The 288,358-nt window shown below is 47.8% G+C and overlaps 3 protein-coding genes and 1 long non-coding RNA gene across 4 annotated transcripts; 2 read left to right on the top strand and 2 right to left on the bottom strand.

The window, feature by feature from the left end:
• Positions 1–5,076: 5,076 nt before the first annotated feature.
• Positions 5,077–66,713, bottom strand: LOC140410740 (uncharacterized). The gene is made up of 4 exons (XR_011940721.1): positions 65,421–66,713; positions 64,238–64,350; positions 62,465–62,593; positions 5,077–5,351 (listed from the first exon to the last, which is right to left on the bottom strand). It is a non-coding gene; the product is annotated as an uncharacterized lncRNA (long non-coding RNA).
• A 1,062-nt stretch (positions 66,714–67,775) lies between these two features.
• On the top strand, positions 67,776–82,312 carry hint3 (histidine triad nucleotide binding protein 3). Its single transcript, XM_072499252.1, has 5 exons — positions 67,776–67,991; positions 72,523–72,640; positions 74,137–74,206; positions 77,088–77,214; positions 81,472–82,312. Exons 1-5 carry the CDS (start codon positions 67,794–67,796, stop codon positions 81,514–81,516), a joined length of 558 nt encoding a protein of 185 aa, XP_072355353.1. The 5' UTR covers positions 67,776–67,793; the 3' UTR covers positions 81,517–82,312.
• A 7,919-nt stretch (positions 82,313–90,231) lies between these two features.
• On the bottom strand, positions 90,232–93,530 carry LOC140410738 (actin-binding Rho-activating protein). The gene has a single exon (XM_072499250.1). The coding sequence runs from the start codon at positions 93,337–93,339 to the stop codon at positions 92,875–92,877; it is 465 nt and encodes a 154-aa protein (XP_072355351.1). The 5' UTR covers positions 93,340–93,530; the 3' UTR covers positions 90,232–92,874.
• Positions 93,531–95,763: 2,233 nt separating this feature from the next.
• trmt11 (tRNA methyltransferase 11 homolog) lies at positions 95,764–252,664 on the top strand. Its single transcript, XM_072499249.1, has 13 exons — positions 95,764–95,864; positions 101,490–101,555; positions 117,732–117,805; positions 120,703–120,784; positions 120,871–120,963; positions 124,958–125,092; positions 126,328–126,484; positions 139,195–139,275; positions 142,375–142,539; positions 143,469–143,541; positions 159,970–160,101; positions 172,022–172,142; positions 252,337–252,664. Exons 1-13 carry the CDS (start codon positions 95,787–95,789, stop codon positions 252,466–252,468), a joined length of 1,389 nt encoding a protein of 462 aa, XP_072355350.1. The 5' UTR covers positions 95,764–95,786; the 3' UTR covers positions 252,469–252,664.
• The last annotated feature ends 35,694 nt before the right edge of the window (positions 252,665–288,358 follow it).

Below are 288,358 nucleotides of genomic sequence, written 5' to 3'. Positions count from 1 at the left end.
GCCTAGGACACCTGTAACAGCTGCTGCTTTCAACACTTTTAGTCTGAGGCAGCAGGTATCAGGGACTTGTAAGTGAAAAAGCAGTGATTGTATCCTGTTTCTGTCCAGACTGCTGTTTAGCTTACGGACAAGGATGTCTGGGGGGGTGGTCTCTGACAATGGGGGTGTGTGGGAATAGTGGGTATGGTGGAGGGGGTCTGGTTACCCTAATGCGTGCATGCTGTTAGGGCCTGACCCGTAATTCCCATGACATTGGGGGCCGGAGGCCCCTATTTGTTAGCAGGGGGAGGAGGGTGGTGGGGAGGCAGGATTTGCTTTTTGAAGGGGGCGGTGGGAAGGCAGAATTTGTATTGTGGGGCTGGGGTCACCCGCTGCCAGACCTCTATATTGGGCTGCCCACTTTAAATGTCAGCTCGATAACAGGATTCCAATGGAATCCCTAAAGTTCCCCTCCATTCATAAATTTGTATGGCAAGGGAGAGAGAATCACTCCCTCCTGGGCAATGCTAGCACCAGTGCAGACCAGGAACGTTTCTACTCTGGCGAGATAGTCTCCCAAACAGCATTCTGCCCTACATTTCTTTTTGTCCTTCCAATATTGTACCTGGCAGGTAGTTTTCAATGAGTAACATAACTTAAATTTGAAGTGTTTTCTCTAGTTCAGCCTCGAGGTTCTATATACAAATTTCAGGTCTGATAAAATCGGGGATTACATCACCCTAATATCTGGGCAACCAACAGCAAGACCCAGGGATTAAAGAACACGGAACTCGTAACTAAAAATCAGTGACTTTAATGAATCCCATATAGCCATTTGATTATCCTGCACAAAAGTAGAATCCGTAGAATCCCTACTGTGCATAAGGAGGCCATTTGGCCCATTGGTTTTGTGCCAACCCCTGTAGGCAGCCTCGGGCGCAGTGGTTAGCACTTCTCGGCGCCAAGGTCCCAGGTTCAATCTCGGCTCTGGGTCATTGCCCGTAAGGATTTTGCACATTCTCCCTGTGTTCGGTGGGTTTCGCCCCCACAACACACAGATGTGCAGGGTAGGTGGATTGGTCCATAATTGGAAAATATTAATTGGGTATTCTAAATTTATATTTTAAAAAAGGTTTGCACCAACCCTCTGAAAGAGCACTCTACCTGGCCCACTCCCCCCATAACCCCAAGCATTGATCATGGCCAGTTCACCTAACCTGCACATCTTTTCACTGTGGGAGGAAACTGGAGCACCAGGAGGACAGCCAATGTGCATTTTACAAGGCTGAGCCTCAGACTTTAAACCATCGAGTGCTTTAATTTTCACAACAATGGTGAATGAACAGGGCACAATATGAAACTGAGTTGGACGTTATTCTCTGCATCAAATAATAAATACATTACTCATTTTCTTTAACAACTTTAATTTTAAAACAAACACTCTTGTACTGTCGCAATCTTAGAACTGACCCAGCTGTATTTTAAAACATTGGGTGCGATCTATCGTCCTCATCGCGACTGGCTCGGGACGTAGTGAGGCCAGTAAACCTCGCAAAATGATTTATCAGCCTAGTCACGCCTCACGAGACGAGAGCTATCAAGGCATCGCAATCTGGATCCTGCCCGTTGAGGTTTGGATATTTAACTGAGCAGTTAGTCTAACTTCAAAATGTCTATGCTGGATCCCGAGCGGGTCACGTACGAGGAGCAACATTTTTATTTTGAGTCGCCTGAGGAAGCGCTGGACTTCACGAAAAGGAAAGGACTTGTGGCGGACTGAGAACTTTTGAACTTTGCTGCAACGTTTATGTTTTAAAAAGTTTCTCGTTTTTCATTTTGTGGACGCTATTTGTAATGCCTTCTGTATTGATTTGGGGCCAGTTGCAGAGCTGAGCGAGTTGAAGTTTACATTTGCACTGATGGGGGATGGAGGTGTGTTTGTTTAGATGCTGGATCTCTTGCTTGATCTTCGTTGTTTAGCGGGGTTTTTTTCTCTGTCGGGCTTTGTTGGGATTGTTTGTTATCTGAATATATGTGGATCCCGAGCGGGTACTGTTTAGCACTGGTTTCTACAAACGTGGCATACCAGTACTGAGGGGGAGGGGGGGGGTCTCCCAGGTGATCGGGGGGTGCTTAGCTGTCGTGCTCGCCAGGGTGCGCAGGTGGGCACCTTGTCTGCGGCAGGGATCGGGCCTGCGGTCTACCCTTCTGAGGTGGGGTGTGGGCTGACTCGAGGATCCCTTAATTGGGGGGGGGTGGATGGCAGAGGCCGCAGTGTAGGGTATAGGGGTCGATCTCTTCCTGCACTGGCGACGGAGCTTGATAGTGCAGGAAAGTGCGACCTCGGCAGGGTGTTCCTAGCCGAGGCCCAGAAATGAAGCAGAATCCCATTTAATAGTTGGGGGGTAGGTCTCTACGCTGCCAGCACTGGGAAAAACCCAGCTAAACACGCCCGACACAGGACTCTGTTTCATTTCCATTAAATTGCGCCCACAGTTTGCCGATCACCCTTAACAATTTTATCATGCTGAAAGAACTTAAAACTTGAAGAGTAAGTAACAAATTGCAGTTAATGTGGCCTCTAACATAGTAAAATGTTCAAAGTTCTTAACCTGCTGCTATTACATCTGATAAATATTTCCAACATTCTCTGTTTTGAATATATTAAGGAGCATCTTATAAGGGTAAAGAGAGATTTAGGGAGGGAATATTAGAATTCAGGTAATCAACAACTGAAAATCATCCAAAGGTCTTAATTATATTATAGGTGAAAATCTAGGCTGCTGATGAAATCCTCTCATGCCTTTGTTCATAGAATGATCCAATACAGCAGGAGGTCATTTAGCCCTAGGTGGCCATGCCGGCACATTGATAGAGCTATTCCCTTAGTCCTACCCTCCTTATCTTTCCTCATAGTCATGTAATATAATGCACATTGTCAGAGGATTTCAGGCCCAACTGATCTAATTTTTTGGACTGTTATGTCCTTGGACTGTCTCTTTGAAGTATAATTGAGGAATGAAGAGGCTCATGTGACTTGCTCTGAATTCTGCCCAACAGCAAGCCTGGGTGATTTGGTTACTAAAGGTTAAAGTCCAGATTGACTTAGTGGGTTGATTGTTAGTCTCCACGTGTCACAGAGCGGTGTTATGACCGTCAGATTTTATGAACAGTTATACTTCAATGTATCTTGTAATAAAATACTTAGAGTTGGGGGTCTAGAAGATAGCTAAGCAGCATTTCTACCTGGATACAGGGCCCACATCACCCTTGAGTTGCACTTTGAGCAGGAAAAGTCAATACCATTGTGAGTTGTAAACTCACTAAGACATCCTTAAAACTCTCAGATACATGTCAGTCTGTATCCATCTGAGAGGCAGGAAACCTGCATCTGAAGCAAAGAAAATGCTGACTCCATTGTTCACCACACAGGATGTGCATGGAGCTTACACTCAGATTGAAAAGACCAAGCTTGTGAGGAGTTTTCTTGCTTGGGCCAGAGGGCCAGAATCTCCAGTGTGACTCTCTGTGAAAGCTGGTTTTGGGATTTGAAGTTACTTGGCTAGGAAAGGAAAAGAAAGGAAGCATGCTCTTGGGAGCTGAAAATAACTGTATTAGTTCCAGGAGAATAAAATGTCCAATTAAGGGACAATGTAGAGTAACGTATAGCTGGCTGGGAATTTCGGTTACATTACAAATGAAATGGGGAATTTCTCTTCTGAAGTTTAGAGCATAGGTTTCCCACTGAATAATGTTTAGACACTAGCTTTTAGTTTGTTTTAGCAAAAGTCTTAAAATCTGAAATCTTGTATGATACTTTTCAGTCTGATCACTGGAAAGTCATACTTTTTAAACTAGTTTTTTGGTCCCTGCTCCAATCATATCATACATTTGTTATTCCCAATTGCACTTATTTGTGGTTTTGGCGGAGCTTAGAAATTGAGTTCACAGTACTGGTCAAGGTGATAATTGCCGTACAAATAGTTGCTTTGTGATCCCTCCAGTGAATATTAGGGGATATTAGCAACATTAGTCAACCTGTAGACCCATTTCTGCGTAGACAAGGTGACTGATACGTTGTTCAACAATTCAGTAATAGGAATACTTCTCCCAAATTGTTTTAAAATTTCACCGACCCGGATACTTCACCCAGAGTGGCATTTAATGGCCAAAACCACCTGCTTGACGAAATGTGAGCTGGGAAAATTACAGATGGCAAATGATTAAAAGGCCTCGATTGTTATGGCTGCTGTGAAGTCATCTTTGATGCATTTCTGAATTCCTGACACAGCTGATGACCTGTGCAACATTGGAAAACCAGCCTCCCTACCCCTAGTTGAGGTCTTAACTGCCTTCTCATGTCCCATGGGTGGGTGCTCGATTCCCTTCGCTGCCTGCTCTTGCGAAATCAGAGGCAGGAACAACTCGGAGAGCTTTTCAAACTGTTGTGTTGTAAATTTCTCCAACAGCCTCTGTTGCCAAAACCGTGGACCTTGGGAAAATTCCAGCCTAGTCTGCCCTGAGAAATCCTGTCGAGCCGAGTGGTTTTGTCAAGTAATGCCTTAGGGCGGCACGGTAGCACAAGGGTTAACACTTGCTTCAAGGCGCCAGGGTCCCAGGTTCGAGTCCTGGCTTGTGTCACTGTCTGTACGGAGTATGCATGTTTTCCCCGTGTCTGCGTGGGTTTCCTCCGGGTGCTCCGGTTTCCTCCCACAAGTCGTGAAATATGTGCTTGTTGGGTGATTTGGGCATTCTGAATTCGTCCATGTACCCAAACAGGTGGCGACTAGGGGATTTTCACAGTAACTTCACTGCTGTGTTAATGTAAGTCTACTTGTGACAATAAAGATTTATTATTATTTTGAAGGGTAATGTCATTGTTAGTTGATTCTTTAGTCAGCAATCGACGATTGTTACCTCTGCACTTGACCATATGCACTCCTAGTGTTGCCAATTTTCTCCTTGGTTCAATTGCTCTGTTTTATTACCTTTGCTCTTGAGTCGCCAGGTATTCTTATGTTACCGCCACGAGGTTCAAGTCCGAGTAATGATCAATAACCCAATACACCGATTAGTAAGATTTAAATCAAAGCACATTTATTATACGCAGTAATCACTACTCATGCACAAATTCTACGTCTAAGCTACTTCTATAACTTAACAGGCCTATACTTAACTTAGGACTGGCCCACCAGGTCAGGGGAACAAATGGCCTTTCGTTCGGGTTCTGACTCTGCGGGATTCAAGGTCATGGGGTTCGCGTTCACGCGCAACCAAATGTCCATTGTGATGAGGAACCATCCGAAGGAAGTCCTCGTGGTGCTTCTTCTTCCCCTTCTCTTCTCTTCTCTGATCCTGAGGCTTCTGGAGTTCTGCGGAAATCAAGCATAGTGTCTGTAACTATCTTCGTTTAACATCTCATACGATAGTCTGTCTGTCCTTTAGTGCCAATTATTCCCTTTATAGTTGTTCACTATGTGTGATTCGCTCTTTTGCTTTTCAAAAACCGAATTTTAGGACAAGACACACTTTCAAATAATGAACCAGTGCGGGCCGTCTCGCAGACTGTGCGATCTACCATACAAATGTTTCAGGATGTAAATAGCAAATGGTCGGCAACCTAAGGGTTACCTGAAACAAAACAAAACTTTTTGAACTAAAATTTCCAACATGAGGTGCGTATGGGCCGCGACGGGTAAGAGTTGGATGGAGTCCCCGGGTAGGACGGCTACCAATGCCGTGTCTCCGCTACCCGAGCGTAGTTGACCAGAGGGGGGGTTCCCAGGCAGGGCAGGTCCCAAGCAGTTTCTCCACTACCTGAGCAACCGACAAGAGCGGGCAAGAAATGTAGTCATCGTGTGGGGGGCTGCCGTAGTGGTTCTACCTTCGAACCAGAAGGGCAGTTACGAACGGACGTCTCGTACCTTAACAAGTCTCTGCAGACAAACTAGTTCCTCTGAACTAGTGTCTGGCCAATAGCAAGTCTCTGTGGGCAAGTCCTCAGAGGTTTCGGCCGAAAGGGCGTGGGGCCGTGAATTCTTTTTCCGGTCTGACAAACAACATTTAACAAACTTACAAACAACATAAAACATTCTGCAGGTTCCATCAGAAAGGACACTGTTTCTCCCAAGCGGTTCCTTTTAAAACATCATCTGGACACCTCAGTTCTCGGTTGCGAACAGGGTCGCAAAGGGGTTCTCATTCTGGGAGTCAGACCCAAGGTCGTCATCTTCTCCCGGGTGCCAAACTCTTGAGTGTATCAGGGCTGAAAGGGCTGCATGGTGTGAGGTGGGGTCGCTCTCGTCGTTGCGGACGAGTCGGAACGAGTTATCTCGGTGCCAAAAGTTGGTGTCTAGTTGTGTGGGGACAGAATCGGGGTTGTCATGGTAGTTCGGTGGTCGGTGGTGGGGTTTGTTTAGGAAAGTGATCATGAAGGGATCACTCAGATCATAGTTGGATTCGCTGGGTGTGGGTCCTGTTGCATGGGGATAGTAGGGAGGCGTGCTGTGGCTATCGTCCGAGTCACAGTCGCTGTCTCTGCTGCTGCAGTCGGTGGGCGTTCCGGGGCGGAGTGTATATTTCGGGGGTGAAGTCGAGGTCGAGTCCGTGGCTGGGCTGGACGTGTTGGTGGATGGTAGGGTTACGTTGGCTGTGGGCGGGGTGTGGTGTGCTGCGTCGAGCATGACGTGGTGTGCGTGGTTAGACTGTTCCATATGCCTTCAGCTGGTTGATATGGAACCACGCAGTCTTACCGTTGGGATACTTTATTTTATATATGGAAGGGCTTACTTTGTCCGCAATGGAGTACGGACCCGAGTATTTTGGTGACAGGAATGTGCTGGGATTATATACGGAGAGCATGACTTGCTGTCCTATACTGTACTCAGTCGCATGCTCTGTTTCTTCCTTGTGCCCAATTTTACTGCGGCTGCTAGCTGAGCCGTTTTAACATTTTCCACTAATTGCTCTACTGCTTTCTCGTACGTGAGGGCCGTCACCTCGGGGCTGGTCAAGTCTAAACCTAATAAATATTCTGTGCCTTTCATGGGGTGTCCGGTCATGAGTGTGTGTGGGGTGTAACCTGTGGAAGTTGAAATTGTATTACGCAAAAATATCAGCGTGAAAGAGAGGACTGAGTCCCAAGTGGTGTTGTTTTGCTGGACCATTTTTCTGAGGGTGAATTTTAGGGTCCGATTCATGCGCTCCACGATACCACTCGACTGTGGGTGGTATGCTATGTGGAATTTTTGGGTGATGCCAAATATTGTGAGGATGTTCTGCATGACGCGTCCTGTAAAATGGGAACCTTGGTCTGATTCAATGCTGCGGGGGAGTCCCCATCTTGTAAAGATGTAGTAGGTCAAAATCTTGGCTGTGGTTTTTGCAGTGTTTGTTCTGGCTGGGAATGCTTCCACCCATTTCGTAAATGTGTCCATCACCACGAGTACATATTTATAGCCATTCCTGCAAGGGGGCAATGGTCCTATAAAATCAATCTGGAGGTTAGTCCAGGGGCCATTAACGGGTCGGGTGTGGCTGAGTTGAACCTTTTTGGCATATCTGTCTGGATTATTCTGGGCACAGATAAGACAATTCTCGATGTAGTGATTTACATCATCCTTTAAATTCGGCCACCAACAAAGCTGCTTGAGGTGGGCTGTAGTGGGATCGATTCCCTGATGTCCACGACCGTCATGGAACAAACAAATCAGTTGATTCCTGTCCTGTTCAGGAACCTCATAAAGGGTGTCTTTTAACACCACACCGTCGTGTGTGGTCAGAGCATTTTTAAATCTCTCGTAGGGTGCTGGATACTTTCCTTTTACAATCTCCCTGAGATTGCTGTCCTGCTTCTGGGCCTCCACTAGATCCTCGATCTTTGTCTGTGAGACCTGAACTGCATTTACTGGTGCGCTTTCGGGGGGGTGTCCAAAAATATCCGTGCCTGGAACCTGCTTTAGCCAGTGGGTCGCCGTAATTGGGTCACTGTTAAGGGGGTGTAGTATAGAAATTCCACATCGTCCGATTTGGCTGTGCGGTGGGTGGTGACTGGGTTCATTGGAGCCTGAACTATCTGCTCTGTGGGGGGTTTGGGAGCTTTCCTCTTTTGTGGCTTTCCCTGCGCACATGTTCCCTGAACATACCTCTGCGCTATTTCGTTCAATTCTTCCCAATCAGGGTCGTCTTCCTGATCTAATCTTTCTCCAAAGGTTTCCTGGAAGCCTTTCTGAACTGAAAGCAGCGATTGCAGCTCTGCAATCTGCTTCCGGCACTTTGCGTGATCTAGCGTGCTTTGTCTTTGTTCTGTGGTGGCAGCATGGAGTGCTCTTAATGCTGCCTTGAGGTCACTACACTGTCTCTGTAATGCTTCTACCTGCTTTTCTGTTTCTTCACGTACCAGGACTGCCCGTTGCGTGTCCTGATAGGCCTTTTCATATTGAGACTGGAAGCTGCTTAAGTGCGCCAGACAAGACTGGTGTGCCCTTTTGGCATCCTCCACCTCTCCATCTTTTGCTGCCAACTTCCTTCTCAATTCCAAATTTTCCTTTTCTACCTCGCTTACATCGACCTTGCTCATTCGATGTATGACCTCAACTTCTTTCCGGAGCGTCCTAACGGCCTCCTCTGTGCCTCGCAATTGTGCCAAGCAGGACACGATTGCCATCGGCTTGCGAGCTTTCCCGAAGCTCTTTTTGTGGATCTTGCTCAGGTTCTCCCACCAAGTCTGTCCTATACTCCCGGGGCCTGATTCCTCGTTGTCACAGAATTCATTCCAAAGGGGCCATCCTTTCCCTTTGAAATATTTCCTGATCTCTTCCTCCCAAATGGGACATTGTCCCACTCTACTGCTGCTGGTGGCTGCGACCGCAAATTCCTCTGGGTTCATTAAGCGCTGCATTGCCTGCATTGCCATCTTTCCTATCCGAATGCTGCTCTTCAAATTTGGGACAGGGGTATTAATCCGAATGCTGCTCTTCAAATTTGGGACAGGTATTAAGGCGGTGCTGTAAATACAGGTACGGCTTTCGCTACTTTCCGATATACAAACTTCCGACAGTTTTGTCGCAACAAAAAATCTATCAGTTTTACCTTATCGCCCTGTTAGTTACGCATGAATACAAACACTTCCGAATTATGAGTATTGATCAGAACTGCTTGAACACTTATGGTTTTCTGTTTCCAATTGGATCTCTAATTCAAATTCTGGGTTCTCCCAGAGTGGTTTTCCACTTCTAGATCGGGTCCCATCAGGAAGTCGCCAAATAATGTTGCCGATTTTCTCCTTGGTTCAATTGCTTTGTTTTATTACCTTTGCTCTCGAGTCGCCAGGTATCTTTATGATACCGCCACGAGGTTCAAGTCTGAGTAATGATCAATAATCCAATACACGGACTTCCGGGTGCGGCGGGACTTCCAGGTGCGGCGATGACCAGCTAAGTCACACGTTTCGGCAGCTCCCGGTGGAACGGACTTTTGGGCTCTTAATAGGAGCCCCAACGGCAATTTTAACGGCTAACAACACTGTGCGGTAAACCAGAAGGGAATCCCCCCTGGACACGGATGGAAAAAGGAGAGGAAAGTGGCCGGATTGCGGTGGATCCTTTAGAGCAGCGGCAAGGAAGGCAAGCAAAAACCAAGATGGCGTCGGAAGGTGGCAGTTTAATATGGGGCCCTGAACAACACGAGTTTTTGAAACGCTGCGTGGAAGAGCTTAAAAAGGAGATGAAGAAGGAGCTGTTGGCCCCGATATTACAGGCGATTGAAGGGCTAAAAGATGAGCAAAAGACCCAGGAGCGGGAGCTTCGGGTCGTGAAGGCAAAGGCTGCCGAGAACGAGGACGATATACAGGGCCTGGTGGTGAAGACGGAGATGCACGAGGCACACCATAAACGATGTGTGGAAAGGCTGGAGGTGCTGGAGAATAATGCGAGGAGGAAGAATTTAAGGATTCTTGGTCTTCCTGAAGGTGCAGAAGGGGCGGACATCGGGGCATATGTGAGCACGATGCTGCACTCGTTGATGGGATCGGAGGCCCCGACGGGTCCGCTGGAGGTGGAGGGAGCCTATCGAGCTATGGCGCGAAGACCGAGGGCTGGAGAAATTCCTCGAGCCATAGTGGTGAGATTCCTCCGTTTTAAGGACAGAGAGATGGTCCTAAGATGGGCAAAGAAAACTCGGAGCAGCAGATGGGAGAATGCGGTGATCCGCGTATATCAAGACTGGAGTGCGGAGGTGGCGAGACGGAGGGTGAGCTTTAATCGGGCCAAGGCGGTGCTTCATAAAAAGATCAAATTTGGAATGCTGCAGCCGGCAAGACTGTGGGTCACATATCAAGGGAAGCACCACTACTTTGAAACGGCGGATGAGGCGTGGACATTTATTGTTGAAGAGAAATTGGAATGAGTGGGTTATTAAAAAAGAACGTTTGAGACAAAGTGGTGGGGCGAATATGGGGGGCGAAGAGGGGGGAAAAAAGGGGGGAGAGATGATTTTTATGTTGTTAATCCTGCGACCCGGTAACTTTTCTCTCTTCCACAGGTTGTGGGGGAGGGAGGAAGGGAGGTGGAGGAGTTGGGGGCGTTGGCCATTGGGGGCGGGGCCAAAAGGGAAGCGCGGGCTTTGTTCCCGCGCTATGATAATTATGGCGGGAATAGGGAAGCAGGAAGGAGGGGGCGTCGCACGGTGCGAGCCGAGGTCACGGGGGGAAGCCGAGGTCGGTCAGAGTTTGCTGACTTCTGGGAGCAACATGGGGGGTGTAACTACGCTAGTGGGGGATCTAGCGGGGGGGGGGGGATTTACTGGGTTGCTGCTGCTGGGGAGAAGGGGGAGCTGGTATGGGGTGGGGTGGGCGGGGCGGGGGGGGGCACCGCCTGGGGGGGGGGACAGCTGCGTGGGAACCGGGTGAGGAGCTGGGTAAAAGGGGATGGCTAATCGACAAGGGGGGGGGTAAAGAGCCCCCCAACCCGGCTGATCACGTGGAATGTGAGAGGGCTGAACGGGCCGATAAAGAGGGCACGGGTACTCGCACACCTAAAGAAACTTAAGGCAGATGTGGTTATGTTACAGGAGACGCATTTGAAACTGATAGACCAGGTTAGACTACGCAAAGGATGGGTGGGGCAGGTGTTTCATTCGGGGCTAGATGCGAAAAACAGGGGGTGGCTATATTAGTGGGGAAGCGGGTAATGTTTGAGGCAAAGACCATAGTAGCGCATAGTGGGGGCAGATACGTGATGGTGAGTGGCAAATTACAGGGGGAGGCGGTGGTCTTAGTGAACGTATATGCCCCGAACTGGGATGATGCCAACTTTATGAGGCGCATGTTAGGACGTATACCGGACCTAGAGGTGGGGAAGTTGGTAATGGGTGGAGATTTTAACACGGTGCTGGAACCAGGACTGGACAGATCGAGGTCCAGGACTGGAAGGAGGCCGGCAGCAGCCAAGGTGCTTAAAGACTTTATGGAGCAGATGGGAGGAGTAGACCCATGGAGATTTAGTAGACCTAGGAGTAAGGAGTTTTCGTTTTTCTCCTATGTCCACAAAGTTTATTCGCGAATAGACTTTTTTGTTTTGGGAAGGGCGTTGATCCCGAAGGTGAAGGGGACGGAGTATATGGCTATAGCTATCTCGGATCACGCTCCACATTGGGTGGACTTGGAGATAGAACATAGAACATAGAACGATACAGCGCAGTACAGGCCCTTCGGCCCACGATGTTGCACCGACATGGGAAGTCAAAAAACAAAAGCCATCTAACCTACACTATGCCATTATCATCCATATGCTTATCCAATAAACTTTTAAATGCCCTCAATGTTGGCGAGTTCACTACTGCTGCAGGTAGGGCATTCCATGGCCTCACCACTCTTTGCGTAAAGAACCTACCTCTGACCTCTGTCCTATGTCTATTACCTCTCAGTTTAAGGCTATGTCCCCTCGTGCTAGCCATTTCCATCCGCGGGAGAAGGCTCTCACTGTCCACCCTATCTAACCCCCTGATCATTTTGTATGCCTCTATTAAGTCTCCTCTTAACCTTCTCTCTAACGAAAATGCAAACTTGGCCAGTATGCTGCTTTATGCAGATCAGCTAAGCCTGCCAACTCTTTTTTTTTATTAAATATTTTATTGAAAATTTTTGGTCAACCAACACAGTACATTGTGCATCCTTTACACAATATTATAACAACACAAATAACAATGACCTATTTTATAAACAAAAAATGAATAAATAATAAATAACAAAAATGAAAACTAGCCCTAATTGGCAACTGCCTTGTCACAAGTAACACTCTCCAAAAATATAATTTAACAGTCCAATATATAATTATCTGTAGCAACGACCTATACATACTATACAGTATATATTAACAACCCTGAGAGTCCTTCTGGTTCCTCCTCCTCCCCCCGCCCCCCCTCCCCGCGCCCCCCCCCCCCCCCCCCCCCCCCCCCGATCCTGGGCAGCTGCTGCTGCCTTCTTTTTCCCATTCCGTCTATCTTTCTGCGAGGTATTCGACGAACGGTTGCCACCGCCTGGTGAACCCTTGAGCTGACCCCCTTAGGACGAACTTAATCCGCTCTAGCTTTAGAAACCCCGCCATGTCATTTATCCAGGTCTCCACCCCCGGGGGCTTGGCTTCTTTCCACATTAGCAATATCCTGCGCCGGGCTACTAGGGACGCAAAGGCCAAAACATCGGCCTCTCTCGCCTCCTGCACTCCCGGCTCTTGTGCAACCCCAAATATAGCCAACCCCCAGCTTGGTTCGACCCGGACTCCTACTACTTTTGAAAGCACCTTTGTCACCCCCATCCAAAACCCCTGTAGTGCCGGGCATGACCAAAACATATGGGTATGATTCGCTGGGCTTCTCGAGCACCTCGCACACCTATCCTCCACCCCAAAAAATTTACTGAGCCGTGCTCCAGTCATATGCGCCCTGTGTAATACCTTAAACTGAATCAGGCTTAGCCTGGCACACGAGGACGACGAGTTTACCCTGCTTAGGGTATCTGCCCACAGCCCCTCCTTGATCTCCTCCCCCAGCTCTTCTTCCCATTTCCCTTTTAGTTCATCTACCATAGTCTCCCCTTTGTCCCTCATTTCCCTATATATATATCTGACACCTTACCATCCCCCACCCATGTCTTTGAGATCACTCTGTCCTGCACCTCTTGTGTCGGGAGCTGCGGGAATTCCCTCACCTGTTGCCTCGCAAAAGCCCTCAGTTGCATATACCTGAATGCATTCCCTTGGGGCAACCCATATTTCTCGGTCAGCGCTCCCAGACTCGCGAACTTCCCATCCACAAACAGATCTTTCAGTTGCGTTATTCCTGCTCTTTGCCACATTCCATATCCCCCATCCATTCCCCCGGGGCAAACCTATGGTTGTTTCTTATCGGGGACCCCCCCAAGGCTCCAGTCTTTCCCCTATGCCGTCTCCACTGTCCCCAAATCTTCAGTGTAGCCACCACCACCGGGCTTGTGGTGTAGTTCCTCGGTGAGAACGGCAATGGGGTTGTCACCATAGCCTGTAGGCTAGTCCCCCTACAGGACGCCCTCTCTAATCTCTTCCACGCCGCTCCCCCCTCCTCTCCCATCCACTTACTCACCATTGAAATATTAGCGGCCCAATAATACTCACTTAGGCTCGGTAGTGCCAGCCCCCCCCCCTATCCCTGCTACGCTGTAAGAATCCCTTCCTCACTCTCGGGGTCTTCCCGGCCCACACAAAACCCATGATGCTCTTTTCAATCCTTTTAAATAAAGCCTTCGTGATCACCACCGGGAGGCACTGAAACACAAAGAGGAATCTCGGGAGGACCACCATCTTAACCGCCTGCACCCTCCCTGCCATTGACAGGGATACCATATCCCATCTCTTGAAATCCTCCTCCATTTGTTCCACCAACCGCGTTAAATTTAACCTATGCAATGTGCCCCAATTCTTAGCTATCTGGATCCCCAGGTAACGAAAGTCCCTTGTTACCTTCCTCAACGGTAGGTCGTCTATTTCTCTACTCTGCTCCCCTGGATGCACCACAAACAACTCACTTTTCCCCATGTTCAATTTATACCCTGAAAAATCCCCAAACTCCCCAAGTATCCGCATTATTTCTGGCATCCCCTCCGCCGGGTCCGCCACGTATAGTAGCAAATCGTCCGCATACAAAGATGCCCGGTGCTCTTCTCCTCCCCTAAGTACTCCCCTCCACTTCTTGGAACCCCTCAACGCTATCGCCAGGGGCTCAATCGCCAGTGCAAACAATAATGGGGACAGAGGGCATCCCTGCCTTGTCCCTCTATGGAGCCGAAAATATGCAGATCCCCGTCCATTCGTGACCACGCTCGCCACTGGGGCCCTATACAACAGCTGCACCCATCTAACATACCCCTCTCCAAAACCAAATCTCCTCAACACCTCCCACAAATAATCCCACTCCACTCTATCAAATGCTTTCTCGGCATCCATCGCCACTACTATCTCCGTTTCTCCCTCTGGTGGGGCCATCATCATTACCCCTAACAACCTCCGTATATTCGTGTTCAGCTGTCTCCCCTTCACAAACCCAGTTTGGTCCTCGTGGACCACCCCCGGGACACATTCCTCTATTCTCATTGCCATTACCTTGGCCAGGACCTTGGCATCTACATTTAGGAGGGAAATAGGTCTATAGGACCCGCATTGTAGCGGGTCCTTTTCCTTCTTTAAGAGAAGCGATATCGTTGCTTCAGACATAGTCGGGGGCAGTTGTCCCCTTTCCTTTGCCTCATTAAAGGTCCTCGTCAGTACCGGGGCGAGCAAGTCCACATATTTTCTATAGAATTCGACCGGGAATCCATCCGGTCCCGGGGCCTTTCCCGCCTGCATGCTCCTAATTCCTTTCACCACTTCTTCTACCTCGATCTGTGCTCCCAGTCCCACCCTTTCCTGCTCTTCCACCTTGGGAAATTCCAGCCGATCCAAGAAGCCCATCATTCTCTCCCTCCCATCCGGGGGTTGAGCTTCATATAATTTTTTATAAAATGTCTTGAACACTCCATTCACTCTCTCCGCTCCCCGCTCCATCTCTCCTTCCTCATCCCTCACTCCCCCTATTTCCCTCGCTGCTCCCCTTTTCCTCAATTGGTGTGCCAGCAACCTGCTCGCCTTCTCCCCATATTCGTACTGTACACCCTGTGCCTTCCTCCATTGTGCCTCTGCAGTGCCTGTAGTCAGCAAGTCAAATTCTACATGTAGCCTTTGCCTTTCCCTGTACAGTCCCTCCTCCGGTGCTTCCGCATATTGTCTGTCCACCCTCAGAAGTTCTTGCAGCAACCGCTCCCGTTCCTTACTCTCCTGCTTCCCTTTATGTGCCCTTATTGATATCAGCTCCCCTCTAACCACCGCCTTCAACGCCTCCCAGACCACTCCCACCTGGACCTCCCCATTATCATTGAGTTCCAAGTACTTTTCAATGCACCCCCTCACCCTTAGACACACCCCCTCATCTGCCATTAGTCCCATGTCCATTCTCCAGGGTGGGCGCCCTCCTGTTTCCTCCCCTATCTCCAAGTCCACCCAGTGTGGAGCGTGATCCGAAATGGCTATAGCCGTATACTCCGTTCCCCTCACCTTCGGGATCAATGCCCTACCCAGCACAAAAAAGTCTATTCGCGAGTAGATTTTATGGACATAGGAGAAAAACGAGAACTCCTTACTCCTAGGTCTGCTAAATCTCCACGGGTCTACACCTCCCATCTGCTCCATAAAATCTTTAAGTACCTTGGCTGCTGCCGGCCTCCTTCCAGTCCTGGACTTCGACCTATCCAGCCCTGGTTCCAACACCGTATTAAAATCTCCCCCCATTATCAGCTTTCCCATCTCTAGGTCCGGAATGCGTCCTCGCATCCGCCTCATAAAATTGGCATCATCCCAGTTCGGGGCATATACATTTACCAAAACCACCGTCTCCCCCTGTAGTTTGCCACTCACATTCACGTATCTGCCCCCGTTATCCGCCACTATAGTCTTTGCCTCGAACATTACCCGCTTCCCCACTAATATAGCCACCCCCCTGTTTTTCGCATCTAGCCCCGAATGGAACACCTGCCCCACCCATCCTTTGCGTAGCCTAACCTGGTCTATCAGTTTCAGGTGCGTTTCCTGTAACATAACCACATCTGCCTTAAGTTTCTTAAGGTGTGCGAGTACCCGTGCCCTCTTTATCGGCCCGTTCAGCCCTCTCACGTTCCACATGATCAGCCGAGTTGGGGGGCTTCCTACTCCCCCCCCCTTGTCAATTAGCCATCACCTTTTTCCAGCTCCTCACCCGGTTCCCACGCAGCTGTATCTCCCCCAGGCGGTGCCCCCCCGCCCATCCTCTCCCATACCAGCTCCCCCCTCTCCCCAGCAGCAGCAACCCAGTAATTCCCCCCTCCCACCCCCCCCGCTAGATCCCCCGCTAGCGTAATTACTCCCCCCATGTTGCTCCCAGAAGTCAGCAAACTCTGGCTGACCTCGGCTTCCCCCCGTGACCTCGGCTCGCACCGTGCGACGCCCCCTCCTTCCTGCTTCTCTATTCCCGCCATGATTATCATAGCGCGGGAACCAAGCCCGCGCTTCTCCCTTGGCCCCGCCCCCAATGGCCAACGCCCCATCTCCTCCACCTCCCCTCCTCCCCCCATCACCACCTGTGGGAGAGAGAAAAGTTACCACATCGCAGGATTAGTACATAAAACCCCTCTTTGCCCCCCACATTCACCCCACCACTTTGTTCGAACGTTCTTTTTAATAACCCGCTCATTCCAGTTTTTCTTCCACAATAAAAGTCCACGCTTCATCCGCCGTCTCAAAGTAGTGGTGCCTCCCTCGATATGTGACCCACAGTCTTGCCGGTTGCAGCATTCCAAATTTTATCATCTTTTTATGAAGCACCACCTTGGCCCGATTAAAGCTCGCCCTCCTTCTCGCCACCTCCGCACTCCAGTCTTGATAAACGCGGATCACCGCGTTCTCCCATTTACTGCTCCGAGTTTTCTTCGCCCATCTAAGGACCATTTCTCTATCCTTAAAACGGAGGAATCTCACCACTATGGCTCTGGGAATTTCTCCTGCTCTCGGTCCTCGCGCCATCACTCGGTATGCTCCCTCCACCTCCAACGGACCCGCCGGGGCCTCCGCTCCCATTAACGAGTGCAGCATCGTGCTCACATATGCCCCGACGTCCGCTCCCTCCACACCTTCAGGAAGACCAAGAATCCTCAGGTTGTTCCTCCTTGCGTTGTTTTCCAGTGCCTCCAACCTTTCCACACATTGTTTCTGATGTGCCTCCTGCGTCTCCGTCTTCACCACCAGGCCCTGTATATCGTCCTCATTCTCGGCTGCCTTTGCCTTCACGACCCGAAGCTCCCGCTCCTGGGTCTTTTATTCCTCCTTTAGCCCTTCGATCGCCTGTAGTATCGGGGCCAACAGCTCTTTCTTCATTTCCTTTTTGATCTCTTCCACACAGCATTTCAAGAACTCGTGTTGTTCAGGGCCCCATGTTAAACTGCCACCTTCCGACGCCATCTTCGTTTTTGCTTGCCTTCCTTGCCGCTGTTCTAAAGGATCCACTGCAATCCGGCCACTTTCTCCTCCTTTTTCCATCCGTATCCAGGGGGGATTCCCTTCTGGTTTACCGCACAGTGTTTTTAGCCGTCAAAATTGCCGTTGGGGCTCCTATCAAGAGCCCAAAAGTCCGTTTCACAGGGAGCTGCCGAAACGTGCGACTCAGCTGGTCAAGCCTGCCAACTCTTGTCGCTCCAGCCAGCCTCGCAGGAATGTCCGGGCCATTCAACTCACGGTCACTGAGCCCGATTCGGACCTGCTACCCGATATTGACACCGAGGGCCCGAAGGCGCCTTTTCGAGTCGGTATCATTACAAAAGACAGGCAAAGAATCAAGCCTCTATCAGTATACAGCATCGATCCAGGCGATGAGTGGTGTGCCACCCTTGCGGTCAACCGGTCCCAAATACGATTCCGCCTGGACACTGGTGCCTCCGCCAATCTCATTGACCTCCAAAGCCTTTGTGTCAAACCAGCCATCCTGCCATCAGCCTGCCAGCTATTAGATTATAATGGCAATGCCATTGCTGCCAGTGGCTCATGCCAACTTGAAGTGACGCACAGGTCACGCAAAGCCATCCTTCCCTGTGAAATCGTGGGCTCCTCGAAAGCCTCCCTGCTTGGTTCGCAGGCATGCAAGCTGTTGAACCTAGTTCAGAGCGTTCACTCTCTCTCTCCTGCTGACGCGTCTGCCTTTCAGGACACTGACTTCAGGGCGCAGCTCGACGCCATTATCAACCAGTACCACGACGTCTTCGAGGGCATAGGCACGCTCCCGTACACCTACAAGATTTTATTAAAACAGAATGCCACGCCTGTGGTGCACGCACCTCGCAGGGTCCCAGCACCCCTTAAGGACTGCCTCAAGCAGCAGCTGCAGGACCTCCAGAACCAAGGAGTGATTTCCAAAGTCACGGAACCGACCGACTGGGTCAGTTCCATGGTATGTGTAAAAAAGCCTTCCGGCGAATTGCGAATTTGCATTGATCCCAAGAATTTAAATCGCAATATGATGAGAGAGCACTATCCAATTCCCAAGCGCGAAGAGCTCACATGTGAGATGGCTCGTGCCAAGCTCTTCACCAAACTCGACGCCTCAAAAGGATTCTGGCAAATCCAGCTGGATAAATCCAGCAGGAAACGCTGCACATTTAATACCCCCTTTGGCAGATATTGTTACAACATGATGCCGTTTGGGATCATCTCTGCATCAGAAGTGTTCCATAGGATTATGGAACAAATGATGGAAGGTATTGAAAGGTATTCGCGTCTAGGTCGATGACATAATCATTTGGTCCACCACCCCGCAGGAGCATGTTAGTCGCCTCCAGCGCGTATTCAGACGTATACATGAGCATGGCCTCCGCCTCAACAGGGCCAAATGCTCTTTAGGTCAGACGGAACTCAAGTTCCTCGGGGACCACATCTCCCAATTGGGTGTGCAGCCGGATGTGGACAAGGTAGCTGCCATCACAGCTATGAAAACACCAGAGGACAAGAAGGCGGTCCTCCGATTTCTGGGCATGGTCAACGTTTTAGGGCTTTTTGACCAACTTTTTGACCACACGCCAGACTTTGATCGGGTCCTGGTAAAAGATGGGTACGGGCAATGCCTGTAAGGAGTTACACAGACCCCCTCAGGGCTATAACAGGAGCTGCACGTAATGCCGGCTATGCATCCGGTGGAAGAAATAGATTGCCATCTTGGAGTGGGATCAAAATAAAGGGATCGAGTGAGGGTCTGAAGGTGGAAGGTCCCTATCTAGGTGTAGACACACAGCAGCACCTGACCATCAAAGCAAGAGACTCAGAACCTCAGCCGTGGCTTAGTAGAGACTTTTCTGCTGGGAAGAAGTTGATGAACGTCTTCTGAAATTTTGTGACAGACTCTGGGGGAGGGGTCAAAGCTGGTACCACAACATGGAGGCGATCAGCTATCTATCTAACTATTTATAACCAATAGTTGACCCCTGTAGGACAGCACTCAGAGCAGTCCTGTCCAGTGTTTAAGGCGGTGGCTTTATTGCTCATCCCTAATTGCCCTTGATGTGGGCAATAAATGCTGGCATTGCAGTGACATCCACATTTTGTAAATTAATAAAACTAAAGATCAGTAACTAAGTCAATCTCCCAAATGTAGGAAATACCACCACCCCTCTTCCCCACCACCACTACAATTGTGAGAGAGCAAACAACAGAGATGAACAGCTTCATGTTTAAGTGGGACACCTACTGGAAAATAGTATGAACATATCAAGATCAGGAATGCACTATATAGGGTTAGTTACAACTAGCACAGGCACAATGTGAACATCAAGGCAGCCAATCCCAACCTTTTCCTTTTTGCAGACCATTAATCATCATTAAAAGCTATGGAGAACCACAACATATGCAAACCATTTTAAACATTTTTTATATAGCCTACGACTGATGGGAGTCAAACTTATATATCAATGGGTATTAAGAACGCAACTATTTCTAATAATTTATGATGTGCACAAATAAATTGCGGATTATAGTACACAGGCATGTTTTTGAAGCAAATTGCATTGCGAATAATAATGCAACATCGATTATGGTGCATATGAGGTACACTTAATAGTTTTTTTCACAGACCTCTTGCGGACCATTGCAGGTTGGGAACTAAGGCATTAAGGTATTGTAACGTTATGAATTGTGTTTGATGAATTGGGTATTGTTGCTCGAAATAAAGGTGTAAAAAAATTAATGCACTGGTATGGAATAATTAATCTATTCAATAATTTTGCATTGATAATATTAAAATCATAAGATTGTTATAATTTTTCATCTATTAGCTAAGTATATAACTTTTTAAAAAAATATATATTTTATTCAAGATTTTTGGCCAAACATAACAGTACGTAGTGTTTCTTTTACACAACAATAAAGCAATATAAATAACAGTGGCCAGTTTTAAACAAATAAATAAATAATATATAAACAAAAACAAAACTGAATGGCAACTGCCTTGTCCAAAATAAATACTCTCCAAAAATACAATCCAACAATCCAATATACAATTACCTATAACAACTACCTATACATATTATACATATACAATAACATCTCTGAGAGTCCATTCGATTCCTCCTCCCCCCCCCCCCCCACCCCCCCCCCCCTTCCCCCCCCTCCCCCCTGGGTTGCTGCTGTTGTCTACTTCTTTTCCATTCCCTCTATCTTTCTGTGAGGTAATCGACGAACGGTTGCCACCGCCTGGTGAACCCCTGAGCCGAACCCCTTAACACGAACTTAATCTGTTCTAACTTTATAAACCCTGCCATGTCGTTTATCCAGGTCTCCACATCCGGGGGTTTGGCTTCCTTCCACATTAACAATATCCTGCGCCGGGCTACTAGGGAAGTATATAACTTTTAATATTGATTTAATTGTAGGGTATTATTAGTATTAATTGATCTAATATCCCATTTCCCTCCAAAGAGCTTGAACGTGTTATTGCCTCCCAAATTTGTTCCCGGATTTTCTGGAACTGCTCTCACTTGGCTCCATTCTGAGATATCTAATCATAGATAATCACTTGCAATGGCTTCTCTTCCAAGTCTTGCACTATTACCTCTGGTATCCTCCAAGGATCTATCCTTGCCACCCCCCCCCCCCCCCCCACCCCTCCTTTTTATTTCTCATGTCCATGCTGTCCCTTGGTGACAGCATCCAAAAGCACAGTATTAGTTTTTACATGTATGCTGACAAAACCCAGCTTTTCATCACCACTACCTCTCTCGACCCATTCACTGTTGTTAAATTGGCAGAGTACTTACCTGACATCCAGCACTGGATGAACTGAAAGTTCCGCCAATTAAATATTAGGGTTGAAAGCATTGTTTTCGATCCTCACTATCAACTCCATTCCCTGGCTACTGATTCCGTTCCTCTGCGTGCCAGGAGTCTGAGATTAAGCAAGTCTGTTCGCAACCTTGGTGTCCTATTTGACACCGAGATGAGCTTCTGACCTCCTGTTGTAAGACATTTTTATATTTTGTGTATTTATGTTGTGCTGTAAGATCCTACTTTGTTTCTTTTTAAATTGTATTACCTTTATATTAGTGTTAAAATATAACCAACTATGGGATGAACCAACTTTCTTTTTATGGATGTGGGTTTCGTTGGCTCGGTCAACATTTGTTGCCCATCCCTAATTGCCCTTGAGAAGGTGGTGGTGAGCTGCCTTTTTGAACCACTGAATAACATGTGGTGTAGGTACACCCACTGTGCTGTTAGGAAGAGAGTTCAAAGGTTTTGACCCAGCGACAGTGAAGGAATGGCGATATTTCCAAGTCAGGATGCTGTGGCTTAGAGGGAAACTTCCAGATGATGGTATTCCAATGTACCTGCTGCCCTTGTCCTTCTAGGTGGTAGTGGCTGTAGGTTTGGAAGATGCTGCCTCAGGAGCCTTAGTGAGTTCCTGCAGTGCATCTTGTAGCTGGTACACACTGCTGCAACTGTGCATCATGTGGTGGAAGGAGTGAATGTTTTTAGAAGGGGCACCAATCAAGCAGTTTGCTTTGTCGTGGATGGTGTTGAGCTTCTTGAGTGTTGTTGGAGCTGCACTCATCCAGGCAAGTGGGGAGTATTCCATCATACTCCTGACTTGTGCCTGTAGATGGTGGACAGGATTTGGGGAGTCAGGAGGTGAGTTACTCGTTGCAGGATTCCTAGCCTCTGACTTGTTCTTCAGGCCACAGTATTTATATGGCTAGTCGAGTTCAATTTCTGGTCAAAGGTAAACCCCAGGATGTGGGGGTTCAGTTATGGGAATGCCATTGAATGTCAAGAATGGATGGTTTGATTCTCCCTTATTGCAGATGGTTATTGCCTGGCACTTGTGTGGTGCAAATGTTACTTGCTACTTGTCAGTCCAAGCCTGGATATTGTCCAGTTCTTTCTGCATTTGCATGAAGACTGCTTCAGTATTTGAGGAGTTGCAAATAGAGTGCAATCATCAGCAAACATCCCCATATCTGACCTCATGTTGGAAGGAAGGCCATTGATGAAGCAGCTAAAGATGATTGGGCCTAGGACACTGATGCACGATCAATTACACACAGACGAGAGTTGGATGCAATCGAGGCTTTATTACACTAAGATGTGTGGCCTCCTACAGCAGCTGGCGAAATGGCTGCTGTACGAGGAGCACACATATTTATACTCCGCCTACTGGGCAGAGCCAGCAGGCAGGGAACTACCCCCGTACCTGTAGTACAGGGCCTTACCACAAAGCACCTAATATATACATAAGTGGTGACTACCACATTCACCCCCTGTTAAAATTGAGTCCGGCTGGGATGACGGAGAACTATATACAAGTAGATGTTTTAAAGTACAGAAAAAAATTGAGTCCAATGGGGGTGGAGGAGAGTTATACAGACGGATTAAGGTTTTTTTTTCGAGTCCCGATCAAGTTACAGGTTCAGTCGGTCCGGAGCCTTGATCTGCCGTTGGGAGTGCCGCAGTTATGGTGTCGGTCTGGTCTTCGGTGACTCCGGGAGCATGCCAAAATCCTCTTCATCCTCGGGCATGGGCAGGGGGAGGACGGTTTGTCCTCGGGCGGGGGTTGCGGCTGGGTGCACCAGGGGAGGGGAGGGTGGCGCTGGGCCGGAGGAGTGTGTGAAGTGGTACAAACGTGTGACTCCCGGGTGACAAAGGTTGTCGTGCAGAGTCCGGAGTCGGTCCACCTGTGCGCTGGCACATGTACCTCGGAATAGGGCATCGGAGTTGATCTTACCGGGGCGATACAAAATCTCGTAGTTGTCGGTGGAGAGCTCGATCCTCCACCTTAAGATTTTATCGTTCTTGATCTTGCCCCGCTGTGTGTTGTTAAACATGAAGGCTGCCGACCGTTGGTCAGTGAGGAGAGTGAATCTCCGCCAGCCAGGTAATGCCTCCAATGCCGCACAGCTTCAACAATGGCTTGGGCCTCTTTTTTGACGGAGGAATGCCGAATTTCGGAGGCATGAAGGGTTCATGAAAAGAATGCCACGGGTCTGCCTGCCTGGTTGAGGGTGGCGGCTAGAGCAACGTCTGATGCGTTGCTCTCGACTTGAAATGGTAACGTCTCGTCGACTGCGTGCATCGCGGCCTTGGCGATGTCAGCCTTAATACGGTTGAAGGCCTGGTGAGCCTCGGCCGTCAGTGGGAATCCGGTGGAGTGGATGAGTGGGCGGGCTTGTCCGCATAGTTAGGGACCCACTGGGCGTAGTAAGAAAAGAACCCCAGGCAACGTTTGAGGGCCTTGGGGCAGTGGGGGAGGGGGAGTTCCATGAGGGGGCACATATGATCGGGATCGTGCCCCAGAACTCTGTTCTGGACCATATAGCCGAGGATGGCTAAGCGGTTCATGCTGAACACGCACTTCTCGTTATACGTTTGGATGAGCAGAGTGGCGGTTTGGAGAAATTTGGCAAGGTTGGTGTCATGGTCCTGCTGATCGTGGCCGCAGATCGTGACATTGTCTAGGTACAGGAAAGTGGCCCGTAGTCCGTACCGGTCAACCATTCGGTCCATTTTCCGTTGGAAAACCGAGACCCCGTTGGTGACACCAAAGGGAACCCTAAGAAAGTGGTAAAGGCGGCCATCTGCCTCGAAGGCAGTGTATGGGTGGTCCGCCTTACGGATGGGGAGCTGGTGGTAGGCGACCCGGTACTGTGCAATCTGATTGACCATATCAGATATGCGTGGGAGGGGGGTACGCATCGAGCTGCGTGTACCTATTGATGGCCTGACTGTGTTTCTCCCCAGTTTTCACAACTACCACTCGGGCTCTCCAGGGCTGTTGCTGGCTTCGATGATGCCTTCCCAAAGCAGTCGTTGGACTTCGGACCTGATGAAGGTCCTGTCCTGGGCGCTGTACCGTCTGCTTCTGGTGGCGACGGTTTTGCAATCTGGGGTTACGTTTGCAAATAGGGAAGGTGGGTCGACCTTTAGGGTCGCGGGGCCGCACACAGTAAGGGGTGGTAGGGGCCCGCCATATTTCAATGTTAGGCTCTGGAGATTGCACTGGAAGTCCAGGCCGAGTAGCAAGGCAGCGCCGAGTTTGGGGAGAACGTAGAGGCGGAAGCCGCTGAACTCCACGCCCTGGACAGTGAGAGTGGCTATGCAGTACCCCCGGATCGCCACAGAGTGGGACCCGGAGGCCAGGGAGATTCCATGGTTGGCGGGGTGTACTGCGAGGGAGCAGCGCCTTATCGTATCGGGATGGATGAAGCTCTCGGTGCTCCCGGAGTCCAGCAGGCAGGAGATCTCATGCCCATCGATTTTCACGTTGGTAGAGGCCGTTGCTAGGTTGCGTGGGCGGGACTGGTCAATCGTGACCGAGGCGAGACGCAGCTGGTCGTCGATGGTGGCAAACGATGGGGTGCCCGGGGGTATGGGTCCTGGTACAATTGCGGCGCCCACGGGCTGCACGTCGTGGGGGAAACAAGATGGCGGCGCCTGATTATCCTGGGGAGGACAAGATGGCGCCACCCAGGCGCCGCACGTGGTGGGGGTCGAACAAGATGGCGGCGCCCACGGGCCGCACGTGAGGTGGTGGGGGAGGGTCGGAACAATAGCGGCGACTGCGCGGGCCTGGCACACCACAGTGAAGTGTCCCTTCTTGCCGCAGGCCTTGCAAAGGGCACTCCAGGCCTGGCAGTGTTGTCGGGGTTTGGGCTTACCACAGAAGTAACATTTGGGGCCCCCGGGATTGGTTGGCTGCCGCGCGGCACAGGCGTGGGGTTGGCTGAGTGGGGTCCCCGATGGGGCGGCCGTCTGCGGAGTCCACAATGCGTAGGAGGGGTGGGCCGCGCAGCCCTGGGTGTAGGCCTGATGTTGCGCGAAGCGACTGTCAGCGAGAGCGCTGGCTTTTTGGTTGCCGCGAGGTCGAGTGTGGCCCCTTCTAAGAGGCGTTGGTGGATGTAATCCGACCCTATCCCCGTAACAAAAGCGTCTCTCATGAGCAAGTTCGAGTGTTCCGTGGCTGTGACGGCCTGACAGTCAGTCTCTGACTAGGGGAATTAGAGCACGCCAGAAATCTTCCACTGACTCACCAGGAAGTTGATTATGAGTGGAGAGGATGTGTCTGGCATAGAGCGTGTTAGTCCGCTGAGCGTAGTTTACCTTCAGTAGCGCCATGGCGTCTTCGTAGGTCGGCGCGTCCTGGATAAGTGGAAAGACGTTGGAGCTCAGCCGCGTGTAGAGGATGGGAATCTTCTGAGATTCCGGAATTGGGTCTGGTGCAGACCTGATGTAAGCTTCGAAACAGGCTAGCCAATGTTCAAAGTCCTTTTTGGCGTTGCCTGATTGCGGATCCAGCTGCAGGCGATCCGGCTTGATGCGGAGGTCCATCTTCTAAAAACTTTAGCGTAATAAATTGATGCACGATCAATTACACAAAGATGAGAGTTGGATGCAAATCGAGGCTTTATTACACTAAGATGTGTGGCCTCCTCCAGCAGCTGGTGAAATGGCTGCTATACAAGGAGCACACATATTTATACTCCGCCTACTGGGCGGAGCCAGCAGGCAGGGAACTGCCCCCGTACCTGGAGTACAGGGCCTTACCACAAAGCACCTAATATATACATCAGTGGTGACTACCACAGACACCACCCGAAGGAACTCCGGCAATGATGTGCCGGGACTGAGATGACTGACCTCGAACAACTGTAACCCATGAGGGGCGGCACAGAAGCACAGTGGTTAACACTGCTGTCTCACAGTGCCAGGGACCCGGGAGCCAAGTTCCAATCAGACCTCGAGCTACTGTCTGTGTGGAGTTTTCACATTAGATCATAGAATTTACAGTGCAGAAGGAGGCCATTTGGCTCATCAAGTCTTCATCAGCCCTTGGAAAGAGCACCCTACTCAAGCCTACGCCTCCACCCTATCCCCGTAACCCTGTGTCTATTGTTGCTCTTTTGAACCTTAGTCTATTTGCTCTGATTACGTCACCTTTGCTCATGAGTCGCCAGGTATCTTTATGATACCGGCACGTGGCTCAAGTTCAGGCTATGATTAATAAAACAGCACACCGCTTAGTAAGGATTAAAACACGGTCATTTATTATATACAACAAGCAATATTAATACCCAAATACTACTTTCTATATAATAAACCTATCACTACTGGCCAATACTTAACTTAGGAAGAGCCCACCAGGTCAGGGAAATGAATGGCTTGTCCAATCAGATCTGGCCCGCGGGATTCAAAAGGCTGCTACAGGTCGGTGGCTAGGTGTCTCTACCGGATAGCGATCGCTGGATTCAAACTTACAGTTGCTGGTTGCTGTTCTTGCGAAGGTCTCGAGCAGGCGAAGAGGAGAGAGAGCGAGATCTGAACTTGGCCCCTCACTTTTATAGGGCGGCTTCCCGCCTCCCGGGGCGGCCCTTGACCCTGAGTCCCAAGTGATTGGATTTGTCCCCAATCCCTGGGGTCGATGTATCCAATGGTGAGGCGATTCCTCGATCGGGGGGGTGGTCGTTCACCTGTCTTTGTTTCGGCCACTGCAGGCGCCGACAGGTCTGGCCCGGTATTCAATTGCTAATATGTTGCAATTGTTCCCGGGGATAGCCGATTTAACTGCAGATGCCTGGATAGGTGGGCTGCAAACAGTCCTGAATGTAACTGCAAATACCTGGGTTGATGGGCTGTTGATAGCCCTGAGTATCGATCTGGGCTAACTTCCCAGAGCCGAATATGCAATACTGTCTGCAGCTGCCTGCTTGTGTCTTCTTAGCTACTTTTCCCAGCAGTCTTTTGGGTTAGCCATTTCAAACTGGGTTTTGGCCAGATTAATCGGGACGCAGCCATTTTACGTGGCTACACTATATGAATTTCCTCCGGATGCTCCGGTTTCCTCCCACTGTCCAAAGATGTGCGGTTAGATGTTTTGGCCATGCTAAAGTACACCTTAGTATCTAAAGGTTAGGTGGGGGTATAGGACTGGGCAGGGGATTGGTGCAGACCCAATGGGCCAAATGGCCTCCTTATGTGTAGGGATTCTATGATCTTCCTTTGCACTGTGTATGACCCCAACCATCCACTCTTGATTTCCCCGATTCCCATTGGCACCGTTTTTTTCCAGGGCTCCTTGATGCCATACTTGGTCAAATGCCTTGATGTCAAGGGCAGTCACTCTCACCTTACCTCTGGAGTTCATCTCTTTTGCCAATGTTTGAACCAAGGCTGTAATGAGGTCAGCAGCTGAGTGACCCTGGCGGAACTCAAACTGAACGTCCGTGAGCAGGTTATTGCTGAGTATGTGCTGCTTGATAGCACTGTTGATGACTCCTTCCATCAATATGCTGATGATTGAGAGTTGGATTTGTCCTGCCTTTAGTGTACCGGACATACATGGGCAATTTACCACATTGCCGGGTAGATACCCGTGTTGTTGTTGCACTGGAACAGGGTGGCAATTTCTGGAGCTCAAGTCTTCAGTACTGTTGTCGGAATATTGTCAGGACCCATAGCCTTTGCAGTATCGAGTGCCATCAACCGTTTCTTGATATCACGTGGAGTGAATCGAATAATTCTGGGCACCTCCGCCTCCAGTGAATTGTTTAATTGTCCACCACCATTCACGGCTGGATGTGGCAGCACTGGAGAGGTTAGATCTGATTAGTTGGTTGTGGGATCGCTTAACTCTGTATATTACGTCTTATGTTGTTTGGCATGCAAGTAGTCCTGTGTTATAGCTTCACCAGGTTGACACCTCATTTTCAGTATGCCTGGTGTTGCTCCTGACATGCTTTCCCGGGGGATATGCCAGGCTATGAGGTTACTGACTGTGGCTGAGTACAATTCTGCAGCTGCTGATGGCCCACAGTCCCTCATAGCGATGCAGTCTTGAGTTGTTCGGTCTGTTTGAAGTGTATCCCATTGAGTACGATGGAGGGTATCCTCAATGCGAAGACTGGACTTTGTCTCCACAAGGACTTCTGTGGTGATTCCTACTGATAATATCATAGACTGATGCATCTGCAACAGGCAGATTGGTGATTGGTTTGCTTTTCCCTCTTATTTGTTCCCTCACCATCTGTTGCAGACCCAGTTATATCCTTTAGGGCTTTTCACAGTAACTTCATTGCAGTGTTAATGTAAGCCTACTTGTGACATTAAAGATTATTATTATTTTTAAGGACTCAGCCAGCCCGGTCAGTAGTGGTGCTACCGAGCCATTCTTAGTGATGGACATTGAAGTCCCCCACCCAGATTGTATTCTGTGCTCTTGCCACCCCCAGTGCTTCCTCCAAGTGGTGTTCAACATGGAGGAGTACTGATTCATCAGCTGACAGCGGAGAGTACGTGGTAATCAGCAGGAGGTTTCCTTGCCCATGTTTGACCTGAAGCCATGAGACTTCACAAGGTCCAAAGTCGATGTTTAGAACTCCCAGGGCAACTCCCTCCTGACTGTATGCCCCTGTGCTGCCACCTCATGATGATGATAGTGGTATCTGGGATGTTGTCTGTAAGAATCATAGAATTTACAGTGCAGAAAGAGGCTATTCGACGCATCGAGTCTGCACCGGCCCTTACAATGAGCACCCTACTCAAGCCCACTTCTCTACCCTATCCCCGTAACCCAGTAACCCCTACTTAACCTTTTTTAGACACTAAGGGTAATTTAGTATGGCCAATTCACTTAACCCGCACATCTTTGAACTGTGGGAGGAAACCGGAGCACCCGGAGGAAACCCACGCAGACACCGGGGAGAACGTGCAGAGGTATGATTGTTGCTTGGCACTTCATCCAATTTTGGCACAAGCCCCCAGATGTTAGTATGGCGGACTTTGTGGTTGTTGTTTCCACTGTCCTAATCGATGCTGGATCCGCTTGGATCCTTTCCTTTTTATTGACTTTGTAGCAGTCAAAACCCTGCTGCCCGTGTCTTAATGCGCACCAGGTCTTATTGCGCACCAGGTCTTATTCATTTATCACACCTGTGCTTGCTGATCTACCCAGTCAGGCAAAATTGTGATTTTAAAATTCTCATCCATGTTTTCAAATTCATTCATGGCCTCACTATGTCTGCAATCTCCCCAGCCCCACAACTCACTGAGATGTCTGCTTTCATCTAATTCAGACTTCTTGAGCATCCCTGATTTCTTTTAAGTTTGTGACCATGCCACCAGTTGCCCAGGCACCAAGCCTCCCTCTACCACCCCACCTCTCTAGCTCACTTTCCTCCTTTTATAGAATCCCTCTCATAGAACCCCTACAGTGCAGAAGGAGGTCATTTGGCCCATCGAGTCTGCACTGGCCCTTGGAAAGAGCACCCTACTTGACCTAATATTTTCTGATGTGTTTATGTGCCACACATTGTTTAATGATGTTTGTGTGAAGTGGCTCGGGGCATTTTATTACATTAAAGGTAAATATAAATATAAATTGTTGTTGTTAGGTATACAACAGCTCGTGCCAGCTAGGCCAAAATGGTCTTGTGATTGCAGACATGTTGAACTGAAGCAGGCCATCATTCAATGTTGGCTTTCCACAGTTTCTCTTGTGTGGAATCTTTCATCGTTTCTTCTTGCAACTGTTGCAGAAAATGTACCAGAACAATTGACAGATTTTCATTCTCCTGCAAGCATAACTTGCAGCACCCTTGAACCTGCAAAATTGTAGAAACATTCTGGATGTTCTGATGTTAGGTCGTCAATGGAGGTTGATCAGCTTTGCAATGTCCGACTAACTCCACTGATGGTCACTAGTTTGAGGTCAGGACATGCTGGTAGATCTGTGATTACCGGGCTTTTAGTCTCCATGATATAGAACATCTGACACCCAGAAGGATTGATTGTACTTGTAGTCCCACACACGGAATTGGTGAACTGTTGTACGTTGAACATTTTACAGTGGGAGGTTTCACCATGACACTCCATGTCTGTGAATACATGAATTAAAAAATTCACAGGGGTAGTATGTTGGCACTTTCTGCTGTGTCAATCTTGACCAATAACAAATAGTTACCAACATTCTTCAGATAATTTGATTCTTGGAAAATGCTTCCGACGGTGTGATGGCATGTACATTTTCCATGAGATTGATGGTGTGAAAAATGTATTCATTGCCCTGTCGTGCACATCATAATTTGCTGTTTTGTCAACCACCATTCTGAAGGGATAGCGGTTGGTTGTCCCACTTAACCAAACAGACTGTACACCATGGATACCTACCTTCTTTCTTTAATTATTTCATGGGAGTGGGTGCAATCACCAACTGAACAATTCTGTCTCCTGGCTCTGCAACCGAAAAATCACAGCAAGTACCCTGTTCTCTGCTTCTGTTATTGAAGTGGTCTATAGATTCAGTAGGCGGTTGTCGAAGTATCATGTACACTAGCCGATTAATACAGAAGTTTAACTTAACTCTGAACCAGTCTTCCAAGTAGTCCATGGGCTGGATTCTCCTTCAGTGGGATCCTCCGCTTTGCTGGCACCGCAATCCCGCCCACGGATTTCCCGACCACGTGGAGGTGCCCACATTGGGAAACCCCATTGGCCGGCTGCTGGGACGGAGGATCCCACTGCCGGCGGGGGTGCACCACTCCAGAAAACGGTGTGGCGGGACTGAGAATCACGCCCCAGATCTTTTGGGGATCCTTTAGCTTTTCTGCTGTTAATCCTGATGTATTTAGCTTGTGTGGATCTACATTTCCAAATGCTCAATGAATTTTTATAGCTTTCTTTTTGGGTTCAGATACACTTGAATCAAGAAAGCTCTGTATGCTGTGTCAACTTTTTGAATTTGGAAATGAGGTCACCAATAGACTTTTTGACAATACCCATTTGACCCACAGAGATCTATCTGCGGACCAGTATTTTATTGGAGCACTAGACCTGCACTGTGTCTTCAAAGTTTATCTGTGCATCGTGCGGTTCCACACGCTCCCCCACTGCAGCTTCATTGCGGTCTGACCAAACCTTCGAAGGTTGTCTAATTCCATATAGTGTGATCTGAAACTGTTCACCAGGTTGTATCTGCACTTAATCTTGCTGCCAGGCTAAGCAGTATGTCATTTAGAAGGAAACACTGCTGCACAGCATGTCATGTGTTCTATAAATGACATAAAGACACCAATCACTCATAAGGGATTGTGCAAGGGGATCAGTTATTAAGAACCATGTGAACAGAGGTACATGGCTGGAAAGGTTTAGAACATCAGAGGAATGTGTCCCTGTCCTGCTCCAGGCTGAAGTGGAACTGAGGCTGGATCACATGACACACTTCCCTTCAAGTGATTGCATGCTGCTATCGCTTAAAAGCATTTTACAACAGAGAGACCAAACTTCATCTCCCAGACCAACAATCTTCATCTCCCAGACCAACAGCCTACATCTCCCAGACCAACAACCTTCATCTCCCAGACCAACAACCTACACCTCTCAGACCAACAACCTACATCTCCCAGACCAACAGCCTACATCTCCCAGACAAACAACCTTCATCTCCCAGACCAACAACCTACATCTCATAGACCAACAACCGACATCTCCCAGACCAACAACCTTCATCTCCCAGACAAACAATCTACATCTCCCAGACCAACAACCTACATCTCCCAGACCAACAACCTTCATCTCCCAGACCAACAACCAACATCTCCCAGACCAACAACCTTCATCTCCCAGACCAACAATCTACATCTCACAGACCAACGACCTACATCTCCCAGACCAACAACCTTCATCTCCCAGACCAACAACCTACATCTCCCAGACCAACAACCTACATCTCCCAGACCAACAACCTACGTCTCCCAGACCAACAACCTTCATCTCCCAGACCAACAATCGACATCTCCCAGACCAAAAACCTTCATCTCCCAGACCAAAACCTAAATCTCCCAGACCAACAACCTTCATCTCCCAGACCAACAACCTACATCTCCCAGACCAACAACCTACATCTCCCAGACCAACAACCTTCATCTCCCAGACCAACAACCTACATCTCCCAGACAAACAACATTCATCTCCCAGACCAACAATCTTCACCACCCAGACCAACAATCTTCATCTCCCAGACCAACAACTTTCATCTCCCAGACCAACAACCTTCATCTCCCAGACCAACAACCTTCATCTCCCAGACCAACAACCTTCATCTCCCAGACCAACAACCTTCATCTCCCAGACCAACAACCTACATCTCCCAGACCAACAACCATCATCTCCCAGACCAACAACCTTCATCTCCCAGACCAACAACCTTCATCTCCCAGACCAACAACCTTCATCTCCCAGACCAACAACATACATCTCCCAGACCAACAACCTTCATCTCCCAGACCAACAATCTTCATCTCCCAGACCAACAACCTTCATCTCCCAGACCAACAAACTACATCTCCCAGACCAACAATCTCCATCTCCCAGACCAACAACCTACATCTCCCAGACCAACAACCTTCATCTCCCAGACCAACAAACTACATCTCCCAGACCAACAACCATCATCTCCCAGACCAACAACCTTCATCTCCCAGACCAACAACCTTCATCTCCCAGACCAACAATCTTCATCTCCCAGACCAACAACCTTCATCTCCCAGACCAACAATCTTCATCTCCCAGACCAACAACCTTCATCTCCCAGACCAACAATCTTCATCTCCCAGACCAACAACCTTCATCTCCCAGACCAACAATCTTCATCTCCCAGACCAACAACCCTCAACTCCCAGACCAACAACCTTAATCTCCAAGACCAACAACCTTCATCTCCCAGACCAACAACCTTCATCTCCCAGACCAACAACCTTCATCTCCCAGACCAACAACCTTCATCTCCCAGACCAACAACCTACATCTCCCAGACCAACAACCTTCATCTCCCAGACCAACAACCATCATCTCCCAGACCAACAACCTACATCTCCCAGACCAACAACCTACATCTCCCAGACCAACAACCTACATCTCTCAGACCAACAACCTTCATCTCCCAGACCAACAACCTTCATCTCCCAGACCAACAACCTTCATCTCCCAGACCAACAACCTTCATCTCCCAGACCAACAACCTACATCTCCCAGATCAACAACCTACATCTCCCAGACCAACAAGCTACATCTCTCAGACCAACAAGCTACATCTCTCAGACCAACAACCTTCTTTACCAGAGCAACAACCTTCATCTCCCAGACCAACAACCTACATCTCCCAGACGAACAAGCTACATCTCCCAGACCAACAACCTACATCTCCCAGACCAACAACCATCATCTCCCAGACCAACAACCTTCATCTCCCAGACCAACAACCTTCATCTCCCAGACGAACAACCTTCATCTCCCAGACCAACAACCTTCATCTCCCAGACCAACAACACACATCTCCCAGACCAACAACCTTCATCTCCCAGACCAACAATCTTCATCTCCAGACCAACAACCTACATCTCCCAGACCAACAACCTTCATCTCCCAGACCAACAAACTACATCTCCCAGACCAACAACCATCATCTCCCAGACCAACAACCTTCATCTCCCAAACCAACAATCTACATCTCCCAGACCAACAATCTTCATCTCCCAGACCAACAACCTTCATCTCCCAGACCAACAATCTTCATCTCCCAGACTAACAACCTACATCTCCCAGACCAACAACCATCATCTCCCAGACCAACAACCTTAATCTCCCAGACCAACAACATACATCTCCCAGACCAACAACCTTCATCTCCCAGACCAACAACCTTCATCTCCCAGACCAACAATCTTCATCTCCCAGACCAACAACCTTCATCTCCCAGACCAACAATCTTCATCTCCCAGACCAACAACCTTCATCTCCGAGACCAACAATCTTCATCTCCCAGACCAACAACCATCATCTCCCAGACCAACAACCTTCATCTCCCAGACCAACAACCGTCATCTCCCAGACCAACAACCTTCATCTCCCAGACCAACAACCTTCATCTCCCAGACCAACAACATACATCTCCCAGACCAACAACCTTCATCTCCCAGACCAACAATCGACATCTCCCAGACCAAAAACCTTCATCTCCCAGACCAAAACCTAAATCTCCCAGACCAACAACCTTCATCTCCCAGACCAACAACCTACATCTCCCAGACCAACAACCTACATCTCCCAGACCAACAACCTTCATCTCCCAGACCAACAACCTACATCTCCCAGACAAACAACATTCATCTCCCAGACCAACAATCTTCACCACCCAGACCAACAATCTTCATCTCCCAGACCAACAACTTTCATCTCCCAGACCAACAACCTTCATCTCCCAGACCAACAACCTTCATCTCCCAGACCAACAACCTTCATCTCCCAGACCAACAACCTTCATCTCCCAGACCAACAACCTACATCTCCCAGACCAACAACCATCATCTCCCAGACCAACAACCTTCATCTCCCAGACCAACAACCTTCATCTCCCAGACCAACAACCTTCATCTCCCAGACCAACAACATACATCTCCCAGACCAACAACCTTCATCTCCCAGACCAACAATCTTCATCTCCCAGACCAACAACCTTCATCTCCCAGACCAACAAACTACATCTCCCAGACCAACAATCTCCATCTCCCAGACCAACAACCTACATCTCCCAGACCAACAACCTTCATCTCCCAGACCAACAAACTACATCTCCCAGACCAACAACCATCATCTCCCAGACCAACAACCTTCATCTCCCAGACCAACAACCTTCATCTCCCAGACCAACAATCTTCATCTCCCAGACCAACAACCTTCATCTCCCAGACCAACAATCTTCATCTCCCAGACCAACAACCTTCATCTCCCAGACCAACAATCTTCATCTCCCAGACCAACAACCTTCATCTCCCAGACCAACAATCTTCATCTCCCAGACCAACAACCCTCAACTCCCAGACCAACAACCTTCATCTCCAAGACCAACAACCTTCATCTCCCAGACCAACAACCTTCATCTCCCAGACCAACAACCTTCATCTCCCAGACCAACAACCTTCATCTCCCAGACCAACAACCTACATCTCCCAGACCAACAACCTTCATCTCCCAGACCAACAACCATCATCTCCCAGACCAAAAACCTTCATCTCCCAGACCAACAACCTACATCTCCCAGACCAACAACCTACATCTCTCAGACCAACAACCTTCATCTCCCAGACCAACAACCTTCATCTCCCAGACCAACAACCTTCATCTCCCAGACCAACAACCTTCATCTCCCAGACCAACAACCTACATCTCCCAGATCAACAACCTACATCTCCCAGACCAACAAGCTACATCTCTCAGACCAACAAGCTACATCTCTCAGACCAACAACCTTCTTTACCAGAGCAACAACCTTCATCTCCCAGACCAACAACCTACATCTCCCAGACGAACAAGCTACATCTCCCAGACCAACAACCTACATCTCCCAGACCAACAACCATCATCTCCCAGACCAACAACCTTCATCTCCCAGACCAACAACCTTCATCTCCCAGACCAACAACCTTCATCTCCCAGACCAACAACCTTCATCTCCCAGACCAACAACACACATCTCCCAGACCAACAACCTTCATCTCCCAGACCAACAATCTTCATCTCCAGACCAACAACCTACATCTCCCAGACCAACAACCTTCATCTCCCAGACCAACAAACTACATCTCCCAGACCAACAACCATCATCTCCCAGACCAACAACCTTCATCTCCCAAACCAACAATCTACATCTCCCAGACCAACAATCTTCATCTCCCAGACCAACAACCTTCATCTCCCAGACCAACAATCTTCATCTCCCAGACTAACAACCTACATCTCCCAGACCAACAACCATCATCTCCCAGACCAACAACCTTAATCTCCCAGACCAACAACATACATCTCCCAGACCAACAACCTTCATCTCCCAGACCAACAACCTTCATCTCCCAGACCAACAATCTTCATCTCCCAGACCAACAACCTTCATCTCCCAGACCAACAATCTTCATCTCCCAGACCAACAACCTTCATCTCCGAGACCAACAATCTTCATCTCCCAGACCAACAACCATCATCTCCCAGACCAACAACCTTCATCTCCCAGACCAACAACCGTCATCTCCCAGACCAACAACCTTCATCTCCCACACCAACAACCTTCATCTCCCAGACCAACAACATACATCTCCCAGACCAACAACCTTCATCTCCCAGACCAACAATCTTCATCTCCCAGACCAACAACCTACATCTCCCAGACCAACAACCTTCATCTCCCAGACCAACAACCTTCATCTCCCAGACCAACAACCTACATCTCCCAGACCAACAATCTTCATCTCCCAGACCAACAACCTTCATCTCCCAGACCAACAACCTATATCTCCCAGACCAACAACCTTCATCTCCCAGACCAACAACCTACATCTCCCAGACCAACAATCTTCATCTCCCAGACCAACAACCTTCATCTCCCAGACCAACAACCTACATCTCTCAGACCAACAACCTTCATCTCCCAGACCAACAACCTTAATCTCCCAGACCAACAACCTACATCTCCCAGACCAACAACCTTCATCTCCCAGACCAACAACCTACATCTCGCAGACCAACAATCTTCATCTCCCAGACCAACAACCTTCATCTCCCAGACCAACAACCTACATCTCCCAGACCAACAACCTTCATCTCCCAGACCAACAACCTTCATCTCCCAGACCAACAACCTACATCTCCCAGACCAACAACCTACATCTCCCAGACCAACAAGCTACATCTCTCAGACCAACAAGCTACATCTCTCAGACCAACAACCTTCTTTACCAGAGCAACAACCTTCATCTCCCAGACCAACAACCTACATCTCCCAGACGAACAAGCTACATCTCTCAGACCAACAACCTTCATCTCCCAGACCAACAACCTTCATCTCCCAGACCAACAACCTACATCTCCCAGACCAACAACCATCATCTCCCAGACCAACAACCTTCATCTCCCAGACCAACAACCGTCATCTCCCAGACCAACAACCTTCATCTCCCAGACCAACAACCTTCATCTCCCAGACCAACAACATACATCTCCCAGACCAACAACCTTCATCTCCCAGACCAACAATCTTCATCTCCCAGACCAACAACCGACATCTCCCAGACCAACAACCTTCATCTCCCAGACCAACAACCTTCATCTCCCAGACCAACAACCAACATCTCCCAGACCAACAATCTTCATCTCCCAGACCAACAACCTTCATCTCCCAGACCAACAACCTATATCTCCCAGACCAACAACCTTCATCTCCCAGACCAACAACCTACATCTCCCAGACCAACAATCTTCATCTCCCAGACCAACAACCTTCATCTCCCAGACCAACAACCTACATCTCTCAGACCAACAACCTTCATCTCCCAGACCAACAACCTTAATCTCCCAGACCAACAACCTACATCTCCCAGACCAACAACCTTCATCTCCCAGACCAACAACCTACATCTCGCAGACCAACAATCTTCATCTCCCAGACCAACAACCTTCATCTCCCAGACCAACAACCTACATCTCCCAGACCAACAACCTTCATCTCCCAGACCAACAACCTTCATCTCCCAGACCAACAACCTTCATCTCCCAGACCAACAACCTTCACCTCCCAGACCAACAACCTTCATCTCCCAGACCAACAACCTTCATCTCCCAGACTAACAACCTTCATCTCCCAGACCAACAACCTTCATCTCCCAGACCAACAACCTTCATCTCCCAGACCAACAACCTTCATCTCCCAGACCAACAACCTTCATCTCCCAGACCAACAAGCTACATCTCCCAGACCAACAACCTTCATCTCCCAGACCAACAATCTTCATCTCCCAGACCAACAACCTACATCTCCCAGACCAACAATCATCATCTCCCAGACCAACAACCTTCATCTCCCAGACCAACAACCTTCACCTCCCAGACCAACAATCTTCATCTCCCAGACCAACAATCTTCATCTCCCAGACCAACAACCTTCATCTCCCAGACCAACAACCTACATCTCCCAGACCAACAACCTACATCTCCCAGACCAACAACCTTCATCTCCCAGACCAACAACCTTCATCTCCCAGACTAACAACCTTCATCTCCCAGACCAATAACCTACATCTCCCAGACCAACAACCTACATCTCCCAGACCAACAAGCTACATCTCTCAGACCAACAAGCTACATCTCTCAGACCAACAACCTTCATCTCCCAGACCAACAACCTTCATCTCCCAGACCAACAACCTACATCTCCCAGACCAACAAGCTACATCTCTCAGACCAACAACCTTCATCTCCCAGACCAACAACCTTCATCTCCCAGACCAACAACCTACATCTCCCAGACCAACAACCATCATCTCCCAGACCAACAACCTTCATCTCCCAGACCAACAACCTTCATCTCCCAGACCAACAACCTTCATCTCCCAGACCAACAACCTTCATCTCCCAGACCAACAACATACATCTCCCAGACCAACAACCTTCATCTCCCAGACCAACAATCTTCATCTCCCAGACCAACAACCTCCATCTCCCAGACCAACAACCTTCATCTCTCAGACCAACAACCTTCATCTCCCAGACCAACAACATACATCTCCCAGACCAACAACCTTCATCCCTCAGACCAACAACCTTCATCTCCCAGACCAACAACCTACACCTCCCAGACCAACAACCTATATCTCCCAGACCAACAACCTTCATCTCCCAGACCAACAATCTTCATCTCTCAGACCAACAACCATCATCTCCCAGACCAACAACCTTCATCTCCCAGACCAACAACCTACATCTCCCAGACCAACAACCTTCATCTCTCAGACCAACAACCTACATCTCCCAGACCAACAATCTTCACCACCCAGACCAACAACCTTCATCTCCCAGACCAACATCCTTCATCTCCCAGACCAACAACCTACATCTCCCAGACCAACAATCTTCATCTCCCAGACCAACAACCTTCATCTCCCAGACCAACAACCTTGATCTCTCAGACCAACAACCTTCATCTCCCAGACCAACAACCTTCATCTCCCAGACCAACAACCTTCATCTCCCAGACCAACAACCTTCATCTCCCAGACCAACAACCGTCATCTCCCAGACCAACAACCTTCATCTCCCAGACCAACAACCTACATCTCCCAGACCAACAACCTACATCTCCCAGACCAACAACCTTCATCTCCCAGACCAACAACCTACATCTCTCAGACCAACAACCTTCATCTCCCAGACCAACAACCTTCATCTCCCAGACCAACAACCTACATCTCCCAGACCAACAACCTTCACCTCCCAGACCAACAACCTTCACCTCCCAGACCAACAACCTTCATCTCCCAGACCAACAAGCTACATCTCTCAGACCAACAACCTACACCTCCCAGACCAACAACCTTCATCTCCCAGACCAACAACCTACATCTCCCAGACCAACAACCTTCATCTCCCAGACCAACAACCTACATCTCCCAGACCAACAACCTACATCTCCCAGACCAACAACCTTCATCTCCCAGACCAACAACCTACATCTCCCAGACCAACAACCTTCATCTCCCAGACCAACAACCTACATCTCCCAGACCAACAACCTACATCTCCCAGACCAACAACCTTCATCTCCCAGACCAACAACCTTCATCTCCCAGACCAACAACCTACATCTCCCAGACCAACAATCTTCACCACCCAGACCAACAACCTTCATCTCCCAGACCAACAACCTTCATCTCCCAGACCAACAACCTTCATCTCCCAGACCAACAACCTTCATTTCCCAGACCAACAACCTTCATCTCCCAGACCAACAACCTACATCACCCAGACCAACAATCTTCATCTCCCAGACCAACAACCTTCACCTCACAGACCAACAACCTACATCTCCCAGACCAACAATCTTCACCACCCAGACCAACAATCTTCACCACCCAGACCAACAATCTTCATCTCCCAGACCAACAACCTTCATCTCCCAGACCAACAACCTTCATCTCCCAGACCAACAACCTACATCTCCCAGACCAACAATCTTCACCACCCAGACCAACAATCTTCATCTCCCAGACCAACTACCTTCATCTCCCAGACCAACAACCAACATCTCCCAGACCAACAACCTTCATTTCCCAGACCAACAACCTTCATTTCCCAGACCAACAACCTTCATCTCCCAGACCAACAACCTTCATCTCCCAGACCAACAACCTTCATCTCCCAGACCAACAACCTTCATCTCCCAGACCAACAACCTTCATCTCCCAGACCAACAACCATCATCTCCCAGACCAACAACCTACATCTCCCAGACCAACAATCTTCATCTCCCAGACCAACAACCTTCACCACCCAGACCAACAACCTTCATCTCCCAGACCAACAACCTTCATCTCCCAGACCAACAACCTACATCTCCCAGACCAACAACCTACATCTCCCAGACCAACAACCTTCATCTCCCAGACCAACAACCTTCATCTCCCAGACCAACAACCTACATCTCCCAGACCAACAACCATCATCTCCCAGACCAACAACCTTCATCTCCCAGACCAACAACCTTCATCTCCCAGTCCAACAACCTTCATCTCCCAGACCAACAACCAACATCTCCCAGACCAACAATCTTCACCACCCAGACCAACAACCTTCATCTCCCAGACCAACAACCTTCATCTCCCAGACCAACAACCTTCATCTCCCAGACCAACAACCTTCATTTCCCAGACCAACAACCTTCATCTCCCAGACCAACAACCTACATCACCCAGACCAACAATCTCCATCTCCCAGACCAACAACCTTCACCTCACAGACCAACAACCTACATCTCCCAGACCAACAATCTTCACCACCCAGACCAACAATCTTCACCACCCAGACCAACAATCTTCATCTCCCAGACCAACAACCTTCATCTCCCAGACCAACAACCTTCATCTCCCAGACCAACAACCTACATCTCCCAGACCAACAATCTTCACCACCCAGACCAACAATCTTCATCTCCCAGACCAACTACCTTCATCTCCCAGACCAACAACCAACATCTCCCAGACCAACAACCTTCATTTCCCAGACCAACAACCTTCATCTCCCAGACCAACAACCTTCATCTCCCAGACCAACAACCTTCATCTCCCAGACCAACAACCTTCATCTCCCAGACCAACAACCATCATCTCCCAGACCAACAACCTACATCTCCCAGACCAACAATCTTCATCTCCCAGACCAACAACCTACATCTCCCAGACCAACAACCTTCACCACCCAGACCAACAACCTTCATCTCCCAGACCAACAACCGACATCTCCCAGACCAACAACCTACATCTCCCAGACCAACAATCTTCATCTCCCAGACCAACAACCTTCACCACCCAGACCAACAACCTTCATCTCCCAGACCAACAATCTTCATCTCCCAGACCAACAACCTTCATCTCCCAGACCAACAACCTTCATCTTTCAGACCAACAACCTTCACCTCCCAGACCAACAACCTACATCTCCCAGACCAACAACCTACATCTCCCAGACCAACAACCTTCATCTTCCAGACCAACAACTGACATCTCCCAGACCAACAACCTTCATCTTCCAGACCAATAACATTCAACCCCCAGACCAACAACATTCACTACCCAGACCAACAATCTTCATCTGAAATGAAATGAAATGAAAATCGCTTATTGTCACAAGTAGGCTTCAAATGAGGTTACTGTGAAAAGCCCCTAGTCGCCACATTCTGGCGCCTGTTTGGGGAGGCTGGTACGGGAATTGAACCCGCGCTGCTGGCCTTGTTCTGCTTTTCAAGCCAGCTGTTTAGCCCACTGTGCTAAACCAGCCCCTAGACCAACAACATTCCTCTCCCAGACCAACAACATTCCCCTCCCAGACCAATAACATTCATCATCAGACCGACAATATTAAACTTCCAGACCAACAATCTTCACCTCTCAGGCCAATAATATTCAACTCCCAGACCAACCGTTTTCAACTCCCAGACCAACCATCTTCACCTCTCAGACCAACAGCATTAATCCCCTGGACTGACAACCTTCACCTCCCAGACCAACAACCTTCATCTCCCACATCAACAACTTTCACCTCACAGCCTAACAACATTCATTTCCTGTGTTTGCAGTACTCAGTCCATGGAATGAAACTGGAGTCTGTTAGCAGGAGAATGTCACAGGGCAGGAAAAAGACAGCCCCATTGTTTATCAATGGCATCCTACAAGTTCTTCTCCATGCTTCCAGGAATATCGGGAAGTGCTGTTCTCTACTGATGGCAAGAAAAGCCCCCTTCTCACCTGACCAAGGAAGCCTGGAGGCAGATAGCAGCGGAGATTGGCAGCCATGCATCCAACAGTGTGATGGGTCCATTTTCATAGATTAGCATAGAATTTACAGTGCAGAAGGAGGCCATTCGACCCATCGAGTCTGCACCAGCTCTTCGAAAGAGCACCCTACCCAAGGTCAACACCTCCACCCTATCCCCATAACCCAGTAACCCCACCCAACACTAAGGGCAATTTTGAACACTAAGGGCAATTTATCATGGCCAATCCACCTAACCTGCACATCTTTGGACATTTTCAGGTCAATAACCTCCTGCGCACTGCAATGGGGAGTCTGAGTGGATGATGAGTGAGATGTGCTGTCCTGTTGGCAACAGGTGATTGGATCCACATGGGAAGGGATCAGCAGGAAGGTGAAAGATTTGCATATCCCAGCAGCAGCTGCCTCCTGAGTATTGGCAGAATGTGGTTGAAGGCATTTACCTCTTAGTACTAGCATCCTCCAGGCCCCATGAGGGTAGACATGTGCATAAGACACCGGGGGGAAGCGGGGGGGGGCGTCCAGCTGACCATTGTGTGGAGGCTCATTCTCCCCATCTGTCCATAGAAGATAAGTGCCCAGAAACCAGGGTGAAGACAGGTGGTGATGTGCTGGACATCTGGACACCCACTGAGGAGGAGACTCTTGACCTGGACAGGTAGCAGGGAGGCCTGGCTATAAATGATGGCGAAATCGAGTGATGTTTGAAGAAAGTGAGGAGGCCTCGAGCTTAGTGTCCACCACTGGGCAGAAAGGAAGCAGATGTCAGACATTGGTGGGAGATGGAAATGAGAAGGCTTTTGACCTGATTGTTTGTGTTCTCCATGCAGATTCCACATTCTGGAAGGGTGGGCTGATTCCTCGACAGGGAAACTGCTGTTTACCTCTGAAGAAGAGGGCATTGAACCCACAAAGGATGGATTGTCACATCACCCCTGGGCAGCCTCCACCATTGCCCTCAGAATAATTGGGTATGAGTTTGCAACTTGATTCAGGGTTTCAAGCTGGGGAGCACCTCCCAGATGCACAGTAGCTCACAGAGGTTGTGACAGTCAACGGCCCTGACAATGGAGAGGGCTGTTGGAGGCAGGATCCCTGCCAAGCTTCAGGTTGGTGATGGCCCTCTGGTGTTACCACATGGAACTACATATGAAACATAATGTAAGAAATAATACGGCATTCGGCCTCTCAAACAATCTCTACCATTCAAATAATTATAGCTGATCTGACTATAGCTCTAACTCCACTTTTCTGCCTATCCTTCATTTTTTTAATAAATGTTTTTATTGAGATTTTTGTAGTGTACTAAACAAGGATAAGCATCAATATACATTAGGAGACAAAAGATAAAGTAAAATATTTACACATCGGTCTGTTTCTATAATTTACATAATTTGTCTTGCATTATTTACAATAGTGGTTACGGTTTCCTGTTGTTCGCTCTCTAGTACTTTTTCGATTCTGACTGGTTCCCCTGTAGCCCTTCGCACATTCCTTCTTGCCCCCCTCCACACACCCTGCCATCTAGTGTGCCTTCTTCCCTCGTCTGTGCTTCTACCCTTCTCCTGTTATGTAGGTGTGATGCTGTGTCTCGGCTTTTTTATTGTTGGGCGTGGTTAGATTCCATGTCTTCACCCCTCCCACCCACCCCCCGCTCCTTGCTGTGTCATGGCTACCTTCTCCTGTACTTTGGCTTATTGGCTGTTGTCTACTAACAGGTCCTGGAACAGTTGAGTGAATGGCTCCCATGTTTTGTGGAAGCCCTCTTCTGACCCCCGGATGGCGAATTTAATTTTCTCCATTTGGAGAAATTCCAATATGTCGGGCAGCCAGTCTGCAGCTTTGGGTGGTGCTGCTGACGGCCAGCCGAACAGGATTCTCCAGCGGGCAATTAGGGAGGCAAAGGTCAGGGCCTCCACCCTCCTCCACATGAAGAGATCTGGCTGATCTGATACCCCGAAGACAGCCACTTTCGGGCGCGGCTCCACCCTTATCCCCACCACCTTGGACATTGCCTCAAAGAAGGCTGTCCAAAACCCAGTGAGTGTGGGGCAAGACCAGAACATGTGGGCGTGGTTGGCCACGACACCTTGGCACCGTTCACATTTGCCCTCCACCTCCAGGGAGAACCTGCTCATTTGGGTTCTGGTTAAGTGGGCTCTGTGTACCAATTTTAGCTGCATTAGGCTTAGCCTTGTGTATGTGCAGGTGGAGTTGACCCTGTGCAATGCTTTACTCCAGAGTCCCCACCCTATTTCAAACCCAAGATCCTCCTCTCACTTCTCTCGTCTCATCCAGTTGGGTATTAGCCCTCCTTTTTTTTTTTTTTATAAATTTTTTTTATTCTCCTCCATTTTCACATTTTCTCCCACATTTACATCCATCAACGATAAACAATAATCAGCAAGATATGTCAATCCCCATAATAACAACAACGATCCCATCTACCCACCAACCCCCAAACCTCAACCCGCATGTTTACATAAACAAATGACAAAAATAAATCAGGGATTACCCGTAGTCACCCTTAATCTTACACAGCTCCCACCCCCCCCCCCACCCCCCACCCCCCCCCCCCACCCCAGGTCTCCAGCTCCTCCCGTCCACTGCCTCTTGTAAAACTCCTCCCCATACCCTTGGTTCCTTCCCCCCCAACTTTCCACCCCGGCTAGACCACTCGGACCCTGTTCTGCCAGGCTCCGATGGCCGCAGCCCCTCCCCCCACCTCACTCCCGTTCACTGGCCGGCACACACCGGCCAGCGTGGAGGCCCCCGCCCAGGTCCCTTTCCCACTTGCCTGGCCCCAGGAAAGCCCAAAGATCCCCTTTTAGCACACAAACCCCGCCTATCCACCTACACCACAAAGAACTCTCATTTCGAGTGAAAGTCCCGTCCCTTCCCTCGTCCAAATATATACCACCTTGGCTCCTTTAATCTCTACACCCGCGCGCAGTGATACAAAAAAGAAGAAAATACAGTCATGAGGTTACATCGGCACATGGCCATTCCTCAGTTTGTCAGTTCTGCCACAGTCCTTCTGCTTTCGCAAACTCCTCCGCTGCTTCCGCCGTTCCAAAATAAAAGTCCCTGAGCTTGTAAGTCACCCTCAGCTTCGCTGGATATACAATGCCGTACCGGGTGAAGAGGGCTAATGTACAGTGCCCTCTTCACCCGGTTGAAGGCAGCCCGCCTCCTTGCCAGCTCCACCGTAAAGTCCTGGTATACACATATACCAGCTCCAGCCCACTGCACCACCCGCTTCTGCTTGGCCCAGCTCAGGACCTTCTCCTTCACCCTGTACCTATGGAAGCACAGAGTCACTGCCCTTGGCGGCTCACTCGCCTTTGGTACAGGCCTCCACGACCGATGAGCCCGATCCAGTTCATATCGGGAGGGGTCCTCCCCCTCCCCCAGTAGTTTTGCCAGCATCGCGGCAAAATACTCAGTCGGCTTCGGTCCTTCAACTCCTTCGGGCAGCCCCACAATCCTCAAGTTCTGTCGCCTGGATCTATTTTCCAGGTCTTCCATTTTTCCTCGCAGATCCTTGTTAGTATCCATCACCTTCCGCATCTCTTTCCCCATCGAGGCAAGTTGATCACCGTGCTGCAATAACGTCTCCTCCACTTCCTTCAGCGCCTCCCCTTGCTCTCGCACCTCCGCCACTGCGCTCGCCACCTCCGTCCTCACCGGGGAAACCACCTCCTCCACCAGCACACTCAAAGCCTCCCTCATCTCCTTCCTCACCGTCTCCATGCATTTCGCAATCTGCGCCAACTGCTTTTCAAATTCCGCAGCCATCACCTTGGTTATTTCTTGAACCGTAAGCAGTGCGGCCTTCCCTGGTGCTCCAGCCTCCATTTTTCCTGGTGACCCCGCGGTGACCTTTCCACTCCCCGACGGACCTCCAGCTGGGTTTTTTTCGGCCGTTTTTCTGCTCACCCTCGACATTTTTCTTTGGGTTTTTTTTCCCTCCTGTGTCTTCTCAGTGCCTCCTCCATGCCTTCTCCCTTCTTCTGCCGCCTCCGCGGACCCTGGGACCGGGCTTAAAGCCCCGAAATTGCCGTTCCCGAGCGGGGGCTCTCCATTGTGCGGCCGCCTCCCGCCCGCCGTCACCGAAGTCGGTATTAGCCCTCCTTAGTAGTTTCCCACACATGACTCCACAGTCCCCTTTCTCTAGGATGTCCGCGTCCAGTAGGTCCTCCAGCAGTGATCATCGTGGTGGTTGTGGGTGCGTCCTCATTTCCCATTGTAGGAAAGATTTGATCTGCAAGTACCTTAGCTCATCCCCCCCACCCCTGTCAGCTGGAACTTTTCTCAGTTCCTCAAGCGTCGTCAGTCTGTTATCAGTGTAAAAGTCCCTAACTGTTGTAGCAATCTGGGTTGGCCACTTCCCGACTTTAAAAAGGAGATCCGCTAAGAATGCAAGGAAATTCAGTCAATCGCAGGAAAAACAAGCAGGTGCAAAGTTCCCTGTATATCAGAACTTGCAGGAACCCAGACAGCACTGAAACTAACAACCATCTACATATTAATGAGCGATCCCAGGGAACAATTGGAAACAGTTAAGGTAAACAAGGCCAAGCCAGACTCCTCGGCGCCAGCAGGAGCAAAGACAAAGGAAGGCCAACGGACACTTAGGAACCGCCCAGCGATCAGGGAACAGCTCCAGTATTGGAGAAATCGATCCAAGTGATCAGAACTTAGACCAGTCACTTGGAACCAGGTACGGGGTCCGCTCCGAATGGCGCGAAGCCCCTGGGGACTATAAAATAGAGTCCCCAAGTTCAATTCGTCCGTCTTGGCAGGGTCTCTCAGCAGCTTGAAACAACCCTTGAACGTGACCCGCCTAGTAGCTGCACCAACCAAGTAAGTCTCCAGTCAACGCACGCTACGAGATAGGCGCTCCTAGCTACCAGTCTATACCAGCTTTGAAGCCTGCAGATTCAGAATCGAACAAAAGGCCATTTGTTCCCCTGACCTGGTGGGCCAGTTCCAAAGCTAAGTATAGGCATTTTAGTGTTAGAGATAGTCTAGTAAGTAGAGTTTTATCCATGAGTAGTTATTGATTGTGTATAATAAAGATACCTGGCGACTCTAGAGCAAAGGTTATAGAAACAGAGCAAATTAAGTAAAGACACAATGAGCAACATTTAAGAGCCAACCAAAAGTTAGCAACATTTACTGGCGACTCTGGTGGGACAACCAAAAGTTAGCAACACTGTCAGTGTCCCCCCCACCCCCCCCGTCCTGTCTGCACCTTTTGAAGGTGGCATCCATTTTCGCTGGCGTGAACCTGTGGTTGTTGCAGATGGGGGCTTTGTCAGTCATTTTGGTTAGCCCGAAATGCTGTCGCAACTAGTTCCACTACCAGAATTTTGCTACCACAACTGGGCTCGTTAAATATTTCTTCAGTGGGGTTGCAAGTGCGGTCATGGCTAGGGCCCAGAGGGTGGTCCCTCTGCAGGACTCCTCCTCCATAAGCAACCACCCAGCTTCTGGCTCCTTTATCCACTCCTTTACCCTCTCCGCAGTTGCTGCACAGGTTTGGGAGGGTTAGGACCCGCGTGGATCTCGTTCTCTGCAGTAATCTCTTTTGGATCCTTGCGTCCTTTCCACCCCCCCCCCCCCCCTCTCCTGCCACACACACAAACACCATAATTAGTTTGTCCAGTTAATTGAAGAACGCCATGGGAATGTAGATCGGTTTGGATCTAAACAGGAAGAGGAACCTGGGCAGTATGTTCAAATTGATCGTTTGCTCTATCCCCGCCAAGGAGCGTGTTCCATCTCTGCAGGTCCTTTTTTATTTCTTCTATCAGGCTGGTCAGGTTCCACTTGTGGATCCCTATCCAGTCATGAGCGATTTGGATCCCCAGGTAGTGGAATTTATGTCGGGCTTGTTTAAAAGGCAACCCCTCCAACTCTGCCTCTCCCCCTTGCAGGTTCACAGGACGACCTCGGTTTTGCTCAGGTTAAGTTTGTAGCCCGAGAAGACTCCAAACACTTTCAAGAGCGCCATGATTCCTTCCATGCTGCTTCGTGGATCCGAGATGTAGAGGAGCAGGTCATCTGCATAGAGCGAGACTCTCCAGATCCCCTTCTAATTCTTTGCCGCCCTAAGCACGATCGCCAGTGGTTCGATCGCTAGGGCAAACAGCAGCGGAGACAATAGGCATCCCTGACTTGTGCCTCTGTGCAGTTGGAAGTACTTAGAGCTGGTGGTATTTGTCTGATAGCTTGCCATGGGCACGATGTTCAGGAGTTCACCCAAGCGGTAAACCCTGTTCCAAGCCCGAACCGCTCCAGTACCTCTATTAGGTGCGTCGACTCTGTCGAAGGCCTTTTTTGCGTCCAGGGAGACGATCACCTCAGGTGTTCTCTCCCCGGATGGGGTCATGATTACATCCAGCAGGCATCTGAAGTTCAAAGTTAGCTGTCTACCCTTGAGAAAGCCCACCTGGTCTTCTGCGTCTACCTCTGGTACACATTCCACCAGCCTATTGGCTAGGATCTTGGTCAGTATTAATATGTCTGCATCTTTGTCTTTCTGGGGTATCAGCGAGATTGAGGTTTGTGCCAGCGTAGGTGGCAGGGTGCCCCTCGCCAGTGAGTCTGTGAACATCTCCTGTAGGTGTGGGGCTAGTGCCGTCGCAAATCTTTTGTAGGAGTCCGCCGGGAATCCATCTGGTCCTGGAATCTTCCCACCTGCATGGAGCTAATACTCTCTGTGACTTCTCCCAGTTCTAGCAGTGCTTCCAGTCCCCGTCTCCTATCCTCCCCCACAACTGGTATGTCCAGCCCATCGAGGAACTGCTTTATCCTCAAGATCCCTGCTGAGGACTCGGAGGTGTACAGCCACTGGTCAATGGTCTCGAATGCCTTTTCCGGCTCCACTACTATGTTGCCTCTGCTGTCCCTAATCTGGGCTATTTCCCTCGTGGCTGCCTGGCTTTGTCTCCGTGCTCATACGGGGTCCCCTATGCCTTGCGGAGTTGGTGCACTGCTTTCATTGTGGAGAGCAGATCAGAGTCCATCTGTAGCATTTTACTCTCCGCCAGGTGTTCTACGGTCGGGCCCTCGGAGTATCTAGTATGGGGTCGACTAGCTGTTGCCAATCATCCTCTCTTCCCTATCTCTCCGTGCTTTGTATGCAATAATTTCTCCCCTGATCACAGCCTTAGCGCCTCCCAGAACATGGAGGGTGAGACCTTCCCATTCTGGTTGTTAGTAGTATACTCGTCTATGGTCTGTGATATTTTCTCACAGTAGGCCTTGTTGGCTAGGTGGGCCGTGTCTAACCTCCATGGAGGGCGTTGGGCACGGCCCGTATCCAACCTCGCATCCATATAGTGTGGAGCGTGGTCGAAGATGATAATTGCAGAATATTCTGCTCGTTAGCCCTGGAAGCACTGATTTCCCCAATATAAAGAAGTTGATCTGTCAATATACCTTGTGTACTTGGGAGGAGAACTCCTTCTCTCCTGGGTGGGTGAACTGCCATGGGTCCACAGCCTCCATTTGCTCCATGAATGTGGAGTTATTTTGCCATGTTGGAGGTCTTTCCTGTTTTGGGATTTGACCTGTCTGTGTGTGGGATGTGGAACCTGTCTGTAATATTCCAGGTGACTATCCTGATTGGGAGGGGGGGTTCTTACCCCCCCCCCCCCCCACGCTCTTGCGGGATCAACCATACTTTCCTGGTCGACGCGCCCCTGCACTCCAGGGTTTCCCTTTGTTAGGGGGGACTGTTCAAAATGGCCACAGCACTGTTCTCCCCAAAAGGTCTACTACCCCCCCCCCCCCTTCCTTTGCCAGACGCTTCCCCCCTTGCGGGAAATGCGCTGCAGCCTGTCTCTTTGGCATGGTCGTACAGCGGTTAGCATTGTTGCTTCATAGCAGCAGGGTCCCAGGTTTGATTCCCTGCTTGGGTCACTGTCTGTGTGGAGTCTGCATGTTCTCCCCATGTCTGCGTGGGTTTCCTCCGGGTGCTCCAGTTTCCTCCCACAAATTCCGAAAGGTGAATTGGACATTCTGAATTCTCCCTCTGTGTCAAAGTCAATATTTTCCCGCTTCTGTGGTAGAAAAATTCAACACACTCGGCAAGACAGAATAACAAGATTTATTTTCAAAAACAACTGCTTGCAGTAATGGCTGAAACTTGAAGTCAGAGGGCAGTCAACAAAACTGCTCAGTCTTTCACAAGTTACGCGCTTTTACAGAAAATCAGTTCAGTATTTATACATTATCATTATCAAGATTGCGTGACTTCAGCTTAGTCAAATTCGATCGGAAGTAGAAACGGAAGCAATGTCTGCTGACCTTATTGGGCTCTTTGTCGCATCACTCATACCATTATCTTGTCCTTGGAGGGAACATTGAGAGGTCGGAGGAGACTTATTTCTTCCTGACTTTATCTTGTCTTATTCCTACGGCCCTGGGTTATGACGGGTTAGTCTTATCAGGAGTTGCCGAGGTCCGGTATTTTGGAATGGCTTGACCTTCTCTGATCTTATTCATACTTCAAGTTATGCAGAGTCGGCCTTGTTAGTCTTACAGGGGTCTGAAATGGTTAGGGCAGTATTTCTTACATTGTATCAAATATTTTGACCAGTCTTCCCATTGACCAGTTTTCCCATCATGCCATTACTTTATTCGTACCATATCACATTCCCTCCTTTTGTCATATCATGACAACTAGTTAAATAGGTATATCCATGACTCAATTGAAAATGCATTTACAGAAGCAACCAAACAATCCTATCCCTACGAACAGAAGTAGCAACAGCATGAAGGCCTTAAAGATCCAGTCAAATAATCCATGACCCAACCACCCTAGCCAACCCGGCGGGTTATAGTCATGAAATTCACTGCCAATCTCTTGAATTTGAGCAGCCTGTCTCATAATATGGTCGGCCAGTTTAGTGATATTTTCAGAGCCATCTGGAATATAAGTACAGCACTCCTGACCTACGATAGCGCACGCTCCTCCCTGCGAGGCTAACAGATAAACGGCTGTCCTGCCGTTACTGGGAGATGTGCCTGTTTCACCTGTGAGTGGAGAAACTTCAGAGAAAGTGTTAATTGCTTTAAATAGTTCTGCATTTGTTCCCCCATCACATGTAGGTCTACTCCCTCTAGGGGTTTTTCATGGGCATCCCAGGGCATCCTCATTGGCCGACCATAGACTATCTCTGCAGCTGACAGGCCGGTCCGCGAATGGGGAGTCACTCGCATGTGAAACAGTGCCAAGGGTAATACTTTTAGCCAATTTAACCCAGTTTCTTCAGTTAATTTAGATAATTTTTCTTTTAAAGTCCCGTTGGCTCTTTCCACAATTCCTGCAGCCTGCGGGTGATACGTGCAGTGCAGTTGCTGTTTAATTACGAGTGCTTCGCACAATTCAGTATTGATCCGAGCTACAAAACGTGGTCCATTGTCTGAGCTCACCATTTTGGGTACCCCAAAACGAGGAATGACTTGCGTTAACAATAACTTCACCACCGTATGTGCCGTACAATTTGTGGTGGGAAAGGCTTCAATCTATTTACTAAACACATCGATTATTACTAAACAATATTTATAGCACTGTGCTTTTGGCAAATCGATAAAATCAAGCTGTATACAGGCAAAAGGGCCACCTGGCAAGGGAGTGGTTCCTGGAGGGCATTTAATGCCTTTACCCTTATTATGTTTCATACAAATGACGCATCGATCCAGCCACGTTTGCGCTGCTGTATTCAAATCTGGGTGCCACCAAGTTTTCAGGAGGAGCTGTACCATTCCCTCCTTGCCAAGATGGGTACAAGAATGCAAATAATCAATAAGTACCGGCAATAAATAATTTGAAATACAAACTTGACCAACGGGGGTAAGCCAGAGGTCTCGTGTCAAGGAGTGTGAACACCCCATTGACTTCCATAGTGTGCGCTCGGAATCAGAGGGGTCCCTCTGTAAATTTTGAACTTCAGTTATGTCTGGCATGCCCTTCGTTCCTAATGCAGGTACCTGGTTCAGAGCCTGATTAGCACCACTGGGAACAATCAGAGAGGCTGATATGGCCGCAGCCTTAGCAGCCGAATCAGCACGGGCATTTCCTAATTGAACAGGAGTGTCCCCCTCTGTGTGCGCAGCACATTTAATAATTGCCAATTGATGGGGAAGCCGAATAGCATCGAGGAGATTTTTTTTTTTTTTTTTTAAATATTTTATTGAAAATTTTTGGTCAACCAACACAGTACATTGTGCATCCTTTACACAATATTATAACAACACAAATAACAATGACCTATTTTATAAACAGAAAATGAATAAATAATAAATAACAAAAATGAAAACTAACCCTAATTGGCAACTGCCTTATCACAAGTAACACTCTCCAAAAATATAATTTAACAGTCCAATATATAATTATCTGTAGCAACGACCTATACATATTATACAGTATATATTAACAACCCTGAGAGTCCTTCTGGTTCCTCTCCCACCCCCTCCCCCCCACCCCCCACCCCCTCCCCCACCCCCCGATCCTGGGCTGCTGCTGCTGCCTTCTTTTTTCCATTCCATCTATCTTTCTGCGAGGTATTCGACGAACGGTTGCCACCGCCTGGTGAACGCTTGAGCCGACCCCCTTAGGACGAACTTAATCCGCTCTAGCTTTATAAACCCTGCCATGTCATTTATCCAGGTCTCCACCCCCAGGGGCTTGGCTTCTTTCCACATTAGCAATATCCTACGCCGGGCTACTAGGGACGCAAAGGCCAAAACATCGGCCTCTCTCGCCTCCTGCACTCCCGGCTCTTGTGCAACCCCAAATATAGCCAACCCCCAGCTTGGTTCGACCCGGACCCCCACTACTTTTGAAAGCACCTTTGTCACCCCCATCCAAAACCCCTGTAGTGCCGGGCATGACCAAAACATATGGGTATGATTCGCTGGGCTTCTCGAGCACCTCGCACACCTATCCTCCACCCCAAAAAATTTACTGAGCCGTGCTCCAGTCATATGCGCCCTGTGTAATACCTTAAACTGAATCAGGCTTAGCCTGGCACACGAGGACGACGAGTTTACCCTGCTTAGGGCATCTGCCCACAGCCCCTCCTCGATCTCCTCCCCCAGCTCTTCTTCCCATTTCCCTTTTAGTTCATCTACCATAGTCTCCCCTTCGTCCCTCATTTCCCTATATATATCTGACACCTTACCATCCCCCACCCATGTCTTTGAGATCACTCTGTCCTGCACCTCTTGTGTCGGGAGCTGCGGGAATTCCCTCACCTGTTGCCTCGCAAAAGCCCTCAGTTGCATATACCTGAATGCATTCCCATGGGGCAACCCATATTTCTCGGTCAGCGCTCCCAGACTCGCGAACTTCCCATCCACAAACAGATCTTTCAGTTGCGTTATTCCTGCTCTTTGCCACATTCCATATCCACCATCCATTCCCCCCGGGGCAAACCTATGGTTGTTTCTTATCGGGGACCCCCCCAAGGCTCCAGTCTTTCCCCTATGCCGTCTCCACTGTCCCCAAATCTTCAGTGTAGCCACCACCACCGGGCTTGTGGTGTAGTTCCTCGGTGAGAACGGCAATGGGGCTGTCACCATAGCCTGTAGGCTACTCCCCCTATAGGACGCCCTCTCTAATCTCTTCCACGCCGCTCCCTCCTCCTCTCCCATCCACTTACTCACCATTAAAATATTAGCGGCCCAATAATACTCACTTAGGCTCGGTAGTGCCAGCCCCCCCCTATCCCTGCTATGCTGTAAGAATCCCTTCCTCACTCTCGGGGTTTTCCCGGCCCACACAAAACCCATGATGCTCTTTTCGATCCTTTTAAAAAAAGCCTTCGTGATCACCACCGGGAGGCACTGAAACACAAAGAGGAATCTCGGGAGGACCACCATCTTAACCGCCTGCATCCTCCCTGCCAGTGACAGGGATACCATATCCCATCTCTTGAAATCCTCCTCCATTTGTTCCACCAACCGCGTTAGATTTAACCTATGCAATGTGCCCCAATTCTTGGCTATCTGGATCCCCAGGTAACGAAAGTCCCTTGTTACCTTCCTCAACGGTAGGTCCTCTATTTCTCTACTCTGCTCCCCTGGATGCACCACAAACAACTCACTTTTCCCCATGTTCAATTTATACCCTGAAAAATCCCCAAACTCCCCAAGTATCCGCATTATTTCTGGCATCCCTTCCGCCGGGTCTGCCACATATAGTAACAAATCGTCTGCATACAAAGATACCCGGTGTTCTTCTCCTCCTCTAAGTACTCCCCTCCACTTCTTGGAACCCCTCAACGCTATCACCAGGGGCTCAATCGCCAGTGCAAACAATAATGGGGACAGAGGGCATCCCTGCCTTGTCCCTCTATGGAGCCGAAAATATGCAGATCCTCGTCCATTCGTGACCACGCTCGCCATCGGGGCCCTATACAACAGCTGCACCCATCTAACATACCCCTCTCCAAAACCAAATCTCCTCAACACCTCCCACAAATAATTCCACTCCACTCTATCAAATGCTTTCTCGGCATCCATCGCCACTATCTCCGTTTCCCCCTCTGGTGGGGGCATCATCATTACCCCTAACAGCCTCCGTATATTCGTGTTCAGCTGTCTGCCCTTCACAAACCCAGTTTGGTCCTCGTGGACCACCCCCGGGACACATTCCTCTATTCTCATTGCCATTACCTTGGCCAGGATCTTGGCATCTACATTTAGGAGGGGAATAGGTCTATAGGACCCGCATTATAGCGGGTCCTTTTCCTTGTTTAAGAGAAGCGATATCGTTGCTTCAGACATAGTCGGGGGCAGTTGTCCCCTTTCCTTTGCCTCATTAAAGGTCCTCGTCAATACCGGGGCGAGCAAGTCCACATATTTTCTATAGAATTCGACTGGGAATCCATCCGGTCCCGGGGCCTTTCCCGCCTGCATGCTCCTAATTCCTTTCACCACTTCTTCTACCTCGATCTGTGCTCCCAGTCCCACCCTTTCCTGCTCTTCCACCTTGGGAAATTCCAGCCGATCCAAAAGCCCATCATTTTCTCCCTCCCATCCGGGGGTTGAGCTTCATATAATTTTTTATAAAATGTCTTGAACACTCCATTCACTCTCTCCGCTCCCCGCTCCATCTCTCCTTCCTCATCCCTCACTCCCCCTATTTCCCTCGCTGCTCCCCTTTTCCTCAATTGGTGTGCCAGCAACCTGCTCGCCTTCTCCCCATATTCGTACTGTACACCCTGTGCCTTCCTCCATTGTGCCTCTGCAGTGCCCGTAGTCAGCAAGTCAAATTCTACATGTAGCCTTTGCCTTTCCCTGTCCAGTCCCTCCTCCGGTGCTTCCGCATATTGTCTGTCCACCCTCAAAAGTTCTTGCAGCAACCGCTCCCGTTCCTTACTCTCCTGCTTCCCTTTATGTGCCCTTATTGATATCAGCTCCCCTCTAACCACCGCCTTCAACGCCTCCCAGACCACTCCCATCTGGACCTCCCCATTATCATTGAGTTCCAAGTACATTTCAATGCACCCCCTCACCCTTAGACACACCCCCTCATCTGCCATTAGTCCCATGTCCATTCTCCAGGGTGGGTGCCCTCCTGTTTCCTCCCCTATCTCCAAGTCTACCCAGTGTGGAGCGTGATCCGAAATGGCTATAGCCGTATACTCCGTTCCCCTCACCTTCGGGATCAACGCCCTTCCCAGCACAAAAAAGTCTATTCGCGAGTAGACTTTATGGACATATGAGAAAAACGAGAACTCTTTACTCCTAGGTCTGCTAAATCTCCACAGGTCTACACCTCCCATCTGCTCCATAAAATCTTTAAGTTTGGCTGCTGCCGGCCTCTTTCCAGTCCTGGACTTCGACCTATCCAGCCCTGGTTCCAACACTGTATTAAAATCTCCCCCCATTATCAGCTTTCCCATCTCTAGGTCCGGAATGCGTCCTAGCATCCGCCTCATAAAATTGGCATCATCCCAGTTCGGGGCATATACGTTTACCAAAACCACCGTCTCCCCCTGTAGTTTGCCACTCACCATCACGTATCTGCCCCCGTTATCCGCCACTATAGTCTCTGCCTCGAACATTACCCGCTTCCCCACTAATATAGCCACCCCACTGTTTTTCGCATCTAGCCTCGAATGGAACACCTGCCCCACCCATCCTTTGCGTAGCCTAACCTGGTCTAACAGTTTCAGGTGTGTTTCCTGTAACATAACCACATCTGCCTTAAGTTTCTTAAGGTGTGCGAGTACCCGTGCCCTCTTTATCGGCCCGTTCAGCCCTCTCACATTCCACGTGATCAGCCGGGTTGGGGGGCTTCCTACCCCCACCCCCCCGGCCCACCCCCCCCTTGTCGATTAGCCATCCCCTTTTTCCAGCTCCTCACCCGGTTCCCACGCAGCTGTATCTCCCCCAGGCGGTGCCCCCCCGCCCATCCCCTCCCATACCAGCTCCCCCCTCTCCCCAGCAGCAGCAACCCAGTAATTCTCCCCTCCCACCCCCTCCGTTAGATCCCCCGCTAGCGTAATTACTCCCCCCATGTTGCTCCCAGAACTCAGCAAACTCTGGCCGACCTCGGCTTCCCCCCGTGACCTCGGCTCGCACCGTGCGACGCCCCCTCCTTCCTGCTTCTCTATTCCCGCCATTATTATCATAGCGTGGGAACCAAGCCCGCGCTTCTCCCTTGACCCTGCCCCCAATGGCCAACGCCCCATCTCCTCCACCTCCCCTCCTCCCCCCATCACCACCTGTGGAAGAGAGAAAAGTTACCACATCGCAGGATTAGTACATAAAACTCCTCTTTCCCCCCTTTTTAACCCCACTCTTCGCCCCCCACATTCGCCCCACCACTTTGTTCAAACGTTCTGTTTAATAACCCGCTCATTCCAGTTTTTCTTCCACAATAAAAGTCCACGTTTCATCCGCCGTCTCAAAGTAGTGGTGCCTTCCTCGATATGTGACCCACAGTCTTGCCGGTTGCAGCATTCCAAATTTTATCTTCTTTTTGTGAAGCACCGCCTTGGCCCGATTAAAGCTCGCCCTCCTTCTCGCCACCTCCGCACTCCAGTCTTGATAAACGCGGATCACCGCGTTCTCCCATTTACTGCTCCGAGTTTTCTTTGCCCATCTAACGACCATTTCTCTATCCTTAAAACGGAGGAATCTCACCACTATGGCTCTGGGAATTTCTCCTGCTCTCGGTCCTCGCGCCATCACTCGGTATGCTCCCTCCACCTCCAACGGACCCGCCGGGGCCTCCGCTCCCATTAACGAGTGCAGCATCGTGCTCACATATGCCCCGACGTCCGTTCCCTCCACACCTTCAGGAAGACCAAGAATCCTCAGGTTGTTCCTCCTTGCATTGTTCTCCAGTGCCTCCAACCTTTCCACACATCGTTTCTGATGTGCCTCATGCATCTCCGTCTTCACCGCCAGGCCCTGTATGTCGTCCTCATTCTCGGCTGCCTTTGCCTTCACGACCCGAAGCTCCCGCTCCTGGGTCTTTTGTTCCTCCTTTAGCCCTTCGATCGCCTGTAGTATCGGGGCCAACAGCTCTTTCCTCATTTCCTTTTTGAGCTCTTCCACACAGCATTTCAAGAACTCTTGTTGTTCAGGGCCCCATGTTAAACTGCCACCTTCCGACGCCATCTTGGTTTTTGCTTGCCTTCCTTGCCGCTGTTCTAAAGGATCCACTGCAATCCGGCCACTTTCTCCTCCTTTTTTCATCCGTATCCAGGGGGGATTCCCTTCTGGTTTACCGCACAGTGTTTTTAGCCGTCAAAATTGCCGTTGGGGCTCCTATCAAGAGCCCAAAAGTCCGTTTCACCGGGAGCTGCCGAAACGTGCGACTCAGCTGGTCATCGCCGCACCCGGAAGTCCATCGAGGAGATTTTTAACCCAAAGAGCATTTTGAATGGGAGCTCCCACAGAGGTGAGAAAGCCAGGCTGTTGCCAGAGGCACCCAAAATCGTGGGTCACGCCAAAGGCATACCTAGAATCAGTGTAAACATTAGTACTTTTATCTGTGGCCAAAATACATGCTCGAGTAAGGGCAAATAGCTCGGCTTTTTGTGCGGAGACAGGGGTCTCGAAGGCTGCTGCTTCCTGCACGTCAGTGTCAGTTACCACGGCATATCCCGACTGTGGGATGCCAAGGGTCCGCAAGGTTATCGGGGGGCTGTTCGAGGAACACAGCAGGATTTAAGGTAGAACAGTAATGAAAAGAGAGGTTGGGGTTTTGCAATAGTGAAACCTCATAGCGGCTCAAGCAGGCTTGAGTCAGATGCTGGGTTTGCTGAGACGTTAGGAGAGCCACAATAGAGTGCGAGGTATGCACTCGCACTGGCTGGTGAAGGGTCAGATTAGAGGCTGCCTGTGCTAACAAATGGACAGCCGTAAGAATTTGGGTGCAGGGAAGTAGACCGCAAGCTACAGGATCCAATTTAGTAGAATAGTAGGCGACCGGGCGACGCCGGTCACCGTGTTCTTGTGTAAGAACACCAGTGGCACATTCATCAAGAACATTAACGTACAACTGAAAGGGTCTGTCATACATAGGTCTGTCCTAGCACTGGGCGGTAGCCAAGGCGCTTTTGAGAGTAACAAAAGATTGTTTTGCTGAATCAGGAAGTTCAAACTTAAGAGGAGCATTTTGAGAGGAGTACGCAGTTAAATCTTTAGTATGGATAGTAACATTCGGAATCCATTGTCTGCAAAAGTTCACCAATCCTAAAAAGGCTCGCACCTGCTTGGGCGATGTAGGAAATGGGGTCTGCAGTATAGGAGTAATGCATTCCTGAGTAAGGGAGCGATCCGTAGCACTTATTAGGACACCCAGAAATTTGACCTGCCGTTGGCCTTTATGAACTTTAGCGGGCGGGATCACATATCCCCATGAATGGAGACGGATGAGCAGGTAAACGGTGTCACGCTGGTTAGCGATGAAATCAGGGCTGGCAAGGAGTAAGTCATCAACATATTGGATGATGGTGGAGCCACCAGGAGTTGATAATGTCACTAACTGGGAGTGCAATGCTTGTGAGAAAAGGGTTGGTGAATGAATGAAGCCCTGTGGGAGCCTAGTCCAAGTGTATTGGTTGCCCTTAAATGTAAAGGCAAACAAATACTGTGATTCAGGGGCGAGGGGTAGCGCAAAAAAGGCATGTTGTAAATCAACAAGGGTGAAAACAGTCGCTTCCGGTGGGACATTACTAAGGATTGTCGCCGGGTTTGGGACAATAGGATGTAAGGGTTCCACTATCTGATTAATACATCGGAGGTCTTGGACCAAACGCCATTCAGATGGTCTTCCTTTCTTAGGAACTGGAAGAATCGGGGTGTTACAGGGCAATTGGCATGCTACCAAAATTCCCTGTTGAATGAATGATTGAATCATGACCGAGACTCCTTCTTCAGCCTCGGGGTGCAAAGGGTACTGTGAAATCAAGGGCAAGGGCATGTTAGGTTTAACTTTAATAACAACGGGAGGGACATTAGTGAGACCAACTCTGTGTTTGGAGGCCGCCCATAAATCTGCGGGTAGTTCAGAAGTCGTTGATTGGACTGAACGATGGTGGTGCAGGTAGGCTCGTCAGAGTGGTCTGTTGAGAGGACCGGAAAGTTGGATTGGGCGAGTCAGTAGGGGTTAGAGGTAGTGAAGGGTGTCTGCTGACGGGGTTGAAATCTACCTTGTCGTCGGGGTGCTGGACAATCCCTAGCGTAGTGCCCTGTCCATTGACAGTTGAAGCAAGTGACATTATACTTGGCAGGAGGACGAAGCGGAGGAGCGCTGTCGAAATCCTCCCTGTGTGGAGCGAAGGGGCAAGGAGCCCGTGAGCGGTAACCAAATTCAGGAGGGTCCGTGCAATCTGGGCGATAGTAACGTGAATCTGTCTGAGAGTTCTGACCTTTAGGAGCTCTTCTTTGAGAGGGATGTTGGATGAATTTGGATTAAATTTTGGGCCAAGTGTCTTTGTAACAGGTCTCACGGTTGCGGCCATTGCTCCAATAATAAGACACAGCACGTTTCATTTGAGGTTTAGAATTGTCAGACCAGTCCATGTTATTAGTTTTAATACTGGATTCTACGCGGTCAGCCAAAACCTGCATTAATAGTGAATTAAATTGGGGAGACTGAGTGCCTGCATTGAAAGCAATGTTCCTGGAGTAAAGAGTGTAAACGCCACAAAAGCAGTCAAAAAATTCTGGACCATCTTCCTTAGAAGTGGGGGTACATTCAAGGAGTTTGGCGATGTGAACGTGTGGTAGCACTGTACATGATCGCAGTTCTCCTCAAAAACTCAGTGAACCCCTCTGGGTCCTCTTTGCAGGAGGGACATTGGGCCATGATCAAACATAGCTCATGGGTTTAAAAGCCTGCCACACCTCAATGAATGGGTCGTCATTATCACCAGCGTGGGGGTCAATAACACTCCTAATGGGATAATTTGCAGGGGGAAGTGGTGGCGGAAAGGTTTCCTCCTCCTTAGGTTGGAGTGATAAATCAAGAAAAGCCTGATTAACAGAGGTGAAGGGTTGTTCCATATTAACGGCTTGCGTATGTGACTGAGTGCGTTCTGCTACGGGGGATGTGTTAGCAGAGGTTTCATTGGCAGTGGGACCATAAAGGGGAGTCTGGACTTGGGACGGTGGAATTGTAGAGTCAGGGTGTGCAGGATGAGGGTGGGGTCCAGGGGTTAAATCCTCCTCCTCTTCCGTATCGCCTGAATAGGGAAACATCGGCATGCCAGAGCAACTGGGAGGATCCTCTTTTCGTTTAATTTGCTGGGCTAGCCCTCTTTGCCTATTGGTTGGAGATTTTTTATTTTCACCTTGTTGTTTATGCTTTCTATCCCAAAGTTCACATTCCAATTTTAAAATCTCCCAATTTTTTGCTTTACCATCCACACAATCATCAATCCCTTTTCTACGGGCGTTATCTCTCCAACTCATTAATAGTGATTGTTCGTGGCGCTTGTGGACTGCTTTTTCCACTCTTAGAGATTAAAAACTTCCACTTAAAACCGGCGTTTCTCTGCCAAATGATTTTCTCAGCAGAAATGCAATTACCGTAGTTCCAAGTGCCCCCTAGTGGCCAAATATCGTTACCCAATTTATTGTTCAGCGCTGCAGATAATCTTTGTAAATTACGTTCATGTGAAGGGTTTTCAGAGCACATGGAAAATAGAGGGGAATTGCCCCCGGTTTTGTCTAAACTCTGTTCTATAATGTCAATAAAATGTGCCCCTGGCAATCAAAAAAAAACCCTGATACCAATTCAAATTGCAGGGTCCCTGAGCCAAAGTTAAACCTGTAAAACAAGCAAGAGGTCCCTGACCTAAGGCTAACCACAATTGGGGTCCCTGACCCGGAGTACTCGACTAACAAGTTAATAAGTACAATTTAGATTCGAGCACCGTCACCTGTTTAGTTACTTCCGTCAGGGATGAGGAGTCGAACCACTAATCCGAGAGAGAGAGAGAGACCAAGGTTAATCTTACCTTATGCCGGCGTCTGTCTCTTTCCTCCGGGTCTGGCTCGATCACCTCTTCAGTCCCCCACGGAATTCACTCAGGATATTGGTAACTGCTCGCTTGCGCCAAAATGTCAAAGTCAATATTTTCCCGCTTCTGTGGTAGAAAAATTCAACACTCTCGTTAAGACAGAATAACAAGCTTTATTTTCGAAAACAACTGCTTGCAGTAATGGCTGAAACTTGAAGTCAGAGGGCAGTCAACAAAACTGCTCAGTCTCACAAGTTACGCGCTTTTACAGAAAATCAGTTCAGTATTTATACATTATCATTATGAAGATTGCGTGACTACAGCTTAGTCAAATTCGATCGGAAGTAGAAACGGAAGCAATGCCTGCTGACCTTATTGAGCTCTTTGTCGCATCACTCATACCATTATCTTGTCCTTAGAGGGAACATTGAGAGGTCGGAGGAGACTTATTTCTTCCTGACCTTATCTTGTCTTATTAGGGGCTGTTTAGCACAGGGCTAAATCGCTGGCTTTGAAAGCAGACCAAGGCAGGCCAGCAGCACGGTTCAATTCCCGTAACAGCCTCCCCGAACAGGTGCCGGAATGTGGCGACTAGGGGCTTTTCACAGTAACTTCATTGAAGCCTACTTGTGACAATAAGCAATTTTCATTTAATTTCCTACGGCTCTGGGTTATGATGAGTTAGTCTTATCAGGAGTTGCCGAGGTCCGGTATTTTGGAATGGCTTGACCTTCTCTGATCTTATTCATACTTCAAGTTATGCAGAGTCGGCCTTATTAGTCTTACGGGGGTCTGAAATGGTTAGGGCAGCATTTCTTACATTGTATCAAATATTTTGACCAGTCTTCCCATTGACCAGTTTTTCCACCATGCCATTACTTTATTCGTACCATATCACATCTGTGTACCCAAAGAGGCACTGGAATGTGGCGACTAGGGATTTTCACAGTAACTTCTCTGAAGTGTAAATGTAAGCCTACTTGTGACAATAATAAAGATTATTATTATTCTCTTACCGATGCTATCTACCCCACTATTCTGGTGCCCCCCCTCTCGGAGCTAGTTGCGCGTTCTCCTGAAGCCCGTTCCCTAAGTTTCTTATCCGGCATTCGCCTCATCCTCTTCTGCACTTTGCTGCACTCGTTCCTACCTTCCTCCCTTTTCTCCCTCGTACCCAGAACAAGGCAGTACAATCCCGCACAAAGTGATCGACATGGTGGTTCACTGTTGGCAATTCAGAAAGTAGACAATATGAGTCTCTTCATCACTATCCCTGCTGCCGCTTCTCTAGTTCCCAAAGCTTGGCTGGATACAGCATCCCAAATTTTATAAGTTTTTGTACAGCACGGCCTTCGCCTTTTTAAATTCGGCTGGACGCTTGGCCAAGTCAGCCCCAATGTCCTGATATATCCAAATCCAGTGGCTTTCATAGTTACAGTTCTTAGTTTGCCTCACCCAGCGCAGTATTCGTTCCCGGTCCTGGTACCGGTGCATTGTGGAGATTATTGCCCTCAGCTGTATCCTGGCTTTGGGCGGAGCGACTGCTGTGTTCTTTTGATTTCAGGTGGGTTGGGGAAGCTATCCCTTCCCACCAGGTTGCGCAGCATTTGAGCCATAGCCCTTTGTGTTCCTACCTTTCACTCCCCCCCCCCCCCCCCCCCCCCCCCCCAGCCCCCAGAAGGCCCACGAACCTTAGGATTTGACACCTCAACAGGTTCTCCTGGACTTTGGTTTTCCCTTCAAATTCCCCAGCATCGCAACCAGCCTTACCATCTCCTTCTCCAGGGCGACAATCTGGTCGTCCTGGTCTGTTGCAGTTTTTTCCAATTCGTGGTTGTATTCTCCTGGGCTTCCAGTCGCCTCTCCGCCTTATCTAGGGCCACCTGTTGTGGTAGTATGTATTGGGGGTCGTGTGGGACTGGAAGCCCTAATGTCATTGGCTGACAGATCCCGGGTCCTGGTTGGCCGTTGACCTCATACTCCGCCCTGAAGGCGAAGTATAAGAAGCCGGTGCCTTCCCCCGCATGCCAGTTTACTATCGGGCTGCTGGGGAACAGACACGCTTAATAAATTGTGGCGCACAAAGACTCCGTGAGACAAACAGAGTGAAGTCCTCGTCGCTGCCGACCTGGCTGGCGGCCCCAGGACCCATCCTGCTCCGAAAGCACGTGCGGGCACATAAGGCGGACCCGTTGGTCGAAAGGGTTCACCTCCTCCACGCAAACCCGCAGTACGCCTACGTGGAGTACCCCGACGGCCGACAGGACACGGTCTCCCTGCGGGATCTGGCGCCCGCCGGCACCACGCACACACCCCCGGCACCATCAACCCAACCGCCCCCCTTCCTGCCACCGCCGCACCCCGCGACCGCCCCCTTCCCAGGAGGATCAGCCCCCCTCCCCTTTGCACCGACAGCTAAAACCGTGCGGTTCCCGGAGACGACAACGCTGGTACAAGCACTACCACCACCGCCGGGGCCGAGGCGATCGACACGGACGACCAGACCGCCCGACCGACTCGTGGCGTCGATGTAAAACAAAGATGGACTGTCCAATGAACATTTTGTTTTCATATATCCTCTGTAAATAGTTGTAACAGGACGATACTGTCCAATACGGTCCTACCATGTAACTGTTCTCTCCTCCCAGGACCAGTACTGTAAACCCTTACCACCATACGAAGCATCACCCCGCCGGGTTCATTTTTGACAAGGGGTGAATGTGGTAGTATGTATTGGGGGTCATGTGGGACTGGAAGCCCTAATGTCATTGGCTGACAGATCCCGGGTCCTGGTTGGCCGTTGACCTCATACTCCGCCCTGAAGGCGAAGTATAAGAAGCCGGTGCCTTCCCCCGCATGCCAGTTTACTATCGGGCTGCTAGGGAACAGACACGCTTAATAAAGCCTCATCGACTTCACTCTGTTTGTCTCACGGAGTCTTTGTGCGCCACACCTGTATGGTCGCCAGAGCTTCGGCAACCGCATTCGTAACCGCAGCTTGGATGTCTGATTTTGTCTCTTCTCGATGTTCTCTCAATTCTCTTGAGATTGACACCTTCCACCCATTCCCTGGTGTGGGGGGCTTCTCGTGCAGGGGGCCAGTCCCTCTCGCTCTGGCGAGGCCTGGGTTTCACCGCCTTGTGCGTCGGACGGCTCAGTCGTTTGCTTGTCCAGGCTTTTTCTGGTTCCCACAGGTGCTCCTCAGTCCCTCTGCCAGTGACCTGACCATCTCCAGTAGCTGTGGCCACAGAGGAGGCAGCTACACATGTACAGGAGACCCTCAGCATTTTGTGGCCCGCCGGGCTGAAGGCACTCTTTGGAGTTAGCCGCCATGTTCGTCTCAAACTATGGGGCATTGCGATCTGCAGCCTGGCATCACCTCAGCTCCAGGGTGCACCTTGTCAGAGCACCTGCAAATGCATTTTAAAAAAGCACCTAGACACACCAGGATAGTACGAGTGTTTAAATTTTAAATGTTACGAATTGGTCTGTATGTATCATTAATTATTGTTGGGGCACTTATTCCTACATTCTTTATTCAATGTCTGATGTTTTCTCACTGGCAGTGTGAACCATTTGCCTCTTTGTAGGGGGAAGATGCAGTCTTGCCATCCCCATGGATGCGGCAATGCACTTTAGAGGCTCAACATTGTTAAGTACGGAGCGGGATGACATGCAGGGGTGATACGGCGACATGGCCTGGTGGTCTTACTCAGCAGGCAGCTCAGCGACCTCATGCCTGCTGGAAACAGCTGTGAATGAGGTTGACGCAAGCCTCCCGAACACGTCTCTCCAAGGCTCTTGCCTCTGGTGCAGGCAGCTCATCCCACTTTCTTGCTGGCCGTCCCCTTCTCCACATCTTCCTGGTCAGAAGAAGAGTGAATCTCCTCCAAGCCCTCTCGCTGAAAGGCCTCAGCCCGCAGTTGTGTTATGTTGTGCAGCACAAGCAAGACAACAGTGATCCTGGAAACTCTCACTGGGTCAAATTACAAAATGCCACTAGAACAGTCCAGGTAATGGAGCCACAGCTTGAGTGGACCGATTGTCTCTTTGATTTCTGCTTGGGCTGACCAGTGACAGGCACTTTCTCTTTCAAACACACTGGGCGCGATTCTCCACTCCCACGCCAGTTGGGAGAATCGCCTGGGCTGCCAAAATTTCCGGGGACGCCGGTCCGACGCCTTCCTGCGATTCTCCCAAGTGGCGGGAACGGCGCGGTCGAGTTTCGCGGGCCGCAGAATCGCCGGAGACACCCAAAATGGTGATTCTCTGGCACCCCCACTATTCTGAGGGCCGGATGGGCCGAGCGGTCAGGCCAAAACGGCGGGTTCCCCCCGGCGCTGTCCACACCTGGTCGCTGCAGTCGTGGGTGGTGCGTGAACGCTGGGGGGGCGGCCTGTGGGGGGGGGGGGGGGGGGGGGGGGGGGGGGCGAGGGGGGATCCTGCACCGGGCTTCACCTGGAATGTGGGGTGGCCCGCGATCGGTGCCCACCGATCGTCGGGCCGTCCTCTCTGAAGGTGGACCTCCTTCCTTCCGCGGCCCCGCAAGATCCGTCCCCCATCTTCTTGCGGGGCGGATTTAGAGAGGACGACAACCACGCATGCGCGGATGACGCCCGTTATGCGGCGCCGGCCGCGTCATCTATGCGGCGCCGCATTTACGCAGGCGACAAGGCCTGGTGCGTGTAGATGACGCGGCCCCGATCCTAGCCCATTGTCAGGGCCTGAATCGGTCGGCACCGGGGCCGTTCCGCGCCGTCGTGAACCTCGACGGCATTCACGACGGCGCAGCCACTTCAGCGTGGGAGTGGAGAATCCCGCCCACTGAACTTGATATTATCATTGCCAGTCCAGGAATGTCAGGAGCTGGTTTAGCACAGTGAGCTAAACAGCTGGCTTGGAATGCAGAACAAGGCTGCAACACGGGTTCAATCAATTCCTGTACCAGCCTCCCCAAACAGGCGCTGGAATATGGCGACTAGGGGCTTTTCACAGTAACTTCATTGAAGTTTCCAGGATCATTGTTGTGACAATAAGCGATTATTATTATGTCCATGTACCATGAGGCTGCACACTAAATCTGACTGCAATATGGCCCGCCCCCTTGATTTACTCCATTGTCTAACCTTTGCATTTATACAAACTCTCACTTCACTGACACCAGGATCCCACCACAGTCTCCAACACGAGTCGGTGCTCTCTGGGTTCGATTAGTTAGTGCCAGTCGACGCTCTCTGAGTTTGATTGATTGGTGCCAATCGACGCTCTCTGGGTTTGATTGATTGGTGCCAATCGACGCTCTCTGGGTTTGATTGGTACGGTTGCCATGGCGGCGGCAGCGGCAGCGGCGGAGGTGGAAGCTGAGGTCCCTGTCCTGGACCCGGCCCCGGCCCCGGCCCGCAGAGAGGGCGAGACGGAAGCATCACCAGCAGCCACCGCGGCGGCGGCCGGTGTAGAGTTTAATAAGAAATGCATATTTTGCAAAATCGGGAATAAGGAGGAGTCGGTGGATCTTCTGCACTGGGTGAGGGGAGGGGTTTCCGAATGTAACCGGCCTTGAAAGGAGGTGGAGTGGCTGTTGAACCTTTTGCTTTGTGTGTGGTTGTTGGTAAGGTGGTGACATAAGTAGCAGAGGATGCGAATGTTTTTTTAAATATAAATGGCTGTATGCCCTTGGCTGGATTGGTTATTGCGTGTTAATTATCAGCTGAATCTATAACAGGTGAAATGACTGGAGTACAGGACCAGGAACATTGCAGGGAGAGGAAATCAGGTTATCAGAGAACCAAAGAATCCCTCCAGCCCATCCTACAGAGCACCCTATCCAGGTCCACTTCCCCGCCCTATCCCCCTAACCCCCATCACCGAACCTGCACATTTTAGCACACTAAGGGGCAATTTAGCATAGCCAATCCATTTAAACTGCACATCTTTGAACTGTGAAAGGAAACCGGAGCACCCGGAGGAAACCCATGCAAACAAGGGGAGACCGTGCAGACTCCTCACAGTCACCTGAGGCAGGAATTGAACCCGGGTCCCTGGCGCCATGTGGCAAGTGTGCTAGCCACTGTGACCATGATCAATTCCACTAAACCAAACCAGAATAAAGCAAGTCATGCCAAAGGCTAAACTGCGTTCAACTACTGTGAGTGGATTTAACATATTTCACCATGTGAGAAGATAACCTACAATTAAAATTTGAGATAAAAGCAAATTACTGCAAATCCTGGAATCTGAAACAAAAACAGAAAATACTGAGCAATGTCAGCAGGTCTGACAGCATCTGGGGAGAGAAAAGGAAGCTAACGTTTTGAGTCTGGATGACTCTTTGTAAAAGCTTTGGTAAAGTTTTGAGCTTTGACAAAGATTCACCCAGACTCAAAACGTTAGCTTCCATTTCTCTCCACAGATTCTGTCAGACCTGCTGAGATTGTCCAGTATTTTCTGTTTTTGAATTAAAATGAGAGCATTTGCGAATCATACTGCAACATTTTTAAAGTGTTGCTTATGAAGTGAAAAATCTCAGCTCATTACAGACTAGATGCCGAGCATAATGTAGGAGGGGAAGAAGCCAAGTTAGGAGTTAAAGCGCAGTCAGAATGGTTGGAAAAAGGATTCTGAGATTGGAGTGGGATGTAGGGATGGGTACTGTGGTCAAATGAACTGTCGGCGATGGAGTACTGGCCCCTGTTACACTATAAACTGCAATGCACATTTGCTTCTCCAAGTTACTGCACTTTGTGTGGGTGCAATGTTAAATCTGCTCACTAATACACGCCCTTGCATCTCCAGTCTTCTTCAGCCATGCACTTTCACAAACAACCTCCTTAGTCCCTTCTTTCTCTACTCCACATTGGCAGCTGTTCTTTTTCCACAGTGCCCATCCATACATCACTTTACAATTTCAAAATCCTCTTCATAATGTTTCTCCTTGACTGTGCTTTCACTCTTACCTTGATTGCAATCCTAATTGTTACCCAATGAGTCTTGCAGGAGGTATGCATGTTTGTGAATATCTGGAGTTTATGTTTAGCTGTGACTCCATTGTTTGCTGATAGTCAGTGTGCATGTACATGAAGAAAAGTTACTCGAATGAGGCATCTATATTTCTGTCCTGGCATTTTGTGATACATTTTTAACTTGATAATTATTACATTAGATGGATTCTTTCTGTTACAATATAAAGCATGCCCAAGAGTAACTGGAACTGAAGCAACCATACTTCAGTTTGTGCTGCGAGGTAAGGGAAAGAGAGAATTGGAGAGGAAAATATTTTTAAAGCTGTTATTTTTGTAATTAACTAAAATGATGATATCATTTGGGAATGATGCTGATGGTCTAGTTTGGAGTTAAAGAGCACACACCCGGTGGAACACAGCTTCGCAATATGCGAGAAACACCTACTATTGGTCTTTTGTGCAGTACATAATTTTAATTACATAGTCGGCCTAAATTCCCTCACCATCCTCACTGAACATACCCCGATACAATTGCTGCTGAACGGGCGAGTAAAGAACGTGGCAGTCAGCCAGAACAGGATAGCAAGGTGGACACTTATGCTCCAAGGCCAGGACATTGTAGTGAAATATGCCCACAGCAGACTTGCCCCATGAATCCCCTACCACCTGGAGATTCCCCTCCAAGTCACTCGCCACCCTGACATGGAAATATATCACTGTTCCTTCACTGTCGCTGGGGCAATATCCTGGAACTCCCTCCCTAACAGCACAGTGGTTGTATGGTAGCATAGTGCAGCACGGTAGTATAGTGGTTAGCACAGTTGCTTCACAGCTCCAGAGTCCCAGGTTCGATTCCCGGCTTGGGTCACTGTCTGTGCGAAGTCTGCACGTTCTCCCCGTGTGTGCGTGGGTTTCCTCTGGGTGCTCCGGTTTCCTCCCACAGTCCAAAGATGTGCAGGTTAGGTGGATTGGCCTTGCTAAATTACCCTTGGTGTCCAAAAAGGTTGGGTAGGGTTATTGGGTTATGGGGATGGAGTGGATGTGTGGGCTTTGGTGGGGTGCCCTTTCCGGGGGCCAGTGCAAACTAGATGTACTGAATGGCCTCCTTCTGCACTGTAAATTCTATGATTCTATGATACCTACACTTCAAGGACTTAGAGGTTGCAGATGGCAACTCACCACTACCTTCTGAAGGGCAACTCGGGATGGGCAATAAATGCTGGCCAAACCAGTGACGGCCACATCCCATAAATGAATTTTTCAAAATTAAAAAAATCCACCTGTTCCAGGGTTTCAGAATGAAGGATTTTGTTTTTAGGTAACTGCTGTCCAATTTTGTGACACGCCTAGTATTGCAATACCCACTAAGATCAACAAATTTAAAATATTGCTTATTCTATTGTTAATGGGGCTGGTTTAGCAGACTGGGCTAAATCGCTGGCTTTTAAAGCAGACCCAGGCAGGCCAGCAGCACGGTTCAATTCCCATACCAGCCTCTCCGAACAGGCGCCGGAATGTGGCGACTAGGGGCTTTTCACAGTAACTTCATTGAAGCCTACTTGTGACAATAAGCGATTTCATTCATTCATGTAATAAACATTAGTTGAAGAATCCATTTTAATCTCAGCATGTCTTACAGCATCTTTCAGCAGAACCCATCAACCTGAAACATTAACACTGTCTCTCTCTACAGAGGGGCAAAATAGCACAGTGTTCTGGAAGTGAATAAAGTGGTCTAAGGTGGTGAACATATTAGTTCGATTTCAGACAATTGCCAGGAGGAAAAATGAAATGAATAGCGAGACAATACAATATAATCAAATAACACAAAGTGTTTATGCTCATTCAGTGAAGCCAATAGTTGGGAGGGGGAACGCTATTACATTGGCTCTTGTGACTGTACAATTAAAATGTCAGTATTTCATAGCATATAGAAGGTATGGCAGTTCCTAGTAGATACAGTCAAGGAAAACCTAATATTCTTGTTGAAATCATAAAATACAATACCACACATGTTCCTCCACATCTGCATTGACATAAATGCAATTCTTTGGGGAAAAAAGAACAAAATCATATTTTATTTTTATTTTTTCATGGGATGTGGGTGTCACTGTCAAAGCCAGCATTAGTTGCCCACTTCTAATTGCCCCTGAACTGAGTGACTTGTGACATTTCAGAGGGCTGATAAGAGTCAACCACATTTCTGTGGGTCTGGAGTCAATGGCAGATTTCCTTCGCTAAAGGACACTAGCGAACTGGATGGGCTTTTACGACAAAGATAGCTGTCATGGATACTGAAACTAGCTTTATAATTTCAGATTTATTAATTGAATGGAAATGTCATCTGCTGTTGCAGGATTTAAACCCTAGTCCCCAGCGCAGAGTCTTTGGATTGCTAGTCCAGTGACATTACCAATACCTATATTTAATAAACTATGGTTTTATACCTCATAAATATTGGAGATTGTTTCAATTATGAGAGGCCTAGACAGAGTGGATGTGGAGAGAATGTTTCTACTAGTAGGAGAAACTAGAACTCACCTCAGACTGAAGGGAAGAACCTTTAAAACAGAGATGAGGAGGAATTTCTTCAGTCAGAGGGTGGTGAATCTGTGAACTCATTGCCGCAGAAGGCTGTGGAGTCCAAGTTATTGAGTGTCTTCAAGTCAGATAGATAGGTTATTGATTAATGAGGGGATCAGGGGTTATGGGGAGGAGGCAGGAGAATGGGGATAAGAAACGTATCAGCCATGATTGAATGGCGGAGCAGACTCGATGGGCTGAATGGTCTAATCCTGCTCCTGTCTTATGGTCTTATGCTGCTAATTCTGACCATTTCCACCATTTTTTGTTTTTATTTCATATTCCCAAGATCTGCAGTATTTTGCTTTTATATATTTAAACTAGTGTATTAAATGAATATACTGCTGGGAAGTTAAAAGTAATCATGAACATTTCTATCCACAATGAAGTTTCTCTTTTGATCAGGGTGTGCTTTATACATGACCACATTTATGTCTCTAAATTGTCATAGAATTATTCAAATAAGTAGTTGGAGAGATATTCAAATTTAAATTGCTGCGTTTTTTTGTGTAGGATGAGCAGTTTGCTTGTTTTAGGGACATTCGACCCGGTGCACCCCATCATTACCTTGTTGTGCCAAGAAAACACATCGTAAATTGCAAATCTCTGAAGAAGGAGCACGTATCAGTCGGTGAGATTGCATTCACTTCATTTTTAAAATTATGTTACAGCACTCTACTGCATCCTTTCTTAATTGGACAGTGCTTGTTGAAGCTTTACAAATGTGTTTCATGAACAATCTTCCGAAAGAAAACTCTTTAGATCAGTTACTGGTTGACCAAAGACCAAATTTAAATGCTGAAGGACCATTAAATCCTAATTATAAATGATTTCCTTGGTGGCATGGTTGCCTCCTGTTCACATCTGAGAGTTCAGTATGTCTTTCAAAAGTTTAAAATCTGAAAGCTGCATTGCAGTTTCTGCCAGAATTCTTGTCTTCTAACCAGCCTCTGTTGAACTGCATCCTACCTTGAGAGCACCCTAGTATGTGGAGTAGGTCGCCTTGCATACATGGCAACATTGATTTTATTAACCCTAGTATTATATTTGACTATCATACCACAGCAGAGATCATTTTTATTCACGCAGAATTAAAGACAGTTACAATTCTGGTTAGAATTGTGGACAACCTACCGGTGCTATTCCAGTTGTCTTCAGTGCCCACTTTCAATATTTAAATTATAGTTAGCATACATGCACAATGTTACACTGTCTTGGTGGGAGTAATATCAAAGGGGATTTATTGAATCAGTTTCTGTTTGAAATACAAGGCAATCTTGTTTATCCCTTTGGATGGAATATCAGATTTCCACTGGGTGATATTCTACCCTGTTATACTGCCATTATTGGTGTCTGTTCCATACTAGCAATTGAGAGGGAGTAGGCGATTGTTGTTCTGCCATTTTAGCCCATCCTGTAAAGTTGCCAACACAGTTAACTACCTTTATTTGTATGCCCCTCCATTTTACAAGAGCCTTAGGAGTAGGCGTGAGTGAGTCATGGTAAGACGTCTCATTGTACTGCCACATATATATGGCCAGAATGCGATTGAAAGGCAGCTGGCAATTAAAATGGGAGAGGACTTTGTTCGAGAGCAGTACTTCTCAATCATTTTTCCCTGATGTGACCCTATTTGAATGCCCCAGATTTTGCGTGATCCCAGAGTGAAACTTTTGGAGTACGAGAGGAAGTGTGGGGTGGACCTCAGTTGCTGAACAGAGTGTGGAGGCAGGTGGGGAGTGAGGTTGAGCATGGTGGGAAATATTTAAATGGAAAGAGTTTTTAAAAAAAAAAAGAAGGATTTTCACAGCCTTTTTGTAGTAGGAATCAGACTTCAAAGACCTGTCTGTTAGACCCTGCCCACCATGAGAAAATAAACAAGGATTTAAAAGGGTTCGCAGTTAGCATTCAGTCTGAGCTTCTGGGCAGCCATTGCTGTCTCAGACCTTGCCACCCCAAAATTTCATCTTGTGAGGTTGTGACCGCAGTTTGGGAAGCCTTCATTCTAAAGAAAGCAACTGCATTGCAGTTTTAGATGACCTGGTCCAATTCTACATATTGGTCCTGATGTACATGGCTTAGGGCTAACTTATACTTTAATTTGTAAAATTCTATTTTAATGAATAGTTCAAAAGATGGTGAACATTGGAGAAAATGTACTACAACAAAGCGGTATTGATGACCTGGCAGATGTAAGGTATGTAGAGCACTGTAAAAAACTAACTAAGTGCTTGGGAACTGATTAATATTCTGAAGAAGTTATGGCTGCCTGTGAACTTCTAGAAAGTCATGTATACTGCTCAGATCAATTAGAAATAACTGACTTGGACCTCGCATTCTCTCAGAAACGTTTTAAGTGAATTAACAATGCTCTGTAAGATGTATTGGCAGTTCACCTTTTAAAAAGGTATTTTAATTTGCACTGTAGCGGAGCAAAGTATAGTGCTTGAATTTAAATCCAGCATTGCATTGCAGGGGAAGTTGGCACACAATTGCTGTGAGGGTTACTGTCTGAGTACATGCTGATAGCAGGCATTGTGCTGCAATGTTCTAACCTACTGAACAATTAGCCTCACTGTTTAAACATAGTGAAAAGAATGTCAGGTTTTCATAACAAAACAATATTAAGACTACACTCAAAACACATTACATAAATTTTACTGTAAACATTTTGGTATGTTTCATGTAACTTGGGTTCAACAAAAAGAGTAGTGGGAAGTCAGAAGGTTGGGAAGGCTACAAAAACAAACAGAGGATAACAAAGAGAGAAATAAGGAAAGAGAGGATCAAACATGAAGGTAGGCTAGGCAGTAACATTAGGAATGATAGTAAAAGTTTCTTTAAATACATTAAAAACAAACGGGAGGCAAAAGTAGACATTGGGCCGCTCCAAAATGACGCTGGTAATCTAGTGATGGGAGACAAGGAAATAGCTGAGGAATTAAATAAGTACTTTGCGTCAGTCTTCACAGTAGAAGACATGAGTAATATCCCAACAATTCAGGAGACTCAGGGGGCAGAGTTGAATATGGTAGCCATCAAAAAGGAGAAAGTGCTAGAAAAACTAAGAGGTCTAAAAATTGATAAATCTCCGGACCCAGATGGGCTACATCCTAGAGTTCTAAAGGAGATAGCTGAAGAAATAGTGGCGGCGTTAGTTATGATCTTTCAAAAGTCACTGGAGACACGGAAAGTCCCAGAGGATTGGAAAATCGCTGTTGTAACCCCCCTGTTCAAGAAGGGAACAAGGAAAAAGATGGAAAATCATAGGCCAATTAGCCTAACCTCGGTTGTTGGCAAGATTCTAGAATCCATTGTTAAGGATGAGATTTCTAAATTCTTGGATGTGCAGGGTCGGATTAGGACAAGTCAACATGGATTTAGTAAGGGGAGGTCGTGCCTGACAAACCTGTTAGAGTTCTATGAAGGGATAACAAATAGGTTAGACCAAGGAGAGCCAATGGATGTTATCTATCTTGACTTCCAAAAGGCCTTTGATAAGGTGCCTCACGGGAGACTGCTGAGTAAAATAAGGGCCCATGGTATTCGAGGCAAGGTACTAACATGGCGAGTGGCTGTCAGGCAGAAGACAGAGAGTTGAGATAAAAGGTTATTTTTTGGAATGGCAACCGTTGACGAGTGGTGTCCCGCAGGGTTCAGTGTTGGGGCCACAGCTGTTCTCTTTATAATGTGGAGATGCCGGCGTTGGACTGGGGTGAGCACAGTACGAAGTCTTACAACACCAGGTTAAAGTCCAACAGGTTTGTTTCGATGTCACTAGCTTTCGGAGCGCTGCTCCTTCCTCAGGTGAATGAAGGAACCTCTTCATTCACCTGAGGAAGGAGCAGCGCTCCGAAAGCTAGTGACATCGAAACAAACCTGTTGGACTTTAACCTGGTGTTGTAAGACTTCGTACTGTTCTCTTTATATATTAACGATCTAGATGACGGGACTGGGGTTATTCTGGTTAAGTTTGACGATGATGCAAAGATAGGTGGAGGGGCAGGTAGTATGGAGGAGGTGGGGAGGCTGCAGAAAGATTTAGACAGTTTAGGAGAGTGGTCCAAGAAATGGCTGATGAAATTCAACTTGGGCAAGTGCGAGGTCTTGCACTTTGGAAAAAATAGAGGCATGGACTATTTTCTAAACGGTGACAAAATTCATAATGCTGAAGTGCAAAGGGACTTGGGAGTCCTAGACCAGGATTCTCTAAAGGTAAACTTGCAGGTTGAGTCCGTAATTAAGAAAGCAAATGCAATGTTGTCATTTATCTCAAGAGGCTTGGAATATAAAAGCAGGGATGTACTTCTGAAGCTTTATAAAGCATTAGTTAGGCCCCATTTAGAATACCGTGAGCAATTTTGGGCCCCACACCTCAGGAAGGACATACTGGCACTGGAGCGGGTCCAGCGGAGATTCACACGGATGATCCCACGAATGGTCAGCCTAACATATGATGAACGTCTGAAGATCCTGGGATTATATTCATTGGAGTTTAGGAGGTTGAGGGGAGATCTAATAGAAACTTACAAGATAATGAATGGCTTAGATAGGGTGGACGTAGGGAAGTTGTTTCCATTAGCAGGGGAGACTAGGACCCGGGGGCACAGCCTTAGAATAAAAGGGAGTCACTTTAGAACAGAGATGAGGAGAAATTTCTTCAGCCAGAGAGTGGTGGGTCTGTGGAATTCATTGCCACAGAGGGCGGTGGAGGCCGGGACGTTGAGTGTCTTTAAGACAGAAGTTGATAAATTCTTGATTTCTCGAGGAATTAAGGGCTATGGAGAGAGAGCGGGTAAATGGAGTTGAAATCAGCCATGATTGAATGGTGGAGTGGACTCGATGGGCCGAATGGCCTTACTTCCGCTCCTATGTCTTATGGTCTTAACTATTTTTGCAGATTAATTATTGTACTTGCAAATTTCAATGAAGCTACAAAATACACAAAAGTTAAATATGAACAAACAGGTTAAGTTAACTGACCTAATTCAGGATTTTTTTTGCAGCTTTGCTGCTGTGATGTGACTTTTGTGATTGTTCTGATTGTACACTGTGTTGAGTGCAGTATTTGTTTACAGGCTGGGCTTTCACTGGCCCCCATTCTGCACAATAGCTCATTTGCACTTGCATGTACTGGCTCCAGCTAGTCAGATGAGATTCATATCAAGAATGATTTACAGACCCAATTCCTACTGGTTCATTACAGTAAGTACTTTTGTTTCTACTGTTGAATAATGTTTTGATAGGTAATAATATAAACCAATTTGCATTCACCACTATGGCTTAACTGAAATATTCACTGCCCAATGTTTGTGAGCAATACAGTTCCAATCCTTGGTCTGTCCTATATTGGTATTGGTTTCAGCAGCCCATGCTAGGAAGAGGCTAAATAACAGATTATGACCTCAGTTGCTGTGGCATGATCCCTGCTGAAAAATATATCTGTAAGGACTGCTACACTTCAGGCTTTCTTCCAATTCTTTGGGGGAGAGTTTATGGAGCCTGCAAGAGCAGGAAACATGGTGACTTAATTAGGTGGAATGTGAAATCTCTATTTCCTGACGGGTTGGGTTGCAGAAATCAAGTCAACAGCTTGTTTGCAGCATGTGGGGTCTCATGCTGGCCTGTGGTGGGTTCATACTTGTAATAAATTTGCATGCCATGATACACATTAGTGTAAATATAATCTTGTGGCACTGTTTGCGTTTGTTTACAGACAGCGAGAACTAGTCGGCTTTCTGCAGTTGTGTGTAAAGTCTGTGGTTTTTCTTGTTAAACCCTATGGCATAAGGGAGGGGAGCAAGAGAATGGCAGCGACAAAGCTGAGCCAGTGGAGGAGTAGAAGAGGAATCAAGGGGAGGACTAAAGGTGAATCAGAGGCATGGAGGAGTGGTGTCCTGAGTATGATAATCTTTATTAGTGTCACAAGTAGGCTTACATTAACACTACAATGAAGTTACTGTGAAAAGCCCCCAGTCGCCACAATCCGGCGCCTGTTCGGGTACACTGAGGGAGAATTCAGAATGTCCAATTCACCTAACAAGCACATCTTTCGGGACTTATGGGAGGAAACCAGAGCACCCGGAGGAAACCCACGCAGACACAGAGAGAACGTGTAGACTCCGCACAGACAGTGACCTAAGCCGGGAATCGAACCCGGGTCCCAGGTGTTGTGAAGCAATAGTGCTACCCACTATGCTACTGTGCCGCTCCTATGGTATGTTAGTATGGTATAGTATCGTAGGGGGAAGTGTGATGAAACAGTTAGTCATGGTAAGAAAATGAAGGGCCTAACATTCGGTGTCAGTACTGTCCAAATGCGGGACCATCTCAGGGTGTTGGCTGGCAGAGTCCTTGCAGGGCTTTGATCGCCTGCAGCATTTAAATTATCCCTGCTGAGAGTGATATCCGACAATGTCCTTTACAATACATATAACGGAGGGTCAGCTGAGCCTGCAGATTCAGCCATGTCCCACAGATTGGCGAGTTCAACGCTAACATAAGCATTCAATAAAGAGTGTACGAAAAAAGGTCATTGATTCATCCACAAAATAGGAAATGCCCAAACTCCCCTGTAACCATCAATGAATGTCAACTGAGGTGTGCCATTATGTTTGACTCTCTGACTAGGTTAGTCTTAACAAATAATAATGAAGCATGTATTAATACAGTGAAACCAATGTGATGTGAAATATTTACAATTGAAGCTTAACTTTGAAAAATAACCGTGATTTTTGTGCTCTCAAGTCAAGTGGTAATGGAGTTGAGCCGGAAAGTTTTAGCCGTGATGTAGAGCCTCTTCTTTGACCAGAAGGCTCTTTCATAAACCGCCTGTAGCTGCAGCATTGTCAGCTCACAGCAGATTTCATCAGTGAAAAGCAACCTCCCGCTGCCTGAGTGCACGTGTCTCTGTCCAGGCCACCTGTACATGACATTTTTATTGTAATTGCATGGGAAATGAGAAAAAGCAAGGGAACAGAAGTGGCGTGTACTTCTGGTTACGCTGGTGGGAACGGTTGACAAAATACCTCCCCCATCAAAAAGCATAGTTTCCATAAGCTGACCTAAATTCTAAGATTGGAAACATAAATTTCTGTCACACAAAGGAAATAGCATGCTGTAGTATAAATTTCCCTTTTATTGTGGTTTTGCGTTGAAAATTGCTCTCCTGTAAACTTGAAGGTCAAAACACACATCATGTCAGACCACAGCATTTCTAAGAAAATAATTTCACAAATAACAATTACCAAATACCTTAAATTGTCTTGAAAATAATCATATTTGCTTACAGCACCAAAGGAGGTTATTCGAATATCATGTCTCTTCTGACTCGGATTACGGTAAAATGATATAGTGTAGATTTATTTGTTCTCATGGGCAGCACAGTAGCATTGTGGATAGCACAATTGCTTCACAGCTCCAGGGTCCCAGGTTCGATTTCGGCTTGGGTCACTGTCTGTGTGGAGTCTGCACGTCCTCCCCGTGTCTGCGTGGGTTTCCTCCGGGTGCTCCGGTTTCCTCCCACAGTCCAAAGATGTGCGGGTTAGGTGAATTGACCAATGATAAATTGCCCTTAATGTCCAAATTGCCCTTGGTGTTTGGGTGGAGGTGTTGAGTTTGGGTAGGGTGCTCTTTCCAAGAGCCGGTGCAGACTCAAAGGGCCGAATGGCCTCCTTCTGCACTGTAAATTCAATGATAATCTATGATTAATCTAGGACAAAGGTTCGGCACAACATCGTGGGCCGAAGGGCCTGTTCTGTGCTGTATTTTCTATGTTCTATGTTCTATGACTCTTTGGAGGAGCTGTGCAATTTAGCCCAAACCCCAGTTTTTGTCTTGTAACCCTTAGGGAAGGGAGGGTTGATTTAGGTGCATATGGGGAGTTAAATCCCCTTCAAGTGATGCAGATGTGGGTCGGTTTGAAGACGATTGAAGAGGAGGGAAGAAGAACATTTTGCGGAGGATGATTGTGAGGCCTGTGTGCAAGAGGATGAACATAGTGTTGGCTGTTCAGATGGGGATAGGTAAAGATTCCTGGAGAGGGGTGAGTGGAGCTGCAAGATGTGTTCTAGGAAGTGTTTTCCAGAGCTTACAAGGAGTGGATATTAACAGAAGACTTGTGCTGGATCACTCTGCCCATTTTGACTGAAATTGAACATTATCACTCCCCCCCCCCCCCCCCCCCACCTCACTCATTCACCACACCATGCCTAATTATGCGAATGAGTTGACTTAAGCAACAGTTTGTACTCAATAACTTGGATCTTATCATTGATCATCTCAACTGCAATTGTAAATATTGACCTCTTTCACCCTTTACTGTCCAAATTTCTGCAAGAATTTGCTTCAACAAAAGTGTTTCAAAAATGAACAGCAGGCAAATTTCTTGTATTTGTTCCATTTTTTACTTAAAAATTGGATGGCTATATAGTGGAGCTATATAGTGCTCTTTTGTGCTTACATTATCACCACTAATAGGTATAGATTGAACCAAACTAAATAACAAATTGATACATGTAAATGCTATATTGGTGTGTACATATAATAATCTTTATTAGTGTCACAAGTAGGCTTACATTAACACTGCAATGTAGTTACTGTGAAAATCCCCTAGTCACCACACTGTGGCGCCTGAGGGAGAATTCAGAATGTCCAATTCACCAAACAAGCACATCTTTCGGGACTTTGTGGGAGGAAACAGGAGCACCCGGAGGAAACCCACGCAGACACGGGGAGAACGTGAAAACTCCGCACAGACAGTGACCCAAGCCAGGAATTGAACCAGGGTCCCTGGCGTTGTCAAGCAACAGTCCTAACCACCATGCTACCGTGCTGCCCATGCCATAGATATTCTCTAAATATGGTAAAGATAAAGTCACCATAGTCCCAGATGACCATAGGCTTTGTTCCCCTTTTAGGGGGAGAGCTGACTGGTGTGATTGAACCTGAGAATCACCTCACCTCAGGCGAGGGGCAAGGTTGAAAAGGCGGGGCCTTCATAAATAACCTCAGCCGGTACGAGAATTGAACCTGTGCTGCTGGCCTTGCTTTGCATCATGAACCAGCTGTCCAGTCAACTGAACTAAACCAAATATATAGCACAGCTGGATGTAGAACCAACTGCTTTTTACACCATCTTGCTTTGTATCTTCATAATCCTTCATCATTGCGATATTTCCACTTATTACACCAATCAGCCTATTTGTTTAAGCAAGTTGTCAAATTAAACAGTGAAGTGGATTGTTTTATGCTGCATGCTTACAGGGGACTGAACTGAAATTGCCCAAAATCATTTCACATATAACCCTTAGAGGCAGTAGGCAGAGGACATTTTTATGCTATCATGCTAAGATAATCTGAAAGATTTATCAAAAAATCTGCTTCACTTGGTCTCAATTGTAGACTGTGTTTGCACACATTGTACCTAACTTACCACAATATGGACTTTTTCCTCACCTAAAGGTGGACCAGTTGATTAAAAAGCTAATGTCTCTTCCGGATAATTGAGTAATGGAAGTCAAGTACGTGCAGTTGAGTTCCAGTGCAGATAGTTGCAGAAGATGACTTGATTTCAAGACTACAGTTGATCTTTTACCTGATCCAGCTTTTAATTGAATAAACAAGAATTAATTTATGTCCATTATATATCTGAAATATGCCATTTAATTGTTTCCTATTATATAAAATCCAAAGTTTTTGATTTAAAAAGTAAAGATCTATAAATATTCTCCTAAACTGTTAGAAACTGCAAAATTCACATGTATGTAAGTCAAAGACAATGATTTGTTTAACTTATCAGCATGTAATTAGTGGTACATCAATCAGTAAGGTTAGCTGCAATGTAAAATTGGAAAGATTGAAGAACTTTAATTGCATAATGTTCTTATGTCAGGTTTTGTTTGAAATATTAAGTTTAAATGAAACAGTTGATTGCATCAACATTAATGTCAAACATTTTAATAAATGTGAAAATATGTTTCATATGCAGCAATGAAATATTTATCCTGTGTCTGGAAGACTGTTAGTATAACAGCATGTAATATGTACTAGTACATTAGTTTGGATCAAAATTTTAACTATTGTATTCCTGACTGAATTATTCTCAATTTACAGAACTTAGTATGAGAACAGACTAATTTTTTTCTGCATGTAATTCACAAAATGGACAATGCATTCTTACAGGTGGTTAAGATAGAAATGAGTCACTACTATGACATCTTGTGTCAATTACTAAATTGTTTGTTCTAACTTAACAGCGTGATTCTGTTAAATTGAATATTAATAAAATGGAAACATTATACAATTGTAATGTATGCTCATTAGCATCCATGCCATGGTTTATAAGTGCACCACATAATAAGTTGAATTGCTGGTGGTTCTCTGGTAGCCACTATTTGCTTTTACAGAGTGGCATTTTCTGATTTAATGTGCCTGCAATCACCAACTGTATTAACAAGTTGAAATCTGCTTTCAGCTGAGATCTGAGATTTTGATGCTTTGGAAATGTAGGAAATTAACACTTTGTTCCTCCCAATGTCCCAATCTGTGTAACCTACATTTCGTACCATAACCGGAACCTATGAACGGAATCAAAGTCCAGATTCCAAATCTGGCACCCTGAAAGTGTATTGGTGCACCAACATCTAGCGTAATTTTCAATTCACACTTTACTATGATAGTTACTATCTGATTTTTGTTTTATTAAACTGGGAGCTATGTAACCTGTCAACTATCAGAAATTATTAGCTAATGGACTCTTTGTGTTCCCTTATACAATGGTTCAAAAAAGCAATTTATACTGGAATATTGTAACTCTGTTCCCTTATAATTGTGTCAGATCATCAGTACAAGAATGGCGTTTTGGACATTTGATTTTTTATTCTTTGTAAAGAGGATCAAGTAATGGGTTTTGGTTCATGGTTGTATTTTGAAACCGTATTTTCATAGTTTTGTAAAGAAATACACAGCCCGCAGCACTGAGGCACAAGATAAATTTGATTTATTTTTCTAAAACAACCAGCAACATTTGTTATCTGTCCTTGATAACTTAACAGAACAATTGCACCTGTTAACCATAGGTCTATACACGTTAGCCCAGTATGATGGGCCTGGTGAGAATATACTCTTGAAAGAATCAATAATCAGCTTGGTCGACTGGGCTATTGGGGAATCTCTGGGGACTTGGAGACCTTGCCCTTCTATACTGAAGCGGAGTAGAATCATGGGAAGACAGGACACGTCCCCTTTTACAGCAGTAGCTGCCGTACGGTGAGTTTAATTGTCTATTCTGAATGCTAGTGAATGGATGAGTAGATAATTGGGTCAGTGCGTGAATGACCCGTCGATTTCGGCGTGAGAACAGCTGGTGAGTCAGTTTCAGCGGGAGCATTGCGGAAGGAGGTTGCTGGGAGGTAAGTCAACCTTTAAAAGCACTTGTCTTTGCAGGGGCAGGCCAGTCGATTTCGGCGTGAGAACAGCTGGTGTGTCAGTTTCAGCGGGAGCATTGCGGAAGGAGGTTGCTGGGAGGTAAGTCAACCTTTAAAAGCACTTGTCTTTGCAGGGGCAGGCCAGTCGATTTCAGCGTGAGAACAGCTGGTGAGTCAGTTTCAGCGGGAGCATTGCGGAAGGAGGTTGCTGGGAGGTAAGTCAACCTTTAAAAGCACTTGTCTTTGCAGGGGCAGGCCAGTCAATTTCGGCGGGAGTGGAGCTGGCTGGTTAGTCAATTTCAGCAGGAGCTGAGAATTTTTCTTTTTTTTTAAAATTAGTTTTTTAAGCGGGAACAGGAAGTCGACCCGCGGACGTCTGGGAAGACCCTCACCAATAAATTCTGGTGGAGAGGAAACCCGAGACACTACACGTGTAGTGTCTCCCACCCACCCTCCTCCTCTAACCTAATAATAAAACCCATTGGTCTGAGGTAAGTACCATATTTTATTATATTATTATTATTTTTAATAAAAATTTAATTTAGTTGTTAGCCAGATCTTGGTAGAAAGTTAGAGGAATGGCAGGGAAGGGAGTGCAATGTTCCTCCTGCAGGATGTTTGAGGTGAGGGATGCAGTTAGTGTCCCTGCTGATTTTACCTGCAGGAAGTGCTGCCATCTCCAGCTCCTCCAAGACCGAGTTAGGGAACTGGAGCTGGAGTTGGAAGAACTTTGGATCATTCGGGAGGCAGAAGGGGTCATAGATAGCAGCTTCAGGGAATTAGTTACACCAAAGATTGGAGATAGGTGGGTAACTGTAAGAGGGACTGGGAAAAAGCAGTCAGTGCAGGGATCCCCTGCGGTCGTTCCCCTGAGAAACAAGTATACCGCTTTGGATACTTGTGGGGGGGGGGGACTTACCAGGGGTAAGCCATGGGGTACGGGCCTCTGGCACGGAGTCTGTCCCTGTTGCTCAGAAGGGAAGGGGGGAGAGGAGCAGAGCATTAGTAATTGGGGACTCTATAGTCAGGGGCACAGATAGGAGATTTTGTGGGAGCGTGAGAGACTCACGTTTGGTATGTTGCCTCCCAGGTGCAAGGGTACGTGATGTCTCGGATCGTGTTTTCCGGGTCCTTAGGGGGGAGGGGGAGCAGCCCCAAGTCGTGGTCCACATTGGCACTAACGACATAGGTAGGAAAGGGGACAAGGATGTCAGGCAGGCTTTCAGGGAGCTAGGATGGAAGCTCAGAACTAGAACAAACAGAGTTGTTATCTCTGGGTTGTTGCCCGTGCCACGTGATAGTGAGATGAGGAATAGGGAGAGAGAGCATTTAAACACGTGGCTACAGGGATGGTGCAGGCGGGAGGGATTCAGATTTTTGGATAACTGGGGTTCTTTCTGGGGAAGGTGGGACCTCTACAGACAGGATGGTCTACATCTGAACCTGAGGGGCACAAATATCCTGGGGGGGAGATTTGTTAGTGCTCTTTGGGGGGTTTAAACTAATGCAGCAGGGGCATGGGAACCTGGATTGTAGTTTTAGGGTAAGGGAGAATGAGAGTATAGAGGTCAGGAGCACAGATTTGACGTCGCAGGAGGGGGCCAGTGTTCAGGTAGGTGGTTGGAAGTGTGCCTACTTCAATGCCAAGAGTATACGAAACAAGGTAGGGGAACTGGCAGCATGGGTTGGTACCTGGGACTTCGATGTTGTGGCCATTTCGGAGACATGGATAGAGCAGGGACAGGAATGGATGTTGCAGGTTCCGGGGTTTAGGTGTTTTAGTAAGCTCAGAGAAGGAGGCAAAAGAGGGGGAGGTGTGGCGCTGCTAGTCAAGAGCAGTATTACGGTGGCGGAGAGGATGCTAGATGGGGACTCTTCTTCTGAGGTAGTATGGGCTGAAGTTAGAAACAGGAAAGGAGAGGTCACCCTGTTGGGAGTTTTTTATAGGCCTCCTAATAGTTCTAGGGATGTAGAGGAAAGGATGGCGAAGATGATTCTGGATATGAGCGAAAGTAACGGTAGTTATTATGGGAGACTTTAACTTTCCAAATATTGACTGGAAAAGATATAGTTCGAGTACAATAGATGGGTCGTTTTTTGTACAGTGTGTGCAGGAGGGTTTCCTGAAACAATATGTTGACAGGCCAACAAGAGGCGAGGCCACGTTGGATTTGGTTTTGGGTAATGAACCAGGCCAGGTGTTGGATTTGGAGGTAGGAGAGCACTTTGGGGACAGTGACCACAATTCGGTGACGTTTACGTTAATGATGGGAAGGGATAAGTATACACCGCAGGGCAAGAGTTATAGCTGGGGGAAGGGCAATTATGATGCCATTAGACGTGACTTGGGGGGGATAAGGTGGAGAAGTAGGCTGCAAGTGTTGGGCACACTGGATAAGTGGGGCTTGTTCAAGGATCAGCTACTGCGTGTTCTTGATAAGTATGTACCGGTCAGACAGGGAGGAAGGCGTCGTGCGAGGGAACCGTGGTTTACCAAGGAAGTGGAATCTCTTGTTAAGAGGAAGAAGGAGGCCTATGTGAAGATGAAGTGTGAAGTTTCGGTTGGGGCGATGGATAGTTACAAGGTAGCGAGGAAGGATCTAAAGAGAGAGCTAAGACGAGCAAGGAGGGGACATGAGAAGTATTTGGCAGGAAGGATCAAGGAAAACCCAAAAGCTTTCTATAGGTATGTCAGGAATAAGCGAATGACTAGGGAAAGAGTAGGACCAGTCAAGGACAGGGATGGGAAATTGTGTGTGGAGTCTGAAGAGATAGGCGAGATACTAAATGAATATTTTTCGTCAGTATTCACTCAGGAAAAAGATAATGTTGTGGAGGAGAATGCTGAGCCCCAGGCTAATAGAATAGATGGCATTGAGGTACGTAGGGAAGAGGTGTTGGCAATTCTGGACAGGCTGAAAATAGATAAGTCCCCGGGACCTGATGGGATTTATCCTAGGATTCTCTGGGAGGCCAGGGAAGAGATTGCTGGACCTTTGGCTTTGATTTTTATGTCATCATTGGCTACAGGAATAGTGCCAGAGGACTGGAGGACAGCAAATGTGGTCCCTTTGTTCAAAAAGGGGAGCAGAGACAACCCCGGCAACTATAGACCGGTGAGCCTCACGTCTGTAGTAGGTAAAGTCTTGGAGGGGATTATAAGAGACAAGATTTATAATCATCTAGATAGGAATAATATGATCAGGGATAGTCAGCATGGCTTTGTGAAGGGTAGGTCATGCCTCACAAACCTTATTGAGTTCTTTGAGAAGGTGACTGAACAGGTAGACGAGGGTAGAGCAGTTGATGTGTATATGGATTTCAGCAAAGCGTTTGATAAGGTTCCCCACGGTAGGCTATTGCAAAAAATACGGAGGCTGGGGATTGAGGGTGATTTAGAGATGTGGATCAGAAATTGGCTAGCTGAAAGAAGACAGAGGGTGGTGGTTGATGGGAAATGTTCAGAATGGAGCACAGTCACAAGTGGAGTACCACAAGGATCTGTTCTGGGGCCGTTGCTGTTTGTCATTTTTATCAATGACTTAGAGGAAGGCGCAGAAGGGTGGGTGAGTAAATTTGCAGACGATACTAAAGTCGGTGGTGTTGTCGATAGTGTGGAAGGATGTAGCAGGTTACAGAGGGATATAGATAAGCTGCAGAGCTGGGCTGAGAGGTGGCAAATGGAGTTTAATGTAGAGAAGTGTGAGGTGATTCACTTTGGAAGGAATAACAGGAATGCGGAATATTTGGCTAATGGTAAAGTTCTTGAAAGTGTGGATGAGCAGAGGGATCTAGGTGTCCATGTACATAGATCCCTGAAAGTTGCCACCCAGGTTGATAGGGTTGTGAAGAAGGCCTATGGAGTGTTGGCCTTTATTGGTAGAGGGATTGAGTTCCGGAGTCGGGAGGTCATGTTGCAGCTGTACAGAACTCTGGTACGGCCGCATTTGGAGTATTGCGTACAGTTCTGGTCACCGCATTATAGGAAGGACGTGGAGGCTTTGGAGCGGGTGCAGAGGAGATTTACCAGGATGTTGCCTGGTATGGAGGGAAAATCTTATGAGGAAAGGCTGATGGACTTGAGGTTGTTTTCGTTGGAGAGAAGAAGGTTAAGAGACTTAATAGAGGCATACAAAATGATCAGGGGGTTGGATAGGGTGGACAGTGAGAGCCTTCTCCCGCGGATGGATATGGCTTGCACGAGGGGACATAACTTTAAACTGAGGGGTAATAGATATAGGACAGAGGTCAGAGGTAGGTTCTTTACGCAAAGAGTAGTGAGGCCGTGGAATGCCCGACCTGCTACAGTAGTGAACTCGCCAACATTGAGGGCATTTAAAAGTTTATTGGATAAACATATGGATGATAATGGCATAGTGTAGGTTAGATGGCTTTTGTTTCGGTGCAACATCGTGGGCCGAAGGGCCTGTACTGCGCTGTATTGTTCTATGTTCTAATGGGTATGTGGGTGAGGTGAGTTCAGGATTTGGTGGGCGAGTAGTCTGATCATGGTATTAATTGGGTGGAGCATTCAGGTTGGGAGGAGTAGTCAGATCAGGTCGAGGGACAGTCTGGTTGGGTATGCACAGGCCAGTCAATCACGTGAACCCGCCTCCTATCCATTGAGTCTGTCTGCACCTCCTGCTGCCTTGGGAAAGCAAGCAGCATAATCAAAGACCCCTCCCACCCGGCTTATTCAGTCTTCCAACTTCTTCCATCGGGCAGGAGATACAAAAGTCTGAGAACACGCACTTACAGATTCAAAAACAGCTTCTCTGATGTTACCAGACTCCTAAACGACCCTCTTATGTACTGACCTGATAAATACTACACTCCTGTGTGCTTCGCCCAATGCTGATGAATTTACATTGTGTACCTTGTGTTGCACTATTATGTATTTTCTTTTATCTTTTCATGTACTAAAGGATCTGTTTAAGCTGCTCGCAGAAAAATACTTGTCCCTGTACCTCGGTACACGTGACAATAAACAAATCCAATCCAAAGAGAAGCTTTGGATATGCTGAGAAGTCGCACGTCAGGTGGCTCTCCTCCCGTGAACCTGGAAAATAGGCAGTTTTTGCACGAAAAACGGCTGCAAATGAAGCAAATCATCCCCACACCACTAACAAAATGAAGAAAGGAAAGATGCCGAACAGCCAGTCCCAACCGTCTCACCCCGTGGTTAACAGCCCAAACTCCATTTGCAGCATCTGGCGTTCCTTTAACAGCCCTTCCTCCGGGGCCTCTGCATATTAGGGCAGCACGGTAGCCTTGTGGATAGCACAATTGCTTCACAGCTCCAGGGTCCCAGGTTCGATTCCAGCTTGGGTCACTGTCTGTGCGGAGTCTGCACATCCTCCCCGTGTGTGCGTGGGTTTTCTCCGGGTGCTCCGGTTTCCTCCCACAGTCCAAAGATGTGCGGGTTAGGTGGATTGGCCATGATAAATTGCCCTTAGTGTCCAAAATTGCCCTTAGAGTTGGGTGGGGTTACTGGGTTATGGGGATAGGGTGGCGGGGTTGACCTTGGGTAGGGTGCTCTTTCCAAGAGCCGGTGCAGACCCGATGGGCCGAATGGCCTCCTTCTGCACTGTAAATTCTATGATATCTCCTGTTCACCTGCAGGATTTCCTCCACTAGCCTTTCTGACTTCAACCTTCTCCCGGTGTGCCCGAATCAAAATAAACAACCCCTGACCACTGCTTTCAGTGTCTCCCGGACCGTACCTGCCGAAACCTCCCGTGTCATTAACCTCAACATACCCCCAATGGCCTTCCTCACCCACCTCTTCCTCCGCTAAAAGCTCCACATCCAGCCTCCATTACGGGCGCTGCCCCCCCCCCCCCCCCCTGCTCACTCGTAAATCCACTCAGTGCGGGGCATGGTCTGACACCACTATTGCCGAATATTCAACATCCACCACCCCTGCCAACAGCGTCTTATCCACCATTAAAAAAAATCTATTCGGGGGTACAACTTGTGCACATGGGAGTAAAACGAAAATTCTTTCGCCCTCAGCCTCCCAAATCTCCACGGATCCACACCCTCCCCCATGTGCTCCATGAACTCCCAAATCTCCTTAGCTGTAGCCGACATCCTCCCCGACCTCGACCGGTCCAATCCCGGATCCAGGACCTTATCAAGGCCCCTCCCCCCACAATCAGCCGATGAGAGTCCAGATCCGGAATCTTCCCAGCACCAGCCTCAGACATTCCACATTGTCCCAGTTCAGGGCATAGATGTTGACTAACACCACCGGCATCCTCTCCAATTTCCCGCTTACAATAACGTATCTCCCCCCAGAGACCACCATTATATTTCCCACCTCAAACGCCATCCATTTATTGACCAAAATCGGCATCCCTTTTGTTTTAAAATCCAACCCTGAATGAACTGAATGAAACACTTGCCTTACCCATTCCATCCTCAGCCTAATCTGGTCCCCCACCTTCAGGTGAGTCTCTTGTAGCATAGCCACATCCGCCTTCAATCGCTTCAAGTGTGCCAACACAATCTTGACTGGCGCATTCAATCCTCGCATGTTCCATGTGACCAGCCTGGTAGGGGAGTACCCTGCCTCTTCCCCCCCCTCCTCCCCACCGATCAACCATAGTCCCTCTTGGGCCAGCCTCTGGCCCATGTCCAGCACCTCCCAGGCCTGCCCTTGGGCACCCACCATCACCCTCCTCTTACGCTTTAAATACCTGTCCCCTGTCAGCAGTACTTCCCCCACCCCCCCAGATCCCCCAGCAACAGTCCCTTCCCCATCCACCCACTGACCTTCCACTCAGCTCCCCATTACGCTTCCGTGAACCAACCCATCCAGCTAGCCTGGCGGCCCCCGCCATGGCGCCTAGCATCCTACCCACCCCCCCGCTTGAACATTAGTGCAAACAAACCAAAAACAATTCCTCCCCAAATCCAAACAAAGAGGTCAACCCCAATAACATCCCCATACAAAGATCCCCCACACAACTTGCATAGTCCAGTACCAGATGAACAAATGTTTGATAAGTTATAACTCTTTATATTTTTGACAACAGTACCAAAGCTTCCTCATCAGAATGCCACGAACCCTGCTTGTTTTGAATGTTATCTGCTGAATGTGGAATCCCCACTGAAAATTGTTCTTGCGTTGAATACCCATCTGATGAAAGAACTTGAGGATATCTATTAGAGTCATTACAGCAAGAAAACAGGCCCTTTGGCCCAACTTGTCCATGCCACCCAGTTTGAAATGAAATGAAATGAAAATCGCTTATTGTCACGAGTAGGCTTCAATGAATTTATTCTGAAAAGCCCCTAGTCGCCACATTCCGGCGCCTGTTCGGGGAGGCTGGTACGGGAATTGAACCGTGCTGCTGGCCTGCCTTGGTCTGCTTTCAAATCCAGCGATTTAGCCCAGTGAGCTAAACCAGCCCCTTTTTTATACACCACTAAGCTAGTCCCAATTGCCCACATTTGGCCCATAACCCTTGATAAACAGCTTTTCCATATAACTGTCTAAATGCTTTTTAAAAGACAAAATTGTACCTGCCTCCACTACTACCTCTGGTAGCTCGTTCCAGACATTCACCACCCTCTATGAAAAAATTGCTCCTCTGGACCCTTTTAAACCTCTCCCCTCTCACTGCAAACCTCTGCCCACTAGTTTTAGACTCCCCTAACTTTGAGAACGAAAGGAAGGAAAATCGCTTATTGTCACAAGTAGGCTTCAATAAAGTTACTGTAAAAAGCCCCTAGTCGCCACATTCCGGTGCCTGTTCGGGGAGGCTGGTATGGGAAAGATGTTGCCTACCTACCTTATCTAAGCCTCTCATTATTTTATTGACCTCTATAACTTCACCCATAAGCCTCCTACTCTCCAGGGAAAAAAGTCTCAATCTATCCAGCCTCTCCTTATAACTCAAACCATCAAGTCGCAATAGCATCCTCGTAAATATTTTCTGCACTCTTTCTAGTTTAATAATATCCTTTCTATAATAGGCGACCAGAACTGTACACAATTTTCCATGTGTGGCCGTACTAATGTCTTGTACAACTTCAGCAAGACGCTCCAACTCCTGTATTCAATGGTCAAAATGAAGAAGGAGGCATATGACATGTATCGGCAGCTGGGATCAAATGGACCCCTTGAAGGATATAGTGGTTGACGGAGTAAGGTTAAGAGAGAAATCAGGAGGGTAAAAAGGCAACATGAGATTGCTTTGGCAGATAAAGCAAAGGAGAATCCAAAGATCTTCTGCAAATACATAAAGGGCAAAAGAGTTACGAGGGAGAGTAGGGCCTCGTAAGGATCTACAAGGCCATCTATGTGCGGATCCATAAGAGATGGGTGAGATCCTATTGGTGGATCCTTTTTGTTGGTGGTGCACATGCCATAGCATTTTTTTGTCATTAAATGCCAAAGGGGCAGCAGGTAGCACAGTGGTTAGCACAATTGGTTCACAGCTCCAGGGTCCCAGGTTCGATTCCCGGCTTGGGTCACTTTCTGTGTGGAGTCTGCACGTCCGCCCCGTGTCTATGTGGGTTTCCTCCGGGTGCTCCGGTTTCCTACCACAGTCCATACATGTGCAGGTTAGGGGAATTGACCATGCTAAATTGCCCTTAGTGTCCAAAAAGATTAGGTGGAGTTACTGGGTTACAGGGATAGTGTAGCAACGTGGGCTTACGTAGGGTGCTCTTTCCAAGGGCCGGTGCAAACTCAATGGGCTGAATGGCCTCCTTCTGCACTGTAAATTCTATGATGTCCCATTGGTTCTGCTGTCTTTGAAAATTCCAGAAGATCACCTTGCAGTGAACTGATATGATGTTGCGTTTTCTCTGATGCATAAACCAGTCGCAAGCTATTTTTTTTTCATTTTGAACGTCATTCATGTATGTGAAGAAGAAAAAAGATCCCAACACAGTTCCCTGAGGCACAGTGGAGAGGATATTTCTAGCACAGGATGATTCCCACCATACACCACTCTATCAATCTGTGTTGATAAGGAAGTGTTGCTATCTTTGTAATTCTTCAGCTATGTAAATAGATTGTTACACTTTATTTACACACGAATCTCAAAAATATTTACAGTTAAGGAATAACCGGGTAAGTCTTTTCAATTCTGAGAATAGATGATTGTCCTGAAACATTTACTGTTTTTCTTTTCATAGCTGAGCATTTCCAGAATGTTCTGTTTTTGTTTACCGTCCCAGCATCCTAGTGGTTTGCTTCTGTGCCAACTTTTATATTTTGCAGCCTACAAGTGCATTAAAGTTCTTTTACTATAAATCCTCCACCTTTCAGGACAAATAAACGCAGGTTTTTGACCTGCTGCTGTGTTTTTCAATAAGTCAGCCTTATAGTAAGCCTAGCTTCGCTATACTGTAACCACAACGCAAGGTGCGACTTAGACGCACTACCCGGTCTCGTTTCTTATAGACTAACTGAAAGCCATCTTCACTCCAGCAGTGTGATGAGAGCGCGATCATCCCTTCCTTGCCAAAGCATTTCCCCATCAAAGTGGACCAGACCATGTTTCCTGGCTCGCAGCAAGATCCCCACCACTTTATTGGAAATTGTCACGTAGGCGTCAAACAATCTGCCAAAGGTTACGCAAATGTTTCCATCCGGCCCGGCTTCTCCGTACCTTCTAATAATATAAAGCAACTCTTCGACTTCTTTCCCGACCAGGACATGTGCATCTTTGCCCCTCTGCTCGGTCTTAGATCCCCTTTGGGGATGCCCGTATTCTTCTGCCCCTCTCTGCAGCCGCAACGTCGCCGCACGGGAGCCACTGAAAGGATTGCACCTCTGGTACTCCAAGTGGCCATCAGCCCATTGCTGCCACTTGTGTCTCAGTCTCACTGTTCCGTCCTGTCCTGGCGCCTCTGGCACTCTGCGATTGGCCCCACTTTCTGCCATTCGTTTTCCCAATGTATTCTCAGGATCCTCTAATCCTGAAAGGACATCATTTATTTCCTCAGAATGGACAGACGGATTCGCTTTTACCTTATCCACCCGCACATCGTCATCATCATCCCACTGATATTGGGAGAGTTTCAGACGAAGCCTTGTACACCGCAGTCTGGCTGTCAGTCCGCGGGTCACCTGCCCATGGCGGGATCACTGTGATTGACAGATTAATCAGCCAATAGAAGGACCACCGCATCAGGGATTGCCCTTTGGACAATGTTGCAATCTCCCAGTAAGACTAAATTAAACTACTTACCGTGTGGATGAATAATTCGCTCTTTAGTTTACTCGCTTCTTTTGAGTTCTCGAGGAATTAAATTCCCAGCTCAACTATGCCCAGAGAGATGGGCAAGGTTCAGATAGATTTGAAGCAGCGAGTTAAAAGAAAAGATTTGCATTTATATCGCAGGGCCTTTCGTGACCTCAGGATGTCTCAAAATGTTAATGAAGTACTTTTAAAGTCACTGCTGTATTGTGGAGATAAGGCCAGACATTGTCACAGACAAAATTCATTCTTGTTATGTTCTGTGTTTTGGCCGTAGTAAAGATCAACTCAGAACATCTAGTTCTTTGATTAGGAAAATTTATGAATAAGATGAACACGTGGAAAGATAACTAACGAACTATGATACAAACGGTAACAAAATAAATGAATTCAGTGAATTCACCTGGAGCTACTTTTAGTGTGACTTTCCTCTTATACAACTTACTACTAACTGGCAGATATCTCGACTCACATGGTAGATCTCTTATCGCCACGAGCTGATTGGAGGCCACATCGATAACTATATACAACAGCTGTACACAACAGCCCAGATAGGTTCAAGTTCTCTAACCTTTGAAGGAACAGAGAGGGGTGATGGCAGTATGTATATATAAGAACTTTCAAAAATCATTTGATAAAGTACAACATGACAGATCAACTATACATATCTTTGATGTGTGATCTACCCTGTACTCTGGTTACTTTCAGCTGGTTAATGCAGCCTGCTACCTCGGGAACAGTGCACACTTTTAAGGGAATTGCAGACCCAAACCAGCAAGATTCCTTTTCAGTTGACTTTTCAGCAGACTGCTGACTGCTTTGCAGAATACTTCCGGTCTGTTTACAAGCAGGACCCAGACCTTCTTGTTGATTGCTATTTCAACTTATCGTCCAGCGCTCATGTCCACATGTCCGTCCTTGTCCTGTTGCAATGTTCTAATGAAGCCCAGGACAAACTGGAAGAACAGCACCTCATCATCCGGTTAGGCACGTTACAGCCTTCTGGACTTACATTGACTTCAACAACTTCAGACTGTGAATTCTCTCCTCCGCCTTCACCCCATTTTAATTTCTATCAATTTATTTTCATTTATTCGATTGATCTGTTTTCCCCTCACCATTGTTCCCCCTCCCTCTATCCCACTTGAGCCATCTGATCCTAGTTGCCCTTTGACACACCGCTCACCTTTGTTCTACAATTCACACATTCTAATCTCTTGAAGTGCCACTATCAGCACCCTTCTTAGCCTTGATCACCACCATTTACATTCCCTTTGTCTTCTGTTCTTGACATATTTGTCAATGTTCACCTATCGCTGGCCCCCTATCCAGCCCCACCGCTCCACCCTCCACTACAGTATAAATCTGACCCCATTTCCATTTCTCTCTAACTTTGACAAAGAGTCATCTAGATTCGAAGTGTCAGCTCCCTTCTCTCTCCGCAGATGCTGTCAGACCTGCTGAGATTGCCCAGCATTTTCTGTTTTTGTTTCAGATTCCAGCATTCGCAGTAATTTGCTTTTAATTCCTTTTCAGTTTCCTGTGTTTCCATAATATAGTTTCTGTTCACTATACAGAATTTCCTTTGTAAGCATATGCCTTGTTTTAACTTGATTTCTAAGCCGTGAATGTGAAAGGATTTGTGGGAGATGGTGAGGGGAAAACAGATCAATCGAATAAATGAAAATAAATTGATAGAAATTAAAATGGGGTGAAGGCGGAGGAGAGAATTCACAGTCTGAAGTTGTTGAAGTCAATGTAAGTCCAGAAGGCTGTAACGTGCCTAACCGGGTGATGAGGTGCTGTTCTTCCAGTTTGTCCTGGGCTTCATTAGAACATTGCAACAGGACAAGGACGGACATGTGGACATGAGCGCTGGACGATAAGTTGAAATAGCAATCAACAATTTATTTCAAATAAAAAGATAGAAATAAAAACACATACACCAGCAATACTCAATAGGTATAATAAAACAATGCAATTTCTAAGTAGCGAAAAAGGAAAACAAGGATGCATTGATAGGAACATAAAATCAGGGCTGATTTGCTCTCTGACGGGGGAGGGCGAGTTAGTGCCGGAACCGATATTCGGAGGAGGGCGGGTCGGGATTGTTTTGTTGACGGACGGGAAGATGGCGCTGCCCAGTGGGAATGTGTGTCGGAGATTTTTGCTTCTTTTAGCTCAAGAAAACCTGGAGTTCCGGCTCCCGGTGAGTCCCAGTCGGGCTGAGTTCAAGCCAGCCGGTGATATCAGGAGTGTGATTGTAACTGGGCAGTGACTGAGCTCCATCTTAGACCAGGCTCCACTTCAATAACAATAGAAAACTCCGGAACGCAGTGCCGCAGCTTTTCCTGTTGATAGTCCAGATTTCCAGCACCCGCAGCCGTTCAAGCGACCCCAACTCGGTATCCTGCATAAAGGACCAATCTGTCCAGAAATGTATTTTTTTTTTGCATATCATTTGCTGAGGACAGTCGGTGCTCGTAGGTCTCGGTATCTCAGCCAATTTCGGTTCCAGTGGGGTGCTGATCTCTTGCAGCAATCACCCCACGATGTGATGGGCTGTCATGTTGTGATGGGCACCAATGATCCTCAGGGCCTCTGCCATCTTTCATGGTCTCTTTCTGACGTCTTTTTAAAGGGTGGAGCCTTTACCCACTGACTCCCAGCATAGCAGATATCAGGAGGGCAGAGCCGGGTTAGAATCATAGAATTTACAGTGCAGAAGGAGGCCATATGGCCCATCAAGCCTGCATCAACCCTTCAAAAGAGCCCCATATTTAAGCCCACACTTCCACCTTATCCCAGGAATCCGATCTAAACTTTTGCTCACCAAGGGGCAATTTAGCATGGCCAATCCTTTGACAAGGTCCCTCATGGCAGACTGGTACAAAAGGTGAAGTCACATGGGATCAGGGGTGAGCTGGCAAGATGGATACAGAACTGGCTAGGTCATAGAAGGCAGAGAGTAGAAATGGAAGGCTTTTCTGATTGGAGGGCTGTGACTAGTGGTGTTCTGCAGCGATCAGTGCTGGGACCTTTGCTGTTCGTAGTGTATATAAATGATTTGGAGGAAAATGTATCTGGTCTGATTAGTAAGTTTGCAGACGACACAAAGGTTGGTGGAATTGCGGATAGTGATGAGGACTGTCAGAGGATACAGCAGGTTTTAGATCGTTTGGACACTTAGGCGGAGAGATGGCAGATGGAGTTTAATCCGGACGAATATGAGGTAATGCATTTTGGAAGGTCTAATGCAGGTAGGGAATATACAGTGAATGGTAGACCCCTCAAGAGTATTGACAGCCAGAGAGATCTAGGTGTACAGGTCCATAGGTCACTGAAAGGGGCAACACAGGTGGAGAAGGTAGTCAAGAAGGCATACAGCATGCTTGCCTTCATTGGCCAGGGCATTGAGTATAAGAATTGGCAAGTCATGTTGCAGCTGTATAGAACCTTAGTTAGGCCACACTTGGAGTATAGTGTCCAATTCTGGTCGCCACACTACCAGAAGGATGTGGAGGCTTTAGAGAGGGTGCAGAAGAGATTTACCAGGATGTCGCCTGGTTTGGAGGGCATTAGCTATGAGGAGCGGTTGAATAAACTCGGTTTGTTCTCACTGGAACGACGGAGGTTGAGGGACGACCTGATCGAGGTCTACAAAATTATGAGGGGCATAGACAGAGTGGATAGTCAGAGACTTTTCCCCAGGGTAGAGGGGTCAATTACTAGGGGGCATAGGTTTAAGTTGTGAGGGGCAAGGTTTAGAGGAGATGTACGAGGCAAGTTTTTTACACGGGGGGGATAGTGGGTGCCTGGAACTCGCTGCCGGAGGAGGTGGTGGAAGCAGGGACGATAGTGACATTTAAGGGGCATCTTGACAAATACATGACTAGGAAGGGAATAGAAGGATACGGACCCAGGAAGTGGAGAAGATTTTAGTTTAGACAGGCAGCATGGTCGGCACAGACTTGGAGGGCCGAGGGGCCTGTTCCTGTGCTGTACTTTTCTTTGTTCTTTGTAATCCACTTAACCTGCACAAGTTTTGGACTGTGGGAGTGGGAGGCAACCAGAGCACCCAGAGGAAATCCAAGCAGACACGGGGAGAACGTGCAGACTCCGCACAGATAGTGACCCAAGCTTGGAATAGAATCTGGGACGCTGGGGCTCTGAAGCAACAGTGCTAGCCACTGTGCTACCGTGCCGCTGCTGCCTTCGGTCCAAACAACCATGCTGCTCACCACACAATTGAGCATCATTGTGTATTAAGTTGAATGCCGGTGCAATAGACTGTATGTCCCAAAAATTAGCTGAACGAAACAAACAGCATATTCCTCTGGTTCTTTGTAATAGGCAGAATACAGACTCCATTCAACCATCCTGTGCTTGAAAAACCCAAACAAAATGTCTACAGTAGATGTGACTTCGCAATTGAGCAGGACTTGCTGAACAATCCTGAATGTCCTTATAGCGACATTGGGAACCAAGTTAAGATGTTCAGTGGTGCTCATAATATTGCTCATTTAGACTTGCTAGAGCAACATACATTTACATGAGGGACAAGTTTTCTGCAAAGAATAGGAATAAGTTTAAGCATTATGCTTTTTTTGAATTACGCAGAAGCATAAGGGGCTTACAGTTCTTGTTGCTTTCTCCATGGCAACATCTCGAGTGGACTGGCCAACCAGTCCGCACCACTTTTCCCTTGCACCATAAGTTGTTGTTTGAAATTGGGCATTCTTGCATTTATCCTGATAAATGTAAGACAAAAAGCTTTGGAACATGTTTCTCTTTTTGGCAACATACAAGTTCTGTACAATAAAGTGCCTACTTTAGAGATCTTGCATTTTTCTATAATTTATCTTTATATAATTTATTCTTCTATCATCATCCCATATTTGGTGGCCTATGGGATACACTGAATAGCGTAACTCTTCTATTGATCCTTCATTCTAGTCCCTCAACTATATCATTCCTCTCCAGGGCTCAAATTATTTGTTTGGTAAATACTTCCACCCCACCCTATTTTTTCATATCTTTCTTGTCAGGAGTCCGGAATATTAAGACTCCAATCCTGCCCTTGTTTAATAATAATAATAGCTTATTGTCAGAAGTAGAGTTCAATGAAGTTACTGTGTAAAGCCCCCAGTCACCACATACCGGCGCCTGTTCGGGGAGGCCGGTACGTGAATTGAACCCGCGCTGCTGGCCTTGTTCTGCATTACAAGCCAGCTGTTTAGCCCACTGTGCTAAACCAGCCCACTACCTTGCACTACCTTGTGAGATATTTGCACTACCTTGTGAGATGTCCTGACCAACGTGCCTTAATATCTGTGGGTTGAAAATCGACCTGTTCAGTCACATGAAGACCCATGGCGGGGGCACGTTAGCACAGTGGTTAGCACTGTTTCTTCACAGCGCCAGGGTCCTGGGTTCGATTCCCACTTGGGCCACTGTCTGCGCGGAGTCTGCATGTTCTCCCCAGGTCTGTGTGGGCTTCCTCCTGGTGCTCCAGTTTCCTCCCACAAGTCCCGAAAGACGTGCTTGTTAGATGATTTGGATATTCTGAATTCTAACTCAGTGTACCCGAACAGGTGCCGGAATGTGGCGTCTAGGGGCTCTTCACAGTAACTTAATTGCTCTGTTAATATAAGCCTACTTGTGACAATAATAAAGATCATTATTATGGCAGAGACTCACAACCCTGAATACATGTCATCTTCAAATTGGAGGACAGCCCACGATGGCAAATTGTGCCTACAGTTCACCAATCTTATTTATTACGCTCTATGTATTTGCATACATGCTCTTCAAACCCACCTTAGACTCTTCAAATTTTCCTCCAGCATGATCCTTTCTTCCTATTTCTGGACTATTCTTTACAAATTCTTAAATTCTCTGGGCTATTCTTTACAAGTTCTTAACAAGTTCTCTCGCATTCTGATAACATTTAAAAAAATATTCTTTCTAGTCCATGTATAATGAGTAATTTTTGTAATGCTGTAAACTTTGCTGATGGTGCCATCATGTGCATGAATAAATGATTTGATGATTTAGAACACTGTTGTTTCTCCTTTTTATATCTGCAGTCTCTGATGATTGATCTTCCTAATGTGTGTTAAAAGTTCTAACTGAGCTTAATTTGGGTTGCTCATTTCACAATGGTATCACAAACCCAAGATCACTACCACTTAGAAGGATAAAGGTAGCAGGCATGTGGAAACAGCACCATAAAGTTCTCCTTGAGGTTACATACCATCCTGACTTGGAATAATATCACCATTCTCGCATTGCTGGGTCAAAATCCTGGATAATCCACCCCAACAGACTGCAGCAGTTCAAGAAGGCAGCTCACTACCCTCTTGAAGGCAATTCATGATGGGCAAAATTTTGGCTGTGCCAGCAATGTCCATACCCCATGAATAAATTCACAAAAAACAGTGGGCAGGATCGACACCGGAATCGGGGAATGCAATTGCCGGAGAATCTTACACGAGGCGAACATCGTGACTGGCGGTGGGCACCCAACAGAATGCCATAATCCGGTGCCTCGATAGCATTATCAATTCATCCTGTTCCGCACATACAGTAGACGCCTTTGGCATACCATTAACGGCCTGACCCGGTGTTCTCCGGGACGCCTGTGATGCTCTGCCTCCGCCAGGAGGAATTACCAATGGCGAGTTTCACTTGTGGCTTTAAAAATCAGAAAACAGGCGCTGTGGCTGCTGAGGGAGAGGGGGTACGAAAAATGTCCAACATCACTATAGTGTGCTGAAAGTTGTGCCACTGGCTGGGGTGCTTCTGCCAGGGCCAGGGGAGTAGTGGGGGACAACCAGAAGGTGGGACGTTGGGTTGGGTGAATGGGCACAGAACACTATTGCTGCAGCCTGCTAGGCAGGGGTTGTATGGGTGTCCACCCAGGTCCCCCCAGGTATCCTCTGGCCCCAGCTGACCCATCAACGGGATGGGCGTGCTCCAGCGCAATCAGTGCCACCTTGTTGGCTGGAATGAGTGTGTGGGGGAGTGGAGTGTTAATATGCGGCTGCAGCTTGTCAGCCTTTTGAGTGCCAATCCTGGCCCCAGCGAATTGACACCATTTTTCGTTCGAATCGCTCGTGTTCCATGTGGCATTGGTGCTAGCCCATTAACGGGCTGGATTACTCCGGGATCAGCGCCAACCTTTCTGTCGTAAAAGTCCACTGATTCTGTCCCAACGTCAGCACTTAGCCTCTGAAATGGAGAATCCCACCCAGTGTGTGTGCACATTATCTGGCAGGTGATTTATCCTGGTGGTGCAAAGTGAATTTCATCTTGCTCGTGATGCATTCTAGTCCAGTGAAAGTAAACAGTTAATTCTCAAAGTGAAGGGCAGCACTGGTGAAGTATCCAGCCAGCTATTCAACCTGCACGCTATTTAGTGATCCTTTTAAACTTGACACAACATCATTGTAGTACCCTCTGTGATTCAAAGCTATTGATGTAAAAATATGAAGTAACTCATTTTAATGCCACCTGACTACTGGGTCCTAATTCATTAGACTACTCTTCCTTGCCCAGAGTAATTCTCAAGACTCATCATGAGTATGAAGAATTTTAGAAATCTTATTTAATCTCTTTTTATTGCTTAGTACCGTTGTGTTGCTATTATTCAGCACACCTAAAATGCCCCAAACAAAAGATAGAAGATTGTAGCCCAAATCAGAAAGTTCAGTGGTGTGATCAAGGAAGGGCTTGTTAACTGAATGCGCCTTGTTTCAAAAGGGTTTTTGATTCCGCTGCTTTCCAGAATTATGTGTCTGCCATGCCAACCAAATTTGTTTTGTTATTACAGGAGCTTAAATCCCTGCATTCTCTTTGTGGTGGACAGCTAAGATGTGAAGAAAACTTTGATGAAAAGGTACGGTACAGTACAACCTCAGTTTGTACCATCAAATACTAATATAATCACACAATGCTACATCTGCAGAATAATGCATTTGTCATAATTGTTAGGCTTATTTTTTTTGAATTTAGATTATCCAATTATTTTTTTTCCAATTAAGGGGCAATTTAGCGTGGCCAATCCACCTACCCTGCACATCCTTGGGTTGTGGGGGTGAGACCCACACAAACACGGAGAATGTGAAAACTCCACACGAACAGTGATCTGGGGTCGGGATCGAACCCGGGTCCTCAGTGCTGTGAGACAGCAGTGCTAACCACTGTGCCACCGTGCCGCCCATAATTGTTATGTTTAATCTTTCAGTTGACTGGACAGCTGGTTTGTGATGCAGAGCAAGGCCAGCACTGCGGGTCCAATTCCTGAGGTTACTCATGAAGGCCCCGCCATCACAACCTTGCGCCTTGGTGGTGATCCTCAGGTTAAATAATCACCACCAGTCAGCTGTTTCTGTCAAAGGGGAAAGCAGCCTATGGTCATCTGGGACTATGGCGATTTTACTTACTATGTTTAATCTAAAGTTATATTACATCCTGATTCTCTCCGTGCTATGTTGTGGTTTTCAGTAGTATGTAGATTGACTTGTGGGATTTTCTGTTTATGAGTTATGTATGTTTGTGATGGTTGGCTGTGCAAGTATCTGTAAATTTATATTTAGAAAAGAGTGTTAAAGTCTTTTCATAGGAGGAGGTGTGAGTAATTTCTAATGGTTGGTAATGACCACCATTTTCCACAATCAGAACATCTTGTTCTAAACTCTGTATTCTAGTCTTAAGTTGCCAGCCTTAATCTTCTATCCCTGTGGTCTTTGTCCTGTTCACCCAGGTCACTTTTCACCCCCTCTACCATTATGCAAAAATCATGATCCCGCCCAGGTATATACCTGTATATACTGAGAAATTGAATTTAAGCCAGCAGGAAAACTACTGTAGATGTTCAAAATTTGAGATAAAAGCAGAAAATGGCAAAAGGCTAGGCAACATCTATTGAGGAATTTGAAATCTTATGGCCTTCATTGTGGAGATTGAACTCCTTATTTAAGTGGTGTTTAATGTGGAGAAATATTGATTCATTATCTCCTGCACCTCAATGTCTATTTTATCCGTATCCCTCTGTGAGACTCCTTGGGACATTATTCATATAGCAACTTTCACATAAAATAATGTTGTTGTGTTTACAGGGGCTCAAATATCCCTGGTATCAAATTCTATGCCACAAAGGACCAAAGTGGAAAATATATTGAGATCACAAATCTTTGCCAGCTTAGTCAAGTGCATTTAGAAATGCACAGTGTTGCAGTGGGCGCAGGAGCAGCAGGAGGTTATCCAGCACTGCTTCAGGGAGCTCAAAGCGGACCTGCTGGAGCTGATGAAGGCTTCTATTGATAAGCTGCTGGAGACCCAGACGGCCCAGGTGGTGCCGATCCGCGAGGTCCGACAAAAGATCTCCGACAACGAGGATGAGACCTTGGGCCTAGTGGTAAAGGTGGAGGCGCATGAGGCGCTCCACAAGAAATGGCAGGAACGGTTCGAGGAGATGGAGAATCGGTCGAGGCGGAAGGATCTGCGGATCCTGGGCCTCCCGGAGGGGCTGGAGGGGTCGGACATGGGGGCCTATGTGGTCACCATGTTAAATTCGCTGATGGGAGTGGGGTCCGTCCAGGGGCCCCTGGAGCTGGAAGGGGACCATAGAGTGCTGGCGAGGAGGCCCAAGGCTAACGAGCTGCCACGGGCGGTGTTGGTACGGTTTCATCGGTTCGCTGATCGGGAGTGCGCACTCAGGTGGGCCAAGAAGGAGAGGAGTAGCAGGTGGGAGAACGCGGAGGTTCGAGTATATCAGGACTGGAGCGCGGAGGTGGCGAAGAAGAGGGCCGGGTACAACCGGGCGAAGGCGGTGCTGCACAGGAAGGGGGTGAAGTTTGGCATGCTGCAGCCGGCGCGTCTGTGGGTCACCTATAAGGACCAGCACCATTATTTTGAGTTCCCGGAAGAGGCGTGGGCCTTTGTTCAGGCCGAGAAGCTGGACACAAACTGAGGGTTGGGATGCGGGGTCGGACGTGGGGATGGTCGGGGATTGCTGTTGTTGTGTTACATTTTGAGGGGGGGTTCTTTGTTCTTGTTCAGTTTTGGTTCGGTGTGGGTGGTTAGGGTGGGTTGGGCACTGTTTTGGTTGGGTCTGTCGGGTGGGCTCTTGGAGGGGGGCAAGTAAACGGAGTAGGGGTGGATGGCCGGTAGGGGGGGGGATGGGGGCGGGTAGGGGGGGATGGGACCCCGCGGGGGAGGGGGAGGCCCGGGTCGGGGGTGAGGGGACTGGGCCTGTAAAAGGAGCTGCGACAGAGGAGGCGGGGCCAGGCAGGTGGAAAGCGCAGGCTTTTTCCCGCGCAGGAGGGGGCGGGGCCAGGGCGGGGAATCACATTTTTTTTCCCCGTGCTTGGGATGGAAGGGGGAGGCGGAGAGCCTGCTGGTGGGTAATGGAGGGGGAGGGGAAGTCCCACAATGGGAAGAGTCGAAGGAGAGGCGGGAGCGGCCGGGGTCAGCAGGAGTCAGCTGACTTGCGGGAGTGCAATGGGGGGAGCAATGCAGCTAGGAGGGGTCCTAGCTGGGGGGTGGGGGGGAACCGGGTTACTGCTGGTATGGTCAAGGGGGAGCTGGACGAGTAGAGGGTGTTGGGATGGGGGTCTGCCGCCGTGGGGAAAGGGCCGGGCGTGGGGTGCAGGCGCGTGGCTGGCCGAGGAGGGGTTATGGCTAGTCGGCGGGGGAGGGGGACGGGTAGCCCCCTGATCCGGCTGATCACCTGGAATGTAAGGGGGCTGAACGGGCTGGTTAAGCGGGCCAGGGCCTTCGTACACCTGAAGGGGCTGAAGGCGGATGAGGTCATGCTCCAGGAGACACACCTGAAGGTGGCAGACAAGGTAAGATTGAGGAAGGGGTGGTTAGGCCAGGTGTTTCATTCGGGGCTGGATGCCAGACATCGTGGGGTGGCGATCTTGGTGGGAAAGAGGGTGTCGTTCGAGGCATCGAGCATTGTGACAGACAATGGCGGCAGGTATGTAATGGTAAGTTGTAAGCTGCAAGGGGAAAGGGTGCTGCTGGTCAATGTGTACGCCCCGAACTGGGACGATGCGGGTTTTATGCGGCGCATGTTGGGTCGGATCCCGGACTTGGAAGTGGGGGGCCTGATAATGGGGGGAGACTTTAACACGGTGTTGGATCCGGCGCTGGATCGCTCCAGGTCTAGGACGGGTAGGAGGCCGGTGGCGGCTAAAGTGCTGAGGGGGTTTATGGACCAGATGGGAGGGGTGGACCCTTGGAGATTTGCAAGACCGGGGGCGAGGGAATTTTCATTCTTCTCGCACGTTCATAAGGCTTATTCCCGGATGGACTTTTTTGTTATGAGCAGGGCGCTGATTGCAAAAGTAGAGGATACCGAGTACTCGGCGATACCATTTTGGATCACGCCCCGCATTGGGTAGACTTAGAGCTGGGGAGGAGAGGGGCCAGCGCCCGTTGTGGCGCTTGGAGGTGGGGCTGTTGGCGGATGAGGAGGTGAGCGAGCGGGTCCGAAGAAGCATAGAGAGATACCTGGAGGCCAACTGTAACGGGGAGGTCCGAGTGGGGATGGTCTGGGAGGCGCTGAAGGCGGTGGTTAGGGGAGAGCTGATCTCCATTAGGGCCCACAAGGAGAGGAGAGAGCAGAGGGAGAGGCTGGTGGGGGAGATGGTGAGGGTAGACAGGAGGTATGCGGAGGTGCCGGAGGAGAGACTGTTGAGGGAGAGGCGTAGCCTCCAGGCCGAATTCGACCTGTTGACCACCAGGAAGGCGGAGGTGCAGTGGAGAAAGGCCCAGGGGGCGATTTATGAATCTGGGGAAAAGGCAAGTCGGATACTGGCGCATCAGCTTCGGAAGTGGGATGCAGCTAGGGAGATTGGGGGAATTAAGGTTAGTGTGGGGGGGGGAGTGTGGTGCGGAGTGGGATTGGCATCAATGGGGTCTTCATGGACTTTTATGAGGAACTGTATCGGTCCGAGCCCCCACTGGAGTAGGGAGGGTTGGGCAGCTTTCTGGACCAACTGAAGTTCCCGAAGGTGGAGGAGGGGCTGGTGGCGGGATTAGGGGCCCCGATTGGGTTGGAGGAGCTGGCCAAAGGGATAGGGAGCATGCAGGCGGGGAAGGTACTGGGGCCGGACTGTTTCCCGGTTGAATTTTACAAAACATATGTTGGGCCTGTTGCTGGTTAGGACCTTCAATGGGGCAAGGGAGGGGGGGCCTTGCCCCCGACGATGTCCCGGGCACTGATCTCCTTGATCCTGAAGCGGGACAAGGATCCCCTGCAGTGTGGGTCTTACGGACCGATTTCATTGTTAAATGTAGATGCCAAGGTGCTGGCGAAGGTCTTAGCCACGAGAATTGAGGATTGTGTGCCGCAGGGCATCCACGAAGACCAGACGGGGTTTGTGAAGGGGAGGCAGTGGAACGCGAATGTGCGGAGGCTCCTGAACGTTATTATGATGCCGGCGAGGGAGGGGGAGGCGAAGGTAATGGCGGCGATGGACGCTGAGAAGGCCTTCGATAGGGTAGAGTGGGGGTACTTGTGGGAAGTGCTGAAGAGGTTCGGGTTTGGGGAGGGGTTCGTCAGGTGGGTTAGGCTGTTGTACGAGGTCCCGATGGCGAGTGTGGCCACGAACAAGAGGAGGTCTGAGTACTTTCGGTTGCATCGAGGGACGAGGCAGGGGTGTCCCTTGTCTCCCCTGCTCTTCGCGCTGGTGATTGAACCCCTGGCTATGGCACTGAGGGAGTCTAACTGGAGGCGGCTGGTGCGGGGTGGGAGGAGCATAGGGTGTCGCTCTATGCGGACGTTTTGCTGCTATATGTGGCAGACCCGGTGGGGGGAATGCCGGAGGTAATGAAGATCCTCCGGGAGTTCGGGGATTTCTCAGGGTACAAGCTCAACATGGGGAAGAGCGAGTTGTTTATGGTTCACCCAGGGGACCAGGAGAGGGGGACTGGCGAGCTCCCACTAAAAAGGGCAGAGAGGAGCTTCAGGTATTTGGGGGTCCAGGTGGCCAAGAGCTGGGGGGCCTTGCATAGACTTTGTAGCCACCTGGGTTGGCCAACACCCGACGTAAAATGGAGAACAGCAAAGGCTGCAGGGAAATTCAGCCAACACAGGCAGAAACTAGCAGGTGCAAGTTACTGTGTATTAAACTCTGCAAAAGCCCAGACAGCATCGATACAAGCAGCCATCTGCATAATAATGTAGCATCCATCTACATACTAATGAGCGATCCCCAGGAACAATCAAAACATTTGGGATAAACAAAGCCACGCCAGACTCCTCGGCGCCATCAGGAGCCAACACAAAAGAGGTTAACGGACACCTCAAGACCGCCCATTGATCAGGGAACCGCTCCAGTATTGGAGAAATTGAACCAAGCGATTGGAACGAAGTCCAATCACTTGGAACCAGGTACAGGGTCCGTCCCGAAAGGCGGGAAGCCCCTGGGGACTATAAAGTTAAGCCCCCAAGTTCGAATCGTTCTTCTTGACCAGGTCACTTAGCAACGCAAACCAACCCTTGACAGTGACCGGTTCAGCTGCCGCCAAGATCCAGTAAGTCTTAAGTCAACGCTCGCTACGAGATGGGCGCTCCTAGCTACCAGTCCGTACCAACTTCGAATCCCGCAGATTCAGAACCCGAACGAAAAGTCATTTGTTCCCCTGACCTGGTGGGCCAGTCCGAAGCTAAGTATAGGCCTGTTAGTTGTAGAAGTAGCTTAGAAGTAGAATTTATGCACGAGTAGTGATTACTGTGTATAATAAATGTGCTTTGATTTGAATCTTACTAATTGGTGTATTGAGTTATTGATCATTACTTGAACTTGAACCTCGTGGCGGTATCATAAAGATACCTGGCGACTCGAGAGCAAAGGTTATAAAACAGAGCCAATTGAACCAACCAAAAGTTAGCAACATATTGCTGGCGACATCCTGACGGGACCCGATCTAGAAGTGGCTTCACCACTCCAGGAGAACCCAAAGATTTGAATTAGAGATCCAATTCAGAACAGAAAACCGCAAGTGTTCAAGCAGTTCTGATCAATCCTCATAATTCGGAAGTGTGTTAATGCCTGCGTAACTAACAGGGCTATAAGGTAAAGCTGATAGATTTTTTGTTGCGACAAAACTGTCGGGAGTTTGTATTCCGGAAAATAGCGAAAGCCGTACCCGTAATTACAGCACCGCCTTAATACCCCTTGTTCCAAATTTTAAGAAAGCATTCAGAGAGGAAAGATGGCAATGCAGGCAATGCAACGCCTCATGAACCCAGAAGAATTTGTGGTCGCAGCGACCAGCAGCAGCAGAGTAGGACAATGTCCCGTATGGGAAGAAGAAATCAGGAAGTACCTCAAAGGGAAAGGATGGCCCCTTTGGAGCGAATTCTGTAACAATGAGGAAACAGGTCCCGGGAGTATAGCACATACTTGGTGGGAGAACCTGAGCGAGATTCACAAGAAGAGCTTAGGAAAAGCTCGCAAGCCGATGGCAATCGTGTCCTGCTTGGCACAATTGCGAGGCACAGAGGAGGTTGTTAGGACGCTCCGGAAAGAGATAGAAGGCATACATCGAATGAGCAAGGTCGATGCCAGTGAGGTAGAGAGAGAGAATGTAGAGTTAAGGATGAAGTTGGCAGCAAAAGACGGAGAGGTGGATGATGCCAAGTGGGCACACCAGTCTTGTCTGGCGCACTTAAGCAGCTTCCAGTCCCAGTACGAAAAGGCCTATCAGGACACGCAACGTGCAGTCCTGGTACGAGAGGAAACCGAGTAGTGACCTGAAGGCAGCGTTAAGAGAACTCCATGCTGCCACCACGGAGCAAAGACAAAGCTCACTAGACCAAGCAAAGTGCCGGAAGCAGATTGCAGAACTGCAATCTCTGCTTTCAGTTCAAAAAGGATTCCAGGAAACCTTGGGAGCATAGTTAGATGAGGAAGACGGCCCTGATTGGGAAGAGTTAAACGAGACAGCGCAGAGATATGTTCAGGGAACGTGTGCGCAGGGAAAGCCCCAAAAGAGAAAAACGCCCAACCCCCCACCGAGCAGATAGTTCAGGCTCCAATGAACCCAGTCACCACCCACCGCACAGCCACATCGGACGACACAAAATTTCTGTACACCACCCCCTTAACAGTGACCCAATTACGGGACGTGTGCGAGAAAATCACACCGTTCCTCCCCACCTCAGACCCCCACCACTTTGCCAGAGTAAAGCAGCAGGCGACCATGTACGGCCTGGACGAGCGTGAGCACGTGAAGCTCACAATTTTGAGTTTAGACCCTTCGGTCGTAGCAGCCCTTCCCGACCCACAGAATGTAGGAGGAGGCACCCTTGCAGAAATGCATATCGCGGTCCTAGACGCGATCGGGTATAACTGGGGTGACCCTGTAGATGGCCTCAATAAGTGCAGGCAAAAGAAAACCGAGCACCCCACAGCGTTTGCTGGACGCCTGTGGATCCATTTTGCAGCAGTTTTTGGAGACTTAGACCGCGCCCATTTGTCCCCAGACAACATGGCCAAATGGACCCGCACCCTTATCTCCCATGCCACAGAAACAGGACAAAAAGCTTGTGCGAATTATGATCCCTGAGAGGAGGCTCATAATGAGAAATGGGTCGTAAAAAGATTGTCCCACGCCTGGGAGCAATCTGTACAAAACAAACCCACTGTTAAAAATCCCGAAGAAAATCAGGCAGAAGCAGACATACAAGCAGGGAAGGCACACCAGAACCCCACATGGGTAAATGAAAGCAAGAACAGCCCCCCACAAAAGTCACAGTAGTGTTACAACTGTGGACAGTTGGGACACTTTGCAAGAGAATGCAATGCCCCACGAAAGCCACAGAGAGCCCAGCAGACGGGCACTCTAAGTAAGAATAAGACAGAGCCCATACAGCACTGTAACTTCAATGATAATCTATGATTAATCTAGGACAAAGGTTCGGCACAACATCGTGGGCCGAAGGGCCTGTTCTGTGCTGTATTTTCTAAGTTCTATGTTCTATAGTGTGAGCACCCGTTCAGACCAGACGGACCTGAACGGAACGGACTGACGTGTTCGGGCTCCCCCAGTTGGGTCTGCGGCACCCTTTGGGACAGGTCCGGACGACCGGTAGTTGCAGCAAAGATACGGGGACAGCCCATCGAGTTTCTCTGAGACACAGGAGGGTCCCGCACCGCAATAAATTCCTCCACCATGTTTCAAAAGGACACGTGGCCCACTACAGCCACTATCACCCTCAGCGGCTTTACAGGCCACTCACAGCAGGGACACATCATAGCCCCTGTACCCATTCAAATCGGCAACATCACTACCAAGCACCCTATAGTTTTAGTCGATCTACCCCACACAGCAGAACACATTTTGGCCATAGACTTTATGAATTCCCACAACCTGTCCTTTGATCCAGTCAACCAATGTGTCTGGAAAATGGCAAAATCTGCAAGAGCCCCCGCAACGCTCCCCATAGGTGAAAACACCAACAAAATTAGCGCAGTAGGCGAATTTTGGCTTAACCCGACTACAATTAGCACGGACAAGCAGGTTAGGGCAGTTTTACAAAAGATCAGGACAGCATTTGCGACCCACAAACACGACTGTGGCCGGATGGCTGGTTCAGTACAAATCACAGGACCTGACCCTAGGCCCCAAAAGCAATATGGATTTCCCCAAGAGGCAGAGGGAGAAATCTCAAAAGTAATCGACAGCTTATTAGAGCAGGGTGTACTTAGATCAGTAGCCTCCACTAATAATGCCCCGATTTGGCCAGTGATAAAGCCCGATGGATCATGGCGACTGGCCATTGATTACCGGGAACTCAACAAAGTCACCCCCGCAGCAACCCCCACGGTCGCAACAAGTCCCGAGACCATGCTCAAGCAGGGACTCAATTCCCGATTCTTTACGGTTTGGGATGTCAGTAATGGATTCTGGTCCATTCCATTGGCAAAGGCGTGCCAGTACAAATTTGCCTTCACCTTTAAAAATCAACAGTACACGTGGACATGCCTTCTACAAGGATTCCACAACTCCCCCTCCATTTTCCACCGACAGCTGGCAAATGGTTTAGCCAAATTTTCTCGCCCCGAATGTCTGGTCCAGTACGTAGACGACCTACTGCTGCAGACAGACACCAAGGAAGAGCACATCGAGCTTCTGTCCGAACTCCTGGAACTCCTACAAGCAATTGGATGTAAAGTTAACCGCAAAAAGGCCCAGATTTTGGAACACAAAGTGATATATTTGGGCACAATTATCACGCAATGTAAACGCGAGATCGAGCATAAAAGGATTGACTTGATTGCTAAATTGCCCCTTCCCCAGAACGTTTCAGCCCTCCGGTTGGTTTTAGGACTGGTTGGCTACTGCCGAAACCACATTGACGGTTTTGCCAGCAAGGCAGCATATCCTCTCAGACCTCCTAAAGAAAGGAGCTCCATGGGAATGGCTTCCGCAGCATATGGATGCTGTGGACTTGTTGAAAAGAGCCCTCATTGCAGCCCCCGCACTACAAGTTCCAGACCCACTTTCCCCCTATGCGATAGAGGTAGCAAGCACAGACCGCACCCTTTCAGCCGTGCTCCTCCAGGAATGGCATGAACAGTTAAGGCCCGTGGCTTACGCCTCCAGAGTTTTAGATGCTGTAGAGCAGGGATTTTCAGCCTGTGAAAGGCATCTGCTCGCAGTTTTTTGGGCCGTACAGTATTTTTCGTACATTACCGGACTAAACCCCATCACAATCCTCACGGAACACACACCCACCCAACTTTTACTGGACGGACGACTTAAGGACGGTACAGTTAGTCAGATAAGAGCAGCTAGATGGACCCTTCTTTTGCAGGGACGGGACATCACTGTTAAAAGGACAAAGACCCACACTTCTTTAGCCGATAACCTACAGTACCCCGGAACCCCCCATGAATGTGAAATTATCTCTCCACACCACAACACAGGCCCCTTTATTGCTAAAACCCCCCCCAGAATGATAGGTAGTTCAACCCAGAGCCCCAAGCACACAGACACGTGCGAACCTATAAGGATATATGTGGATGGATCTTCCACAATATTAAAAGGGTGGCGCATAACAGGATGCGGCATTTACGTCGAGGACGCGCAGGGATGCGCCCTAGAAGAAATAGCAATAAAACCTCCAGGACACTTAGGCGTGCAGGCGGCAGAACTTGTGGCCATCGCATACATAGTGGAACACCCAGATTCCTTCCCCAGCCCAGCAGACATATACTCGGACAGCCTCTATGTCTGCAACAGCCTCACGGAATTCCTGCCCCTGTGGAAAGCAAGAGGATTTGTTTCCGCAGACGGAAAACCTCTCCCCTAAGCCCCATTGCTCCATCACATTTTAGAGCGAGCACAGAACAGGACTTTTGGAATAGTTAAAGTTCGTAGTCACCATCGTTCCTCCCCTCCTGGATATGTAAAAGCCGACGCACTGGCTAAAGCAGGTTCCAGGCACGGATATTTTTGGACATCCCCCCCCGAAAGTGCACCAGTGAATGCAGTTCAGGTCTCGCAGACTAATATCGAGGATTTAGTGCAGGCCCAGAAGCAGGACAGCAATCTCAGGGAGATTTTAAAAGGAAACTATCCAGCACCCTACGAGAGGTTTAAAAATGCTCTGACCACACATGACGGTGTGGTGTTAAAAGGCACCCTTTATGTGGTTCCTGAACAGGACAGGAATCAGCTCATTTGTTTGTTCCATGACGGTCATGGACATCAGGGAATCGATCCCACTACAGCCCACCTCAGGCAGCTCTGTTGGTGGCTGAGTTTAAAAGACGATGTAAATCACTACATTGAGAATTGCCTTATCTGTACCCAGAACAACCCGGACAGATACGCCAAATAGGCTCAGCTCAGTCACACCCGACCCGTTAATAGCCCCTGGACTAACCTCCAGATTGATTATATTGGACCATTGCCCCCTTGCAGGAATGGTTATAAATATGTACTCGTGGTGATAGATACGTTTACAAAATGGGTGGAAGCCATCCCATCCAGAACAAACACGGCAAAGACCACAGCCAAGATCCTAACCCACCACCTCTTTACGAGATGTGGACTCCCCCGCAGCATTGAATGCGACCAAGGTTCCCATTTTACGGGACGTGTCATGAAGAACGTCCTCACGATATTTGGCATTACCCAAAAATTCCACATTGCATACCACCCCCAGTCGAGTGGTATCGTGGAGCGCATGAATCGGACCCTAAAATCAACCCTCAGAAAAATGGTCCAGCAAAACAACACCACTTGGGATTCAGTTCTCCCTTTTGCGCTGATGTTTCTGCGAAATACAGTTTCAACTTCCACAGGTTACATGTGTGAGCACCCGTTCAGACCAGACGGACCTGAACGGAACGGACTGACGTTACATGTTCTCATGACCGGACGCCCCATGAAAGGCACAGAATTTTTATTAGGAATAGATTTGACCAGCCCCGAAGTGATGGCCCTCACACACGAAAAAGCAGTAGAACAATTAGTGGCGAATGTTAAAACGGCTCAGCTAGCAGCCACAGTGAAATTGGGCACAAGAAGGAAACAGAGCAAGGCCTGTTTCGATAAGACAGTGCATGCGACTGAGTTCAGTGTAGGACAGCAAGTCATGCTCTCCGTATACAACCCCAGCACATTCCTGTCACCAAAGTACTCGGGTCCGTACTCCATTGTGGACAAAGTAAGCCCTTCCGTCTACAAAATAAAGTACCCCAATGGAAAGACTGCGTGGTTCCATATCAACCAGCTGAAGGCATATGGAACACAGTCGAACCACGCACACCATGTCATGCTCGACGCAGCACACCATGCCCCGCCCACAGCCAACGTAACCCTACCATCCCCCAACACATCCAGCCCAGCCACGGACTCAACCTCGACTCCACCCCCAAAATATACACTCTGCCCCGGAACGCCCACAGACTGCAGCAGCAGCGACAGCGACTGTGACTCGGACAATAGTCACAGCAGCCTCCTTATTATCCTCATGCAACAGGACCCACACCCAGCGAATCTGACCACGATTCGAGTGATCCCTTCATGATCAGTTTCCTAAACAAACCCCACCACCGACCTACAATGACGACCCCGATTCCGTCCCTACAGAACTAGACACCACCTTTTGGCACCGAGATAATTCCTACAGACTCGTCCGGAATGACGAGAGCGATCCCAAATCACACCATGCAGCCCTATCAGCCCTGATACACTCGAGAGTTTGGCATCCGAGAGAAGATGACGACGTTGAGTCTGACTCCCAAAACGAGAACCCCTTTGCGACCCTGTTCGCAACCGATAACTGAGGTGTCCAGATGATGTTTTAAAAGGAACCGCTTGGGAGAAAACGGTGTCCTTTCTGATGGAACCTGCAGCATGTTTGATGTTGTTTGTACTTGTTCTGTTAAATGTTGTATGTTAGACAGGAATTTTTTTTTCCCACAGCCCCATGCCTTATTTTTGGGCCGAAACCGCTGAGAACTTGTCCGCAGAGACTTCTTAATGTCCCAGACGCCAGTTCAGAGGAACTCGTCTGTCGACTGAAACACAGAGCCCCGTTCGTAACTGCCCTTCTGGTTCAAAGGTAGAACCAATACGGCAACCCCCACGATGACTACATTTCTTGAAACGGCATTGGGACCCGCCCTGCCTGGGAACCCCCCCTCTGGTCAGCTACGCTCGGGTAGGGCACACACGGCATTGGTCGCCGTCCTACCCGGGGACTCCATCCAAATTTTACCCGTCGCGGCCCATACGCACCTCATTTCGGCAAGATTGGTTCAAAAAGTTTTGTTTTGTTTTCAGGTAACCCTTAGGTTGCCAACCCTCTGCTATTTACATCCTCAAACATTTGGATGGTAAATCGCACAGCCTGCGAGACGGCTCGCACTGGTTCATTATTTGTAAGTGTGTCGTGTCCTGAAATTTGGTTTTTGGAAAACAAAATGAGGGAGTCACACATAGTGACCAATTATAAAGGGAGTAATTGGCACTAAAGGACAGACAGGCTATCATACGAGATATTAAACCAAGATAGTAACAGACACTATGCTTGATCCCACAGAACCTCTGAAGCTCCAGGACCGGAGAAGAGAAGAGAAGCGAAGTGAAAGAAGAAGAACCATGAGGACATCCTCCGCGTGGCTCATCACCCTAATGGACATTTGGTTGCGCGCGAACGCGAACACCCTGACCTCGACTCCCCCAGCCGTTAATGATTCACTTCCCCACAGTACCCAGAGCCCAGTCACAAGCGACACCACACCATCTTGGTGTGACAGGTTTATAACCTGGTACTCCCTGCCCTACTTGATAGAATCCCTACTGGTATTGGTGATACTCTGCTGCATCGTGCAGATTATTCGTCTGAGAAAATGGAGAAGTAGAGCCTACCGCGCTCGCACCCTGGTATATAGAATAAGATCCCCTATTTTTGGATATGACCAGACCCCCGACTCCCGCGATCTATAATAAAGAGCATTCGATTGCGGTTTTTTTTGTGAATAAAGAAATGTTTCATGAGCACTTGTACAATCCTGAGCTTGACTGCCAAGCCAGAAAAATGTGTATAATGCTGCTATGATTTTGTTTGTATTATTTAGGAAGTGAGTGTGATGAAATGTTTGAGTGAGTGTAGTTTATTAAGAATAGTTAGACGTTCCAATTTTCTTATTTTGTAATGCATGTCCCTGTTTGACATAGCGCCCCTCAGAATTGTCAGTTAAAATTTTTTTGCATAGTTGTGGTCTGTGTAGAGGCCATAGAAGAGTGCTCACCGGGTCAGGGAATGAAGAACAACGCAGTTATGTGATCCTTCACGCTTCGCGTTACGATCACAAGGAGGGAGTGTAGCCACCTGGGTTGGCCAACTCCCGACGTAAAATGGAGAACAGCACAGGCTGCAGGGAAATTCAGACAACACAGGCAGAAACTAGCAGGTGCAAGTTACTGTGTATTAAACTCTGCAAAAGCCCAGACAGCATCGATACAAGCAGCCACCTGCATAATAATGTAGCAGCCATCTACATACTAATGAACGATCCCCGGGAACAATCAAAACATTTGGAATAAACAAAGCCAAGCCAGACTTCTCAGCGCCAGTAGGAGCCAACACAAAAGAGGTTAAGGGACACTTCAAGACCGCCCATCGATCAGGGAACCGCTCCAGTATTGGAGAAATCGAATCAAGCGATTGGAACGAAGTCCAATCGCTTGGAACCAGGTACAGGGTCTGCCCCGAAAGGCCGCTGCTGCTCCCTCCAATGAGGTGTACCACGAGCCCGGTGGTGGCGGCTGCCCTCAACATTTGGGGCAATGGAGTTGACCCCGATACGGGGGAACCACCGGTTTGTCCCAGGGAGAATAGATGGAGGGTTTTCGGGGTGGCACAGGGCAGGGATAAGAAGGTTGGGAGACCTGTTTGTGGATGGGAAGCTCGCGAGCCTGGGTGAGCTGGAGGAGAAGTACGGGCTCCCCCCGGGAAACGCCTTTAGGTATCTACAGGTGGTGGAAATCCGCTGCTGCCGCCACACACAGTACAGGACAGGGTGCTCTCGGGGGCGTGGGTTGGAGAGGGGAAGATCTCGGCAACATACCAGGTGATGCAGGAGGAGGAGGAGGCCTCGATTGAGGTGCTGAAAGGTAAGTGGGAGGAGGAGTTGGGGGAGGAGATTGAGGAGGGGATGTGGGCAGATGCCCTGGGGAGGATAAACTCTTCCTCTTCGTGCGCGAGGCTCAGCCTCATGCAGTTTAAGGTGCTGCACAGGGCACACATGACCGGGACAAGGATGAGCCATTTTTTTGGGGTAAGGACAGGTGTGTTAGGTGCTCAGGGAGCCCAGCAAACCACACCCATATGTTCTGGGCATGTCCAGCGCTGGAGGAATTTTGGAAGGGCGTAGCGAGGACGGTGTCGAGGGTGGTAGGATCCAGGGTCAAACCGGGCTGGGGGCTCGCAATATTTGGGGTTACAGAGGAGCCGGGAGTGCAGGAGGTGAAAGAGGCCGGTATTCTGGCCTTTGCGTCCCTTGCAGCCCGGCGAAGGATTCTTCTTCAGTGGAAGGATGCGAGGCCCCCAAGCGTGGAATCCTGGATCAACGATATGGCAGGGTTCATTAAATTTGAGAGGGTGAAATTTGCCATAAGGGGATCGGTGCAAGGGTTCTTCAGGCGGTGGCAACCGTCCTTGGATTTCCTGACAGAACGGTAGACAATGGTCAGCAGCAGCAGCAGCAACCCGGGTTGGGGGGGGGGTTCTATTTTATTTTTGTTTGTCTATACTGGGGGATCTGAGGGGGTGTATATATTTCCTATGTTTGCTATGTGTTTCGGCGGGTGTTAATATATTATTTATGTATAGGGGGAGGGGGCCACTGGGTTGTTTTGTTTTGTTTTGTATTTAATTCTATTGGGTTCCTTTTACATTTTGTTGTTGATATTTTGTGAAAACTTTAATAAAAATTATTTTTTAAAAAAGAATTGCACAGTGCTGGGTGTCCCAAGTGTCCCCACGGATCTGCAATTCCTATATTTGAGGGTTGGCTCACAGAATTCCAGGGAGTGCAAAGTCTGTTAAAAGGAAAATATCACAAAAAAGGATGAGTTGTGTCTGTCTGTGTAACTATTTCCATAAATGTTTTGGACTTATTTCATGAACCACTAGCAGTTTGTGATGGTATTTGATTTTAGAGGTGTCATAGATTATCTCTATGTTGCATAGGTTTGTTTGTTTAATGAGACTTCTCTGCCTATTTGTCTGCTGTAGAATTTTTTGCCAGTACTAATTCTTGATGCAGTTGCAGTTTTCTCTCACTTTTCCAAGTAGGTGTGTAAAACTGTAATTTACAAAATGTTTGAAGTTTCAAAGCCCATGCTTGTAGGAGATGAACATAAAGGTTCAGATTCTCACAATGTTAAACAAACTCTGAACATTTCCCAAAAATGAAGTATCATTTAAGCCAATGTTTTAAAATATTGATTCACATTCACAAACCTACTCTGAAGAACTTCTTCAACACAACATTGCTGATGATTTAATGTATTAATATATTTTTATTTTCAGTCCCCGTTCTGGATTCTACACATTCCCTCTGAGGAGATAGCAAAAGGAATCATGAAGCGGACAGTGTGTGCAAAGTAGGTGCTTCATGTAATTTTAATTGATGCACACGAGTTGGATAATTTTATTTTTTTTATATTGCACTGTGTCTGATGCTAATGGTGCCGGCCCCTGACATGTGGATCACTGGGATTCAGTAAGATTGTTGTTGAAAATGGGTTGTGTAGTGCTCTACATGATACTCATGTGTAAGGAGCGAGGGTCAATAGAGCTCCTTGTGAACTATAAAAGCGGTTGGTTTTACTAGTTCAGTTGAAATGCATTAAGAAAAATATGTACTTGTAGAAATTATTTATTTATTACAAAGTCGAAGCCTAAAAGACAACTTCAGTTATTTGCTTTACTGAAATAAACAGTGAAAAATATTTTTTTGGCTTGCCTTGATTTCTTCCATTCTTTTAACATTTTCACCCTTCCAAAAATCTACTTACTGTCTTCTGTTTTTCTGTTCAATCAGACAGTTCGTTAAAAGCTCTGTTAAATGTAAATTCACAGGTTGATTGAAAGCTCAAATAGGTTATTTTAGCATTAGCTGTCTTTGACGTAGGGTTATAAAGACAAATGTTTGTTTTTCTAAGACATTAATTACTTGAAGGGATTTAATGATATTGAATGGGCGTTGATTAATGGCGTGTTATTTATTTGGGGCCCGATTCTCCCCCAAAATCTGGAAGTTAATTTGCGATGGGTTTTTCAGGGAGTTTCCTGCCGGCTCTACCGGCGAGTTCCCAACTGCTATTCAATGACACTTATGTTACCCCCCACACACATGGACACTACCCCAGACCCCCCCAAGTGAGGACATCTCGCTATGGAATCCTTGTGGGTCCCCCATCCTCAGGCTCCTCCAAGCCCCTTACAGCACCACTTCCTTCTGAGACTCCCATCCATCACCCCTCCAACCACCCAGACTTACCTGTCCTGCACTCCCCCATCCTCATTTCATGGGCATGGCCCCCCTTGCCGCCTGACCCTTGCACTGGCACCCAGGCAGTGCTCCTGCCGGCTGGTGCCATCCGGGGACCTAGGCAGTGCCAGGGTGGCAGTGTCAAGGTGCCAGCTGAGCAGTGCCCAGGTGCCCGCGTTCCAGGGGGAGGGCCAGGGTGCCACCCTGCACTTATCCTGACCACCCCGGGGTCTCCGGTGGTCCGGAAGATCCCCACGGGTGCCTTTCAGCCGGGTCCACATTTGTATGGGCCAGTACTGATCGGTGCCCGGCTGCAGCCCCGCTGGAGGCACCGGGGAATCGCGAGAGGCCATTGGATCCCACGCAGGTAGGTCGTAAGTAGGTTTACGACCTACTTCCGCGAGCATCATTCGGTTCCGTCCTTTTGGGGTGGGGTTCCGACTCCGAAGTCTTGCGGGACTTCGGAGAATCCCAGGAGATACGGATGCAGTTGGGAGGCTCGCTGGAGGCCTCTCCCAGCATCCTCCGGCCGTGTTGCGCTCAAGCGAGAGTCCAACGCAGCTGGAGATTCATGCCCATAGTGAAATCTGTAATAGACATTTAGAAATTTTATTTAATCTCAGCATGTGTCCTGAGGTTTACCCGTGGTGGATACTGGGTGAGTTGCATGAAGGGTGTCAGGGCAAACAGTGATAGGTGGGGTGTTCATGAATTAGCACTGAGTTGGAATAGGGGGCAATAAGAGGTCATGGGACAGGTCGTGTTAAAAAGATTATCCATATCTTTGTTACAGACACCTCCACCACTGCCACCGTCATTTTATTGCCTGCTATTTCCCTGGGTGTCATTTATTCACATAAATAAATGTTGAAACTATCCCTGTGCATCTGTGCTTGTTTGAGTTTACATAAATCTCCACACCAGAAGTTAAATGTACAGATGCAATGTTAAGTCTGAAATAAGCCTACTAAGGAGTGACATCAGAAAACACTTCTCCATAAAAAAGATTAGAAGTAGTTTGGAACTTTGTTCACCCCAAAAGGCCTTTGAGACAAGGTCAATTGAACATTTCAAAACTGAGACTGTTAGTTTTTTTTAAATAAAGGATATTTAACCGAAGTTAAATGCAGTTAAGATACAGATCCCCAATGATCTAACTAAATGGTGGAATATGCTCGGTGGGCTGACTTGTCTACTCTTGTTCTTGTGATCCTAAAAAGTAGAAAATGCTGGAAATTCAGTCAGCCTTCAAAATATAAAGAAAGATTGATGTTTAGGGACTGATTCGCCAAGAGAATTCTAATTCCTAGTGTTTTGCAGAAGGATCATTCAAGCTTTTTTTAGTTGCTGATTGGAACCCTTCCGTTTCCTGCTCCAGTGTTCCCTGGTCCTTCTGACTGTCACTGGAGAACCATAAACCTGATTGATTATTGTTCTGATGGAGAATGGAGCGTATCTGCAATCTGCAGTTACGGGCTCCTCTTCAGTCTGACCTGTTGTAAACTCATCAGTCTACAGAGGTTTTGGCTCCAGTCCTAGTCTAATTCCTTTGCGTTTCCAACAGGTTGATTGATCCAGGTAAGTTGGATGCTACACCCTTTGAGTAACCTTTGCGTCTGGGACATGGTGTTGCCTGGATGGAAATGTCAGGGTATTTGTCCCATTTACCTTTAAAGAAAAACTTGTTTAAGCATGATGGCCAGTGTCAGACTAATGGAAGAATTGAGGTACAAGTATTTCTCCTGGTGTTGCACCTTGGCCACCACATGAAATGAAATGAAAATCGCTTATTGTCACAAGTAGGCTTCAAATGAAGTTACTGTGAAAAGCCCCTAGTCGCCACATTCCGGCGCCTGTTCGGGGAGGCTGGTACGGGAATCGAACCGTGCTGCTGGCCTGCGTTGGTCTGCTTTCAAAGCCAGCGATTTAGCCCTGTGCTAAACATGGCAACAGCATCCATGTTTAAAGTAGTTGATTTAGATACAAAAAACATGCTTTACTTTTCAGATCAATATTTGAATTGTGGGGTCAAGGAAGAACACATGAAGAGCTATATAACTCACTGAAAAATTACCCTGCAGACAGAATGGTGTGTATGCACAGGAACCATCTACATTTTCTTGTACATGTAGCTAAAACTCCTGGCTTGAAACCATATTTATTTTCCTACTTTAGATCCCATTTCTTCAGTGTGGTTCAACATATCAGATAAACGTTTATGCATTCAATAAAACATTAACACATAACGAGAGGATTCAAAGGATAGATGTATGTATGCTATTTTATTTTACTGTCTTTTGTTTATCTTATGTTTGCTTTCATACTATCAATAATTAGTTTAGAGTTCTGACATTATTATTGGAATATTGATTGGAAAAAGAGCTTCCTCAATGCCTCAGTTGGTAACTGGTGCGATGTGTAGCACTAAGCTACACACAACAGGAAGGTGTTGGGTTTAATTCCTGTTTGCATTGATTTAGATGGTCACAAGAGGGCACTAGAATTGGTCAATCACATCTAGGCTATAGTGGGAGAAGTAGCAAGTCAAGGTGACTCCTGCAGAAAATTTGGATAGATTGCATTCTGATGCTCTTCACATTAGCTGTGCTGCCAGCAGATTTGTGGTGCAGTGGTAGTGACCCTACCGCTGAACCAGTAGCTCCGGGTTAGAGCCCAACGCCAGGACTTATTGGCCACAGAAGGAATGTTCATAACACAGTTCAGAGGGCTGATATTCAGCTTAGGAATCCTTCCGCCACTTTCCCTCACTATTCCCCAAAGTGTTGAAAAGAAAGCTGAGTTGTTGACACTCCAAAACAGTTGGAAAAATGAGAACCAGAGTAAGGTATCATATGAGAGCTGCGTTGCTGGAACAGACATCCTTACCTTCAGGAGGGATGGGGACGTTTATGAAAATGTAAAGAAAATCATTTGCCTAAAACTTGGTTCATTTGAAGAAGCCACTTATGTTCAAGCTTGATAATCGTGTCAAAATAATTGAGGGTCTGTGAGAATATTTTTCCCAGAAAAATTTTGTTCTAATATTTTCATTCACCATTCTAACAAAATGCCAGTCGATAATTTCCTAAAGCAGAGTTGACATTTTTACTTCAGTCAATGCTTTACCCTATTTTACTAATTTTGAATGCCTGCTCTCTTTTCACCAGAGCTGAAAGCAGCAAGCATTTGAACAAACTGTTAAGTTTTTCCGTCATCTATTTATGCCTAGATTTCCCTCATGTGTTACTACTTTCATTTACAATCATACCAGTGTTAGGTGCCACTTGCAAAGATAGATGTTTATAGTATTATAGCCAGGCAACCTCTGGGCTCAATAATTTGCCCCTTCATTGCTGGTGCACTGTGGCTACTGCATGTGTAATATACACGGTATGCAGCAGAAACTCACCATGGTCATTTCGATACCTCCTTCCTTTCCAGCCACCTCTTCCATCAAATATTCAGGGGCATGAGATGAAATGAAAATCGCTTATTGTCACAAATGAAGTTACTGTGAAAAACTCCTAGTCGCCACATTCCGGCGCCTGTTCGGGGAGGCTGGTATGGGAATTGAACCGTGCTGCTGGCCTGCCTTGGTCTGCTTTCAAAGCCAGCGATTTAGCCCTGTGCTAAACAGCCCCATTAAGTGAGTTGCTTTTTCAGAGAGCTGTCATGGACACGATGGGCTGAATGGTCCTCTGCTAAAACATAGAACATAGAACGATACAGTGCAGTACAGGCCCTTCGGCCCACGATGTTGCACCGAAACAAAAGCCATCTAACCTACACTATGCCATTATCATCCATATGCTTATCCAATAAACTTTTAAATGCCCTCAATGTTGGCGAGTTCACGTCTGTTGCAGGTAGGGCATTCCACGGCCTCACCACTCTTTGCGTAAAGAACGTACCTCTGACCTCTGTCCTATATCTATTACCCCTCAGTTTAAAGCTATGGCCCCTCGTGCCAGCCATTTCCATCCGCGGGAGAAGGCTCTCACTGTCCACCCTATCTAACCCCCTGATCATTTTGTATGCCTCTATTAAGTCTCCTCTTAACCTTCTTCTCTCCAACGAAAACAACCTCAAGTCCATCAGCCTTTCCTCATAAGATTTTCCCTCCATACCAGGCAACATCCTGGTAAATCTCCTCTGCACCCGCTCCAAAGCCTCCACGTCCTTCCTATAATGCGGTGACCAGAACTGTACGCAATACTCCAAATGTGGCCGTACCAGAGTTTTGTACAGCTGCAACATGACCTCCTGACTCTGGAACTCAATCCCTCTACCATGAAAGGCCAACACTCCATAGGCCTTCTTCACAACCCTATCAACCTGGGTGGCAACTTTCAGGGATCTATGTACATGGACACCTAGATCCCTCTGCTCATCCACACTTCCAAGAACTTTACCATTAGCCAAATATTCCGCATTCCTGTTATTCCTTCCAAAGTGAATCACCTCACACTTCTCTACATTAAACTCCATTTGCCACCTCTCAGCCCAGCTCTGCAGCTTATCTATGTCCCTCTGTAACCTGCTACATCCTTCCACACTGTCGACAACACCACCGACTTTAGTGTCGTCTGCAAATTTACTCACCCACCCTTCTGCGCCTTCCTCTAGGTCATTGATAAAAATAAAAAAACATTTTATGATTCTAATGACACAAGCACTATCACTTCAAAGTTACACATTTTTCTGATTTGGGTATATTTCTTCATACAATATCCTGATTTTACCGTTTAAACCATTGTGGAAACACCATCGTTACAAATATTGCAGTGATTCAGGGAGAATACCATAATTACCTTCAGGAATGGGTATTTTTACAATCTTTCCAGTATCGCCCAGATCCTGAGGGAAAGCAAAATCAAAACACCCAGCAGTCAGATTGGGAATATGTAAGATGCATGTCTGGGAAAAGAGTGAGTAAAGACTTGATTGAAGGTCAGGGAGAATGATGGGAACAGAATGCAAATTAGTTAGAAAAGGTACATTGGTGAAGAAAATGTGGTAAGAGATTATTTGATACAAAGTAGGGTTAAGATAACCTACCGATTATTGTACTAGACTGGTAATCCTGAGGATTTACCTTGGCAACCTGTGAAATATGTGATGATGCTTCATCCGAAAAATAACCATGCAAACTGCTTCCGTCTGAACTTGCTGCACTCTGATCTCTTGGGTTCAGCCCTGACCTTGTAATCAAACCTGCTGACCAAGCGTGGTGCCATTGTTATCTGGCGTTCTGACCTATACCTCACAGAGGCTGAGCACCAACTCTTAGACACTTCCTCCTACCTTTCCCTGGACCATGACTCTACCACCGAACATCAAATCATTGTTTCCAGGATGGTCACTGACCTCAACGCCTCTAGTGATCTTCCCTCCACAGCCTCAAACCGCATAGGCCCCTAACCCTGATTAGCCCGTTTCTACCTCCTTCCTAAAATCCACAAACAGGGCTGCTTGGTAGACCCAACGTGTCAGCGTGCTCCTGACCCACAGAACTGCTGTCTTCCTATCTTGACTCCACCCTCGCTCCCCTTGTCCAGTCCCTTCCCATCTACATTCAAGATTCACCTGATGCCTTACATTATATCAATGATTTCCAGTTCCCTGGCCCTAACTGCCTCCTCTTCACTATGGATGTCCAACCTCTCAGAAGTATCTACCCGGCCTGGCCTGCACTTGTCTCCAGCCACTCACTATGTGGGTGACTCTTGAGGCTCTTGGGGCAACTAGGGGTGTGCAATGTCAATGTCTCCCACATCCCAAGAGCAAAATGAAAATGTGTTTTGAGGAGATGGAGAGAATCAGATGTGTTTGGTGCAAGTTGCTGCAGAGACTGTACCCAGTCTAGAATTAACTTCCCCAAACCCAGCATAACCCATCCTTCATCCCTGAATTTCTCGGCAGAAACTGTGGCTGTAATGCTTACTAATCATTTATTTCTTAACATCATAAAAACAGACTTCCAATATTTTGACAATACAAATGATCTTACAGTTATTAGAAAATTTGAATGAAGCCTGGAGCATTTCTGCATAAGACGATGATAAAGGCTCTGGAGGATAAAATCATTATCACACTACTAATTTAGCTAATTGTGCATTGACCTAATTATTAAAGTTATCAAATATCTCCACATCTAATTATTAAAGTTATCAAAAAGTGAACAGAATATTTATTCAGACGGTGAATTGTCCTGGGTGTGACATGTAGTTTTGTTTTAACTTTTGTTTCATGTGCCACACAGAATTTAGAGTTTCTTCCCTTTCAAGGAACAGTGAACCTAAAGAAACCAGAGCATGTATTCTGGTTACTTGAAGACTATGGTACAGACCCGAATAATGCTCCAGAGAAGCCCTTTTCTATTTACTTCGGAAGATGGGTGAGAATTATGGAATATACATCTTAAGGGAGACTGAATATTAGCTTATAATGAACTTGTTTTATATTCCTCCCTTGCTGGATAAATGCACTGTCTGAACTACAGCGCTTCTTTTAAAGGCTGAACAAGCTGATTCTGGAAATGCAAAGTCTGTTACATGTGAAATTGTCTCTTGCCAGTATCACAGATTGACCTCTGCTGATGGTTTGTTGCAGAACTAGTGTCTGCTTCGAAGCTTTTGAAACCACAGGCCATGGTGCTGCAGAATTTCTGCCCACAGCTGATGTCATCATTTGCATCAATCATTAGCCAGAGTTTCCCACTTTTTATGGTTGATATTGAGGACTTTAATGTCTCTTTTGACAGCACCCTTGAATCGGAGCTTTGGTTGACCTGTTGATTTCTTGGCGTGGCTACCTCCCTGAACACATCTTTGGAGATGCAGCCATCTTCCATCAGTGAACATGCCATTAAAGCTTTCTATGTTTGAATACTGCTAGCTTGCTTGATATGTTGACCCCAGACAGGGTTGCTTTATTGGTGACTGTGATGCTGAGAATGCGTTGTGGACGCCAGAGATATAAGTTATAAAACCTTTTTGCTTGCTAGATGAAAGTTGCCCAGGCTTTGCTGCAGCAGTGTGTGAGGAAACAGGACTTATAGATAAACATCCTAGTCCTGTGGGCCAGTTTGTTCTTTCATGCCCTTTTTGTTAGTCAGTGTTTATGCTGAGCATTTCGTCATGAGACAGGTTGTCTGTTACTGCAGATTCACGTAGATAGAGTTTGCTGACTGCTTCCCGTGGTGTGTTGCCTGGTCTGATCACAGAGACACAACACTCCATCCCATAACATCAGTTTTTTTGAAACTGATTGTAAGGGAAAACATGACCCAGGCATGGGACAGATGATTCATGAACCTTCTGTCTGGACAACTAGTGCAGTATCATCAGTATACAGTCATTCTCTGATCAGGACATGCTGCACTTCTCTCTTGGCTTTCAGTCCTGATAGGTTGAGATGTTTAAGTGATAAACAATGAAGAATTAATACATCCTACAGTGAACCGATAAATTCATCAATTTTGTTGAAGTTAGAAATCTGATTAAATGTTTTGGTATATATCTCATTATTTAATATTCGAATATGTTTTGTTTTTGTTTTAATTAGTATTAATCAGTAAGACTAGAAATAGTCTATCCTTAAAAATGCTGCCATTTTCTGTTCCTGTTCTAGCTTGCTGATGGTCGGAGGGGACTAATCAACTTGTACAGTGTGAAGAAGCGTCACTTCATTGGTAACACCAGCATGGATGCAGGTCTTTCCTTTCTGATGGCAAATCACGCTAAAGTAGGAGCCAATGATTTGGTATTTGATCCATTTGTGGGAACAGGTAAATACAAGACTAATGAAGTAGACACCAAGTTCACGCTTTATTCTATTTTTGCTTGCTAAGAATTTAGCTTCTTTTCCATTTGCTCCTTAAAAATTCCAAAGGCAAATTGTACAGAAAATGCACACATGCAATTTAAACAGTCACTTGGTATTACTGAACTTGAAAACTTGAATATTGCTGAAAAGTGAGACATGTCATGGAAGCTTTTTGTCTTACACTTATTAGGTCAAATGAAATGAAAATCGCTTATTGTCACCAGTAGGCTTCAATGAAGTTACTGTTAAAAGCCCCTAGTCACCACATTCCGGCGCCTGTTCGGGGAGGCTGTTATGGGAATTGAACCGTGCTGCTGGCCTGCCTTGGTCTGCTTTAAAAGCCAGCTATTTAGCCCAGTGTGCTAAACCTAGCAGGAATGCTAAACTTAAAATGATCACACTTTGTACTACAGGAGAAAAAGCTGCCAGTTGTTTGGCAAGTTCACTTAATTGGCTGTGTGATGCACTAAGCGACTGTGGCATAGCAATGGCGAACCAGGCTCTGAGGTAATTCATAAAAAAACAAGCCTTGAACATATTCCTTCTGTTTGCAAAGAACAGTTTGTCCTGAGTATGAATATATGTCACTTTTAGCAGTCAAAATGAGTGGCACTGCATGCTTGACTGACTATCTTAAATTGGCTTAGTGTAGCTATTAGCGTTACTGAAGATTTTTATTAGGCGCTACCCAATCACAGAATCATATCTAACAATAGATTTACTTTTTGCATTTTGCAAGTGCAGGCTGATTGAATACGGCCTGTATGATACCTATTATGAACAAAGAAAGGTACATGCTGTTTGATTTGATCAGTCAATCATTGTGACAAACATACTCTGTATCTAGCATTGCAACTGCACTGAAATTCAGACATGACATTGGTGCCTTTGTGATGCTGGGCATGGAGGCTATAAGTCTTAGTGATTGGCTGACTGAATCAAACAGCTTATTGCTTCAGTTATTCAGCAGAGTGCAGATCATACTCGTAGGTCACACCCTGTAGGTTAAGTACTTCAAACTTGACCAGTGGTCAGGGACAGGAGGGTGTAACTGTGAGTGAGACAGGTAGAGGGATCCTGAGTTTGGAGGAACCTCAGCTCTTGACCTTGTGTGGATGAGGAAAAGGACTAGGGAGGATGGGCAAACTGACAATGGCATCTGGTATAGGACGCCATTCAAGTAGGGAGAGCAAAAAAAAAAAGTGGTAATGGTGGGGGATTCTATTATCAGGGGTAAAGATAGCATTCTTTGTAAATAAGATCGAGAGTCACGCATGGTGTGTTGCCTACCTGGTCAGGGTGAGGGACATCTCAAACCGACTTGAAAGGATTTTGGAGAGGGAGGGGGTCCATATTTTCTTTTATTTGTTCACCGGACGTGGATGTCGCTGCTTTGGCCAACATTTATTGTCCATCTCTAATTGCCCTTGAGGGGGCAGTTAAGGGTCAATCACATTGCTGTGGATCTGGAGTCACGTGTAGGCTAGACCAGGTAAGTTGGCAGATTTCCTTCCCTAATGGACATTAGTGAACCAGATGCGTTTTTTCGACAATCACCTATGGTTTCATGGTCACCATTACACTTTTAATTCAGGGCAGCACAGTGGCGCAAATAGTTAGCGCAGCTGCCTCATGGCACCAAGGTCCCAGGTTCGATCCCGGCTCTGAGTCACAGTCCATGTAGAGTTTGCACATTCTCCCCGTGTTTGCATGGAGAGCATCCCAGCCCATGCCCAGCATCACCCCCACAACCCAAAGATGTGCAGGGTAGGTGGATTGGCCATGCTAAATTGCCCCTTAATTGGAAAAAAATTAATTGGATACACTTAAATTTATTTTAAAAAATTTTAATTCAGATTTTTATTGACTTCAAATTTCACCATCTACAATGATGGATTCGAACCCTGGGCCCAGAAATTTCTGGTTTACTAGTTCAGTGACAATACCACAATGCCACCTCCTCCCCCCAACATAGGCAAGAGTAGGTAGGGGATTATCAGGATTTAGGAACAACATTTTTTTTTAATAAACATTTTATTGAGGTATTTTCAGTATCATAGCAACAACAAAATAAACAACATACATGAAACCATAAACATAGTGCACAAGCCATTTACCTCTCGTACAATCTAAACTACCCCCCCCTGCTGGCCTTTCTCCATGTTCATAGATCGCCCCCTCGCCTTTCTCAACTGCTCCACCGCCCGCCCTGTGGTCAGCAATCTAAACTCTGCCTGTAACCTCCGCTGTTCCCTTAAAAGCCCTGCCTCTGGGGTCTCCGCATACCTCCTATCAATCTGTAGTATCTCCTTTACCAGTCGGCCCGTCTCTGCCCTGTCCACCTTCTCCCTATGCGCCCGGATCGAGATCAGCTCCCCACTGACCACCGCCTTCAGTGCTTCCCACATCACATCTGCTGAGATTTCCCCTGTGTCATTGACCTGCAGGTAGCTCTAAATACATTTCCTCAGCCGTCAAAAGTCCCACATCCAACCTCCAGTGTGGGCGCTGGTTACTGTTTTTACTAACCTGCAGGTCAACCCAGTGTGGAGCATGGTCTGAGATTGTAATCGCCAAGTACCCCATGTCCACCACCCCAACCAGTAAGGCCCTGCTCAAAATAAAGAAATCAATCCGGGAGTACACTTTATGCATGTGTGAGTAGAAGGCGAACTCCTTCACCCTCGGCTGCCCAAATCTCCATGGATCTCCCCCCCCCCCCTCCTATCAGCTCCATGAACCCTCTTAGTTCCTTTGCCATTGCTGGCACCCTGCCCGTTTTCGAGCTTGACCGGTCCAAGCCAGGGTCCATAACTGTGTTGCAGTCCCCTCCCATGACCAACCTGTGTGAGTCCAGGTCCGGTATCCTCCCCAGCATCCTCTTTGTAAACTCCACACCATCCCAATTTGGCACATACCACCTGCACCCCCTCTAGCTTCCCACTGACCATAATGTACTGACCTCCCACGTCCGAGATTATCCTACCTGCCTCAAACACCAACCGCTTATTGATCAGATCGCGACCCCTCTAGTCTTTGAATCTAGTCCCGAGTGAAAGACTGACCTAGCCTTTCCTCAGTCTAACCTGGTCCGTTACTCTAAGGTGTACCTTACCACATTACCACGTCCGCCTTCAGTCCCCTAAGATGCGCGAACACACGTGCCCTTTTGACTGGCCCATTCAACCCTCGAACATTTCAGGTGATCAGCCTAGTTGGGGGGCTCATTGCCCCCCTCCGCCGATCAGCCATCCCCTTTTTTTAGGCCCGCCTCCAGCCCGTGCTCCGCGCCTCCACCGGTCCATTCCCAGGCAGCCCCAACCTCCTCTCTGTCCCTCAGCACAAGTCCCTCCCTTGCCAACAGAACATTCACCCCTCCTTCCCCCCCCCCCCCCCCCCCCCCCCCCAGTAACAACACCCTGTAATCCAACCCCTTTACTAAACCAAACATATGCACCCCCCCCACTGCATTTTCGAGAGCCAGCTTGGTGGCCGCCATCCCCGGCGCCAGATCGTCTCCCACCTATTGTTGACTTAGGAACAAAATTAAAGAACAAGACCTCAAGGGTTACAATCTATGGATTATTACCCTAGCCACGTGCAAATTGGCATAAGGATAAGAAAATCAGGGAAGTAATCATATGGCTAAAGGAGTGGTGCGGTAATGAGGGATTCCATTACATGCGGCACTGGCACCAGTGTTGGAATAGAAAGGAGCTGTACTGTTGGGTCGGGCTCCACTTGAACTGGCCTGGGACCTAGCGGAAAGGTTAAACAGGGTGCTTTTTTAAAATTTAGAGTACCCTATTATTATTTTTTTTCCAATTAAGGGGCAATTTAGCGTAGCCAATCCACCTAACCTGCACATCTTTGGGTTGGGGTGGGGGTGAAACCCAAACAGACACGGGGAGAATGTGCAAACTCCACACGGACAGTGACCCAGTGCGGGGATCGAACACGGCCTCAGCATCGTACTGCGCTACCGTGCCGCCCGGAAGGACTTTAAACTAGTCAATGGTGAGAGTGGGGGGTAGCCTCAGGGGCAGTCAATACAGTTTCAAAAACAAGTCACATGACAGAAAGTAAAGAAACAGTCAGGTATCTACAGCAGGTGGTGTCAAAAGTATACTGATTAAACCAGAAAAGAGAATTAATAAACGGGTGAATAAGGTAGCAGTGCTGAGGGACAGGTTAGAGTACATGGCCCACATAAGAGTTCGAAGGATAAGGGATAAATTAAATGAGCTATAGGCACAAATTCAAATTGGAGATGATGATACAGTAGCCATTAATGAAACATAGAACATAGAACATAGAAAAATACAGCACAGAACAGGCCCTTCGGCCCATGATGTTGTGCCGAACCTTTGTCCTAGATTAATCATAGATTATCATTGAATTTACAGTGCAGAAGGAGGCCATTCGGCCCACTGAGTCTGCACCAGCTCTTGGAAAGAGCACCCTACCCAAAGTCAACACCTCCACCCAACACTAAGGGCAATTTATCATGGCCAATCCACCTAACCTGCACATCTTTGGACTGTGGGAAGAAACCGGAGCACCCGGAGGAAACCCACGCAGACACGGGGAGGATGTGCAGACTCCGCACAGACAGTGACCCAAGCCAGAATCGAACCTGGGACCCTGGAGCTGTGAAGCAATTGTGCTATCCACAATGCTACCGTGCTGCCCTTAAGAACAAATAAATCTACACTATATCATTCTACTGTAATCCATGTATCTATCCAATAGCTGCTTGAAGGGCCCTAATGTTTCCGACTCAACTACTTCGACAGGCAGTGCATTCCATGCCCCCACTACTCTCTGGGTAAAGAACCTACCTCTGACATCCCCCCTATATCTTCCACCATTCACCTTAAATTTATGCCCCCTTGTAATGGTTTGTTCCACCTGGGGAAAAAGTCTCTGACTGTCAACTCTATCTATTCCCCTGATCATCTTATAAACCTCTATCAAGTTGCCCCTCATCCTTCTCCGTTCTAATGAGAAAAGGCCTAGCACCCTCAACCTTTCCTCGTAAGACCTACTCTCCATTCCAGGCAACATCCTGGTAAATCTCCTTTGCACCTTTTCCAAAGCTTCCACATCCTTCCTAAAATGAGGCGACCAGAACTGTACACAGTACTCCAAATGTGGCCTTACCAAAGTTTTGTACAGCTGCATCATCACCTCACGGCTCTTAAATTCAATCCCTCTGTTAATGAACGCTAGCACACCATAGGCCTTTCTCACAGCTCTATCCACTTGAGAGGCAACTTTCAAAGATGTCTGAACATAGACCCCAAGATCTCTCTGCTCCTCCACATTGCCAAGAACTCTACCGTTAACCCTGTATTCCGCATTTACTGACCCACCCTTCAACTCCCTCATTCAAGTCATTAATGAAAATCACAAACAGCAGAGGACCCAGAACTGATCCCTGCGGTATGCCACTGGTAACTGGGATCCAGGCTGAATATTTGCCATCCATCACCACTCTCTGACTTCTATCGATTAGCCAGTTCGTTATCCAACTGGCCAAATTTCCCACTATCCCATGCCTCCTTACTTTCTGCAGAAGCCTACCATGGGGAACCTTATCAAATGCCTTACTAAAATCCATGTACACTACATCCACTGCTTTACCTTCATCCACATGCTTGGTCACCTCCTCAAAGAATTCAATAAGACTTGCAAGGCAAGACCTACCCCTCACAAATCCGTGCTGACTATCCCTAATCAAGCAGTGTCTTTCCAGATGCTCAGAAATCCTATCCTTCAGTACCCTTTCCATGACTTTGCCTACCACCGAAGTAAACCTAACTGGCCTGTAATTCCCAGGGTTATCCCTAGTCCCTTTTTTGAACAGGGGCACGACATTCGCCACTCTCCAATCCCCTGGTACCACCCCTGTTGACAGCGAGGACGAAAAGATCATTGCCAACAGCTCTGCAATTTCATCTCTTGCTTCCCATAGAATCCTTGAATATATCCCGTCAGGCCTGGGGGACTTGTCTATCCTCAAGTTTTTCAAAATGCCCAACACATCTTCCTTCCTAACAAGAATTTCCTCAAGCTTACCAGTCTGTTTCACACTGTCCTCTCCTACAATGTGGCCCCTCCATTTGTAAATACAGAAGAAAAGTACTCGTTCAAGACCTCTCCTATCTCTTCAGACTCAATACACAATCTCCCGCTACTATCCTTGATCGGACCTACCCTCGCTCTAGTCATTCTCATATTTCTCACATATGTGTAAAAGGCCTTGGGGTTTTCCTTGATCCTACCCGCCAAAGATTGTTCATGCCCTCTCTTAGCTCTCCTAATCCCTTTCTTCAGTTCCCTCCTGGCTATCTTGTATCCCTCCAACGCCTTGTCTGAACCTTGTTTCCTCAGCCTTACATAAGTCTCCTTTTTCCTCTTAACAAGACATTCAACCTCTCTTGTCAACCATGGTTCCCTCACTCGACCATCTCTTCCCTGTATGGTTGCGGGATGGTCAGGACTGGGAATTTAATATAAGGTTTACAGGATGGATATGGAAAATGGCATGGTGGGGGAGGGTGTATCCTTACTGATTAGAATCAATTCATTGGTGAAAGAGGATATAATGAAAGGGAAACATCCAGCGGAGACCTTGTGGATCGAACTGAGGAACAGGAAAGAATCTAAAACTGTAATAGGTGTTGTGTATAAACCCCCTGGTCAAAGCTTCAAAGTTTTAAATTGTATAAATGCAGAAATCAGGCAAGTGTGTTGCAAAGCCAAAGTAGTATAAATGGGGGATTTTAACTTTAATATACATCTAAACACCTGTCAGAAAGGTAGTGAATTTCTGGAGTGGGTCAGGAATAATTTCCTACAGCAATATGTCCTGGATGCAACGAGGGGCCAAGCAATATTGGATTTAGACCATAAGACATAGGAGCGGAAGTAAGGCCATTCGGCCCATCGAGTCCACTCCACCATTCAATCATGGCTGATTTCAACTCCGTTTACCCACTCTCTCTCCATAGCCCTTAATTCCTCGAGAAATCAAGAATTTATCAACTTCTGTCTTAAAGACACTCAACGTCCCGGCCTCCACCGCCCTCTGTGACAATGAATTCCACAGACCCACCACTCTCTGGCTGAAGAAATTTCTCCTCATCTCTGTTCTAAAGTGACTCCCTTTTATTCTAAGGCTGTGCCCCCGGGTCCTAGTCTCCCCTGCTAATGGAAACAACTTCCCTACATCCACCCTATCTAAGCCATTCATTATCTTTGTAAGGCTGAGGAAACAAGGTTCAGACAGGGCATTGGAGGGATACAAGATAGCCAGGAGGGAACTGAAGAAAGGGATTAGGAGAGCTAAGAGAGGGCATGAACAATCTTTGGCGGGTAGGATCAAGGAAAACCCCAAGGCCTTTTACACATATGTGAGAAATATGAGAATGACGAGAGCGAGGGTAGGTCCGATCAAGGACGGTAGCGGGAGATTGTGTATTGAGTCTGAAGAGATAGGAGAGGTCTTGAATGAGTACTTTTCTTCTGTATTTACAAATGAGAGGGGCGATATTGTTGGAGAGGACAGTGTGAAACAGATTGGTAAGCTCGAGGAAATACTTGTTAGGAAGGAAGATGTGTTGGGCATTTTGAAAAACTTGAGGATAGACAAGTCCCCCGGGCCGGACGGGTTATATCCAAGGATTCTATGGGAAGCAAGAGATGAAATTGCAGAGCCGTTGGCAATTATCTTTTCGTCCTCACTGTCAACAGGGGTGGTACCAGGGGATTGGAGAGTGGCGAATGTCGTGCCCCTGTTCAAAAAAGGAACGAGGGATAACCCTGGGAATTACAGGCCAGTTAGTCTTACTTCGGTGGTAGGCAAAGTAATGGAAAGGGTACTGAAGGATAGGATTTCTGAGCATCTGGAAAGACACTGCTTGATTAGGGATAGTCAGCACGGATTTGTGAGGGGTAGGTCTTGCCTTACAAATCTTATTGAATTCTTTGAGGAGGTGACCAAGCATGTGGATGAAGGTAAAGCAGTGGATGTAGTGTACATGGATTTTAGTAAGGCATTTGATAAAGTTCCCCATGGTAGGCTTCTGCACAAAGTAAGGAGGCATGGGATAGTGGGAAATTTGGCCAGTTGGATAACGAACTGGCTAACCGATAGAAGTCAGAGAGTGGTGGTGGATGGCAAATATTCAGCCTGGATCCCAGTTACCAGTGGTGTACCGCAGGGATCAGTTCTGGGTCCTCTGCTGTTTGTGATTTTCATTAATGACTTGGATGAGGGAGTTGAAGGGTGGGTCAGTAAATTTGCAGACGATACGAAGATTGGTGGAGTTGTGGATAGTAAGGAGGGCTGTTGTCGGCTGCAAAGAGACATAGATAGGATGCAGAGCTGGGCTGAGAAGTGGCAGATGGAGTTTAACCCTGAAAAGTGTGAGGTTGTCCATTTTGGAAGGACAAATATGAATGCGGAATACAGGGTTAACGGTAGAGTTCTTGGCATTGTGGAGGAGCAGAGAGACCTTGGGGTCTATGTTCATACATCTTTGAAAGTTGCCACTCAAGTGGATAGAGCTGTGAAGAAGGCCTATGGTGTGCTCGCGTTCATTAACAGAGGGATTGAATTTAAGAGCCATGAGGTAATGATGCAGCTGTACAAAACCTTGGTAAGGCCACATTTGGAGTACTGTGTACAGTTCTGGTCGCCTCATTTTAGGAAGGATGTGGAAGCTCTGGAAAAGGTGCAAAGAAGATTTACCAGGATGTTGCCTGGAATGGAGAGTAGGTCTTACGAGGAAAGGTTGAGGGTGCTAGGCCTTTTCTCATTAGAGCGGAGAAGGATGAGGGGCGACTTGATAGAGGTTTATAAGATGATCAGGGGAATAGATAGAGTAGACAGTCAGAGACTTTTTCCCCAGGTGGAACACACCATTACAAGGGGACATAAATTTAAGGTGAAAGGTGGAAGATATAGGAGGGATATCAGAGGTAGGTTCTTTACCCAGAGAGTAGTGGGGGCATGGAATGCACTGCCTGTGGAAGTAGTTGAGTCGGAAACATTAGGGACCTTCAAGCAGCTGTTGGATAGGTACATGGATTACGGGAAAATGATATAGTGTAGATTTATTTGTTCTTAAGGGCAGCACGGTAGCATTGTGGATAGCACAATTGCTTCACAGATCCATGGTCCCAGGTTCGATTCCAGCTTGGGTCATTGTCTGTGCGGAGTCTGCACGTCCTCCCCGTGTCTGCGTGGGTTTCCTCCGGGTGCTCCGGTTTCCTCCCACAGTCCAAAGATGTGCGGGTTAGGTGAATTGGCCAATGATAAATTGCCCTTAATGTCCAAATTGCCCTTGGTGGTGGGTGGAGGTGTTGGGTTTGGGTGGGGTGCTCTTTCCGGGGGCTGGTGCGGACTCGGGGGGCCGGGTGGCCTCCTTCTGCACTGTGGATTCAATGATAATCTATGATTAATCTAGGACAAAGGTTCGGCACAACATCGTGGGCCGAAGGGCCTGTTCTGTGCTGTATTTTCTATGTTCTATGTTCTATGTTAATGTAGTAGTAATTAGTAATTTAGTAGTAATTTAGTAGTGAGCTGGATTCAATTAGTAAGCTAATTGTGCGTGAACATTTATCAAATAGTGATCACAACATGATCGAGTTCGATGCAATGTTTGAAAGTGAAATGCACAAATCAGCTTCTAGAATTTAAGATTTAGGCAAGGCCGACTTTAATACGATGAGACTGAGACTGTCCACAGTAAATTGGGAAAATCTGCAAATGGGTAGAACAACTGAAGTTTATACCGCTGAGATGGGAAAAGCTTCACTTCACAGAAAAAACAGCCCTGCACAACTAAAGAGATAAGGGACAACATAAAACTAAAAGAAAGGTACCTATATTTCCCGATCATTTTTTTCCATTAGCTTAGGCCAATCAGAGTTGGCTTGCCAAACCAATCACCATCCTTTTCTGCTTTAGTAAAATTCTTGTGATTGTTTGATTGCCGTGATGGATGTGATTTAGTTTAATTTCAGGTTCCTATCTGTTACTTCCAACAACAATGCATTTTACATTAGTCTGTTGAGAACCTAGCACGTTTTCAAATTCATTTTGTTTTTTGCCTTACTTGGGAGTGATTATGGCATATTTTATGGATAACCTGGATTGAACTTTATCTTTGGCTGCTGTAATTTATATGATTGGCATCTTTCTAAGTACACAATGTAGCTGGACCTTAGCAATAGTTGTTGACATTAAGACCCAGATTTTGCAGTCAGCGGCAAATGAACAACACACATTTCAATTTGCTTATGTTTTACCATCAAAGTTATGTGGACTCTTATACTGGAGTTTGCAGTTATCAGACAGTTAAAACAATACAGCATCCTTCATTAGGGATCTGAAACCTGTGTGAACGAGACAAGCAGTGTTGTGTCCCCAATCAAACTGAAGAATATTTATTCAGGCATGCAGAGTTTAAACCAAGAGGTGTAAGCTAGAATGTCAATTCAATGTTGAATCATTTACAGAAAATGAATTAAATAGAGTCAAAGAACGATGGGAGTGAGAGCGAGGAGACTAAAATATTAAAATTTAATTTTTAATTTTGCAGAATCTCCAAAAACAATTCGAATCCGAAGGAATAAGACTCTATTTAGGTTGATAAAATTTTGAGAAGGTTTAGTTCAGTGTACACTCTTATTTCTTTTCAGTGACCAAGAGATTGCTTGGCTGTAATGAAGGTTTACTGTTCTATTAAAAATTCACTTATGAATGACAAGCCCTATCTTTTTCTGTCAGCTTTAGTGGGTAACTGGTGCATAAGTACCACAAATGCAAGCTCATCATGTGTTTTAATGCCAGATCTCTCTGTGAGGCATCAATGTAGCGAAGCCTGGCAGCTCCCTGATTTCCTTGTTTAACTGTGCATGTACAGATACTGCAAGTTGCTGTCTGATTCACTTTAATAACGATGAACAATGACAAGAACATAAGGAATAGGAGCACGAGTAGACCATTTTGACCGTTGAGCCTGCTCCACAATTCAGCATTGTTGGTGTGAATGTGGCTTTCATTCCTGTTTCCTAACTGATCCTGCCCCCAAGAATTCCAAAGATTAACACCCCTCTGAGAGAAAGAATTTCTCCCCTTCTCCATATTAAATGGGAGACCCCTTATTTTCAAACTGTATTCTCTAGTTTTAGATGCACCATGAGGAGAAGCATTCTCTCAGCATCTACCCTGTCAATCACCCTCTCTCTGAATTATATATGATTCAATATGAGCACGTCTCATTCTTCTGAACTCGGAACGAGTACCGGTCCAACCTGTTCAAAGACGTCCCCTTCATTCCAGGAATCAACCTAGTAAGCTACAATGTAATTACATCTGTCCTCAGACCAATATTGTATGCAGTACTCTAGATGCTATTTCACTAGTTCCCTGTTCAATTGTAGCAAGCTTCCCTACTTTAATACTTATTACAATCCCAGACAGTGGCTAATTTACTCAACCAATTCCAATATTTATTTTGTAAAACTGTGCGGAAAGAATACTTCATTCCAGGAGTGATTGCACAAAGAAATAGGGATTTGATATTTTAAAACAAAACTTTATTATTAACACAATATTAAACTCTTTTAACATCATCCCAAAAATAGCTTACATAAACAATACTATTAAATATAGCAAATATAATACCCTTAATTATTATCTCTATTCCCAATTTAACAAGAGAGAAAAAACATACATCTTTCAATCCATTCTACATCCTAATGACACAGATTAATACTTGCTTTCAAGAACAGATTTGGCTCCTGATAGAACCCATGCAGACTCTGGCTGGATGTCATCAAAAAGCTGTTTCAACTGGTTTGTTTCAGCTTCCCCATTGTCCTCAGACAAGTCTGCACTGCTTTAAATACTATTTTAAACTACCCTACTGTGAGACCTTACATGTGGACTCAATGTTAACCAGATCAGAACTCAAATCCAAAGCTTTCTCAAATATCTGCATACCTTAGCTCCATCCAGCAATGACATAATCTCCCAAAGCTGAAATCAAAACTCCTCAGGCTGAAAACACATTCATTCCCCAGGGCCTCCGCCTAGTCAATCAACAGTCCATTGGCCCAGGCATTTTACTCTAGTCAATTTCAACTCTGGCTCCTGAAAGCGTTCTGGCCTTTCAAAACAATTCTTTTAAAAACATGACTACTGCAGTCAAACACACTCAAATCTCAGGCTTTTAAGCCTTAAATTGCCAAATGTTCATAATCCAATGTATCTAAAAAACTGCATTCGTCACATACTCTGCCCTTCTTGCAATGCAGACTAATATCTCATTTTCCTTCCTAACTACTTGGTGTATTTCCGTGCTAACGTTTCGTGGTTCCCTTCACCAAGAATAGAAAAGAAGAATATTATTTAAATGAAGAGGTGTGCAGAATGATGTAGTACAGAGGAATCTAGGTGTCCCAATACATGAATGAGACTGTTAGTCTTACTGTTACTCCTACTGCGATATCCAGATCAATGATTTTCTTACTTATGGAAGAATTATTTTCTTCAGATAAATTCTTTTGGCCTGTAAATTCCTTCTAATGTTGATAATTGATTGTCCTGTTACAGCAGTTCATTTTTCTGTGGTCATATCTTGTTTCTTCTAGGTAGTCTTCTTGTAGCTTGTGCCCATTTTGGAGCATATGTATGCGGAACTGACATTGACTACAACATTATTCATGGGCGTGGTAAGTAACCACAAATCAAAAAGAACAAATCCTTTCATAAAGTTTTGCATTGTTAATAAAGAAATATTTTCTTTGTTAGAAGTAAATTGGAGTAGATTTACTTCTTCTGCTTTGCAGGTGAAATTGGTGTTGTTTAAAACAAATTTACTGATCCAACCTTTCCCTCTTTAATTTCACTTCAGTTGGTTAATATTTGAGTTAGATATACATATTCTGTGAAAGGAAACAACAGGCGCTATTCTCCCCCCCCCCCCCCCACGCCGGGTGGGAGAGTCGCCGGGGCGCCGCACAAATCGCGCCACGCCGCCCCGACCTCTGCACGTGATTCGCCCACCCCCGGAAACCAGCGGCATGCGATTCGCACCGGGCTGCTCGGAGAACCGGCGAGCGGCGATTCTCCGGCCCGGATGGGCCGAGCGGCCGCTACGACATGACAGGTTCCCGACGGTGCCGTCCACCCCTGGTCGCTGCCGGCGGGAACTCTGCGGGACCGCTGGGGGGTGGGGTGGGGGGGGGGGAGGCGGCCTGTGGGGGGGCTCCTTCACCGGGGTGGCCTCCGATGGGGTCTGGCCCGCGATCAGGGTCCATCGATCGGCGGGCGGGCCTCTTCCCCCCCCCGGGCCTTCCTCCTTCCGCGCGCGGCCCCAGAACACCGCCGCCATGTTGGTGAGGGGCCGGCATGCGTAAGACGTTCCCCGCGCATGCACAGGATGGCGTGGCCGAACTGCGCATGCGCAGGATTGGGCTGCCCCGACTGCACATGCGGGGGTTGGCGCGGCGCCCATTTGGCGCCGCGTAAGGACGCTGGAGCAGTGTGAACCGGAATAGGTCGTGCCCAGGCACTGTTCGCGCCGTCGTGAAACACGACGGCGTTCACGACGGCGCGAACACTTGGCCTCCATATCGGAGAATCGTCCCAACATCTTCAATTTATATAGCATCATTAACAGTTGAATAAAAGTACCAAGGAAGTTCATGAAAGAAAGTTGGGCAACGGACACCAAGCTATAGAGAGACAGATTAGGGTGGGTGATTGAAAGCTAGGTTGATAAAATTTTGAGAAGGTTTAGTTCAGTGTACACTCTTACCTTTGATTTAAAAGGTCCAAACAGCATGCAAGGGCTTGTTTTTGGGTTAGATTGTGTTTTTTCCTCTCCAGTGCTGTGCAAAGGGAGTGCTGCTTTGTTAGAGGTGCTGTCTTTTGATCGAGATGTGAAACAAAGGCCCCGTCTGCGCGCTCTGATCCAATGGCAGAATTCGCAAAAGAGTAGCAAAGCTCTCCTAGTGTGTTGTCCTACATTATTCCTCAATCACTTGCACTACAACTGATTAATTGTCATTCGTCTGATTTCTGTTTGTGTGATCTTGCGCTATGCAAGTTTGCATGCACTTAGTCAGTGTTTAATTTATTTTAAGGCCTTGTGAAACATACTGAGCACTTAAGGTGTTACAAAACACAAACTATTTCCTTTTTTAAAAGAAGGGGAGAGAAATGGAAAGGTGAAGGGGTTTCAGGTAGGCAGGTCTGGAGTGTGGGATGAAGACACTGGAGAGTTTTATGGTGTTGCGCAATAAAATGAAGGATGACATGAATTTCTTTCTTTCATGGAATGTGGGCGTCGCTGGCAAGGCCAGCATTAATTGTCCACCCCTAATAGTCCTTAAACTGAGTGGCTTGCTACTCAGAAGGCAATTATGACAATATTCAGAAGGGCAAAGGGTATGAGGATGGGATGTAATTTTGTAGAGGTTGCAAAGATAGTTTACGGCAGTGCAGTGCAGGAATCTGACGATGAGCTGAAGTTTAATATGTTGGGAGGCACTGTGGGGGCGATTCTCCGATATTGAGGCCAAGTGTTCGCGCCGTCGTGAACACCGTCGCGTTTCACGACGGCGCAAACAGGGCCTGGACACGACCTATTCTGGCCCCCACAGGGTGCCAGCACGGCGCTGGAGCGGTTCACGCTGCTCCAGCGTCCTTACACGGCGCCAAATGGGCGCCGCGCCAACCCGCGCATGCGCAGTTGGGGCAGCCCAATCCTGCGCAAGCGCAATTGGGTCGCGCCATCCTGCGCATGCGCGAGGAACGTCTTACACACGCCGGCCCCTCATCAACATGGAGCCGGTGTTCTGGGGCCGCGCGCAGAAGGAGGTAGGCCCGGGGGGGGGAGAGGCCTGCCCGCCAAATGGTGGGCCCCGATCACGTGCCAGACCCCATCGGAGGCCACCCCGGTGAAGGACCACCCCCACCCCATAGGCAGCCCCCCCAGCGTTCCCGCAGAGTTCCCACCGGCAGCGACCAGGGGTGGCCGGCGCTGGCGGGAAGTTTCGTGTCGTAGCGGCCGCTCGGCCCATCCGGCCGGAGAATCGCCGCTCGCCAGTTCTCCGAGCGGCCTGGTGCGAATCGAGCACCACTGGTTTCAGGGGTGGGGGGGAGAATCGCTGCGGGGGTCGGGGCGGCATGGCGCGATTCCCGCGGCCCCCCCGGCGGTTCTCCCACCCGGCGTGGAGGGGGGGAGAACAGCGCTCTGTAGGTCAGTGAGTCTGGAGGCAATGGGGTCTGTGGAACTTGAGGAGACAGGGTATATAGGCAGTTTTGGTTTGGACAAGTTTAGGTTTATGGTGGACTGGAGGCCAGAAATGGGAACTTTGGTCTAAGCAAGTCTGGGGGTTACAAAAATATGCATACAGTGGATTGGATTGGATTTGTTTATTATCACGTGTACCGAGGTACAGAGAAAAGTATTTTTCTGCGAGCAGCTCAACAGATCATTAAGTACATGAGAAGAACTCCCAGTGGGGCTGGGAGTTAATGTAACAAATTGAAATAGATACTCTTGGTAATGAATAGCCGGGGGAGGGGGGGGGGAGGTAGAGAAGCAAGAGGAAAAGCAAATGATAGAACTAAATAGAATGGAAGGATCAGAACATACATAAGTGGAAGTAGTGGCATTAAAGAGAAACAGATTTGGAGAAATAAATGGAATAAAATTAAAAAAATAAGATGAGTAATTTAACATCAGTCAGTTGTAGAGAAGATTTTTATAGTAAGAACTTTAGGTAAGTTTGATTGCGATGGAACACTCTGTAATTCTGCAGGTAAGGCCAGCAGGAAGAACCAGAAATGGAGAGGACCAGATGAGAACATCCGGGCAAACCTTCGGCAATATGGCTTGGAGGAATTCTACATTGATGTCCTTGTTTCTGATGCATCGAAAAATATTTGGAGGAGAGGGAAATTGTTCAATGCAGTCATCACAGATCGTAAGTTGATACTGAAGAATGGTAAAGTTCTAATAGACTGAAGGGGAGGAAAGACTGAGCGCCATATTTTGCATTTTCTTTTCCTGATCAGCATTTTAATTTGCAGTTCAGCACTTCTCAGCTTCCCAACAGTGTTGCTCACCAGCTCGATCCAGCACTGGATCTGAGCTCAATCTGAGGGTATTGTAGGATTCCCACTTTCTGACTTTGTTTTGGAATGAGAACAATCAGTAGCATACAACATGATGGAGAAACTTTGGGTTGAGTTGAGTGAGTGGAGCATATTCTTGTACAAGGAGCCAACATGCATCGGCTCAGGACAATTGACTTAACTGATCAGCACATCCTATGAGGAATGTATAAATGGGTTTTCACGAATAAAAGTTGAACCCTATATTGTAAAGAAAAGGGCATTTTGTAAACCACTCAGGCCGTCACAAAATGTTTTACAGCCCATGAAGTATATTTGAAGTGTAGTTGATTCTCTAATGTACATGGTTACGATAAGTGCAATTAACAATAATTCTTCATACAAATCAGTTTGTCTTTGAAAAGAGTTCGGGCCCACTTGATGAATAGTTTATAGTGTCATTTGGGTAAGAACAAAATACAATCTTTTAAAAAGTTAGAATGTTTCCGAGGCCATGTTTTACCCCTGTAACAGCTTGTAAAATCTCCTCACACTGACTAATTTGTCGTTTAAAGTGCATTTATATTGTAGTTGAGATTTTCCTCTCATACTGATGATCTTTTAAAAACATTCACCTTTTCCCAGAAACCACTCCATGGTTAAATTCAATTATGTCAAAGTGACATGAATTGAATATAAAATAAAACAATGTTAGTCACCTTAATTGTTGAGATGCAAATTTAAAGAACCCCTTTGTCAAGTCTTTATGTCAAATTTGCAAATATTGTTTTTTTCCTAGCTCCATATGGTATAAGGGAATCCACAAGGAAAACAGGATCACAGAAAGAAATTTTAAAACCGACAGAAGAATAGTAAGTATTAATTTGATTTGAACAATTAAAAACACCTCTGGAAACAGCAAATACGAACAGCTTAACAATTTTAGGTAACTATTATAACAACAACAACATTAAAGGACAAAGGTTTGGGAAATATTTGGAGCTTTAAAATTATTTTAGAGATCTATCGCTAACTTGTGTGGAAAAAAAATACACCTAATAAAATATTCTTCAAGCAGCCTCATGGAGACTTATCAATTTGGTTTCCTTCCTTCATCAGTTGCTGTCTGATCTATGTCCTACTATGGTTCCCTTTGTTTTACTGAATGCAGACACTTAAGAATGGTCTAAGAGATGATTAGAGTGAATTGGCTCTTGGTAGTGGTTGTGTATGTACAGTGCTCAGTAGTGTGTTTTTCTGGGGCCAACCTAATAAGCAGGTTTAAAGGACAGTGTATTAAAATGTTCTCAGTTAGTTGCTGCATCAAGACGTGAAGTAGCTAAAAAGGGAGGTTCAAAACTGGGTCTCTTGCAGTAGGATTTAAAAAAAATGAATATTTCTATTGACGGCTTTCCATTTTACATATAACCACAGACGCAGCAAAAAAAACCACAATCCAATACAGTACAATGATCATTATTCCACATATACATACAGATAAGACCAGAAACTACTCATACACTTGGTTCAGCATTGTAATCATTGTTGTCGGCATCTGTACGAATAATGAAAGGATACCAGAAAGAGTGGGGGGATCTCAGGTCAACAGGATAAAGCTATGGTCACATGGCACCATGGTGCACGTCCTCATCCACAGCACGAGAAAGACAGAGCTACACAAGATACGGGATCCCATATGGGGTAAAATACAACCAATCGGGATCCAAGACCAAGCAACGAAAGGGGGGTCACCAGGTTACTGCCATCGGTACAAGACGTGGCTTGGCAAAGTAAACTCATACATACAGGAGCCAGTAAGCCAAGGATTCCTACACCATGCCATGAATCGCAACACAACCTATGTCACTCCTCTACAGCCAAATCAAAGACACCGTTGATGTCCCGCCATCACCGAAAAACCTCAACCATTTTCCACAAACGAAACCCCACTGACAAGGAGAAGAAGAGTCAGCAAGATTCATCAACCGGATATCTGGGAGGGACATACAACCCTCCTCCTCCCAACAGGATAGGGGAGAGCCAAGTAATTATAAAAGACCAACCCAAGAAAGGCTAGATATCCAAGATATAACCGACCACGCCCAGACGGGCACCAGTACATATTTCCCCATCTCCTACAATGATACAGATGCAACAACAGAAACAAAATGAAAACCCAGGATTTTCCGGGATACATGTTCTATTTGTATCTTCATAGGAGACCAGCAAGGTTTTCTTAATCACAAAATAACAAAAGTATAAAAGAAAAATACGACATGAGTAGTTCTAGTGGGTTACCTTTCCTACAATGAGGACATAAATGGCCTTACCAACCACTTCCATACTGATCCACACACCCACCACCTTGCTGTGGCGCTACTCAACTATAAATAAAGTGAAGTGCACCATAACATGTGCTCCCGAAGTGTAAAAGCAAGGATTACAGCACATTAAAAAATCAGTAAATACTGCAAAACCCCCAGGACATACAACCAACATGATTTTCACAGTATAACAGATAACAAACGCCTCTACACTCGTATATCACACACCATTATTAGGATAAAAGCCAATATATTAGTCAGGAGTATAATCACATGGGGAAAAAGTTCAGGATTAATGATGAACTGCAGGAGAATATAACCATCCACGGATGACAGGATCGTCGAGCAACAACCAGGACGCACCCAGACTTTCACTGAAGTCCTTTTACCTCCATCATGCCGTTGTCCCGAAGCCCCGCTAAGAAGACACCTAGGCCCCGGCGAGTGGAGAAGACCCGTTGTGTCCGGCTGCCTTCTTGGCGAACACTGATGACAAGACAACGTAAGACCAGCAGTCAAAGTCTTTGACCAACCCCAGTTCTTGAAAACCGGATTCAATGTGCTCCATCGAGCTCAAAGTGTCCAGCCCTCAAATTGAGATTACGAAAGCATGGCAGCCAGCTCTCAAATTCGGCTGGAATTCATTCATAGAATCTCTACCGTGCAGAAAGAGGCCATTTGGCCCATCGGGTATGCGCCAACACTCTGAAAGAGCACCCTACCTAAGCCCAATTTGTTTGCCCCATTCCAGGAACCCCGCCCAACTGTTGGACACTGAGGGCCAATTTAGCATGGCTAATCCACCTAACTTGCACATCTTTGGACTGTGTGAGGAAACCGGAGCACCCGGAAGAAATCCATGTAGATACTGGGAAAATGTGCAAGCACCACATAATCAGAGCTCCTCTCAGGAGACCGGGCTCACAGATACTCCTTCTCTGGCCCTATCTCCCCGAATCAAACAGGATGTTCGACATGCCAAGCAACAGCATTTCCAAGGACTGAAGGTGAGCCCCACTGAGGAAACTGCCCTGTCGACTGACAGGATTCCTTTCTCCACTTCATCCATCCTCTTTAGGATGTTTTGCAATTGATAAATATGAGCACCAATAATCTGTGCCGGGGAGCCAAGACCATTGGCCACACCTTCACTCACAATGATAACGGCATCACCGAAGCATAGGCCCGCTCACCAGTGAATCACTACTGCGAATTTTGCCCCAGGCCAGCCATCTCTGACTGCCTCAATGAAGCAAGGATTTTCACAACTAGACTCAGCTCCCCATTGCCAAAATTTAACCAGGATCTTCAGGAACACAGCACAGATTATACACATCAAGATTAAATAATTATGGGTTATGCATCAGGACAAAAAAACGATTAAAAGATGAGTAGTGCCAGATCCTGTGAAAATGCAGCTGCTCCCAAGCTCACATCATGTGACCTCCCTGGATTATCTTTTGATACCCAGATAAAGATTGGGAAAAATGGGGGTTGAGTGAATACTTTGAACAGAATTCCCTCTCCTCAGGCAGTCTTTCATATTTAAAATCTCAGCAGCTTGAATACATTCTGAATCATAAGACATGGAGGTGGATTTGAATTTCCGTTGCCTGGCAGAAACGAGGCTAAAAGGAAATTTAAATCCTAGAAGTCCTCTTACTGCTCGTTTCAGTTGTTCTCTTGGACAATTGAGACATCCATCTGACATGGGCAAATGATTCATAAATATATGCAGATTGTGGTCATATCAGGTACAAAGGGCACTAATGCTATTTTTTTAAAAAATAAATATTTTATTGAAAATTTTTGGTCAACCAACACAGTACATTGTGCATCCTTTACACAATATTATAACAACACAAATAACAATGACCGATTTTATAAACAGAAAATGAATAAATAATAAATAACAAAAATGAAAACTAACCCTAATTGGCAACTGCCTTATCACAAGTAACACTCTCCAAAAATATAATTTAACAGTCCAATATATAATTATCTGTCACAACGACCTATACATATTATACAGTATTTTTTAACAACCCTGAGAGTCCTTCTGGTTCCTCCTCCACCCCCCCCCCCCCCCCCCCCCCTCTCCCTCCCCCCCCCGATCCTGGGCTGCTGCTGCTGCCTTCTTTTTTCCATCCCATCTATCTTTCTGCGAGGTATTCGACGAACGGTTGCCACCGCCTGGTGAACCCTTGAGCCGACCCCCTTAGAACAAACTTAATCCGCTCTAGCTTTATAAACCCTGCCATGTCATTTATCCAGGTCTCCACCCCCGGGGGCTTGGCTTCTTTCCACATTAACAATATCCTGCGCCGGGCTACTAGGGACGCAAAGGCCAAAACATCGGCCTCTCTCGCCTCCTGCACTCCCGGCTCTTGTGCAACCCCAAATATAGCCAACCCCCAGCTTGGTTCGACCCGGACCCCCACTACTTTTGAAAGCACCTTTGTCACCCCCATCCAAAACCCCTGTAGTGCCGGGCATGACCAAAACATATGGGTATGATTCGCTGGGCTTCTCGAGCACCTCGCACACCTATCCTCCACCCCAAAAAATTTACTGAGCCGTGCTCCAGTCATATGCGCCCTGTGTAATACCTTAAACTGAATCAGGCTTAGCCTGGCACATGAGGACGACGAGTTTACCCTGCTTAGGGCATCTGCCCACAGCCCCTCCTCGATCTCCTCCCCCAGCTCTTCTTCCCATTTCCCTTTTAGTTCATCTACCATAGTCTCCCCCTCGTCCCTCATTTCCCTATATATATCTGACACCTTACCATCCCCCACCCATGTCTTTGAGATCACTCTGTCCTACACCTCTTGTGTCGGGAGCTGCGGGAATTCCCTCACCTGTTGCCTCGCAAAAGCCCTCAGTTGCATATACCTGAATGCATTCCCTTGGGGCAACCCATATTTCTCGGTCAGCGCTCCCAGACTCGCGAACTTCCCATCCACAAACAGATCTTTCAGTTGCGTTATTCCTGCTCTTTGCCACATTCCATATCCCCCATCCATTCCCCCCGGGGCAAACCTATGGTTGTTTCTTAGCGGGGACCCCCCCAAGGCTCCAGTCTTTCCCCTATGCCGTCTCCACTGTCCCCAAATCTTCAGTGTAGCCACCACCACCGGGCTTGTGGTGTAGTTCCTCGGTGAGAACGGCAATGGGGCTGTCACCATAGCCTGTAGGTTAGTCCCCCTACAGGACGCCCTCTCTAATCTCTTCCACGCCGCTCCCTCCTCCTCTCCCATCCACTTACTCACCATTGAAATATTAGCGGCCCAATAATACTCACTTAGGCTCGGTAGTGCCAGCCCCCCCCTATCCCTGCTACGCTGTAAGAATCCCTTCCTCACTCTCGGGGTCTTCCCTGCCCACACAAAACCCATGATGCTCTTTTCAATCCTTTTAAAAAAAGCCTTTGTGATCACCACCGGGAGGCACTGAAACACAAAGAGGAATCTCGGGAGGACCACCATCTTAACCGCCTGCACCCTTTCTGCCAGTGACAGGGATACCATATCCCATCTCTTGAAATCCTCCTCCATTTGTTCCACCAACCGCGTTAAATTTAACCTATGCAATGTGCCCCAATTCTTGGCTATCTGGATCCCCAGGTAACGAAAGTCCCTTGTTACCTTTCTCAACGGTAGGTCCTCTATTTCTCTACTCTGCTCCCCTGGATGCACCACAAACAACTCACTTTTCCCCATGTTCAATTTATACCCTGAAAAATCCCCAAACTCCCCAAGTATCCGCATTATTTCTGGCATCCCCTCCGCCGGGTCTGCCACGTATAGTAGCAAATCGTCCGCATACAAAGATACCCGGTGTTCTTCTCCTCCTCTAAGTACTCCCCTCCACTTCTTGGAACCCCTCAACGCTATCGCCAGGGGCTCAATCGCCAGTGCAAACAATAATGGGGACAGAGGGCATCCCTGCCTTGTCCCTCTATGGAGCCGAAAATATGCAGATCCCCGTCCATTCGTGACCACGCTCGCCATCGGGGCCCTATACAACAGCTGCACCCATCTAACATACCCCTCTCCAAAACCAAATCTCCTCAACACCTCCCACAAATAATCCCACTCCACTCTATCAAATGCTTTCTCGGCATCCATCGCCACTACTATCTCCGTTTCCCCCTCTGGTGGGGCCATCATCATTACCCCTAACAGCCTCCGTATATTCGTGTTCAGCTGTCTCCCCTTCACAAACCCAGTTTGGTCCTCGTGGACCACCCCTGGGACACATTCCTCTATTCTCATTGCCATTACCTTGGCCAGGATCTTGGCATCTACATTTAGGAGGGAAATAGGTCTATAGGACCCGCATTGTAGCGGGTCCTTTTCCTTCTTTAAGAGAAGCAATATCGTTGCTTCAGACATAGTCGGGGGCAGTTGTCCCCTTTCCTTTGCCTCATTAAAGGTCCTCGTCAATGCCGGGGCGAGCAAGTCCACATATTTTCTATAGAATTCGACTGGGAATCCATCCGGTCCCGGGGCCTTTCCCGCCTGCATGCTCCTAATTCCTTTCACCACTTCTTCTACCTCGATCTGTGCTCCCAGTCCCACCCTTTCCTGCTCTTCCACCTTGGGAAATTCCAGCCGATCCAAGAAGCCCATCATTCTCTCCCTCCCATCCGGGGGTTGAGCTTCATATAATTTTTTATAAAATGTCTTGAACACTCCATTCACTCTCTCCGCTCCCCGCTCCATCTCTCCTTCCTCATCCCTCACTCCCCCTATTTCCCTCGCTGCTCCCCTTTTCCTCAATTGGTGTGCCAGCAACCTGCTCGCCTTCTCCCCATATTCGTACTGTACACCCTGTGCCTTCCTCCATTGTGCCTCTGCAGTGCCCGTAGTCAGCAAGTCAAATTCTACATGTAGCCTTTGCCTTTCCCTGTACAGTCCCTCCTCCGGTGCTTCCGCATATTGTCTGTCCACCCTCAAAAGTTCTTGCAGCAACCGCTCCCGTTCCTTACTCTCCTGCTTCCCTTTATGTGCCCTTATTGATATCAGCTCCCCTCTAACCACCACCTTCAGCGCCTCCCAGACCACTCCCACCTGGACCTCCCCATTATCATTGAGTTCCAAGTACTTTTCAATGCACCCCCTCACCCTTAGACACATCCCCTCATCTGCCATTAGTCCCATGTCCATTCTCCAGGGTGGGCGCCCTCCTGTTTCCTCCCCTATCTCCAAGTCCACCCAGTGTGGAGCGTGATCCGAAATGGCTATAGCCGTATACTCCGTTCCCCTCACCTTCGGGATCAACGCCCTTCCCAGCACAAAAAAGTCTATTCGCGAGTAGACTTTATGGACATAGGAGAAAAACGAGAACTCCTTACTCCTAGGTCTGCTAAATCTCCACTGGTCTACACCTCCCATCTGCTCCATAAAATCTTTAAGTACCTTGGCTGCTGCCGGCCTCCTTCCAGTCCTGGACTTCGACCTATCCAGCCCTGGTTCCAACACCGTATTAAAATCTCCCCCCATTATCAGCTTTCCCATCTCTAGGTCCGGAATGCGTCCTAGCATCCGCCTCATAAAATTGGCATCATCCCAGTTCGGGGCATATACGTTTACCAAAACCACCGTCTCCCCCTGTAGTTTGCCACTCACCATCACGTATCTGCCCCCGTTATCCGCCACTATAGTCTTTGCCTCGAACATTACCCGCTTCCCCACTAATATAGCCACCCCCCTGTTTTTCGCATCTAGCCCCGAATGGAACACCTGCCCCACCCATCCTTTGCGTAGCCTAACCTGGTCTATCAGTTTCAGGTGCGTTTCCTGTAACATAACCACATCTGCCTTAAGTTTCTTAAGGTGTGCGAGTACCCGTGCCCTCTTTATCGGCCCGTTCAGCCCTCTCACGTTCCACGTGATCAGCCGGGTTGGGGGGCCTCCTACCCCCCCCCCCCCCCCCCCCTTGTCGATTAGCCATCCCCTTTTTCCAGCTCCTCACCCGGTTCCCACGCAGCTGTATCTCCCCCAGGCGGTGCCCCCCGCCCATCCACTCCCGTACCAGCTCCCCCCTCTCCCCAGCAGCAGCAACCCAGTAATTCCCCCCTCCCACACCCCCAGCTAGATCCCCCGCTAGCGTAATTACTCCCCCCATGTTGCTCCCAAAAGTCAGCAATCTCTGGCCGACCTCGGCTTCCCCCCGTGACCTCGGCTTGCACCGTGCGACGCCCCCTCCTTCCTGCTTCTCTATTCCCGCCATGATTATCATAGCGCGGGAACCAAGCCCGCGCTTCTCCCTTGGCCCCGCCCCCAATGGCCAACGCCCCATCTCCTCCACCTCCCCTCCTCCCCCCATCACCACCTGTGGAAGAGAGAAAAGTTACCACATCGCAGGATTAGTACATAAAACTCCCCTTTCCCCCCTTTTTGACCCCCCTCTTCGCCCCACCACTTTGTTCAAACGTTCGTCTTAATAACCCGCTCATTCCAGTTTTTCTTCCACAATAAAAGTCCACGCTTCATCCGCCGTCTCAAAGTAGTGGTGCCTCCCTCGATATGTGACCCACAGTCTTGCCGTTTGCAGCATTCCAAATTTTATCTTCTTTTTATGAAGCACCGCCTTGGCCCGATTAAAGCTCGCCCTCCTCGCCACCTCCGCACTCCAGTCTTGATAAACGCGGATCACCGCGTTCTCCCATTTACTGCTCCGAGTTTTCTTTGCCCACCTAAGGACCATTTCTCTATCCTTAAAACGGAGGAATCTCACCACTATGGCTCTGGGAATTTCTCCTGCTCTCGGTCCTCGCGCCATCACTCGGTATGCTCCCTCCACCTCCAACGGACCCGCCGGGGCCTCCGCTCCCATTAACGAGTGCAGCATCGTGCTCACATATGCCCCGACGTCCGCTCCCTCCGCACCTTCAGGAAGACCAAGAATCCTCAGGTTGTTCCTCTTTGCGTTGTTTTCCAGTGCCTCCAACCTTTCCACACATCGTTTCTGATGTGCCTCATGCGTCTCCGTCTTCACCACCAGGCCCTGTATATCGTCCTCATTCTCGGCTGCCTTTGCCTGCACGACCCGAAGCTCCCGCTCCTGGGTCTTTTGTTCCTCCTTTAGCCCTTCGATCGCCTGTAGCATCGGGGCCAACAGCTCTTTCTTCATTTCCTTTTTGAGCTCTTCCACACAGCATTTCAAGAACTCTTGTTGTTCAGGGCCCCATGTTAAACTGCCACCTTCCGACGCCATCTTGGTTTTTGCTTGTCTTCCTTGCCGCTGTTCTGAAGGATCCACTGCAATCCGGCCACTTTCTCCTCCTTTTTTCATCCGTATCCAGGGGGGATTCCCTTCTGGTTTACCGCACAGTGTTTTTAGCCGTCAAAATTGCCGTTGGGGCTCCTATCAAGAGCCCAAAAGTCTGTTTCACCGGGACTGCCGAAACGTGCGACTCAGCTGGTCATCGCCGCACCCGGAAGTCCACTAATGCTATTTTAACTGCCTGCTGTGCAAGGTGTCTGATGCAACCATCAATTCACACGAGACGGAGAGTTGAAGTGAACAGTGGTTTTAATCCACTAGAACTGTGCCTGCCTGCGACTGCTCTGCACTGAGAGCTGCCTGCAGGGCAGCAGGTCTATATACCTCCCCCAAGGGGGGGCGGAGCCAGGGGCAGAGCCCACAAGGGCACCAACATGATACAGTGCGATGTAATGTGATACAATGGTCCATAGGTGAAACCCACAAGGGCAACAACATAGTACAATGCAATACAGTGGTGAATAGATGCCGTGATACATTCACCACCTTTTAAAAAATTGAAGTCCAGTGGGGGTGATGTGGCTCACAGGTTGAGTCTGTCCGGTGCCTTGATTGTGCACTGTGATCGCCTGAGCTGTGGTCTCGCTGCGGGCACGGGTGTTGAACTCGTCGCTGCGGGCACAGGTGTTGAATTCGTTGATGCGGTCACGGGTGTTGACTCCGGGAGCGTGTCTTCTGGAGCTTCATCCCTGTAGGTCGGCGATGGGGGCGCTGTTCGATGTAAGGGGGGGGGGTAGGTGATGGTTGTAGGGGATCCTGCGGGTGCCAGGTCCCGGAGGGAGATCGTATCTTGTCGGCTGTCGGGGTGCGCCACATAGGCATACTGGGGGTTGGCGTGAAAGAGCTGGACCCTCTCGACCAGGGAGTCGGACTTATGGCTCCTCACATGTTTTCGGAGGAGTACAGGCCCCGGTGTCGTCAACCAGGCCGGAAGCGAGACCCCGGAGGTGGATTTCCTAGGGAAAACAAATAGGGGTCTTGTTCGTGGCTGTGCAAAGGAGTGACCTAATGGAGTGGAGCGCGTCGGGGAGGACCTCCTGCCAGTGGGAAAATGGGAGATTCCTAGACCGTAGGGCCAGGAGGACGGCCTTTCATACCGTCGCATTCTCCCTCTCCACCTGCCCGTTTCCCCGGGGGTTGTAACTGGTAGTCCTGTTTGCGGCGATGCCCTTACGGAGCAGGTACTGACGCAGTTCGTCGCTCATAAACGAGGAGCCCCAGTCACTGTGGACGTAAGTGGGGAAACCGAACAAGGTGAAGATACTATGTTGGGCCTTAATGACAGTGGCCGTGGTCATGTCGGGGCAAGGGATTGCAAAGGGGAAGCGGGAGTACTCGTCAACGACGTTGAGAAAACACGTGTTGTGGTTGGTAGAGGGGAGGGGCCCTTTGAAGTCGATGCTGAGGCGCTCGAAGGGCCGGGATGCCTTCACCAGGTGGGCCTTATCTGGTTGATAGAAGTGCGGCTTACACTCCGCACAGATTTGGCAGTCCCTGGTCATGGCCCTGACCTCCTCGGTGGAGTAGGGCAGGTTGCGGGCCTTGATGTAGTGGAGAGGCCGGGTGACCCCCGGGTGGCAGAGGTCATTGTGGATGGCCCGGAGTCGGTCTACTTGCGCGCTGGTGCATGTGCCGCGGGACAGGGCATCTGGGGGCTCGTTGAGCTTCCCAGGACGATACACGATATCGTAATTATAGGTGGAGAGTTTGATCCTCCACCTCAAGATTCTATTGTTCTTGATCTTGCCCTGCTGTGTATTGTCGAACATGAAGGCTACCGATTGATTGCTTGAGCCTCTTTTTCGACTGAGGAGGGTCGAATCTTGGAGGCGTTGAGGGTACGGGAGAAAAAGGCTACGGGCCTGCCCGCCTGGTTAAGGGTAGCGGCGAGGGCGACCTCCGATGCGTCGCTCTCCACCTGGAAGAGGATGGACTCGTCCACCGCGCGCATCGCGGCTTTGGCAATATCTGCCTTGATGCGGCTGAAAGCCTGGCGGGCCTCAGTCGTCAGGGGGAAGTTGCTGGCTTTGATCAGTAGGCGGGCTTTGTCCGCATAGTTGGGGATCCACTGGGCACAATAGGAAAAGAACCTGAGGCATCTTTTCAGGGCAGTGGGGGAGGGGGAGTTGCAGCAGGGGGCGCATGCGGTCGGGGTGGGGCCCTAGGACTCTGTTTTCCACGTCATAGCCGAGGATGGCCAGTCGGGTTGTGCGGAAAACACATTTCTCCTTGTTATAAGTGAGGTTGAGGGCTTGGGCGGTTTGGAGAAACTTCTGAAGGTTGGCATTGTGGTCCTGCTGGTCGTGGCCGCAGATGGTGACGTTGTCCAAGTACGGAAATGTGGCCCGCAGCCTGTACTGGTTCCACCATTCGGTCCATCGTTCGTTGGAAGACCGAGACACCGTTGGTGACGCCGAAGGGGACCTGGAGGAAGTGGAAGAGGCGGCCGTCTGCCTCAAAGGCCGTGTAGTGGTGGTCCCCCGGGCGGATTGGGAGCTGATGGTATGCGGACTTCAGATCTACAGTGGAGAACACCTGGAAGTGTGCAATTTGATTCACCATGTCCGCTATTCGGGGAAGGGGGTACGCATCGAGGTGCATGTACCGGTTTATGGTTTGGCTGTAATCTACAACCATCCGGTTCTTCTCCCCAGTCCGGACGACTACCACCTGGGCTCCCCAGGGGCTATTACTGGCCTCGATGATCCCTTCCCTCAAGAGCCGCTGGAACTCGGACTTGATAAAAGTCCTGTCCTGGATACTGTACTGCCTGCTCCTGGTGGTGACGGATCTACAGTCTGCGGTGAGGTTCGCGAAGAGCGGGGGAGGGTCGACCGTTAGGGTCGCAAGGCTACATACGGTGAGAGGGGACAAGGGCCCGCCGAACTTCAGGGTCAGGCTCCTGAGGTTGCACTGGAAGTCCAGTCCCAACAGGAGAGGAGCGCAGAGATCGGGGAGTAAATATAGTTTAAAATTGGTGTACTCGGCGCCCTGTATCGCGAGGTTCGCGACACAGTACCCCGGATCTGCACTGAATGTGATCCGAAATCGAGGGAGATTGTTTGAGATGCGGGGGAAATTGGGAGAGAACAGTACCGTACCGTGTCTGGGTGTACGAAGCTCTCTGTGCTCCCGGAGTCAAACAAGCAGGGCGTTTCGTGCCCATTGACCCGGACGGTCATCATCGAGTTCCTGAGGTGCTTCGGGCGTGACTGTTCAAGGGTGACCGCGCCGAGTTGCGGGTAGCCGGCGTGGTCGGAGGTGATGGGGTTGTCCCAAGATGGCTGCCCCTGTCGGTCGCACGTGTCGGGCAGCGATGAAGATGGCGGTCAAAATGGCTGTCCCCGTCGGTCGCATGTGTCGGGCGGCGATGAAGATGGCGGCCAAGATGGCGGTCCCCATGAGTTGCACATGGCGGAGCGTGTGGGAGACGGCGGCCAAGAAGGCGGCCCCCATGAGTCGCACGTGTTGAGTAGAGTCGGAGATGCTGTCCTCGGACAACACGAGGCAGATGACGCATCCGGAGAGGGTGGAGCCGGCAGGCATGCAGCCACGCTGCGGGGTCTGCGGGCCTGTGAGTCCCAATGTCGGGCCTGCGATTTGGAGGTTTTGGGCCTGGCCAGGCAGACTATGGCAAAGTCCTTTCTTGCCGCAGTCGCTACAGGTCGCTTTCCGAGCTGGGCAACGCTACCTGGGGCATTGGTGCTGGCCGCAGATATAGCAGGGCAGCCCCCCGGATTGGGCGGGCAGCCGCGAGGCACAGGCCTGGGGCACCCTCTGGTCGGATGTCCACGAGGGGGTCGCGTGGTCGGAGGGGAAAGCGTTGAGGCTCTGAAACGCTACTTCTAGGGAGGTGGCTAGTTTTATCGTCTCTTCTAGGTCGAGGGCACCCTTCTTGAGCAGGCGCTGTCTGACGTAGTTGCACCGGACCCCAGCATCGTAGGCATCCCGGATGGCGAGTTCCATGTGTTGTGAGGCTGTGACGGCCTTGTAGTTGCAGCTTCGCGCGAGTACTTTCAGGTCGCGTAGGTGCTCCTTCAGCGATTCCCTGGGGCGTTGGCGGCGAGTGGTGAGGAGATGCCGCGCGAACACTTTGTTTACCGGCCACACGTATTGCATTTTTAGGATTGCGACCGCGTCTGCGTACGTGGTCGCTTCCTTAATTTGCACCGAGATTCTGTGGCTCACCTGGGCGTGGAGGAGGCTCAGTTACTGTTCGTCGGTGACAGGGGAGGGGGGTGGCGAGGAGGAGGAGGCGGCGAGGTAGGCCTCAAAATAGAGGAGCCAGTGCGAAAAAATCCCTTTGGCTTCAGCGGCCTGTGGGTTGAGTTCCAGTCCATCAGGTTTGAGGGCTGCTGCCATCGCGATGCTGTAACTGATTAAATTGATGCGACCATCAATTCACACGAGACGGAGAGTTGAAGTGAACAATGGTTTTAATCAGCTAGAACTGTGCCTGCCTGCGACTGCTCTGCACTGCGAGCCGCCTGCAGGGCAGCAGATCTATATACCTCCCCCAAGGGGGGCGGAGCCCGGGGCTGAGCCCACAAATGCACCAACATGATACAGTGCGATGTAATGTGACACAATGGTCCATAGGTGGAGCCCACAAGGGCAACAATATAGTACAATGCAATACAGTGGTGAATAGTTGCCGTGATACATTCACCACAGTGTCCACTGCACAGGCTCTGTAAAGAAAGTTTAAAATTTGTTTTTATGGAGTCGGAAGGAGCAAGAGTGCTACTCCAGGCACCACAAACCATCAAAATCTTCCTGACTGATGACCAGTAGGTTGCTGACCTTCACAGGCCAAAAACCACCAAGCTGCCTTTGAATACCCGTTGAGGATGAGCAGTTGAATGGATAGACATCAAATGAATCCTGGACCAGGAGATGGGCTTCCCACTGTGGATCATAGAATTTTACAGTGCAAAAGGAAGGCATTCGGCCCATTGAGTCTCCACCGGCCCTTGGCAAGAGCACCCTGCTTAAACTCACACCCACCTATGCCCGTAACCCAGTAACCCCACCAAACCTTTCTGGACACTAAAGGCAATTTTAGCATGGCCAATTCACCAAACCTGCACAACCTTGGACTGTGTGAGGAAACCTTACCAGCACTCGGAGGAAACCCATGCAGACTCCACACAGACAGTGACCCGAGCCGGGAATCGAACCTGGAGCCCTGGAGCTGTGAAGCAACAGTGCTAACCACTGTGCTACCGTGCCGTCCTTAAATCACAGGTCGTTTCTTGCTGGCTTCCTTCTTTGCAGCCATATGTTTTGAGATGCCACTTTCAACCCCTAGGTGGCAACATTTATCTCTGGTTTCAGCATGAACATAGTCTGTGCTAAATAGAGTCTCAAAGTGAGTCCAGGGAAAGGATAAGATGGAGTTTATTTTTGTTCCTTTCCTTTTGAAGAAATGTGTAATATGTGTACTCCACAAATATTGACAAAATATCTAAAGCTATATTTGAAACTGATCTGGAGGCTTAGATTTGATTATCAAAATGTCTGGGGAACAGCCATCAGTAAAACAAGTAGAATGCTGAACAGTATCACCAAAAGGCTAGAAACTCGATAGTGTGCTGGTCAAACTGTGAACCATTCTGGTCACTGTGACACAAGAGATATTCAGGTGCTGGCGGCAATACAGAAAAGAGCCAGGAGGCTGATCCTTGGTGTCAATGTTATGAAGACTGGGGAAACTTGGACTCTTCAACTTTAAAAGGAGGAGACAGAGGGGCGATGGAGGTACTTAAAACTGTCCATTTTTATGGAAAGTGTTAATCCAAATAAACAATTCCTAAACGAATTACAAGCCTGAACAGTGAACACAAGGAAACGGGAAGTTCCCTGAGTGATTAATACAGATTTCTGGGTAAAGTAGTAGATGCAAAATCCCTGGAATTAAGAAACAATTAGATGCCTCATTGGGAAAAAGAAGGACCTTTCTGAATGAATGGACCAGAAGGCACTAAATGACCTTCCTCATTGGTGTTTATCTTGTGAATGACTCTCTTGCTAATATAAACCATTAATTTTCTATTCCTCAGGACTAACATTCCTCACTTTGATCAATCAGTTCAACCCACCCCCAAAAATAAAATGGAAATTATTGCCAGATGATCTTAATTTAAACATCCTGTTCGAGTTTCTTTTATTTCATTGCATTCGTAATTTCCTTTCAGGTTGTTCTACAAGTCATTATTCTATGTCTCTTTACAAGCTACAAATACTTTAATATTTACATAGTTATTTTATCTTTCTATAATGTTATAAAATCTTCATTCTTCATATTTCACACTGGGACGTCACGATTAAATTCGAGGCCACTTTGATGGAAGTAACTGAAGATGCAAACTCTGTTAAAACTCTAATGAATAAAAAATCATTATAAGCAAGTGAAACATATCTATAATTTTAAAAATCTCAGATTTTAAATTACTTTCCAATGTGCCAAAGTTGCTAACTTGATATTATCAGGACTCTACAATTCTCTTCCAATCACTTGCCCTTTTAATGCTAATGGGCCACGTTAACCGGTTAAATATTATTGATAACATTATAGTGCTGTGATCATATAAATGAATGGCTGTTTATTCAGCAGACTACACGTTAATTTTGAAAACCAAAATGGTCATGTCTTCACTGCGCTTTGGAGAAAATAGATGGCTGATTGTTGAAAGAATCACTAATAGACTACAGACCTCTATTTAGCAGTGATTTAAAGATTCTAAGCCCGTTGAAAATTAATCCTACACATATTGTGGAAAAGTGAGAGAGTTTCACTTTTTTTTGGCTGTTAAGGTTACCTAAAGATGAACTTGGGAAGCATTCTGCGCAGTTAAATCAAAAAATGAGTATTTTACCGCAGGTTAGACCTGCTGTGAGTGTACTGATGTAAAATAAATATGAACAGCGAAGAGCAGTTTTTTTGTTAGTAGGCAAGGGTGAAGTGGTCATTGATAGGTATATTGCAATGGAACAGGAAGATAAGAGAGGATCGCAGAAAAGTGCAGAGGGTTTAGGTGACACAAGATTCACAGCAGGCATTACACCAGGCAGTGGCTGGACAGCAATGTTGTCCAAATCCCCTCCAGCTAGATATCAGTAAAACTGAAGCCATCCACTCTGGCTCCCACAAACACCTACATGCCTCCAGCTTCAACTCTATCAACCGCCCAGGCTGTCACCTCGGGTTAACCTCTGATGTTTGGAACCTTAGTATCAAGCCGGTATCAATAAAGACCCTGTGCTTCTCTTCCTCCCCTGCATTTTCACTAAGACTGCTTTCTTTCACCCTTGACACTTAGACTGGTTAAGTACTTATCCGATACTCGTGAAGCATTAAAGAATAATTTTCATAGTTGCCTCGTTAGCTTCTATTTTTCTCCACAAAGAAAATATTTTTAGGATCGCACACCTCAACGGCATCAGTTCTGTCAATTGTTTTAAAAACTAGGGAATTAAGATGAAAAATTTGTCTTCCTCCTACCTGACAAGTAAAAACTTTAATCTGTCTCCATGTGCCTACTTTAAAAGCTGGGGGGAAGAAATTGAGGCATTCAAGAACTAAATAAGAAACAAATCAATTAAAGATTATGTACTCATCATAGAAAATAAATCTTACCTGTCATCTGAAGAATTATTGGATTTGTTTTTATTACCTTTCAGTATCGTGAGTCATGTCCCAGTCTCCATGAGTTATCATCTGAGTGACATTTTCATCGACCTGCTGAACCTTGCTGCAGAAAACCTGGTCATGAACGGCCGTTTGGTTTACTGGCTACCTGTATATAAACTCGAGTAAGTATCTGTTCATTTTTATACTTTTTGAAAATATATTGTTTATTTCTGAACTTTTATAATATAACCTGTAATAATAAATCTGGTATTTGACTCCTAGTGAATTGTTATTTGCATATTTTAGTGGTACTATTCTCCCTTCTTAAGTATGAAGGTATAAAGGACACTTGCTTGGGATTACTTTGTATCGAGTTTTGTTTAGAGTTTCATTTGCTCTTTTTTGAAGGTGAATATGAAACAGAAAGAGTAGATCTAGTATTCGGCAAGAGATTGCTTTTGGATTGTCCAAAGTGTTTTTTCCTCTTTTTTGCTGTTTGGATATTTGATTTAAAAAAAACCCTTTCTGTGAAGCCTTTATCTAAAGTACTCCCTTCCAGGCCTTGGCTTGTAATTGTTCTCGAGAGTTCAACACTTAGGGGATCTTAGCTGTGAACCCACATCCCCAGAATTTGATTCTGTATTGATACACACATTTAATTGTTTGAGCAACAACAATCTCTTACCTGAATGTAATGCCTTTAATGTACAAAAAGTCCCAAGGTGCGTCACAGAATCATTGGAAAACACATCGGGTCACACATCACACCAAGTCACGTTTTGTTATTATTACATGGGATGTGGGCGTCACTGGCAAGGCCCACATTTGTTGCCAGTCCCTAATTGCCCTTGAACTCTGTGGCATCCTAGGCCGTTTCAGAGGGCAGTTAAGAGTCAACCATGCTGCTGTGTCTGGAGTCACAAGTAAGTCAGACCAGGTCAGACCAGGTAAAGGACATTAGTGAGCCAGATGGCCAACAATTGTTGATGGTTGTCATGGCCACCAACATTCAATTTAAATTCCATCAGCTGCCTTGGTAGATTTGAACCTGTGCCCCTCGAGCATTAGCTTCGAACTCTGGATTTCTAGTCCAGTAACATTACCACTATATCACAGTCTCCTCTCCTAAGATATTATGTCACTTGACAAAAGCTCGGTCAGAGAGGTAGATTTTAAGTCGTATCTTAAAGGAGGAAAGAGCGATAGAGAGATGGAGAGGTGTAGGGAGCTTAGAACCTAGAAAGGTATTCAGAGCTTAGGCCGAGGCCACTGAAAGCATAGCCACCAAAGATAGAGCAGTTAAAATAGTGGATATGTAAGAGGCTGGGATTATAGGAGCTCAGGCGCTGGATTCTCCGAGCCTCCACGCTGAAATCGCGTTCGGCGCGGGGGTGGAGAATGGCTGTTTACACGGAAATCGGGACCGGCGCCGCTGAAGTGCGAGTCCCTGGAGAATCGCTCAGAGAGTCGCTTGCGCGCGATCTACTTGGCGTGGGTAGGGGGCCATTGACAGAGGCTCCCCCGCAATTCTCCGTGCAAAACTGGCTGAGTTAATAGAGCTGTGAGTGCCGGGAAACATGTGGCTTTATGCACTCGCTATGGGACTTTGTTCCCATTTAGTTAAATCCCGCCCTTTGCTTCAGATGGTTGTCTTTAAGCAGACAGTCCTTCAGAGTAAACTTTCAGATACAGGTTTGCAGCCTGTAATGGTTTCACGGTAGATTCATTCAGGTCTCTGCAGTTTCAGAAATACAGCAGCTCACAGCATTCCTGGAGAAAACACGAGGGAGAGAGAGAGGGTCCTTTTCTCTGTGTGTCCAGGTCTCAACTCTGCTTTCCTTAGCCCTCTGGAAATCATCCCACTCAGGCAGGATCCTATCACCACCTGTTACTGGGCGGAATACAGCATGGTTCTAACCACATATCGGTAGTCGGGAACCGCAGGTGGCGCCCTGGTGGGGGCGGGGGTCATCGATCACCGGGGGAGGGGGGGGCCTCATGGACGGCCAGGGGAGCAATCGGGCGGCATGGACCTGCGGGCACGCGGGATCTCGGGGTGGGGGTGGGGCCTTTATTTTTGATGACCGTCCGCATTGCGAGTCCGCCAAGTTGCGCATGACCGAACTCCCGACCGGAAGTGCGGGGCCCCGTATCCCCAGCCAGAGCTGCGAGAAGCACTCCGGGGCCTTGCTGGCCCCCTGCAGGTAGGAGAATTGCTCAGGACTTTGTTGAGGAAAGTCCAGAGTGAAATTCCAGCGTTTTATGCTGGCGTGGGGACCTAGCCTCATTTTTGGAGAATCCAGCCCCAGATATCTTGGAGGATTTCTGGTTGGCCTGAAGAGATTTCAGAGATTGGGAAGTGGCAAAGCCATGGATGGATGGATTTGAAAACAAAGATGAGAATTTAAAAATCAAGATGTTACTTGACTGGGAGGCCGTGAAGGTCAGCGAGCACGGGTGAATGGTAAACAGAACTTGGTGCAAAGACCCAGTGTAAGGGTCCTTCCTGATGATTCCCTTATTTTCCCTTTCTTTATTTTTGCTGTTATCATTTTGAGCCGCAGATGTTTAATGGACATGTATATTTCAGTCAAGCAGTAGAGACAATGAGGAATTCAAACAGTTACAACAGAGAACACTCTACTAGCTTTGGACAGAAAATCTCAGATTTTTTGGCATCCGAGAGATGGGCTGGGACTCGGTTCGATTGGTTGGTTGGTGGCCAATGAATTTACCAAAATGCTGTATTCCGCCCAGTAACAGGTGGTGATAGGATCCTGCCTGAGTGGGATGATTTCCAGAGGGCTAAGGAAAGCAGAGTTGAGACCTGGACACACAGAGAAAAGGACCCTCTCTCTCTCCCTCGTGTCTTCTCCAGGAATGCTGTGAGCTGGTGTATTTCTGAAACTCAGAGACCTGAATGAATCTACCGTGAAACCATTACAGGCTGCAAACCTGTATCTGAAAGTTTACTCTGAAGGACTGTCTGCTTAAAGACAACCATCTGAAGCAAAGGGTGGGATTTAACTAAATGGGAACAAAGTCCCATAGCGAGTGCATAAAGCCACATGTTTCCCGGCACTCACAGCTCTATTAAATATCACTCCCATTAGAAAGGTGGCCTTAATGGGGAATACGCACCCGAGGCCATACATAGCCCTGTTTTGTGCACTGAGGTGCTTCGCTCGCCAGAACTCCTCAAGAGTAGCAAGAGATCTGGGCGACATTTAAAAAGGGCGTACTGATCTCTTGAGCTCCCAAAGCGACCCCGACTCCCCCCAAAACACCAACGCATTATGGAAGGGTCCCCAACACCTGTGCAGGGCACCCCTGGCCGGATCACCACTACACACAAAATGCCAGCTTGCCACCAGTGCCAACCTGGCAGTGTCAGCTGAGCACCGTGGCAGTATCAGGATGGCACCCAGGTGGCACTGCTAGGGTGCCAGGCTGGCAATGCCAGGGTACTCTGGTAGCACCAGCAATGCACGATTCCCTGGGAGACCCCCACAAGTGCTGTTCCATCTGGTCCCTGTTTGTGGAGACCAGTACTGAAAGGGGCTCGCCTGAGGTCTCCAACATGAATGAGATAGAGCCCACGCCTCGGAATCTGCACATTAGAGTGAGACTAGCTGTCTCGCTTTAATATGTGGATTTTCATATGTGAGATCAGATTAGATCTCGCGAGGTGTTGTGAAGCCATGTAGATCACGGGAGAGCTGGCTCCCGGCTTCTATTGGCCGCACTGCGCCACAGTAAGCTGCTTTTCGGGCACAGTGTAGCCGTAAAATCGCGCCCAAAGATTCTTTTGCCTTTCACTTATTATTTTCACCCCTCTGCTCCCCTCTGTGTTTGTCTGTCTTGTGTGTGTGTGTGCAGAGGGTGGGGGCAAGTTCAAGTGGGGGATTAGGAATTAGTTGATAGTTAACCAATTGTATTTGCTGCATATTTCATTATAGTTCTTGTTATAAATAAAAAGTAATTGTGTTTAAACTTACAAACCTGGTGACTAATTATTGGGCAGCCAAGGGTCAAAGACGTCAGGTATTTTTCAAAGAATCATTGGTTAATTCAATTGTGTTGCAACTCCAGGTCAAGTGGGGCTGGAATTGACTGTGCCTGAGCCCAGGGTGCTGTAACACCAGGCAGCAGAATTTTTGAGGAATTCAAGTTTACAGAGGGTAGAAAGTGGGAGACCAGCCAGGGATCCGTTAGAATCATTGAATCTAGAGGTAACATGTGTGAATGAGGGTTTCAGCAGCAGATAATCTGAGAGAGGGGCAAAAATGTCAGTATTTCAGACATATAGAAGGTATGGCAGTTCCTAGTAGATACAATCATGGGAAACCTAATATTCTTGTTGAAATCATAAAATGTAATATCACACATGGTCCTCCACATCATCCTCTGCATCGACATCATAGAATTTACAGTGCAGAAGGAGGCCATTCGCCCCTTCGAGTCTGCACCAGCTCTTGGAAAGAGCTCCCTACTTAAGACCATGCCTCCACCCTATCCCCGTAACCCAGTAACCCCACCTAACCCTTTTTTGGACACTAAGGGCAATTTTGCATGGCCAATTCAGCTAGCAGGCACATCTTTGGACTGTAGGAGGAAACCGGAGCACCCGGAGGAGCTCTAAACGCAATTCTTTGGGGGAAAAAAGAGCAAAATCATATTTTCCTTTTATTCTTTCATGGCATGTGGGTGTCACTGGCAAAACCAGCATTAGTTGCCCACTTCTAATTGCCCCTGAACTGAGCGGCTTGTTAGGCCATTTCAGAGGGCAGATAAGAGTCAACCACATTTCTGTGGGTCTGGAATCAATGGCAGATTACCTTTGCTAAAGGAAACTAGTGAACTGGATGGGTTTTTACGACAATGATAGCTGTAATGGTCACTGAAACTAGCTTTGTTATTTCAGATTTATTAATTGAATGGAAATTCCACCTACTATTGCGGAATTTAAATCCTCGTCCCCAGAGCAGTAGCCTGGGCCTTTGGATTGCTAGTCCATGACATTTCCAATACCCTATATTTAATAAACCATGGCTTTATACCTCATAAATATTGGAGATTATTTCAATTATGAGAGGCCTAGATAGAGTGGATGTGGAGAGAATGTTTCCACTAGTAGGAGAAACTAGAACTCAAGGGCACAGCCTCAGACTGAAGGGAAGAACCTTTAAAACAAATGAGGAGGATTTTCTTCAGCCAGTGGGTGGTGAATCCGTGGAACTCATTGGGGCAGAAGGCTATGGAATCCAAGTCACAGAGTGTCTTTAAGAGAGGGTTAGATAGGTTCTTGATTAATAAGGGGATCAAGGGTTATGGGGAGAAGGTAGGAGAATGGGGATGAGAAACAAAAACAGCCATGATTGAATGGCGGAGCAGACTCCATGGCCTAATTCTGCTCCTAGGTCTTATGTAAAATTCCTTGTGTGGTTCAGGTGATGTTAGCTTGAGCTTTGTTCTCTCAGTTATCCTATATACTTTCCAAGTTTGTGACAAACACTAAACTGTACATTGTGGAAATGTATATATTGAAAGTTTTTTTAGTTAAATGTTGGTGTCGACGATTGCGGCTGTAATACTATATGCATTTCATTGTGCAGTTAATAAAGTTTGAAAGACCCCATTAGGTATCACTTTACATGATTTGAGACACAATAGAATTTCCTCATACATTATTCAATGTTCCGTTGGATTTTTGAAGTGGAACAGTTCACAGCAGTGTTCTCCCACCTGCTTCTGATATGTTCATAATACTCCAACAAGAAACATGTGAAAGCTTCCTGTTAATAAGTAAGATTAACAATCCAATATTACTATAATGTTTACAACATTGCTCATACCTTCTAGATCATATCAGGTTCATGTATTACTGAATATATATATATTACATATATGCTGCGCAATGTGCAAAATGCTATCATTTTATTTTGCATTTCAAAAGCTCATGAATAAAGATATTCCCTTTGGAAACAAACCAGCATCAATTGTATGAAGGAGAGGATATGCTTTCAGTTATAGAGGGAAACATTTCATGGGTTCAAGCTTTCAGTTAATTGCTTTTGAGGCATCTCATTGCTGATTACTGCTCAAAGACAGTATGTTTCATTAGATCAAATGTTACAAACGGGGGATCCTTTTGAGCCAGCCATGTAACATGAGAAATATCTCTACCAGTGCAGTTTCAAATGGATAACTGCTGACTGGAGATATTTAAGAGTTCATCTCACAAGTGGTCATATTTATCATATCAAGCATTGGCCCTGAGATACATCCTTTTTATTACACTTGGCTTTCAAAAAACAATAATTGTAATATTTTATTTTGTAAGTCAAGATGGGTTTGAGACTACTTTCTGATGTTATACAGGTTGAAATTGGACTGTACTTTCCATGAGTCTTTATTTCTATCAGATTTAAATCTCTGAGTATTATTGAGATGTTGCTGATTATCATTTTAGAAATTGTAATTGTTCATCTATTTCAGGAATATTTTGTTCGCAAGGAAGTTGTAAATAACAAGCTTCAGGTCATAATGTACCTGTGAATGATATGACTCAGGGCTACAGCATGAAGAAATATCATCAAGAACTCTCTGGCTGAAGCAATGTGGCCAAAGCATAACAGGCACGGTAGCACAGTGGTTAGCACTGTTGCTTCACAGTGCCAGGTTCGATTCCTGGCTTGGGTCAAGGTCTGTGCGGAGTCTGCATGCTCTCCCTGTGTCTGCGTAGGTTTCCTCCCACATGTCCCGAAAGATGAGCTGTTCGGTGAATTGGGCATTCTGAATTCTCCCTCCGTGTACCTGAACAGGCAGCGCAGTGTGGCGACTAGGGGCTTTTCACAGTAACTTCATTGCAGTGTTAATGTAAGCCTACTTGTGACAATAAAGATTATTATTTAAAAAAAAGGTTTGAAGACCCCAAATTCCAAAAACAATCTTGTGTTACATGAAAATTCTTTCACAGCCTTTCGCTTCAACCACATGTAAAAATAGTCAGACTCATAGATCAAGATTTATGTATACATTTTGGCTTAAAATGAACTTTCTTCATTTCATTCTTGCTATATCTGCAGACATTAATAATAGATGATTGTCATTGTCTTTTTAATTTTTGGCACGTAAATCCTCCGTGTTAGTGTCACCTGAAGCACTAACAGGGGGCAGTGTTTGAGCACATATTTGAACCAAGCCATATTAAATTGGGGCTGATTTGGACAGCATTCACCCAGTGCTAACTGTAAAGCACTCAAAATGGCATTGACAATCGTATCGCCCCCCTTTAGGAACACATCCGGCCTGCTGCAGTTTGAAAATGATCCAGCGGAGGGTGTTAAAAGTGACTACTATTTCAGGGATAGGCTTCGTTTAAGATGTAGATTGTGGATCCTTTCATCTGGGATCCAGGGGCGAAATTCTCCGACCCCCCGCCGGGTCGGAGAATCGCCGGGGGCTGGCGTGAATCCCGCCCCCGCCGGTTGCCGAAGTCTCCGGCACCGGAGATTCGGCGGGGGCGGGAATCGCGCCGGTTGGCGGGCCCCCCCCCGCGCGATTCTCCGGCCCGGATGGGCCGAAGTCCCGCCGCTAAAATGCCTGTCCCGCCGGCGTAAATTAAACCACCTACCTTACCGGCGGGACAAGGCGGCGCGGGCGGGCTCCGGGGTCCTGGGGAGGGCGCGGGGCGATCTGGCCCCGGGGGGTGCCCCCATGGTGGCTTGGCCCGCGATCTGGGCCCACCGATCCGCGGGCGGGCCTGTGCCGTGGGGGCACTCTTTCCCTTCCGCCTCCGCCACGGTCTCCACCATGGCGGAGGCAGAAGAGACTCCCTCCACTGCGCATGCGTGGGAAGCTGTCAGCGGCCGCTGACGCTCCCGCGCATGCGCCGCCCGGAGATGTCATTTCCGCGCCAGCTGGCGGGGCACCAAAGGCCTTTTCCGCCAGCTGGCGGGGCGGAAATCCGTCCGGCGCCGACCTAGCCCCTCAAGTTTGGGGCTCGGCCCCCAAACATGCGGAGCATCCCGCACCTTTGGGGCGGCGCGATGCCCGTCTGATTTGCGCCGTTTTGGGCGCCAGTCGGCGGACATCGCGCCGTTTCCGGAGAATTTCGCCCCAGATTACCATTTAAGGTCTGAACTAGTCAGAGCCTGTGTGGTGCTGTGCAAGTGAGGTGATCTGGAACCAAAAAGGACCAGCTGCACTCCACTCTCCACTGCAACTGCTGTTGGCCTTCATAGTCTGATTTTCAGGCCTCAATCCTGGATGCTTGTTTAGCACGCTGTGCTACTTGGTTCCTAAAAGTCAAAATATATCCCATTCAAGGATGGCACTGTGGCGCAGTGGTAAGTCCCGGGCCACTGTCCATGTGGAGGTTGCACATTCTCCCCAAAGATGTGCAGGCTAGGTGGATTAGCCACTCTAAATTGCCCCTTAAAAATATATATCCCATTCAATCATATGTTCCTGCTGAACTCTCTTTTTTAATCTTACCCCAGCTGCCAATGTCTGCCTGATATCCATTCATAGTGCTACTTTTAAGGAGGTGGTGCTTCAGGTAATGAAAGACTGGGAGAGCCCTAGCCCTGAAAATACTGATACAAATTTGTGCCCCTTGGTTACTGAATCATTGGCAGAGGAAATAATCTTTGCTTCTTTATCCTCACCGTATCTTTTCCTCTTTGCTTCGGTTAGTCTGTCCTATGTGTTAATCTTCTCTGCTCTTGTGAATAATTGGCATTGTGTGGCTTTGTTACAAATCTATCCTTTCATCCTAATTATCAACTAGCAAATCAATGTTACACTTTTGTCCAAGGCTCCATCTAATATTCTTTCACAATGTGGTGCCCAAAACAGCACACACAACATTGTGACTATAGGTATAAAATCCAGGAAACCCTTTCATGGTTTTTTTGATTGTTAATTCTATCGGTAGCAATTTCTGTATTTGCATCTTACGTTTTCTCTCAGCCTCCACTCCATGAAGGTGAACCTATTTAGGGTTTATTTCCATTTTTTAATATGTTTCCTAACGAAGATAAGAACATCAAAATGTTATACTTGAGCTAGGTGTATGGATTTTCAGATTTGCTTTATCTGCTGACTGAGGCTTCTAATACCATGGATAATAATTACATTGAACCTTTTAGTTCATCTCTGAAAAATTGCATACTTGGTAAATAGTTCCAGCAGGGGATGCTACAAACCAATAATTCAGTCAAATCGGAAAATGCTGGATTACATTGTGTAAGTGCAATCCGTATAAATTTCTGAAAATATTTTCATAGCCTGTATTTGATTAACTGCTGCAGATCTTCTAATGCTATCTATTTGGTTTAATGCAGTCTAGGAAGATTCAGTTTCACAGCCACGAGAACTGATGTGTTCACGACGATCTTGAGAGGGAAGATGTCTTCTGTGCGCTATATGTAGTGAAATCATTGTATTTATGAATTCTCTGCAAATAGTACATTGAGGAAATTGCCATCTTTGTATGGCAATCTGTACTCTAGATTCACAATCTGTGTTTTATGTGTAATAGCTGATCATCTGCTTCATTGAGTATATTTATCTTGTCAATCATAAGGTTGTGATGATTGCTTTCTGTCCTGGTTATTGGGGATTATAGTGTGTAAGTCCTAATGGCAGTTACTCTACGTAGACACACACACAGAAAAATCATATTTGCAGTGGATCTTATCTAGTCTCTTGTTTTCCATCTCACTTTGTTGTAATGGCTCTGGCTGATCTCCTTAATCAAGGATGACAGGCTATGTTAATTTGCAGAATTCTCAGTAGATATCATCAATGCAGCTCCCTATTATGTAATGTATTGCACTTTGTTGGGTGAGGTAGGTCGCTGTCCTGTGGATTATTTGTTTCTCTCTCTCTCTCTCTCTCTTCTCCCCGCCCCCCCCCCCCCCCCCCCCCCCCCCCCCCCCCGCCCCCCATTTCAAGTCATGATTTACCTCCTAGCACTGGCCCTGACAAAATAATATGGGATGGGTGCCTTGTCTGGTACACAAATGGGCTGTTTCTGACCAGCTTCTTTACACCAAGAATACTTATCCAGACGAATTTTGATATCAAAATGATGCTGTTGCGTATCCTTATGATGTATTAAATACTTACAACATTTAATATTAAAATGCTTTGGGGTCCTAAAGGAAAGATTTTTCAACTTATGACTTGCCAGAGCTTGCGCCATTTAAGCATAACTTTACACTGAATTCCCTTCCTTTATGGCCTGAACTGATTCTGCAACTTTTACCACACTATGTAATGGCTTTAACATTTTATGATTGTGGTGGTGATGAATATTTGACTACTGTTCCTGTTTAATTCTGCCAACGTTACTATAATATAAAAGTTAAACAAATATAACTAACTTCACATTAGGTTACCCTTGGCTGCAGTGGAACAAACGGCAGGATTAAATCTGACAGCAGGCCAAGCAGTTGAAAGGAAACTGTAAAACAAAACAAATTTGACAGTACATCTCCATAATGAAAGGAGCTTTTTCTTTAAATTGGGTTATTCTAGGTTAGTGTTTTACCAAAAACTTACAAAATGCTTCAAAGGAACACAAAATTCAAATGGTTGAAGATTTGTTATTCTTGGGAAATTTGTTTGGAAGTTTAGAAAATTCTCGACTACAAAACCTTGTATTTATTTGTTACAGCTTTAATATCAACATATTCCCCATGGCACTTCAGAATTGATGTATTTACACAGAGCAATTGAACATTTCCTTGAATCACCACTCCAGTACCTCCATGTAGGTTATCCCTCAAGCAGAGTGCCTTTCTCTCCTGTAGGTGGTGGCTTACGCCCGGGTAGGGTTTCATAGGCATCAACCATTCTTTGTCACTTCAAATGTGAATTCTGGCTGGCTATTGGCTGCACTTGAGATTGCAGCGAGCTTGATTGTTTTGGTACCTGATGTCCACTTTCCAGCAGGAGTCACAAGATAGTGATCAGGAATTAATATATTGCAGATTGTTCACCCACACCACCACTTAGCACAGTGATTAGCGCTGTTGCTTCACAGCACCAGGTCCCAGGTTTGATTTCCGCTTGGGTTACTGTCTGTGCGGAGTCTATACATTCTCCCCGTGTCTGCGTGGGTTTCTCCGGGCACTCCGGTTTCCTCCCACAAGTCCCCAAAGATGTGCTTTTTAAGTGAGTTGGACATTCTGAATTCTCCCTCTGTGTGCCCGAACAGGCTCTGGATTGTGGCAACTGGGGGCTTTTCACAGCAACTTCATTGCAGTGTTAATGTAAGCCTACCTGTGACAATAATAAAAGATTATTAGATTATTATATCCTATCCAAAAGATCAGTGAGGCAAGTAATTGTATAAGTCTGATTTCATTTTACAATATTTCATTAATGGTTTCAGAAAAATGTTAAAGGAAATGGTAGTCATGAAACTAGTGAGTTTCTAATCTTTCGCTGCTACATCTTTATCACCCCATTCGTGTGACATTAGTGTTTCTGATGGAAGATGGATTAAAACTACAAAGGAAATTTGACATAAGGGTTTTATACATATATCTTGGGAGCTATCAGTTGTAACATGCTACAAGTGGTAGATTTTTCTCACTCTGAAAATGTGTAATGTTTTCTTACTTTTACTTATTTTATATGATAACCATGTAGTTACACATAGAATGTTAAAATCTTTTATCCCCTCCATATAATCAGACCACATCTGAACTTGTAGTCTGATCATACACATATTGGTATACCAGCATATGTAAATCTGCAGTTGAGTATTACAGAAATATGGGAAATAAGATGGAGTGAGGATTCTCATTATTGTGCTTTGACTACAGAAGTGACAGAATGAGAGAAGCTGGATTATTGTTGAGGAAAGGGAAGCTTGTGGAAATTATTCCATACTTTGTGCCTCTGGGATGTCCTTGTTTTTGACCTGTCCTTCATTTGAGTCTCCCAGCGAAAGTGTTCAAATACAAGTGACTATTGAGGTTAAGGGCATGGGGCGATTGCTGACCGGAGCCTTCGAACTTTTCTGTTTAGGCAGCAACTATTCCTTTCACAAATGTTTCATAATTATTCTCCTTTTTCTTGCAGATACACTGAAGATGTTATCCCCCAGCATCCTTGCCTGAAACTTATCAGTAATTGTGAACAGTCTCTCACAACCCATACATCACGGCAGTTAATTACAATGGAAAAGGTGAAAGAATTTGAGGTATGAAAAGCAGTGCTTCTGTTTATTTTTTTGTCTGTATCAAAAAAAGGGTTTGGGCAGTTACCATGTGGAATAGGGTATTTTCAATGGGAAAGGAAGAGCCTGGGGGTGTGCTAAATAGACTTCCTTATCTATGTACATCAGGTGTTATAGGCAGAATTGTAAAATTATGACTTTATTTGCATTTTAGGCTTTGTGGTGAGAAGAATATTAATGTAGATGTGCACAAATTATTTGCCCTGAATGTTGAGTGCCAGTTGGAGGCCTAAGTCTAAAATCAACAAACCTCAGAAAGAGGTTAAGATCTGAGAAACATTTCTCTTCAAAATGTTGTCTATGGGTGTTTGTTCTTTCAACTGAAATGTTTAATTATCTTTTGATTGGAATAGAAAGTTGCAGGGATGATTGCAGAGTGATTGTAAAATGCTGGGAACTGCCAAGGAAAACGACGAGTGTTGGATAAATAATGTAGGATACAAAGTCAGATATCCCAGGCAAATACAACGTTTTTTTTAGAAATGCATGGTGTCAAGCCACACTTTGGGGACAGAATAGAAACAACTGGGCTCTCTTGGTTTAAATTTTACAGAATTTGTAGGTATTTGTTTTTTAAATTCAGATATTCTCCAATTTTATTTGACTTCATTTTGAGTAAGCAAGAGAAGTGTTGTAAGATTTCTCCTTGGGAGACTAAAGACGATATAGCAAAGCGTGCAAGTTTTATGATAAAACGATGTGGTGGGTGACCAACAGGATGAATTTTGTTGCTAGTGTGCTGATCCTGAATTCAGGATGAAATCTGGATTGGATGCAGTCTTCCCAGAGGCGGACAATTAAGAAGCTGGATCTGATAGGCCCGTCCAATTAGGGACCGTGTCAGGGTTCCAGCATTGGGAGGTTCAAACAATATGGCCCGTGCAGATGGCTGCTGACTACCCTTGCAGTGTGTGTGATTCCAGCCATCGGTGTGATTGGCAGCGGTGTCATGGGAAAGATATGGCAGCTATTTAAGCAGAGCAAGCATTAGTGGAAACATTAATCTCCATGAAGTGGCTGAAAGTGCATGCCTGTTGCTTGAGGATGGAGCTCCTTTGTGAATTAGTGATGACAAATAAATGTAAGCCTTGAATTGAGTTGAATCTCAGACCTCTCACTACCAAACCAAATCTGATCTGTTACTGGGCTCTTGACACAGTGTAGGGCCCCAGAAGATGCTGGGAAAGTTGTAATCTTGGGGAAAACACCCTCAGTGGTTAGCACTGTTGCTTCACAACGCCAGGGTCCCAGGTTTGATTCAGGCTTGGGTCACTGTCTGTGGAGTCTGCACGGTCTCCCCGTGTCTGCGTGGATTTCCTCCAGGTCCTTCTGTTTCCTTCCATAAGTCCCGAAAGACATGCTGTTAGGTGAATCGAACGTTCTGAATTCTCCCTCTGCGTACCCGAACAGGCATCGGAATGAGGCGACTAGGGGCTTTTCACAGTAACTTCATTGTAGTGCTAATGTAAGCCTACTTGTGACAATAAAGATTATTATTATTAATTAGCTTCATTGCCTGCCTGCTTCCAAGGAATTGGCTGCTGATTCTCAGGGCAGCCATCCCGTGGGATAGCAGTGGGGAGCGCTGCAGCCGGTCTTTCCCTGCACAGCCATCCCCACTCCCCTATCTCCAAACCCACTTCCACGGGGGTCAGAAAACTTCAGCCCAATGGGTTCTTGGGCTGGATTCGCTGACTGTTCACGGCAGCGGGATTCTCCGGTCCCGCTGCCGTGAATGGGAATTTGGCTGAGCACGGAAGTGTCCGTCTTCGCTAGCAGCAGTAGCGGGGCGGACTCGCAACACAGAATCGCAGCCCTTACTTTCTGTCGTAAATACAACTGCAGTTCAGCTGCAGGTCTGTCGTTCCAGCAACCTTTTGCTCTGAATATGACTAACTGAAGGCTTGTGTCATTATCTACAAAATAATTGAATTTTGCACTTAGTTACTCACTTCCCTTTCCTCTGCCTCCCTAACTCATCTTCCGCCTCCATCTCATTGTAGCCCATGGATAATGCAGTGTTTTTGCTTGTTCAGATACCAATTAGTGTGAACTGCAGTTAGAAGACTAAGCGGCCTCTATTCCACCCTCAAAAAAAGTGGCCATTTCAGCCACTTGGGTGAGTCTCATTCAAATGTAATTGGAGCTGAATTTTTATGAGACACTCGTGTGAGCCGAATGAAGCAGGTTGCCTCAGGCTTCTTTTCTGCTGTGCAATTCAAAAATCAGATTTCTTTATTAAAAATGTAATTGTATCCTGCAGACGCTGTTTTAATAGATGTACGGCATGAATCATGATGGACATCTTTGTGAAACCACTCTTCCCTACAGTCATTGTCAGTGTTGGTTTTAACTATTACATGGCTGGCTGTGAATATTTCGGCTCCATTTTAGGATACCTTGTTCTGCTCTATCATAAACTCCTGTTGTTATGTCCTGTCAGTGTTGTTTCACACTGTAGCTTGTGTGTTACAGACCACCTTCACTATACTTACTCTATACTGTTGGTCCTGTTGAACCCATCTATTTCATATTTTAGGGCAGATTTGTGGCAACATAAGAGAAACAGTACATCACTTTCTTTCTGGATGTTGGACCTAAGTCCACAGTTGACGAAGGTCGTTGAAGGCTGCTGATGGCTCACCACTGGTCTGTTCATGAAGACTAAGCTTATACAAGACAGTAAGAAAGCAATGGGTCGAAGATTTCTCAAGCCCATTGCACCAATGTAAAGATGGTGAAGCGGGCTTCAATAAACAATGCTTCTGACTATGCTGGGAGTAAGAAGAGTAGGGCGATTTGGCAATGCCATCTCGTATAGCTATTTTGGCAGTTTCATGTCTAGATGTGAATGTATTTGGGTTCCCAGTAGAGTCGGGATGCGGAAGATGTGGGACCAGATGGTTGCAGGTTATCTCTCCCTTAAAAAAAAAAGCTTCCTGTGATTGTCCATTCCCTCTCCATTTAAACAAAAAAACTGAACTAAAAATCTCTCAATTACCTAAGAGATGCACTAAAATAGAATCAAATTGGACATTTTGCTATCAGGTGAGACCCAGTGTGAGGAAGGAATGGGTTGTCTTGTGGTCACTGTTGAGTTGATAGGGTGCACTTTCAGAGAGTCTGCAGACTCAATGGGCCGAATGGTCTCCTGCACTGTAGATATTTTATGAAAAAATAATATGCTTATACTCTGTTGTTCACAGAGATTATATTCATGCAGGATAGGGTGAAATTATGTCCTTAATATAGATTTATTCAATCAGATAGTTAAACATTGTATGGACATTGTATGAGTTGATTGTATTAAAGAGGGCGACATGGGGTGGCATCACAGCGCCAGGCACCCGGGTTCAATTCCGGCCTTGGGTGACTGTGTGGTGTCTGCTTGGGTTTCCTCCAGGTGCTTCAATTTCCTCCTATAGTCCAAAAATATGCAGGTTAGCTGGATTGGCCACGCTAAATTATCCCTTAATGTCCAAAGATGTTCAGGTTAGGTGGGGTTGGGGGATAGGGTGGGGTGGACAAGATCTGGCATTATCTGCATTTGGTTACAAAGCATTTGGACTTTGCAACAAGGGGTACTATTAAAATTGAGGAGGCTAACCATGTTTTGTTGTGTCATTTAAGGTACACATTCTGTGAGAATTGGGGAATTTGTGCAGTTTTGCATGATATTTAGGCAGCAGCCAGATAGCAGTGGCAGAGCCTATGGGACACATTGTAAAAATTGCACTTGTTAAGAAAGAACAGTAAAAGATTTTCTGGGACTAAAATTCTGCGGTCAGAACATTTTGAGGTTTTCATGCTGCAAAGTGTGCCTGTGGAGCTGTGCCACTAACTGCCTTGACATTCCAATTCAGCTAGTGTGCATAACTGCCAAAGCAGAGAGCAAGTCCAATGGGACAAGTGGAAATTCTGACCAGCAGGTCCAAATTAAGGGATCTGCACATTAAAAGGGAAGTGCCTGCATATGTGAATAAATATTTATTTTGGCTTTAACAAACAACCAAAATGAATTTCAGATATTTTTTAGCCTTGGCTGAGGGAGCGGGAAAGGCACTAGGCAGAAATCAAGTGAAAGAAAACTCAGCATGAAATCATAAAACAGCTTCTGTGGGCATTAGATTGGTGTGGGCTGTGCAGTTTTATATTCAGGGCATGTCCTCCCAGAGAACAGCAGGGAGTGTGCCTGGAAGCAGGTAGCAAAGACATTGTGCAGGATTTTGGAACAACACCTTATATTTGTGAAGCACCTTTAATTTAAGAAAACATCCCAAATTCCTCTCAGAAGTGCTATTAAACAAAATCCGACACATAAGGAGATATTATGCGCGACCTATCGAGAGAAGCACCAACTGCGGGAGTGAGCGAGACTTGCCGGGTGCTTCCCAGCAAGACCGTGACCAGTACCTAGTGTCATTTAGGACTGGTAATGATGCCGCACGGGCTTCATGGCAGAAATGGCTGTCCTGCCAGCTGATTCGCCTGGCTGACCTAGCCCGACTCTTGGACGCGTTGGAGTCGCAACGGAAAACCCTGTTCCCCCAAGGATGAACCAGGAGGATCACCATTCAGTGCCATAAGAAGATCAACAACCACCACCGGACCACACGGGTGAGTTGGCATGGGGCTCCTGACATCGGTCTCACCTGCCTCCATTCTCTTTCCCCCCCTCCCCCCCCCCCCCAAACCCGAGAATGGCACCTACGATACGTCACAGCTGTCATCCCCACCTTCCATCAGCACAGAGACACACACCTCGGTGGGCAACATTAGTGGAAAGACCTCTAGGGCACAATTTGGTGAGCACCACACAGTTGCTGATGCACATCAGGTGGAGGCAGGAACATCCATGGGAGACAGCAGTCGGATGTCTGCTGGATCCCAGGACCCAGCTGGGTACCAGTCAGATGTTAAGCCTCTGGACCAGATTATCCCAGAGCCGATACAGACACTACTGTGTACGTGAATTCAGGAGGGGCTGTCCGCGACATTCCAATGGGTCCGTAGCTGTTTGGAGGAGTCCCAAAGGCTACGGACGCAGGAAATGGTGGCAGCAATGTGTGGCACCGAGGCCAATACTTCCAGGGTGGCGACCGCAATGTAAAGCTGCAGCACGACGGCAGCACCATGAGTGGTGGTGTCCAAGGTGTTGCTCCGTCAGTGACAGCCATTGCTGATAGCCTCAAAATAATAATAATAAGAAGAATCGCTTATTGTCACAAGTAGGCTTCAATGAAGTTACTGTGAAAAGCCCCTCGTCGCCACATTCCGTCGCCTGTTAAGGGAGGCTGGTACGGGAATTGAACCCGCGCTGCTGCCTTGTTCTGCATTACAAGCCAGCTGTTCAGCCCACTGTGCTAAACCAGCCTCTACATGCCGCAGTTGTTGAGGAACGTGTCCCAGACTCAGGTGGAAATTGCCTAGGAACTCCAGAATGTGGCCCAGTCACAGCGGAGCATCGCTGAGGGCGTCGGAACTATGGTGCAGCCAGGTGACGCAAGGGACTCTAGAGCTCACTCCAGCTGCCCCTCCATCCCAAGGCGGCCCCCAGGGCCCTACAGGCACCGTCCGGGACGAGGGAGCACCAGAGGCTGAGCAGGAGCATTTCAATAGTGAAACGGAGGCAGTATCCAGCTCTCCTGAGTCCGCTTCCCCATACCTTCTGACTGAGGGCGGATCAGTGGCAGCGCAGGGCATCCTCGCCCGCAAGTTGGCTGGGGCCCTCCGATCGCAGGCCCTCCTGAGAACACATACGAGGGGCCAAAGGGCACAGAAGGCTGCCTCCACCGCTGCACCTCTGATGTGCATCCTGGGGACACAGATAGAGGATCACTGCGGAGGGCGGGGGGCGGGGGGAGAGAGGGGGGAGGGACAGGGGAGGGGGGGCGATGGCGTCAGCACCAACAGTAGTTAGGGTTTCAATTGTACACAATTAAAATATATTACACCCGAGACATGTGAAGCATCTGTCATGTTATTCTGCACTGCAGCTGGCCTGCACCCCCCGCTGCCTAGTGCCCTCTGCTCTCCCCTGTCCCCAGCACCCCCCCACCCCCCTCTCCACAGGGCACAGTGGTCCTACATCTGGGCCCCCCGAGGCATACCAGGTGATGGGGTGAGCACTTTGAGCAGAAAGACAGGAGTCAGACTATGGCATAGATTGCGGAGCACCAGAGCTTTCCTCACAGTGGGTTATCATCACCCTCCTGCCTTGTATATTGGCCCGCTGATAATGCTGACACAGGCCCATCACCCTGGAGTGATGTTACACAGACCCTGGGAGGGTAGAACAGGATGGTCGGGGTGTGTGCATGAGTTGGGGGGTGGGGGGTGTTGGGGGGTGGGGGAGGTGGCTCGATGGGGGGATGGGTGGAAAGGTTGAGATGGGGTGTGATGATAGGCGAAGCCTCATCCTATGAGAAGCGGGTGAGGATGAGGCCCTCCCTGGTCCCTCATGCCTGACCCTCGCCGCCTGTCCTACATCCACTGGCTCCTCCCAAGGGTCCTTCCTGCGCTTGTCTGCCAGATCCTCTTGGTGTGGTCCTCGGGGGTGGGTAGCCTCCTACACGAAGTGCCAGGTCCGCAAGGACATGGCCCAGGTACCGTACTTCCCCCTATTGAGGCGGAGCTTCTGCACATGCTGTCTGACATCTCCTCGAATGACGAATGAAGCCTGTACATCAAGGGCCATCGCTGGCCTCCCCCTCTGGGTCCCTCCCCAGTCTGTTGGGCTGCCAGGTCCTCAGGGTGAGCAGTGGCCACCTGCACATGAGCTGCTACTGCATTCTCCGGCATTTGGCCGCCTGGACTTCCACCAGCACCGTGAGGGCAACTGCTACGGGGGTTCATGATACCATCCATAATGTGATATCTGTAAGGAATTGAAGATGGTTACTGAGACTGACAATCAGTTATAGCTTCTGCCTTGGGACCCTTAAGCCCCCAAGCCTCCCTTGCGTTTCCCGCCTATTTGATTGATGCCTGCTGCCTCTGTGGTCTTGATGTCACCAGTGTTCAGGCAGTGTCCAAGCCTTACAGTTTGATTGGGATGCTAGGCAGTAACACTCACCTGTGACATGGCATGTCTACCCATGGGAATCCATTTGAGAACTGTGAAATGGTTGTGTAAATAACATTGCCAATTCCTTAGCAGCCTGTTTGGACCTGACCCGCAGCCACTGACCGCCAGCCCAGGGGCGACCCTCCACAGATAGTGCCTATCTCCCCCCTTCCCCCCGACAAGGCATGGTCCCCCTTGAGGCTCCCCCCCCCCCCCCCCCCCCCCCCCCCCCCCCCCGCGAGCTCCAGTGCTCCTGGGCTGCATGACCAATTTTGAAGATGGCTACTCACTTCCTCCGATCACAGCAGCCATTGCACCAGCTTGACGTTTTTCAATAGGTGTGCTAAAGGGCGCCCGCGTGACCGCTCGGTGGGGAGCCGGTTCGATCACAGGAGGCCATTAATAGAGATCCGTCCCGTTAACGATATGGGGATTGGCTTCAGTTGGTGTTAATTGGAACCTCACCATGGGACTTTGGAGAGAAAAGGTTAGCTGGAGATGGGATTAGTTTTGCAAGGACAATGGGATCAAAGTTTTTTTCGATGACAGCAGACGTTTTGATGACAGCAGACTTAACTGAAAGAAGTAGAACACCTGAGATGCAAATTGTTAACAATATCAGGTAACACAGGGGCCAAGAGGAGAAGTTAGGTAATCAGTAGATCAAGGGAGGTCTGAGCTCCGATGAACTCAGAGATGAAGGAAGATAGGAAAGCTACTAAAGAAAATTGCGCGGTTAGAGCTTGGAATAGGGCAGGTAGGATCTTTTGAGGAAGTTTGGCCTGGAGGGCTAGTGGAATGGAGAGATGGGGCAAAGGAGCTAATTAGCTCTACCAGCTGTCTGCCACACTATTTTCAGTCTGCAGCACTTGGACCGTAAAGGAGCAGAGATGAGGAGGGAAATGCCAGGACGAGACAGAGTAAATGGTTTTGTTGGTGATTAGGGTATCTACAAGTTGGGGGTCATGTGGGGTTGAGCAAATCAGTAGCTGTCGAAGTGTAGTGGTGAACAGAAGCCCAAGGCAAGACAGTTGGGATTTTAAAAGTGCAGTTGTAAATGGATTGAGGATGGCTTTTTTTCCAGGAGAAGATTCAGAGGAACTTCAGGTTGGGGATGAAAGGGGAATGTGGTGGAGAGTGATACAAGAAAGTGATTGGAGATGTCCTTATCTGATTAATATGATAGGACTAGCAGTCTCAGCAGCAGATAGGTTCATGTTTGGTGAACTATGATAAATAGTAACTATCGGCTGGTTTGAGAAGATTGTAATTTTTCCTCAAGTTCACACCTGCAATTAAGCTGAAGTAATTAAACTCGTGCTTTGTGATCGCGATTCATTAATACAATGGGCATCTCAACTGATCTGACAGAAAACGTTGGCACGATTTCAAACATTACTTCTCATGTTTTATTTGTGCTACGATATCAGTTGACACTCCAAATCCTATATATAAATTATTCCAGTTCCTGATGAGAGCACTTCACAGAATCTTAACATTGGCAGCCTTACTCAGTTTCATGGGTAATGGTTGTTAAAAAATCTGTCTTTGTTTATATAAAAAAATAAATTACCCTTCAATGCTGTTTCAGATGTAACAAATGATGCCAGCACACTGTGTTCTTGAGCTTTGTGTATGAATTCCCATGTGTTTCAACAGTAATATATGCCGGGCATTACGATACTGTAGAGCACTGGATACACTGTAAATACAGATTAGAAATTATTCCCATTGAAACAGCATATTGAAAAACTTATATAACATAAAGACAAAGTTTGCTCGAATATGTTTATTCGAGACTAATATTTATGGGAATTAAATAATGTTCTAAATTGTCAGTGTAATTTATGATTGTTGTCTGAATTTGAAGAGTAGGCTATGGCTTTGGATATTACTGTTTTCTACGTTGTCTGCTTAAAATATTGCCTTCATCTACAAGCATGCACTATACAGTAAGGATGCATTAGATATATTTATGTCCCATGAGACCAGTTGTATTCCTTAACTAACTAGTTTTACTGAATTGATGTCTATTGGATTAGCAAAGCCAGCGTATGTAATGTAGATACAACATTTTAGCATAAATGCTGAATTATAGATGTACGTTAGACACCACATCTGGCAAAAATGCATTCTTTCATAAGTCATAGATTAAGTTTCAACAAAATCTGTTAGCTGGCATTCAGATCACTGAAAACTTGTAGAAAGAGGAGGGTCCTGCAACTGAAGTGTACATAATACAGGGGCATGAGTTATGTTAGGAATAACAAAGCATTAACATTTGATTTGTAATCAATGACAATTAAGACTGCAAGTATAATATGGAGAAATGTAAACAACATACATTACCTGCCTGGAAATCGAAAAAATGATTCAGCTAATCGTAATTCTTTGCTCAGGGCTGCAAGGTAATTCCATTTTAGCTCATTTATCCAGTAGGGACTCTCGTCATTATTCTTCTCTTGGTTTATGATGTTGTGACATTATTTCCAAGTTCTTAATCTCACCACAGATGTTTAACTTGATAAACTTGCACCAAAGTTTGCTTTTGTAATATTGGTATTGCATATAATGTGAAAATTGATTTTTAGTTTATCATAGAATCATAAAATCTACGGCACGGAGACGGGCCCTTCGGCCCAAACTGGTCCATGCCAACCAAAAAGCCCATCTAAGCTAACCCCATTTGCCTGCATTTGGCCCATATCCCTCTAAACCTTTCCTACCCATGTATCTGTCCAAATGCCTTTTAAACGTTGTCAATGTCCCTGCCTCAACCACTCCCTCTGGCAGCTCATTCCACACATACATGGACATATATGAACAATCTTTAAGTTATAAGGCTTTATTAGCAAGTTCCATCGGAACAGTCTGTAATTCTGAGTCTTAAATTTTTCTACAAAAGCCTCAAAATTATTGTCAGCATATTAGTGTTACTTTACAGCCATATACCTCAAAATGTTTAAGAGCCAGTAACTATCCCAACGTTTCCGTTTAAACCGTTAAGCATCTCATTTGATGCCAATTTAATTTATTTATGTTTTCTTTATTTGTATTTATTCTTATGGTTGCAATCTAGTCTTTAGTTGATAGTGAGCCCAACTGTGAAGCAGGAGGTTGCATGTGTTTACTGGACACTGGTATTTATACTGTTCTCATTGATGCTAGAAAATTAATTACATCCTGATGAAAAATACTTCTGCTGTGATAGCATTCCTTTCATTGGAGGAGCTAATGCTGCCTTTTAAAAATGTATATGGGGGCTTGAATTTTTGCAGAAATCATCTGCAAAGAAAAGTTTGAGAACTAGTGGTGTTGATTATATTGTGGGGATAATGTTCTTAAAGCCCTGAATAACTTAACATTCTAAGTTGTATGATTCAAGGTGGTATTGCCACCACTTTGCACAAAGTTAATTCGGCAACATGTCCAGTGCCCTATTAGTCAAGATCACAACAGTAATCTGTATAATGTATAACAATTATTCATACAGGCCAGCATTAATCCTGAACAAGTTCTAAAATGTGCAAGAAACAAATTAAACTATTTACTTTATATTTAGCTTTAGAATTTCTGTGTTACTTTTGTCAATTATCATTTTGTGTGCTAAATGTGTACTTGACCTCAACAGGTTCTTTATATCCATCATATTTAGACATATTATTAAAGGAAGTAGCCCTGAACATATTGGATACATTGGCGGTCATCTTCCAAAATTCTATTGACTCTGGAGCAGTTCCTACAGATTGGAGGGTGGTAAATGTAATCCCACTATTTTAAAAAGAAAGGGAGAGCAAAAAGGGAGAATTACAGACTAATTGGCCTGATAGCGGTAGTGGGGAAGATTCTAGAGTCTATTAGAAAATACGTGATAACAGAACATTTGGGAAGCATTAACAGGATTGGACAAAGGGTTGGGTTTATGAAAGGTAAATCATGCTTAACAAATCTACTGGAGTTTTTTTAAAGGATGTAACAAGTGGAATAGATAAGGGAGAACTAGTGGAGGTGGTATATTTTGACTTTGAGAAGGCTTTTGATAACCTTATCAGAGGTTAATAGGCACAATTAAAGCACATGGGATAGCATGGATCAAGAATTGGTTGATAGACAGGAAACAGAGAGTGGGGATAAATGGGCCATTTTCCGTATGGCAGGCAGTGACTAGTGGGATACCCTACAGGGATCAGTGCTTTGGCCCCGACTGTTGAGACCACACCTGGAGTATTGCGTGCTGTTTTGGTCTCCCTACCTAAGAAAGGATATGCCTGCCATAGAGGGAGTGCAGCAAAGGTTCACTAGACTGATACTGGGGTTGACAAGACTGTCCTTGGAGGAAAGATTGGTTCCATTGTGCCCACTAGAGTTTAGAAGGATGAAGGAAGATCCGATTGAAACATATAAACTTCTAACAGGGCTGGACAGATTAGATGCAGGGAGGATGTTTCCCTGCTTGGGGAATCTAAAACCAGTTTCAGGATACGGGGTAGACCATTTAGGACTGAGATGAGGAAACATTTCTTCACTTTCAAGGTTGTGAACCTGTGGAATTCTCTACCACAGAAGGCCATGGAGCCCTAGTCACTGAATGTATTCAAGAAAGTGATCATTTAAAAAAAGATTTTAATGGCATCAAGATGTAGGGGGTTAAGCGAGAATATGGCACTGAGATAGAGGATCAGCAAATTATCATGTTAAATGGTGGAGCAGGCTCGAAGGGCCGAAAGGCCAATCCTCCTAGTTTCGATGTTTCAGTGAACAGTTTTCTTTCTCCTGTTTCCATTCACGCATTATGTAGCCTTGAATCAGGCCCTCAAAGATATTCGTTGTCATATCTTGCTGTTTCCTGCATTTCAAATACAAATAATTTTAATCCAATTTCCACAGTGTACGCTATTGTTAGCAAGTATAATCGTGTAGTGGTGTCATTGACGAATGCTATACTGATAAAATTCTAATCTATTTTAATCCTCATTAGTTCTTTGCAACTTAGTAAATCCTTGCATAGATCAAAGATAATTTTTAATTTTAATTACGTAACTGACTGTTGTCTGTTACACCATCCTACCTGATTCTTACTGGCTGCAGCATATAGCCTATCTAATTGGATATGACCTTTTGATGTGGGTTGCTAATTGCTTGGGACGTAGGAAATAGAAAGTAGGAATCAAGGGGATATACTTTGACTGGTGGGATGTGACAAGTAGTGTTCACTAGAGATCTGCACTACAGCCTTAGTTTTCCTCATAAATACAATAAATTGGATGAAGTACTGGAATGTTGTATATCCAAATTTTCAGCTGTCATTAAGTTAAGAGGCACAGTAAATTGGGTAGATGGGAGCAGGAAGTTACAGAGTCATGGATAGATTAGAGAGTGGACAAAATTATGAAAAAGTGTGAGTTTGTCCACTTTAGATCTAAAAAAGATAAATTAGAATAGTTTCTTGATGTCGAGAAGCCATGAACCATGGAGGAGCAAAGGGAGACAGATGCCCTGGTCAATAAATCACAAAAAGCAAGTGTGCATCTATAAAGAGTAATCAAAAAAACTAAGGAATAGCAATCTTTATCTCAAGTGCTAGAAAACAAAGAAGAAAAAAATTATACTTCAGTCATACAAATGTTTTGGCCTTACCCTACTATGTTCAGTTTTGGACACTGTGCGCCAGAAAATATATATTGGCATGGGATGCAGCACAGACTCACTGGAATGATACCAAGCCTTACAAAAGGTAAAATTGCATGGACAAGTTGCATAAACTTGGCTTGTGTTCCCTTGACTTTAAAAGGTTGAGTGGTGTTCTACTTGAAATGTTTAAAATGACAGAAGCATTTGATAGGATAGATACATATAAGCAATTTCTATTGACAGTAACCAAGCAGACACATTTTTAAAACAAGTGAAGCGTGAACTCAGTGCAGTGCACACCGCTGTCACGCAATGTTAACTCAATGCTTTTGCAATTACACATCTGGATCGTGTGGATTTTCCTTGCTCTGTCACAAGAAGGCTGAAAAAATATCTTTTTGCTAAGAACTTCCATCTCACTTCAGGTCAATCCACATCCAACAACCTGCTCTGAAAACTCTGCTTACATTCTGACAACTGTAACAAATTTCACAACAGCAGCTGGGACAATCCATAACATCCTAAAACAACTCGCAACATTCTAAAAAAGAAGTCATTTTTTTCACTCCCATCTCTCAATGTTAACATATCCTTAAAAAAAAATGCAGGATTTTTGGAATTCTCTACCCTCAGAGGGCTGTAGAAGCTCAGCCATTGAATATATTTCACTGAATCGCAGAATTGTTATGGTGCAGAAGGAGGCCATTTGGCCCAGCATGTCTTCATGGGCTCACCAAACGAGTATCATGACTTAGTGCCATTCCCCAGTCTTTTCCTGGTATGCCTGCGCATTGTTTCTATTCGAGTAACCATCTAATATCCTCTTGAATGTCTCGATTGAACATGCCTCCACTTCCAGACAGTACAGTCCAGACCCGAACCACTCGTGTGAAAATTTCACATCTTATTTGCTTCTTTTGCAAATCACTCTAAATCTGTGCCCTGTCATTTTTTATCCTTTTACGAGCAGGAACAGTTTCGCCCTGTCGACTCTGTCCAGTCCCCTCATGATTTTCAACATCTCCATTAAATCTCCTCTTAGTCTTCTTGTCTCCAAAGAGAACCGTCCCAATCCCCCCAATCTATCCTCATAACGGAAGTTTAAAGTAGAGATTGACAGATTTCTAAATACCAGACGTAAAGAGATATGGAGATTGTGTGGGAAAATGTCATTGAAGTAGATCAGCCATGACCGTATTGAGTGGCAGAGCAGGCTTGATGGGCTGAATGGACTACTGCTCCTATGTCCTATGATGCAGATCTGGATCTGCACCATGCCATAAACTAATCAGTTCTTCCTGGAGCCATACCGTATCTGTTTATATGACTTTTATTTAAATTCATCAGTTAGTTTTTGAGTTAAACAACTAATGTTTGAACTAACAAACATTACCTCCACCTACCTTCTGTGGTGGTGAAATTAGGAAGCATTTTTTACGCAATCTGTGATGGAAATCTGGAATGTTCTGCCTCACCTCTGCATGCTGAGTCAGTTAAGTGTTCAACATTAAAATGAACAGGTTTTTATTGGATCAGAATTCAAAGGAACATGGATCAAGGTGGTGGGGCGGGGTGTGTGTGTAAATGGAGTTGAGGTGCAGATCAACTTTGATCTAATAAAGGCAGAACAGCTTTGAGATTTTGAATGGCCTATTCCTGTTCCAATTTGTCTGTAATTATAGTCAATGTAACAGTAAATGTTAATGAATGACCTTCAGACATTAAGCCATCTGCGATTCCTAGAAAAGTTGTTTTGTGTCATGTTACGTCTTTTGACTGACCCATGAATGTTCGATTTTCCCCCTGGTATTCAGCTATGTGGTTCCAGAAGAAATCTGAAAAAAAACCCAAAAGCTTTTAAAATGCTCCTAAAATCACTTGTTTTTATTATCTTTATTTTCTGTGGAATTCAGTTTAGCGATCTGTTTTCCATCAGAAGTCTCCGCTTACAATGTAGCTCAAGACCACAATTATTCTTGGTTCAATAATTTTCAAGAATTCTGGATAACAAACTTGAAACCGATACAGATCAGTAAAGAGGAAAGGGTGAGAAGATCATTTCATTATACATTAGAGGAAAATATTTTGATTTAATTTGAACTCTGTGACTGCTGTACTTTTTAAATTCAATATATCAATCTACATATTCATCTGCTTACACTCTATATATCAGTCTAGCTTTGTGTTGGTAATGTTTTGATACACTGTATCTTAAAGATGTCCAGGAGGTTTTCTCCACCCAGGCTTTTCTGAATCCTGGAGCTTGAATTCTGCTGCAGTTCTTCAAACCCGTGAATGAAAAGGCCCATTTAAACTGAGGGTTTCAAAATGTCCCAGTGCCATTCCATTAGACTACTACTCTTGATCCATTTTAAGACTGCTGTCTTATCCTAATACAGCACTAGACAGGTAAACTCGGGTTTAGAAACTGGATATCATGACTCACAATTTGTGAGTAGTCTTGTTGGTTATCATTAAAAAGCCTGGTGTTTTAGACACACTCCATCCAGTTTTCTGGTTGCACAAGCAAACAAAAACAAATCCCATTCATAGCCTTCTGATGGGGAGAAAAATAACTCAACAATAGTTCTCAAGGTTAATGATATTAGAGACAGTTAAATGATTGGCCACATTCTCCAATTTATAAGTAGCAAATTACTATGTGTGTTTGTATATGGATAGGTAAATGACTGCTGGTTGTATACTAGGCAACACAAGTCGTTATTCTTAATTTATGAACCTGAACAGTTAATGTTTTTCATTGGATAATCTTGAGCAGGGATCTTAGATAATTTTCTCAGCCTCTTCTCTGGCACATGTTGCAATGTTGCCATTGCAGCCAGCTCAGGGATCAAATCCATCGCCATCACATTTCCAATTATGCTGAACCCAGGGAGGTTTGATGTGTGAAGTTATTTGCGAACTTGTCTTGTCGTAGTACTTTTTGGGGGAAGAAAACATTTGTAACTTTAAATGCATACATTTTTGACATTGTGCAGAAGTGATGTTAGATTTCAATATTTGGCATTGCACAGACCAACACTATATAAAGTAATGTTGTTGCCCAGATATCAAATCATTAAATCTCATCTTTTATCCCAATTCATATAGATTCTGTTTCTATACTTCTATTGGTTATGTCCTTTTCATTTACTGATGTTATTTTATCTCTACTTAGTACAGCTACCCCAACTTTCCTCCACTCCTATCATATATAACTTGCAACATTATGCAGCTAATCCTGTTCTTTATGTGGCCATGTTTCAGTTATCCCAATTATATTTTGTTCCTCGCTATGGATTATTGCTTTCAATACTCCTCTTTTATTTTGGATGCTGTGCACATTGCTGTGCAGGCAGTACAATTTGTATTTAATAGTTGTTCCTTTTACTTAAAATAACTGACTTTTAACAAATGTATTCATCTGAGAGCTTGTTCCTTATCTTGGTCTCACCTTGATGCTCATTTCTTACTTCCTTTATCTTCAAACTTGTGTTATTTTCACCTCATCCCTCCCTCTTTGGCATCCAACCCCAAACCTTCTTACTGGTTTAAAATCCTATCAACAGTTCTATCGGTCCTCTGCATCCTTTCCTCCAGAATTATTATTCTATGTTCCTTACTCATTTCATTATTTACTTACATACATGTTACAATCAGAACATATTGGGAAGGCAAGGCTGGGGTAGTTGTACTAATTAGAGATATAAAAATGGCAGGAGAACATGGCTCGGTTTTAACCCTGTGCTTAGGAACCCTAAGTTCCTATTTTTTTAGTTTGGGCCTATTTCTAGTATTCTCTTCTCTTTTATTCTCAATGTCATTGGTTCCAACATGAACCACAGCAAAAATTTGATCTTCCCCCTCCCTTTCCAGGTTTCTCAACAGTTGCTCTGAAATATCCTTTATCTTTACACCAGGTAGGCAATAAGCCTTCTGGCCTGTCGGTTGTACACATATTCCCCTAATTATTGAATCCCCTTTTATGACTTCCGGTTGCGGCTATGCCTAGGTAGGTCACACGGTCGGCAGCTCCCGCCGATAACGGACTTTTGGGCCCTTTGAAGGAGCTCCAGCGGCATTTGGACGACGATTACTGGTGTGGGAAGGAAGCAGTGGGGGTCCCCCAGCACTGTATGGAGTGGACCAGGAGTGGAGCGGTCAAAAAAGTGGCTTTAGAGAAGAGAGGAGAACGGGTGCGAAAAAACAAGATGGCGGCGGGCGGGGATCAGGTAGCGTGGGCCCAGTGGTCCCGGGAGCAGCAGGAGATTTTAAGAAGCTGCCTTGCTGACTTGAAGGCAGAGATGTTGGCCCCCATGAAGGCGTCGATTGAAAGGCTGGTGGTGACCCATAAGATGTAGGGGACGGCGATCAAGGAGGTGCAGCAGAAGGCCTCTGATAATGAGGACGAGATTCTGGGCCCGCCGGTCAGAGTGGAAGCGCACGAGGCGCTGCACAAAAAATGACAGGCGAAGCTGGAGGAACTGGAGAATAGGCCGAGGAGGCAGAACCTGCGGATTCTGGGTCTCCCTGAAGGCGTGGAGGGGTCGGATGCTGGGGCGTATGTGACCACGATGCTGAGTACGCTGATGGGCACGGGTGCCTTCCCGAGGCCCCTGGAGCTGGATGGGGTGCACAGAGTCCTGGCAAGGAGGCCGAGGGCGAACAAGCCGCCAAGGGCTATGGTGGTAAGGTTCCACCGCTTCACCGACAGGGAGTGTGTCCTGCGATGGGCGAAGAAGGAGCGGAGCAGCAGGTGGGAGAACACCGAGATCCGGATTTATCAGGACTGGAGTGCAGAGCTGGTCAAGAAGCGGGCAGGATTCAATCGGGCCAAGGCGGTCCTCCACGGGAAGGAGGTGAAGTTCGGGCCGCTACAGCCGGCGCGAGGCTGTGGGTCACGTACCAGGACTGACACCATTATTTTGATACGCCGGATGAGGCGTGGACTTTCATCAAGAATGAGAAGTTGGACTCGAGTTAATGGATTGCAGTATGTTATGGGGGTTGTTGGTGGGGGGATGGGGCGGTGTTTGGGTGGGGATTTCCCCACGTTTTCTTGTGTCTTTGTGGCCCGGGGCCCTCGGAGATTTGGGTGAGGTCGAAGTTGAGAGGAGCTGCATCACAGGGGGAGGGGTCGGCCCAGGCAGGGAGCGCGGTTTTTCCTGCGAAATGGTGGGGGAGGTACCTGAAGGGGGGGACGGTACTGTGTTCGATGTCCGCATTGGTTCATACGGGGTGTAGTGGGGGGACTTTCTCTACCCCACTTAGGTGGGGGGGCTGGAGATTTGGATGGGGAATCCACAGGGGGATTGGAGGTAGTGGCCGGGGGAGGGGGGGTTTGGGGGGGGACTGGGTTGCTGCTGTGCTGACTGGGGGGGAATTGATGGTAAGAGGGAGAGTCGGGGCGGGGAGCCTCCGCCTGGGGGGCTGGAAGGTGCGGGAGGCGCGGGCATGTGGCTGGCCTAAAAAAGGAGATGGCTAGTTGGCCAGGAGTGGGGGGTAACCCCCGGGGGGGTAACCCCCCGATCCAGATGATCACGTGGAACGTGAGAGGCCTGAATGGGCCAGTCAAGAGTGCTCGGGTGTTTTCGCACTTAAAGGGGCTAAAGGCAGACGTAGCCATGCTACAGGAAACACACCTGAAGATCGCGGATCAAACCAGGCTGAGGAAGGGATGGATGGGACAGGTTTTTCACTCGGGGCTGGATTCGAAGAACAAGGGGGTCGCAATCTTGGTGATTAAGCGGGTGGCATTTGAGGCGGTGGGTATTGTGGCAGATAATGGAGGTTGTTATGTTATGGTGAGTGGCAGGCTACAGGGGACCCGAGTGGTGCTAGTGAATGTGTATGCTCCGAACTGGGACGATGCAGGGTTCATGAAGCGGATGCTGAGCCGGATTCCGGATCTGGAGTCATTTAGTTTGGTAATGGGGGGGGGGGACTTTAATACGGTCCTGGACCCGACATTGGATCGGTCTAGGTCGAGGTCGGGTAAGGTCCTATGGGGGTTCATGGACCAGATGGAGGGAGTGGATCCGTGGAGATTTGCCAGGCCAAGGGCAAAGGTGTTTTCCTTCTTCTCCCATGTACACAAGGCTTACTCGCGGATAGATTTTTTTGTGATAAACAGGGTGCTAATTCTGAGAGTGGAGGGGGTGGAGTACTCGGCCATTGCGATCTCGGACCATGCCCCGCACTGGGTGGAGCTGGGGATGGGGGAGGAGAGAGGCCAACGCCCGCTGTGGCGAATGGATGTGGGACTGCTGGTGGACGAGGAGGTCTGTGGGCGGGTCCGGAGGTGCATCCAAAGATATGTGGAGGCCAATGATAATGGGGAGGTTTCGATGAGTGTGGTCTGGGAGGCGCTGAAGGCAGTGGTCAGGGGGGAGCTAATCTCAATTAGGGTCCACAGGGAGAAGAGGGAGAGGTTGGTGGGGGAGATATTGAGGGTGGATAGGAGGTATGCGGAATCCCCTGAGGAGGGGTTGTTGAAGGAACGCCGGAGCCTTCAAACGGAGTTTGACTTGCTAACCACGGGGAAGGCTGAGGCCCAGTTGAGGAAGGTACAGGGGGCAGTGTATGATTATGGGGAGAAGGCAAGTCGGATGCGGGCACATCAGCTGCGGAAGAGGGAGGCGGCTAGGGAGATTGGAGGAATTAGAGATAGGGGGGAACATGATGCTGAGCTCAGCTAAGGTAAACAAGGTCTTTAAGGACTTTTATGGTAAATTATACGAGTCAGAACACTCGGAGGGAGGGGAGGAGATGAGGCAGTTCCTGGACCAACTGAGGTTTCTAAAGGTGGAGGAAGGGCGGGTAGAGGGATTGGGGGCCCCGATTGAGATGGAGGAACTAATTAAGGGGTTGGGGAGTATGCAGGTGGGCAAGGCCCCGGGGCCGGATGGGTTTCCCGTAGAGTTCTATAGGAAATTCTCGGAGCCCGTTGCTGTTGAGAACTTTTTAAAAAAAAATATATTTTATTGAAATTGTTTTCCCTGAGCAACATTTTTCCCGCTTACAAAACAAGCGAAACGATAACAGTAACAAAACAGAAATTTTTAAACTTTTTAACAATAATAATAATAGTAGTAATAGTAGTAATAATATACAAGTAACAAAATCTCGTACTCTATTGACTTATACTCAACTGCCTCGCCCCCTCCTCCCTGATTTGCTGCTGCTGGTCATCCGTCTTCCCTCTAACGTTCCCCTAGGTAGTCGAGAAATGTCTGCCACCGCCTGGTGAACCCTTGAGCCGATCCTCTCAGGGCAAACTTTATCTGCTCCAGTTTAATAAACCCCGCCATATCGTTTACCCAGGCCTCCAGTCCGGGGGGTTTCGCCTCCTTCCACATGAGTAGGATCCTGCGCCGGGCTACGAGGGACGCAAAGGCCACGACATCGGCCTCTTTCGCCTCCTGCACTCCCGGCTCTTCCGCAACTCCAAATAGAGCTAACCCCCAGCCTGGTTTGACCCGGGCCTTCACCACCTGCGAAATCACTCCCGTCACTCCCTTCCAATAACCTTCCAGTGCCGGGCACGCCCAAAACATATGTGCATGGTTTGCCGGGCTCCCGCCACACCTCCCACATTTGTCCTCCACTCCAAAGAACCTGCTCAATCTTGCCCCCGTTATGTGTGCTCTATGTAGCACCTTAAATTGAATCAGGCTAAGCCTGGCGCATGAGGAAGAGGAATTTACCCTGCTTAGGGCATCAGCCCACATATCCTCCTCTATCTCCTCCCCTAATTCTTCTTCCCACTTTCTTTTTAGTTCACCCACCGACTCCTCCCCCTCTTCCCTCATCTCTCTATAAATCTCTGACACCTTGCCCTCTCCGACCCACACCCCTGAAAGCACCCTGTCCTGTATCCCCTGTGTCGGGAGCCGCGGAAATTCCCTCACCTGTTGTCTAGTAAACGCCCTCACCTGCATATATCTCAAGAAATTCCCCCGGGGTAACTTATACCTTTCCTCCAGTGCTCCCAAGCTCGCAAAAGTCCCATCTATGAATAAATCTCCCACCTTCCTAATTCCCAACTGGTACCAGCTCTGAAATCCTCCATCCATTCTTCCTGGGGCGAACCTATGGTTGTTCCTGATAGGGGACCCCACCAGGGCTCCCCGCACCCCTCTCTGTCGCCTCCACTGTCCCCATATGTTCAGTGTTGCCGCCACCACCAGGTTCGTGGTGTACTTTTTCGATGAGAACGGTAGCGGCGCCGTCACCAGCGCCTCTAGACTCGTCCCTTTACAGGACCTTCTCTCCAGCCTTTTCCACGCCGCTCCCTCACCCTCCATCATCCATCTACGTATCATTGCCACATTGGCGGCCCAATAATAACCTCCCAAATTCGGTAGTGCCAGTCCTCCTCTGTCCCTACTGCGCTGCAGGAACCCCCTCCTTACTCTCGGAACTTTCCCTGCCCACACAAAGCTCGTAATGCTCCTATCTATTTTATTAAAAAAGGTCCTGGTGATTAAAATAGGGAGACATTGAAATACAAATAAGAACCTCGGGAGGACCATCATCTTAATTGCCTGCACCCTGCCCGCCAGCGATAAAGGCTGCATGTCCCACCTCTTAAAGTCCTCCTCCATTTGTTCTACCAGCCGTGTCAGATTAAGTCTGTGCAAGGTTCCCCAGCTCCAAGCGATCTGAATCCCCAAGTATCGGAAGTTTCTTTCCACTTTCCTTAGCGGTAAGCCTTCTATCTCTCTACTCTGGTCCCCTGGATGTATCACATATAATTCACTCTTCCCCATGTTTAACCTATACCCCGAAAATTCCCCGAACCTCCTCAAGATTCGCATAACCTCAATCATCCCCCCGCTGGGTCCGACACGTATAGCAATAGGTCATCCGCGTATAACGAGACTCGGTGTTCTTCTCCCCCTCTAGTCACCCCTCTCCATTTCCTGGAGTCTCTCAGCGCCATGGCCAGAGGTTCAATTGCCAGCGCAAACAACAATGGAGACAGCGGGCATCCCTGTCTTGTTCCCCTATATAATCGGAAATACTCCGATCTATGTCGACCTGTAACTACGCTTGCCGTTGATGCCCCATAAAGTAGTCTAACCCAGCGAATAAATCCGTTCCCAAACCCAAACCTCCTTAACACTTCCCAGAAATACTCCCACTCCACCCTATCAAATGCCTTCTCTGCATCCATTGCCGCCACTATCTCTGCCTCCCCCTCCACTGAGGGCATCATTATCACCCCTAATAGCCGCCGCACGTTAACATTCAATTGTCTCCCTTTTACGAACCCTGTCTGGTCTTCATGCACCACCCCTGGGACACAGTCCTCTATCCTCGATGCCAGCACCTTTGCTAGCAGTTTGGCGTCCACGTTCAATAGTGAAATAGGTCTATAGGACCCACACTGCATTGGATCTTTGTCCCTCTTCAAAATTAGCGATATCGTCGCCTCCGACATTGTTGGGGGTAGTGTCCCCCCTTCCCTGGCCTCATTGAACGTCCTTGCCAACAACGGGGCCAACAAGTCCACATATTTTCTGTAGAATTCCACCGGGAACCTGTCTGGCCCCGGGGCCTTCCCTGCTTGCATGCTTCCCAGTCCCTTAATAACCTCGTCCACCTCAATCGGCGCCCCCAGGCCTGCCACCGCCTGCTCCTCCACTTTCGGGAACCTCAACTGGTCCAGGAACTGCCGCATCCCCTCCTCTCCCTCTGGGGGCTGAGACCTATACAGTTCTTCATAAAAGGTCTTAAACACCTCATTTATCTTTCCTGCCCTTCGCACGGTGTCTCCCCTTTCATCCCTAATTCCTCCTATCTCCCTCGCTGCTGCCCTCTTTCGCAGTTGGTGCGCCAACAGGCGACTAGCCTTTTCCCCATATTCATACCTCCTCCCCTGTGCCTTCCTCCACAGTACCTCCGCCTTTCTGGTGGTCAGAAGGTCAAACTCGGTCTGGAGTCGTCTCCTCTCCCTGTACAGCTCCTCCTCCGGGATCTCTGCAAATTCCCTGTCCACCCTTAAAATCTCCCCCAGTAATCTATCCCTTTCCTTGGCCTCTGTTTTCCTTTTGTGGGCCCCAATAGAAATCAGCTCTCCTCTGACCACCGCTTTTAGTGCTTCCCAGACCACTCCCACAGGGACCTCGCCGTCGTCATTGACCTCCAGGTATCTCTCGATATACCCCCTCACTCTTGCACACACTCCCTCATCCGCCATCAGTCCCACATCTAATCGCCAGAGTGTTCTCTGCTCCCTGTCCTCTCCTACTTCCAGGTCCACCCAATGTGGGGCATGATCCGAAACCGCTATGGCTGAGTATTCAGCTTCTTCCACCCTAGAGATCAACGACCTTCCTAGAACAAAAAAATCTATCCGGGAGTACACTTTATGGACATGGGAGAAGAAGGAATACTCCCTCGCCCTGGGTTTAAGAAATCGCCATGGATCCACTCCCCCCATTTGGTCCATAAACCCCTTAAGTACCTTGGCCGCTGCCGGCCTTCTTCCAGTCCTTGAGCTGGATCTATCTAGCCCCGGGTCCAGCACCGTATTGAAGTCCCCTCCTAAAATCAAATTTCCTGCCTCCAGGTCCAGAATACGCCCCAGCATCCGTCTCATGAACCCCGCATCGTCCCAATTTGGGGCATACACATTAACCAACACGACCTCCATTCCCTCCAGCCTACCACTCACCATTACATATCTACCTCCACTATCTGCTACGATGTTCATTGCTTCAAATGCTACCCGTTTCCCCACCAAAATGGCCACCCCTCTGTTCTTTGCGTCCAGTCCTGAGTGGAACACCTGTCCCACCCATCCTTTCCTTAGCCTAACTTGGTCCGCCACCTTTAGGTGCGTCTCTTGGAGCATAACCACGTCTGCCCTTAGTCCTTTCACATGCGCGAGCGCTCGGGCCCTTTTTATCGGCCCATTCAGGCCTCTCACGTTCCACGTGATCAGCCTCACTGGGGGGCTACCTGCCCCCCTCCCGTGTCGACTAGCCATTACCTTCTCTAGGCCAGTCCCGTATCCCGCCTCCGCGCTCCCGCTCGCTTCCCCAGCGTCGCATTCCGCCCCCGACCACCTTCTCTTTAGCCATTTCCTTTTGGATTTCTGCAGCAGCAACCCAGTTGTCCTCCCCCCCCCCCCCCCCCCCCCCCCCCGCTAGATCCCTATCTGGCTTGATTGCTCCCCCCATATCACTTCCGTAAGTCAGCTGACTTCAACTGACCCCGGCTACTCCTGCTCGCTCCTCGGCCCCCCCGGTGTGAGGGAACTCCCATCCGCCTTGCGCCTGTTTTCCTGCCTTATTCTTTCTGGCGCGGGAACATCCCTTTACCTGTCCCGCCTCTTATGGCGCAGCTCCCTTTCCCCTCCCCCTCTCCTTCCCCATTCTCTGACTATGTCCCGCCTCTCCCCCCTCACCGGCGCCCACATTTCCCCAGTGTCCCCCCCCTTCCCTGTTTACTTCTCGATTGACTTTCACCATCCCATTAACAAAAACAATAATAACAACAATAACAGTTCCCTGCAGCATCAGTCCCTCAGTTCCGGTCCAGTTTCTCTTCATTGATGAAGGACCATGCTTCCTCCGCCGTCTCGAAATAATATTGTCTCTCCTGATGCGTGACCCATAGTCTTGCCGGCTGCAGCATCCTAAACTTCACCTTCCTTTTGTGCAAAACCTCTTTGGCTCGGTTGAAGCTCGCCCTCCTTCTCGCCACCTCCGAACTCCAATCCTGGTAGATCCTTACCACCGCATTCTCCCATCTGCTACTCCGTACCTTTTTGGCCCATCTCAGGACCTCTTCTCTGTCCTTAAGGCGGTAGAATCGCACGATTATCGCCCTCGGTGGTTCTCCCGCTTTTGGTCTTCTCGCAGGGATCCGGTTTGCCCACTCCACCTCCATGGGGCCCGCAGGGGCCTCAGCACCCACCTGTGAGCTCAGCATCTTACTTGCGTATGCTCCACAGTCCACTCCTTCCACACCCTCCGGGAGACCTAGTATCCTAAGGTTCTTCCTTCGCGCTCCATTTTCAAGGGCCTCAATCCTGTCAGCACACTTTTTATGAAGTGCCTCGTGCGTCTGAGTCTTGACCGCCAGGCCCAGGACCTCGTCCTCAATACCTGACACCTTCTGCTCCACCACGCGAAGTTCCATCTCCTGGGTCTTTAAAGTCTCCTTAAGCCCCTCAATTGCCTGTAACAACGGGGTCATTACCTCCTTCTTCAGCAGGTCCACGCACCGTCTCACCACCTCGTCCTGCTCAGGCCCCCATGTCACCTGTGGTTTCTCCGCCGCCATTTTGTTTCACTCCCTCTCTCTCTCTCTCTGATCTTCTGGCTGCAGATTCTCTGGGCTGCAGCCGCCGCCGCCGGTTTTTCCCTCCGTCTTTCGGGGGGGGGGGGGCTCCCTTCCCTCGCGCCTCGCACCGGGTTTTACGGCCGTCCAAGTCCCCGTTGGGGCTCTTAAAAGAGCCCGAAGTTCCATCGGAGCTGGAGCCGCCGAAATGTGCGGCTAGCTCATCCCTGCCGCAACCGGAAGTCGCTGTTGAGAACTTTTAACAAGGCTAAGGAAGAGGGAATCCTTCCCCTGACGATGTCGCAGGCTCTGACCTCGCTTATCCTCAAACGTGATAAGGACCTGCTGCAATGCGGCTCCTATAGGCCGATTTCGCTCCTTAATGTGAATGCCAAGCTGTTGGCCAAGATCTTGGCCATGAGGATTGAGGACTGTATCCCGGGAGTGATTCATGAAGATCAGACGGGGTTTGTGAGGGGCAGGCAGTTGAATACGAATGTGCGGAGGCTTCTGAATGTGATCATGATGCCCTCGGAGGGTGGGGACGCAGAAGTGGTAGCGGCAATGGACGCAGAGAAACCTTTGACCGGGTGGAGTGGGAGTACCTGTGGGAGGTGTTAGGCAGATTTGGATTTGGGGAGGAATTCATAGCATGAGTAAAGTTGTTGTATCAGGCACCGGTAGCAAGTGTTTTGAAGAACTGGCGGCGGTCGGGGTACTTTAGACTATATTGTGGAACGAGGCAGGGGTGCCCCTTGTCCCCCCTGCTGTTTGCCCTGGCGATTGAGCCGCTGGCCATGGCGTTGAGGGAGTCCAGAAACTGGAGGGGGTTGGTTCGGGGGGGGAGGAGCACCGTGTTTCACTGTATGCGGATAACCTGCTTCTGTACATTGCGGATCCGGTGGAGGGGGTGGGGGAGGTCATGCGGATACTTAGGGACTTTGGAGACTTTTCGGGATACAAGCTAAATGTGGGAAAAAACAAGCTTTTTGTGGTGCATGCGAGGGGCCAGGAAAAGAGGTTGGGAGAGCTACCGCTCAAGATGGTGGAGAGGAGCTTTCGGTACTTGGGCATCCAGGTGGCCAAGAGCTGGGGGGTCTTGCACAAGCTCAATTTAGCGCGGCTGGTGGATCAGATGGAGGAGGACTTTAGGAGGTGGGACATGCTGCCACTCTCCATGGCGGGCAGGGTGCAGTCCGTAAAGATGACGGTCCTCCCTAGGTTCTTGTTCGTCTTCCAGTGCCTGCCCATTCTCATCCCCAAGTCCTTTTTCAAGCGGGTAAATAGGAGTATTATGGGATTTGTGTGGGCAAATAACACCCCGCAGGTTAAGAGACTGTTTTTGGAGTGCAGTCGGGTGGGGGATGGGGCAGGGGGGGGGTGGTTGTTGGAGCTGCAGAACTTGTGCAGCTATTACTGGGCAGCGAATGTGTCTACGATTCAGAAATGGGTTATGGAGGGAGAGGGGGCGGCGTGGAAACGGTTGGAAGCGGCGTCCTCTACAGATACCAGCCTGGGGGCACTGGTGACTGCACCATTGCCGCTTCTGCCGAAACGGTATACCACGAGCCCGGTGGTGGTGACGGCATTGAGGATTTGGGGGCAGTGGAGATGGCATAGCGGAGATGTAGGGGCCTCAGTCTGGACCCCGATACGGAACAACCACAGGTTTGTTCCAGGTAGGATAGATGGCGGGTTCCTAAGCTGGCAGAGGGCGGGAATCAAAAGGATGGGGGACTTGTTTATCGATGGGACTTTTGCCAGTCTGAAGGCGCTAGAGGAGAAATTTGGGTTGCCCCCGGGGAACACCTTTAGGTACATGCAGGTTTGGGCGTTTGTGAAAAGGCAGGTGGGGGAATTCCCGCTGCTACCTGCCCGGAGGATACAGGACAGGGTGGTCTCGGGCGTGTGGGTGGGGTTTGGCAAAGTATCGGACATATACCAGGAGCTGCAGGAGGCGGAGGAGGCCTCGGTGGAGGAGCTGAAGGGCAAGTGGGAGGAGGAGCTGGGTGAGGAGCTGGATGAGGGCCTGTGGGCTGACGCCCTGGGCAGGGTCAATTCCTCCTCATCTTGCGCCAGGCTGAGTCTGATTCAGTTTAAAGTGGTGCACCGGGCGCATATGACAGGGGCGAGAATGAGTAAGTTCTTTGGGGTAGAGGACAGGTGTGTGAGGTGTTCAGGGAGCCCAGTGAACCATGCCTATATGTTTTGGACATGCCCGGCACTTACGGAATTTTGGAAAGGATTTGCAAAGGCTATGTCCAAGGTCTTGGACACCCGGGTATAACCGAGCTGGGGATAGCGATATTTGGGGTATCGGATGATCCGGGAGTGCAGGAGTCGAAAGAGGCCGGAGTTCTGGCCTTTGCCCCCTTGGTAGCCCGGAGATGGCTCTTGTTAATGTGGAGGGACGCAAAGCCCCCAAGTGTAGAGGCTTGGGTCAGTGACATGGCGGGGTTTCTCAGGTTGGAGAAGATGACGTTTGCCTTGCGAGGGTCCTTGCAGGGGTTCTCCAGGCGGTGGCAACCGTTCTTTGACTTTCTCGCGGAACGTTAGATGGAGGTCAGCAGCAGCAGCAATCCAGGGTGGGGGCGGGGGGGAGGTTGATTTCATTTTATTTGTAAGGGGCAAATGCCCCACCTTGTTTTGTTTTGTTAGTTAAATTGTTAATTTGTTAGAGGGTTAAGTTGTTTTTGTTGGCATATTGTTTTGTTCTCTTTGCATTATATTTTGTTTTGTAGTGGTTTGTAAAAAGTATTGAAAAATTTTGAATAAAATCATTTAAAAAAAAGAAGAATCTCCTTTCACTAAAATCTTTCTGCTCTGATTTTCCCTACCCCTTAGACTGCCACCAGCAAGTGCATTGTGCCTGTTGGACAGGACCAGTATCTGCGATCCCTCCTCTATCTTCCCTTGGTTCCTACTTTGCTGACTGACAGTCATATTCTCCTCTTCTTGCATTTATGCATTCCTCTAAAGTGTGACTGCACAAATTCCTCTCTCATTCACACTCCAGCTCAAGGACTCTTAAGCCAGAGTGTCTCAAGCTAGTGGTAGTTACTGCAGTCTTACCTGAGATTGTTTTCCTGAAGTTAAAATTCTAGTATTGTCGTGCATGTAATATAAATATCTCAAAGTTTCTATGTTAACATAGCCGGTAGCTAATTGATTTAATGTAGAATAATTGGAGGAAACAGTGAGGAAACTCACTGGTCAGTGAGTTCACGGATGACACCAAGGTTGGTGGAGTGGCAGACAGTGTTGAGGATTGTCCGAAGATACATCAGGACATAGATAAGTTGAAGATTTGGGCAGAGAAATGGCAAATGGAGTTTAATCCGGGTAAATGTGAGGTAATGCATTTGGTAGGTCTAACATAGAGGGGAAATATACCATAAATGGTAAAACACTTAGGAATATAGAAAAGCAGAGAGATCTGGGCGTGCAGGTCCACAGATCTTTGAAGGTGGTGACACAAGTGGACAGGGTAGTCAAGAAAGCATATGGAATGCTTGCCTTCATTGGACGTGGTATTGAGTATAAAAACTGGCAAGTCATGCTGCAGTTGTATAGAACCTTGGTAAGGCCGCATTTGGAATATTGCGCACATTTCTGATCGCCACACTACCAGAAGAATGTGGCGGCTATGGAGAGGGTGCAAAGGAGGTTTACCAGGATGTTGCCTGGTCTGGAGGGTGTTAGCTATGTGGAGAGGCTGAATAGACTCGGACTGTTTTCATTAGAAAGACGGAGGTTGAGGGGTGACCTGATAGAGGTGTACAAGATTATGAGGGGCATGGATAGACTGGATGGGAGGAACTCTTTCCCAGGGTGGAGGGGTCAGTCACCAGGGGGCATAGATTTTAAAGTGCGTGGGGCAAAGTTTAGAGGAGATGTGCGAGGCAGGTGTTTTACGCAGAGGGTGGTGAGTTCCTGGAACGCGTTGCCATGGGAGGAAGCAGATACATTAATGGCGTTCAAAATGCATCTTGACAAACACATGGATAGGATGGGTATAGAGGGATACGGCACAAGGAAGTGCTGAGGGATTTGGCCAAGGTTGGAATTATGACCGGTACAGGCTTAGAGGGCTGAAGGGCCTGTTCCTGTGCTGTATTGTTCTTTGTAATAACATCATCCTGGTTTAGTGGAAATAGTGTTTTCCATGACTCTGTCATTTACTTCATGTGGTGTACCAATTCCGACCTGCAGGCTATACCTCCAGCAATTTGTGTCACAGCCTTTGTCATTAGCTTGCCAGAAACCCTGGGCGGAATTCACTGTTCCCGACGCCGATTTTGTAATCGGCGATCAGGCGGAGAATCCCTTCTGACGGCGAAATCAGCGATGGTGCCGGTTTGACCCAGGTTTTGTATCCTCTGCCCCCTCCGAAATGGCATCATCGCGTCGCCCGCCACATGCCGTTGTAACGGCGTTAGCGTGTCACCTGAAGGCCTGTCGGGTCCACGCACGGCTGGTGCCATGTTTTACGCGTGACCGCTGCAGGTCGTTGCCGTACGCATGCGTGGCCACGGACCCGGCCATTCTCCAAGCATTTATATCGTGGGAGCCGGGAGTTTTCTCGATGCAGCTGCTAGCCCCTCACCGGTCGCAGGATCGGTGAGGGGTCAGCGGTGATTTTTTTGTCGTAAAACGCCACAGTTCCTCCGCACTTAGTCTTAAAAAACAGTGAATCCAGCCCCTTTCTCTTTGTTCCAGCTAACACTTCATATATTAATGCCACTGTGCCAGGTTTTCTTATTTCCAGATGAGATTTTCTGAACAACTCACCAAAAGAGCTGGTAGATTTTGTTCTTATGAAGTCTCATTTTCCTCCACTGATCTGAATTGATTTGTAATCAAAGTGAATCATAGTGCTGATATTTAGACTTTGGTTTTAGTCTCAACCGATAAAGCATTTTAACTTGTACATTTACACATTTGGATTTATCAATAATTCTCAACTGAGGTCACTGCAAAGATTTTTTAAAAATGGCCTTTTGGTTAGGATGGCATTATCAGGAAATATTTTCCTTAAAAATAAATTATTTCTGATTACGTTTTTTCTGTTTTGCACAAGTGTCTTAAACACTGGTGCTCAAGATGAAGCTTCAAGCTTTGGCCATTTGTATTGCCAGTGAAAAACAAGCATTTATTTCTCTCATTGTAAACACAGATAAAAAAGACTTTTATGGCTCCCCACTCTCTCTGGCCCTTTCTGTTTATAACAGTTTGGTTGTAAACCCAGGAACTAATTTGACCTGATTTATTGCCCTGGACTCTGATGCTTTGGCCATCTGGCTTTTTAGTATTAGGGTTTTTAAAACGGAGTCCTCTATTTTTATTGGAAAGGCAAATTCAGTACCTTCAGCTCTGTAGCTCACTTGGCTCTCACCTCACAACATTACATTGTATTCACCGAAGTCTTGAGTTGATCACATGGCAATATCAGTCACACCTTTAATAGAGACAGTCAGTCATAAGCACAGAGAGAATACCTCTCCTGATTGTTCCAACTTTTGCTATCATGGTTTTGAGACTAAACTCACAAGATGAATGATTGACTTTAACCTGCTTGGAGAAGAGTTTGACAGGCATCAGAGTTAGTGAAAGATGAAGGTCTGGTTAGAAAATTAAAAGCCGACGGAATCCAAGGTAAAGTGGGAGAAAGCAAAGGGTTATGGTCCGGTGCTTTGCTACTGGAAGGCTGTTTCCAGTGGGGTTCTGCAGTATTCAGTACTTTCTGTTGGGGTATTTATCAATGATTTAGACTCTCGTAGAGGGGGATGTGATTAAGAAGTTTGCCAATGATATGATTTGGCCCTGTAGTTGATAGTGAGGAAGAAAACTGTAGACTGCAGGAAGCTATCAATAGTTGGTATCTGCGTAGGTTGTGTTCATCTTGAACGCCTTCCCATTGGACCAAGTCTCCCCTCTGCCAAGACCGAGTCAGCTTGCAAAGACCAACCCACATTTAAAAAAATAATTACACAAAGCATTTTATACTCAACAAAATGAAGTTGGGACCTGGAACATCACAACCGTCATGGAAAACCTGAGTGTGGCACCATTATCATAGCTCAGGAACATGGACACCTCAACACCTAGGGACTTTTCACAGTAACTTCATTGAAGCCTACTTGTGACAATAAGCGATTATTATTATCAACATTGCCATCCGAAGTGAGGCATGATGTGCAGGAGAAGGCCAGTTGAAGGAACAAGGCAGCCAGCACACCTTTTTCAAAGGGCCTTCCAGAAATGAAACAATATCTCCACAGGGTGGGCTTCGCCTTCAAACGTGAGCCTATCTGGCAGCTCAGCAGCTCCCTCTGTGGGATAAGCGTATACTTCATGACTGTTTAGCTCACCCTGATGAGGAATCAGCATAGTACTGTCATCAGCGCATATGCTTCTGCACTTAAGTCAAGAGGTAAGACCAAGGAGGCATTCTACACCAACCTTGAGCAATCCCTAGCCCAAGCCCCAATTCCAAACCGATCCTCCTTGGAGATTTCAATGCCAGAGTCAGGAAGGATGTGAATCTTTGGAAGGGCTACAGGGAAAATCATTGCGAGGATCCTCCTCATCCATCTCCCAATGGTCGAGAAAATCTTTCCAGAGTCACAGTGCAGTTTTCACACATTGAGACGTATAACAGATGTGAGTCCATAAGATATAGGAGCAGAATTAGGCCATTCAGCCCATCGGGTCTGCTCCGCCATTCAATCGTGGCTGATATGCTCTTTATCCCCATTCTCCTGCCTTCTCCCCAGAACCCCGATGCCTTTATTAATCAAGAAGTCCCCTTATCGATCAAGGACACCGCATTTGTGCTTGAGGTGCTGTTACCTATAGGGCTACAGACTAAGAGCTGGAAAGTGGAATTAGACAGAGTAGTTCTTTATAAGGACTAGGAGCAGGAGTAGGAAATTTAGCCTCTTGAGCCTGCTTCACCGTTCAATACTATTGTGGCTGATCTCATCATGGCCTCAACTCCACCGTCCTGCCTGTTCTCCATAACCCTTCAACCAATTACTAATTAAAAAACTGTCTAACTCCTCCTTAAATTTACTCTGTCCCAGCATCCATCGCACTCTGGGGTAACAAATTTCACAGATTCATGACCCTTTGGGAGAAGTATTTTCTCCTCATCAGTGAAAACTGACATGACCTTGATAGTGTGGCAAATTTAAGAAAAGTGTAAGGAACAGCACCAATCGCTGCACATGTTTTTTTCCTACTTCATGAAAGTCATCCCACCCTTCCTGCTGGGTGGATCTTTTGGTCCCGCTGAAGGCGATCCCTGCATTGGGTTCTCCAAAGGTGTAACGTGTGAGCCATGCAAAACATCGTAGATCAGAAGGGGGTAAATGACAAACTTCCTCTACCCCGCTTAAACCTGCCTCAGGAGCTGGAAAATCCATCCTGATAACCACAGTGGCTAATGGAGTAGGCCGACTCCAGAATGACATACGTACCATGATCCTCACCAGCGGAACCACGTACACTTTTTTTCTATTCACTAACTGCCCATCCTTAATTGCCATTTGACATCTGGATCTGGAGTCACATGATGGATGATTTTCTTCCCTAAAGGAAGTTAGTAAATCAGAGGGATTTTTACTGCCTTTGGATGAATGACAATGATACTGTTTTGACAGTCATCATTTGACTTAATTCCAGATTTTTATTGAATTCAAATTTCACCATCTCCTGCTGTGGGATTTGAACTTGGGTCGCTGGGGCATTACCCTGGGTTTTGGATTACCAGTCCAGTGGTAATACCACTATGCCACCCGGCTGTGTCATTGCATCAATTCTCTTCATTTTCCTTTGTTGCTCTTTCTAGCTTTAGTCTATTTGCTCTGTTTAGGTCACCTTTGCTCATGAGTCGCCAGGTATCTTTATGATACCGCCACGTGGTTCAAGTTCAGGTTATGATTAATAACCCAGCACACCGCTTAGTAAGGATTAAAACAACGGTCATTTATTATATACAACAAGCAATATTAATACCCTAATATTACTTTCTATATAACAAACCTATCACTACTGGCCAATACCTAGCTTAGGAAGAGCCCACCAGGTCAGGGAAACGAATGGCTTGTCCAATCAAATCTGGCCCGCGGGATTCAAAAGGCTGCTACAGGTCGGTGGCTCGGTGTCTCTACCGGATAGCGATCGTGGATTCAAACTTACGATACACGGTGGCTGGTCTTGCGAAGGTCTCGAGCAGGTGAAGATGAGAGAGAGAGAGATCTGAACTTGGACCTTCACTTTTATAGGGCCCAGGGGCTTCCCGCCTCCCGGGGCGGCCCTTGACCCTGAGTCCCAAGTGATTGGATTCTGTCCCCAGTCTCTGGGGTCGATGTGTCCAATGGTGAGGCGATTCCTTGATCGGGGGGTGGTCGCTCACCTGTCTTTGTTTCGGCCACTGCAGGCGCCGACAGGTCTGGCCACGTATTCAATTGCTAATATGTTGCAATTGTTCCCGGGGATAGCCGATTTAGCTGTGGATGTCTGAGTAGATTAGGTGTAAACAGTCCTGAATGAAACTGCGGATACCTGGGTTGATGGGCTGTTGATAGCCCTGAGTATCGATCTGGGCTACGTTCCCTGAGCTGAAGCTGCAAACCTGCTGCAGCTGCCTGCTTGTGTCTTTTTGGCTGCTTTTCCCAGCAGTCTTTCGGGTTAGCCGTTTTAAACTGGGTTTTGGCCAGATTAATCGGAACGCAGCCATTTTACATGGCTACACCTTACTGCAGTACTTAACCTCACATTGGATTGGATTTCTTTACTGTCACGTGTACCGAGGTACAGTGAAAACGATTGTTCTGTGTACAGTTCAGACAGATCATTCCATACATGAAAAGAAAATACATAGGGCAAACATAAAATACACAATGTAAATACATAGACACAGGCATCAGGTGAAGCATACAGGAGTGTAGTACTACTCAGTAGAGAAGATGTGTGAAGAGATCAGATCAGTCAACAAGACGGTCGTTTGGGACTCTGGTAACAGTGGGGAAGAAGCTGTTTTTGAATGTTCGTGCGTGCTCTCAGACTTTTGTATCCCCTGCCTGATGGAAGAAGTTGGAAGAGTGAATAACCCGGGTGGGAGGGGTCTTTGATTATGCTGCCCACTTTCCCAAGGCAGTGGGAGTTGTAGACAGAGTCAATGGATAAGAGGCTGGTTCGTGTGATGGACTGGGCTGTGTTCATGACTGTCGGTAGTTTCTTACAGTCTTGATCCGAGCAGTTGCCATACCAACCTGTGATGCAGCCCGATAGAATGCTTTCTAGGGTGCATCTGTAAAAGTTGGTAAGAGTCAATGTGGACATGCCGAATTTCCTTAGTTTCCTGAGAACGTATAGGAGCCGTTGTGCTTTTTTGTCGTAGCGCCGATGTGGGTGGACCAGGACAGATTGTTGGTGATGTGCACACCTAGGAATTTGAAGCTGTCAACCATCTCTATCTCGGCACCATTGATGCAAACAGGGGTGTGTATGACACTTTGCTTCCTGAAGTCAATGACCAGCTCTTTAGTTTTGCTGACATTGAGGGAGAGATTGTTGTCGTTACACCACTCCACTAGGTTCTCTATCTCCCTCCTGTATTCTGACTCATGGTTGTTCGAGATCCGACCCACTAGGGTCGTGTCGTCAGCAAATTTACAGATGGAGTTGAGAGTTGAACCAAATTTTGCTACACAGTCGTGTGTGTATAGGGAGCATAGTCCTCCATCACAGGGCCCTCAGGTGTGGAGATAATGTGCAGAATAGACAGGAAACTGTGCAACCAATGCCACCTACTCCAAAACTACTCCAACATCAGTCATAGAATAGAGCTTTAGTATGTAAATGACGCTCGTGTGTGCATTCACACTCAGAAACTAAGCTCAAATCATTGCTGACCACTTCTCTGAAATATATGATAAAATGGGCCTTTCAGTAAACACACGGAAAACTATTTCTATTCCAACTAGCTCCCACAGCCAAACACCACCTCCTGCTGATTGAGATCACCAACGAGATCCTGGAAAATGTGGACCATTTTCCATATCTCAAGAGCCTCCTCTCGATGAGGCAGTCATAGAAAACTAAATCATGGGCGGCACTGTGGCGCAGTGGTTAGCACTGTTGCCTCCATGGCACCAAGGACCCGGGTCGATCCCGTGTGGAGTTTGCACATTTTACCCGTGTCTGTGGGTCTCACCCCCACAACCCAAAGATGGGCAGGGTAGGTGGATTGGCCAGGCTAAATTGCCCCTGAATTGGAAAAAAAGAATTGGGCATTTTAAACATAAAAAAGGAAACTAAATTCATCATCACCTCCAGTATGCCAGCTCAGCCTTCAGCTAACTGAGGAAAAGAGGATTTGAGGATCAGCATCCCAAACCTGAGACTAAGGACATGGTTTACCGTGCAGCAGTTGTCCCCACACTCCGATATGCTTAGACCTAAAACAGGCACCTCAAAGCTCTGCAAAAGTACTACCAGTGCTGCCCTTGCAAGATTCTCCAAATCTGGTGCCATGAAAGGCAGTCTTGAATGAACTTGTGCAGCATTGAGTGCTAATGACTCAAAACCAGCTTCACTGGACGAAATATGTCTCTCGTATGCCTGTCACCAGACTCATGAAGCAACTGCACTACTTTGAACTCAGTTGAGGCAGGTGCCTCCCAGAAACTTCCTCAAAGCATCCCTGAAGAGGCCAACCCCCCTCCCCTCCCAACTCATTGGGGACTTTGGCTTGTGACTGACCAAAGTGGAGAAGGCTCATTGAGAAAGGCATCAAGCATTCCAAGCACGCTTTCTAGCCAACGTATCAAGCACCACCTGCCCTGCATGAGGCTGAGATGTACAAAGTAATGAATTTGGGGAAGACAAACATTATATTCTGTTGAATATATTTACTTTTTAAAAAAATGTATTTTATTACAAACATGTTTCAAAACAGGTTACAGCGAATAAACACCCTGGGAAACATACTTCCCAACAATCAACTGTACAATCTGTACAGATTTTTCTTCTTTTTCACCCCCCACCCCCCTGCGATGAACAGCCCCTCAAACACGGTCACAAATATCCCCCACCTTTCCTCAAACCCCCCTGAAGAGCCCCTAAACTCATAATTTATCTTCTCTAATCGCAGGAAGTCATGCAGGTCACCCAACCAAGCCGCTATTCCTGGTGGCGATGCCGACCGCCACTCCGGCAAAATTCGCCGCCGTGCAATCAGAGAGGCGAAGGCCAAGACATCGGCCTTCCTCCTTTCCATGAGCTCCGGCTTCTCTGAAACCCCAAATATCGCCACCAAAGGGTCCAGGTCCACGTCCTCCTCCACTATCCTGGCTAAGACCGCGAACACTCCCGCCCAGAATCTTCACAACTTTTCACGTGTGTGCGTGATTCGCTGGCCCCCGCCCACACTACTCACACTCATCTGTTACGCCCTGAAAGAACCCACTCATTCTCGCCCGAGTCATATGCACCCTGTGCACCACCTTAAACTGTATCAGGCTCATCCTTGCACAAGTGGAGGTCCCGTTTACCCTAAGCATTGCCACTCCATACTCCCCAATTGATCTCCCTTCCTAACTCTGCTTCCCATTTCTCCTTGATCTTCACCACCCGTTCGCCTCCCTGCTTCCCCAGCCACTTGTATATATATCCCCAATTCTTCCCCCCCACCCCCCCCCCCCCCCCCACCCCTTCCACATCCGGAAGCAGCAGTCGCTCCAGCAGGGCTGTTGAATAGATTTACAATAATAGAATGTTCATTTGGCTTGTTCAATTCTGGTATTCAACTAGGATAAAGTGAATTCAATTTATTAAGCCAGCCAGTGCTAACCTACTCAACACGTTTGCCATTTGTTAATTGTGAACTTCTCTATGTGAGTGACAGATATATTCCTCAGAGAGAGTAGCAAGGGAATAAACAATAAATCGTACGATTTTAGGAAGTGATTAGGAGGAGAGAGACCATGGAGTGTATGTCCACATTAACAGGACAGGTAGATAATATGCTCAAGAAGACATAATCATTTCAGTGCCTACCTATTTTTATTTTCAGTTCCTGCGTATTTTTATTCCGAAGGCTTTTTTTTAAGAGGGTGAACACGGTATCTCTGGGTTCGTATGGGCGGGTAAAACCCCGCGGGTAAAGAAGGTGCTGCTGGAGTGGGGTCGAGGGGAGGAGGGTGGGGGGGGGGGGGATGGGGGGCTGGCCCTACCAGATTTCAGGAACTACTATTGGGCGGCGAACGTAGCAATGATCAGGAAGTGGGTAGTGGGGGAGGGATCGGTGTGGGAGGGGGGGTGGTGGCGGCATCATGTAGGGGCACAAGTTTAGTGCACTGGTAACGATACCTCTGCCATTCTCTCCGGCTCGGTTCTCCACAAGCCCCGGTGGTGGTGGCGGCTTTGAGGGTGTGGCGGAAGCACATGGAGTGGAGGGGGCGTCGGTATGGGCCCCAATTTGTGGCAATCACCGGTTTGTGCTGGGGGAACTAGATGGGGGTTTCGGAGGTAGCAACAAGGTGTGCGGATAGGGGACCTGTTTATTGACGGCAGCTTTCCATGCTTGGAGGATTGGGGGAGGAGTTTGGGCTGCCAGGTGGGAATGGGTTCTTCTACTTGCAGGTGAGGAACTTTGCACGGAAGCAGGTTTCAACCTTTCCGCTTCTACCGCCCAGGCGATACAGGATAAGGTAATAATAGTAATAATAATAATCGATTTCCGTTTCTACCGCCCAGGCGATACAGGATAAGGTAATAATAGTAATAATAATAATCGATTATTGTCACAAGTAGGCTTCAATGAAGTTTCTGTGAAAAGCCCCTAGTTGCCACATTCCGGTGCTTGTTCGGGGAGGCCAGTACGGGAATTGAACCTGCGCTGCTGACATTGTTCTGCATTACAAGCCAGCTGTTTAGCCCACTGTGCTAAACCAGCCCCGAGTGTCGAAAACGAGAGTGGGGGAGGGGAAGGTCTCGGAAATGTATAAAGAGCTCAAGGAATGGGAGGGAACCCTGATAGGGGAAGTAAAGCGAAAATGGGAGGAAGGGTTGGGCAAGGAATTAGAGGCAGGATTGTGGGAGGATGCCTTGAGTAGGGTTAGCTGCACTTGTCGTGTGCCAGGCTCAGCCTGATACAATTCAAGGTGGTCCACGGGGCGCATATGACTGAGGCCCGTATGAGCAGGTTCTTTGAAGGAGTGGAGGACAGGTGTAGGTGCTTTGCGGGAGGGACTGCAAATCATGTCCACATGTTTTGGGCATGTCCAAAGCTTCGGGGATTCTGGCAAGGATTTGCCGATGTCATGTCCACGGTATTGAAGGTACGGGTGTTTCCGAGTCCAGAGGTGGTCATTTTTGGTGTGTCAGAAGAGCCAGGAGTCCAGGGGGCGAGAGGCTGATGTTTTGGCCTTTGCCTCCCTGGTAGCCCAGAGACGGATCTTATTGGCGCGGAGGGACTCGGAACCCCCAAAATCAGTGGCATTGGCTAGTGACATGACCGGGTTTCTCAGGCTTGAGAAGATCAAGTTCGCCCTGAGAGGATCGATGTTAGGATTTGCACGAGGGGGCAGCCATTTATCGACGACTTTGGGGAAAATTAAGCTGTCATAAGATACAAGAGGGGAGGGTGGGTAAGGGAGGGAGGGAGGTGTGTGTGTGGGGGGGGGGGGGGTTGAGGCAGGATTAGTAAGTGGGGTCAGGGGACTGGGAAACTGTGAATGTAATCCATGTTGGCTGTGTATGGTTGTTGGTGGGGTGGGTGTTATTTACTTTGTTGTTTTCCTCTTGAAATTGTTGTAATTTATAAATGCCTTAATAAAATGTTTTAAAAAAAAGACATGCAATAATTTCCTTCACTGTTTCAGACTTGGAGCATTGGTGGAAGGAGGTTTTGCTGGAATTATGTAGAACACTGCTTAGACAACAGTTGGAGTTTTGCTTACAGTACTGGAGAGGTTACAGAAGAAATTTATGATACTGTTGCCAAGACTGGAGAATTTTAGCCATGAGGTGATTTTGTATAGCCGAGGATTGTTTTCTTTGGAACAGAAGAGGCCAAGGGGAGCTTTAACTGATAAAATTGAGGGGCCCAGATATAGTGGATAGGAAGAACCTGGCAGTCTGGTTAATAGCTAGGAGGCATAGATTTAAAGTAATTGGTCGAAAGATTAGAGAGGAGTTGAGGAGTAATCTTTTCACCCAGGTTGGTGGATGCAGAAATCCTGACTGCATCTAAAAAAACACTTGGACATGCATTTGAGGTGCCGTAACTCACGGAGCTGCAGACCAAGAGCTGGAAATGAGGATTAGACTGGATAGCTTTTTCAACCAGCATGCACATGATGGGCCCAAAAGCTTCCTTCTGTGCCGGAAATCTTTCTGTTTCTAGGACAGAAGAAATTCTGAAATCCCCAGTGCAGCTAACCACTAGTGCTACTCTCTCCGAGGAATATATCTGTCACTCACATAGAGAAATGAAATGAAATGAAATGAAAATGAAAATCGCTTATTGTCACGAGTAGGCTTCAATGAAGTTACTGTGAAAAGCCCCTAGTCGCCACATTCCGGTGCCTGTTCGGGGAGGCTGTTACGGGAATTGAACCGTGCTGCTGGCCTGCCTTGGTCTGCTTTAAAAGCCAGCAATTTAGCCCAGTGAGCTTTACAGCTCACAAATGACAAACATGTTGAGCAGATTAGCACCAAATGGCTTAATAAATTGAATTCACTTTATCCTGATTTTCTTTTGTTGTGTAGAAAAAGTCATTTTTTCAAAGTTGAATACCGGAATTGAACGAGTAAAACAAATGAACATTCTATGATTGTAAATCTATTCAACAGGATATACTAGTGTTATAAGATCACAGCTCGGTGATGGAACTGAGCAATGAGACCTTTCTGGTTGGTTTGCTGGAGGCTCCTACTCGTCTTCATCCTCATAGAACATAGAACATTACAGCGCAGTACAGGCCCTTCGGCCCTCGATGTTGCGCCGACCTGTGAAACCACTCTAAAGCCCATCTACACTATTCCCTTATTGTCCATATGTCTATCCAATGACCATTTGAATGTCCTTAGTGTTGGCGAGTCCACTACTGTTGCAGGCAGGGCATTCCACGCCCTTACTACTCTCTGAGTAAAGAACCTACCTCTGACATCTGTCCTATATCTATCTCCCCTCAATTTAAAGGTATGTCCCCTCGTGCTAGACATCACCATCCGAGGAAAAAGGTTCTCACTGTCCACCCTATCCAATCCTCTGATCATCTTGTATGCCTCAATTAAGTCACCTCTTAACCTTTTTCTCTCTAACGAAAACAGCTTCAAGTCCCTCAGCCTTTCCTCATAAGATCTTCCCTCCATACCAGGCAACATTCTGGTAAATCTCCTCTGCACCCTTTCCAATGCTTCCACATCCTTCCTATAATGCGGCGACCAGAATTGCACGCAATACTCCAAATGCGGCCGCACCAGAGTTTTGTATAGCTGCAACATGACCTCATGGCTCCTAAACTCAATCCCTCTACCAATAAAAGCTAACACACCGTACGCCTTCTTAACAACCCTCTCAACCTAGGTGGCAACTTTCAGGGATCTGTGTACATGGACACCGAGATCTCTCTGCTCATCCACACTGCCAAGAATCTTACCATTAGCCAGTACTCAGTCTTCCTGTTATTCCTTCCAAAATGAATCACCTCACACTTTTCTGCATTAAACTCCATTTGCCACCTCTCAGCCCAGCGCTGCAGCTTATCTATGTCCCTCTGTAACTTGTAACTCATCGACCGCAACTTGCAGTTACACCTCATTCAAATCTATTTGACTGCTTCCTGACAATCATAATACTATATCACTGTCTTCTCCACGTTCCTTTCTAAGTTGCACACCATCCTTAGCACTGGGCTAAATAGCTGGCTTTGAAAGCAGACCAAGGCAAGCCAGCAGCATGGTTCAATTCCCATACCAGCCTCCCGAACAGGCGCCGGAATATGGCGACTAGGGGCTTTTCACAGTAACTTTATTTAAAGCCTACTTTTGACAATAAGCGATTTTTATTTCATTTAATTTCATCCTGACTTGGACATGTATTGCTGTCCTTTCATTGCCAGAGTCAAATCCTAGAATCCGTTAAAGTAGCATGCACTGATTAAGCAAGTAGAAAACAAAGGTTAGGATTATTTATGATACACAAGACCTCCACTCCCTGGAAGGTCTCCCGCCTCGACCTGCACTCAGGTCGGGGTTTTTATACTAGTGATCTCCTGTTAAGGGGAAGCCCTGTCCCCTCTTTACCGCGGAGGCTCGTATTCGGTGGTGGTCATGTGGAATTTGATGCAGTGACCTCCATGAGGGTTATAACACCTGCCAAAGAGCATTCTGGGCACACCTTCACTTCGGCGGTTCAAGAAGGCAGCCCAGCACCAGCTTCTCAAGGGCAAATAAAGCAGACCAGTAAATACTCGTGAAGTATCCCCCCCATAAATATTAAAAATTCATCACATTAAAGCTAAGGGCCCGGATTCTCTGAGCTCGCGCCGGGTAGGAGAATCGCCGTTGACGGCGAACTTTGCCGCTCCAACGCCGGGATGTGGTTCTCCACCTCCAGTCATGTGCACGCGGTTGAGGCGGCGCCGGTCGGGGGCCGTTGAAAGAAGCCCCCGCGGCGATTCTCCGCGGTCGGCCGGCTGAGTTCCCGCCGAGTTCCGCTGGCGTGGTTCACATATGGCGGGAACTCGGACCCGTGGCCGTCCTGGTGGGGTGGGGGCGGGGGATCAGACTCCTGGGGGTGGGGGGCCCTCCACGACAGCCAGGCCCGTGATCGATGGGGGGTGCCTACCTTCTTCCGCGCGGGCCCGCTGTGCCGCTACGCCATGTTATGCGGCGCCGGCGTGGAAACGGCCGCCGAGCGCATGTGCGGACCTGCGCTGGCAGTGCAGAGCCGCGTATCGGCGCCGGAGCTGCGTGGAGCACTCCAGCGCCGTGCTGGCCCCCTGTGGGCCACTGAATTGCTGGGCCAAGAGGCTCGTTGACGCCGGCGTGAAATACTCCGGTTTTTATGCCGGCATCAACACTTAGCCGGGATTTTGCAGAATCCCGGCCAAGTTGTCTCAGGATTTCAAAGGCTCAGCAACTGTGTGTGGCATTTTGAGCATAACACAATATTGCTTGACTAAGTGATTGCAATGGTCAGACCAATGTTATGTTACATTCAATTCCCTCCATCGCCACCCCACCCCGTCCCCAATGGCAATTGAAATACAAATATCCTGCCTGCAAGCTCTTAAGAACCAACTGAGTTGACACGGGAGCAACCCCATGCTCAGGCCTCGCAGAAATAGGAATCTAGTTATCAGTGCTTCCCTTAACCTAGTAGAAATACAATCAATAATTGCCACCCACAAGGCTGAAAACAGCAATCACCTCGCTCACCAGCAGTTAGATCATAGCCATCGTACCACACACAAGCTAAAATCAGGCCATCCATAAGCAGACATCGCTGCAAACCAACTCCCTGTCAAGACGTTCAAAAAATCTTCACTTTGCAGAAAGCCAACAAAATTCAACAGCTCATGTGTCTTTCAATCACCTGCCCGGAAGGATTACTTCCATACGAGAGTGCCATTCCCTACATAGACACTGAGAGGAAAATGGCTTTGGCCTAATGCTCCCCAGCCTATGGCAATGATCATCTCCAACAAGAGACGATCTAACCATTCAACGACATTACCATCACATCGCTGAATCTCCCACTATCAACTTCCTGGGGGTTACCTGAACTAGACTAGCCCATTTAATACTGCGGCTATAACAGCAGGTCATTGGCTAGGAATCCTGATTCCCCAAAGCCTGTCCACCATCTTCAAGGTGCAAGTCCGGAGTGTGATGGAATACTCTCCACTTTCCTGGATGAGTGCAGCTCCAACAACACTCAAGAAGCTCAACACCATCCAGGTCAAAGCAGCCAGCTTGATTGCTCATCCTTCCACAAACATTCAAACCCTCCACCACCGATGAACAGTGGCAGCCATGTATACCGTCTACAAAATGCAGTGCAGGAACTCACCAAGGTCCTTTAAGCAGCACCGTTTAAACCCACGACCACTACCATCTAGAAGGACAGGGGCAACAAATACATAGGAACACCACCACCTGAAGATTCCCCTCCAAGTCACTCACCATACTGACCTGGAAATATATCACTGTTCCTGGAATTCCCTGCAGCACTGTAGGTGTACCTGCACCACATGGACTGTAGCAGTTGAACAAGGTAGCTCACCATCACCTGCTCAAGTAGAATTAGTGATGGCCAATAAATGCTGGCTTAGCCAGTGACACCCACATCCTGTAACATTTATTTCAAAAACCTTCCCCCTCCATCGTTGCTTTCTCTACTATATCCCCTCTCTCTACTTCCTACTTATTCCTAACTATGAAGAAGTATTACCCTCTGCTTCTCCACTCTGACTGCCTGTCCTCGTTTATTTTCTCTTCCATCTCCCACGTCAAGGGCGCAATTCTCCGGACAAATGTCTTAAGTGTGGTAGCAATTGGGAATTGCTGTGAGCTTCCCGGTGCTCGGCCCAGCGATGCCGGCAACGCAATTCAACGTTAATTGGTCCATTTAACGAGGCCTCACAGGCTTCTCTTCGCAAATGAAGGCTCTGATTCGCCGGGACCGTGCTCGCCAGGTCCCCGCTAACAAGGTCGAGCAGCACTTAAGCTGCACTTGCTCAGCCAACCCCAGCCAGCTCGCATCCACTCCCCATGCGACCCCCAGCCCTTCCTCCAAGATCCTCCCCCTCAATGCTACCTCGCCAAACTGGCAGAGGGGTGCGAGAGATAAGAATCCTCACCTCCTTCGAGGAGTAAGCCCTGGAGGTGACGGGGGTGCCCGAGGACAGATCAGTCACCCACACGGAGGCTGGCGACGCCGCAGAGGTGAGGAACCACCAGGCTCCACCCAGGGGACCTGTCAAACTTGAGTAGTGATTGCCTTACTGACTGACCCATCCCTCTCACTGACCACATGTCCATTCTCCCGCAGGTCCTTCAGCCGACGGCGCCGGCCCATCCTGGGGGGCCCTCTCTCCTGACTGAGGAGAACACCTCGGAGGAGAGCTCCGAAGATGCCACCGTAGTCGCGGCACAGCTGTCATCCCCACTCCCCACCAGCGACGGATACACACACCCCGTTGGGACATGTTAGTGGACAGGTTCCTGTGACCTCCCTGCTGCTGATGTACGTCAGATGGAGGCAGGAACCCCAAGTTCGGAGGTCTGCTGGATCCCAGGATCCAGCTGGGTCCCAGCCTGATGCTGATACCTGGAGCTGATGGAGACGATAGGGAGCAGCCAGGATGTTCAGAGGGAGATGTCAGCATCACTCCTGCAGATCCATAGCCACTTGGAGGAGCCCCAGAGGCTAGGGATGCAGCAGATGGCACCGGCAATGAGTGGCACCGAGGCCAACATTGCAAGGGTGACGACCACTGTGGAGAGCCTGGTGCGCGACATCGGCACCATTAGTGAAGGTGTCCAAGCCGTCACGCAATCGGTGACGGCCATGGCTGAGGGTCTTGGCAGAATGTCCAACTTGCTGGGGAATGTGACCCAGTACCAGGCTGACCTTGATGAGGTTCTGCGGGATATGTCCCGCTCTCAGGTGGGCATGGCCGAGGCACTGCAGAGCATGCAAACCAGTCACTGTGGAGCATCGCAGAGGGCATTGATACCATGGTGCAGGTCATGGGGAACCACCAGGACTGGCAGAGCCAGATGATGTAGGAGCAGCCGGGGCTCAAACCAGCTGCCCCTCCATCCCAAGGTGAACCCCAGGGCCCTATGGGCACCGATCGGGAGGAGGAGGCGCTGGTGCCAAGCTGAAGTGACGACGGTGGACATCAGCTCCCCATGAGTTCCAGCTCTCTGATGAGGCTGCATCTCGAAGTCAGCACACGGGTCAGGACGGCACAGCTGTGCATGTGCCACCGACAACTGAGCCGAGGCTCTCCGGCCCGAGAATTCCCAGAGGATGCCCGCCAGGGGCATTGAAGGCCATGGGATGAGGTTAAGCAGCTGGCTGCCTCCACCTCTGATGTGCATCCTGGGGAAACACCAAGACGTAGTGACAGAGCTATGAGGGCAATGCACATTGAGGATCACTGAGGGCACCAGGGGAGGGGGTGGGGGGTTGGGGACAGTGGTAGGAGGTGGGGCGGGGTGGGGGGCCACGAACGGGAGTGGGGTTTGCACAACACATTAAACAACCTTTCGCACAATCATTATGATGCCTCTGTCACTTCCTTCCGCAATGCAGGCTGGCCCCCAGACCGTTTGCCCATCTCTCCAGGCATCCTTGCCCCCCGTCCCTCTCCGTGGCGCTCACCCACCCTCCGGCTGTGGTGATGTCCCCAGAGCTATGTCCCATCCCCTGGGTATTCGGCTGTTGGCTGCTGTGTGTGTGGTGTTGCCTCCCGCAGTGTTCAGTCACAGTGTCCAAGAATCAAGGTGTGTTTGGGATGCTGGACAGTGACTCCCACATGCTACATGTCCTGCCAACCCACGGGAATACACTTGGCATGTGTGAAGTGCTCACTTAACCCCGATTGCCAATTTGTTTTTAGCAATAGCTTTCAACCGCGCAGCCAGAGGCCTCGGCAGTCTGTGGGGGGTTATGGTGGTTGTTGGGGCAGATGGGCAGTGACAGGGGTTACCCCTAGAACGGGTACACACAATCCAGGGGTTGGCATGGTGGTGCCGCAAGTGGTTGTCCCCCTGGTTGTCCCCCAGCGCCACCGAGCACTTGGGTGGCGTGCCCAGAACCCAGGGGCCCTTTGCCTGTGAGCAAAGATGGCTGCTCACCTCCTCGGCTCCCCCACAGAAGCCCTTTTGTCAGGTTCACGTTTTTCAAAAGGAGTACTAATCGGTGCCAGAATGAGCACTTGCTGAGGAGGCCGCTGAATGACAGTATGTTGCTGGATATGCGGTGGCTCTCGTTAATTATATATAAATGGGCTTGCGTGGTGACTATTGGTTTCTCGTCACACTCCAGCGAGATCCCGATTTCACCTACGGGAGCAGGCCGGTTGCATCGCAAACTGGTTGGCGCCTGGCGCAGATCTTGTTTCTGGCCTCTTCCGCTATTCACCAGCCTTGTGATGAGCGAGAGTGCAACGAGGCCGGAAAATCGCTCCCATAATCTCCTTTCTTCCTTCCCATTTTTCCCTGCCCTACTCTCTCCCTCTTCCTCCTCCTCCTATTTGCCTTCTCATCCTTAATTTAGACTTCCCGCAACTGAGTTCAGTTATTCCACTGTCTTCTAATCTTCTTGGAATAGCACAGTGGTTAGCACTGTTGCTTCACAGCTCCAGGGTCCCAGGTTTGATTCCGGCTTGGGTTGCTGTCTTTGTGGAGTCTGCACGTTCTCCCCGTGTCTGCGTGGGTTTCCTCCGGGTGCTCTGGTTTCCTCCCATAAGTCCCGAAAGACGTGCTGTAAGGTGAATTGGACGTTCTGAATTCTCCCTCTGTGTACCCGAGCAGCCGCCGGATTGTGGCGACTAGGGGCTTTTTACAGTAATTTCATTGCAGTGTTAATGCAAACCTACTTCTGACAATTATTATTATTATATTGGACTTGGTCTTGACTTTGTATCACCACTGACATACAATGTTGCTGAACATTTCCCATGTGATCACTCCCAAGGCACCAAATCCTAAGTTGCTTTAGCATCCCAAATACTGCTTAGTGTTAGCCTTGTTACTAATAGTCCTGGTTGTTTTGTAGTCTAGTTGACTGCTGAAATAAAGGATGTGGGATGTGATGCATGGTCTGTTGTTGTGAAAAAGGGAGCCTCTGCATGACTGAAGACTGGAGTTTGGGAGGAAACTGGCCTGCAGCCATTAGCGGTTCCCTTTGTAGATTCTTCACCCAGCAGTAACCCTTTCCTTCACATCCCATAGTGTCCCATACCTCTGTATTCGCAATCTCCCATTCTTACCAAGCTGTTTGCTATTCCCTGTCTGCTACCATGCCTGTTCCTTCATGCACAATGAATGTGCCTCCTCTTTACTCTGCTTCCACTCATTTCTCCGCTGCAATTCATTAACACAGCTTCCCACCCCACCCCAGCACGCAAGGATGGATGGTGAAACGCCCCCTCACTATTTCTACTCTCCCCTCGTCCCTCTTAGCCTTCTATCTGTATTCCCGGAAGAGGCTTTATTTAATTCTGAAATTGAACATATGGGTGAAATTCTCTGGCCTCCCCGTGCCGTGCTTCTCAGCAGCGGGAGGCGGCCTGCCATTGGCTGGCGGCAGGATCTTCGGGTCCCCCCACTGGCAATAGGATTTCCCTCTGAATCCAACCCCCTCCCTGCCGGGAAACCCGCAGTGGGGGTGCGCCGTCGACTGGGCCGGAAAATCCCACCGGCATTGAAAAAACAAACGGTGTTGGCACTTTGCTGTCATGATTAGGAGGCAGAAAGACAATTTGTCTTAATTTGTGAAGGAATGGGCATAGGTGTGGGCACACCTCAAAAACCTGGCAAAGAGCTTGTGTCTGAACCGCTACACCCCCTCCCCTCACCCAACCAGATGGGCAAAGCTGACTCCTATTTTTCCTTTCTGCCTTTATTCTCATACCCTTCAGAACTGGAATACTTTTATATTTTGAAGAGCAAATTATTTTAAACGAAAATTAGATTGGCAATTGAAGGAAATAAATCTGCAGGGCTAAGGGAATGGAGTGGGGAATGGGACTGACTGGATTGCTCTGCTGAGAACTGGCATACACTTGATGGGCAGGATGGCCTCCTACCACGCCGTAAATTAATCTCTGACTCGATATAAATGACACTTGCAAGATCCTGTCTGACAAAACTTGCTGACTTTTTGACAAGTAGGTGGCAGAGCTGCATAGATTTTCACAGTCACTTGCAGTGTTAATGTAAGCCTTCTTGTGACACTAATAAAGATTATTAGTATTGTAGCTAAAGGGTAGAATTTTATCAAAAATTGCACAGAGTGCTGAATGGAGTTTCGCAGCTGCCTTTTCCAGCCAGGTCAAAGGCACTCTGTGTAATTTCAAAGTACTAGCGAGGCGTATGCAGCCAGTTGGTGGGGGGAGGGAGGGAGGCCACACGTGTCCTGCGCCGTCGGGAATTTGGTCTATTAGGGGCAGAGCATTGCGGGAGGGTGGGCGATGTCGCGTCAACACCGTTGCAATGGTGCGCAACGCGATGACGCCATTTTGGAGGGGGTGGAGCATGGCTGACCGGTGTCAAACCGGCGCCGGCCCCAATTTCAGTGACAGAGTCGATTCTCTGCCCGATCGCAAATTACAATATCATCATCGGGCAACGGAGAATCCCGCCCATGGTACTCAAGGAAACTTGGTGAGATGGATCCAAAACTGTCTTAGTAATAGGACACAAAGAGTGGTGGTAGAAGGCTTTTTGAGTAACTGGAGGCCGTTGTCCAGCGGCATACCACCGGGATCAGTTCTGGATCCCTTATTGTTTGTTTTATATATAAATAACAAATATGAGAATGTGGAGGGAATGATAAGTAAGTTCATAGGCAACACCAAGATTGATGAGGTGGGGAACAGTGAAGAAGAGGGTCGTAGATTACAGGAAGATATAGATACAGGAAGCTAGAGTCACAGGCTAGCGGTACAGACTCTCGTCGGTTGTGGCAAGGCCTAAACAACATAACGGGCTACAATGCGAAGCCGAGCAGTACCTCCGGCAGCAGTGCACCCATCCTTGATGAACTCAATGCATTTTGTGCTCGTTTTGAGCAGGAAACTATCAATCCGCTGTTGAGTGCCCCAGCAACCCAAAACACACCCATACCCACCGTCATAGCTCCCGAAGTCAGATCGGCCTTCCTGAAAGTTAACCCTCTGAAGGCAACGGGTCCGGATGAGATCCCTGGTCGTGCACTCATAGCATGCACGGACCAGCTGGCAGATGTGATCGCGGACATCTTGAACCTGTTTCTACTCCGCTCCAAGGTCCCCACCTGCTTCAAGAAGACCACCATCATACTGGTGCCAAAGAAGAACCAGGCAATGTGCCTCAATGACTACCGTCCGGTGGCCCTAACATCAATCGTAATGACGTGTTTTGAGAAATTGGTCATGAAGCGCATCAACTCCATACTCCCAGAACACCTAGATCCACTGCAATTCGCATACCGACGCAACCAGCGACATCTCCCTGGCCCTACACTCATCCCGAGAGCATCTCGACAACAAGGATTACTACATCAGACTCCTATTTATTGACTACAGCTCAGCCTTCAACACCATAATCCCAGCCACGCTTATATCAAAGCTCCAAAACCGAGGACTTGGATCCTCCCTCTGCAACTGGATCCTCGACTTTCTGACCCAATCAGTAAGAATAAACAACAACATCTCCTCCACGATAGTACTCAAAAGCGGAGCCCAACAAGGCTGCGTACTTAGCCCCCTACTATACTCCTTATACACACACAACTACGTAGCAAAATTAGGTTCCAACTACATCTGCAAGTTTGCTGACGACACGACCATTGTGGGTCGGATCTCAAACAACGACAAGTCAGAATACAGGAGAGAGATAGAGAACCTAGTGGAGTGGTGCACCAACAACAATCTCTCCCTCAATGCCAGCAAAACTAAAACGCTGGTCATTGACTTCAAGAAGCAAAGTATCATTCACACCCCTATCAGCATCAATGGGGCCGAGGTGGAGATGGTGGACAGCTTCAAATTCCTAGGTGTGCACATCACCTAAATCTGTCCTGGTCCACCTACATTGATGCTACCACCAAGAAAGCACAACATTGTCTATACTTCCTCAGGAAACTAAGGAAAATCGGCAGGTCCACATTGATTCTGACCAACTTTTACAGATGCACCATAGAAAGCATTCTATCTGGCTGCATCACATTCTGGTATGGCAACTGCTCGGCCCAAGACTGCATGTAACTTCAGAGAGTCGTGAACACCGCCCAGTCCACCACACAAACCTGCCTCCCATCCATTGACTCCATCTACACCTCCGGCTGTCTGGGGAAAGTGGACAGCATAATCAAAGGCTCTGCCCACCCAGCTTACTCACTCTGCCAACTTCTTCCATCGTGCAGGAGTTACAAAGTCTGAGAATACGCACAAACAGATTCAAAAACAACTTCTTCCCCCACTGTTACCAGACTCTTAAACGACCCTCTTATGGACTGATCTGATTAATATGATCTTGTATGCTTCACCTGATGCCGGTGTCTATGTATTTACATTGTGTACCTTGTGTTGCCCTATTATGTATTTTCTTTTTATTTTCTTTTATTCTCATGTACTAAATGATCTGTTTGAGCTTCTCGCAGAAAAATACTTTTCACTGTACCTGACAATAAACAAATCCAATCCAATCGAGATGGGTTGGTCAGATGGGCATAGCAGTGGCAGATGGTATTTAACCCTGATAAGTGCAAGGTGATGCACTTTGGAAGAAGAAATAGGATAAGGAGGTATGTAATGAATGGCAGGACACTAGGAAGCTCAGAGGAACAGATGGATCTTGGGGTACCTGTTCACAGATCCCTGAAGACGGAAGAGTAGGTAAATAGGGAAGTTAAGAAGGGATATTGGACACTTGTCTCTATCAGTCGTGGCATAGAATATAAGAACAAGGAGGTTATGTTGGAGCGATAGAAAATGTTGGTTAGGTCACAGCTAGAATAGTGTGTGTGTTTCTGGTCACCTCACTGTAGGAAGAAGGTGATTTACACTGGAGGGGCTACAGAGGAGAGTCACCAGGATGTTGCCTGGAATGGAGCATCTGAGCTGGAAGGAGAGATTGGATAGGTTTGGATTGTTTTCCTTCGAGCAGAGAAGGCCGAGGGGGGATATATTTGAAGTGTATAATATTATATGGTGTTTGGACAGGTTAAATAGGAAGCAGCTGTTCCCCATGGTTGAGGTGTAAATTGCAAGGGGTATAGTTTTAGGGTGAGGGACAGAAATCCGAGGGGATTTGAGAAAAATAAGTTTCATTCAGAGGATGGTGGAATCTAGAATGCACTGCCCGGGAAGGTAATGGAGGCTGGAGACCTCACAATCTTTACAAAGCACTTGGATGAGCACTTGAAACAGCATCACATTCAAGGATATGGGACATGTGCTGGTAAATGGGATTAGTGCAAGATTAGAGGTAGTTACTGTCGGTGCAGACTTGATGGGCCGAAGGGCCTTTCCTGCGCTATACAACTGACTCTGTAAGCTTCAAAAGTTTTTGGACAGAACTAAGTACTTATTTATTTCTTTACTTGCAGAATGCAGCATGTATTGAATAATCTACCTGATTATCTTATTTTCTTTATTTAGCTACACTGTAGATTAGCAAGTTATCCCAAGCTGTTACCGTGCAGTGACTTTCCACCAATAAGATGCTGACATTCTGCCGACCGTGCAACTGAGAAACATCGTGTTTGAATTTCAGTGCTGGCATAATGCCAGGTACTTTCGCCGTTTGTCCCAATGATTGAATCGAACAGCACGTTCCATCACTTTTTCATAATGGGCAGAGTGCAGACCATACTCGATCAGCCTGCACCGGCAAAATCCAAAATAAATTTTCTCATGTTCAGTGTGATTCTGTGATTGGGCAGGACTTGCTGAACAATGATGAGTGCACTAATAGTGACACTAAAAAACAATCAGTTGAGCTTTTAATTGTGTTTATTTACACTTGCTAGAAGCGACATACATTCATACAGAGGGACTTGTTCTCTGTAAACAAAAGAAATATGTTCTAGCCTTGTGCCTATTTTGAATTAGCCAGGAGTATGGGGAGCCTATAGTTCCCCATTGCCTTATCCATGGCAATGCCTTGGCCAATCAGAGTTGGCTTACCAACCAATCGGCATCCTTTTCTCTTGCAGTGTAACTTGTGATTGTTTGAAATTTGGCATTCTTGCATTTATACTGATGAGTGCAAGGCAACATTTGGCAACATATCTTTCTATTCAGCAATATTAATTAGAAGTATTGAATAGCTCAAATTATTTAACACAATTATCAATTATTGACTATCAAAATCTATATTTCCTTTGGCGTAGGTATATTTTGATAAGAATATCAGCATATTTTTTCATTTGTTCAACTTTCACCATACTGAATCAAAAGGACGTATAGGTGGACAATGCCATTAAGCCAACAAGTAGAGCAGTAGAAAACCGCAGTATCCTAACAGCTGTAGAATGGGGGTATAAAACCAGGGCAGGATGCTGGATGTGAATCTTCTCTGTTTGCTGCCTGTAATGGTGCTAAATTAAAAAGGGTTTGAATAGTCTCAACCCAGTTCCTAATGGCACTAATTTACAACGTCCATCTGAGAGACTACAAGAATATCTAGTGTTGAAAATGTTAATCTACATTCAGGTAATGAGGATACCCATGTTAACAGCAGACAATCTAATATATTAAGAATGCAGTTACATAAGGATTAGACTAGGTTCATTCTACTGACTACTTTATATATAAACATTGACACTTCCTGTAGTGGTGATTTGCGAGGAGCCTTTCCTGCTGGCAAATTTTCATTGTTCTTACTGCTTTTAAGGGCAACTTTAAGAACTGTTTTGTCTGACTAACATCAAAGCAGTCAATAGTACAAACACAATTGGAACTAGAAAATATATAACAATGATTGAACTGCTAAATTATCATGTGAGATGGATGTAAATAGTACAATATAATTTTTTAAAAATACTTGATAAAAGGGAGTTGTGAAACCGTTCTCAAGTACAGATAAGATGCAAAGCAGTCCAGGGAATAAAATCAATGCACCAATGACACAGCAACCATTGGTACATTAACTGGGAGCTAAAGGAACGCAGCATGATTTTGAGCCCCAGACAATTTCAGTGATGATATGAAATCAGGTACAGAGCGAGAAATGAAGAGAGGAAATTAAAAATTGGATTGAGAAAGGGAAAAGGGATACAGAAAGGAAAGTAATTCAAAATGCTGGGTGCAATTCAGCGAACTCACCATGGCCTAGATGTCGGGACAAGGCTATTGAATCTCGCAAGATGCAATCCAGTCACGACCTGGATCTCACCCTCACTGGGGTTGATACAGATCAGCTCCGTACGGCTCATGTAAATATGCATTTTCTCGATTCATCTGGTGCCTGGGACTCATGGCCATAGCTGGGAGCCCTCGCCAGGGCACAGTTCACTTACAGGATACTGTGAGGCCTGGATAGAGTGGACGTGGGGAGGATGTTTCTTGTAGGATGTTGTAGGAAAAACTAGAACCAGATGACACCATTTCAGACTAAAGGGACGACCCTTTAAAACAGAGATGAGGAGGAATTTCTTCAGCCAGAGGGTGGTGAATCTGTGGTACTCTTTGCCGCAGAAGGCTGTGGAGGCCAAATCATTGAGTGTCTTTAAGACAGAGATAGATAGGTTCTTGACTAATAAGGGGATCAGGGGTTCAAACAGTGTGTTTAGCAGAGTGTTTCTCGGCGTTGAAACATCTCACTATTCAACGACACTTTGACTTTTTTGGCATGGGAAGAATGACAGCATGTAAGTATCTCCAGGAACATCTATCCACAGATGCTGCCTTACCTGCTGAGCATTTCCAGCATTTTCTGTTTTTTATGTTATTTGAATTAATGACCGTACGATTAGCCCTAGAATTCCTCCTTTTTTGTACAGCTCTACACACTTCTGAAGAGTTAAGCAAGCCTTTCTTGGCGGCGGTTTGTGATTCATATTGCAGGAAGCCAGTTAGGGTTCAATCCATGTTCTCTTGGCTGGTTGGAAAGAAATTGAGCTCCAGATGTGTGGACCAGCTTCCTACCAGCAGTAATTCCACAGAACAATGTAATCCATGAATTGACATACATATTTGGAGAAGTCAGAAAGATCCTCGCATGAAAGTGGCTTTCACTGGAATGCAATGGAAAATGTTTGTTTTCTGAGATGGGCTAATGTACATTTTTCGAGCATAGTAGAGAAGCATCAGTTCCTAATCCATACCTCCTGCTGACATTGGACATAAAAGTGACAATAGATTCCTCTCCAGTAATTTTTTTTTGTGAGGAAAAGGATAATTCGTGTTTCTGAATAATAAGGTATGGCAATTTTCTTTGTGGGACTTTTTTTCACAGCGTTATTAAAGAAAACCTGCGGTTGCAGAGTTTTGTGTTGTGTCTTGAATCACCCTTGTAACAATGAGCTGAATTTTATGTGAATGACGGGAAGGACCAAATCTAGTCACCAGCTGGGTGGGGGATGGACTGCAAGATGGTAGGGCTGATTCGACTGGCGGCAGCCAATTAAGAGGTTGCTGCTAGAAGTGCCATCCAATTAAGGATGGTGGCCACCTCCCAAAGCTGCTGGCCCAATCAGAGGGTTGGGAGCTCGGCAGAACCAACGATACAGGTGGCCATTGCTAAGGCTCCAAGAAGAAGGAGAATACCTCCATGTTGAGGAAGCCTCAAAGGATGAGTATTAAATGTGTCATGCCATGGCAGGCAGACCTTGCCTATCGGAAGAATGAACCCACCAGTTGCAGTGGAGGAGCTGCAGGGCCAGCCATTGATGCCGGAGGCCATGGAGCAGCCAGAAAGGGCCGTCATCCCCCACTCCCCATCCCAAGAAACTGGTAGGCTGTCGAGATGCACCAGTTCGTTTTGCCACATTGTGGGGGACTGCCCTCAGCCCAGTAAAACGTTGGCGAAGGAAATTAAGAGGCTGTTAATTGGCTTGTCAATTGGATTAATTGGCCACACACCTTCAGTCAGTGGGTGTCCACGCCACTGCTGTTCCCACTTCTGAGAATATCCTGTGGCCTTGGGAAGAATGCGGGCTTCTTTCTCGGCCCCTTCCAATGCTATTTTTCGAGCTCTCCTGTCTCACAGCCTATCTCCTGAGAGCTGGTGAAGTTCAGTCCTATGTTTCAAATATTCTGCCTGAATGTCTTTCACATTTGCTGGATGGATTACAATTTTGAGATCTAGACAAAGATGAACAAAGTAGCAGTTTTCTTTTTAGTGTATTGTAGGAAAATTTCTTTGGTTTTGTACATTTGTACATGGAAGAGGACACTGAAATCAAATAACTTTAGTGGAAGGAAGCAAAGTACCTCGTTTCAAAGCTGAGTGTTTTTAGGACTTGCAGTTTGGACCCTTCCAGCTGATTATTCTCCAGTTTGGGGTAGCGGTTCCCATGGTAAAACTGGCCTGTTGAAGAGATTAATCCTCTTTATTAATTGTTATGAATTTTGTTTAAGAATTCTTTAAGAATGCATTACCATTTAAATGTTGGTTTTCAGTAAAATAATTTACTTTTGGATATATTTTCCAATGACATTCCCTTCCTATAGATTTCCCGGTTTCGTGTCAGCGGTTTTATTTCAGAACTAGTTGTCCTTCACAATGTTTATAACTGTATGATTTTGCACAAGTGGTTTCTATAGCTACTGTACAGCAGCAGATGTAGAGCAGTGAAAAGCTGTGATAAGAAAGACAGGCTTTTTAAACAAAAACCAGACATGGGCAATTACCCTGAAGCTGAACTGAGGCCCATTTGAGTAAATGTAGGATATGAATCTTTAAAAAGTGTAAGCAAATGCAACACTACCTGATACTTTCTTTTTCCTGTTTATAATATGGTAATAGCATAGCTAATAACAGATTGGATATTACAATTGCCAGAGCAAGTTTTAGGTCAGCAGTTTTTTTAGAAGCCAATTGTCAAGGGTTAGTTTGAAGTTTCAGAAGCTGAGGTGCGAAGCACACAGGAGCAATTTTCTTTTGTTGTTTTATCCTTTCAAGTGCTGTTTGCTTCTAAAAGTTTGCAGATAGCAATATTTCTCTGTCCAAGCAGCTGGTTGTTAAAGGCTGTAAATGACTTTGGTTAACACGGCAGTAAGAGACCTCAACCAATGATTATGTTATCATTTGAAGAGGGTCTGTAAGTTTTAATGTAAGAATAGTAGCACAAACCACTGAAGGTCAAGGAAGACACTGTTTAACCCTCTAACATCTGAGAAGGATAAATCAAATTTAGAGGTTACACATGAGTCCAAATAAATGCATTTCTGATCCAAGCATAAGATTCCATTATACCAAACCACTTGGCATTCGCTTATAATTGTGTAGTAACTCTTGATCCAAATGCAACATTTTCAAAAAAATGCTGATCCAAGCACAAAATATCTCTGGTTATCTGGTTTCAATGATTCGCATGATAAGACAGTGAGTCTATTGGTGAAAGCCATGCAAAATGTCCTGCTGACTCGAGAAAAAGATTTTGTTCAGGGTGTGACTGTTTTTGTTTCGATTGAATTGCTGGGTAAAAAATTAAATAGGTTGCGGTACAAGGACTTGAAAATTGGCTGCTTTTAACTGCAGCTTCCTGATCCAAGCATAACCTTCCCTGATAAATTAGTTTATGTGCTTAATTGGAATGGAATTGTAATACACATTAAACAGGAAATAAAGTTACTGTCTCTTTCTTAATCGCTGCATTAGAGAGATAACGATATTTATTGGTAGCATTAAATCTAATTATGTCAAATATCTGTATGCATTTTAAAAACAATGGAATGATTTTTCCAGAGTTACCTCTACAAAATCTTGGAGATTAAATTAAAATACTTGTTCTTTTAACAAGCGACAAGCTTTCATCTCTAAAACTGCAGCTTTGTAGCGTAGTTGATTCTAACAAAAAACCAAACAAATGCACAATTTCTGAGTAAGTTATCTTAATTCAACTATCTCTACCTGCATTTCTCTGCTCTGTCCTGGACCACTCCTGGACTTTCACTTATTGATCTTGGCACTTGTTTTCTAAGTATAATTTGGAGGCTTCCTTCATTACCATTGACATCTCACAGCTTATAGTAAGCTTAGATGTAAACAAAAATGGCATTAATTTTAGAAATGGGGAAAATGTGGAAAAGAAAAGTGAGGGTTGCTTCAAAAATAGACCAGGTCCACATCCTGAGTGTGCTGTGTTAGTTAATCTTGGCTGCGTTAACACTGGCACTGTTAGCTCAGCAGAGCATGCTAAGGGAGAAGTACAAACCAAATAGGATTCCGGGAGCTCGCCATTAAGTCATTCCTGTTATTTCCCATGAACAGTCCATCAACCTGCATGTCAAGAGTGGCTGGTTGGATAAGGTTATTGGGAAATTGTTGCTACCTATGAAACTGTACCTTCAGGAGGAGCAGAAAACATAAAGGGAAGTATGTAAGAAAATAATTTTAAAAAGTTAAACAGTCAAGTAAGAGGAAGAAATGAAATGTACCTTACATTGAAGAAAAGTAGATATTCCATTATATTGAGAGAAAGGAAGGAACTGTCCATAACTTGCCTTCATGTGATTGACACCAGTTCAACAAGCTCCAGCTTTTGGAGCTTATTCCAATTTCCTACAATGAAAGATGTGCTCACCTTCTATAGTTGAACAAATTAGTTAGTAGTACTACTCAGCATATTCACAAGTAAAATAGTGATTTGATTTGATTTATTGTCACATGTACCAAAGTACAGTGAAAAGTATTTTTCTGCAGCCAAGGGAACGTACACAATGCGTACATAGTCGACAAAAAGAATAATCAACAGAGTACATTGATAAATGGTACATCGCCAAACAGTGATTGGTTACAGTGCGGAACAAGGGGCAAAGCAAATACATGAGCAAGAGCAGCATAGGGCGTCGTGAATAGTGGTCTTACAGGGAACAGATCAGTCCGAGGGGGAGATGTTGAGGAGTCTTTTAGGGAAGAAGCTGTTCCTATGTCTGGATGTGCGGGTCTTCTGCCTCATGGAAGGATCTGGAAGAAGGCAATGCCTGGGTGGGAGGGGTTTCTGATAATGCTGTCTGCCTTCCTGAGGCAGCGGGAGGTGTATTCAGGATCAATGTGGGGGTGGCAAGCTTGTGTGATGCATTGGGCTGAGCACCACACTCTGCAGTTTCTTGCGATCTTGGTCCGAGCAGTTGCCATACCAGGCTGTGATGCAGCCGGATAGGATGTTCTCTGTCGCACATCTGTAGATGTTTGTGAGAGTCGACGCAGACATGCCAAATTTCTTTAGCTTCCGTAGGAAGTGTCATGATATGCAAACATGCAGCTAATGAACTCATAGAATAGGACACGACCAATGAGCAGTCAGGACACTCTATAGTGGTATCTCACTATAAAAGGGATGAGGCACTCACACCCCGCCTCTTTCCACAGACAAACATCTACAGAGTGAGACAAGGTGTATCCTCAGCATCCTAGCACGTGGATTAGAGCAAGGCTGGTTCAGTTAGACTGAGTTACTACATTTAGATTAGCAGAGAGTCGAACTCATTGAGAACTGTGCTAATAGTTCAATAAAACACATTGAACACACGTCAAAGTCTGGAGCATCTTTTACTCAAAACTGCATCAAGTGGCAGCTTGTGTTATTCCAAATTACATAACAGAACAGGAAGTAGAGACGTTGTTGGGCTTTCTTGACTTGCATCAATGTGAGTGGACCAGGACAGACTGTTGGTGATGGTGACCCCCAGGAACTTAAAGCTATCTCTACTTACACAGGAAACAACTTCCGTGCACTTTGTAACTGCATACATTAATTACTTGTTGTCATCTTTCTCAGACACTTTATGCATCAGGTTTTTCCCATTATAAATGACTGTACATGTGTTTATAATACATTATATTTTTGCAGTACTATGACTAAATTAGTTGATTTTTTTTTCTTGTGTATCATTTAATGCCGTCGTTAAAGCTTCACCTGACGATTGCAACATCTACCAAAGACTTGGGCAAGGACTTGGAGGTTTTGTCCAGTGCTGTGTCTCTGAATTAGATATGAAATGTGAAGTATAAATACTTTCTAAGGATGTATCAGCACTGTTCTGTTAGCTACTCATTTTCTTTAATTGCTTTGTTATTGTTCAAATAATATTGAAAATTGAAGGCAAGTTTAAAAGTTTTACTGAGGTAAAATGTTATGTTGTTTTTAAAAGTAGATAGAGAGGTAATGTGTGTTTGTGTACTTATGAGAGAAACAATGTGGGTGTTTTGACTACTTACCTTTAGCTTTGTTGTGCTCTATAAAGGGTATCAGAATGAGGCTGGGGTCAAAGAGACGGTTCAGTTGGACACCTGGATAGGAGGTGGGAAACAGCAGGGGGAGCCGATATGTAGGAAGGATAGGGGTGGCTTTCCCATCATTTTTCTGCTGCTATGTCACTTTGCCAGCAGTAAGGAAGGACTCGGATGACTTCCCCCCACCCCAGAGCCCAATTGTGCTTCTCAGGTGACCAATTAAGGGCCTTGTCCCATTGCCGCTGACATTTTGCCTTCCGTCACTTGGGTAGACTGCCACGTAAATCGTGACCACCTCCTTACGGGTGTGAAAAAGGGCTCTCCTGATCAGACACTTTCAGTCCCACAAAGTGCTCGTCCTTCCCCCATTAGTAATGGCCAGCCCCATGACAACCCCCCGCCCCCCAAAAAACTCATTTCAAAGGTCTGCTGGTCGCAATTCCAGCAGTGACCACTGCTCCCGGTGACACTGCCAAGATTGAAGAGCAGCTGGTTCTCTGAGTGGCTGGCAGTTTTTGGAGTTAGAATCTCACCTTTCAGGGTTGCTGTTTGATACTGTCTTCAGTGGAGAGTGAATTTCATTTTTATTTAACATTATTTAAATTTTCAAGAAATAGTTTGGTTGAGTTTTTTAAGCCAATTACTTTTCCCACCCATGTTATTGACACTTACCTGTGAGACTGGGATTCTAATTTCTAACACCTCTGAGGTAGTAGTAAAGAGCTATGTGGTAAAAGATGGCTAACTTTCTTGATTCTAAATTGATCTGTCTTTTTAAGCTGCAATGTGAAAGCAAAGTATATTTGAAGGAAGCGGATATAAAGGGGAATTAGGAAGGGAAGGTGTATCTATGGACTAGGGGCTAGTTTAGCACAGTGGGCTAAACAGCTGGCTTGTAATGCAGAACAAGGCAGCGGCACAGGTTCAATTCCCGTACCGGCCTCCCCGAACAGTCGGCGGAATGTGGCGACTAGGAGCTTTTCACAGTAACTTCATTGAAGCCTACTTGTGACAATAAGCGATTATTATTATTATTACTATTAACAGTACAAAAGAAATAGATTGCTGATGCACCTGGGTTGAATGCAAGATTAACAGAGGCTTAGGCGATACAGTGGTGTTGCCAATTTAATGGAATACTATAATAATGTTGCCCTTTAGAGTCGCCAATATGATACTGAGGCTCTTTTTATGATATGATGTTATGTCCCAACAGCGTCGCCAATACTGTGGGTGTTTCTATTTCTCTTACTGAACCACAAGTCTTTCCCTTACATCGGTCAAATGACCACACAACCAGTTAGTCAGTTCAAGTTCAAAGATGGTTTATTTACGCACAAGGGTTACTTTGACATGCAAGCACAATATACTACAAGTTAAACTACACCTATCAGCTACAATAACATGTACTTAACTTCAGGCGACCAGCACTGTGCAAGTCGATTATGCCTTTGTCTTGATCACGTGGCTGGTTTGAAGAAGTAGCTCTGTCTCTGCTGGGCTCATCCGTCAGGTAGCGATCGTTGGTTTGAACTTGGCTGTCTGGTCGTTATGCTGCTGTTGGGCTGGCACAGGCCGGATTCAAAGGAGGCTGGCACAGGCCGGGTCCAAAAGAGACTGAACACATGGCTGTGTCCTCTTTTATCCCTCTGGGGTTTTGCGCTCTTTGGGGCGGTCCTTAATCTTGGACCCAATAATTCGATAGGGCTTCGATCACTACCTTCGATTTCGACCAATAAAGTGGCGGGTGCCTTGGTGGCTGGGCGGCTCCTTAGCGGTCATTGACCTTGGCAGTTGGGCTCTCTGAGTAAAGGGAGTGGTGCCGATCAGTCTGTGTCTGTATCGGTTTCTTTAGTGCAGTCCTATTCTTCTGGGGAAATGGGCCATTAAAATGCAAACGAGCAGGGGTTTCAACCAGGTCTAGCTACCTGCGTTTCAAATACACAGAAGCTCTGTATCTGTCTGAGTGCCGGGTTAGTCATAATTCCCATGATCCTGTGTAGGTGGCCATCTCAGATGGCTACATTCATTCCTCTTGATCCTGAACGCGAAGCGTGGTGGATCACACTATTGATCCCCTATCATCCTTGGTGTGCCGGTCACCACCCTTGGTCAAGGACAGGTTCTACACTACTCTGTCCTATATTTTGGGGCATTTACCTAATTCTATTAACACATCACAAATTACTAATTTCTAACGGGTCACTACAAAACATTTCACATATCTGCACAATTGAATCTGTAACTAACACTATCTATTTTTAAAAAATATATATATTTATTCAAATTTTTCAACACATTTTCAACAAACCCCCCCCCCCCCCCCCAACAAAAAGAAAGAAACAAGAACACAACAATCAGAACTTATACATTGGATTTCCCCCATATACAATAACCCCCCATATAACATTTAAAAACACAAATAGGGAAACCCCCCCACCTTCACCCAAACGCCACCCCAAAAGAACCCCCCCCTCCCCCCGCCCTTGGGCTGCTGCTGCTGCTGACCTCCTCCTAACGCTCCGCGAGATAGTCTAGGAACGGTTGCCACCGCCTGAGGAACGCTTGCACAGACCCTCGAAAGGCAAACTTTATCCTCTCCAGCTTGATGAACCCTGCCATGTCATTAATCCAGGCTTCCACACTAGGGGGCTTCGCATCTTTCCATAGTAGCAAAATCCTCCGCCGGGCTACCAGGGACGCAAAGGCCAGAATACCGGCCTCTTTCGCCTCCTGCACTCCCGGCTCGTCCGAAACCCCAAATAATGCCAATCCCCAGCTCGGCTTGACCCGGGCGTTCACCACCTTGGACATGGTCCTCGTAAAACCCCTCCAAACCCCATCCAGCGCCGGGCACGACCAGAACATATGGACGTGATTTACCGGGCTCCCCGAGCACCTCCCACATCTGTCCTCCACCCCAAAGAACATACTCAACCTTGCCCCTGTCATATGCGCTCTGTGAGCAACTTTGAACTGTATTAGGCTGAGCCTGGCGCAAGAGGAGGAAGAATTAACCCTACTCAGGGCATCAGCCCACAGACCCTCATCTATCTCCTCCACAAGCTCCTCCTCCCACTTGCCCTTTAACTCCTCCAACGAGGCCTCCTCCTCTTCCTTCAGCTCCTGATAAATCGCTGAAACCTTGCCTGCTCCAACCCATACACCCGAAATCACCCTGTCCTGAATCCCATGTGCCGTAAGAAGTGGGAATTCCCTCACCTGCCGCCTCAAAAACGCCCTCACTTGCATGTACCTGAAAGCGTTTCCCAGGGGTAGCCAAACTTCTCCAGCACCCCTAGGCTCGCAAGCGTCCCATCGATGAACAGGTCCCCCATTCTTCTGATCCCTGCCCGATGCCAGCTCCGAAACCCCCCGTCCATCCTTCCTGGGACGAATTGACGATTCTCCAGAATCGGGGACCATACCGAGGCTCCCACCTTGCCCCTGTGTCGCCTCCACTGCCCCCAGATCTTCAGCGTCGCCGCCACCACCGGACTCGTGGTGTACCTTGTCGGCGAGAGCGGCAGCATGAAGTCACCAGCGCCCTCAGGCTCGTGCCCACACAGGACGCCATCTCTAGCCTCTTCCACGCCACCCCCTCTCCCTCCATTACCCACTTACGGATCATCGCCACATTGGCTGCCCAATAATAGCCACACAAATTCGGCAGCGCCAGCCCCCCTCTGACCCTGCTACGCTCCAGAAACACTCTCTTCACCCTCGGGGTCTTATTCGCCCACACAAATCCCATGATGCTCCTGCTTACCGTTTGAAAAAGGCCTTGGGGATCATAACGGGAAGGCACTGGAACACAAAGAGAAACCTTGGGAGGACCGTCATTTTGACTGACTGCACCCTACCCGCTAGTGAGAGCGGCAGCATATCCCATCTTTTAAAATCCTCCTCCATCTGCTCCACTAACCGTGTCAAATTGAGCTTGTGCAGGGCCCCCCCAACTCCTAGCTACTTGGATCCTGAGATACCGAAAGCTCCTTTCCCCCCTCTCAGCGGTAGCTCGTCTATCCCCCTTCCCAGGTCCCCTGAATGCACCACAAAGAGCTCACTCTCCCCAACGTTGAGTTTGTACCCCAAAAAGTCCCCAAACTCCCTAAGGATCCGCATGACCTCCGCCATCCCCTCCACTGGATCGGCCACATACAACAACAGGTCGTTGGCATACAACGACACCCGGTGTTCCTCTCCCCCCCCCTGGACCAGTCCCCTCCATTTCCTGGACTTCCTCAGTGCCATGGCCAGAGGCTCAATTGCCAGTGCAAACAACAAGGGGGACAGGGGGCACCCCTGTCTCGTTCCCCCGGTACAGCCGAAAGTACTCCGACCTCCGCCGGTTCGTAGCCACACTCGCCACTGGGGCTCTATATAGCAACCTGACCCAACTGATGAACCCCTCCCCGAACCCAAACCTCTGCAACACTTCCCAAAGATACTCCCACTCCACCCGATCAAATCCCTTCTCCGCGTCCATAGCTGCCACTCCCTCCGCTTCCCCCTCCACCGAGGTCATCATAATCACATTGAGGAGCCTCCGCACATTTGTATTTAGCTGCCTCCCCTTCACAAATCCCGTCTGCTCCTCATGAATCACCCCTGGGACACAGTCCTCAATTCTCGTGGCCAACACCTTCGCCAGCAACTTAGCGTCAACATTGAGGAGCGAGATCGGTCTATATGACCCACATTTCAATGGATCCTTGTCCCGCTTCAAGATCAAAGAAATCAGTGCCCTGGACATTGTCGGGGGCAAGGTCCCCCCCTCCCTCACCTTATTAAAAGTCCTCACTAGCAACGGGCCCAGCAGGTCCACGTATTTCCTGTAGAACCCATCCGGCCCCGGGGCCTTCCCCGCCTGCATACTCCCAAATCCTTTAACCAGCCCCTCCAGCCCAATCGGTGCCCCCAAACCAGCCACCTACTCCTCCTCCACCCTAGGGAACCTCAGCTGATCGAGGAATCGTCACATTCCCTCCTCCCGCGCTGGGGGATCAGACCTGTACAGATCCTCATAGAAGTCCCTAAATACCTTGTTTATTCTCACCGCACTCTGCACCGTATTCCCCCCTCTATCCTTAACTCCACCAATCTCCCTCGCTGCCTCCCTCTTACGAAGCTGATGTGTCAGCATCCGATTCGCCTTCTCCCCATACTCATACGTCGCCCCCTGCGCTTTCCTCCACTGTGCCTCTGCTCTGCTTTCCCCGTGGTCAACAGGTCGAATTCCGTCTGGAGGTTCCGTCGCTCCCTAAGCAGCCCCTCCTCGGGGGCCTCTGCATACCTCCTGTCCACCCGTAAAATCTCCCCCACTAATCTCTCCCTCTCCCTTCCCTCTCTCTTCTCCCTGTGGGCCCTAATGGAGATTAGCTCTCCCCTGACCACTGCCTTCAACGCCTCCCAGACTACCCCCACCTGCACCTCCCCGTTGTCGTTGGCCTCCAAATATCTTTCAATACAACCCCGCACCCGTCCGCACACCCCCGCACATCCCCTCATCTGCCAACAGTCCCACATCAAGGCGCCACAGTGGGCGCTGGTCCCTCTCCTCCCCCAACTCCAGCTCCACCCAATGCGGGGCGTGGTCCAAGATGGCTATGGCCGAATATTCCGTTCCCTGCACTTTCGGGATTAGCGCCTTACTCAAAATGAAAAAATCTTTCCGGGAGTATGCTCTATGGACGTGGGAAAAGAAGAAAAATTCCCTGGCCAATGGCCTGGCAAACCTCCATGGATCCACTCCCCCCATCTGGTCCATAAACCCCCTGAGCACCTTGGCCGCAGCCGGCCTCTTACCCGTCCTGGACCTAGAGCGGTCCAGTGCTGGGTCCAGCACCGTGTTGAAGTTCCCCCCCCCCCCCCCTCCATTATCAAGCTTCCTACCTCCAGATCCGGAATCCGACCCAGCATGCGTTTCATAAATCCGGCATCATCCCAATTCGGGGCATATACGTTCACCAGTACCACCCGCACCCCTGCAATCTACCGCTCACCATCACATATCGACCTCAATTATCCACTACAATATTCAGTGCCTCGAACGACACCCGCTTCCCCACCAGTATTGCAACCCCTCTGTTCTTCGCAACAAGCCCTGAATGGAAGACCTGCCCTACCCATCCCTTTCTCAGCCTAACCTGATCTGCCACCTTCAGATGTGTCTCCTGGAGCATAACCACGTCTGCCTTCAGTCCCTTTAAGTGCGCGAACACCCGGGCCCTCTTGACCGGCCCGTTCAGGCCCCTCACATTCTAGCCATCTCCTTTTCTAGGCCAGCCACGTGCCCACGCCTCCCGCACCCTCCAGTCCAGTCCCCCAGGCGGCGGACGCCCGCCCCGACTACCTCTCCTACTTCCAGCTCCCCTTTGGCCAATGCAGCAGTACTTCCAGCTCCCCTTTGGCCAATGCAGCAGCAACCCAGTCCCCCCCCCCCCACTAGATCCTCATCTACCCATTTTGCGCCCCCATGACACTCCCGTAGGTCAGCTGACTCCTGCTGACCCCGGCCTCTCCAGCCATTCCATCGACCCCCCAGTGTGAGAATTCCCACCACCCCTGGGCAGTCAGTGTGCGCTCCTCTCCAGCACCTTCCCCCCCGGCCCCGCCCCCATCCTTCCCTAACGCAGGAAAAAGCCCGCGCTTTCCTGAGCCCTCTGGCGCAGCTCCTTTTTGCGACCTTACCCCAACTCCCCATCCCTGGGCCTCCACCCCCCCGCCCCCCCCCTCTTCCTCCATGGGGCCCTGCCCCTCCAACACCGACGCCCACAGTCTCCCACAGCCACCACATCAAATCCATTCACCCATCCCTACCCAGCACTCAAACAAAAAGAACATTCCCCAAACGCAGTAACCACAGTAAACATCCCCGCACGACAAACCCTCAATTAAAGTCCAACTTTTTAGTCTGTATAAAGTTCCATGCCTCATCAGGCGTTTCAAAGTAGTGGTGCCGATCTTGGAACGTGACCCACAATCGCGCTGGCTGCAGCATCCCGAACCTCGCCCCGTTCCGATGGAGCACCGCCTTAGCTCGGTTGAAACTAGCCCTCTTCTTAGCCACCTCCGCACTCCAGTCCTGGAAAATTCGGATCTCCGTGTTCTCCCACCTGCTGTACCGCTCTTTCTTGGCCCATCTCAGGACACACTCTCTGTCCATAAAGCGGTGGAACCTCACCACTACAGCCCTTGGCGGCTCGTTGGCTTTGGGTCTCCTTGCCAGGACCCGATGAGCCCCATCCAGCTCCAGGGGCCTCGGGAAAGCTCCCGCGCGCATCAGCGAATTGAGCATCGTGCTCATATATGCCCTGGCATCGGGCCCCTCCACTCCTTCAGGGAGACCCAGAATCCGAAGATTCTTCGCCCTCTACCTATTCTCCAGGTCCTCGAATTTTTCCACCCACTTGTGCAGCGCCTCATGCGCCTCCACCTTCACCGCCAGGCCCAAGATCTCGTCCTCGTTCTCTGAGGCTTTTTGCCGCACCTCCCGGATCGCCGCCCCTTGGGCCTTCTGGGTCTCCATAAACTTCTCAATCGCCGCCTTCATTGGCGCCAGCATTTCTGTCCTCAGCTCCTCAAAGCAGCATTTTCGCAACTCCTGCTGCTCCTGCGACCACTGCGCCCACGCTGCTTGGTCTCCACCCGCCGCCATCTTGCTTTTCCTCCCTCGCACTTTCCGCTGCACCAGGATCACTTTTTTAACCGCTCCACTCCTGGTCCAATCCAAATAATGTCAGGGGGACCTTGCTGTCACCTTCCCACACTGGAAGCCATCGAACAATTGCCGTTGGGGCCCCTCTGAAGAGCACAAAAGTCAGTTCCCGGAGGGAGCTGCCGAACCTGCGACCTACCTAGGCACAGCCGCAATCAGAAGTCAACTAACGACTTCCGGGTGCTGCGATGACCAGCTAAGTCGCACGTTTCGGCAGCTCCCGGTGGAACGGACTTTTGGGCTCTTAATAGGAGCCCCAACGGCAATTTTAACGGCTAAAAACACTGTCCGGTAAACCAGAAGGGAATCCCCCCTGGACACGGATGGAAAAAGGAGAGGAAAGTGGCTGGATTGCGGTGGATCCTTTAGAGCAGCGGCAAGGAAGGCAAGCAAAAACCAAGATGGCGCCGGAAGGTGGCAGTTTAATATGGGGCCCTGAACAACACGTGTTTTTGAAACGCTGCGTGGAAGAGCTTAAAAAGGAGATGAAGAAGGAGCTGTTGGCCCCGATATTACAGGCGATTGAAGGGCTAAAGATGAGCAAAAGATCCAGGAGCGGGAGCTTCGGGTCGTGAAGGCAAAGGCTGCCGAGAACGAGGACGATATACAGGGCCTGGTGGTGAAGACGGAGATGCACGAGGCACACCATAAACGATGTGTGGAAAGGCTGGAGGTGCTGGAGAATAATGCGAGGAGGAAGAATTTAAGGATTCTTGGTCTTCCTGAAGGTGCAGAAGGGGCGGACGTCGGGGCATATGTGAGCACGATGCTTCACTCGTTAATGGGGTCGGAGGCCTCGACGCGTCCGCTGGAGGTGGAGGGAGCCTATCGAGTTATGGCGCGAAGACCAAGGGCTGGAGAAATTCCTCGAGCCATAGTGGTGAGATTCCTCCGTTTTAAGGACAGAGAGATGGTCCTAAGATGGGCAAAGAAAACTCGGAGCAGCAGATGGGAGAACGCGGTGATCCGCGTATATCAAGACTGGAGTGCGGAGGTGGCGAGAAGGAGGGCGAGCTTTAATCGGGCCAAGGCGGTGCTTCATAAAAAGAAGATCAAATTTGGAATGCTGCAGCCGGCAAGACTGTGGGTCACATATCAAGGGAAGCACCACTACTTTGAAACGGCAGATGAGGCGTGGACATTTATTGTTGAAGAGAAATTGGAATGAGTGGGTTATTAAAAAAGAACGTTTGAGACAAAGTGGTGGGGCGAATATGGGGGGCGAAGAGGGGGGAAAAAAGGAGGGAGAGATGATTTTTATGTTGTTAATCCTGCGACCCGGTAACTTTTCTCTCTTCCACAGGTTGTGGGGGAGGGAGGAAGGGAGGTGAAGGAGTTGGGGGCGTAGGCCATTGGGGGCGGGGCCAAAAGGGAAGCGCGGGCTTTGTTCCCGCGCTATGATAATTATGGCGGGAATAGGGAAGCAGGAAGGAGGGGGCGTCGCACGGTGCGAGCCGAGGTCACGGGGGGAAGCCGAGGTCGGCCAGAGTTTGCTGACTTCTGGGAGCAACATGGGGGGTGTAACTACGCTAGTGGGGGATCTAGCGGGGGGGGGGGGGGGGTGGGAGGGGGGGATTTACTGGGTTGCTGCTGCTGGGGAGAAGGGGCAGCTGGTATGGGGTGGGGGGGCGGGGCGGGGGGCACCGCCAGGGGGGGACACAGCTGCGTGGGAACCGGGTGAGGAGCTGGGTAAAAGGGGATGGCTAATCGACAAGGGGGGGGGGGGTAAAGAGCCCCCCAACCCGGCTGATCACGTGGAATGTGAGAGGGCTGAACGGGCCGATAAAGAGGGCACGGGTACTCGCACACCTAAAGAAACTTAAGGCAGATGTGGTTATGTTACAGGAGACGCATTTGAAACTGATAGACCAGGTTAGACTACGCAAAGGATGGGTGGGGCAGGTGTTTCATTCGGGGCTGGATGCGAAAAACAGGGGGGTGGCTATATTAGTGGGGAAGCGGGTAATGTTTGAGGCAAAGACCATAGTGGCGGATAGTGGGGGCAGATACGTGATGGTGAGTGGCAAATTACAGGGGGAGGCGGTGGTCTTAGTGAATGTATATGCCCCGAACTGGGATGATGCCAACTTTATGAGGCGCATGTTAGGACGTATCCCGGACCTAGAGGTGGGGAAGTTGGTCGTGGGTGGAGATTTTAACACGGTGCTGGAACCAGGACTGGACAGATCGAGGTCCAGGACTGGAAGGAGGCCGGCAGCAGCCAAGGTGCTTAAAGACTTTATGGAGCAGATGGGAGGCGTAGACCCATGGAGATTTAGTAGACCTAGGAGTAAGGAGTTTTCGTTTTTCTCCTATGTCCACAAAGTTTATTCGCGAATCGACTTTTTTGTTTTGGGAAGGGCGTTGATCCCGAAGGTGAGGGGGACGGAGTATATGGCTATAGCTATCTCGGATCACGCTCCACATTGGGTGGACTTGGAGATAGGGGAGGAAAAAGAACAGCGTCCACCCTGGAGAATGGACATGGGACTAATGTCGGATGAGGGGGTGTGTCTAAGGGTGAGGGGTTGTATTGAAAAGTACTTGGAACTCAATGATAATGGGGAGGTCCAGGTGGGAGTGGTCTGGGAGGCGCTGAAGGCAGTGGTTAGAGGGGAGCTGGTATCAATCAGGGCACATAAAGGAAAGCAGGAGAGTAGGGAACGGGAGCGGTTGCTGCAAGAACTTCTGAGGGTGGACAGGCAATATGCGGAGGCACCGGAGGAGGGACTGTACAGGGAAAGGCAAAGGCTACACATAGAATTTGATTTGCTGACTACGGGTACTGCAGAGGCACAGTGGAGGAAGGCACAGGGTGTACAATACGAATATGGGGAGAAGGCGAGCAGGTTGCTGGCCCACCAATTGAGGAAACGGGGAGCAGTGAGGGAAATAGGGGGAGTGAGGGATGAGGAGGGAGAGATGGAGCGGGGAACGGAGAGAGTGAATGGAGTGTTCAAGGCATTCTATGAAAGATTATATGAAGCTCAGCCCCCGGATGGGAAGGAGAGAATGATGTGTTTTCTGGACCAGCTGGAATTTCCTAAGGTGGAGGAGCAGGAGAGGGTGGGACTGGGAGCACAGATTGAAATGGAGGAAGTAGTGAAAGGAATTAGGAGCATGCAGGCGGGGAAGGCTCCGGGACCGGATGGATTCCCAGTTGAATTTTACAGGAAATATGTGGACTTGCTCGCCCCGCTACTGATGAGAACCTTTAATGAGGCGAGGGAAAGGGGACAGCTGCCCCCGACTATGTCAGAGGCAATGATATCGCTTCTCCTAAAGAAAGAAAAAGACCCGCTGCAATGCAGGTCCTATAGGCCTATTTCCCTCCTGAATGTAGACGCTAAGATTCTGGCCAAGGTAATGGCAATGAGGATAGAGGATTGTGTCCCGGGGGTGGTCCATGAGGACCAAACTGGGTTTGTGAAGGGGAGACAGCTGAATACGAATATACGGAGGCTGCTAGGGGTAATGATGATGCCCCCACCAGAGGGGGAAGCGGAGATAGTGGTGGCGATGGATGCCGAGAAAGCATTTGATAGAGTGGAGTGGGATTATTTATGGGAGGTGTTGAGGGGATTTGGCTTTGGAGATGAGTATATTAGATGGGTACAGCTGCTGTATAGGGCCCCGATGGCGAGCGTGGTCACGAATGGACGGGGGTCTGCATATTTTTGTCTCCATAGAGGGACGAGGCAGGGATGTCCTCTGTCCCCATTATTGTTTGCACTGGCGATTGAGCCCCTGGCAATAGCATTGAGGGGTTCCAGGAAGTGGAGGGGAGTACTCAGGGGAGGAGAAGAACACCGGGTATCTCTGTATGCAGACGATTTGTTGTTGTATGTGGCGGACCCGGCGGAGGGGATGCCAGAGATAATGCGGATACTTGGGGCGTTTGGAGAATTTTCAGGATATAAACTGAACATGGGGAAAAGTGAATTGTTTGTGGTGCATCCAGGGGGGCAGAGCAGAGAAATAGAGGACTTACCGCTGAGGAAGGTAACAAGGGACTTTCGCTACTTGGGGATCCAGATAGCCAAGAATTGGGGTACATTGCATAGGTTAAATTTAACGCGGTTGGTGGAACAGATGGAGGAGGACTTCAAGAGATGGGACATGGTATCCCTGTCACTGGCAGGGAGGGTGCAGGCGGTTAAAATGGTGGTCCTCCCGAGATTCCTTTTTGTGTTTCAGTGCCTCCCGGTGGTGATCACGAAGGCTTTTTTCAAAAGGATTGAGAAGAATATCATGAGTTTTGCGTGGGCCGAGAAGACCCCGAGAGTCAGGAGGGGATTTTTGCAGCGTAGTAGGGATAGGGGGGGACTGGCACTACCGAGCCTAAGTGAGTACTACTGGGCCGCCAATATCTCAATGGTATGCAAGTGGATGGGAGAAGAGGAGGGAGCGGCGTGGAAGAGATTGGAGAGGGCGTCCTGCAGGGGGACTAGCCTACAAGCTATGGTGGTGGTGGCTACTCTGAAAATCTGGGGGCAGTGGAGACGGCATAGGGGTAAGACGGGAGCCTCGGGGTGGTCCCCGATAAGAAATAACCATAGGTTTGCTCCGGGGAGAATGGATGGGGGATTTGGAACATGGCAAAGAGCAGGAGTAACACAATTTAGAGATCTGTTTGTAGATGGGACGTTTGCAAGTCTGGGAGCGCTGACCGAAAAATATGGGTTGCCCCAAGGGAATGCATTCCGGTAGATGCAACTCAGGGCTTTTGCGAGGCAACAGGTGAGGGAATTCCCGCAGCTCCCGACGCAGGAGGTGCAGGACAGAGTGATCTCAAAGACATGGGTGGGGTACGGTAAGGTATCAGATATATATAGGGAAATAGGGACGAAGGGGAGATTATGGTAGATGAGCTGAAAGGGAAATGGGAAGAGGAGCTGGGGGAGGAGATTGAGGAGGGGCTGTGGGCTGATGCCCTAAGTAAGGTAAACTCATCGTCCTCGTGTGCCAGGCTAAGCCTGATACAATTTAAGGTGTTACACAGGGCGCATATGACTGGAGCACAGCTCAGTAAATTTTTTGGAGTAGAGGATAGGTGTGCGAGATGTTCGAGAAGCCCAGCGAATCACACCCACATGTTCTGGTCATGTCCGGCACTACAGGGGTTTTGGGTGGGGGTGACAAAGGTGCTTTCGAAGGTCCAGGTCGAACCAAGCTGGGGGTTGGCTATATTCGGGGTTGCAGAGGAGCCGGGAGTGCAGGAGGCGAAAGAGGCTGATGTTTTGGCCTTTGCGTCCCTAGTAGCCCGGCGCAGGATACTGTTGATGTGGAAGGAAGCCAGGCCCCCGGGTGTGGAGACCTGGATAAATGACATGGCAGGGTTTATAAAGTTGGAACGGATTAAGTTCGTTCTAAGGGGATCGGCTCAAGGGTTCACCAGGCGGTGGCAACCGTTCGTCGAATACCTCACAGAAAGATAGAGGGAATGGAAAAGAAGAAGACAGCAGCAGCAACCGGGGGGGGAGGGGGGGGGGGCGGGGGGAGTAGGAACCAGAAGGACTCTCAGGGATGTTAGTGTACATGTATAATATGTATAGGTTGTTGTTATAGGTAATTGTATATTGGACTGTTGAATTGTATTTTTGGAGAGTATTTATTTGGGACAAGGCAGGTGCCATTTAGTTTTGTTTTTTAATTTTGATGTTGTTTATATATTATTTATTTCTTGCTTAAAACTGGCCATTGTTATTTATATTGTTATATTACTGTGTAAAGGATACACAATGTACTGTCATGGTTGGCCAAAAATATTGAATAAAATATATTTAAAAAAAAAGAAGTCAACTAACACTATCTAAACTACTTTTATGCTTCTGGTAAATATCAAAATGAACATATGTACAGTACAAAAATTTTAAAACAGCAGCATTACATTTCTACTTAATTTAGCAAAGCCTACAGAGGTACATGGTTATAATTCTTATAGCAGGTAATTCAGTTTTGTTGAATGCTGAAAAAAGGGGCTCGAACTGTATATATTGGGGACCGGGAGGCTTTTGCTCGCCATTTACGGAGTCCAAGTGTCTGAATGACACTGCAGATTATTGCAATTACTAGAAGGGCCTCTGCTGTGTATGAAAGGGGGTTCCAATTGGCAATGTTTTCGCACCAGGTGGGGGTGTCAGTGTCTATCTCGATGTGTGGTGTAGTGTCCGGGCTAGGGGTGTCATGTTGCGCGGTGGTATTCGGGCCTGGTGTGGTGTACATTAAAATAGTTTGTTGCGCGCGCAGTTGCAGAAGTCCAGCGAAGATCAAAACGTATGTCAGTAGTCCTTGCTTCATCTTGTCTTCTTCCGTGTTCCGTGTGATCCTGGGGGTGCAAGCATAATATCTGTTATTATCTTCGGTTAATATCTCGTTTTACTTGTCTTTCGCTCCTTAATCCAATTTCCCAGTATGATCGTCACCATGTGTGACTCCCTCATTTTTTTTTGAAATAACATTTTGAGAGACAAGAAATGCAAATTTTTAAGTACAGAGCTTCTCGCAGCTTGTGGTCGATGCGGGAAGTGGGTGGACAATTTCTCGGACCAGCCTTTTCTTTACTTGAAACCAGTGGTGGTTAAGGCTCATCTTAACCAGCCGAATTTCAGGGCGGCCAGTTTTATAAAGTTTCTTTGTCCCAGGGTCCAGAGGTTCGCGTGTAGCAGCATATGTAGCAACCAAGTGTGTCATATTTGTAAATAGCAGGTGGGCAACGATCGGAGGGGTACAGACTGTGTACAGACTGTACAGACTGTGCCAAAGGGCATTCTTTAAACCACAATAAAGAGCAGAGAAGGGGAAACTAAGATCTGCCAAAGACAGTGTAGAGTGTAGGGGACCATTCTAGAGTACTCGAACTGTTGGGAACATGAGGTGCGTGTGGGCCGCGGCAGGGCAAGAATGGGTGGAATCCCCGGGTAGGGCGGTGATCAGTGCCGTTGCTCCACTACCCGAGCTTAACTGACCGGATGCACTTGGGGTCCTGAGGTAGGGCGAGGATTAGTGCCATTACTTCACTACCTGGGTGAGTGAAACAAGCGGAAAGAATTTTAGTCATGTGAGATCCAACAATTGTTCCTTTAAAGGCCATTGGTCAGTAAATAGCGTCTCGGTTTCAGTGAGAAGAGTAACTATGACTATATCAAGAAATTGGGTGTCAGGCCGATATCAATTAAAACCATGTAACAAGAAGAAAAGAAGAAGGAAAAAGGCGGGCAGGCTCCGTCAGAAATTAGGACACCTTAATTCTTTGGCGGTGTCTCTTTCTCATCATCTGGACACCTCAGGATTCTGTACCAAACAGCGTTGTAAAAGGATTACCGAAACGAGAGTCAGAATCTGAATTATCACCATCTCCCGGTTGCCAGACTCGTGTCTGCCGTTTTTGTGCCGTGGCCGCGTGGGCCGTCGTAGGATCCGAATCATCATGTCTTACCAGTCTACAAGAATTGTTGCGGTGCCAAAGGGGGGTTCGTTTGTTGTGAGGCGTAGAGGCGGTGGCAGTGAAGGGCAAGTTACTGTCATCGGGTGGTGGCTGTGGCGGTGGCTGTGGAAGGGCATATGGGGGGCGAAAGATATCTAAGTCGTGGTTCCGGGGGCTGGGGTGACTGGGGGCAGTGAGATCGTACCATTGGTCATGGATAGCAATCAATTTGGGGAGGCTGTCGCTGTCGTCGGAGTCAAGCTCAAGGTGGAAGTCTGTACCTGTGGGCGGAGACACGTGTCCAGCGAGCTGCTCTGATTTGGCTGACTAAACCGTCCTTTAATCTACCATCTAACAAGAGTTGCGTTGGGGTGTGCTCGGTTAAGATCGTTACTGGGTTAAGGCCTGTGATGTACACGAAATACTGTACTGCCCAAAAGACTGCGAGCAAGTGCCATTTGCAGGCTGAGAATCCTTGCTCTACGGGGTCTAAAACTCTTGAGGCAAAGGCTACGGGTGTTAAGCGATCATGTCGTTCTTGCAGGAGTACTGCTGATAGGGTTCGGTCGGTGGTTGCCACTTCAATGGCATAGGGCGAGTGTGGGTCTGGGCTGTGCCTAGGGCACGTTTTAATTCATCGATGGCGTTTGTGTGCTGCAGAAGCCATTCCCATGGGGCGTTCTTTTTAAGGAGCTCTGAGAGTGGGGCTGCTTTTGTGGCAAAACCATCTATATGGTTCCTACAATATCCTACTAAACCCAGGAATGACCGGAGTGCAGTGACATTGTGGGGCAGGGGCAATTTAACGATTGATTCGATTCGTTTGTGTTCAATTTCCCTCTTCCCGTGGGTGATAATGGTGCCTAAGTAAAGGACCTTTTCTTTTAAGATCTGGGCTTTTTTGGGGTTGACCTTGCATCCAATGGATTGCAAAAGACCTAGTAATTCCGAAAGAAGCTTTACATGCTCTTCTTTTGTGTCCGTCTGTAGGAGTAAGTCGTCCGCATACTGTACAAGGCACTCGGGGCGGGAAAATTTGGCAAGTTCTTTGGCCAATTGTTGGTGGAAAATAGAGGGGGAGTTGTGGAATCCTTGTGTGAGACATGTCCACGTGTACTGCTGTCCTTAAAATGTAAAAGCAAACTTATATTGAAAGGCCTTGTCTAACGGATGGACCAAAAGCCATTGCTGATGTCCAGCACTGTGAAGTACTTTGCCTGTACTCCCTGCTTGAGCATGGTCTCGGGACTCGTGGCAACGGTGGCGGCTGCTAAAGGGGTTACCTTGTTAAGTTCTCGGTAGTTGATCCTAATCGCCATGAACCATCGGGTTTTCTTACGGGCCAGATAGGGGTATTATTTGTTGACGCTACGGGCCGAATTACTCCTTGGTCTTATAAACTATGAATAACTTTAGAAATCTCACCCTCGGCTTGCTGTGGTAAACCGTATTGCTTCTGTAGCTTTGGATTGGGACCTGAAATTGTGACTGTACCTGGGACCTTCCCACAATCGTGTTTGTGTTGTGCGAACGAAGCTTTGTGTTTCACGAGGACCTCTCCAATTGTTTGGTCTGCACTAATTGTTTGCGGATTAAACCAATAGTCTCCCACTGAGCAAGTTCTGTGATCATAATCCCCTACTGTGAGCGTAGCGGGGGCTCTGGCCATTCTCCATACACATTTATTCACTGGATCAAAGGAAAGATTATGGGAGCTCATAAAATCGATTCCTAGAATGTGCTTGGCTGTTTGGGGCAAGTCGACTAAAATGACGGGGTGCCTGGTGCTAATGTTCCTATCTGAATATCTATGGGGGCTGTGATGTATCCCTGTTGTATGTGTCCGGTAAATCCACTCAGGGTGATGGTGGGCCATTTGTCACGTTGAAACATGTTGGAGGAGTTTAAAGTGGTGCGGGACCCTTTTGTGTCCCAAAGAAATTCGACTGGTTGTTCCCGGACTGTGCCTGTGACTACTGGTCTGCCTGATTTGTCCCAGAGTGTGTCGCAGACCAAGTTGGGGAGTCCGAACACCGTCAATCTGTGGAATTGACCGCTGCATTATCTTAACGGGCACTAACACTATGTATGAGCCTAACATTGTTCCTCGGTGGGGGGTTTGGTTGTTGGTGTCGGTACTGGTTCGGGGGGTTCTGTCGGCATTCGCAGACGTAATGTCCCATGTGTCCACGATTGTAGCAACCTCGTTGTGCCTGTGCTCTGGGGTGCTGTACATCATGTCTACCCTCGTTTATCCATGTTGGGTCCTGGCTAGTCCTGACTCGGTGCATATTTGCTTCTATCTGTTCCTGATCTGTTTGTCGGTGTAGGGATTGTTCCCATGCTCTGGAGAGTCTCTTTAAAACCCAAACTTCATTATATGTGTGGTCTGCGGGGTTGTAATTCACACAAGCCTTTTGGCCTGCTTCTGTGGTATACGAGACTAAAGTGTGGGACCATTTAGTGGTGTCATCCTCATTTAAGTGTGTGCAGTTCAAATCCCCAAATACTGCCTTAAAATGGATTCAAAGGTGACCTGCAAATGCAGTCGGATGCTCTCCCTTCTTTTGCCTACAATGGTTTAAACCTTCTACCGGATCTCCCTTGTTGTACCCGATTGCGTCTAAAATGGCCGTTTTCCTCCTGCTACACTTTGGGGTCCTGGCAAAGCTGATCTGACGGACTGGCTAAGGCTCATAACTATGAGTTTGACTTCCTCGCTCTCGTCTAGACCGTATTAACTTTTTGTTGCCGCACTTCCTCAAAGTAGTTGTGCGGGTCTGCGGTGGGCTGGAACGGAACGATTTTGGTGCAAGCATCTCTCAATTGGGTTATTGATAGTGGGGTGAACGAAATCAGGCTCATCCTGATCCGAAGGCTTGCGCTGTGTGGTATCCGGATTCATGAGGGTGTGTGCTGCCTGTGCAGTCGGTGGTGCGGGTGCTTTCCTTTTTGGGGCATGGGGGCCTCGATTCTGATTTCCTGTATCCTCTACATATCTCTGGGTGCATTCATTTAATTCTTGCCAATCGGGAGCATCTTCCTCATCTAAATTCTGGCCAAAGGTATACCTAAATCCATTCTGCACTGAGAGCGGTGACTGTAACTTCTCTGTCTATTGTCGGCATTTCGCGTGGTCTACTGTACTCTGTCTCTGTTCTTTCGTGGAGCTGTGGAGCGCTCGCAAAGCTGCTTTTAAATCCGCACATTGACTCGTTAACTGTGCTACCTGCTGTTCTGTCTCTTCTCGTACCAAGACTGCGCGCTGTGTATCTTGGTAGGCTTTATCGTATTGGGTCTGAAAGCTGCTAAGGTGAACTAAACAAGATTGGTGTGCATGCTTCACATCAGCCATCTCCTTATCCTTAGCTGCCAACTGTTCCCGGAGTTACTCGATTATCTTTTCACTTTCAGTATTGTTTCCCTCATTCTTCTCTTCTTTCTCAACTAGCTGCCTGCGGAGGGTCTTCATGACCTCCTCTGTGCCTTGCAACTGTGCCAAACAGGACACTATTGCCATCGGCTTTCAGACTTTCGCTGCATTTTTCTTATGGACCTTAGATTGTCCCACCAAGTTTGTCCTGTGCTTCCTGGACCTGACTCGTCATTCGCACAAAAATTGGACCAAAGGGGCCATCCTTTCCTCTTTAAATATTTCCTCAACTCTTCCTCCCATATGGGGCACTGCTCTGTTGGTCGCTGCGACCTCGGGTTCTTGTGGGTTCATTAAACGTTCCATTGCTTTAGTGGCCATTACTTCTAATATCTCTTTTACTACCTCTAATCTGTTTCCTATCGTTAATTTGGGACAGGGGGATAAGGCGAAGATTTGAACTGCGGGTATGGCCCAAGCTATTTTCCGGTTCACAATTCATTCGATAGTTTTGACACAATCTAACGAGTTTACCGTATATCCCTGTTAGTACTCATGCAGGTTAGTACACACTTCCGAAATTTGGTGATTTGGTCGATATGGGTTTGCACTTGTGGTTCTTTCTTTCTCTCGCAATTGGATTTCAAAGTTTGTGGGTTCTCTCGGAGTGACAAAGTCACTTCTAAATCGAGTCCCGTCAGAGTTCGCCAATAATGTTGCCAATTTAATGGAATACGATAATAATGTTGCTCTTTAGAGTCGCAAATATGATACTGAGGCTCTTTTTCTGAAATGATGTTATATCCCAACAGTGCCGCCAATACTGTGGGTGTTTCTATTTCTCTTACTGAACCACATGGCTTTCCCGTATATTGGTCAAATGACCAATTAGTCAGTTCAAGTTCATGGTTTATTTACACACAAGGGTTACTTCGACATGCAAGCACAATATACTACAAGTTAAACTACACCTATCAAGTACACAAACCCAAAGATGTGCAGGCTAGGTGGATTGGCCATGCTAAATTGCCCCTTAATTGGAAAAAAATAATTGGTTACTCTAAATTTATTTAAAAAAAACAAAAAAAAACTACAATAACCTATACTTAACTTCAGGCGACCAGCACTGTGCAAGTGGATTATGCCTTTATCTTGATCACATGGCTGGTTTGAAGAAGTGACTCTGTCTCTGCTCGGCTCACCAGGTAGCGATCGTTGGTTTGAACTTGGCTGTCTGGTCGTTATGCTGCTGTTGGGCTGGCACAGGCCGGATTCAAAGGAGGCTGGCACAGGCCGGGTCCAAAAGATACTGAACACATGGCTGTGTCCTCTTTTATCCCTCGAGGGTTTTGCGCTCTTTGGGGCGGTCCTTAATCTTGGACCCAATAATTTGACAGGGCTTCGATCACTGCTTTCGATTTCGGCCAATAAAGGGGCAGGTGCGTTGGCGGCTGGGCGGATTCTTAGTGGTCATTGACCTTGGCAGTTGGGCTCTCTGAGTAAAGGGAGTGGTGCCGATCAGTCTGTGGCTGTATCGGTTTCTTGAGTGCAGTCCTATTCTTCTGGGGAAATGGGCCATTAAAATGCAAATGAGCAGGGGTTTCGATCAAGTATAGCTACCTGCGTTTCAAATACACAGAAGCTCTGTATCTGTCTGAGTCCCGGGGTTAGCCATAATTCCCATGATCCTTTGCAGGTGGCCATGTCAGATGGCTACAGTGGTTAGCACTGCTGTCTCACAGCACCAGGGACACTGGTCGATTCTGACCTCTGGTGGCTGTGGAGTTTGTATGTTCTCCTCGCGTCTGCGTGGGTTTCCTCCGGGTGCTCCAGTTTGCTTCCACAGTCCAAAGATATGCAGGTTAGGTGGATTGGCCATGATAAATTGCCCCCTAGTGATCAAAGGTTAGGTGGGGTTACAGGGATAGGGTGCTCATTTGGAGGGTCAGTGCAGACTCAATGGGCCGAATGGCCTCCTTCTGCAGTGATTCTATTAGATAGGCCTCCACTGAACAAGGGTTGCTACTAAACTAAGAGCAAAACCCCACGAAGTAGCCGATAATGTCACGCATATCACGTGACTCCATTCTGAAAGAGACAGTGCACACAACTACAATAACAACAGAAGGTAAGGAGGAAAATTCTTGAGTGGGAGGAGGCCTCTGCATACTTGTCACCTTCAGTTAGAGAGAAGCAAGTGCCAATGGACAGGAGTGGATTGCATGTTAAGGGTGAGGTGACAGTACAGAGAGGAAATGTAGAGACTGCGGAGAAAGTTCCAAGGAGGAGGGTAGTGTTAGGATGAGCGTGCGATAGGATGGGTAATGGATTGTTCATCATAAGCTCAAGGAGAAGATGGGCAAGGATGCGATGGAGTAGTATATCCAAATATTTATTATTTATTTATGCATTTCTGAAGCCTATTTAATTGGAATTCTGTTTTAGTTAGGCTAATAGAGTAGAGAATAATGCTTTCAAACTTACCTTTTTTCCTTCATCCCTTAGGATAAGGATCGATATGCCCATCTTATTGATGCAAAGTATAGTCCATATGTCGGCCACAATTCATTCCGTGACAAGTACTTCAGTGGGGTCACAAAGAAGATTTCTAAAGGAAATGAAAATACACAGAACTAAACAGTTAAAATTTATTTTGAGCTGCAAAAGACCTTCTAGTTAATAAATAGATAAAGGCCCCTTTTATTTCGCTGTTATAGCATTCTTAAATGTGAGAGACAGAAATGATTACTATGAACTGTATTTTTTATATGAAATGGCCAAATGGAATATGTATCAACAGTTAAAACAATAAATGTCCTTTTGTATGAATTAAGTTCACTTGTAAATAATTTCTTTGGCATATGGAAGGCACAAAGGAATGCAGTTTGCAAAACAAATCAGATTAAGATGTAGTAAAAAGTCAATATTAAGCTGAAACAGGTAATCCTACCACTTTATAAAGAAAATGTGTGAAAGTACAAGTGGACATTAGTTTAAACTAGTTGACAGTAAATTTATGACTGATAATTCAGAGGTGTTTCTTCAAAGATTGAACAACATTGAATATCAAAAATTGGATATATGTGTAAACAGAGCGGTTAGTGGTGAAAATACCTGGAAAGTTTAAGAAATCGTGAAATGATTTGCACAGTTTTCCAATCTATAAGACGATGAAATGCGATGATTGCAGGATCTTCTGGATGGGTGAATTAAGATGGGCTGAATGGCAGAGGAACAGGAGCAGGGCATTATTCGCATTATGTATGTTCCGCCTTTCAATGAGATGGTTGACCTGCGAGCTAGATCCATATACCAACCTTTGCACTATATTGTTTAATACCTCTAGTTAACCAATAACAATCAGTCTCAAATTTAAGATTAACAATTAATCTAGCATCAATTGCTGTTTGCAAAAGAGAGTTCCAAACTTCTACCACACTTTCGGTGTAGAAGATTTTCCTAATTTTATTCGTAAAAGGCTTGCCTCTGATTTTCAAACCATGCCTCCAAGTTCTAAGCTCTCTAACAAGCAGAAATATTTCTCTCTATCAACCCTATCTTTTCCCCTTTATATTTTCTGCATCTGTTTATTACATTTTCATGATCTATGTTCCTGGACCCCTGGAGTCTCTCTGGTACTCTGTTTCTAGCTGTTACCATTTAGAAAGTACCCAGCTCTATCTTTTTCAGCTCCAAACTGGATGACCTCAAGTTTGTCTGCATTTAAATCCATTTGCTGCAATTTGCCCATTCATATCTTTATATCTATACTGTTTACAACAATGCCTATTGTTATGTCGTCGGCAAATTTGGATATGTGCTTTTCTATACCATCAGCCAAGTTGTTAATAAATACTGTGATTAGTTGAGGCCTTGAAACAGATCCTTACAGGCATCACTAGCCACATAATGTCAGTTAGAGTATCTTCCAATTATCCAAAGCTGCTTATATTCTGCCATTCATCCAAAGAACAAAGAAATGTACAGCACAGGAACAGGCCCTTCGGCCCTCCAAGCCCGTGCCGACCATGCTGCCCGACTAAACTACAATCTTCTACACTTCCTGGGTCTGTATCCCTCTATTCCCATCCTATTCATGCATTTTTCAAGATGCCCCTTAAATGTCACTATCGTCCCTGCTTCCACCACCTCCTCCAGCAGTGAGTTCCAGGCACCCACTACCCTCTGTGTAAAAAAACGTGCCTCGTACATCTACTCTAAACCTTGCGCCTCGCACCTTAAACCTATGCCCCCTAGTAATTGACCCCTCTACCCTGGGGAAAAGCCTCTGACTATCCACTCTGTCTATGCCCCTCATAATTTTGTAGACCTCTATCAGGTCACCCCTCAACCTCCGTCGTTCCAGTGAGAATAAACTGAGTTTATTCAACCGCTCCTCATAGCTAATGCCCTCCATACCAGGCAACATTCTGGTAAATCTCTTCTGCACCCTCTCTAAAGCCTCCACATCCTTCTGGTAGTGTGGCGACCAGAATTGAACACTATATTCCAAGTATGGCCTAACTAAGGTTCTATACAGCTTGCAACATGACTTGCCAATTCTTATACTCAGTGCCCCGGCCAATGAAGGCAAGCATGCCGTATGCCTTCTTGACTACCTTCTCCACCTGTGTTGCCCCTTTCAGTGACCTGTGGACCTGTACACCTAGATCTCTCTGACTTTCAATACTCTTGAGGGCTCTACCATTTACTGAATATTCCTTACCTGCATTAGACATTCCAAAATGCATTACCTCACATTTGTCCGGATTAAACTCCATCCGCCATCTCTCCGCCCAAGTTTCCAAACAATCTAAATCCTGCTGTATCCTCTGACAATGTCGCTATCCGCAATTCCACCAACCTTTGTGTCTTCTGCAAACTTACTAATCAGACCAGTTACATTTTCCTCCAAATCATTAATATGTACTACAAACAGCAAAGGTCCCAGCATTGATCCCTGCGGAACACCACTAGTCACAGCCCTCCAATTAGAAAAGCATCCTTCCATTGCTACTCTCTGCCTTCTATGACCTAGCCAGTTCTGTATCCACCTTGCCAGCTCACCCCGGATCCCATGTGACTTCACCTTTTTGTACTAGTCTACCATGAGGGATCTTGTCAAAGGCCTTACTGAAGTCCATATAGACAACATCCACTGCCCTACCTTCATCAATCATCTTTGTGACCTCTTCAAAAAACTCTATCAAGTTAGTGAGACACGACCTCCCCTTCACAAAACCAAGCTGCCTCTCACTAATACGTCCATTTGCTTCCAAATGGGAGTAGATCCTGTCTCGAAGAATTCTCTCCAGTAATTTCCCTACCACTGACGTAAGGCTCACCGGCCTGTAGTTCCCTGGATTATCCTTGCTACCCTTCTTAAACAAAGGAACAACATTGGTTATTCTCCAGTCCTCCGACATCACCTGAAGACCGTGAGGATCCAAAGGTCAAGGCCTCAGCAATTTCCTCTCTCGCCTCCTTTAGTATTCTGGGGTAAATCCCATCAGGCCCTGGGGACTTATCTACCTTAATATTTTTCAAGACGCCCAACACCTCGTCTTTTTGGATCTCAATGTGACCCAGGCTATCTACACACCCTTCTCCAGACTCAACATCCACCAATTCCTTCTCTTTGGTGAATACTGATGCAAAGTATTCATTTAGTACCTCGCCCATTTTCTCTGGCTTCACACATAGATTCCCTTGCCTATCCTTCAGTGGGCCAACCCTTTCCCTGGCTACCCTCTTGCTTTTTATGTATTTGTTAAAAGCCTTGGGATTTTCCTTAACCCTATTTGCCAATTACTTTTCGTGACCCCTTCTAGCCCTCCTGACTCCTTGCTTAAGTTCCTTCCTACTTTCCTTATATTCCACACAGGCTTCGTCTGTTCCCAGCCTTTTAGCCCTGACAAATGCCTCCTTTTTCTTTTTGACGAGGCCTACGATATCTCTCATTATCCAAGGTTCCCGAATAATGCCGCATTTATCCTTCTTCCTCACAGGAACATGCCGGTCCTGAATTCCTTTCAACTGACACTTGAAAGCCTCCCACATGTCAGATGTTGATTTACCCTCAAACATCCACCCCCAATCTAGGTTCTTCAGTTCCCGCCTAATATTGTTATAATTAGCCTTCCCCCAATTTAGCACATTCACCCTAAGACCACTCTTATTCTTGTCCACCAGCACTTTAAAACTTACTGAATTGTGGTCACTGTTCCCGAAATGCTCCCCTACTGAAACTTCTACCACCTGGCTGGCTCATTATCCCCAATACCAGGTCCAGTACAGCCCCTTCCCTAGTTGGACTGTCTACATATTGTTTTAAGAAGCCCTCCTGGATGCTCCTTACAAACTCTGCCCCGTCTAAGCCCCTGGCACTAAGTGAGTCCCAGTCAATATTGGGGAAGTTGAAGTCTCCCATCACAACAACCCTGTTGTTTTTACTCTTTTCCAAAATCTGTCTACCTATCTGCTCCTCTATCTCCCGCTGGCTGTTGGGAGGCCTGTAGTAAACCCCCAACATTGTGACTGCACCCTTCTTATTCCTGATCTCTACCCATATAGCCTCACTGCCCTCTGAGGTGTCCTCCCTAGTACAGCTGTGATATTCTCCCTAACCAGTGCGGCAACTCCTCCACCTCTTTTACATCCCCCTCTATCCCGCCTGGAACATCTAAATCCTGGAACGTTTAGCTGCCAATCCTGCCCATCCCTCAACCAGATCTCTGTAATGGCAACAACATCATAGTTCCAAGTACTAATCCAAGCTCTAAGTTCATCTGCCTTACCCGTAATACTTCTTGCATTAAAACATATGCACTTCAGGCCACCAGACCCGCTGTGTTCAGCAACTTCTCCCTGTCTGCTCTGCCTCAGAGCCATACTGGCCCTCTTCCCTAATTCTCCCTCAATGCTCTCACCTTCTGACCTATTGCTCCCGTGCCCACCCCCGCCATACTAGTTTAAACCCTCCAATTCTTTAACATGGTCAATAATTTGCCTCAAATCTATGAGCTTAAACCTGAGCTAACAGTCGCGTATGAAAGACCATCTGGATGTTATTTACATGGATTCCAGAAGATATTTCACAGGCACACCCTTGTCCAACACTTTAGCTAGCTCGTCAGATCCATGCTGTTTTTCTCCGATCAGCTGAAAATTTTCAAGGTGTTCAATCACCCTATTCTGAATGACAGATTATAGTAATTTCTTGATATGAGATTTATATTTCCCTGATTTTTCCCCTCTGGCCTTTCATAAATACTAGAGTGACTTGTACAATTTTCCAGTAGTACCTGGTTTGAGAAAAGTTTGGAGGAATGCTGTTGGAGCATCTATGATCTGCTAACTAACTTCCTTTAAAAGCCAGGGATGGAAACCATCTGGTCTAGAAGGTTTGTCACTCTTTAATGTGATTACCTTCTTGATTACTGTGATTTTGCTTATGTTAATTTTGGTGAGTTCTTGTTACTGATTCAATATTCATTTTCATGGGATGAATGGCATTCTGACCCCTTCCTCTACTGTAAATACTGATGTAAAGTAATTATTCAACATGCCTGCCACTTCTTTATTTTTATCGACATTATCAATTTTTTGTATCCTTCTCATTCACCAATTACTTTTCGTACTTTTTTATACTTTAAAAAAAAAGTTTTGTGTCCCTTACTTTGTCAGCCATCCATGGCTACTTTCTTTGGTTAACAGAGTTCTTGCCTGTAGGATATAAACTGTATAATCTTAAATTCTTTTTTAAAAAATGTATTCTCAGTTACAAAGCCAATGCGCAGAGTGGACAATCTATCTCCTTACTTGCTCCAAAAGCGAATTCAAATTCAAGTTGAATCCAATTCATGGTTCCACAAAGAACAAGAGCAAAGAACAAAGAAAAGTACAGCCCTTCAGCCCTCCAAGCCTGTGCCGATCATGATGCCCTAACTAAAAAAAAACTTCTGCCCTTACTCGGTCCGGATCCCTATATTTCCTCCCAATTCATATATCTATCCTCTTAAATGTTGCTAATGTGCCTGCCTCCACCACACCCTCTGGCTGCGTGCTCAAGGCACCCACCACTCTGCATGAAAAACCTGCCCTGCACATCTCCCTTAAACTTTCCCCCTCTCACCTTGAACCTGTGCCCCCTTGTAATTGACACTTCCATCCTTGGAAAAAGCCTCTGACTATCCACCCTGTCTATGCCACTCATAGTTTTGTAGACCTCCATCAGGTCTCCCCTCAGGATCCGTCGTTCCAATAAAAACAATCCTAGTTTATTCAATCTCTCCTCATAGCCAACACCCTCGAGACCAGGCAATATCCTGGTGAACGTTCTTTGCACTCTCTCCAAAGCTTCCACGTCCTTCTGATAATGTGGTGACCAGAACTGCATGCAATACTCCAAATGCAGCCTAACCAAGGTTTTATATAGCTGCAACATGATTTCTCAACTCCTGTACTCACTGCCCTGGCTGATGAAGGCAAGCATGCTATATGCCTTCTTAATCACCTTGGCCACCTGTGTTGCCACCTTTAGGGAACCGTGGACCTGCACACACAGACTGTATGTTAATGTTCCTAATGGTTCTGCCATTTACAGTATAATTCATACCTAGATTTGATCCTCCAAAATGCATCACCTCGCATTTGTTCGGATTAAACTCCACCTGCCATTCTGTGCCCAAGTCTTCAATCTATCTATATCCTGTTGTATCCTTTGACAATCCTTGGCACTATCAGCAACTCCGCCAATCTTCGTGTCATCTGCAAACTTATTAATCCGGCCACCCACATTTTCCGCCAGATCATTTATATATAATACAAACAACAAAGGTCCCAGCACTGATCCCTGCGGAACACCACTTGCTACAGATCTCGATTCGGAAAAACACCCTTCCATCGCCATTCTCTGTCTTCTATAACCAAGCCAGTTCTGTATCCATCCAGCCAGCCCACCCCGAATCCCATGTGATTTTATTTTTTGTACAAGTCTGCCATGTGGGACCTTGTCAAACGCCTTACTACAGTCCATATAAACTACAACTTACAGTCCTTCCCTCATCAATTTTCTTTGTCACCTCCTCAAAAAGCTCAATCAAGTTGGTGACACATGACCTTCCCCGTACAAAACCATGTTGCCTGCCACTAACTTTTCTACAACTATGCATATATCCTGTCCATCAGTATTGTAGCCATCTGAGATGGCCACTTACAACAAGAAACATGGACGTTCGCAAAGCCTAAAGGGAAATATGGACAATGTAAGATTCAGGCAGGCACAGAGCCTGAATGTATATTCGTAAGCAGAGAATCCAGACAGCATCGAAACTGTAAAACCGATTAGCATTTTAATGGTCCATCTCCGTAAGACAAAGGACTGATACTCAGGTAACCGATACAAGTCCAGACACATCGGCACCACACCCTTTACTCAGGAAGCATAAACAGCAAGGTCAATGACCCCTTAGGACACGCCCAGCCATCTAGGCACCCGCCCCTTTATTGGCTCAGATCGAAGGCATTGATCGAGAACTGCCCAATTAATTGAGTCCAAACCTAAGGACCACCCAAAAGAGCGCGAAACCCCCAAGGATAAAGAAAGACACTGCCATGTGTTCGATCTCTTTTGGACCTGGTGCTCCGGCAACGTCCATCTCCAACTATAGCACCACCACCAGAAGCAAGTCCAAGTTCAACGCTCGCTATCAGATGGATGAGCCCAGCTGAGCAGCAGTTACTTCTCCAGACCCACTAGATCCAAATTCAAACAAAGGCCACTGTTCCTCTGACCTAAGCCGGGTGCCTGAAGTTAAGGACAGGTTGTAATAGTTGTTAGGTGTAGTTTAGCTCGTAGTGTTTTTGTTGCATGTATAAGGTTGTGTGCAAATAAAGTATTATTGAACTTGAACTAACTAACTGGTTGTTGGGTCTTTGATCAATATCCGGTTGAACCTTGTGGTGGTATCATTTGATACCTGGCGACTCTGAAAGCAATATAATATCAATATCTAGATAAAAGAAGGGCAATCTTATTGACTGCCATATTTATAGCAAGTAAATATAGCAACAGAATCTTTTCCAAAAGCTTCCCCAAACCTTATGCCAGGTGCACCGGCCTATAATTTGCTGTATTATCCCTGCTTCCTTTCTTAAACAAGGGAATAACATTGGCTATTCTCCAGTCCTCTGGAATGTGAAAGAGGATGTGAAGACATCCATTAAGGCCCCAGCTATTTCTCCCCTTGCCTCACGCAGTAACCTGGGATAGATTCCATTGGCCCCGGAAACTTGTATACCCTAATCCAATTTAGGATACCCAACACGTCCTCCTTTGATATATTGACGTTCTCAAGAGCGTTCACACACGTATCCCTGACCTCAACATCCGTCATGTCCTTCTCCCTGGTGAATACTGGTACAAAGTACTCATTAAGGATTTCAACCACTTCCTGTGGTTCCACGCATAACATCCCTCCATTGTCCTTGAGTGGGCCTACTCTTCCTCTTGCTACCCTCTTGCTCCTAATATATGCATAAAAAGCCTTGGGATTCTCCTTGACCATGTCTGCTAAAGACATTTCACGGCCCCTTTTAGCCCTCCTAATTCCACGTTCAAGTTCCTTCCTACTTTCACTGTACTCCTCAAGGGCTTTGTCAGTTTTTAGAGACATACTAGATCCAAGCTTACAAGAACAGGCATTACACCTGATCTCACGTTTGATCTTAAGTTCATTTTGAACATTTCCCATTGATAGTCTAATATTTTACCCATTAGCAGACTTGCCAGTTTACTGTTGGCAGTCACATTAAAGTCAGTCTGACCTAACTCTGCAATATTAGTAGCTGTTTTGCATTTCTCCCTTTCAAACACTCCATTGAATTCAATCATATTGCGATCACTATTAGATATATGTTCATGAACCTACAGGCTGTTAACTAAATGGGACTCAACACCTATCATTAAATCTAACATTGCCCCATTGTTAGTTCTGGGCTCTAATATAGCATGCTCCCTTGTATTTGAGTCTTTTTTCATCCATAATTATCTACACTTAAGTGCTGTACTTATTCAAGTTACATTAATTTGCATAATTTTGTCATTAGTAATGAGGCTAATGCACATGCATTGATTCAGTGCAGTGAGGCATTTGGTGTCAAGTATGCTGTGACTTACCTTTCTGGCCTCAAATGCTTCAGAGAATTGGCCCTTCAGTATGTCGTTATAATATGGGTGCACAAGTGTCTTTGAGACCAATGTGGCAGTGCACCATTTAGCTGTAGAGTCACATTTAAAATTTGAAGTCATAGCCTTTGCATAGAGTATTTCCTGACCTCAGAAATTCCAAAATAAAGGCAAAATTAAGGAATTGTATATCAAGAGTGAGTTTGCAGACCATCTGTGCAATAACTAGCTAGTTATGGCAGCAAGTACGGCTCCGACAGAGGAAGGTGTTGTCTGAGTAACTGCCGATTTCTTTGGGAAAGAGAAAATGCAAGTGGACTGTAGTAAAGTTTGTAATACAATATAGTTGGGCTTTGAATAGTTCCAAATAAAAGATTATTAAATCAATTCAAAATTGTGGAGTTTCAGGATAAACCCTGGGCATAGACAAAAAACTGGATGTAGGTTTAGAAACAATGAGTACTTGTTCGAGGGATTATGCTAACTATGGTGGAAAGTACTGAGTAAGTCACCTCCGGGCTCCGCTCTGAAATCAGTTTCTGAATCCAAAGTGGGCAATTCTGCAAATTATACAAGCTAGGAGGAGCAATGAAATGGAATTAGCTTTTATTCGCTTGTGTAGAGAAGGTTATAGAAGATTGGTGATCTAATTGGTGATCGGGCAGCACGGTAGCATTGCGGATAGCACAATTGCTTCACAGCTCCAGGGTCCCAGGTTCGATTCCGGCTTGGGTCACTGTCTGTGCGGAGTCTGCACATCCTCCCCGTGTGTGCGTGGGTTTCCTCCGGGTGCTCCGGTTTCCTCCCACAGTCCAAAGATGTGCAGGTTAGGTGGATTGGCCATGATAAATTGCCCTTAAGTGTCCAAAATTGCCCTTAGTGTTGGGTGGGGTTACTGGGTTATGGGGATAGGGTGGAGCTGTTGACCTTGGGTAGGGTGCTCTTTCCAAGAGCCGGTGCAGACTCGATGGGCCGAATGGCCTCCTTCTGCACTGTAAATTCTATGAGATAATTGTGGTGTTCAAAATGTTAACAAATTTAACAGGGTCAGTTCAATTTGGTAGTGCAATCAAGAATGAGTAAACAGCAATGATAAACCCTCAACAAGAAAGTAAAGTAAAGTCACCACAATCCCAGATGACCATAGGCTGGTTTCCCCTTTGAGGGGGGAGAGCTGACTGGTGGTAATTTAACCTGAGGACCATCACGCCTCAGGCATGGGGCAAGGTTGAGTAGGTGGGCCTACTTCCGGTTGCGGCTATGCGGAGCTAAGCCACACGATTCGGCAGCTCCCGCTATCACGGACTTTCGGGCTCGTTAGAGGAGCCCCAACAGAAATTTTTTTGAAGACAACCCGTGGGGAAGGGAGGAGAGAGGTCCCCCTTCAACTTTTATGGACCGGACCAGAAGTGAAACGGCCAAAAAGGCGGCACTGGAGCAGCGGGAGAAGCGAGGGAAGAAAAACAAAATGGCGGCGGCCGGGGACAAAGCGGAGTGTGGGCCGGAGCTGCAGGAGTTCATCAAGCGCTGCTTCGAGGAGCTGCGGAAGGAGATGCTGGCACCTATGTTGTCGGCAATTGAAGGACTAGGGTTGACCCAGAAGGCCCACGAGGTAAAGATCCAGGAGGTACAGAAAAGAGTCAGTGAGAATGAGGACGAGATCTTGGGCCTGGCGGTGAGAGTGGAGGAGCACGAGGCACTGCACAAGAGGTGGGCGGGAAGACTCGAAGACTTGGAGAACAAGTCGAGGAGAAAGAACCTGCGGATCCTGGGTCTCCCTGAAGGAGTGGAGGGGCCGATGCCGGGGCATACGTGAGCACGATGCTCGAGGCGATGATGGGCATGAAGGCCCCTTCGAGGCCGCTGGAGTTGGACGGGGCACACCGGGTGCTGGCGAGGAGGCCCAAGGCAAACGAGCCGTCAAGGGCAATGGTGGTGAGATTTCACCGGTTCACGGACAGAGGGTCCTGAAATGGGCCAAGAAGGAGCGGAGCAGCAAGTGGGATAATGCAGAGATCTGAATATACCCGGACTGGAGCACGGAGATTGCAAAGAGGAGAGCGGGTTTCAACTGGGCCAAGGCGGTGTTGCATCGGAAAGGAGTGCGATTCGGAATGCTGCAGCCAGCGCGACTGTGGGTCACACACAAGGATCAACACTATTATTTCGAAACGCCTGAAGAGGCGTGGACCTTCATACAAACCGAAAAGATGGACTCAAACGGAGGGTTTGTGAGGGTGGGGGGGATGTTTGATGTGTGATGGTTGTTGTACATAGGGGGTCAACCACGCGCAGGAAATGTTATATGGGCTGGGGGAGAGAGACAGGAGCTGCGCCAGAGGGGGCGGGGTAGACTTCGGAAAGCACGGGGTTTTTCCCGCGCTCGGGAAGAAAGGCGGGAAGGGGAATGGAGGAACACACACAGATTGGGACACTCCCACACGTGGAGGTCAATGGGACGGCGGGGGAAGCCGGGGTCAGCAGGTGTCAGCTGACTTACGGGAGTGATATGGGGGAGCAAAAAAGCTAGACAGGGGTCTAGCGGGGGGAGGGGAGGGGGGGGAAGTGGGGGGAAAAAGGGTTGCTGCTGCACTGGCCGAAAGGGAATGGGACACAGAAGAGGTGGTCGGGGCGGGGGTCTCCCGGCTGGGGGACTGGAGGTTGAGAGCGGCGCGGACACGGGTCTGGCCTAGAAAAGGAGATGGCTAGTCGGCGGGGCGTGGGGGGGGGGGTGAGAGCCCCTCCAATCCGGCTGATAACGTGGAACGTGAGGGGGATGAACGGGCCGGTGAAGAGGGCCCGAGTGTTCGCGCACTTAAAGGGACTGAAGGCGGATGTGGCCATGCTCCAAGAGACACATCTGAAGGTGGCGGACCTGGTCAGGTTAAGAAAGGGATGGGTAGGACAGGTATTCCATTCGGGGCTGGACACGAAGAATAGAGGGGTGGCAATATTGGTGGGGAAGCGGGTGTCATTTGAGGCTAAGACTATCGTAGTGGATAACGGAGGGCGATATGTGATGGTGAGCGGTAGGTTGCAGGGGATGTGGGTGGTGTTGGTAAATGTATACGCCCCGAACTGGGATGATGCTGGATTCATGAAGCGCATGTTGGGGCGCATTCCGGACCTGGAGGTAGGAGGCCTGATAATGGGTGGGGACTTCAACACGGTGTTGGACCCAGCACTGGACCGCTCCAGATCAAGGACTGGAAAGAGGCCGGCGGCGGCCAAGGTGCTTAGGGGGTTTATGGATCAGATGGGGGGGAGTGGACCCATGGAGGTTTGCTAGGCCGCAGGCCAGGGAATTTTCTTTTTTCTCCCACGTGCACAAAGCCTACTCCCAGACAGATTTCTTTGTTCTGGGTAGGGTGCTCATCCCGAGGGTGGAGGGAACGGAGTATTCGGCCATAGTCGTTTCAGATCATGCCCCGCACTGGGTGGAACTGGAGCTGGGAGAGGAGAGGGACCAACGCCCGCTGTGGCGGCTGGATGTGGGACTGCTGGCAGATGAGGTGGTGTGTGGGAAGGTGAGGGGGTGCATCGAAAGGTACTTGGAGACCAACGACAACGGGGAGGTGCGGGTGGGGGTGGTATGGGAGGCGTTGAAGGCAGTGATCAGGGGAGAGCTAATCTCCATCAGGGCTCATAGGGAGAAGACAGAGGGCATGGAAAGGGAGAGGTTAGTGGGGGAGATTTTAAGAGTGGACAGGAGATACGCAGAGGCCCCAGAGGAGCGATTACTTGGGGAAAGACGACGTCTCCAGACGGAGTTTGACCTGTTGACCACAGGGAAGGCAGAGGCACAGTGGAGGAAGGCGCAGGGGGCGACCTACGAGTACGGGGAAAAGGCGAGTCGGATGCTGGCACACCAGCTCCGTAAGAGGATGGCAGCGAGGGAAATAGGGGGAGTCAGGGATGGAAGGGGAGCCACGGTGCGGAGTGTGACGAAAATAAACGAGGTATTCAAGGCCTTCTATGAGGAGCTGTACAGATCCCAGCCCCCAGCAGGGGAAGAGGGGATGAGAGGATTTCTAGACCAACTGAGATTCCCGAGGGTGGAGGAGCAAGAGGTGGCTGGTTTGGGGGCACCAATTGGGTTGGAGGAGCTGAGCAAGGGTTTGGGGAGCATGCAGGCGGGGAAGGCCCCGGGACCGGACAGGTTCCCGGTGGAGTTCTACAGGAAGTACGTAGACCTGTTGGCCCCGCTACTAGTGAGGACCTTTAATGAGGCAAGTGAAGAGGGGACCCTGCCCCCGACAATGTCGGAGGCGACGATTTCTTTGATCTTAAAGCGGGACAAGGATTCACTGCAATGTGGATCGTACAGGCCGATTTCGCTCCTCAATGTGGATGCTAAGTTGTTGACAAAAGTGCTGGCTACGAGGATCGAGGACTGTGTCCCGGGGGTGATCCACGAGGACCAGATGGGATTTGTAAAGGGCAGGCAACTAAACACAAATGTGCGACGGCTCTTAAACGTGATAATGATGCCATCGGAGGAGGGAGAGGCGGAGATAGTGGCAGCTATGGACGCGGAGAAGGCCTTTGACCGAGTAGAGTGGGAGTACCTCTGGGAAGTGCTGCGTAGGTTTGGGTTCGGGGGAGGGTTTATCAGTTGGGTTAAGCTCCTTTACAGAGCCCCGGTGGCGAGTGTAGTGACGAACCGGCGGAGGTCGGAGTACTTTCGACTGTACCGAGGGACGAGGCAAGGGTGCCCCCTGTCCCCCCTGCTGTTTACATTGGCGATCGAACCCTTGGCCATGTCATTGAGGGAGTCTAGGAAATGGAGGGGGGTGGTCTGAGGGGGAGAAGAACATCGGGTGTCGCTTAATGCGGATGACCTGTTGCTGTATGTGGCGCATCCAATGGAGGGGATGGTGGAGGTCATGCAGACTCTAAGGGAGTTTGGGGAGTTTTCGGGCTATAAGCTCAATGTAGGGAAGAGTGAGCTTTTTGTAGTACAGGCAGGGGACCAAGAAAGGGGGATAGGGGATCTGCCGCTGAGGAGGGCGGAGGGGAGCTTTCGGTACCTGGGGATCCAGATAGCCAGGAGTTGGGGGGCCCTACATAAACTGAATCTGATGAGGTTGGTGGAGCAAATGGAGGAGGACTTCAAAAGATGGGACATGTTACCGCTCTCGCTAGCGGGTAGAGTGCAGTCGGTCAAAATGGTGGTCCTTCCGAGGTTTCTCTTTGTGTTTCAGTGCCTTCCCATCGTGATCACCAAGGCCTTTTTTAAGAGAGTAGGCAGGAGAATTATGGGGTTTGTGTGGGCGAATAGGACCCCGAGGGTAAGGAGAGGGTTCCTGGAACGCAGTAGGGACTGAGGAGGGTTGGCGCTGCCGAACCTAGGCAGCAAATGTGGCGATGATCCGCAAGTGGGTGATGGAGGGAGAGGGGGCGTCCTGTAAAGGAACGAGCCTGGGGGCGTTGGTGATGGCGCCGCTGCCGCTCTCGCCGTCAAAGTATACCACGAGCCCGGGGTGGCGGCAACGCTAAGGATCTGGGGCCAGTGGAGACGGCACAGGGGTGCAATGGGAGCCTCGGTGTGGTCCCCGATCAGGGGTAACTACTGTTTTTTTCCGGGGGAGGATGGATGGGGGGTTTCAGAGCTGGCATCGGGCGGGGATTAGAAGAATGGGGGACCTGTTCATTGACGGGACGTTTGCGAGCCTAGGGGCACTGGAGGAGAAGTTTGAGATACCCCCGGGAAATGCTTTTAGATATATGCAGGTGAGGGCGTGTGTGAGGCAACAGGTGAGGGAATTCCCGTGCTCCCGGCACAAGAAATTCAAGACAGGGTGATCTTGGGTGTATGGGTCGGGGAGGGCAAGGTGTCGGCAATATACCAGGAGATGAAAGAAGAGGGGGAAGCGCTGGTAGAGGAGCTGAAGGGTAAATGGGAGGAGGAGCTGGGGGAGGAGATTGAGGAAGGTCTGTGGGCTGATGCCCTAGGTAGGGTTAATTCCTCCTCCTCATGTGCCAGGCTCAGCCTGATACAATTTAAGGTGGTTCACAGAATGCACTTGACGGGGGCGAGGTTGAGTAGGTTCTTTGGGGTAGAGGACAGATGTGGAACGTGCTCAGGGAGCCCGGCGAACCATGTCCATATGTTTTGGTCATGCCCGGCACTGGAGGGGTTCTGGAGAGGAGTGGCAGGAGCAATATCTCAGGTGGTGAAAGTCCGGGTCAAGCCAAGCTGGGGGCTAGCAATATTTGGAGTAGTGGACGAGCCGGGAGTGCAGGAGGCGAAAGAGGCCGGCATTCTGGCCTTTGCGTCCCTAGTAGCCCGGCGAAGGATCTTGCTATTGTGGAAGGAGGCGAAGCCCCCTAGCCTGGAGGCCTGGATAAACGACATGGCTGGGTTCATAAAGCTGGAGAGGATTAAATTTGCCTTGAGAGGGTCTGCACAGGGGTTCTACAGGCGGTGGCAACCGTTCCTAGACTATCTCGCGGAGCGTTAGAGGAAGGTCGGTCAGCAGCAGCAGCAACCTGGTGGGGGGGGGTGGGGGAACGTTCTGTGAGGGGGGGAATTGGGGCTTGCCTGGGAGGGTGGATGAGCAAGAGAAAACATGAAGGATCGGGGAAACTGGCACGAGCGGGGGAGAGCCAGTGTACAAAGCTATGTAACATATCGTTTTCACCATGTATATATCTTGCGCTGCGCGATTTCTTGTTATTTTGTTACGGGGGGGGGGTTATTGTTTGTAAGGGTGAAAAATTGTGTTAAAAAACTTTAATAAATATATATATTTTTTAAAAAGAGTAGGTGGGCCTCAACGCTGTAATGTAGAAGAACATGACTTTAGAGCTGTAATCCATCCCAACTTCAATAGCTAATTGTTTCAAGTGAGAGAAAAAAATCAGTGGGAATTCTTTCACCTAGTAACAGCAAGCGATTCAGGCGAGAATTGATTACAGCCTGGAGAGTAGATCCCAGTTGATGTGCAGTTCAAAGACACAAGAAGAAATAAGGAGGAGAATTCATTTCCTTGGAGAAAAAAATAGCACTCACAAAAACGCTCCGGGTTCTAAATTGTGTTGCATCCCTCGGTGTAAATTGGCAATGGGTAAATTAATTTTAGTTTTTGTGAAACTGGTAACATTTAGGAATTTCCATTCTTTAACCTTGTCACTTTTTATTCTTATGACTATAAAATAAAGAGCTATATATAAGGTATCTACTTGAAGGAAAGCAGTCACAGATGTAAGTGGCTGATGTTAGCCAAGCTAGTTCTTCTGTAAACTTGATTTTGGAAACTGCCATCAGTTAGAATGCCAGGAACTCTGTTTCACAGAAAACACAGAATAAACAGAACCCATCAAACAAGAAACTTTTTGATCCAAAATTGTCTACATTGGCAATGTTCATTATTGTTCATGAGAAGCTGGCGTTTATTCTCCTTAGAACAAAGGTTAACATGGGATTTAATAGTAATATTCAAAATTCTGAGGGTTTTAATAGAGTAAATAAAGATAAACTGTTTCCATGGGTGATTGGCATGTTGACGAGAGGGCGCGGATTTAAGCTAGTTGCCAAAATAACCAGTTGGGACAAGGGCAAAGTGAGTGGTTATGATCTGGAATGCACTGCCTAAAAGGGTGGCAGAAGAAGATTCAATAGGAAATTGACGTACTCGAAAAGGAAAAGAAATGCAGGACTTTGGGGAAAAATCTTTGGACATGGGACTAACCGGATAACCTTCAAGGAGCTGACACAGGCAAGATGAGATGAATGGCCTAAGATTCCGTGGCATCTATTGTGGAGTGTTGGATCCCATTCAGTAGGCGTTAATGAAGTCTTCGTAGTCTTAAGTAGATTAACAGTAAGATAAAGATAAAGTCACCATATTCCCAGGTGACCATTGGCTGCTTTCCCCTTTGAGTAAGGAGTCTTATAACACCAGGTTAAAGTCCAACAGGTTTGTTTCGAATCACTAGTTTTCGGAGCGCTGCTCCTTCCTCAGGAGAAATTACATGAGGAATTCACCATTCACCTGAGGCAGGAGCTGCGCTACAAAAGCTTGTGATTCGAAACAAACCTGTTGGACTTTAACCTGGTGTTGTAAGACTCCTTACTGTCTACACCCCAGTCCAACGCTGGCATCTCCACATCATGGTTCCCCTTTGAGGGGAAGAGCTGACTGGTGATAATTTAACCTGAGGATCATCACACCTCAGGCAAGGGGTAAGGTTGAGAAGAAGGGGCCTTCATGAATAACTTCAGCTGGTACAGGAATTGAACCCACACTGCTGGCCTTGCTCTGCATCATGAACCAGCTATCTAGCCAAGTGAGGTAAACCCATATACGGTATACAGGTATAACTACAAAAAATATACAGCAAAGAGTTTGGCTCCTTTAAAATCCTGAGCTAAAGCTGCATCAAAATTCATTTACTAACTCACATTGGCCCTGAGAACCTGTGGGTAGGGTTCCTGACAGTTACTTACCATTGTACCTGCCAGAATTTGTGGCAAAAGCACAAATTTACATGGAATAATTGGGTGCCCAAGGCACTATGCTGCACCTCTCTGTCCATCTCCCACTTGCACCTTAAACTTTAGGCCCATACCAAAAGATTCTGTGCATCTTCACTGGTTGTAATCTCCCAGAATTCCCTACATTTTGGAAAGGTCCCACTGAATTGGAAAACTGCAAATGTAACTCCACTATTTAAGAAATTTAAGAAAGGTAGAGCAATCTTGATGGGTCAAATAGCCTGCTATAATTACTATTTCTTAAGATCTTACAGGAGCCATGGTGAAGTCACGAGCGTACAAACATGTGAACATATGAACTAGTAGCAGAAGTAGGCCATTCGGCCCTTCAAGCCTGCTGCACCATTCAATGATGGTCTATTGTGGAAATGTACACTTGAGGTAAGCACACAGAAGGATTGGTGAATTGCGGTTCCTGCAGCTCAAGATTTGAGGGTGCCAATATATTTATTGAGAAATAATTTCCACTCTATCCTGACTTGAAACTTAAATGAAAATAGAAAAAGAGCACTGTAACTTCATTTAGAGTCGTTAAATGTATTTCAATCAAACGTTTTGCAGTTTTTTATTGAGCCAAAAGTCTGCACATTCTGTCAACTTCCAACTTGAAAAACTCCAGATCTTGGTTCTTCGAAGGATATTGGCTCTTTGTTCCTTGTTCCTGACTCGTTTTCTAGTTATAACTGGCACAACCTCAATCAGCACTGATGTGAAATCTATCTTCTGAATTATTGAGGACTGGGCTTGAAGTTAATAGGTTGTAATAAGATGTCTAACAGAGGTGATGGTATACAGACATATTTCCTGAGTTGAACTTTGCTTAAAATATTAATGGGCTCCTGAAATTTAATTCAACAATTTTGAGGGTAGTGATGGCTGTGACACTAAAAATGAAAGTCATGGGTAACAAAGTGAGCTATTTACCATCCATAATGTTGCACAAGAGTGCTAATGATTTACATAAAAGCAGCCAAGATGGTAAACCAACTAGGAAGAAGTAAAAATTAGAAACTGGAAGTTTGATCCCAAATTTTGTCTAAATTCTAGCTTGGTACTCAAGTCATAAGCATGAGGTGTGCTGTGTATCGCAGTCTTGTGTTCCCAAGGGTGGTGGCAGCATCTACATCCTGTTATTAATTATTGAAATCTTAGTAGAGCCAGTTGCAGAGGCTTAGGGTAGGATTCACATTTAGTATCAATTCACTGATGGAGCCGTTGTCTAGTTATTTTTGTTTCATTTGTCTCTTACACAATTTGTGGGACTTAGCGATTGGATTTATTTGTGAAACAACAATCTACCTGGCAATGTGGAAAATTGCCCAAATACGCCCTGTCCATAAAAAGCAGGACAAATGCTACCTGGATAATTACCAGTCTACTCTCAATTATCAATAAAGTGATGAAAGGGGTCATCAACAGTGCTAGCAAGCGGAACTTACTCAGCAATAACCTGCTCATTGATGCTCAATTTGGGTTCTTCTAGGGCTAATTAGCTCCTGATCTCATCACAGTCTTGGTCCAAACACGAGCAAAAGAGCTCACTCAACCCCAGAGTTGAGGTGCGAGTGACTGTTCTTGACATCAAGGTAGCATTTGACCGGGTGTGGCATCAAGGAGCCTTAGCTAAACTGGAGTCAATGGGAATCAGGCAGAAAACTCTCCACTGGTTTGATTCACACCTAGCATGGTTGTGGTTAATGGAGGTTAATCATCTCAGCCCTCCGGCATTGCTGAAGGAGTTCTTCAGGGCAGTGTCCGAGGCCCAACCATCTTCAGCTGCTTCATCACTAACCTTTCATAAGTGCAGAAGGGGGCCGTTCACAATGTTCAGCATTATTCGAGACTCCTCACATATTGAAGCAGTTCAAGTCAAAATGTACTGAGACTTGTTCCACGTTCAGGTTTGGGATGATAAGTGTCAGGCAATGACCATCTCCAATAAGGGAGAATCAAAAGATCGCCCCTTGACATTCAATGGCATTGCCATCACTGAATCCTCCACTAACAACATCCTGGGGGTTACCATTGATCATAAACTGAGTTGGACTCGCCATATAAATACTGTTGCTACCAGGGTAGGTCAGAGTTTGAGAATTCTGCAGAGAGTAACTCACCTTCTGACTTCCAAAGCCTGTCCACCATCTAAAAGGCTCAAGTCAGGAATATGATGGAATACGCTCCACTTGCCTGAACAAGTGCAACTCCAATAACACTCAACCTTGGCACCATCCAGGACAAAGCAGCTCGCATGATTGGACCCCCCATCCACCATCTTAAACATTCACTCCCTCCACCAACGCACAGTGGCAATAGTGTGAACCATCTACAAGATGCACTGCAGCAACTTAGCAAGGCACCTTTCAAGCTCGCAACCTCTAGCACCTAAAAGGACAAGGGCAGCAAATACATGGGAACACCAACAACTGCAAGTTCCCTTCCGAGTCACACACCATCCTGACTTTGAACTATATCACCATGCTTTCGTTGTCACTGAGTCAAAATCCTGCAACTCCCTTACAGCTTTGTGGTGTACCTACACAAGATGGACTCGAGAAATTCAAGAAGGTGGTTCACCACCATCTTCTCAAGGACAGTTATGAATGGGAACAAATGTTCGCCTAGCCAACGACACACATCCCATGAATAAAATTTTTTAAAAATCAATAGGACAGGAGGATATCCAGAGAAATATTGCTTATTTCCAGCATTTTACCGTATTATCAAGAATAATATTACCAAGAATACCTCCATAACAGCAGATACATGGGAGCACCACCTCCTGGAGGTTTCCATCCAAACCACTCAACACCTTGACTTAGAACAATATTACCGTGACCTCACTGTCGCTGGGTCAAAATCATGGAACTCTCTCTTGAACAGCATTGTGGATGTACCTGTATCACATGGACACCAGCGGTCAAGAAGTCAGCGCAGCATCACCTTCTCAAGGGCAGTTAGGGGTGGACAATGAATGCCAGCTTACAGAGTGAAGCCCACATTTCTTGAATGATTTTTTAAAAAAACATGAAAAGGTTCTGATCAGTGGTCAGGTTTTCATCATTCAAAAACAGTTTTATTTGTGTGTTGTGTGGGACTCTATGGACAAGGATTTATTTAGCATAGCTACTTCAAGTCAAAGCAATCCTGTTTGCAATCCAATTACATTGGCAGCAGTTTCGGCAGCTACAGGCTCACAGTTTAATTTTTGTCCTCTAAAAGAACTGGTGCCTTTCAGTACCTCTGCACATCCTGAAATGATTTAAAGCAAACAAAAGAACTTTGTTAAATTAAGCGTAATCGATGTTGTAGCCTGAAAAAAGCAACAATCTATTTGAGCAGAGCAAGTTCCCACAAACAGCAGTATGATAACAATCTGCTTCTTCATGATGGTTGGCTAAGGGACTAATGTGACCTCAGACTCCAAGGAGAAGGCCCCTCCTTTTCTTTGAAAGAGTTCCATGGGATCTTTTAAGTCCACCTGAGACGGCGGAAGGGACCTTGGTTTGATGTGGCACTGCACAGGACTGCAATCTCAGACACACAGAACCAGCTAATATGAATTGGCTGAGGGGTGGCGAAACTGTCTGCAGCAGGAATATGTGAGCAAGTTACCACTGGAGCCTGCTCTTCTGATGGGACCTCTGGAGGCACCAGAGAAACTATCCGCTTGTATGGGTGTAAGTGTTTGGGGACCACCTCATTGAGCAAACAATGCTGCCACCCTTCTCGGAATCTGAGGTCAGCTGTATTTCTTTCAGGCAAACGAACCATCAGACAACCTGTTTGTCTAACTAAATATACAGATTGTAAGTTATGTCTGTGGTCCCTCGATGTGTTTTTAATTCACTGAAAATAAAATATTTTGAATTTAAAGATGAAAGATTCACCTAAATAGATTTCCAGGTGCACATTTTGCCTGATGAGGTAATAAACGATTAAACTGCGCTCCTCACAGAAGGCAGTTGGCACTTGGCAATTTGAAAATAAAGTTATCAGTTTCTGTCAAAGCACAAATAGCACCGGAGTCAATATCAGTATCAGGGGGCACCTGACATGGACGGGGGTTGTGAAGGTCTCAGTATCCCACATCCCCAGGGAATGGTTGCCAACCATTAAATTCTGGTTAATATTGACACAAAGTGCTCTTCATACAGAATAGGCCATTCACAGCATGCCCCATCACTCAGTAATGCCCTGACAAGGCTAAAAATAAAAAGTCACATTTCAGTCGGTCTAGCACAGACATCCTCACAGGATGGAGCAAGTCAGCACTGGAAGTGAGGTTCAGTGCCTATCATTCCTCCAGCATAAGTGCTACAGATTATTTTCAAAGCTGAGAAAAATGAATCCTAATGCCGCTTTCTCAGCACTGATGATGGAAGCTCACTGCCAAGTTTAAAGTCAAGGTAAATTGACCTATCATATTTCCCATCAATTGGAATCTGACCACATCAGATTTCTTGTTGGAGTGCTTTTGTTCTCTCTGACATTTGGCACACCTAAACCAGCTGTTTTGATGCCCAGAATTCCAGACTGTGTTCTTTCGATTTCTCCTGTTATGGTGCAGGATTAATGCAAACTCTGGAGAAATAGTGTAAATGTCAATTAATGGTGTGCAACGACCGCTCCACGTTAAAATAATTCTAGCACAGGGCAGCATGGTGGTGCAGTGGTTAGCACTGCTGCCTCATGGCGCTGATGACGCGGGTTCAATCCTGGCCCCGGGTCACTGTCCGTGTGGAGTTTGGACATTTTCCCCATGTCTGCGTGGGTTTCACTCCCATAGCCCAAAAATGTGCAGGGTAGGTAGATTGGCCACAATATATTGCCCCTTAATTGGAAAAATTAAGAAAAGAAAAGAATCCACGCACAGGCATCTTCCACTCCAACCTGATCCCACCCACCCAAATGAATTTTGGGTCCTGGAACATCAGGACAACCCCCAACAGCGACTGAACCGAACGTCGCACCAATACCATAACCAAGGAACTCTGGTGCTACAACATTGACATTGCCGCCCTGAATGAGATACAGCTGGCAGAAGAAGGCCAGCTTAAAGGACAAGGTGATGACTACATCTTCTTCTGGAAAGGCAAACCGGAAGAAGAATGCCGCCTATACAGGCCCAGAAAAAGCACATCATAGCAATCAGTGCCTAAACCCTGACCCCTGCAACAGACGAGATAAGAGATCAAGGGATATGGGGGAAGGTGGGATCAGGTTATTGAACTTGATGATCAGCCATGATCATAATAGATGGCAGGGCAGGCTCGAAGGGCCGAATGGACTCCTCCTGCTTCTATTTTCAATGTTTCTATGTTTCGAAAAAAGGTATTCTACTCCAGCCTCGACTAATTGTTGTCTCGCATCCTAAAAGGAATCAAACCGGTTCTCCTCGGCGACTTCGGTGCCAGAGTCGGGAAGGACACAAATCTTTGGAAAGGCGTAATAGGCAGGGAAGGTTGTAAGGATCCTTCCTGTTTGTTCCTGTTTATTCCCTGCTTATTCCCTTCTTTACCCTTTCTTTTATTTTTTGCTGTTACATTTTTGATCCATGGTTATTTAATGGATCTGTGACTTTAAGGCAAAGAAGCAGTCTGTGCCTTTAATACAAGCAGAAGGCTGTTCTAAACTGACATCAGTGATGACACAGATTGATTGATGTGGCAGACCTGGAAAAACAGCCTGCCTGCTGCCAGTGCTCAAAGTAAGGCAGCAGCACACAGCACCTTGCATCCCCCTAATCAAAGCTTGCCAACAGCAGCACAACTGGGCACATCCTTAAGGATGCAATTTGTTAGCATGTTGAGGTAACACTAAGTAATGCCAGTTGAAATAAAGTGCAACTGTGGAAGGTTTTACTCCTCTGGTGTGGCTGGTGGATGGATCCATGAACTCGGAGTGGGGCAAGAAGAAACGAGCTGCTGGAGCAGGAGAGTCTTTGTGGTGCGCCACAGGATAAGATGGCGGAGGGCAAGGGGGCTACTCTGCCTTCCCAGTGGTCAACGGAGCAGCTAATAGAGTTCCTAAATTGAAAGTTCTGTCAGGAGAGAAAGGAAGCCCTGGAAGACCTTTTTTTATTAAATGTTATTTATTGGGTATTTGAATAAAGTATATTTGCCGTTATGTACACAAAATAGAATACACACATATATACATAGAGGAGAAGGGAACACGCACAAAAAACAAACAACAACAAACAAAAAAAAAGTTAGAGTAAAATAACTGGTAGGGTATTATGTGCTAGCTCAACAACAGCAGCTCTGTACAATTGGCAGTATTGTTTTTAGCACATAAGTAGGCATCTGTTTGTGGGGGGTGGGGAAACTTGGGGGGTGGGGGTACATATACATTTGGGTGCCGGGGAAACAAATACAGAACAATTACAGAGGGCAATACGCGAATGGATCTGGTGTTGGTGTTGTCGCTTGCTTCTCCCAGACGGTTCTCACTGCCGTTGCCGTCTCGCGATCAACTCCGCTTCAGCCATTCATCGCGTCTTTCGCCCGGATTTTCCTTGTTCTCTGCTCCTATAGATGCCAAGTTTGTTATTGTTTCCCGTGCCCTCCTTCCGGCTTTCGTCATTCCCTTGCCTCTCCCCTATAGCCATCTGGGATGGCCACTTCCCGATTACAAAATGGACACTTGCAAAGAATGCAGAGAAAATTGGACAATGCTAACAAACAAGCAGGTGCAAGCTCTGTCTGTTGATTAGAACCTTAAATGCTCAGACAGGACAGAAACTACCAAACGATTTACATACTAATGAGGCATCTCCGGGGACAAAAGGGAAACATTTAGATGCACAATGTTAGGACAGACTCCCCGGCGCCAGAAGAAGCTAAGACAAAGCTGACTGACAGTCACCAGGACACGCCCAGCGATCAGGGAACCACCCCTCTATTGGAGGAAAATCGATACAGATGATTGGGAAAGACCCAATTAGTTGAGGCCAAGTTCAAGGCCCGGCCAAAAGAGTGCGAAGCCCTTTTGGGTATAAAAGGTATCCCCCAAGGGAGAGCGCTCTCCTTTGGCTTTGGCTCTCAGTGAAGAGAGAGACCAGCGCAGCAGCTACAACAGACCAAGTAAGTTCCAAGTCAACGCACGCTCCGAGATAGACGCTCCTAGTTGCTACCTTGTAAACAGCTCAACCCAGCAGCCTCAGAACCGAGCAACGGCCATTGTTCCTCTGACTGAGTGGGCGCCCAAAGCTAAGTATAGGCTTTAATAATAGTGGTGGTTTCGTTTGTAGAGTTTATGCATGAGTAGATTTGACTGTGTAAATAAATGAGCATTGCTTTTGAACTTACTAACTGATGTATCGAGTCATTGATCAGTATTTGGTTTGGAACCTTGTGGCGGTGTCGAAAGATACCTTGCGACTCTTGAGCAAACGTGATTAAATAGAGCCAAATTAAGAACCAACCAAAAGTTATCAACGTTTACTGGCGACATCTGACAGGACTCGATTTAGAAGTGGCCGAACCACTCCGAGAGAACCCAAAATTTGAATTGAGAATCCAATTGGGAACAGAAAGAAAAACCACAAGCGTCAAAACAGTACTGATCAAGCCTCTGAGATTCGGAAGTGTGTTAATGCTGGTGTACTAACAGGGATATAAGGTAAACCTGAGAGACTTTGTTGCGAAAATCTGTTGGGAGTTTTGTAGGCCGGCCGTGCTCCTCCAGGACCGCCACGACCAGTTACGCCCCGTAGCATACGCCTCACGCATGTGAGACCCTGTAGAGCAAGGATTTTCTGCCTGTGAAAGGCACCTGCTCGCAGTTTTTTGGGCAGTGCAATACTTCGCATACATTACAGGACTCAACCCGATCACCATCCTCACAGAACACACACCGACACAGCTATTGTTAGACGGCTGACTTAAAGATGGCACAGTCAGCCAAATCTGTGCAGCCCGTTGGACCCTTCTTTTGCAGGGACGGTAAAGAGAACCAAAACCCACACCTTCCTTGCCGATAATTTGCAGTATGCAAGCACCCCTCACGAATGTGAGATCATCACCACAAAACACAACAAAGGCCCATTTATTCCCAAAACACCCCCCAGGAAAACAGGTAGTACACCCCAGAGACCCCAGCCCACAGACACGTGCGCACCCCTAAGGATTTATGTGGATGGCTCATCCACAGTGTTTAACGGAAAGAGAATTACCGGTTGTGGTATATATGTAGAGGACGCGCAGGGACGTGTCCTAGATGAAATTTCCTTGAAGTTGCCAGGACACTTAGGCTCGCAGGCAGCAGAGCTGGCAGCAATTGCGTATATTGTAGACCACCCAGACTCGTTCCCGACCCCAGCAGCCAACTATTCAGACAGCTTGTATGTCTGTAATAGTTTGACAGAGTTCCTACCACTCTGGGAAACAAAAGGATTTGTTTCTGTGGACGGTAAACCCCTATCCTCAGCCCCATTACTCCACCATATCTTAGAGACAGCGAAGGATAGGAAATACGGCATAATTAAGGTTCGCAGTCATCACCGTTCCCCCCCCCAGAAACGTTAAAGCAGACGCCCTAGCGAAGGCAGGCTCCAGGCATGGTTATTTTTGGAACCCCCCTGAAAGCACCCCATTACACGCAGTTCAGGTCTCACAGACCAACATTCAGGATTTAGCGAAGGCCCAGAAAGAGGACGAGAAACTCAGGGAAGTTTTAACGGGAACCTTCCCAGCCCCGTATGACAAGTTTAGAATTGCAATCACCACACACGACGGTGCGGTTTTAAAGGATGGCCTTTATATAGTTCCCAGTCAGGACAGGAACCAGATCATTTGTCAGTTCCATGACAATCATGGACACCAAGAAATTGAACCCACCCTAGCCCACCTCAGACTGCTCTGCTGGTGGCCTGATTTAAAAACCGATGTCACACACTACATAGAGAACTGTTTAATCTGTGCCCAGAACAATCCGGACAGATATGCTAAAAAGGCTCAACTTAGCCATACCCGCCCCGTTAATGGACCCTGGGCAAATCTCCAGATAGATTATATAGGACCCCTACCCCCGTGCAGAAATGGTTATAAGTATGGTGGTCATAGACACCTTCACAAAATGGGTGGAAGCATTTCCTTCAAGAACTAATACGGCCATAAGGATGGCTAAAATCTTAACACACCACATCTTTACAAGGTGGGGCCTCCCACGCAGTATAGAGTCCGATCAAGGCTCCCATTTCACCGGACGTGTAATGAAAAACGTCCTCACGATTTTCGGAATTACACAAAAGTTCCATAATCGCATACCATCCCCAGTCAAGTGGTATTGTAGAATGAATGAATAGGACATTGAAAGCCACCCTCAGGAAGATGGTACAGCAGAATAACAGCACCTGGGATTCAGTACTCCCATTTGCTTTTATGTTTTTAAGAAACACAGTATCTACATCCACAGGATACACCCCCCCACACCCTCATGACCGGATGCCCCATGAAAGGCACTGAGTATTTACTAGGACTGGATTTGGCCAGCCCCGCAGTTACAGCCCTCACACATGAAAATGCGGTTAAACAACTGCTACAGAACATAAAGGCAGCCCAACTCGCCGCAGCAGTGAGACCTGGAACCAGGAAGAAACAGAGCAAGGCCTGTTTCGACAAAACAGTACAAGCCACTGAGTTTACAGTAGGGCAACAAGTTATGCTTTCCCTTTACAACCCCAGTTCATTTCTCTCCCCGAAATTTTCCGGATCGTACTCCATTTCGGACAAAGTCAGCCCCTCAGTATACAAAATAACCTATCCCAATGGTAAGTCTGCGTGGTTTCATATAAACCAGCTCAAGGCTTATGGCTCACAGAATAACCACACACACCACATCCTGCTCGCAGCAGCAGACTATCACGCCCCGCCCACAGATGACGTATTCCTACCCTCCCCCAACCACTCCAGCCCATCCTCAGACACGACTTCAACTCCGCCCCCAGCGGCACGACTCTGCCTCACCCCTCAACCAGCAGCAGCAGCGACAGTGATAGCGATCAAGATGACGATAGCCACAGCACACCACGATACGACTACACCCCTGCACCAGGCCCCATTCCCAGTGAATCTGAGCATGATTCTACCGACCCATTTGAAATCACCTATATCAAAGCCCCGACCCAGACCCACCGCCCGACGATTACGGATTGAAGCATAGTAGCTCCAACCTCGACACACGATTCTGGCACCGAGACAATTCGTTCAGGCTCATCCGGAATGATGAGATGGACCCCAATTCAACCCAAGCAGCTTTAGCACGGTTACTGCAGACAAGAGTTTGGCAGCTGGGAGAAGATGATGACTTAGAGTCTGACTCCCACCAAACAAATCCCTTTGCGACCCTGTTCGCTATTGAGCAGTGAGGTGTCCAGATGATGGAGAAAAAAGGAACCGATGGAGAGATACGGTGTCCTTTCTGATGGAACCTGCACCATGTTTGTTGAATGTTTGTTCGTTAGTGTTATTGTTAAGTGTTATGTGTAAACTCGGAAAGTTTTCATGGCCCCACGTCACCACCCCCTTTCACGGCCAATGGCTGTTAGAGGAACTAGTTTGTCACCAGAACCTTGTTAAAGGTACAAGTTTGTCCCAGACAATAGTTCAGAGGAACTTAGTCTGTCGACAAGACCCGACTCATAATTGCTCTCCTATTTCGAGAGGCAGCCCCCCACGACGACCACATTCTCACCTGTTCTTGTCGGTTGCTCAGGCAGTGGAGAAACGGCATTGGTCCCCGCCCTGCCTGAGGACCCCCCTCTGGTCAGCTACGCTCGGGTAGAGCACATACGGCATTGATCACCGTCCTACCCTGGGATTCCATCCATTTCTTACCCGCCGCGGCCCATAAGCACCCCATTTTGGCTCGTTACGTTCAAAATTCTTTTGTTTGGTTTTGGCAACCCTTAGGTTGCTTCCCTATGCTATTTACATCCTCAAACACTGGGATGGTAAATCTCACAGGCTGCGAGATGGCTCGCAGTATGGCAGTATTTTCTTAGATGTCTTGTCCAAATATTTGTTTTTTTTAAAAATGAGGGAGTCACAGATGATGACCAATTATAAAGGGAAATTGGCAGTAAAGGACAGACAGACAGACATACGAGATCTTAAGCACGATAACAACAGAAATTATGCTTGTGTTCACAGAACTCCAGAAACCCAGGAACCACAAAGGAAGACAAAGAAGTCCGACAAAGATGAAGACAGCCTTCGTGTTCACATGGATCTTAGCGGGATCCCTTCAGTTGCACGCGGATGCTACCCCCTGACCCCTACACACAAACCGTAAATGACTCTCACCCCTGCAAGACACGGAACCCCGAGATAACTAGCCCAGCGACAGCTCGCAATACCCCGACCTGGTGTGATAAGTTTATCACCTGGTACTCACTATCATATGTAGTCGAAGCACTCTTAGTGCTGGCGATACTTTGCAGTGTCGTGCAAAAGTTTAGAGTCAGGAAATGGCGAAACAGAGCATATCGCTCTCGCACCCCGGTATACAGATTTAGGTCCCCCATTTTCGGATTTCACCAGACCCCCGAACCCATTGGGACGGATTAAAGATCATCCGTTTTGTTTAATGTATTCTATGGAATAAAGAGATGTAAACCTCTGTGTCTGACTGCCAGGCCAGAGAAATTTGTGTGCTGCTATTTTGCAGTTTAAGATGTATAGATTATTTTTGGATTGTTTGTATTTTTGGATTGTTTAAATGAGGATAGTTTATTGAGAATAGTTAGAGCTTCCAGTTTTTTATTTTTCTGCAATGCATGTATTAGGACAGTGTTGAGCCTAAGCATGGGTGCCCCGGGGATCAGAGGATGAAGACGCCATGGTAATGTGATCCTTCACGCTTTGCGTTGAGGATCACAAGGAGGGAGTGTAGCCATCTGGGATGGCCACATCCCGATTACAAAATGGACACTTGCAAAGACTGCAGGGAAAATTGGACAATGCTAAGAAACAAGCAGGTGTAAGCTCTGTCTGTTGATTAAACGCTCAGACAGGACAGAAACTACCAAACGATTTACATACTAATGAGCCATCTCCGGGGACAAAAGGGAAACATTTAGATACACAATGTTCGGACAGACTCCCCGGCGCCAGAAGAAGCTAAGACAAAGCTGACTGACAGTCACCAGGACACGCCCAGCGATCAGGGAACCACTCCTCTATTGGAGGAAAATCGATACCGATGATTGGGAAAGACCCAATTAATTGAGGCCAAGATCAAGAATGATAAAATCTTGAGGTGGGGGATCGAGCTCTCCACCTACAATTACAAGATTTTCTATCGCCCCAGCAAGCTCAACGAGCCCCCAGATGCCCTATCCTGAGGTACATGTGCCAGCGCACAAGTAGACCGACTCCGGGCCCTGCACGACAGCCTTTGTCACCCGGGAGTCACACGTTTTATAACGGCCCGCAATCTGCCCTACTCCGTCGAGGAAGTACGGACAATCACCAAGGACTGCCAGGTCTGTGCGGAGTGCAAACCACACTTCTACCAGCCGGACCGTGCGCACCTGGTGAAGGCCTCCCGCCCCTTTGAGCACCTCAGCGTGGATTTCAAAGGGCCCCTCCCCTCCACCGACCGTAACACGTATTTTCTCAGTGTGGTCGATGAGTACTCCAGATTCCCCTTCGCCATCCCATGCCCCGACATGACGTCTGCCACCGTCATCAAAGCCTTCAACACAATCTTCGCTCTGTTCGGTTTCCCCCGCCTACATCTACAGTGACAGGGGATCCTCATTCATGAGTCATGAGCTGCGTCAGAAGGGGTATCGCCTCCAGCTGGACGAGAAGCTATAACCCCCAGGGAAACGGAGAGGTAGAGAGGGAGAACGGGATGGTATGGAGGGCTGTCCAACTGGCCCTACGGTCCTGGAACCTCCCGGCCTCCCGCTGGCAGGAGGTCCTCCCTGATGCACTATACTCCATTCGGTCACGACTGTGCACCGCCACTAACAACACACCCCATGAACGTCTCTTTGCCTTCCCCAGGAAGTCCACATCCGGGGTGTCGCTCCCGACTTGGGCTCGCAGTTCCAGGACCCGTCCTTCTCCGTAGGCACATCCGAATCCACAAGGCGGACCCGTTGGTGGAGAGGGTGCAGTTGCTCCAGGCGAATCCCCAGTATGCCTACGTGGCGTACCCCGACGGCCGCCAGGATACTGTCTCCCTCAGGGACCTGGCATCAGCAGGTTCCCCGCACACACACCCCTCCGGCCCGGCGCCACTCTCCCCTCCCCCGGCGCTCCCAGCTGCAACCCCCCCAGGACCATCCGTCCTCCCCCTGCCCACACCCGAGGATGAAGAGGATTTTGGCACGCTCCCGGAGACCAGACCAGCATTGGCATCGCCGCCACCACTGCGTCGCTCCCAGCGGCACATCAGGGCCCCGGACCGGTTAAACTTCTAACTGGTTCACTGGACTTCAAAAGACATTTTTGTTCCCACAAAAACTGTACATGTAAAATTCAGTTGTTGTGTATAATTCTCCACCCCCCCCCCCCCCCCCCCCCCACCCCCCCCCCCCCCCCACCGCCGGATTCAATTTTAACAGCGTTGAATGTGGTAAGCCACTGTTGCACCTACATTAGGTGATGTACGGTAGGACCTGTACTACAGGTACGACGGTAGTCCCTGCCTGCTGGCTCTGCCCAGTAGGCAGAGTATAAATATGTGTGTCGTCCATGCAGCAGCCATTTTGCCAGCTGCTGTGGGAGACCACACATTTTAGAGCAATAAAGCCTCAGTTGTTTTCAACTCTCGTCTTTGTGCAATTGATCATGTATCACCATTCTGTACCTTGTCAAGCTGGAGTCCCCTAACCACACTGAGAGTGAAGAGTGTGCTGTTTCTTGCAAACAAGGCCTCTGTCACCTGCCTGATGTGGGACAATCTGACAATGTGGTGAATGTATTCACTTAAGTATGAACTGTCTGTATAGTGCTGTGACCTATGACCTGGAAATGATAATACGTTCTACTTCCAGGTACTATACTGGAACCCCGCCTCTGGCTCTGCCCTCACTGGGGGATATATAGACCGGCCACCTGTGGGTGGCACTCATTTGTACAACAGATACCGGCAGGCGAGTTCCTGGATAATAAAGCCTAGTATTCACTCGTTCTCATGGTCTCACAGTGAATTGACGGTATAACAATTTATTATCCAGCGACAGCACCATGGAATCCGCTCTAAAGCCAGATAATCTCGAACTTGACGTGCGAGCGACAGAGGCCAACGAGATCTTCGAATATTGGCTTCGCTGTTTCGAGGCCTACCTCGACTCCTCCACAACGCCTCCCTCTGAAACCCTCAAGCTGCGACTCCTCCACGCTTGGGTGAGCCATCGAATCTCCGTGGTGATAGAAAAAGCTGCCACATACGAGGCGGCGGTCGTGACCCTCAAGGCGCATTTCGTGAAGCCCGTAAACGAGGTGTTCGCCCGACACCTCCTCCCTACTCGCCGTCAACGCGCCGGGAATTCGCTGGATGAGTACCGGGAAAACCTGACCCTACTCGCAAGGAACTGCAGCTATCGGGATGTGACGGCGGAGGAGCACATGAACCTACAGATCCGGGATTCCTACGTGGCTGGGGTCCGTTCGAACTACATCAGGCAGCGCCTGCTGGAAAACAGGACCACTGACCTGCGGGACATGGTAAAACTAGCCACTTCGTTAGAGGTGGCCTACCAGAGCCTCAGTGCGTTCCCCGCAGACCCGGCAAATCCCTCATGGACACGATCGATGCGGCCCCCATCGGACCCAACTACGTCATAGGCCTGTGCCGCGCGGCTGCCCGTCTAGACCGGGGAACCGCAGTGCTACTTCTGCGGCCAGGGTCAACACCTCCGGCAGCGTTGCCCAGCCCGCACAGCGACGTGCAGCGACTGTGGCAAAAAGGGACACTTCGCCAGAGTCTGAAGGGCCGACCTAAAGCGCAGAAGTCGAAAACTCACCAGGCCCGACCCATGGACTCACAAGCCCGCAAACCCCACAATGTGGTTGCATGCCAGCCGGGACGCCCCCTTGAGATGCGTCATCAGCCTCATGCGACTCGTAGGGTGTGGTAGTATGCATTAGGGGTCATGTGGGACTGTGAAGCCGTGAAGCTATTGGCTGACAGATCCCGGGTCCTGGTTGGCTGTTGATCCCTAGCTCCGCCCTGAAGGCGGAGTATAAGAACCCGGGCTTCTCCCCGCAGCTCCAGTCTGTTGCTGAACTGCGGGGAACAAGTCACGCTTAATAAAGCCTCATCGACTTCATCTCTATTCTTCTCTCTCGTAAGTCATTGTGCGCTACAATTTATTAAGCGTGATTAAAGGACTATGGAGCTCAGGATCGCCCCGGAATGCCTGCGGATCAGCCCCCACGCAGTGAACTCAGCAGCAGTTTTTAAACACTGGCAGGCTTGTTTCGAAGGCTACCTCCGAATGGCCCCCGGCCGGATCACAGAAGACCAGAAACTACAGGTCCTGCACTCAAGGGTAAGCCCAGAAATTTACCCTCTCATAGGATTTCCCGACGGCGCTCGCAGCACTAAAGAGCGTCTACGTTCGCCCAGTGAACCAGGTCTACGCACGCTACCAACTCGCAACGAGACGGCAAAGTCCCGGAGAATCGCTAGAGGAGTTCTACGCCGTGCTGCTAATTTTGGGACGGAGCTGCAGCTGCCCGCCGGTAAACGCGACTGAACACACGGACATGTTAATTCACGATGCGTTTGTGGCAGGTATGAACTCTCCCCAAATCCGCCAAAGACTTTTAGAAAAAGAGTCGCTAGGACTCTCAGAGGCACGGGCCATCGCAGCTTCCCTAGATGTGGCCTCGCAAAACGCCCGCGCCTACGGCCCCGACCGTGCGGCAGCCCCTTGGGCTCCGTGGACCCCCGTCGCGACAAACCCCCCCTCCCTCACAGGCTTGCGCGGTTAAGACACCAGATCATCCCGGGGGGGGGCCCGCTGCTATTTCTGCGGGCAGGCGAAACACCCCCGGCAGCGCTGCCCGGCCCGCGCAGCGATTTGCAAGAGCTGCAGCAAAAAGGGCCATTTCGCGGTTGTGTGCCAGTCCCGGGGGCTCGCCGCTGACCCCGGAGAAGAAAGAATCCAGCGCATCCCAAACGCTCCCCAACCCCCCCAGCGCCCCAGGTGCGACCCGCAGGCGCTGCCATTTTGGGTCCCGGCCAACACGAGGGGAGGATGGGTGCCGCCATCTTGTGACCCCCCAGCCATGTGCGATGCATGGGGGTGGCCATTTTGTCCACAGCCGACCACGTGCGATCCGTGGGGGCGGCCATTTTGTCCACCCCCGGCCGCGTGCGATTCATGGACGCCGCCATCTTGGATGACAACAATGGACCCCAGCATCGACGGCTCCACGGGGTCCGAAGAAGACGCTGAGACACTACGACCACGACTGGCCTCGGTGACGCTGGGTCAAGCACGGCCCCGGACGCTCCAGACGACGACAACAACGGTGCTGATCAACGGACACGAGACACCATGCCTGATCGACTCCGGGAGCACCAAAAGCTTCATCCACCCCGACACGGTAAGACGCTGTTTTTTGACCATCCGTCCCAGTACGCAAAAGATTTCCCTAGCTGCAGGATCCCACTCCGTAGAGATCAAAGGGTTCTGCATAGTGACCCTAACGGTGCAAGGAAGGGAGTTTAAAAACTACAGGCTCTACGTCCTTCCCCAACTCTGCGCGCCCACATTACTGGGATTAGATTTCCAGTGCAACCTGCAGAGCCTAACGTTTCAATTCGGCGGCCCAATACCCCCACTCACTATCTGCGGCCTCGCAACCCTCAAAGTTGAACCGCCGTCCTTGTTTGCAAACCTCACCCCGGATTGCAAACCCGTCGCCACTAGGAGCAGACGGTACAGCGCCCACGACCGGACATTTATCGGGTCCGAAGTCCAGCGGTTGCTGAAGGAAGGCATAATCCAGGCCAGCAATAGTCCCTGGAGAGCACAGGTGGTAGTAGTAAAAGACCGGGGAGAAGCAAAGGATGTCATAGACTATAGCCAGACCATCAACAGGTACACACAGCTAGATGCGTACCCTCTCCCCTGCATATCCGACATGGTAAATCAGATTGCCCAATATAAGGTCTTCTCCACCGTGGACCTCAAGTCCGCCTATCACCAGCTCCCCATCCGCCCAAGTGACCGCAAGTACACAGCCTTCGAGGCAGATGGGCGACTATACCACTTCCTAAGGGTCCCATTTGGCGTCACAAACGGGGTCTCGGTCTTCCAACGGGAGATGGACCGAATGGTTGATCAACACGGGTTGCAGGCCACGTTCCCGTATCTCGACAACGTAACCATCTGCGGCCACGATCAGCAGGACCACGACACCAACCTCCAAAAATTCCTCCAGACCGCAAACGCCTTGAACCTCACATACAACGAGGACAAGTGCGTATTAAGCACAAACCGGCTGGCCATCCTGGGATACGTAGTGCGCAATGGGATAATAGGCCCCGACCCTGAACGCATGCGACCCCTTATGGAATTTCCCCTCCCCCACTGCTCCAAAGCCCTGAAACGCTGCCTGGGGTTCTTTTCATATTACGCCCAGTGGGTCCCCCAGTATACAGACAAGGCCCGCCCGCTAATACAGACTACTACCTTGCCCCTGTCGACAGAGGCTCGCCAGGCCTTCAGCCGCATCAAAGCGGATATCGCAAAGGCCACGATGCGCGCCATCGACGAGTCTCTCCACCTTCAACTACGAGATCTTGTACCGTCCCGGAAAGCTGAACGAGCTGTCCAATGCCCTATCCCGCGGCACATGTGCCAACGCACAAATAGACCGTCTCCAAACCCTCCACGAGGACCTCTGCCACCCGGGGGTCACTCGGTTCTACCATTTTATAAAGTCCCGCAACCTCCCCTACTCTGTGGAGGAGGTCCGTACAGTCACCAGGAACTGACACATCTGCGCTGAGTGCAAACCGCATTTTTTCAGGCCGGATAGAGCGCACCTGATCAAGGCTTCCCGTCCCTTTGAACGCCTCAGTCTGGATTTCAAAGGGCCCCTCCCCTCCACCGATCGCAACACATACTTCCTGAACGTGGTGGACGAGTACTCCCGTTTCCCTTTCGCCATCCCCTGCCCCGACATGACAGCGGCCACAGTTATTAAAGCCCTTAGCACCATATTCACACTGTTCGGTTGCCCCGCATATATCCATAGCGACAGGGGGTCCTCCTTCATGAGTGACGAGCTGCGCCAGTTCCTGCTCAGCAAGGGCATAGCCTCGAGCAGGACGACCAGCTACAACCCCCGGGGGAACGGGCAAGTAGAGAGGGAGAACGGCACGGTCTGGAAGACCGTCCTACTGGCCCTACGGTCCAGGGATCTCCCAGTTTCACGGTGGCAGGAGGTCCTCCCGGACACTCTCCACTCCATCCGGTCGCTGCTGTGTACCACCACTAACCAAACGCCTCATGAGCGCCTCCTTGTCTTCCCCAGGAAGTCCTCCTCCGGAACGTCGCTGCCGACCTGGCTGGCGGCCCCAGGACCCATCTTGCTCCGGAAACATGTGCGGGCGCACAAGTCGGACCCGTTGGTCGAGAGGGTTCATCTCCTCCACGCGAACCCGCAGTACGCCTACGTGGCGTACCCCGACGGCCGACAGGACATGGTCTCCCTGCGAGACCTGGCGCCCGCCGGCAACACGCACACCCCCCCGACACCGATCACCCCCTCCCTGCCACCGGGGCACCCCGCGACCGCCCCCTTCCCGGGAGGATCGGTCCTCCTCCCATGTCCGACCAGGAGTGAAACAGAAGCAGACAC

The sequence above is a fragment of the Scyliorhinus torazame genome, chromosome 4 (assembly GCF_047496885.1).
Source record: "Scyliorhinus torazame isolate Kashiwa2021f chromosome 4, sScyTor2.1, whole genome shotgun sequence".
Classification (NCBI taxonomy): domain Eukaryota; kingdom Metazoa; phylum Chordata; class Chondrichthyes; order Carcharhiniformes; family Scyliorhinidae; genus Scyliorhinus; species Scyliorhinus torazame.
The sequence above is the reverse complement of the archived record's forward strand: the minus strand, read 5'-3'. Positions and strand labels throughout refer to the sequence as shown.

Excerpts from the sequence above, each read along its gene's own strand:
- LOC140410738 (XM_072499250.1), bottom strand. The coding sequence starts at position 93,339 with ATGGCAGAAAGTGGGGCCAATCGCAGAGTGCCAGAGGCGCCAGGACAG.
- hint3 (XM_072499252.1), top strand. The coding sequence starts at position 67,794 with ATGGCGGCGGCAGCGGCAGCGGCGGAGGTGGAAGCTGAGGTCCCTGTC. Across the intron at positions 74,207-77,087 it reads GATGACCTGGCAGATGTAAG|GCTGGGCTTTCACTGGCCCC; the intron begins GTATGTAGAGCA and ends ATTTGTTTACAG. Across the intron at positions 77,215-81,471 it reads ATTCCTACTGGTTCATTACA|GTGGACCAGTTGATTAAAAA; the intron begins GTAAGTACTTTT and ends CCTCACCTAAAG.
- trmt11 (XM_072499249.1), top strand. The coding sequence starts at position 95,787 with ATGGCGCTGCCCAGTGGGAATGTGTGTCGGAGATTTTTGCTTCTTTTA. Across the intron at positions 101,556-117,731 it reads AAGAAAACTTTGATGAAAAG|TCCCCGTTCTGGATTCTACA; the intron begins GTACGGTACAGT and ends TTTTATTTTCAG. Across the intron at positions 117,806-120,702 it reads AAGCGGACAGTGTGTGCAAA|ATCAATATTTGAATTGTGGG; the intron begins GTAGGTGCTTCA and ends TTTACTTTTCAG.